Raw genomic sequence first — 277,358 nt, 5'->3', positions numbered from 1 at the left:
TTGCATTGACTGTCCAGCGCACAGGCTGACGCATCTTTACCCCCACAGAAATGCAAACCCTCTCTTTGTCCGTCCCATGAGACGAATGCGTGAATAACACGATCCGTCCATCTCTGCGAACAATGCAAAGCAGATATTCTGTTTTCGTGTTGCTTTGTTGTCACACAAACACACTCGATGTGTAAGTGCATCTCACCTTTTGTCTCCTGGCACTTAGACACGGGACAATGGAGATGTCACAATGTCACCTCAGACGAGACGGACACTCCCTCAAACACTCACCTATTACGATCTCCTTTGAAGTCCACTGGTGTCAGGGCTGGAGCGGTGCCCGTGACTGTGGATGCAGAATGAAACCGCTTCAGATGGTTGTTGTTGCTTCAGAGCGAATACACTAACAGGAAGTCACAATGTTTCTACCAGTGGTCAACAGTTTAGCTATAATTATTTTTTTTCTGTTGCAGGCTGCCCTGACATATTAGGGCCCTTAATAGGTCAAGTAAATAAATCATTCAAGAGTCACGTTTCTGTTTATACCGAAAGATAACATGGAGTTTAATCTGGATATGCAGGAGGATGGAGGACAGTTCTTTCTGCGCGCTGCATATGTCCGTTTAATTAAAAGTTAATCTTTATTATTATTAAATAAGATTAAATATTTTTCTGTTAAATAAGACTGCGGGCCAGTGTTTGTGTGTGCATGTGTGTGTGTGTGTGTGTGTGTGTGTGTGTGTGTGTGTGCTGCGAGGCAGAGAAAAGCTGCTTTGACAGAGGTGTGTAACTCCAGGGGCAGACACCGACGGGCTTAGCGCGATTCAGCAATGTGGAAACTGGCGTCACACGAATGATTCTCACATGAAGTCACACTTTTCTGTCGATGCAGTGGCGAGCCCTGTTTTTACGGTTTGCTCCTCACACCTTTTGTAGAACAAGGTCAACAAACCGCGGCCTCACTCAATAATCAGAAAACCAGACCCGTCTATTTTTTTTTTTTTTTTTTTAACGCTGGCTTCCCCTTCCTTCGCTGTAATAACAGTTATTGTTCCCAGCGTTTCATGCTTGTGTATGTACTGTGAGGCATGTTACATGTGTAACTAAATGCACGGTCCTTTCCGAGCTTTTCGCTATCTCCCTCTTCCTGTTCTGTTTGGGAGTCCTCTAATCCGCTTTGCCTGTCAATGCAATTGCCAGTTAAGAGCCGACCATATATGGGGAAGAGGCACCTTTTTCTCTCTCTTGTTTTTTTTTTTTTTTTTCCTCAATAATTTTCCCCTTGTTTCACACCAGAAGGTCAACCACTTCCTTCTACATTGCACGTGCTCATACCAGACCCTTAGCACTGAAATACTGCCGGACAAACACGAGCAGATGCGTCACAACCAGCCATTTGTCGTAGCGTGTAAATCCTGTGAAAGCATGTTGAACGAACTCTCATAAAATGGGGTTTATCAGACAGGGCCCACACGCCTATTTTTACAACGCGGGGAAAAAAAAAAAAAAAAAAAGAAAGAAAATCGCAGGGTCTAGTTGAGGTGTAAACCCAGCACGCTTTAAGTAATGAAAACAAGGTGGCCAAAAGTGATAAAAGCTAACCTTGATCCTCCTGGCTCCCCGAGAAACGGCATCGCGTCATTTATTTATTTATTTGTTTTACATCAGTAAATACTTTATATTCTGGCTGCGTGTGTAGCGTCGTAATTGCTGATACTAAAACAAAGGAGTGTCTATATTTAGCAAAGCATCACCTTGAAAACAGTCTTTTTGCGAGTTAAAACAAGGGGTGCGGATGGATTTTTTATGCGAGGAGAGAAAAAGTCTTCGCTCCCAAAAATAACTTCCAGCTGCTTGGACGTGCATAGGTGAGGAAATACTGTCAAGCTAGAAGGGAGATAAAGAGAGAAATGAAGAAAACATTTATTTTTTTATTTTTTTTATTTTGAGAAGCCATGAAAAGGCGTTTCAACTTTTTTGTTTTTTTCTTTTGTGTCCTCTGATTTTTAAAGGATGACAATTTCAGTTTCTCTCTCCCTCCTAACGCAGACACTGGAGTGGGTTTGTTGTGCAGGTTGGTCCGGGTCAGGTATACCTCCCGGTGTCTTGGAATGAGCTTAGCAGCAGCCTCTGTAGTCATCTGGTCTGTGGAGGGGTCTTGAGTTAAGCAGTGCAGACACATTTCTTCAGTGCAGTAAAGCCCCTGGCCCCCAGGTCTGATTTATACCAACGGTGCACAAGGTGGGGTGGCTCTGTCATTCTTCAAAGAGACTAGTCGGACGCCTCGGCGGTCCTTAAATTCATTCAAAGAGGGAAGCTGCTCCTATCCTGCCCTTGTGACAAGTCACACTGAGAGGTCATTTATTTCCTTTATGCCCCCATCGCAGCTACAGGCCTCGCAGGAAATGCTGCCTCACCGCAATGACGAACTGACCTTCAGCTCAGGCATTAACCTTCCGTATGGAAGCTGCAAACATTAGGACGTTCAGCATAAACACGCAATGGTGCAGTCCCACTCCAATGTTACAAAAAAAGAACATGCCCACCCTATAGATCATCTATCATAGGCTCTGACGAGGGAGTGATGACGATGATAAAAGCAACTGTCAGGTCTTCTTTTCACAGGAGACAGAGGCTCTGGGAAATTCCCTGCAACGCTTGGTCTATTTCAGCTGATATTTCGAGTCGATCTGTTGGAGTGCATACATTATTTAGCTCATATAATGCTCACTAATGGCTACACTTAGAGTATAATGCCCAGTTTAAGAGCGTCTGGCCTCTCCCATCGACCTGAAAGACGTTACGGGTCTGAAGTCTGGCCCTTTCAGCGCAGAAGAATCATCACCTGACCTCTCAACTTCCTGAAAGGAAGAGAAAAATAAATGAACACCCCGAAGGTTTGGGAGAAGTTCATCTCTTTTCCTGATATAACAAAGTAAGACAAGGAATGTTGTTGCTGTAGCCTTTCGTTTGGCAGGGAATCAAAGAGGAGCCTTGCGTCTTGGGGATAAAGGCACAGTGGCGTGCCGAAAGCCCAAACACCGCGGCCACCCAGAGGAAAAGGTGAGGCCTCTCATCCGACCCAGACGAGCACTCTCGAGACACCTTGAAAGCATCCCAGTATTGTCCTGCACACTCACGTAACACTGGTGGGGAAAAAAAAAAAAAGAAAAAAAAAAGAAGAACACGCTGAACCGGCTCAGTGTGACAGAGCGGCATTAAAAAAACATTATTTTCATGAGGACCTGATTTGCTGCGGGATGGTTCATTCTGTAATCTAATTCCGTGCAAAGTTATCACGTCCACTGCACGTGAAGTATTTTATGTAACTGCCTTTTTGGCAGTTGAGGGGCGTACGCAGAAATAGACATGGCAACAAAAATACAAAACCGTACCTAGAAGGCAAAAACAGGGACTGAAACATATATTTGTATATATTTTCATTGATACAACAATAAATAAAAAGAATAAAGAACACATGGCTCGTGGTGTGATATGACGACTAACCCCCTGATGGTAGCTCTGTCTAAGAATAACATGACAGACATCATTTGAAGATTAATGCAGTGAGAGAGGCCCCTCTAAAAATGTCTGCTGACATTACAGGCACTTGGCTTTGACTTGGAGTATTTTCGCTGTTGACGTGAAGTTATTTTCCTGGTTTAAATGACTTGTGGTAGTTTCTCTTTGCACTGAGTGCGTCTGCTGGAGCTGCGGGTTGTCTCTACTGTTAAGACCTCTATTCTAAAGTCAGGCGTCGTAGAATCTTTGGTTTTGGCGTCTCCTTGTTTTCAGCCTTGGACCGTTACAGTTGACGGTATACATTCAACGTTTAGCTTACACAAAAATTTAATAATATTTAATGTGCCTTACAATAAATATACTTTACATTGTTCGTTGCTGTACATGGAAGGAATGTTTGTCGTTGATTTTCCTTCCCGTGTCAAAGGGAGCATGACGGGATTTCGCGTACCTCCTCGTTTGTTTTTTTTTCCCTGTACGAAATACAATCACGCAGTTGTGTCCCAGTTAGATGTGGAAACCCAGATTTGTTCATTTGTATTATTCTAGAGCCAGCCCTCACTTCTCCGCGTGAGTGTGTGTCTTTTTTCTGACTGTCCACAGTTTTCCAGTTCCTGTTCCAGTGCCTGCCGCGTCACACTTCGTGAATGAACTCCTGTCAATCTCGCAAGCGGATCACTGTTATTCCTCGGAACTGAATTCCTTCTGAGAAAATACAAAGTCAGCCCAAAGCATCTGCCTCTAATCCACTTTCTTTGATATAACAAAGTTTGTTCACATTATTAGATTTCATGTACAGCCTCCTTGGGACCACTCCTGTGGCGGTAACATCCATGACGTCTCCTGTCTGCTTCGGCCCGACAGCAGCCTCCCGCCCTCGTGCTGCCTGTGCGCGTTTTCTCTCTCTTTGTACATTAAGCACGCCACAAGGCCTTTAACGCAGGAATCCGCTCCCTTGCGTTCCTGGCGCTCCGCTCTGTCTGTCCCGTTAATACGAACCACTGCACAAGGTCCTACTCAGCGGCGTCCCTTTGCTTTTAAGGACATTTTGCATTGCAGATGCACTGAAAGGCCTGACTGTGTGTGGCGCTGACACCTTCAATGACACCCTTCCTCCCTGCTGGCGCGGAGAGGACAGGTGATTACAGTACAGCTGTCCTTGTCACTGGAAACATCTGGTGGAGGTCGGCGGCGCTGTCAGTTCTCAGGATGCTGGAGGCGGCGTGCGCAAGAGCGCGCCCCTCCGGAGGGAGAGGGCGCCCGCGCGGATCTTTTCAGGCACGCCTCCGTGTGTCCACATCTGTCCCGTCATCGGCCTCCCGTCAGTACAGGCTGTCCTTGGTGGTGGAGGTGTGCGTGGTGGTGGAGTCGTCGGGCAGCGAGCCCCGGCGGCCGGGTCGCGACCGACAGTGCAGCAGGTTCTGCAGCTCCCTGGACACGCTGCTGGAGAAAGCCGTGTAGATCCACGGGTTGGTGCAGGAGTTCAGGCTGGCCAGCAGCATCAAGATGGTGAAGGCCACGCCCTGTGCTGAGGACACATAGAGGCGAGCGTAAACATTCGGGCACTCAGAGATAAGTTCAATATCTTATATATTAATAGGATGGAAATGCGAAACGGTCTGCGAGCCAAAGGTAAACATTATTCTGACGTTAAGGACAAACAGAGGGCGGATCACGGTACACATCACATTGTTCTCTCTTGGGAAACAAACAAAACATGTAGCCTAAGACTATTTATTTTGAGTATGGAGCCCATAGAATTATTATTTTCTCATTTTATTTCCTACAGGAATAGGAACCGGATCATAAATATTCCAGAGGGACACACTTCCTTTTTTTTTTTTTTTCTAATAATAAGTGTTTTATGTAATAACTAAAAAAATGCTTGTTTCACTGTGGCCAACTGAGAACCACAGATAAGGACGAAATGATTTTAGAATACAAAGACGATCATTATCAGCCGGTTGTCTGTGTGTGCTTTCTCCCACTGAGAACTATGCATATTTGCAGCTGCATGCGAGTACGCTTTGTAAATGCACATGCGCTTGCCTTGTCTGTGTGTGTGTGTGTGTGTGCGTGTGTGTTTGTGTACGCGTGCGAGCTGACGCGCACAAACTCCGTGTGTTTGATTGTGACTTCAGCCAAAGCTGCTGGCACAGATCACTGTTGACGAAATGTCAACATCTGGGCGGGTTGCAAAAGCGGCGGGGCTTGTAAACAGGTTATTTACTGGTGTCTGTCTTTTGCTTCACAGCTGAGAACACCCACTCAGTCCATACCATCAGACCCAACGTTAGGCCGCAGGAGGCTTCCTGGCCGGCCTCACCACTGGCTGCCAGTAAAGACATACACAGATGCTTGTTTGTGAGCCAAAACGTGGAGAGGCCAGAGATCCAGGGATTCCTGGTTGTGGGTTAAAACAAACATTGTTTTGACGTTGTGTTTCACTCAGTGTTACCACATCCGAGGTTCATAGGAGTAATGAAGGAGTGTTTCTCTTGGACACCTGTATTGACCAGAAGCTGTCCTGATCAATACATAAACCTAAAACCTTGGCATTACAAAATTAAACAGATGGAGGATAAATCATGGGGGAGGATAATTATGCCCCCCCCCCCCACACACACACCCACACACACACACACCCACACACACACACACACACACACACACAATGAATGTTTGGGACTAACCTTTGTCTGGAGGGTTTGGGTCCCACGCTGCCCACAGTTGTACGATGAAGTATGGTGACCAGCAGATAGTATAGACCAGCACGATGACCAGGGTCATCCTCACAGTCTTGGACATGGCTTTGGTGATGCTCGGAGGGGGAGCGACTGGGGGAGGAGGGGGAACATAATCGAGGGAGCAGCGAGGCGAGTTGGTGTTGGACTCCTGGCAATCCGAGCTGTTCGTTTGTTGCTGTGTTGGTGACGTTGTTGCTGTTGCCGTCACATGCTCGCCTCGGCAACTGTTATACTGAATGGCAGATGGTACATAGTCGTAGCACTCTCCCACTTGGCTGTTATGGGTGGCATTGGGAGGGTTGTTATTTGCACCTTTTAAAAGCTGCGATCCTCTCCTGTCCCTGGCCCCAGCAGCCGAGCCCCGTCTGGCCCGCTCCCTGGCCCGCTCATCATCCTTTTTAAAGGTGTGGAAGCGAAAGAGGATTTCACTCTTCTTCAGCTCCGTCATCACTATCCTCTCTGACTTCAGGTAGATGTTGTTGTGGATCTCGCGAAAGATTCTTATCTGAGGAGCGAGAGCATTTTGAAGAATTAGCGCGGCGGAATATGACGGGGGCATTAATCACGAGCTGAAAACCCAGGGGATTAAGTTTTATGACCGGCTTGGGTCACATTCAAAAGGCCTCTTTAGCTGCGGACGGCAGTGTTTGAGGATCCAGTTAACGCTGACAGAAAATTAGAAATGGAAGAGAGGGAGTGTTGACCTTAACCATCACCCATAAACCAGTGTCAGACACTTTTATGTACAATTCCTTCACCCAGTTACAGAACAGCTATGATAAAATATTATTGCAGTAAAATATGCAGTAAAATGAGATTTGTGATACTTTCCTGGGGAATTAAATGGAATGAAATAGTTTATAAGCTAACGATAACAGGAGATTTATATGGTTAGCTTGTTTTACTTTATTTGTCTTGATTATACGGCCTCTTTCTGCTGACTGCTGCGTTTCTGCCGCCTCTTACTTAGAAATCACTGGGTGTAATTAGATACCGCACGCTAATCCACAGTTCCATCCAGTATGAACCCAGCCTGGGCTCGAACTTTCAGAATTACTTCCTTTAGCAGAAACAACATTCTTCCTTTTTTCTCTTTCAAAAAGCACCAAAATATGCCTTTTAATTTGAAATACAATAACGAAATAAAAAAAAAAGGTCAGTGACTATGTTTGGACGAGATTTGGTACATTCCATTTGCTGGCAGGAGGCTCTCAGAGTGGGCAACCGTCACAGCGGTGGACCTGCAAGTGCTGTGTTAATTAGGGGGAAATAGCTGGACCCTAGAAATATCTTTCCTTAAATAGAGTCGGACTGATAGGAGACAGACCAGAATGTATACCCACTGAGGGATGCTACATAACACCAAACGCAGGCTCCCCGCGAGCTGCTGAACAATGCCTGCCAAATGCACTCTACGTGAAAACAAAGCAGCATTTCATTCATGCCACATGCTTCATTATTGGATAATGTTTCTTTGAGCTCGTAATCCTATAGTCAATAGTCTCTGTGGATTTTGCAGGGTGCAGTCAGGACGACCGGTATTTACCTGGCAGATGGTAATGATGAGGGCGGGCAGGAGGAAGACAGCCACAGTCATCCATGTGACGTAGGCCTTCAGCCCCCACGGCTCAGCAAAGCGACCCCAGCACTCGAATTCTCCAGGAGCCACCTCCGTGCGAGAGAAGATGAACACCTGACAGACACGACAGAAGGGGCGGTCAGCACACCCAGCAACGCGGCACACTGTGATTTCCCCTCTCCAGCTGAACTGGGATGACCTCACCAAGCTAAAAATATCACCAACATCTTGAGGACTATTGTAGAGATCAGGGTGTGAACACATGCTGAGCTCTCATTTCCTATTTCGCCACCCGTGTGTTATTTTGTTTCGTGGAAGCATTTGTTTCGTCGCATGCTCGCTCCTCCCTACCTGCGGTATGCTGAGGACGAAGGCAAGGACCCAGGCCACCATCACAGGGGTGTTACAGCGGGACACTGCTCCCCCACGGTAAGCTTGCAACGGGCAGCAGATGGCATGGTGCCGGTCTACTGTCATAGCAACGATCATGTAGGAGGAAGCAAACATGCCCACGATCTGCAAGTACTTGATGGAACGGCAGAGGAAGTCTGGTCCCTGAAACCTCTCCGTTATGTCCCATATTAGTTGGGGAAGAACCTGGACAGAAAAGAAAGAAAAGACGACCGTGATTATTCAGTTGTTGTTCAGGATTTGCAGAATGAGATAAAACGATGGCGTTTTTACGTCTGTGCTGAAATGTCTGGAATAACCTTTAGTTAATACTGATGTAAACTCTATAAACAGGTATATGAATACTGAATAATGGATGACAGTCAAACTATTTCTGATGGGTGCAGAGATCCATTGTTGAACATTTCCTTCTGCTGCAGCTTCACAGTAAAAGCATTTGAATGGCAAAACATTAGTGGACCTGTAAGCTAAGCACCCGCAGCTATTGATTTTCAAAAATCTGTCCACAAATCACGACTCAATTTAAAAAAAAAAAAGAAAAGAAAAGAAAAAGACTAGTGGAACAAAATGAGTAGCTGCAGACGACAAGCTGTAGAGCCATCTCCTTTCACTGTCCCCTGCTGTTCACATAATCACATGTCATGCTCAGCATAATATCAGATCACAGTTTCTCACAAAATCATGATCAAATTTACTTTACAACTGTTGTACTGAACCTCTTTCGCTGTCAAATGAACCTGGACTATTCCCTTCACGTTTGACGTCTCCACTTTGAAAGGCAAATCTGAGCCACCCAGTTTTGTCTCATATTTGAATGGTGCTTTTTTTCCCCCCAAACAACAGTGGCCAGCTGTTTTAGGAACTCAATATCTGAGCCAGAGAAAAGCAAATCGCTTTGTTAGTTTTGCGGTTGTCATTGGCTTTATAGAAATAAAATTATAATATCATATTTGTCTAGTAATTAGTTTGTTTGGTAATTGTGCATTAGATACGATGTGAAACATACAAATGTGTAACCCTAACCCAAGTTCAGCACAATAGCTCTGCACTGAATTTATCCATGTCTCAATTTTGTGGTAAGGTCTGTTTACCAGATAAGTTACAGTTACATCAATGGACAAAAGGAGATTAAAATCAGTGCGTAAGTACGTTTTTTGAAAATGCCAAATAGCCAAGTAGCTAGACTTTAACATTCAAAGGGACGGACCTGAAAGAGGGCCACCACCAGGTCAGCCACACACAGGTTGACCATGAACACGTGCATCGGCGCGTTGTGCTTCCTCCTCCTCAGCAGCACCCACAACACAAAGCTGTTGCCCAGGGTGGTGAGAGCCAGCACCACCGCAAGCACCGCGATCTCAGCCCGGGCCAGGCCGAGGTCCCTAACCCGGGGCTGGGGCGGTTGGTGAGGCGTGGTGGCCGAGCCGTTCTCAGGGAAGATCCCGAAGAAGGATCCATCGCTGTGGGAAGTGTTGAACGAGCTCAGTTCGGAGAGGAGCGATGTGGAGTAGTTGTTTCTTCTGACGGCTCCCAGGGCGGAGAGGCCTAACCCATCCCAGTCTGTGTCCACGCTGATGCTTTCCATTCCTGAAAGACACATGTGTTAATGTGGAAAAGCCTCTTATGTGTGCGGTTTAGCAAAACAATGCCTCGTCCTTATGGAGTCATAAGACTGAGATTTTCGGAGTTTACAGAGCACACATTTTTTTTAATCCACAAACAATTTACTTGTTTGGAACTATCACAACATCTGTACCACGTCTCAGCCCCTTATTCAGCTTTGCCCTAAAATTTGTCGTCAGCTGAGTAATTTTCTACTTAGCAATTTCCTTGATTGTATTGCTGGAAGCCAAACCAAAACACTTGGGCCTCTTATTCAAGCGAGATGTTGATACAGGGATTAATCACAGAGACTCTTTGTTGGTGGTGCATCAGTAACTGTTTCACGTTGTAAACCACAAATAACTTGTCTTGTAAAACTTCATAAAATTGGACAGCAAGTTATGAAAGCCAGACACTATACCAGTTATGCCGCCATGTGAACACTGATGTGTTTTTCATGCTGTCTCCGATTTTTAATAAGCCCTCGGCATGTCTGTTTGTCCATCTCTCAAATCCTCCCATTCTGTTTGACGCAAGCTCAGTATGGTTTATTTTCGTTTTCATACTTTCTCAAGGTTGATTTGACAGCTTTGCCTTCTATCCCACCACTCTTATTCCTTCACCTCCGCTCTCGTAATCGCTCTCATCCCATGCTTACCCCCATACATTCCTGTTTGCCCCTGTTTTTGTTCCCCTCTCCCCGGCTGTCTCTCATACATCCAGGGATTCTTTTCCCTCTCCCGAGCACCACTCTCTGTTGATCTCAATAAACTGTACGTTTATTTTCCTTTGCTTATAAATAAATTGCTAAAAAAGAAGTTAATTTGAATCCGTTGACAATTTAAGAGACGGAGTCATGGGATGCTGGGGGCAGCCCCGGCCAAATAAACTCCACACGGAGTAAAGTCTGTAAAGGAAAAATGGGAGGAGATGAAAGGACAGTGATAAAGGCAGTGTGGAAAAAGGGCAGGAAAAAAGAAACAGCCCTGAGGTAAAGGTAAAAGAATAAATTGGTGACAGATAAGATAAGGTGAGGACATGATGGCCAAATATAGCTCTAAACAGAGTATGCGTTCACTGACACCGTATTAAAGTATTTTGACCAATGGGCAAGGAGTGCTTAGGTACACATACATGTTGCAACAAAAGGGTGCTGTAGATTTTCCGCGTCTAAAAATAGGCGGAAAACTAGGTGAAAGCGTTGAGCCCATTGTGTGTGTGACTAACAAGACGTTACAAGGTTGTTCTCGCTGTTATGTTAAGACCTAATTTGCTGGCAATAGGCTATGCGAGATGACACATGGCTGAACATACTGTCAAGCTTTACTGTACATGCTGACTTTGCCCTGTGGAATGTATTGAGAAAACAGCATGACAGACCCGACCAGCTGGACTTCCCTGCCCAGCATGAAGGCCGAGTTGCGGGTGAAAGGAAGACAACCTGAGCAAAACCACTTCTCACAAGACAGTCAAGCGCTGTTTTGGTTTGAGTGAATCCCTGCTGACACAACACTTCCATAAATGGCTAAATGGCTGAACCACTTCCAATCATTCTCCTCTAAATCTGCATTGGTCTAGCAGGTATAGAGGTTATGCATTGACGTCATTGCCGTCCGGGGCCACGCCCCTCTGAGTGGAAACGGTGAAATGTGTCGGTAAATACAGCGAGACCGGCAAAGGTGTGGGTTATCAGATCAAAGTAAGGACAACTTGACTCGACAATGATCCATGCGAATTAGTATGGATTTGGAAGTGTGGATTAGTCTTTTCAGTTAGTTTAAGTTAGTTGTAATCCATTTCTGTTATGATAAATGTAACGTTAGCTAAATAAACGAAGCTAACGCTAGGAGCTAGCGTTACAATACTGTAGCGTCCGACCTGACGCTAAAAGGATGAGGAGGAGTGATCGCAAATATTACGTTAATTAAACGTAACTTAAAAAGGTATGAATTCATAAAAAAAAAAAAATACAGCATAAAGGAATGTTACCCGACACTAAATGTGAACCACAACACCAGGTTTCTGTATCTAGACTCTAGTTGTTTCCTAGTAATGCAGCGACCCATTTACTTATCTTTTCTTTGGCCGTTGAAGATATCTGTAAAATGTATCTCCGATTGCTTCTCAAATTCGCACACCTCTTCCGCATTTTAAAAATTATTTTTACAATTTAGATGCTATTAAAGCCACTGATTCAATCTAATGCTGCTAATCTCCATGTTCAACTGTCACTTTTTTGTCACTCAGTGCCCGTAACCATGGAGACATCGCTGGCTGTGACGTCACGTGCATACCATCCAAAGGTCATTTGGGTCAAAGGTAATAATATTCCTTCTCATTATCTGTTTATTATTTTAATTTAATTAAAGGGTTTAGACAGAAAGATCTTTTTTTTTTTTTTTGAGGAATCTCGTGGCCTCTCTTTGTTGAGATCTGAGGAGCCTTGCGCCCCTCTCTGTAATTACAGCATAATGCCTGAGAGGATTCTTTGTGCTGCCGTGCTCTTTAATACCCCCTGCATAATCTCCTTATGTATATTTGCCCATGTGACTAATTTATGATGTGAAATTATTTTTTCAAGCACGGGTCTGTGCAGATAAAGTGTCATGACACCAGCGCTACACTACCTGTGTGGCCCAAGGAGGCTAATATCTCCAAACTGTAGCCAAAATCAAATACAATCAAAAGATTAATAACTGATAAAAAGGACTCACAGTACTGGGGTCATCTTTGCAAAGGCATGTGCAACCTTTGAAAGGATTGTTCGGACCATATTCAACTCCTTAAGGATATATGGTATTTTCTCCACTGTGCTCAAAATGCTCACAGTGCATGTGCATTGCTCGTGCATCCAAGAAATCATGTGGATTGTCTTCAAATTGCTCAATAGCTCAGCCACAGGAGACACATGAATATCTCGACAACTTCTGGCAGTCACATGTCTCATCCTGGGAGGACACTTCTTAAAACTTAAGTTACATAGAGAATGTAAATAGTGTCTGCAGAGCCATGCTACGCGCGGTGTAATATATTCCAAGCACATCACATCATTCCCATCTGTCTGACTGACTTAACGTAAAGAACAAATTATTCCACTCCTCTCCGCTGGATAGACTGTAGACACTGCTTTTAGTAGTTAGTGCAGAGCGTTGCTCCTAAAGCTTTCACCCTGATTAACGATGGAGTCTGTCCCTCCTTTGCTTTCGTCTCCAGAGGCAAACCTGCGCGCAACCATCTATTTTCATGCGCTCTCCATCCTATACTCCTTCCCCACAAACTGGAATCAGGCTCGCAGTGCCTCGGGGAGGACAGAAACAGGTAGTTAAAATGCATGGAAAATGTTATAGACCCACCGACCGCTCACATCTTTCAGCATTTCACTCATCTTTTCTTACTGTGCTCACATGTTTTGGTCATTCCCTTTGACGAACTACGTCACGTTCCAGCTATGCCAGGATCCAAACACACTATCTGTTTGTGTCAAAGTCCCCTGGAGACAAAGTGAGTACAAGAGACTTGCTTTGTGAAAACGGGGAAAATAAATTAATCACTGGAGTGCTACTTTGTCAAAATAAGTTATTGTCAAGGCTTTCTGTCATCTTAAAAAAAACAAACAAATGTGGATACCTTGATTGTGTGTTGAATAACTCGGCTCCAGAGTAAAGATTGAAATAGTTTCGGCTGAATGAAACCGGTATAGGGCGAGCCCAAAAGAAAATCCTAGATTAAAACTTTTCAAATTAAAAAGGTGACGCATCAGTGAGCTGAATAGAAATCGTGTTCGGTTTAGAGGCTGACGTGTTTTTTGGGAATCTCGTGGGTCACACTAATAAATGACTTTTGTAGTTGGACCAAGATTTGATTAGTCGTGATGTAAAGTGTGAAGAGATTTGAAATTAATTAGCTTAGTCATGCAAAACCTTTGCTTTAGGGTATAAGCTCTTACCCAGTTGGCAGATTTAAAGAGGCGCTTGTGCACTAGATGCAATAATCCAAACATAACGAAAGAGCCATCACTTCCCCCCCCCCGTCAGTCCCTTGATTAGCTCCTCTCACCAGGTTTGACCCCATCTGATTAATGAGAACCTCCCTGTCCTCATTAGCGCCCCAGTGTACACTTAAACAACCTGTTGCTATTTCCCCCATGGTAATCTACTCTTTCCCCTCTTTTCAGTCTTTTCCTCTCAGCTATTATTTTCATCCACCGACTCTGTTTTTCTTCCTCTACTCGAACCAGTCCACCATCTCTGTCATCCAGGATCAAAACTGCACCGCAAACTGCTCCTGTACCTCATATTGTCTTTGTCTGATTTTAATTATCCTCCTCATTAGCTGAATTTGGCAGCAGGATACACAGATAGAAAAAAAACAACAACAAAAAAAACCCCACTCTGGCCCAATCTGAAACCAACCCTATGAGGCATGACACCGTGAGCGATACTCAAGCTTAGGAATTCCGTGCGGCTTTTCTTTGTGTGTAATGAGTTTATTTACATATCGATCAATGGGTCCTTGCACAATATAGGTCGGCATGAGTCACCGCGTGCCACAAAGTATGCAGGGCGTCGTTTCATCTGCGTGTTAAAGCTGATGTGACCCCTCTTTCATCTTCAAGCCCCACATATGCATAAACCCACCTTCTCAATGAGTTTCTTGAATGACAGGCGAATGCTCCATTTATGTTTGTACATTTTTAATTTGTACGGGGCACCTGCTGTATTCATTAAAAATCAGAGCCACGGCTCTCTGTCCATGAATTATTCCTCTCTTTCAGGATGTGTCACTCAGGTTCTGATCAGCGCCGCAAATGGCACACGACACAAGTGCTAAATGTTCTCGCCCAAGACATCCCATTAAATATTAATCATGCTGGACCACACCTCATTACACATCCAGTCATTGCTTGCCCATACTCTTGTTGTGTTGCTCCACTTGTATTTCCGCTGTTCCATTAAACTCTGGCCCGGTGGACTGAACTCACGAGGTTTGGAGTTGAATAAGGTCCAAGTCCTCTTATCATCTCAGATAAAGCCTGTTCATAAGACCACTGTCTGCGTTTCTCGTTATGTATCATTAACCACCTCACTGCCAACAACCATGTGCCACACAAAACAGGCACTTTTTTTTTTTTTTCTTGCATGTCCTACTTCAGCTGATTAGCTGATTGGATTCAGAGTATTCCCCGTGAAGGATGGAAGGTAGTCTACACAGTATTGCCACATCAGCAAAAACAGGCCTGGAGCCTCGTTGCCAACCTGCACCACACGACTCGGAGAAATGGCTAAATTGACTGCGAAAATACCACTAATGATGATGATTTTTCTCGTCAAGAGTTACAATGAAGGAAGTAATTTTGTCCATATTGCAGATTGTGTCAGGCAGAAAAGAAGGAACATGTGCGATGAATGGAGAAAACACATGTCAAGCCCAGCAAAACGAGCTTTAAATCACACAAAATGATTTTTACTTTTTTTTAAATTATTTTTTAAATTACACCACCCATTTATGTTCCTCGGCGAAATCTCGGAATCTTTGATTTATATCTGACGAGAAATTTTTACTTTTATTTTTGTTCTGTTTCGTAAAATCATTTAAAAACGCAGGCCATAAATCAGCGGGACGCAGACTAGATGTTTGTGGCTTACACATGCATCCAGTCTGGAACAATAAATCTCTCATTGTCATCTGAATTATTTTCATTGAAAATAAGGGCAGGGCACACACACAGACACACACACACACAAACAAAGACGGAAACGAAGACAAACAGACACACGAAGAAAAATAAATACAAAAGAGCAGCCAAGGTGAGTATGCCACCGTCACCTCATACCTTGTTGTCAGTGCATGGTAAGCTCTCTCACGCGTGTCCTTTTCTCTCTCGGTGTGTTTTTCTCTCGCCTCTGCAACAAAGCATTAAGAGCCGTCACCATTATGGTCCATTAACGTTACATGCAAGAGCAGATCACGTTAACCATCTGACAGTTCCCTTAAGCTTTTCTAATCCACGGAAAAAACTTGGGAGGACAGCACGTTTTTTCAATTAGACACATGTCACAAAATACGTCTGATCAAGCGGAGCTGCCAGAAATGCCATGTGTTAACGTATATCATGCTGGTAAAGAGAGCACTGACAGATCATTCATCTGTCACGTCGTCCGTCTACACTATTACTTCGACTCTAATTTCGCCAATTTGTGTGCATCATTTTGAAATAAATCTTGAAATCCGCGTAAGGGATAACATGTGACTATAAATTTAAGAAATGATGTGACACATTTTCACGTGTGTTCATCAGTAATTTCTTCAGTCGTGCGTGTGTGTGTGCGCTCTTTGAAAAACAGGAACGAGCGCTGTTTCTAAAAGAAAAAGAAGAAGAAAGAGTGTTTTGAGACATTTAGGAAACCAGAGGTTACAGTGTCATTTTGAAAAGCGTACAGATGACCCCAGATAAGAGCAAACCAAAAAAAAAAAAGCAAACAAACAAACAAAAAACCCACAGCATTAAATGGGATTTTAGCGGCAGACTTATGTCTTGTTCATACATGAGACGCATACGTACGAAGGGATGACCTAGATCGGGCAGTAAACAAATCTGTGCAAATACAACATGAAGAAGTTCAAGTTCCTGCAGACCACTGGGCTGCTGCAGAGGGGAATTACTTGCTAATTATAATTAGGCGTATTTACACTGGAAAGCAGCAAAAACGTCACAGTAGGATAGTATTAGTATTAGTCACCAAATAAAATAATGACTGCAGAGTAAGCAGAAGGTACTCACTCACCAGTGATTTACTTCAGCTGTCGGAATATTAAAAGCAGCCACGGCGAATTTTATCCAACATGTTCACATCGTCAAGGTCTCAATCCATGTGCTTCCACTCAGAGTAACATCAGCTGGCTCCTGGATGAATGAATTAGGCAGGACGGGAAAATAAATCTTCATCAAATCCTGTTAACTTTTTTTTTTTTTTTCTTTTCTCCTGTGTCTGTGTTACAAAGACGTTCTTCAAGGCAGGTCCCCTGCGCGCCTGCTGACTGTGTCGCCCTCGCAGAGTTGCAGTTCACAATTTCTTAATTGAGTAATCCATGTGAGACGCGGGTCCCCGTGCGTCACGTTATGCCTCCGCGCTGTGCTGTGCTTACAACACCACCACCACCACCACTAGCAGCAGCAGCAGCAGCGGCAGCAGAAATGAATTTGCGCTCCGTCTGCTCTTACCTCCCCCCCCCTCCCTCCCTCCGTGAGCTTTTCCCCTCCTCCTGGGTCAACCAGCCTGTCCTCTAGGACTGAGGGTGGAGCTTTTGCAGCCAGGAGTGGAGGGAGGATGTTACACATACCTATGAAGTGTTCTCTCGAGAGAGAGGGGGAGAGAGAGAGAGAGAGAGAGGAGTGCTGTGTTTATATGTGTGCACCTGTTGTGTATGTGCGTGCGTGCGCATATGCAATCTTGTAACCCGAGGGTTATGTCTGTGTGTGTGCGTGTGTTGGTGTGAGGGGGAAAGAGACCCAGGGAAAGACGGACGGGCACCTTCTCTACTTGAGAATGATTTATGCCCCGTGTAAGTCATTGATACATGCCGCTTGTGTTTTTATTCAAAGCTGTGCCCTGTTTTTGCGCCCTGTTCTTGCCTTCCATCTCCTTTGTTGCTAGAGGACAAGGGCCTCCACCTAACCGGGAATGTTGATTGGCTGAGTCAGCAAGGCCAACAGCAGGGCACGCCCTTGGTGTACACACAAGGCGGTGGGTGCAAGACAGAAAAAAAAAAAAAAAACAACTACCATTCGGTTTCTATGTCAAGACACACGGTCACACGGGATGGTTCACGAAAAGCTGTTGGCATGCATGCCAATAGCTTGGACACATGCACAGACAAAAATCCGACCAAACAGGCTCTCTTGGTTTCACAGTTAGATCGCAGCTGACTCTTACTTTTTCACTACGCGCCCATGATAACCAGGTCAACTGTAGCTCATTCTTAGTCAGCGGCCCCAGTTCACCTCGCACAGATCCACACATATGCAGACGGGATGGTGCGCGCCCGCGGGGCACTCTCTTGCCCGTCTAGCCAAAGAGCCATTGATCCCTGGCCAGCAGAGACTTGATTCTCCCATGATGTCAGAGAACCTGTCCGTTTTCCCCTGTGGAGCGGCCAAGTTAAATTAAGACGTCTCTCTCAGTCAATCCATTTTGTCCCACAGCTGAGGAGGTGGGGCCGCGCTGTCAGCTCCCTGAGAATCACACTAACGTGGTTATCCCGGCTCCCCCGGTTGAGGAGGACGTTTTGTTGCAAAGCGCTGGAGCAGCGAAATGAATCCGCAATCCACTTAGCCCGTTTAACAGCTGTGCACGACGACTCGTGAGCGATGGAGGGATGGGAGATTGCAAATCCAACTAAGAGAAGGGAAGAAATGAAATCACGTCGAATGTGTGACAGAGATAATTAACGGATTGCTCGGATTACGGAAAAAGGCGCAGTATGAATGTTTTTCTTTAATCCTGGAATGTATGAAGCTTTGTTGCGTCGCGGTTGACTACAATCAGGTAGAACATCTTTTGTTCATCATGCTCAGTCTCGGGGCAGCACTTAAAAGGAACTTGGAGAACTTTAAATACCTCAATCTATGACAACATTTTCTTAGAGATTTCTGGCTGGACATTCTCCCACATGTTGCAGCTTATTTCCAGCGCAGAGTCTTGTGCCAGAAATAAAAATGACAGCTGTTTTCCTCTGAGAGGGTCTTTTCTGCAAAGACCTATCAGTGACTATTCTCCGCGCTCTCGTTATTTGCACAGAGGTGTTGAAAAAAACGTAAGAAATCTTGCACTGGGGCTGTAGGAATCAGCCCCGTGGTCAATCAGGGGGTTTCAGCAGACCGGAGAAAAAAAATGGGAGTTGAGTCCGGGTGATGGAGAAGGTCCAGGAATATACTGAACAGAATCCAACAACAGTCACTCAGTCAAGTTCACTTTTCAGTCTGAAGTGTTTGGCTCCGTCTCGCACTAACATCAACCTTACCAGATAGAGAAATGAGGCCTGAATGTGCATTCACTCAGACGGAGGAAAAGTACAACAGAGCCGTCTGCCTTTGATGTATACCTGCCTTTGGTTAGGCAGCGTACACGGAGCAAACAAACACCTTATCTGACAAAAGGCGGCAATGGAAAATTAAGAAACATCTGAGGGAATCATTAACTCTCAGGCGAATCGAGAGCAACAGACACAAAAGAAGGATTCAGGAACCCACTTCATAATTACCAGGAAGAGATACTGTAGGGGAATATGTTACTGTTAAAGTGCAGCTTGATTTCTTATCTCATGCTAACGTCCTCTTTTCTATGAGGCGCTAAAAGCGTGAATCACTTTTGTCAATCTGTAACTAACGCTTAAAAATACATGTTCCACTTCTCTTACGGGCATGTATAGTTAATGCGCTGTCACAGAAACACAAATAGATAAAAAAAAAAAAGGAAGTGTATTTTGTTTGTGTTTTATTTAGGTAGCGTTATCTACACCACAAAAAATAGCACTTCATTTTTTTTTTACTTTTTTTTTTTTGTCATGCGTAACCAGCGTCAATGTTCCAATGAAACAGAAGTAAGTAATTAGTGGAAACATGTCCTTCCAGAAGCAGTTTCCTCATTTCCTCTGGCTGAGCCACAGGACACGACTATTACTAAGACGGTTCCACCGTTTTTGTTAATTTGAATTTGATTAAAGAAATTCCATTATGTGCAAGTGGAGGCAGAAATATTGGATGTGAATATGTCAAACACCTGCACAAAAAAAAAAAAGAAATTATCTGAGGGCCAGATACCATAAGTGACTGATGTACTTTTTAAAAAAACATCCAGATGAAACCCACACTCTCATTCACCAGGCCTGTATTTAAAGCAGTAATTGTTTCGGGGATTGTTCCCCATCACAGTATATACTATCATTTTATATTTACCTGCTTTACAGTTGATTGTTATTCTCTGTTAAATTCCACCTTTTCAGGTTTAACTTTGCCCAACATTGTCTTCAGCTCCGTTCAAAGCAGAGGTCCACCGGTGTCGAGATTCGCCTATCTGTTCATCAGTCATTTCATGAGCTCACCAAATACTTTGAATGTTACTAAACTCCATTCTATGAGGGAAGTACAGCAGGGAGATCAATGTGGATAAGAATACTTAGTAATGAAGCTCTTTTGGCAGGACACCGTGCTGTTGTTGGGTTCAAGTATCCTGGTCTTTAAGCCACTGGATGATCCCTGCAAACACAAAAGCCGCTCTGGTGGAAAGCACGGGCCTTACTGATGCGCCTCGTTCGTGTTAATGTTAATTTCAAAAAGATTGTCCGTGTAGTGAAGTGTTAAGGAAGAGGAATTAATTTCTCATTCCCTATAGCACGCTCCGCATATGGTCACAGTGCGATAGCCATAACCACTTTTCATAAAGGAGCTATTATCTGAGCGTGCTTTGTCATTCTAATAGCTGGCGAAGACGGAGATGAATGCGTTGACTGGCAGACCTGCGATTCTCACTGCCAAGCCTGATATTAATGGAAGCTTGTGAAGACAGATCAGAGCTACTGGCCTCCAAAGATACAGATGGAGCACACGAAAGGGTGTCGTGAAGCTGATAGCACTCCCGTATGAACGCCGGCCAAGGGCTTTCCAGCACACTGTATATTTCATGTGTATGTGTGTAAAAGACGAGGAGAGTGTGATGATACATCCCTTGGTTTACGTGTAATCCCACTGTATAAATCAGCCCCTAACGAAACTTGAACGTCCACCGGTTCCTTCTGGCGCGCACGTTTAGGTTTGAAGGGAGTAAATATTTAATTGGAAAGTGTGTATGGGATTAAGTGTACTTTCCACTTTCTGGATGTTTCCACAAAGACACATTTCTTAATTTACCCCCCTGTTTTTTTCTCCAAATTATTCAGTGAAGCCGTATGGACACTAGAGGGGAGCTATTACGCTCGTTCGAACCTGTCCACCTGCCATTTCATTAGGTACACTAGTGAAAACAAACGCATTCTAATGTAACACGAAAGTTATGTCATCCAGCTTTTTGTTCAAACTACGAAAAGCTGAATGCGGTACCCCTCACGATGAGAGCTGCTGGTGCATTGTAGAGGCAGTGGTTTTCTACTACTATTCAGTTTTATTGTGTTGCACGACACGTGTTTCTTTTTTTCTTTTGATAATCACATAATAGCGAAAGGTCAAGGCTTAATAGCAGAAACACATTAGTGTTTAATTCAGTGGAGTTTAACAGCACCGCAACCCACATCCTCCATAATGGTGATCCAGCTGAATTGCGTCATCGGCGATGAAGCTAAGATTTAGTGCTGGACTGTGCATTTGTTTCTGCTTGTGTACCTAATGAACTGGCAGCGGAAAGCTGTTTCACACTGGTTTCTTTATACGGTCATCTGCACGTCAAACTGTGTTGTTCTCCATAAATGCATCCTTGTAAAATAGTCTACATGAGGAGCACAACTGACATTTATTATACACACGCTGTCACATAACAGGAAAGTCATTTTTGTTTTACTAAAATTAATGTCCACTCATAATCTGTGCTGCAGCAGATGTTCACTAACGCATGAAGGAGACTCAGCGCCAGTGATGCCGGCTACTTTTTTACAGTAACAAGTAATCCAACGCATTATACTATTTCCAAGCCAGTAATCAGATTAAAGTTACTTAACCAAGTTACTGTGCATGACTAGTGCCTCGGGTAGTGATGTCACATATGCACCAAGTCACGTTTTTCAGCGTGAGGATGACAAAACAACGGTAGGAGGAGCGGAGTGGTGGTTTGATGCGCAGCTTGGAGGCCAAGGGGTCAGAGGTTTGCATCCCCGAGGGAGGAACTAAAAAAAAAAGGAAACAGAGTCTCAGAACTTTTGAGCAAAACCAGTAAGTTGGGGAGAGATAAAGAAGAAGTCGCTCGGGCAGAACAGTAAATTGTGAGGGAGATGCTGCATTTTTATTAAAACATGTTTGTTTTTTTGCAGCTGCTGAATGTAACTAATAAAGTAAGATGTAATCTAACTTAGTTACTTTTAAAATCAAGTAATTAGTAAAGTAACTAAGTTACTTTTCAAAGGGGTAATCAGTAATCACTAATCGGAGGGACTACTAACCTGTACCTGTGTAACTGTGGCAACGCTGTTCGGAGCACGCACGGATGGTTTGCAAAGTTTACATTTCAAATCAAGGACAGCAAATTTGTTCGTCGCTACGTTTAGAGTTTGCTTTCAGAGCCGCTGCCTCATCCAGATGATGAGTAGTAAGTAGTCTTTCTAGGAAGGAAGGAAGGAAGGAAGGAGGGACTCAAAATGCCTGCAGCTAATATTTCCATGCCGAGGCTGAACCGAGGGGCTGCATAACAGGCAGTATGTTCAAACTTTGCCTCAATCAAAGATAATGCAGTGAAGTGTAGAACAAAGTGTAGTGAAGCATCCATCCATCCATCCATCCATCCATTAGCTATTGCATAACATTAAATGTAATGTAACTCTCCCTTTTAACTTTTTTTATTGCACAACAAGAACCAGGTGGTTATGAACATTTTCCAGTATTATTTATAGATATATCCCTCAGGTAGGCAGCATTTAAAGAAATAGATTGTAATGAGTTTTCCCTTTCCTCTAATATAACCAATTGTTTCTTCCATGTTCTGCATGGTCTTGATTTCTAATATCGCACTTATGTTTCATCACTAACAGATATTTTATTACCTGCGTCATACCACTAAATTACCCTGGGAATTTATGGTTGAATTGAAATGTATGAAAGATGAAGAGTGGAAAAATACTGACAGGAATAAAAATATGCTGGCAGCATGATTAATTTTCAGTTCTGAGGCATCGGTGAGATTCGGATCCAGGCATTCTGAGCATATTCATGAATACCGACTTAATAATTCCAGTCTATTCTTGATCCATTATTTATTTTATCCAAACATACGGCCCTCCGGAGCTGTCTCTCTCCCCTTTAAAATAATATACCATTATTGAAGTGCATCATCATCATCATCTTTTTTTTGCGTCTATTCCAGCAACGTTTCACAAGTGATAGCTTCTTAATTGCCGTAATCAACTGAGTGTTATGAACAGAGGCTGTCATCTTTCAGCTGAAACTCTCCTTTTTCCACTAAATTATTATGAATTATTAGTGCTCCGCCGTATTGATGGGCCACAATCAAAGGGAAACTTTAATTTTTTTTCATGGGCAGTCAATTTAGAAGCCAAATATGTTAACATTGCCTAATCTCCGTCATTTGTATGTTGTACAAGAAAACTAAAAGAAAATGAATTCCATCAGTGAAGTATTCTCATTAGGATTTAAGAAAACAAGGACCAGGACGTTCCTAAATTTACACTCCGAGAGCAGCGTCAATATTTACAAAATGTGTACCGGGGTCCTGAGAAATGGCCTCTTCTGCAGAAGGGTGAAGATGTATTTTCGGCTGGGTATCTGCCTGTCAAGTATTCCAAACTGTTTCGTTTCATCTTTGTCATCTGTTTCTTCTCCCCTTCACGTGGAGCTCACTTTATTGGTCTGGCTTTTCTTTTTTCTTTTTTTTTTTTGTAGTCAGAGCCCTCTTACTGCTAGATGGCAATGATGGATTATCTGTGTGCACAGCAAACATACAAAAGGCTCAGATAAGGGAAGGATACACGACCAAGCAAGTACCTATCGACATTAACGACAACACGAAAAAAAGAGGCAGGTAGAGGGGGAGGCTGAAAAGGGAAAAAAGGGGGAAAAAAATAAAAATAAAAGATAAAAAGCAGGACGAATGGAGCGGTTAGGCCAGCGAGGGAACAATGCTTTGACAAATTTAACTCAACATAAAGATGGTTTTAAAATGGTTTGTTTTGATCCACTAATGAGCGCAGCGTTTAAGTACGTGCCATTTTAACAGTCAGTCGGGAGAAGATGTAACAAAAGCAAACATCGAAAGTATTTCCCTCCCTCCTCTCACTTCTCATCTATACACACCATCCATCCTGCCTGATCCTGCATCTCCTCTGTGGCAAACAAAATGGTTGGGAACCGGACAAACTGGAAGGGCTGTAATTCAAGCATAAATGATGGCTATATTGCGGATGAAATGGTAAATACTTGTAACCTGGAGAAAGAAAAACAGACACCGGAAGGTGAAAGACTTAAAGGGATTAGGCGTAAAGGAAGCCAGGTGAATTGGAGAAGAGGGGAGTTTCGCAGAGGGGAAACTATGTCAGTGTTTAGCGAAGAAAAGGCGGAGGGGGGCGTGGGGGTGGGTGGTGGGGGGGCACCATTATTCTGTTGTCACAGCAGGAGAAAGAATACGGTTCAGGGGCATTGTGCCCGGGGAGCCTTGAACGTGATGGTCCAGAAAAAACAGACTGTAAGCACAACGTGATGGTTGTGGGAGGCAGTGTGGTCTGTGTGTACACAGCCAGAGTACATGAGTGATCAGCGCAGCGCGCCGCATGTTTCCGTACAGATGGAAGTTTGTTTAGAGTAGCGTGAGTGCGAGAAGTGAGTATGCAGATGGAGATGCAGATGTGGTGAATAGCACTTTGTGCGCTTCGGGGGGCTCCGGGATAAACTGGCAGTGTCTGCGTGTTTTTGCCCGCCACATTTCTCCTTATTTCTCAATGTCAGCCAGCACCCCCCTATTGAATCTGGACTCACAGTCTACAGTGTGTGTTACGTGTGTGTGTGTGTGTGTGAGTGTGCATGCAGCATTTGATACAGTATCCATGACCACATATTGTACCATTATGTACCTTATTGCGCAATGGGTCAAGGCACACAAACGTGGCCCAGGAGACCTAAAAGTCCTTGGTAGGCCTAAAGGTAGTGCCTGCATTGTTATTACTGTGTTACAGTTCTAATTCAGGGACACAGTATTACATTACATCCACTGTGAACACAAGTCACTCACTATTTCATGAACTGATTGGACCTTAACGCGAAACATCTTGTTTGTATTTCATGACATTTCACATCTGATCAAACTGGTTTCCTTACATTTAGACGTGCCATACTTTTCTGCGTCTGTGCTCAATTTAGCATTAAACGTTATATCAGACCAGAATTACATCAACAGTTGCTAGATAGGCTGTGGCGTAATTCTGTTCAGACATTCATGGTTACCGGAGGATGAACCACACTAAGTGAAATATCCCAAAATTGACTTGATAAAAAAAATAACAAAAAACAATTCTATTTCTTTATTGCCCATGCACGATGAATTGCAACTTGGCACACCCTGCCTTTCTTCTCATGTTCATAAAGACAGACAAAAGCCTGTGTGGCTCAGACAGTGGCTCATTTTGGCAACGCCTAGCTCTGCCCATCACCAAATGCATGCGAGTCATGTTTGGGCAGACAGCTAGAAAGCCTGTGACGGATCCCCTGTTATTTTTGTGTAAAATTAACATCGGTCACGGGGATTCGCTTTCTTTCGGAACCAGCCTCACGTTGGCGCCTGAAGTTGCCGCTGAGATTTTTGATTGTTTGTGAATCGTCTCGCAGATTTGGTTTGATAAAATAACTTAAGTCGTGCCTTGATCAGGTTACAATTTCATTTGTTCAGCGTTGTAAGATCCTGGCTTAATATATAATTGTGGGACTTTTTGAGTTTAACATAGCTGACAGGTATTATAGTTGATCACATTTTGGCCGTCTTCAGGCCTAAAATCAACATGCCTGCGTATAACCAACCACCACATGGCATTTGTATGCACAGGTACACCTTGCTAGTAAAAGGTTCAGCCCCCTTATGCCTTCAGAACTGCCTTAATTCTTTGTGGCATACTTTCAACAAGGTGTTAGAAACATTCCTCAGAGATTTTGGTCTATGTTGACATGATAGCATCACACAGTTGCTGCAGATTGGTCGGCTGCACATCTATGATGCGAATCTCCCGTTCCACCACATCCTGAAGGTGCTTTGTTGGATTGAGATCTGGTGACTGTGAGATGATATGAGCTTTGTGACGTGGTGCATTATCCTGCTGGAAGTAGCCGTCAGAAGATGGTCCACTGTGGTCATAAAGGGATGGACATGGTCAGCAACAATACTCAGAGAGGCTGTAGCATTTAAACCATTCTCAGGGGACCAAAGTGTGCCAAGAAAATATCCCCCACACCATTACACCACCACCACCAGCCTGAAACGTTGATAAAAGGATGGATCCATGCTCTCATGTGGTTTATGCCAAATTCTGACCCTGCCATCCGAATGTTGCAGCTGAAATCGAGACTCGTCAGACCAGGCAACGTTTTTTCCAATCTTCTGTTGTCAAATTTTGTTGAGCCTGTGTGAACTGTAGTCTCAGTTTCCTGTTCTGTCCTGTTGAGTGACACCCGGTGTGGTCTTCTGCCGCTGTAGCCCATCTTCTTCAAGGCTCGACATTGTTGTGCGTTCAGAGATGGTGTTCTGCATTTTTTTGGTTGTAACCAGTGGTTATTTGAGTTACTGTTGCCTTTCTATCATCTCCAACCAGTCTGCCCATTCTCTTCTCACCTCTCACATTTTCATTCACACAACTGCTGCCCACTGGATATTTTCTCTTTTTTGGACCATTCTCTGTAAACACTAGAGATGATTGTGCGTGAAAATCCCAGTAGATCAGCAGTTTCTGAAATACTCAGACCAGCCCGTCTGGCACCAACAACCGTACCACGTTCAAAGTCCCTTAAATCCCCTTTCTTCTCCATTCTGATCCTCGGTTTAAACTTCAGAAAGTTGTCTCGATCACCTCTAAATGACTGGATGCACTGAATAGCATCCATGTGATTCGATGATTAGCTATTTGCGTTAACAAGCAGGTGTACCTAATAAAGTGGCTTTTGGATTTTGTAAAGACATGATCACAAGGAACATAAAAACATTATTTGCTTTACTTTTAATAAAAATGTATGCAGGGTATATCCCACGGACTTCAGAAGTCCCTCAATTATACATTGACCTTTCCCGTGTGACCCTGACTCTCCGCAAGACTGAGGACATCGGCCTCAGCTCTACCCTGCGTCTTCTGTTTTTGCTTTGTGTGGATTTTTCACATGGCTGTCACGTATACACAGTTTCCTACCAGAATAAACTCAATCTAAACTGACTTGATCCCGAGGTCCTGCTCTACAGAGGACGAAAACCCAGTTTTAGGAGCTTTTAGTTGATACTGGACAACGCGGCGCATATTTCTAAATGAATTTGTCTTTGATCAAATTACCACAAACACAGAGCAAACCTGGGGTCAGGTGGTGGTATTCCAGCGAAGGAGTAATAGCCGGTTTCCATTGCTCTAGGCGAAATATAATTAAGCTGCCATGTGTAGTAGACCGTGTGCTTGATTGATACTTGATGGCAAAGGAGAGGGCATAAACACAGAGAGTGGGAGGTGGATCAGGTCAATGGCAGTCTGCTAACTCAATTTTGCTCAGGGGGTGCCTATAGCAGGCTGCGTGGGAGATGTGTACCAGGACATCTGGGTGCCTTATAGATTTTTAATGGTTAAGAACAAGCAATGTGTGAAGAGAAAAGTGACGGTGATGGACTATAGACAGCCGCCAGATAAGCTGTGGCCATTTGTTTAGACGGATCTCTCTGAATCCTGGAACATCCCTGCCGTTCACTAAAGACCTGGTGAAAGAGTGTTACGCAAACTGTAAAATGAAGGGTTGCAGCTGGAAAAAACAACAACAGCATTGACAATGTAGGTGTATTAATTTTCAGTCGGACAAAGAGGAAACCTGGGGGGAAAAGGAGAAACCCCTACGTGGAAGTTTTATGGCGAGCAGGGGCAACGTAAACAAGTCAAAGTAGATCCAGATTGGAAATCCACTCTGGCCGTTGTGGCTAATGAGGAATGAAGGTGGAAGATGGATTGTAGCCCAAATGTGAACGCACACATACAAACAATCATTTCACCTTAAAGGGAGGTGTTGTGCTTTCTGTCAAAACATTCATTTGCTTACTTCGCATAAGAAACCCGGTGTTCCCCCGCGGATACGGCTCCGCTCAAATTCGCAGGCTTGTTTATATTTGGGCTCACGTCAGTGCGTACTACACGAATGTAGCTTTCCACATGCCCACTTATTATGCACAGGCCCGCATGTATGAAGCACGCTGACGTCATATTTTAATGATGATTACAGCTTTCGTGTTTATTTGTCGGTGGAGGTGGAAAAAGGTGGACGCGGCCTGAATGCACGCAGTGTCAGTGCCAGTGGCAGCGGAGAGCGCAGCGCAACCCAGGAAGAGCCAGGGGACGAGGAAGAGGGACAGAGGGGAAAAAGGGGTGAATAGTTCTCTCTGTGGATTGTGGGAGAAAAAAAAAAAAGAGGGACTCTTGTGGTATGTTTACATGTCAGCGTGGTTTCCCGTCTGATTGATCGTATCTGTGTGCCTGTGTGTTTGTGTCACAGAGAGTGGTTCCACGCTGAAATATTAGTCTTCCCCATGTCATAATTTAAGTGGGACCATTATGTCAATTATGCACTGTCACGCTGTGATTTGTCGCTGAATGTAATCCTATTTAGGAGCTATTGGACGGAGTAAGCAACATCTGGCCCATGCTAAAAGGGGAAAGTGTGTTAAAAGGCTTGCTCATGGTTATTTCAGAATTGTGATTTGTAGCATCAGCCCACTTTGCATGTAACAGACAGCGTAAATCCAAGCTTGGCTAGATCCTGCTTTGACCTGAGAGACACCAAGTGCAGGTATGTTTGGAGCAGATTCGATGGAAATTGCACTAACCGCAAGTAATAACTCCACAATTACCCAACTATGTTCATAGCCAGAGTACAAAATGTATTTTTCGGTGCCTTTTATCTAAATAATTGCACATATGTGCTTATACAAAGGCGTTATCGGGTAAATAACACAGCGCCAGCAGACGCTCTGCTTTGAAGTGTGGTTCATATAATTTAGCAGCAACTGCTGCGAGTCGCCCGAGCTGAGTGTTTCTTGATTTTAAAGTTGCTGAGGTACTGATTAAGCCATGCTGGCTCTCGTTATTCAACGAGAAAAAGGAGAAGGGATGTGGGGAGGCGGGGAGGCGGGGGGGTGCTGGGGGTCTCGGGGATGGAAGGAATGAAAGAGGATGGAAAGAGCTCAACAGAATCCACGGTGAATAGAGCAGAATGGAAGTTTTTGTCCCACGGAGGAAATTGTCTGATCGCATAATGGAAAAAAAACAGTAGTGATAGGAAACGTGATGATGGTGAGTGAGGAGGAGGCAGAGAGACACAGACAACCACAAATAATCATGAATATATAAACGCCGTGGGCTGTTTAGGGACACTGTGCTCATCATCTCTTGTTACAGTCAATGAAACATTGAGTTTGTCAGTCACCACAGTGTGTTGGCGAGGTGTCGGGTTAGAGCCCTTAATTTGCACAGAAGTCCTCCCCTCATGCCCGGCTATGTACGTGCAGCCACGCTCATGAGCGTGAGAGCTTGTCAACCTATTTCTGTTTGTTTAATGAAGCCCTCTCATGTGTGTAATTTGAGTATTAGAGCCGGACTGGGATAAGGGTGTCAGCCTGAAACCAAGGGTGCTAATCTGATGGATAAATTTTGGTGTATTCGTTTGTGCCGAAGATACTTTTTTTTGCGTCACGGACGCCTCATGATGCCAGTGAGATGTATATCTGTGACTTGTTTACACCCACAGCTTCTTCTCGAGAAGCGCAATCAATTCCCACGAAGGGAAGGCAAAACGGGTGGTGTGGAAACCCGTCAACAATCGGACCATTCAAGCCACAGAGAGATCTCAGTGTAGGAGTTTTAATTCCACTTCTCTCAAGGGCAAACCAACATGGCAGCGCAAGCTTTCCTTCCCAGTTGGGGCCCCTGAGTTTAGGATGACAAAGCAGTGACGGGGCAGTGAAGACACTGCATCAAATGGCCAAATGGGACAGAAGACAAGATTCAGTCAGTGACAGAGGATTAGCTGTCCCCTCTTCCACCCCTTTGGGGCGTGAATAACAGTGAGTGTTATTTCTTTGCAGTGTGCCACGTTACAATTTTTCAGAAACAACTGAACAATATACGGGCAGGGCCTATAGATTGCGCGCTCTATAAGGGGCCGAGGTAAAGGCCGGCAACACGGGGTAAATCATCAGTTCTTCTGAACTTTTTTTTTTGCGGACATCCTGAGTGCAATAGGTCATATGCTGTTCAACATAAACAACCCAGCCTGGCTCGTGGGGTCATGTGTTAGCCGTCATGCAAGCAATTAGCTTTAGAGTCACTCCATAGTTATAAATACTAGCCATGTATTTGCAGTGGACGCTAAAAGACTTTCTCAGGATAGAATACTTCCTGTGTCCAAATAAAACCATTGTCCTTGATACATTTTTAATGGGCACGTATTGCATTTAACATGCATGAACAAGTATGCAAGGAGATATATTTAGAAAGTCTTTGTGTGTTGTTTATTGGACCAGAGCGGGGATTAGGGCTGATTTCTGTATTGGGTTTCACTGGAAAATGAGCTGGTGGTGCAGGCGGTTGACAGAGAGAGGGAGAGAGAGACATCGATGCTACTTGATTGTCTTGACTTACTGCCATTTTTCTGTCACACCACAGTTTCCCTCCAGCGTCTTTCACCGCTTCTCCTTCGTTCTGAAAAGACTCCCTCCTCTCTCCATTAGCCTCCTGAAACCTGAGCTTTTGTTTACTTTTTTAAAAATTTCTCCAAGATATTTGGGATCAGTAGGACCTAAGACGTGTAAAAATTAAGCACCATCTTTGAACGGAAAAGTTATTTTTTGAAATGTCCTCACATGTGGACACAGGGATTATTTCACTGTATAACACAATAAAGTCGCCAACGTGTAACAAAATTTAAAACTTCTCATTGCAAACAATGAAATCCCAACGTCCACAAACGAGTACTTGGTAATTAGCGACGTTGTAGCTAGTTACCGTTGACAGAATTTGTTAAATTGTTGTTAAACAGAAAAGTTTCTAAGCAAAAATAAACAAGTTACAACCGTAGAATTTGATGAGGTTTTGCACATTGTCCACTTTTGTCCCACGGTCGTCCGATGATGCAGGGTCTCAGGAGATTAATCAACATTTGAGGGCAGATGGGAGGGAAACGCACAAACACGTATCTAAATCTCAGGTTCATTTGGTGCAATCGTCTGACGACTGATACCTTCATTTGGACACTTAAGGGTAGTGTAGAAGAAGTATTTGCTGAACTGCTTCAGGTGAAATGAGCCAGAACACAACACAAACTAAACTCCATGCAGGCTCTGTCTGTGACTTTTCCCTTCCAAAGCTGAGGTGTGTAAACCATCAACACTTGTCGAAATTACAGCATGAGGTCACGGCAAAATCTGAAAAATGGAGCCATATGTCGAACACTTCGCCTATTATCAGCTGGGCTCAGTGCTTTGTTTTCCTAAGATTAGGCAGTGTGATGATAGGAAGCCATGGATGAGGCTTTGATGTGGGTAAAGGGAAGGGGGCAGGCAGGTATGTGCACTCAAGGGCCTGCTAAAAGAAACATCAGGCCTCACCCCAGCGGCAAGAGAAGTGCCTAACTGTCGTCAAATGAGCCAGTAAAAATAGTGTTTTTCTTGCAGGCTTAAACGCGGAGTTACACATTTTTAAAAATATGTTCATCACTTTATAAACGACATATAAGGGCAACTTAGCGCTTGTAATCAAACATGACTGTTGTTTTATTGTTTTATCGTTCCTGATTCTCTCGGATAACTTTCCATCAGAAGCTGGAAATAAAGGTAGAACTGTCACCATTTCAATACTGAATTTAAAAAACGGGAGCATGTCCTAAGTGGTACATTCTGACAGCAGTATCATCAATTGAGAGCAGTCAAGTCAGACACAAGATCCTTACCGTTTCCTTCCCTCTGGACTTCTCCAAAGGCTGGGCAGACTGGATCTATTCAGAGATGTCAAGATAAAAAGAGAAGATGGAATCTCCGTCATTGTTAGTGTCTTTTTTTTTTTTTTTTCATATCTTCGTCATCTCGGGTGGCTTTGCAGCGGATCAGGTATGTCACTGATTAGCCTGCCCCGAGGCCAGATGCGGCCCGGCTGCGAGTTTAAATTGCGCCGTACTTCCTGTCTGCAGTCTCCCGGCAGGTCCACCAGGATCAAAACCTGCCACAAATTCACTCCAGCCATGAATCAATTCCTGACTTCTGACTCGCGCACTCAGTTTTGTTTTTTTCTATAATACGAATGCGGCACATATTTGTCGGCGGAAACCCATTTCGTTTATTTATTTATTTATTTTAAAACAATGGCATTTTCCCCACTCCTTCTTAAATTTGAGTCAGGAACCAGACGGCGTTCATGACGAGGAGCACAGACAAGAGAATGAGGAAATATAATCAAAGCTGTGTTTTCTGGTGGATTTGCAGGAGTCTGTTTTCATCAAAAACTCTTTAGCGATGCTTGACCTGAGTGAAGTGGGAACGGTTGTGCAGACATCCAAGACAAAGGGAGGGGAGGGAGGGGGCAACAACAAATAAGAATCAGGAAATGGTGCCACTTTGTTTTGAGGCAGCAAAAAGGAGGTGATTTGAAGCAAAAGGCTTGAGCGATTGCTTTTAACAGCTACTGTTAAGTAAAGCATCTGGACAACTGCAGAAAGTATTTGGCTTTAGGTTCAAAAAAAGTCATGGGGGGAGAGGAGTTGTATGTCTTCTACTTTGACATGTTTACTCTTTTCATAGCATGTGTCTGGCAACATGCAGAAGATGATCCTGGAAAGGCCGAGGAGACGATCGCTAACTGAGCTGAGTCACAGGACACCCAAGAGATTTATTAGATCAAACTATTAAGGTGTCACTGGGAAATTTGCTTTGTTTTGGCAACGGGGAGAACGCACTTTTTTGAACCGGTGAACGCTGAGCTGGAAAGTGGGGAGGGGAGGGCAAGCGCCAAGATTCTCCAATTTCAGGGGAGCGGAGTTGTAATGACATCAGGTCACTGTAATGCAGGTTGTCATGAGCGCAGCATGCTTGCCTTGATGTAATGTAACTCTTGCAATGCTCCCCGAAGTCACAGCAAGAGCACAGACTGTAAAGCCTTTAGCAGCGTTCGATGATGAGGAAGGCTTGCAGAAGAGAAAGAACAGGAAATACTGGCAAGAGAGGCAGAAGAGTTCGGAAAGAACAAAACGCGCATAAATATCCCATTAATCTCTCCTCTGTCCTTCCTCTCGAGTGTGCATATGGCAATGCGCCGCAGCAAACCCCGACATACGACTGTTCTCAAAAAACCCAGCAGGCAACACCATCCTACTAATTTAACATAAACATGAAACCAAACAGAAATAGCTCTCCTCGCTCTCACGTTGCCAAGTGGCGTTTAGTGTCCAGGAGAGGAAAAATATTGTAAGATGTTTAAGGAAAATTGAGCAAGACGGACAGGATCCTATTTAGGCACAATGCGATAGAGCGCCCCACACACATGCTGACTCTTCGCCACGGAACATTTAAACGCCTCTGACGGGTCAGAATGCCGAGACAGGGTCACGTAAAGGGCTCGCACAGGTGGAATCGGTTTCTCCTCACGGAGCGGGGAACATAGCGGCATGAAAAATCTGCAGACATGCTTACATAAATAAAACATGTGCGTGCGTAGAATCATCGTACATATGGGTGTGCACGTACAGCTACGCCTGCGGACTCGGGTTTCCTCCCCGGAGATAAAACAGAAAGCAATATGGACCTACAAATTTCCTCTGCATGGCAGAAGAAACGATTTGCAGGAGTTGCGTAAGCGTGTTTGCTTCTCCTCAAACATGTTTCAACTATGAGCTCAGTTGGCGAAGCCCCTACTATCTGTTAAGTGCTCAGAACGGTATCGTGGGCGCCAAGTTAGTAGGACTCCCTACCGCGACGGCCCGGTTTTTGAGCAACGTGTTGTTCTGGAGGGGTGTTTACACTGAGATATAAACTCTGGAAATTGTAGAGATGCGTGCGGTGCAGGCGGACAAATAGGCAATCATTGACAAACAGCTTTGTTTTGCTAAGCATTTCATGATCTCTCTAGGTGGCATCCCTCCGGTGTGAACTTGAGCTCTGTAAAAAAATTCCTAGCTCGTAATGCAGATGCTGATGATTTACGGGACTATTTTGAAAGGGAAACTGAAGAAATGTTTTCGACAATTAACTTCCCGGTGAACCTATAGGTTATCAATGAGCTATAGATCACACCGTATCCACTCTCGCTCCCCTTCACTCCTCTGCGTGACCCCCCCTCTCCACGTCCGTTTCTGCTAAGTAAACAAACCCGCAAACCTCTCCCTACTCCCAGCCCTCTTATTTACGCCGTCACTGCTGCCGGGAGCATGCCGATGTTCCCTGGGTCACTAACCCTAACCATAACCCTAACCATAACCCTAACCCTTTTTGAAAAAAAAAAAAGGGTCCTATATTCCCCGATCACATACAAAGCGGGGAATATAGGGCCCTTTTTTTAAAAAAAGGGTTAGGGTTTGGGGAACACGGGGCTGATCCCCTGCTGCCGAAGACGTTGCGGTTCCCCGTGAAGAGACAAGCCAAGATGATGCACAGAGACACCCCAAGAAAAGAGAGCCGGGACCCGGTAACAGAGAATAGCTGACCGCTGACGTAACTTAATGTAGCTAAGCCATAGCTTTTAGGGGGCGAAAGCCCCATTAACAAAGAGCAGAGCTGACTGACTGGATGCAGCTGTTCCCTGATTATCAGAGGCACAATGATTGATTGCAATCACCTGCACTGTAGCAGAGCTGATCAACATGAAAGAGAGAAAAGAGAGTGACAGAGAACGAGAGCATGTGTAATAAACGTGATGTAGTGGATGTTGGATCACACCAGACTAATACACAAGGAGTGTATATTTATATTTATCTTACAGAGGAAGAAGTCCCCATAATTTAATCTTGGTTTCAAATAAACTACGGTGAAGTGTAGGTTAAAGTGAGAGTAAGGGTTGGAAATATAGTGGTTATGGTTATATTATTTTTATTATTACAGTTATTACGATCGTGAGCCAATATATGGTCCTCTGAAGTTATGAAAGCCGTGTGGAGGTGAGGCCCAGACGGAAAAAAAGAGAGATGAAAGACTTGGGAAACTTCATGAAACACCCTATCTGCCCTATCTGGGGCAGACGTATGACCATTAATAAACGCACATTTTCAGGTCAGCGTCATAGTTGTGGTTCGACTTGACTTTTCAGATTATCGTCAGAGGCAGATGAAACAATTTCAAAGAGAGCAGAGGGAGAAGGAGAAGGAAGGCGGGGATGACGGAGCAGAACAAAACAAATGCTAGCAGCTGGAGGTTTGACTGGAGTTCTGGAAAGACAAAACACATCTGTCTGGGTGTGTGCGATTATAAGGAGAGTAACGAGTTTGGGAAATGAAACAAATTCGTGTTTAAATTCAAGTAAGATAAAATAATCAATGTAGGTAGTTGTGGCTGACACGTCCAGCGCAGTTTTAAGACGTCTGTGAGTTAACCTCAACACCAATTCGCTCGAGCTGAATACTGTTTGTAGGGCTCACACTCTTTTCAGGGACAGTGTCCTCATTACTGTGGGCGACCGTAAACATATATGAACTATTTTAAGAACCGGTGGATCTTCCAGCGCACGGAGGACGCTCTTTGAGGAAAGGAGAAGAGAAGAAGATCGTGCATCGCGAGTATTTGATTTAATTTTTCCCAATGCCACAAGCACGACACATGAAAGTCCACACAGTTCAGACGGAGAAGGCAGAGCAAATAAAAACAAATTTGATTTAAAGTGAGGATAATTCTTCTTGTATTTTTGGACAAACCGACGTTTTTCAGATCCAGCTCTTGGAACGAAAAGCCTCCACAGAAGGTTTTAATAAGGTTTCGTAAGGACTGATTGAATGGTGACCCGTAAAGGTTAGATGGCCGGTGGTTTGTTAAAACATCTCCCGCTAAGTCCAAAAAGCATCGCCATCAGCCCCGTGGCCCGTCTCCAGGCTGAGGCTCGGCGGGGACAGGGAGGCCGAGAGGGCTGAGGGGTAACCGTGGAGAGGGGGTCTACTTTATTTGCAGCGATGATATAGCGAGAACTGGCGTATGGAGAGGTTAGCCTGAGCAGGAGAAGGGGATTGGAAAAAGGTGCAAGTGGCAAACTTCTTACGGAGTACAAAAAAAAAAAAAAGAAAGAGAGTTGCATTTCATATGAAATAGAGAGATGGAATAACTGGCATGAATGAAGAGGGGAGTGAAAACAGTTTAAGACGGCCAATTGGCAGAGTGCGCACATAACAATTTCCTGCACATCTCACATGCTGCATGATTGCATATGACGGCCGATTCCCTAACTAAATCTAAAAAAGAACCAAGCCTCATCTCTGAGGATTTCTCTGCACAGTATGCAAATGTGCTAACAGAGGGAACAGTTTGTAACTTTCCCACAGATGTGGACGGATGATGAATTGGCCAGTGACATTACACTGGGATGTGCCTCCACAACTGTGGGCCCTAATGGGGAAAGAGAGGCAGGCTGCAATTATTTGTACAATACATGTGAGCAGGAGGTCAGCGCTGAATGATGCACCGTTCTTACATCTGTCTTCTTCTCCTCCTCCTTCAGCCTCGGAGGACCCATACGACCGCGTGGTCGGCCCACTTTAAATAACTCGGCGAGCAGGGAGTGATTTTTATCAGGTGAAACATTGATCAATGGTTCGGTTTTATGCTAAATGAATCACTTGAAAACAAACTCCAAAACCTTGGATGTTTGTCTTAGCAACACTTACTCTGGGGGTAAGAGGCCTATTCCTAGAAATCACATGAAAATTAAAAGAATAACCTTAATGTTCCTGGTTATCTACGCCTGCTGACAGAATTTCTTGTGTCCACAATCACCCTGCAGCTTTTTAACGAATGCGTTAATAACACACATACAGAAGGAGTTTACACATTCTTGGTTTTTTTCCCCCTCATCGGACGGGGCACGGAACGGAGCACACATGCATGCAGCTGTGAGTACTTAAGCTCCCAAGTTCATCGGCGGTGGCGGCGGCGGCTCCAGAACGTGGTGTTGCCCCCTAGTGACGAAACTCATAATACAACACGAATGTCAAAAGTGGAGGTGTTGATGGAGCGTGAAATTTAAAAACAAACGGACGGATCACCGAGCCCTATCTTATTTGGATCAAAAATAATCTTTATCCCCAGCGGGAGCCCAGTAGACAGAAATTCTCTTTGAAGCAGAGGCAAGGAATCAAGATAACAAATCTAAGACATCCATGTTATGAATACGTGTCAAAGGGGGACATACTGCAGAAGTGCTGTGCTGAGTCCAATTCATAGTCTTTTAGTAAATTTTCATGCTTTACTTTAGGTGGAAAAAAAAAATAATAATTTGACGGTGCTTCAAACTGAAACCTCTGCACAAAATCATTTCAATAGGTCTTTATTGGTAACAGTGATGTTTTACAGTATCCACAATCACCCACAAAACATGGTGAAAACCATCTTTTTACATCACGCTTTAAGAGTCCTCATCTGTTTGGACTTTAAGACAATAATATGATAGTGGACCCCTCCCCGGAATATTATTGCATAAGCATAGATGATCAGCTTTGACTTGATAATACTTGATGCTCTCCTCCTATGATGATGACACAGTGTTAATGAAAAAGCTGCAGCCATTTTTAATGTACAATCAACATGATGTGAACATTATGGACGTAACCGTTTACAATAGATAACTTGATATTAAAGTTATAGGATGAAAAGAAGTTGAACCGTTAAATGTACATGGCACGTTATAATTGGCCGTTACATATTTAGAATTTGAACAATAAATAATCTACTATGAAGAATGCAGAGAAGGCGATGATATTACGCAGGTTTATAAATATTTACTCCGACAAATGACGTGTTGCATAACGACCTATAAAGGCAGCCAGATTTTCAACTGAATCAACCTCGTGAACTCTGGCAATAAAATTTATCTTTACAGTATGAGCCGTCTTCCAACACGAGTCGTGAGGGAGTTTTATCGAGAGCAAACCGTTCTAAAACGAGGCAAGTACGGGTAATGTGAAACACGCAGGTGTGGATAAAAGGTCGATTGTACAGTGAAGGGGTAAGTAAGCCGTGTGAACATGAAAAAAATAAAGACACGATGCTATGGAAACAGAGATGCCAGGATATCCTGCACACCTGTCCCTCCTGTCCCACCTGTTTAAATTCACACCGCTGACTGAGTGTGTGCGTGCGTGTGCTGTCAGTAGCGGTGTATTAGAGCAGCGTAATGAGCTGTCCTTTACTCTGGATGATCCTCATGACAGACTGGACCACCTCTGATGTGGTGCCCTGGCCTCCGAGATCAGCTGTGTGCAACTGCAAACAAAGAAAAAATAAATAAATGAAACACAGGATGCTGACAAACACGCTCCAAACCCAGAGTGAGGGGGGAGAAGGCAACACAGGAAACAACACAAGCTTTTTAACGCTCGGCTTGATTATGAGGGCTTTGGGCAAATTTTTTCCTTTCAGACTGATGGAGCTTTGTCACTGATTGGAGCTTTATCTGATTATACCTCATTTGTATATGTAAACACAACGTTATTGGAAATGTGCCTTTAATTTTCTCATTCTTTGATCCTCAAATCTCACTTAGTATTTAGTAGGATTCTTAGGCCAGGTTTTTATCATATTAAATGATTTTTTTTTTCTTTTTCTGGCTGTTGGCAATGTTTTCAGAATGGGACTAATAAAAACGGACATTCGTAGAAAAAACTTGTGTCAGCAAAGTAAAATGAGATGTTTGAGTTTCGGTTTATCCATTATTCATGTTTCTCTTCTAAAGATGTTTGCAAATTAGCACACGTTCAACCTAATTAGCTAATGTGTAATACAAAAGACATAATTGTCTAAATGCAAATAACCAGCGGGGGAATCTATTCCCCTCTATTTAGCAAACACTTTTTGTACTATTTACACGTAACATATTAGCAGAAGTCAGAAAGCTTAAGCCATGCAGAACGGGTCCCCTGTCACATACCAAAACTACTTTGTCTTTTTAAGCGTCTGTAATTAGTAATCCGTTTCCCTGGGAGAAATAAAATACACTTGCTTTTTTTTTCCTTCCTTTTTTTTTTTAAGCGACAGGCAGATCGGGTTTTAAAAGAGCTCAATGACTATAATTAATGCCCCACACAATGAAAACCCAGATACCATGAAGTGTACAACTTCATGAGAGCTCAGTGGCGGTTAAAGGGCATGTGGCTGCTTTGTGTAAATGTATTGTGACGGCGTCTAGGACGCATGCCAGACCTGCCACCGGGGGCTTCGATTCTACGCTGAACAACAATAGCTTAGTAACGTTATGGCAGCGTGACAGGCAGGTGAGGACTCACCCTGGTTTCATTCATTGTGGTGAGGACTGCATTCCGGATGGAGGTAGCGTGATCGTAAAGCCTGGAAGTGTGCAGATGAAAGGATTGTTTACATTTCCAGTGTACCACAGGCATGATGTTACAGATGAAACGGCAGTACTGAAAATATCTGTGGAACGTGTGTGTGTGTGTGTAAAGCTTACTTAAGGTGGTCCAACATCATGCAGCTAGCCAGGAGCACGGCAGTAGGGTTAGCAATGTTCTTGTCTGCAATACTTTTCCCCGTGTTCCTGGTGGCCTGAAAATGAGAATTGATGAAACTAAATTACAATATAATCAGATGCACATGATTCCTTAAACCAGAAAGAACCCTCTCTTTAAAGAATGCCAATTCCTCAACCACTCACGGTTTCAAAGACTGCGTAGTTGCGGCCGTAATTCGCCCCGGGCACGAGTCCTGGTCCTCCCACCAGGCCGGCGCACACGTTGCTCACCACGTTCCCGTACAGATTAGGCATCACCATCACATCAAACTGCTGAGGTTTGGACACCAGCTGCAGACGCGAAACACGTAGCGACGGGGCAAACGATTCAGACGGAGGAACATTTCCAAACATTCCTTGGATGCTTTAACACGTTATCATGTATCACCTGCATGGTGGTGTTGTCCACGATCATGCTGTCAAATGTGATGTCGGGGTAACCGGAGGCCACTTCTCTGCAGCACTGCAGAAACAAGCCGTCGCCCAGTTTCCTGTGGACGCAGAAATGACGCACTCAACATTTTCGGCACGAAGAAACTCACTACAGTATGTCAGACCAGACACTCAGGCAGGACACATGTTCCAGAGAGTAACTTACATGATGTTAGCCTTGTGCACGGCAGTGACCCTGCGGCGTCCTTTCTCCCGTGCCAGACGGAAGGCGTAGTCGGCAATCCTGAGGGAGTTGTTCTTGGTGATGATCTTCAGGCACTCCACTACCCCTGATACACTCTGCAAGAAGTCGGAGAGGACAACGACAAATAAATCACAACTAAAGTTCAACTATTAAACTAAGCCGACCAGAAAGCCCAATAAGAGTCTAGAGTAAATAGAACAACACCCATTAAACAATCCTCTACAACTTCAAGGTTTTCCGGGCCAAGGACCCTCAAACTGATGGTGGGATTAAGTAGGGACCCCCCTCCCTAATATATGTGTTCTATATTAAGTGGCATTTATAAATATACAGTATTATCACTTTGAATTCGTATATTTTTTTCGAACATGTGTGACTGTAGGGTGGCGTTAACGTCTTCTGCCTCCATTTACCCCTTTACTAAAATGTGTTGGATTTGTGTTAATGTGCATTCAAAGAAATTTTAATTTGTGGGGGAAAATTAAAAGAAATGCAGTACATCCGTGGACTCCCCGTTGAAGGCCTACGCTTTCCAAGGAAGTACTTAACACTGACATTCAAGCATCATTGAATGCAACAGTCTATTTAACTGGAAACTGAGTTAAAAAAAGAAAAAAAAAAAAGAAAGGAGTGCACTGTCCAATATTGTTCTGCGTGACTGAAACCCTTCTTCAGTGTGTAAACATCATAACGCACATACACGTCACTTCTGACCGATACAGTTGGTAAACATCCTGACACGCCAACATTCACATCGGGCTTGTGCAAATGTTGTATTGTTCAAGCAGTTCGTAATGGTTTATCTATTAATAAAATGTTTATAAATAGATTAACCATTTATAAACTGTGATTTGCGATATTTGACAAAATAAACGGTGTCAAATGTTCATTTAGCATCTTTAGACAATACGGTGTTGGATAAGCGCATCAGATCACCACATGGCGCATGACTTCGGTGCATGTGATGGCGTGTTGCTGCAACTCAACTCTACTTTCACAACAGGGCTAAAAGGAAGTGGAACTAGGTCTTGTTTTTTTTTTTTTTTTTTAGGAGACGGTAAAATCGATCGTTTTTCTGTTCTGTCTGACCTCGTGCTCCAGACTGCTGTACTCTCCCTCCGTGTTCTCCCTGATGATCATGATGTCAATGTTCTTGTGGCGAGTCTGGACTCCAGGGAGGGACTGACAGTGCATCACATTGGCATACAGGTCTAAGCTTGTGCTGTTGATAAAAACATTTAATGAGAGTGGAGAAAAGGGAAAAAGGTCACACGGCAGTAAAGGGTAAATCATGGTATAAATATAAGAGCTTTAAAAAGGGAACTGAGACATAATTTAAAACTTACCGCAGGAGATTATTTCTGGATTTGACAGATGGCGGCATGGTATGTTTGGTTTCTATGTTACCTATCAGGAAAGTGAAGCGATTCAGTTAAACTCGTTATTTAGGTCAGCCCGTTTTTTCCACATTTTCATGCTCCGTTTGTGACACAGATAAAAAAAACAGGTTTGCTCACCTTTAAGGGCAACTCCATTACGGCGGATGGCAGTGATGGCATCATTGATGTCATCCTCAGTCTCCATGGCAGAGTTGACGTGCACCACCTCAAAGTCCACTGGCACACAGCTGAACCTGCAGCGCGATAACAAAAACAAACAAACAATGGAGCCAGCGTTCCCAGGTCTGTGGCCGTCACTTCTGATCAGGGTTTGCTTTAACTCGAACCAACCTGAAAACCTCCCTGACATGATTGAATAGCTCCGGGCCGATTCCATCTCCAGGTATGAGGGTCACGGTGTGTCTGCCTCCATACTTTGCAGGAGGGGGCTGGGACATTGACATTTAACATATTATTAACAATACTAAACAAAAACAAACAGTAACACTAGTCGTTTTAACCCTTTTAAAACATATATTTGAATTATTGGAGATTTATTGCCATCCAGTGTTTTACTACATGATTTCCATAACAATTTGAATGTCAGTACAATATAACTGCAGAGATCTCACACGTTTTAGTAGCATTAACATTCAGCAGCTTGAATTTATATTTTTGTCGGTCACATTTCTGTTCCACTGTAACGCAGCTTCAAACAGGAAGATCAAACATTTACAGAAGGATATTGTGGATTTTTCCTTTGTATTTAATCACCTAAAAACTGGTTTTAAAGTGGTCTTCGCTTACCATATTACCACTGAACAATAAATATTCATGTAGGCTAATATTCACTCTAGACTGAGACATTATTGTAGTGGAAAGACATAGCTGCAAGGAAATGTGGTGCATGCTGCATGTTATATAATTTATTATTACACTAACAAAATGAAAAAAATAAAAAATACAAGCCCAAAGCAATAAAAAGTAAGTATGTGAAGGTAATGTCAAACAGTTAGTAGTGTTATTTATCATAATATTCCAATAGAATACATTGGAAAATGACATTCCTTCATTTGAGATCCCCTGCACTCCAGCAAACGTGTTATTCCCTGACTAAGCATATTTCTACATATTCTTCAAAATGTTATTTCATGTATGTAGTGGATGGATTGTGATGTAGTGAACTGGGAAGAGTAGACTACTTACAATGTTTTCTCCCTGTCGACGAAGAGGAACATGAAGGACAGCAGAAGGACCACAGTCGGTTGTGCAGAAGAACAAATAGTAAACATAGTGGTGTTATAACCGCTTCTCTCCCAAGACAGTGGAAAATTAAAAATATTTACAACTCCCGAATCAGAATGAAACATATACATGAATTACCCAACTAATTTCAAAGCTTAGTACAAGAAACACACGGCTTAGAAATACAGTGTTTAATGAGCAGCACTGATTTTATAGCGCCATGGGGTACTGACTCAGTATTAAAAGTGACAAAATCACACGAAACGCAAGACAAAACCCACATAGAAAGCATGACTCACAGTAAGTATGGTCTTATTCCTGTGGGTGCTCAGCGTTGTTCCAAATACCTGGAAAAAAAGACACGTTTTAGAGAGCAGCTCGCAGATGCGGTCGGAGTATGCTAGCTTCCCAGTTATTTACTGGATGACCTTGCGCATAGATAAAATTGCGGAGTTTAATTTGGAGTCACCCATCAACATTCACAACCAATATAGCAAAAGCAGCGTATATTCTCTTACTTTAACCGTATTTCCAAGGCGTCCACCCCAAAAAGGATTAATGATTTTGGACACCGAAAGCACAGCACTGTGGGCAGCCATCTTGATTTTGAAGCAGTCGTGCACGGGGAGGAGACGTTGTACTCGTGCAATATATATTTTTTCTTTTAATCAATGTAAGTATTTATTTGTTGTGGCATGTTTTTTGATAATTTTAATGAGGCACGTTTGTAAAAAATACACATATATCAAAATATATTTTTAAAAAATCGAAATATGTTTTGTCACGTGGTCTTGTTCGCGCAGACTCCGTGCGGACGGGCAGCGGTTGGTGGTTTATCCGGAAGACCAAACCAAAGACCTTTTTTTTTTCCACGCTTGTTGAATGTAAGCTAATAAAATTTCGACTGAGCGCGTTGGCTTCAGTCTGTCTTCTTAGAGAGGTCTCGTTTGTATTAAGAGTCTCAATGAGGAAACAGCGAAAGAAATAGTCCCGGGTGACAAGAGCAACAGCTCCTCATTATCGGTCGTTGCATCCCGTAAAGGAAAAGCGATAAGACACGGCAATAGTCTCACCAAGCGTGGACCAAGTAGGTCATTTCTGTCTATATATACTCTAGAAACAAGTGATCTTAAGGACTTATTGTGGCATTGTCTTTACGGTGGTTTGTTTTCATGTCATAACCTTAAAACGTCATCTCTGCAGAGCCATCTTGCTTTGCCAGTGTAGAAAAAAATAAATAAAAAAATGACAAATGCACTATTTATTTATAACTTCTTGTGACATCCACTGAAACCAGAAACTGACTTTGATTACAATCAAGTTTACATAAGTACAACCCTGATGTTGCTGCTTTTGTTATCATTTCTTCCCAGCTCTTTAAGACGCTGAATCATGAGGTTAACAGGTCGGTGTGAAATTTCTCAACATATTTTTTAGTGGGAACTCGTTGATCTGGTTGTTAGCCTGTGTATTTTTTTTTGTTGTTTTTTGTTTTTTCCTGAACTGGTGTGTCCTGATTCTGGCTACAGGCCCTCTGCGAGCTGTGGCTGTACTGCTGCTGGTGGGGCTCACATGGCTCCTAGCAAGCACTTTATTTGGAGGGGAAGGAGGTTCATCTGTGCGCCATTTCTTCAGTGGTAAGAAAAGTTGGAAAAAACGATTGAACTGCCTCACGGAATATTTACAAACAACAATAAATGCCTGTGATAGCGGAATATAATATGCTTGTGTTCTCTATTACTGATCTGACAAGAGAAGCAAGTGGAGAGCATCACTAATTATTATGAAACCTTTTAATTTCCAGGTACAAGTGAGGAACCAACACCGGGTAAGTAGGGCGATCCCATGCAACGGGTTTGCACTCGTCCAGTCGTAACCTGGTAAAACTGTCTCCTATTCTTTCTTATCAATCCTCTTTTTCAGCAGAGCCCCGCCCTCGGAGGTATAAATGTGGCCTTTCAGCCCCTTGTCCACCAAAGCATTTGGCTTTCCGTCTGGTGTCTGGAGCTGCCAATGTCATTGGCCCTAAAATCTGCTTGGAGGACAAGATGTGAGACTTCGCTGCTTATCTCTGCCTCCCTCCTCACCTATGTCTGCGTCTCCCCTGCTGTCTCTTTTTGGTTTCTTTATTTCTGTTTCACACTCTGTTGTTGTTTTTCTCCCCCTCCCCTCTGTGCTGTCATAACCGGGCCTTCAAGTCTGTCTGGGGAGCTGGATGCAAGTATTGTTTTTCAGTCTGTTGGTCCCTCAACTCTTTGGTTTTATCTCTAGTCTTGGTCCCTTTACAGTACACGTGTTGCGATAGAAGTAAGTGTCAGGCAGTGTGAAAAGCTGTGTGGGTGCGCATGTGTGTGCCTGTGTGTTTAAGGTTTGCGTTTCTGTTGAACAGGTTAGTGAGTAGCGTGAAGAACAACGTCGGCAGGGGCCTGAACATAGCTTTAGTGAACGGTAAGCCTCATTCTCGAATTTTCTCCGGACTGAATCGCATTGTTATTCTTTTAATTGAGGCATTTTAATATCTTACTGATGTTTCTCTGCTCCAGGGGTGACGGGTGAGCTCTTGGAGACAAAAACCTTTGATATGTGGGCAGGAGGTAATAAAAACCAGACATCGGCGTTTAGCATGAATTTCACATCTGGTGGTAGACATGGCCGGGCAGTAACAACCCAAAAGCTCATGACTCATCTGATGTTCATTTTCAGATGTTTCGGACCTGTTGAAGTTTCTCCGGCCGCTTCACGAGGGAACCCTTGTGTTCGTGGCTTCCTTTGATGATGCAGCTACGAAGTAAGAGTCAGTGATGTTCTGCCAGATCCAATTCAGCACTTCGCGTTCCCTTTTCTCTTTAGACACACCAAAACTATTTTAAACCTAAGGACGTTTCTTGACAGATAGCACGTATCAGTTCATTTGCTGGTATCTTTACAGCCAAATTCCACCTTGTACACGCCACTTGTATAAGACTTCAATAAATGTGTTTCGTCAGAAAATTCCTTCCTGGAAAATGTTAAAAAAAAATAATAATAAAAAAAAAAAAAAAATGTGTACCATTAAACTTGTGACATCACCGCATAAAGTAGTCGTATAGTCCTAAAAAATTATGTGGGTTGCGTCTGTGAAATGAAAATTTCCACAGAACGACTTGCAATCAAGAATATTTAAGACAAAATGCCCTGTGCCTGGTTTATGGGTTAATAATGTTAGTACTGGCTACAGAGCGTTTTATGGCGTTCAGTAAAACAATATGTGCAGGATGATAAATCAGGGTTGTAAAACGAGCTGCGTATCAGAAGTGATTTTGTGCGATTAAGATTCACAAAGCCCCGGATCACATATGATATGAGTCAGTTCATTGTGGATGTTGTGATTTCAGTTAACATTATCCGAGTGCTGCACGAAGCACCTCACAATCACAATTTAGGAAGTGAATAACACTGATGGTTCCTTGTGTATAGATCATATACCCTGTACGCCTACATTGCAAACACAATCTCTTGCTTATGAAACCAGTGTTTTTGTGACTCAGTGCCATCGACGGCTGTGGCTGGAGGAATTGTGTTTCTGTGAATTTAGCCTTGAGCGAGTGTCTTAAACTCCAGTGGCCTCCAAGAAAAAGTGATTAGATTGAAGTGATTTTGGTTCGGCTGGCGATGGTTGAGAAGCGGAAGTCCGTGTCAAGGCTAACACAACGAGACAAACGGCTGTGACATCCCGATGTTCTGCTAAAACACTTGTAAATCCCCTTCATAAACGTAAGTGTAAACATGGATGCTTCCAAACACTAATTCTAGTTCCTCTTGTTGGCAGGATGAACGATGAGGCTCGCCGTCTGTTTGAAGAGCTCGGCAGCACAGCTGTGAAGGAGTTGGCATTCAGAGACAGCTGGGTGTTTGTTGGAGCCAAGGGCATTGAAAATAAGAGTCCCTTTGAGCAGGTAAGAGTATGACACTGTATTTACTAATGCTGCACAGTATTGCTGAGGCTGGAGTTAAGCTGCTCTGTGTATAAGGTGCAATGCCAACGGTTTGTTGTTTACGGTCACGTTTACGACAAGCGCCCATGTCCTTTAGGTAATTCAGTATTGTAAATTATAAATAATTCACTGTGATAGACATATTGGTATGTATGATGTAGTGAATGATGACACTTCTGTTTACCAACTGTCACCTTATTGAGCAATGATGGCTTCCCCTGCAAAAGATTTTAAAGCCTCAATTTCTTTTAAAGAAGCATCATAAAGACAGTTGGCACTCATCGTTCTTATGTTGATCATTTTTTGTACTCTACGTGGCTAGACTCAATTTTCTTTTTCTTTTTTTATACCTTACAACAGTGTACAGGTTTTGAATTTGGTAGTGAAATCTACCGTGGGTGCATTAAAGTCCCTACAAGAGCAGGAATTTGTCAATCTGAGAACTTGAAGCGTTGGAAAACGACAGAATCAACAAAAGTGTTTTCAGACCCGGTATTAACATGCACCCTGAGTATTCGCTCTAGCTGCAAATAAACATATGCGTCTCAACTTGAATATGATGCAAATGGAGGGTTAGTGGAGTCTCTCCTTCACTGACATGTTAAGTCATTAATCTCTGACCTGACATTAGCTACTTCAGAGACCCACGTAAAGCTCCTATTATTAAGGGTCCTTATGCAGAGTGATGTCACCTCAGCACTCTGTTTGCAGCATAGTAAGAAAAATGGACACTTTTGGAAGTTCAGCAGGTTAAATACACAAACTTTGCATACATCAACACGAACACATTGCTCACAGAGTTACACACAGCCTGCTCATATTCAGTCCTTTAATTTGTTAATTCTTGTTTGTTAGTAAACATCTACAAGGACAAAATATATTAAAAAGCAAAGCTGGCATTAACAAAGAACACACAACCCTTACAGTCAGGCCACACTGTGTGTTTACAGTGGTAACAAGCAGCCCAGAGACCACATGCAAATGTTTTCTTGAAGGATCAGCTCTCAAATTGTGGTCACTTGTAGTCGGATCACCCAGGATGGATGTATTTGTGTGGCGCTTTTCTCCCTTCTGGTTCTCAAATGACACATGAGCAACATTAAAACAACTGACAACGGAGAAGTAAATAACATTGATCATCTTGTGACAACACAATGTTCTGCTGGAAAACGTTTGGACCTGGCATCATGTGGATGGTTACTTAGACATGTACCACCCACCTAGACCAGACCAGACACCCTCACCCCCATAGCGATGATGCTCTGTGATGGCAGCAGCCATCTAAACAAACTAAACTACAACTAAAACCAGAACAAGGTGTTTAACCTGGGCTTCAGTTTCACTAGATCCCAAACTGATTAAGTATCTGTGGGATGATCCGCCCCCTCCCCTCAACCCATAGGACCCAAAAGGGGGACAATATTAGGAGTCATCATGTTACGCCTGATCGGTGTATATGCATTCGTTAACACAAGCGCACACGCATTTACATGCCAGTGGCGGGCACTGCTCAAGGGCAAACCGCTAGCCCTCTAGTTCGTGGACGTGCCAACCTAATACCAAGTCTAACCCCGGCCCGGAGCCAACGTTAATAACTTGCTAAATCACTCATGACACGAAAAACTCTGAGTCAGCTCAGCGGAAAGGCATTCAGGATTCAATCATCACTCCGTACACTCTCCATCATCCAGCAGCTGTTGTGCCATGAGAACATGATCCCGGCCTGCCGCGTGTTGACATTGGTTCTGTTTGCTTGTAATTTTTTTCCCATTAGCGCATGAAAAACCATAAAGGCAGCAACAAGTACGAGGGCTGGCCCGAGTCTCTGGAGATGGACGGCTGTATTCCCCTGCGGCCTCCGCTGGAAGGTTAATTCTGCTCCGTGCCCTCTCTTATATGCATTACAGTAAGTAATGGAGTAGCGTCAGCGAAACAGTGAGACTGTTAGAAAACCCTGGAGCTGCTAAATGGCTGAACTCATTGAAGATTTGAGCCATGACTAACCTTTTTATTTCTTTTCCTCTCGTGGCCGAGTCAAAGATTGTCTTGACTTGACGTATTTAAAATTGCTGGAACCTTTTTGTAGATGCTTTGTGGATTAATCTTTGTGAGCTACTTTTGAAGCTGAAGTAATGTTATAGAAATGAGGATTATGATGTCAGGTAAAGGAAACTTGAAATGTTAGTTGACCAAAGTGTAACAATGACGAGTGAATGATTACAACTGGAGTGGGTCTTCCAAAGCCGTTGATGAATACATTTCCTTCCTTCAAGACGGTGTCAATCTACTGTGGCAGAGCAACAAGAGTTATGTAGGTAGGTCAGGTTATGTACACCTGCACAATATAAAAAAGCCTCACCTGACTAGCTTCACACTACGGCAATGGGATCCCCAGTCCATGTCAACAGAAGAGAAACTTTTTGAGATACTCCGGTAGTTTAAAGAGTCCTAAGCGCCAGGTTTTGTGGAAATTTTATATATTTGAAGACTTTAATATATTTTCATTCTGTAATATATATATATTTCAGTGAGATTGTTATGCCTTGTGTTAGCTACCCTTGTTTCCTTAGAACTTGACGCACAGCTGTTATCGATTACATGTTTACAAATTTCTTGACGCGTATTAGGCCTTGTCCCTCGTCCTTTGATAAAAACTTATTTATTATAAAATATTAAAAACACCAGATTAATTGTGTGGGTTTGTCATTACACCGCCGATGGTTTTAATGTTACCTCAGGCCTGCACGCATTCTTTCCACTGAGTGCTTTGTTTAAGGTTTTAACATACATGTGCGATTGTGTACCTTTTTATTCTTCTTCTTTTAAATGTTGAATGTGTTTGAGTCTAACATGTAGTAAATATAAAGAAATAAAATATTATTTTATGAGTAGGGGTAGAAGTCCGGTATAGCCGCCCCGGTGTAAAGGTTTTCTACAAATCATTATGATCTGTGTTTGTACTGCTGCGACAACACCGATGAATAAATAATGTCACTACAAGTCTGTAATCTTGAGTCGTACTTGAAGAAATTCACCAGGGGGCGACAAAAGCCAAGGTCTCTGACGGCGAGGTTACTCAGTTCATTCTGCTCAAGGCATCTGCTTCACAGACCAGATGCTCAGGTGGTGGTAAAGGCTGCAGACTGAATGTGAAGTGTTTCAGCTTTGATGGTGAATTCAGTGACAGCGCTGCACCGTGGTGCTCGTTGAATCGCTAGACTGCAAGGGAATAACGACAAACACGATCAAATTCTTTGTTCCATTGAATTTCCTCTTGGGGCGTTCAGGTGTTGCTAGGAAATTGGGTAATTGGCGCTGTGAGTTATTTGACGGTCAAATGAGCGCACGGTGACGTTATACTGAGGAACAATAAAGTGCACCCACTTGCAAAAAGAAAAAAGTTAGGTACAAAAAAATGAAAACAAATGCGTTATAATCTAACAGTCCTGCAAGTTTATGTTGAAAAGTGGTTTAATTGTTGTTTAATTGTTCAACACTGACTAAATGGGGCTAAGATTCAGTGCAGAACTGTTATATTAGAATGCATTCATTATTATTACTGTACCTAATGAACTGGCAAGTGAGTGTAGTTAATTGCTAAGGTTACTGGGATGTCATTATAATAAGTAGGCCTACACACATTCATGCTTAGTGGACTTTGTGTCACACATAAGGTTTAAAATTGGATTCATTTTGTGATTCTGTTGAGGGAAATTCGGTCCGAGGCGAACCTTGAACACAGCATGAAATAGAAACAGGGTAATTGTGTAAATGAGAAGTCTTTTTCATTTTTAGGAGGACATCTGTTTTATGAATGAATCAAGCTAATGGGAGGAAATCCCAACAAATATGGAGACCATATGTTTGGATACACATTAATGCTTCCATGTGTTCAAACAAATACACCAGTAGTGGAAAGTAACAAGTACTTTTAATGGCCACTTTATTTATTTATTTACTGCTTTATAGTTTTGTAACAATGTTAATATTCAAAATAAATCTGCAATGTAAAACAACATGAATAAGAAGCATTTTCACATGAATATGAGAGTAAATAATAAAGTTTTTTTACTGGAGCCGATCCATGATTTGTACACCTGGTTCCTCACTATTCGTCTCTTCCGTAGATCTAAATGACTGGTGAAGAGTTTATTTATTTTTATATCTGTGCGTGGTGAACACTTAAAATTCACTTGACTCTGTTAACGATCAAAATATTGGTTCAGTTCAGTGGTATAATAGAAAACTGGTGTTTAGAAATTCTTCAGAATAAACCTTTTTGGGATAAACATGAAGAAACATGAAGAGGCTGATAACAGTCTACCTCCCCTGGTTGGTTACCAATTTTACGTAGACGTCCTTTTTAACTCCTCCTTCAAATCATCTGCCTACGCTAAAATGACAATTTTATTGACAGTTTGTTCATAAAGCACATTTAAAACCCACAAAACACAAAGGTAAGAAGGAGAAAGGGATATAAAATACTCAATTAAAACACACTTCTTTGCAATAAATGCAGCAAACCCCAAGTTTAATAAAATGCTTTAGAATAAAAATTATTTAATTGAATCTTAATGTGCAGAGTTAAACTGTTCCATTGTTTGTTTGGGAGCTGCACGATCTTGAACGTGCACTTTGCACCAATAACTGGAAAAACAAAACAGCACCCAAATTAATCTGAACGTCTTCTAATTGTAGGTGAGTATTTATTCATAAATAGATCCTTGTCATGTAGGTTTCAAGTGTGCACCACCTGCAGGTGCTGCTAATTAAAAATTAAATACCAGTAATTTAGCATTGAAGAAGCCAACTGGAAGAAACGTCTTCAAGAAAACGTCATTATTATTTTTATTATTATTATTATTATTATTAGTAGTAGTAGTAGTAGTAGTAGTAGTATTAGTATCGTTGATTGTTTTTAGATATAACTTGACCTAGATACGATGGCAGTCCTAGGTTCAGGGGGGGGGGCCCAGACTAAGACGCGTGTGTTCTCCCCCTGAGATCTGTCATTGGGTAGATAGATGGGGGCCCGCAGAGGTGGTTGTGGTCGATGCACAGTAGGGCCTTCAAAGGTTTAAGAGGTTTTACGGTTGTCATTTCAGGATTTCCCACTTTCTCTTCTAATTTTTCACGCAGTCAAAAACAATTGCTTGGTTTGCCCGTCCTGTCTGAATCCATCTTCACTGACGCGCTGCACTGAAACTGGGGATTACAAGGGGCACCGGAAGGCAGCATCGAGGGCACAGAACATAAACAAGTGACGCAGCGCCCCCCAGTGGCGGAGGGGGCTCACTGCCGGTTTTGTTGTCGCTCTGGATGATGATGATGATGAGGATGAGCCCCGTGGCAAGTGAGAACGAGCAGGCAGCGCGCGCTCAGTACACACGAGAACCTGCTGAAGGCCGTCGGAGTCGTACGTTGTAAATTATGTACATAAGTTACCGATATTTTCCGGGACACTCGTGAATGGCCAGTCGCGCCGCTCGGAGCCGACGAACCGAGCAGCGACCGGAGAAATCTGGAAACCAGGCGGCACGCGAAGCATCGTCTGAACCGGACCGCGTACGTGGTCCCTGCCTGGTCCCTCACACAGACCCGAGGCTCGACGACTCCGGTGGTGGTGGTGGGAGGGGGGAGAGATTTTAAGCCGACAACGCCGCTGCAAACCGCGTAAAATGTAAAGAGAGAGAAAACGAAAACAAACGCGATTATTTTTTATCCTCCCTTCTTTCTTTCTTCTTTTTTTTTTTAATGTATTTTTTCAGTGTGAAATAATTTTGTATCGGAGCGAAGCCGACTGTAAATCTCTTGTAAATGACCGCAACGTTTTGTAAATAAATAGACAATAATAACAATTCTAATTATAACAAATGTAATTGTCAGTGGGCTGAGCGGCTTTTTTTTTCTTCCTATTTTAAATTAACATCGCCGTACAGATGGGCTACGATGCTACGTTCAGGTGAGTGATGTTTGTTGTTATTTTCAATTACAGCAAAAAAAAATGTCCGTGATTATACACGACGGTGATTCCCAGTGAGACGCTGTTGTTGTTATTCAGTCCGGTGTGTTTAGGCACCACCGAGTCGCTCATTAGCTATTTATCCTTCCCCTGTGACAAATTAATATTCTTAAATATATTACGCCTTGTAAAAAAAAATCAAAAAAAAAATCCACTTAAGTCAAGTGCGGAGCTGCGGGGCGGTCCGGTCCTCGGGCACCCGGAGTTATTAGCACCATTATTTGAATGACTTGAAAGGAGCTGTGGGTGTTTGTGGATGTGAATGTGTGGTGCTGTCACTGTGCCCTAGCCCTGCATGGTGACTCCACTGTGTGCTCTTCACCGTTTGCATATCGTTTCTAAAGTCAGCTGAGCTACTAGCCAGCCAATAGCTGCACTCTGTTCCTGTACATCCCGGCAACAATGTACAGTACATGTACATGCCTATAAATAACATGTCATTAATTGCGTTTTGCCTCAGATTCGAGGAGTGTTGCGTGACTTGTCGCATCATCAAGGACTTCGCTTTCAGAGATTTAAGCAATCTCAATACTCAAAACTATCAGTAGCAGAAGCACATTTATTGTTGTCTTGATTGATCATGTCCTCAGATCCGTTATTGATCTTTTACAGATCAAAACGGTGCACCCCGGTGCAATAGCAGGAAAACGTTAGGGAGGATGCTGCCTCTCCTTAAATAAGGCTGACAGGTGCTGAACTACTGAAATTGACACTCTGCTGATCTCCTGACTACTCCATCATCCCCAACAGTACAGGGACCGTTTGCAGGGGCTGAGTTGTTGATACGAGCTCCAGGAGTTGTAAGCCACTTTGCTGACATGTAATCCGGATTCATCATTGGCTGATTAAGGAGCGCTTCTCCCTTCTCTCACCTGGATTAAGAGGAATCTGTTGGAGTTGGACGGTTCTGCTCGCCGAGGGGAATGAAAGAGAACAAAAACGACGGGGTTAGATAACACATATTCCCTCTGTCTCTCTCCGTCTCGCTCTCTGGGCGAACAGTGCGCTGTGTGTGCTACCTACACTCGACTCTCCCATGCTTGACCTGGATTGGACAAAAGTGCTTGTTGTGTTTTTCAGCCTCGCGTTTTTCTCTGATGGGAATAGAACAATCATTGTGTGCTGGATTTCGGGCTAACATTTGATAGTTTTTCGCCGGATTTCAAAACACCGCGCAGTGAAGCTGCAGCGTGTGCCGAGCAACTTGTGCAATCAAGGAGCAGAAGGGGTTTAGTCTTAACTGTGCGCCGCTCTCGCCTCCACACTCTGCTTTCAGATGTGTTTTCTCAAGGTGTGTTTTTCTACACTTTAATTTGGGGTGCAGTGTTTTCTCTCGAGTAGTTTTATATGATGCGTACGGCCCTCGCCATGAACAGCCGACCCGATTGCAATTGTGCCGCACACTCACAATCTGGGCCTGATCACTTCCTGTTTTTCAGTGCAACAGCAGCAGCAGCAGCAGCAGCAGCAGCAGAGACAAAGTCAGCTCTTTGCAGCTTTACACCTGCCACCTCCAGTAATCTATCCCGGAGTGAGCGTGCGACAGAAGTCGAAGCCCGTGTTCAAAAACACAGCCTCTCCGCACAAATATGGCCTTTGTTTCTCATCTGCCAGTGCAGTCAACAGCTGACCTGCGGAGTTCAGACGTGCAGACCCGTGAACTTCGGAGTAGTCGCAGCTTTGACATTGAGCCCATTTAAATTTTGGCCAGCAGCTCTCAGACCTTGTGCTGCCTTTGCCCCGTCTCCCCACATCACTCGGCCTCCGTCTCTTCTTTAAATCTCTGTGGGACTAACGCCGATTTAGGTTTGAGTCAAGTGTTGCGTTAATCGTGCATTAGAATTAGAAAACTTTTATTTGTCCCACAATGGGGGAAAATGTAGTTTGCAAAAGCATAAAGTAAGGGCATAAAAATAACAAGAATAAATAGACTGCATAAAAGAGATAAAAATAGAATAGAATAAACAATATGCAAGTATTGGCATATATACAAGAAGTGTTGAATTGCACAAGGTGAAAGCCATCGTATGTTTGTATTTGATCTAAACACAAAAGGGAAGAGTATTCTCTTACTCAGTGAACATATTTCCTTAAGTTTCTCGTTTCTAGCTAATCAGATGAACGTTTCCACCCACTGGTACAGTACAACCGAGCTCATTCAGTCCAGTGGTCAACAAAGGGATAAAATGCAAAGTACTCCAGCTGGCAGTTCATGAAGGGAAAGACTGGGACGCACAAACCAAACAAGCGCACTTATGCCATTATAACTTAGTACCCGAATTTGAGTGAGTGTAAGTTGTGCTGTTTGTATTCAAGTAGAGTTACAGGAAATTATTCGTGGAATCTAAGTAGTAGTGGCAGTAATTATACTCTCACTTGCCAGTTCAACAGTTCAATATATTGTAATATAACAGTTCTGCACTAAATCTCATGGTATTTGATATTTTTGTTTTAATTTCAAAGCCTGTGGTTTATAGTACTATCGAATAGTGTTATACTGACACGCATTTTAGTCGGTGGGCTTAATAACTGCAACGCTTTACTGTGTATTTCACTCTATTTTAACAGAATATTAAATTTAATTTGTTTTCTTAACGAGGTGGCAAAGCGGTTTATTGTACCGCCTTCTACTGCTACTGCTCACCACTGTCTCCTAAATCCCAAATAATACTGTGCATTGCTCCTCCTGTCCTGCAACAACCAAAACAAACAGGCTTTAGTCAAGAGTGTAGCTCGAGCATCGTTAATTGCTTCACAGCGAAACAGCTTCTCAACCTACTCTAACCTGGCCCTCTACATTTAGTCTCACTGTGACGGCGGACGTGCGAGCGGAAACTATTCCTATGCTAATGTAATCACCTCCTGTTTTCAACCTTTTCCAAACACTAAAAGCATTCCTCCTCTCCTCTCTCCTCTCTCCTCTCTCCTTTCCTATCTCCTCTCTCCTCTCTCCTCTCCTCTCCACTGTAGCTGCCTTTGTCCAGGCAGAAATTCAGCTATAGTCACTGCTTTCATTCACACAAACATTGGCACATATTTTATCAGGCAAAATCCCCCCCCCCTCACAGCCCCCCTTTTTTTTTTTGTCTGTGCCCTCCCTTCCCTTTATCTCTCTCTTGTTCTCTTTTGCACACATTTTTTTCCCACCCCTCCTGCGAGCCCCCCCCCCTACCCCCCTCCCTCCCCTCGCTCCATCCCTCCTTCCCTCCCGCTCTGTTTGAAACTCCACTGTCCGCCCGCTCCCACCGACTGCAATCCCTTCCTGTCCCCCTCGCCACTTTTTATTCACTCTTTTCATCTGCACGTCCCCCTCAAAAACATAGCTGTCTGGGCGTGCGCTCACACTCGGCGCTCTTCCTTTGTCCGCGGCGGCCGGTTCGGCTCATTGTAAAGTGATTCATGAAAAGAGTGCCACAGGATTGCAGTGTGTGTTTGTTGTGTTTACGAAGTTATGTATTGTGTGCGCAAACGGTAACTTAGGCAGGGCTCCTTTATCTTGCTTCGAACGGAGATGGCATAAGGCGATTGCAAAAGCAAACCGACACTTCAGTGAGTTTTCACAATGGAACGGTAATCACATCATTGGCACGCAGGGAGAAAAGATGTCACAGTGATTTCTGTTGCACATATCAGAAATTATTAGGCAGCTGCAGGTGTTCTTCCCATGCAGGAGCCCCACAGAAGCCTGGAGGGCAGAGGGAGTACGGCATGTCAGATGTTCAGTTCTCATGCATCGTTAAAAAAAAAAAATGAAGAGCCAATGATTGTGACATGCGAATTTGACGCCCCGGTTGGAGTCGTTTAGCTGCCGATGCGAGATGTCACAGCTTTGGCTGCAGCGCAGGTTTTGTTATCTTCAACTTTAGTTTGCCGCACTCGCCCACATGGCGCAGTTGCTTGGTCATTTGGCTGGTGTCAGGAAATTCCTTTCAGCATTCTTTCATTGAAAGGGGGCATGCAGTTTGGGGGGGGGGGGCGAGCGAGTGACCGTTTGCTTTTGATGTGTGCGTGCGTTTTTGTCCACGTATAAAAGATAGAACGAGTGCGCGGGGGGCAGGGGGGGGTAAAGGAAAAAGGGGGGAAACGCAACAAAGTTTGTTCTGACTTGGTGGTGTGTGTCTCTCCGTATCTGCGCGTCAGTGCGAGTGTGTTTGGAACGGAGACTGGGTGGGTGTGAGAGACAGTGATGGGGTTGAACGTGTTTGATGTACTGTGATAACTCTGTCCGGTATGTGGCTTTCATGGGAACTCCTTGCCCTGGGGACACGGGCGAATAAGCTCCTGTTTAAAGGGCAACTTCCCTCTCTTTATTGCCTGTTGATTTTCACCCTTTATGTTCCCCACATCCTGTTAGCATTTACCTTTTTAGTCTCACTGTACACTACAGTATGTCCCTTTCACTTCCCCTGACTCAGTCATTTACATTAAAAGACTTATCAAATAGTGTTTTTTGACAATTCGCTTTACTTTTAAACTTTAATCAAGCAGAAAACGACACATTCACTGGCTCCGTCTGCACAAACTGAGGATTTTCCAAGTTTTTGTCCATTTAAATTCAGAAAATTGTGTTGCCAGTGTGTCTGATCGAAAACTGAAAATGAAACCGATTCATGTTTTGCAATACACTTTCTGTCACTGTTATAACTAAGGTTGCATCGCGCCGTCATACGTGGCAGCTGTACAGGTGAATCCATTGGACCATGGATGTTTGTGGCTTTCGTTTCGCAAAATTGCAGAACAAAAAAAACAGGCTCGTTGCAGGTTGTGGGAGGCTGATTTACATGTGTCATGTGTTCATGACGGGGGAATGTAGCCGAACAGGAAGTCTTTCTGTTTCTTTGGGATCCTCAGTCGGTCTCATATCTGCGCTTTGTGTTTTTCCAAATTTGACTGACAGCTACTGGCATTGCACGTCAGACCCGTTCGCTTTTTGCCCCGAGACACAATAGGCTTCATGTGAGCGTTAATGACAGAGTTATAAAAGAGATGAGAGCTTCCGTGAATCACTGGACGACTCGTGGGGCACTTTGCTCAAATAAGAGAAAAAGCCCATAGCTGCTCTTCTGTGACATTTCGAGGCTGGAGAGGAGGACTGTACATGCGTAGTCCTCGTGAATACCTTCATAGCTCAGATCAGCTAAGAGTGCTGTAACCCTAGATGGACTGGGTGCCAGTGGCAGCGCTGCCTAATGTCAGTGGCCCCTGAAAGTTTCACGTGTTCACTTGTAAAGTAATATGTGTTGAGTCGTAAACTAATATGTTAAGCGCGTTTGTGCTCTGACTGTGGAAAGCACTTTTTGGTTCCCATCTACTACACAGTAACGCTCCTTCTGCGCAGAGTTATTCAACCTTTCCTCTAAGTTCAGACGCTTAATCGTAAATGTTGATTTTGGACTTTAGATTCAGATTCAGATTGAGAGATGTGTATTTCTCCCCCGGTTGGCAATTTAATGCACATGTGACGCGAAATGTTTGAAACTTTTCAAACAGCCCGTGGATGTAAACATGGCTGTATGAGTAGTGGATAAGTGAATCAAGTGGATAAAGTACAGACAGTGTAAACAGGAGTTACAGGGGTTATATAATCGGAATGATAATAGATAATAATAAATAACAGCAGAAGACAGGTGCCTCTGGTTTTCACAGCCCAGCTTCGCTCTTCACAAACTGTCTCCAGAGTAACTACAAACTAGGCGGCGTCCTAATGAATGAGAGGCTCGCGAAGCAGCCATTAAAGAGGCCTTCGGGTGTCAGGAGGCAGAGATACAATACCTAGGGACAGATGGGCAGTGAGGAGAAACATGAAGATGTCCACACTGACACGCACGAACACACTCACATGCACAAACTTAAACAGTGGCCAAGCATTAGAAGGATGTTGCCAAGTCGAAGGAACCTTGTGATCGGTTTCTTCTGCGGGCAGAAATAAACAGAGGGTCAGTTTACGGCTTTGCCGCATGTCACCTCGCTTTAATTGTCGGTTGCCAGTGCACGCACTGAGTAACGCGGCGCTGAAGATAGTCATAATCATAGTCGTGTCTATTTATGAGCCCTTTGTTGCGGATGTGTGGTATAGTCACTCCTGTACAGTTCAACAGTCCCTCTGCGTATAAATTATGCACAGTCCACCGGCCCATAGTTCATCATCCATATTTAATGGTCGGGATACTCCAAGCTGCAGCTTTCTGTTGACTAATGGAGCTGTTGAACACAACTTAAGTCACAAGTCACTGATAAACACGCCCGTGGTGATTGATGGATGCTCTCGTTGGGTATTCTTTGAGGACGCTTTTGGTTTGAATGTGCAAAAAGTTAATTGTTTCAGGTCAAGCAACGATAAATGATCTAAATATTTACCGTATTTCCGATTATTGGAAACATCACGCCAAGTATTGAAGTGTTCAGAAACTACCTACGAATCCAGACAAGTGCATCTCATCTAAATGTAGCTTATCAAATTAAACCGTCCTTATTCTTCTGTAAATACGTCAACGTGACAGCGATTCTCTCCAATGACTGTGCGAATATTAACGCTATGTTTTTATTCTTGTCTCGCAGGTTCACTTGAAGATATTCACCCTACTGCTTGAAGGAAAGGCATCGAAGCTCATCCAACAGGCTTGAAAAAAAGAAAAAAAAAACTTCTGGTCGAGTGTGTTTGTTCGGACTGAGAGACGTGTGGTTTTCTCTGATTAGCACTGCACAATTGGACTCTGAGGAAAATGTAGGAAATGGTGAGAAGGAAAACAAAGGCGGGAATTGGTCTCTAACACTTGTGGTTTCACCCACTTCTGCTACTGTGTAGCAGCCAAAAAAAGGAGACGGGAGAGGAAGAGCTTGACTCACTAGAAGGGGCGAGTGGGTGACCACAGAAAGAGAGAGACGGGGACTGACGGAGGATCAGAGCTTTGGAGGAGGAGGAGGAGGTGGTGGTGTAGGAGGGGTGGGAAAGGCCATTCCCCATGGCTACTGACCCGGGAGAGCCCACAGGCACCGAGGACTCCTCGGAGAAACCTGATGGACAGAAGGAGGAGGACGCAGAGCAGGAGGGCAGGGCCAGCCAACAGAGGGAGAGGGCGGACGGCACCCACCTGGACGTCCCCGCCTCACAGGCTCGGGAGGGGACGGCGACCGGGGGAGAGGATGGAGGAGGAGGAGGAGAGACCCGAGAGTCTGAGGAGACCGCAGTCAGGCCGATTTCATTCTCCACGCCCACTTTACCGGCCGATACGGGTCAGAAACGACTGAGAAGGGAGAAGCGGTTCTTCAGGAAGAGCGTGGAGATCTGTGAGGAGGATGACGAGGTGGAGGGGACGCCCGCGGCGCCTCACAGCGCTCCCCACCTGGAGCTGTGCACCTCGGACTCTGTCTTTACAAGCAGTGCCCAGCAGCAAGGGGCAGCTTCATCCTGCGTAGCCTTGGGACATGAGCAGTCTTACGCCAACACCGGCCAGGAACCTGGCAAAGAGGCTCCTTCATCTGCACCCACCCAGAGGGGGAAGGAGAGGGAGCGTGAGCAGGAGGAGGAGGCAGAGATGAAGGCTGTAGCCACCTCTCCTGGTGGGAGGTTCCTCAAGTTTGACATTGAACTGGGCAGAGGAGCTTTCAAGACTGTGTACAAAGGCCTGGATACGGAAACCTGGGTGGAAGTGGCTTGGTGTGAACTTCAGGTAAGACCCCGTTTTTCTTGACGACGCACAAAATATTCAAACTCGTTGCGCATTCTGCGTTAGCTGAGCCAGTTGTAATCAGTGCGTTTCAGATATCGTACACAACCTTCAGAGGTAAACAAGAACAAAATATTGACACGTGCTGTTTTCCAGCGTGCGTTCTTAGCAGAGCTTTAAGGCCAGGACGGCTCTTTTGAAGTGAAGCAATCTGGAAATCTCAGCACGCTGTCTGCTTGCTATTCACACCGTATGGCTGCAGTTCAGTGGAGAAGGGTGAATAGGAGGAGCATCGCTTGTGGTTGATTGACGGCACAAAGTGAAAGGGGAGGCTTTGCCTTTCCTAGGACTGTTATGAATAATAGAATCGTAGACTGTCAGCGTGTCTGCTTGTTGTGACGGGGATCCTGTTAGAAACAGTATTTTCCGGATTTGCTATGAAGTCAATTTCACAGCTTAGGCTGCTCACAGGTAAATGGTCCAGAACATGTCTTCTATGCCGTATTATTTGTAAAACAATTGTTTAATGAGCTAATTTCCACTCAAGTTGTATAATGAGATGTGGATGTAGTTATCATGAACCACATACATGTTGTTGTTTAAGCGCTGTCTAGCCAAGGCTGCAGTGGCCACAGTCTCGTCAATTGTATCATGTAATGAGGTGTGAAATGAAAACAATGAAATATACGTAAAAAAGGGAAGCTCTGAATAGGAAGTATTTCGTGAGCGCAGGGAAAATGGAACCGCCGTAGCAAGCGTAGGTGTAACAACAGCAAGCATTACTGCCAGAAAATCCCTGTCATGCATTGACACTGCAGTGGGAAGACTAACGAAGTATGATGAACGTTTGATATGAGAGCACTCGCATCGGCGTCTTCACATGCCGCAGCCAACCGGATTTCATTATGTCGGCACGTAATGGCAACATTGTTAAACGGTGCGATTACAACATGTGGTGGGAGTCAGACATGTGGAGGAGAGAAGAAACGCATCCCTCTGACTCTTGGCCTCACAATAGAGATCAGTGTTGTGGCGAGCCTTCTGATGTGACTGCTGGCTTTGTGTGAGAAAAGACAGTCATGTGTTTGGTTTGGAGCTAATTCCAAAACAAGAGCCTCGGCTAATCCTTGAGATCAGCCTCTGTCGGCTGGACTAACATGCAGCAGCCGTTCCCCCGTCACCTTTTCTGGTGTTGCTGCTGCACCTTGTCAGTCAAATTCACGTCAGATCCTGTTTAAATAACAGGATCTAACAGGAAATGTTTTTTTTGAGAGAGAGAGAGAGAGAAATCTGCTCCTCTTCTGCGTTGAGTAACATATTTCACCTTCATGTTATCGTGATTATGTGTGTCCCCCGGGCAAGTTTATTTTATGACATCAGCAAAGGCCTTTATTTATTTATTTGTTTGTTTTGCTTGGCTCATACATGTGAGCAAATCTGAGCCAGCAGAGCATTTCTGAAAATGAAAAGACATTAGGATTAAGCTGCATCCATATTGAATCTTTTATATCCAATCGTGTCTCTCGGCGGTTCACATTAAATACCGTGGAAATAAAACTAGTTTCCCCCCCGGGTATTTGTTACAAAACAGGCCCCATCGATCAGAATTTATCAACGCAATTAAAAGGCCTCGATGCATATTTCCTTGTGTAATCAGTTTTCAGCTTGTGAACACACGAAGTGATTTGAGAGACGAAGCAGACCGGGGTTCTGTCACATAGAGCAACAGCTCGCAGGAGTAGAGGGGGGAAAAAGGCAGAGTGTGAGAAAGAAAAGGGAGAGGCAGATGAGGTGATGGAGAGGGAGAGAGACAGAGGGGGGAGACGATGAGCCAAGCGATGAGGATTACCATGGCATCCCTCCCAGAGGGCAGTCGCGGAGCTAATGCTAAGTTACAACACGCAGACTCGTGAACACACATGCACGTACACACGGGGTTTGCACAGTGGCCCGGTCACACGGCTATAGACGCATCCAGTGTCACATTCAGTGCAACGTTCTAGTCCGTCGGGGTCAGTCGCATGATGTGTCCTATTTACTCCACCTTACCGAGCTGGTGCGCATTTGAAAAAGGCCGTTAAAATAGACGTTAACTGGTCAGGATAATGATGATATTTTGCTGAGATGGCGCACTGTGGACGGACACAGTGATGAACAATCTTTAATCGCGGTGCAGCGTGACTTTATCTGAGTTATAAACATTATTCATGCATGAAATGACTTAATTGTGATGAACGATAAACAAGTTGTCTCGGCTTTTAGCACGCACCCAATTTTGAAAACGAAACGACGGTAATGCCCTCTGTTTGAAAGCGCAGGATTTAATGTGCGCCGGTCAGCCACAACATTAAAACCGCTGGCAGGAGAAGCAAATGACTTTTGCCGGGAAACGTTTGGACCTGGAATTCTTGTGAATGTTACGTAGACATGCACCACCCACTTAGACCCGACCGAAGCAATGAAAAAACAGCACAAGGTGTTGACATATGATCCCGAACTGATCATATGTGGAATGCATTGAAACAAGCCTGGTCAGAGGCCGCTCCCCCCTCAACCCATAAAGGCCCCGACTAACAACATCTTATTCCCAGACGCCACAGGACGTCCTGAGAAGGCCCATGTCCATTCTGTGATGAGTGATGAGGGAGAACTACACAATATTAGGCCGGTGGTCAAAATGTTATGCATGATCAGTGTGTTTGCCAATTGTCTGAAAATGCTAAAACGCTAAGTCCGTAGCATTGGAGGCACTGAGTGGGACAGGATGATAAACAGCCTGTAGTGCAGTGTTTTTGATTCCTTCCACTTCTCCGTGAGACGGCGGCCTGAGAGCACCACGCTCCTGTCCTCCCGTGTCCACACACACAGAGGGAAGCCAGGGGATTAGCTGTCCGAATGCAACATGAAAGAGTGGATAATTAAGGTTCACAGCACCACCGACACCATCTCTCTTCTTTCCTTTCCCTTTCCATGGGAATCCCACGCCTAAAAAAGGGCAGAGCCATACGTCTCCCTCCCTGTTGCTCCTGTCGTACATTTTGCCGTCCATTACCCAAAGTGGATGTGTTTGTTTCTGTCTTGTGTTCCTGTGTGTGGTGTGTGTGTGTGTGTGTGTGTGTGTGTGAGACCCGCTTCTCACTATCTGTGTCAACATATGTCACTGTATGTATCTGCCTATCGCCCGCTCCCTCCTCTCTCCGCCCCACCCCCAACCCCCCACTCCCCCTCCCTCCCTCTCTCCCCCCCCCCCCCCATCACTTTTTGTCTGTTTGAGTGAGCATGCAGAGTGATCCAGGGAGTTAATTACAGTGGGTGCCTGTCAGGCTGGAACAAAAACCCTGCACAGACAGCATAACTCGGGCGGCAGAAACCAGACTGGTTCAACCCAGCCATCCCAGACTGGTCCGGCTTAGCTGAGCCCAGCGACCCTCACAAGACCAGCCACCACGGTCACCGCCGCAGCACTGAAGTTTGTCATAAATAACGAACGCCACCTGATATACTTGGAGATTTAACTTTGGATTTATGCCTGCAGGTGAATGCAGCCTTATGGTGCTGCTCCGAGCAAACACTGTGCTATATTTCATAGTGCGCAGCACCTGTGAAACTTAATTAAGGCTTCTGTGCAGTTGAGTGCTAAGTGAGTCGTTCACAAGGCTGAGAGATCCCCTCTGGTTGTCGGTGGACATATTTTGGGTTTGGCCACCTCAAGCTAAGACACACTATTGATAGATGACTAAAGTTAGTGGAGGGTAAATCTATCGGATGACAGCTGAACTGACTGGACCTGACTGGAATTGATTTAGCCCAAACTGGCCAGACTCAATTTCAACTGGACACTGACAGTTGGCAAGTGTCGCTCGGGCCGTAACCCTCCCACCGCAACGGTCTAACCGGCAACACAGATTCAGTTTCTATTGATTGTTAACTACGCAACACTACGTCAACTGTACGGCCAAATCGCAAATCAATAAACCTTAAGTACTCGTGATCGAATTAAGACACGATCATTGTCAAATGTGATTCAGTGACAGAAGAAGGGACCCTTTAAGTCAGATATTGACATACATGTTATTTATTATACGAATAAGCTGTTTACAGACATATTGTGAACTGTTTGTGTTACTGGCTTGTGTTTTTTTTAAATATGTGCATTCAACTGACCAGCTAGACAGAGTTCTAATAAGTGGTCATCCACAAAGAAATGATGAGTGCGACGTGCAGGCTAAAGGGATCTGAAATAGAGGTTGGTGAACTTGGCCTACTAGCCTGGAGTTTTAATCTGCTGTGCAGGCCAGCCCTTTTCCAGCAATTTATCTTGTTAGTGTGAGCTGTTGTAGCTTACAGTAATCTAATCCTTGCCACCCGCCACCTTGGATTTTCAAATGCTGACATGCTGACACTACTCTGCAGGGCAACACACACGGCCTGAAAAAGTTATTAATGTGCACTTATCCGCACAAAGAGAAACAAGGAGGCTCCTGTAGCTGTTGGTACATTTATAATGTAACATTTCTCTAAATCAGGGCCTGTTTATCTCACTCCAGCTTCTTCAGGCGAGAACCCAACCTGTGTGTTATCTGATACGCCACACGCCGTTTGCTAAAATAGATGTTTTAGGGCTCACATGCTTGGCTTTAGTGTCCCCCGGCCTGCCTACCTACCAACCCCAACACTTACCAAATATGCGTTGTAAGCAGTATCCCGTCCATTTAACCCAGTGTTTTATGAGAGTACTTAAGAAACTGAAGCTCAATCTCATAGTGCACCAGCTGGTTTTACCGTTTACTTAGTACTTAAACCCCTGTCATGGAAGCATCATGTAACGACGACTTTATTCTGCAGGCGTAGACAACACAACGTGAATATACTAACATACAACATAATAATATTTGAGTATATAAATGAATGAATGCATGTTAATATAAATCCAGCATACTTTCTGATGGTTTGGCTAATTTGAAAAGTTAAAAAAAAAATGACATTTAAAGGCAATAGACATGTGGCTCCCTCATGTACATACGTAACAGGAAAATATGGACGTGCAGTTAAAAGACGCGTGATGTTGTTTATGGTTTTCGACGGCGGTTCCCCACCTGCTGTTCCACACTCACGGAAAGAACCGAGCGTGTGTGTATATAGTGCAGAGCTGTCTTGTTTACAGTCTCAGGTATTCAGACTCAGAATAACTGTGCCCAGTTAAGTCCATAAAACACACACACACAACTGCCGTTTCATTACATTTGCATGCACGCGGTGCGTGGTAATGTTTGGGAATTATTATGAGAAATATCATTATTATTGTTTTATATTATTATTATTATTATTGTTTATCTGAAGAACTGCAGAACAACCCGACAGCAAACTGGGCTGCGTCATGCGCTCCTGCCATTTCTCTCTCACACTTAATATTTTTTTTCACAGCTGCTTCTCCATCTGGTTGATGGTTAAGAAATTGTTTTATCACTTTTGCCATTTTGTGCACCAGATGGTACCTTTAGATTATTGCTGTAATTTTCGTGAGTTTATGTTGAATTCTACAGCGTGAATGAAGCTTCCTCGTGGAAGTAACGGCATTTTGACGTGTTCATCAGTGTCGGTGATAGAAAATAAGCGTGACCTGTTCATGACGCACTCGAAGAGCCTTTACGTAAGGCTGTTTTTTGAATATCGCTGCAAATTGTGGAGAGTAAGTTGGGGTGATTCTGTCTAGACACAGTCTCCCACGTTGAACTCTTTGTGACCTCTGCTGAACCAAAGGCTGCCTGATGCGACACTCGGAGGGAGACAAAATAGATGCTGAGGAGGCAGCAGACAGGGACACACTGGCAGACTCTCGGTCTCACACAGTGCCAGACAGTGAGGTGGAGCGGTGCTCTCAATGAGGAGTGACACAGAGGCAGTATTCCCTGGCAAATTAAAGCACAGCAAACAAAAAAACACACACACAACAACATGCAAATAATGGACAGCATTGACACTTAATGACGGGACGCACCCATCCACTGACAAGCAGATACACTTGTATCTACCTGTCTGTGAATGAATGCACAAATGTAGCAACGCTAGGTATTTGGCGTCAAGGAATAAAGGTATGAGGACAGGCTCGGCTGGGTAAGTTATTCTTAGAAATGGTAGTGCGAGGAGGAGCAGCCTTTTTGTTGATGCTACTCCCCTGTTGAGAGGGGAGGAGAGAAGAGATCGCCTTCACCAGTATTTCCAGAAAAGGACACTGAGCCAGTATAGACACAGAGAGCAAAAGATCACTGAAAACATTAAGCAGGGACATAAATTTGAAGTGAAGTAGGCTTCCAAAGCAAGTACTATATATATATATGAACACACACACAAACTATGCTATTTATTATTTTATATTAATATTGTGTGGGTCTCCCCTGTGCCTCCAAAACAGTTGTGACTCATCAGATAATAGACACGGGTCTTCTGAGGGTGTCCCGTGGTGTCTGGCCACAGAGTGACAGAGCGTTGTTAGTGGGGGCGTTTGGGTCCTATGGGTTGAGGGGAGGGCGCTTGTTCCAGCGCATCCTACAGATGCTTGATCGGTTTTGGATCTAGTGAATTTGGAGGCCAGGTCAACACCTTGGGCTGTTTTTGTTGCTTTTTTGTCTGCTTTTGTTCTTGTGTGTGTCTGTGTGTGTGTGTGTGTCTGTGTCAGGCTGCATCCTGCTGGAGATGGCTGCTGTCATCAAAGAGTGTCATTGCTATGGGGTGGGGGTGTCTGGTCTGGTCTGGTCTGGTCTAGGCGTGTGCTGCATGTCTAAGAAACATCCACGTGAATGCCAGGTTCAACTTTTCCCAGCAGAACATTGAGTCGTCAGAAGATGGTCAATGTTATTTCTCCTGTCAGTGGTCATAATGTTGTGGCTGATTAGTGTATGTATGTATGTATGTATGTATGTATAGACACAGTGACAGAAAAACGACCTTACATGAAAATCTGTTTATTTCCATTCAAATATCCTGCAGTACTCTGCCTCAACATCGATGGAATTGATCAGTGGAAAGCCAGTGTTATGATGACTTCTATTTATAGTGGGGTCTGGTTGTGACACGGCTGCCACCCGACTCCGTCCCAGATATTAAGTCAGACACTCTGTACTGTTTTTTTTTTTCTTAGTTTAAAGCTTTGCTTTTATGTAAATGTGCAAAAGGCTTCCTGTTGTTAAACCCATGCAAATGAACTTTGGGATCTTCTTCAAAGCGCCATTAATGTCCCTGAGTACCAGGTCACAAGGTCAAGAAAAGTCAAAAGACCACAGACTAAGAAGCTTTGTTTTTAGTGCACATGGGTATAGCAGACACAACAGTTGCTCATGACAAGTCTAAAAATATACACTGACTTAGTGGAGCCACACAGGATTTCCTCTGCTGTAAAATGCCCTGATTGTGAGTATAATGTTCTCTTAAAGTCATATCACTGTCACTCACACATATGTATATATATATGTAGAGTATATATACTATATATTTTCTATTGAATGAAGTATAAAAATATGTGTACTTTTTTTGTGAATTGTTATTGATAAAAACACCTGTGTATGAATACATACACAATAAACAAGATTCACAATAGTAAATATGTACGATTGCTTCACTGCACAGGAGAACACCTGCGCTCCCTTACATGTATGAGCCTAAAGTCGTATAAATAACCTATGCACCAGTATTTAACTGAGGGATTAGCCAGTGGCTGTCTCTCTTGAGTTGCTGCGAATTGGATTTCGTCCATTCTGTCCGCCATGCTGGATGTGTGGCAGATGCAGCAGAAATGTGTTTTATAAAGCTATGGCTTTGGGTGTTGTCTTAGCGCTGCTGCATCTCTGCATTGCTGGTGCCATCTAGTGGTGGTAGGTTTTTCTGCGCAGTCACAAGGTGTGAGCGTTGCCTCGTGATGTTTTTTGGGCTTTCTTTTGCAGTTGCCAGCCAGTAATCAGGAAACCAAACGTTTGCATTCGTATCGTGTAACATGGCATGCGCCTCTCACCTCAGGACCGCAAGCTGACCAAGGCGGAGCAGCAGCGCTTCAAGGAGGAGGCAGAGATGCTGAAGGGGCTTCAGCACCCCAACATCGTCCGGTTCTATGATTCCTGGGAGTCTGTGCTCCGCGGCAAGAAGTGCATCGTACTGGTCACTGAACTGATGACATCGGGAACGCTCAAAACGTTAGTGCACCCTGGACAGGTCTCCAGTCACTCTATCGCAGGGCCAACACAGAGAGACAGACTAACCATCCACTCTCACACCTACGGCCAGTTCAGAATCACCCAATTAACCTAACGAGCACGTCTTTGGACGGCGGCAGGAAGCCAGAGTACCCGGAGAAAACACACATAGGCACAGGGTGAACACGCAAAGCACTGTGCCGCCCATAACTACATTATATCTATTCATTTTCATTCAGTTACTTCATCATTGTTATTGTGTCTTTTAGTCATAGTCTATGATTCACACATAATCTGATAATCCCCATCATAGCTACGAAACAATACATTACTTGCCACCCTCAAAGAAAATGTACATCAGTTTCTTGTGGTGAAGTCATCCGAAGCTGTGTTGGTTTAAGTCATAGGAACAGGCTTCCAGTCTCTATATTTGCCAAACACCAACTAATGTCTGCACTGTTCTGTAAATATTTGCTAATGCTGCTCAGTATTTGCTCGTATAAAAAAAAAAGAGATTACACTTAAGGCATCAGCAAGAACTGGTCTTAGTACATTATACTGCACATAATTTTAAGAGCAAACATTGATTAATGAATGATTAAAGCTAAAACACTGTTACCTTTTGTGCTTGTGTACATCAATATACAATATCTGTGGTTGATTGCAGCATTCTTTTGAGTTTTAACTGCGTTTGCTGTCTCTGCACAGTTACCTGAAGCGTTTTAAGGTGATGAAACCCAAGGTCTTAAGGAGCTGGTGTCGGCAAATTCTCAAGGGCCTTCACTTCCTTCACACCAGGACTCCGCCAATTGTTCACCGGGACCTCAAATGTGACAACATCTTCATAACAGGCCCCACAGGATCTGTCAAGATAGGTGACCTGGGGCTGGCCACTCTTATGAGGACCTCATTTGCCAAGAGTGTCATAGGTAGGCTGCTGGATCAACGGGTTCAAGGCCTATAAATAAAATTTTGCTCGGCATTTCGCTTCCTTCAGGGCCTCAGCTTCCTAACAGAAGTAGGAATATAGATTACAATCAACAGAGTCACTCTAAAATCAATCTGGGAAGCACTTAATATAAACAGAAACCACTGATGAGATATTGCACAATGAGCAGCTCAATAAATTCGAGCGCAGTCACCGGGAAGATTGTCACCAGAGTTTCAGTAGACTTTGTATTCTTCCATTAAACCTGCACAGATTGGAGACAGCGATGGTGTCCAGGTACAATACAGCTATATGGGTTGTAATTAATTAGTCTTCTCTGTCTGACAGGTACCCCCGAGTTCATGGCCCCAGAGATGTATGAGGAGCATTATGACGAGTCCGTGGATGTGTATGCCTTTGGGATGTGCATGCTGGAGATGGCTACTTCAGAATACCCCTACTCTGAGTGCCAAAACGCTGCTCAGATCTATCGCAAAGTCACAAGCGTGAGTCTCTATGGTTGCATTGGTCTGGTACAAATTTGGCACATTTGTGCTGATGCTATTTTATTTTATATGGGATCCGAGCTGTCTGGTTCCACTGTGAAGTTTTTAGGTACAATGTCCAGAAAAGTAATACCTATTTATTAGAATTAATTCCCCGTTTCTTTTCCTGCAGGGTATAAAGCCAGCCAGCTTTGATAAAGTGAATGACCCGGAGATTAAAGAGATCATCGAAGGCTGCATTCGTCAAAACAAAAGCCAGAGGTAAGCAGGTTTTTGCTTTTCATAACGTTACACTCTGTCATGCAGAACTGCTGATCAACAACCTGGTTTCTGCCCCACCATACATTTCTCCTCCATCGACAGGCTCTCCATCAGAGACCTCTTGAACCATGCATTCTTTGGGGAGGACACAGGGGTCCGTGTGGAGCTGGCAGAGGAGGACACAGGCATCCAAGACTGTTTGGCTCTCCGGATTTGGGTTGAAGAGCCCAAGAAGCTGAAGGGGAAGCACAAGGACAACGAGGCCATCGAGTTCAGTTATGATCTGGAGAACGATAGCGCTGAGGAAGTGGCCCTGGAGATGGTAAGACTCACCAATGATTGATGCCTGAGGAGTACAAAGAGGGTTCATAGGTGTCACATATGTGACAGGGAAAGACTGGGAAAAGCCTTTGATGCTCTAAAGCTTGGATGAAGGTCAGGTGGGGGTAAAACTTAAACTCGTTTATCAGCCACTTCTGACCTAGATTCTCCCAGCCTGCAGCTACCCATTAATTAATCACACTCTCTTTGTCTCTCTCGCTTTCCCTCTGCCACCGCAGGTGAAGTCAGGCTTCTTCCATGAGAGTGATGCCAAGGTGGTGGGAAAATCCATCCGGGACCGGGTAAATCTGATCAAGAAGTCGAGGGAGCGTCGGCAGCAGCAGCTCCTCCAGCAGCAGGGCTTTGATGAACGAAGAGACTCCACCCTCACCTCCTACACCTTCTCTCATCCCTCTTTCCAATCCTCCCTTGGGCAAGGGGCAGCTGGACAGACGGGGGGAGGAGAAGGAGGAGGAGGAGGCGGCGTGCAGGAGTCCGAGGAGCTGCCTGAAGTGGACCAGCATGTCAGGCAGCAGCATATTTTCAGTGGGACGACACTTAGTTTGCCGGGTAGATAATGCGCCTTTTTATTTACGTCAAAAATGCATCTTTGTAGATGTTTGAATTAATTGTAACATACATTAATATTATGATTTTAGTATATTTTGCATTCTCCTTCCTTTTATTTTGATTCTGAAGGTGAGAGTATTGGATCTATCAGCTGCGAATCTTGTGCAAGTGGACAGAGCCAGGCATACTCTCAGCAAGGGGACTCATACACCCTCTCCCAGGCTTCTCTCTCCTCTATTGCATCTGTAAGTCTGTTCTACAAATAACAAGGAACTCATTCATTTATTAACTATTGTTTGACCAATTGCATTGTTCATCGCTTATTTTCTTGCACTGCAGAGCACGGGAGCATTGGGGCATCCTCAAATGCACCCCATCGGTGAAAGTGTTCCAAGTGTGCCTCTCGGACAGAGTGTTAGTATGTCCAGCATGCCCATAGGCCAAAGTGGAGGGGGACCTGTTGGTCAGACATTTCTTCAACCCAATACCATGGTTCCACAGGTATCACCAAGTGTACCACAACAATATTTTCAGGTGAAAACAGTGATAAAACTCGCATTGAAGTGAAAGCCGCATTTGATTAGGGCTACTACATGACGACAGTAACAAAGGTTTTGACTCATGATCCCACTGCTCTGTCACAGTTGGTTTCTTTCCCCTCAAATAACTGTTTACGCCAACTATAATCATCTGAGACTGACCATCTGGTTGTGCACTGTACAGGGTTTCCCCCAGGTAGCTGGTTAGCAGAGGTGTTGAGACGCAAAAAATTTGTAGCATAGCATTAAATTCTGTAAAACCTTGTGGCGTGAAGAGTTGTTTTTAAACTTAAGGTTGTTCTATATTTCCAACTAGACATCTGCTATAAATCACTGTGGGAAACCCTGATGTTTCAAATCAAATGTGTTGATAATTGATGCTGCTCCAAAGCTTATTCTTAACCTATTTTTTTCTACTACTTTCTTTCCCCTTTTCTTTCAACACCAATCATCATTCTGTCATTAACACTGAGTAGTCACAAACATTCCCATCAGATGCATTTCAGACTGCCACTCCCCATGGATCATTGGCACCCTCACAGTCATACATACCCCCTGCTTCCCCACAAGCGCCCATAAATGTTCTAACTACATCTATGCCAGTCGGTGATCCCGCTGGACTAGCAGGGTCTATTGTGCCCCATGCTCAGCAGACCCAGCGCACTGCCACTCCCATACAGCTCACTGACATCATTCCCCAAGCCGCACCCCAGCAAACACAGCCTGTCATGATCCCTCAGCAGACTATTGTCCCACAACAACAGACAGGAATGGATCCCCAGACCGCCACCCTTCAGCAGCAGCCACAACACCAAATAGAGGCCCAGGCAACTATACTCGAACAACAACAAGTTAGTGCGACTCAGCCGCCAACAGAAGAGCATCAACAGAGCCTTTCGGCTACTGCCCTCCAGAAACACCAACTTGAGCCTCAGCAGCAGATCTATGTGCAACAAGCTGTCCCGGTTTCCCAGCAACACGTTTTGACCACGCAAACGGGTATGGAACAGCAGTCTATGTCAGTACCGCAGTCGGGAGAGCAAGCTCAAACTTATACACAACAACCGACAGGGGATGCTCGAGAACAGTCCATCAGACAGTCGCAACAATTGCAACAACAGATTCAGCAACAGCAGACTCTGCTACAGCAGCAGCAGCAGCAACAGCAGCAGCAACAGGCTTTACTGCTTGACCAACATCAGCTGTATGTCCAGCAACAGCTTGATCAGCAGCAACAAAAAGCACTGCTTCAGCAACAGCAAGCGCAACTACAACAGCAGCAGCAACAGCAAGCTCAACTACAACAGCAAGCCCAGCTACAACAACAGCAAGCCCAACTGCAGCAGCAGCAACAACAGCAAGCCCAACTACAACAGCAGCAACAGCAACAAGCCCAACTACAACAGCAGCAACAGCAACAGGCTCAGCTACAACAGCAGCAACAGCAACAAGCCCAGCTACAACAGCAGCAGGCTGTTGTTAAAGCACAACTGTTGGACCAGCAGCAGCAGCAAGCTCAAATTCAACAGAAACCAGAGCCACCGCAACAAGCTCTCTTACAACATCAGTTAGAGCAGCAACAACTTGCTTCGCAGCAGCAGAGCCAGCTATATCAACAAATTGGGCAATACCAAGCTGGCACACAAAAAGAACCCGAGAAGCAACAGCAAAGTGGACAACCGCCGCAACAAATTGTATTGCAGCAGCAATCCCAACAGATTCAACAGCAAAAGGAGCAACAATTCCAACAGCAGGCCTTAATGCAACAAATGGAACAGCAACAAGCCCTTATACAACAACATTTGCAGCAACAGCTAATTTTACAGCAGCAGCAGCTACAGCAGAAAGCTCAGCTGCAGCAACAAGAGCAGCAACAAGTACAACTCAAGCATCAGATAGAGCAGCAGCAAGCTCTGTTGCAACAACAGTTAGAACAACAACGTCAGCAACAAATCATTTTACAGCAACAACAAGTGGAGAGATTACAGCAACACGCTCTGATGAAACAACAGATTCAAGAGCAGCAGCAGCAGCAACAGCAGCAGCAGCAGCAACAGGCGGCTATCATTCAACTTCAGCAAACTGAAAAACAAGAGGGTGTCCATATTCCACAAAGCATCAGTGAGCAACAGATTCAGCAGCAGCCGGCCGATATACAGCACATGTGTATCCCACAACTAAACACTGCTCAGTTGCCACCCCACATACCTCAGCAGCAGGTTATGGAGCCACAGCCAGTTGCACTGGTCCAGCAGCAGCAAGCATTTGTTCAGCAGCAGCACCTCACCTCTGTGAGGGAACCTCATATTTCCATTGCAGCCCCAGCCGGTCCCGAGACGGTTCAGCACCAAACTCATATTATCTCTCAGCCCCAGGTCCCCATGACCCCTCAGTCGACCCAGATCCCTGTCCAGACATCTGCTATTTCAACTCAGACCCTCACTCAGCAAGGACAAATTGAGATGAAGAGCCAAGGGCAGATCCCAGTGCAGTTTATAGTGCAGCCCACTGTCCAAGTTCCTCAGGCTGTGACTGATGGCCAGGTAACACCCCAGTCAGCAATGATCCAGGGACAGATGCATGTCACCCAGACCCAGCAAATTCCTTTGCAGACTAGTTATCCTGGGCCTGCCATTCCCACACAGAGCCAGGTTCAGCCATTAATGCAAATGCAGCCTCTGCACACATCTTTTACTCAACCGGTACATGGCCACGTCCCAAAGGTTGACATGCAGATGTTGGGTCAACAAAGTCAAGCCACTATCCATCCTCCAGCTCCTTCACATCCCATTCAAATGCAGCATGAAACTCATGTTCATCAGAATGCTCCAGTCCCAGCGTTCATTCAGCCCCAGCTCCAGCAACAAACCCAAGCCCCGCCACCTTGCCAGGTACATCCTGCCACTGGCCTTCTGGCACCTCAGTATGTCCCTCAACCAACCCACCAAGCCATGCCGCCTGTACAGCAGGATATAACTCACACTACACAACAGGAAGAGCAACACCAGCCAGTGCTCCAGTACCAGCAGATGATCCTGTCTCCTGGCCCTGCCGGAAGTGTCGGAACTAAAACAGATGGCCCCGGTTCAGCAGTTGAGCCTACGAATGCAATTTCCGCTCCTCATCGTGTTCAGGTGGGACAAGCCTATGCTACCGGACAAACAACCCCACATGCAGTTGTTCTGGCCCAGCAGCAGATCCTAGAAAGCACTTCTGACCCTTCAGTCATTCAACCCGTCTCCCAAGTTGCTATGCCCCAGTCTACGGAGCAATACCAGCAACATCTACAGAAGCTTTCCCAAGTGCAGCCGGTAGCCCTACCTCCGTCACAGGCTCAGTTACCTCCACAGTCCACCCCAACTCCAATCCAACAACCACCTCAGAGAGTTGATGAGAGTCACCTTCCCCCACAGTGTCCTCCCACTTCACATCTGGTGACCCTGCCTCCTGCACAGTTAGGTCAGAGTAACGTGGCAGAGCCTCAGGCCCAGAGCACGCCCCTGCCCCTCTATAGTCACCTAGTGGCAAGTACCCCTCCATCTCCACAGCACCAGGCCAAGCAGATGCTGCCAGCTCACACACACACACAAACCAGCAATCAGGCCAAAACACACTCCCAAACACAGACACGAGTCCAGGCGCAGATTCATTCTCAGACTCAGACACGCACTGACTCACCTATTCCTGAGCAACCTGGTCTGCCCCATGCTACGTTTCCCGCGCAACAAATGCCCCTCAGCCCTTCACATGCCCCATGTCCTCCGACGTCACTACCATCTCTCCTTTCCCTACCATCCTACCATCCTATCGCTGCCCCTGGTCCAGAGCTACCTACATCTCCACCAGCGGCCCAGGTAACCTTACCAGGGCAGGCCAACTTTATACCCACCTCCCCTCCGCCTGTCGCTACTCTTCACACAGCGCTTGATTCTAATGCCCCCAAACTGCCCCAAGCTTCGCTCCAAGACTGTGACCTTTCCCTGCTGGGCATTGCTCAGGTACAACAAGTGTGAATATTTGCAGTTATTAATTAAGATAATATTTTGCCCTGCTGACATACTGGCAGAGTGAATGAACATACGAGAATCTAAATATTTGACTTCATCTTTTTGATTCAAACTAACTAACTTTGATTCATACAATTAAAAGTATTAAAATTAAAAATTAAAATCAAAAGTATTTTTATTAAATGTCGTATTATCTATAATCCCATATTTTTACTTGCTGATGATGTTGCTAATGATTTTGTGTGCATTTTTTTCTTTCCTCCTGCGTGCTTTGTTTGTGTATACGTGTCTCCCTACAGGATGGTCAAAACCTAGCAAGTGCAGACCGTCATTCTTCATCAGGGTAAGTCTTGTCTGATCACAATCTACATTTAATTTTGGATCACTGGGTAAAAAGCAATCAGATCAGCAAAGTTTATAGATGAAGCACAGTTCCGAACGGTGCAGTTGTTGTTTATATAATTAATAAATGGCCTTAACTGGTTATTTAGGTTTAATGATATTTATCTAAATCAAGTACACTTGAGTCCTCCGGGATGAAGATTTTTATGCGCTGCATGTGTATACAAATTCAGAAAACAATGTGTGTGCCCCCCTCAGGTCTGTACCAGCTAACGGTGATGACGCTCTGCAGCTCATGGCCAATGGAAAATTAGACAAGTTAAAGGGTCAGAGAAGAACATCCAGTCAGAGGACTGAGAAAGTTTCACATCAGTTTCAACTGAGCATGCTCCAGGTGAGAGAAAACGGCAACATTCATTTGTTTACGGTACATGGTTATATCGGGACAAATGTATGTAATGATGATATGTCTTGTACTTCAAAGGTGTCCGGGAGTGGTGACAACATGGTCGAATGTCAGCTGGAGACCCATAGCAACAAGATGGTCACATTCAAATTTGACATAGAAGGAGATGCACCTGAGGACATAGCAGATTACATGGTAAACTGCTCGTGTGTTGCAGCAGCCTTGTTTATCTTTGTTATTTGGTCAGTTGAAAAAGTACCATTGTGGTATTTGGTTGCACTTCATAGGTGGAGGAAGACTTTGTCCTTGATGTGGAGAAAGAGAAATTTGTTGAGGAGCTTAGAGCAATAGTTAAGAAAGCCCACGAATTACTTCAGACACATTCACAGGTATGCAAGTCTATTACCTTCTCTCCTTTTTTATTTCTGTTTTTTTTTTTCATGCATAATCACGTATTTGAACCTTTATGTTTTTATAAGACTGGATCAACTGACCAGTTACATGTGAGCACTCCTGCTAGCTCAAGTAAGTTTATGGATATACATACTGTATTTTCTTATTCACTGAATAGTGACAAAATGGAAGAATCATCCAATTACAACTATTCAACTATCTTCATGGTTTCTCAGCGGACACAGTGCCCCATTCCTCCCCAGTGGGACGCTGGCGCTTCTTTATCAACCAGACCATTCGTCATAGAGACTCTCTTTCTAGCCAGGGAGCTGCTACAACACCTCCCACTGCAGAGCCGCGGATTCTCCAATCTCCAAAAAAGGAAAAAGGTGGGCCCTTGTTAGATTTAATGCTGTGGCTTATTAACGTGACTAAGTTGGCAGCGTAACAGATACTAACTCTGTGTTCCTCCCCGCGGCTGCAGAAAATGAAGGATCCCAGAGTCTGGAGTCCTTGACTGGAATGGCTGCTTCCCCCTGCCCCATCCTGTCTGCAACCTCCCCCCCAGTTTCCACTGTCTCAACCCCTGTCCCTATGCCCCCCTCAGCCACCGCTGCCCCTGTCCCTCACACCGCTCCCTCTGAAACCATCTCTGGACCAGACTCTGTCCCTGTCACGTCCTCAGGTGGTCTCCTTCCCTCAGTAACTCCTGACCAAATCCCCAGTGCTCCTTCAACCTTATCGATACCTGCTGCTCCTACTACTGCTGCTAACTTCCCCACCTCATCCACCGCTCCTTCTGTTGTGTCCCCCACACCCACTACCATCCCTCCCGAAAGCCTCGCCTCTCCTGGAACCGGTGTTTGCTCCGCTGTAGCTCAAAGTATAGGGGATGCGCTGATCACTGCGCCAAGGCCATGCGTGCCTGCAGTGGATCAGTCTTCAGCCGCTTTTCATCCCCCGCCTCCTCCCGCTGCGGTAATGTCTTCTGTGGTAAACCAGCATAGCACAGAGCAGCAGCAGACATTCACACAGGTGGCCAAGGCAGTCCCACATCCACCACAACCACACCCACAACTACAGACTGCAGTACAGCATCAAGTACAAGCAGCACAACTGCAGGTAATGCAGGCTGAACAGCAGATGCAGCAGTCGACACCGCAATCACAGCAGCAATCACAGCATCAGGTCTACCAAGAACAAATTCCGCTGCAGCAGTCTCTCCAGCAGTTACAGCAACAGCAGCTAATTCAAAAATCACTTCAGCAACATCTGCCTGAGGTGCAGGCGCTGTCTATGCCAGCTCACCCAGAGCTGTTACAGCAGTCTGTGCCTCTGCATCAGTTTCTGCCACCACTACCCGTACAGCAGACCCAACAACCCGCTTTTCAGCAACAAGCAACGCAGTGTGTCCCACAGATGGTGCAGCAGCCTCAGCTACAGCAGGTCATGGCAGCTCAGGCCGCCGTGGTTTCCGAGCAGCAGGCCCAAATTGATCACCAACAGCAGCAACAGTTAAACCTACAGCACACGATACACTTACAGCAACAGCAAATGGTGCAACAGCAGCTGTTCATGAGCGCTGCCGCATTAAAACCAGATCAAAGCCAAGTGCAGTCAATAAGTCATCCGTTTCTTCAGCAGCAGACTCAGCTAAACATTAGCCCCGTACCACAGCAGCAGATTCCACAACAAACCCAAGCGCCCGCTGATCTGGCGCAACAACATGTACAGGCGCAGCTGCAGCACACTGAGCAACATCAGGAGATGGTTAAAGCCAACGACCCGCCACAGAAGCAGCAGCAATTATCACTGCAGAAGCAGTCCTCCTTACAGATGTCAGAGTCAGAGGTGTCCACGGGAGAGACCAGTGTCACAGAGGACACAGGCAGTTATTCGGCCCCCTTTCACCCTTCTTCTGACTCCTCTCTGCCCCCTCTCCATCTGGGCAGCGCTGAAACCTCCGTACCCACCCTCTCCCTCACAATGACACCATCGCCTGCCCAGCCTTCCTCTGTGGCCGAGTCAGACAGCGAGGGCCCCCCCAAAATTGAGTATGTAGACAACCGCATAAAAACTTTGGATGAAAAGTTGAGGAACCTGTTGTACCAAGAGTACAGCAGCGGGGCGGCGCCGGCCGGGGGGGCTGCCTCCGGCCCCGCGTCAGCTGCCCCCGCATCAGCGGGAGGCGATGAGTCATCCGAGCCGCAGTCACGTCACCACTCATTTTCCCCCCCACCTCCCTCCTCCTCAGATACGTCGCCCCACTCCTCGTCTTCCACTACCTCCTCCACCACCTCTCGTTCCTCCTCCACCTCTCCTGACCCGGAGAGGGACGGAGGGGGAGAGCGAGCTTCCTCAGAGGCGCCCAACTCGGTGGAGCTGGGCCCCGTGGAGCAGCAGCCCGGCGCATTCGCCCCCTCCAAGTCAGCCTCATCCACCCCACCTACCTCCCTCCTGCCTCCCTGTCAGGATGAGTCTGCCGGGCCCCAGCGCCCACCTGTGCCAGGAGAACCAACCATACTCGTGAGTGAATACCGCGATAAGATTTTGCGTAACTTTTCTCTGCTTTGTCTCTCGTGGTACGATTCAAATTTCACCGTTTAAAACGTGACTCCTCCTCGTTCTTTTTCAGCTGTCTGTAAATACATGTAACTCCTAACGTCTCAACTCCGTGCAGCCGCTCTTAATTGTCTTACCTGTTCTAGGCTGTACCCCAACAATCTGACACCAGTTCCGCTGGAGACGCATCTTGGCCCCACAATCAGCACCCGATCCCCCTCCGGCACGGACAGCAGCAGCACAATGCAGGAGGTGGATATTTTGGCCTAAACCTGACATGTCCTAGTATCAGAAATCCTGTTAGCAAGAAATCGTGGACTCGAAAGTTCAAAAACTGGGCGTGCAAACTGCGCCACTCCGCCAGCTTGTTCAAGAAGCCCAGAGTCCAGCAAGGTAGCGTCCTCTTAGGGAACGAGCGAGAGAGAGAGAGCGAAAGAGAGAGAATGGGATGTTGGGGCATGGACCTAAATCTAATATCTAGCCCTAGTTTTAACATAGTCCAATAACTTTTTTTTTTAACCCTCCAGAATTAATAAAAGTTAATGTTTACAGCTAAGCCATTCTGTTTTATATATTTTTATTTGACTATAGTTCCCATGTAATGTCACTGCTGGCATTGTTGCATACATTATTGTTCCCCCCCCCCCTTAATTTCATTTTTACTAAATTTCATTGTCTTGTCCAATCTTTCTTTTTGCATGGATTACTCACTCGCGGGCGAGAACAAGCGAAGAGTAGAGGAGGGTGGGAGCTTGGGGCAGTGTAGGAAGTGGTCGGCATCTGAAATGACGATGCCCTTCCCGGTTCAGACGAGCTCTGGAGTAAAGCCCAGCTGTACCTGTGCCCCGGGAACATGTCCCCGTCACATGACACCCCACCACCTTCATTGCCCCAAGTCCACGGGCACTGCAAACAGCAACCACCTCATCTCCACCCGCTGGCTCAGTGTAGACAGCACCTTGCAGCTACACAGATAAGATAGATGCTAAGATTTTAACATATTACGAAGCTATAGAGGAAACATCTATAAAAACAACCATTTGTATTGTCATTAGGAAATATTCAGTGTTATGCCAGCCATGATATTTTACTATATCGTAAGCATTGCCTACATATGTGAGTTTCTGTAAATATGGGTAGGCGGTGTTTATGGCCAAGCTTTACCATGCTGTTTGAGTATTTCAGCTATCCTGCATGTATTTGTGTTTACATGTTTACAAGAGCACATGCATGAGCGTGTATGTTATTTTCTACACACGTGACTAATAACGGACCATTCATTGTCTGTAAGTAACACCCACATCATGCTACACACTTTTATGTTCATTTTTTCATGGTGCGTCAATCTCAAAACAATGCTGTATTTATCCATGTACACGCTTTTCTAATGTAGTAATCCCAAATATCAAACACTCTGACCGCTATCACTGTGGATCTGGACACGGATCTCAGCTGTGATACTGGGCTGTGTTGTCTAGTATGTGAGTGAGTCAGTGAGAATGAGAGTGGATGTGTGGGTGGGTGGGGTACGCCACAGTTTGTTTGTTTGTTGTTGTTGTTTTAAAAAAAAATTGCCATTTCACAATATGATTTCTTTACAAGCATTTACCACTTCTCCCCACACGCCCAACACATGTTTCTTTTAAGTAATTTACATTCACAATATAAATGTATCCCTCAGTTAATTGTTCATGATTTTAAAAATGACATCCTTAACACATTTCATACACGTGCATGGAAGCTATGTGAGTCAAGAGTTGGTTATGATGTGTGATATTTTTTAACATTGTGCCTTTGTGCTTGTGTCCCTCGTCTGTCCGTGTGCACCCGCGTGTCGTGTCACTGTCACGTACATTTTTCTGTGTCTGTTTCTTTTGTTTGTGGCCGTCTGTGTCATCATGTATGTGCTTCTTATACACTTGTATCTGTGTTCTTGCGTCCTCGTCTTCCCCCTTTTTTTTTTTGTTTGTTTTTCATCCCTGTCTCTTTATCAGATGGACATTCGAGCAGTCAGACGCTCAGAGACGAGAAGGAGGCGGCGCCGCTGAATCCGCCTCAGTCGCGCAAAGGGCGATTTCAGGTAGGCGAAGACGCGCAGCTTTTTTTTTTAGCCTTCGACGCTTCTTAGTCTGAACGAGCACCGACCGTCTCCCACGTCCTCTGCCGTCAGGTGACTCCGGTGCCCCAGACTTCTCTCCCAAAGGAAGTGCAATCATCAGGCCACGGTGGCTCTCACAGGAAAGTGGGACGCTTCTCTGTGACTCAGACTGAGACGAAGAAAGAGGACAGGCACACCGACAGCTCCCCGGTGTCTCCCGATTTGGACAGGGAGAGGAGGAAATCTCGGGCAAGGGACGGGGATAAAGAAGAGAGTAGGAGGACCCCGTCATCGGCCCACTTGCCTCGAGGTCACGGGCACGCCCACTCACCGCTGGGCAGCAGCGACGATGACGACAACGAGAGCGAGCTGGAGGATGAAGACCTCAGAAAAGAACTGCACAAGCTCAGAGAGAAGTAAGTCAGCTCAGAAAAATGGAGCTTCAGACAAGATGTTTATTAATTTATTGGATTTTTCTTTTTTTTTTTAACGTCATGATTCTTTATATATTAAAAAATGTCTTCCTCTACAGACACATCAAAGAGGTGGTTTCCCTTCAGGCTCAGCAGAACAGAGAGCTTCAGGAGTTATACAGACAGCTTCGCTCCCTCAAAGACCAAAGGCAGAGTTTACCCGTCTCCCTGTCCCGAACCTCTCCTCTCCCTTCAGCGCCTCCTCTCCTCTCTCCCCGTCGGCCCAGACCATCCAAAACAAAGCTTAGGCCCCGGCCTCACTCTCACATGGATAACAATGGAGTTACACACTCCGGTAAGGCTTTTAACGATTCCCTCCTAAGTCTCCTCATCTCTTCTTCTTTTTCTTCGAATAATTACTGCATGACTACTTCTTTTATGTCTCATCTAGGGATTCAGCAGTCAAGTAGTTTTTCGGGGGGTGAACAGACGAAGCTGTCACTCTACTGCAACCCAGAGCACCGCACTTCACTGCCTGCTAGAAGAGGTACAGTTTGACATAACGGTGCCAAATCGAGCCGTTAATTCCGATCAGTGAAGTGATGAGTCACCTCGTTCCTCCGCAGATCACAGCCCTCTAAGAAAAAGCACATTCACGGACGAGCTGCACAAGCTTGTTGATAATTGGACGAAAGAGGCAGTGGGCCCCGCCCCGGCCAAACCTTCGCTGAATCAGATCAAGCAGATTCAACAGGTGCAGGAACTCGGAGGCTGGAGCCAGTCGGCGGAGGTGAGACGAAGTCACGTTTTTAAGAATGGTCTAGATTTTAGTTACTGAAAAAACAAATAATCTACTGCTACTTTCAGATTATTTACTACTGAAGAAATTATTTTACACTTTCACATTCCCTCTGTCAGTAAATTTACATGTACGTGTAAAAAACAAATCATTGCCTTAATCTGACTATAACTGGACTACTTAAGTGCAGTTCTCCTTATCTGATTAAGACGCCCAGATAATGTGATTGTAAATTGATTTTCCCTGGCATGTATACGCCTTAATCAGACTTTAACTGGACAGCACGCGTGCACATGCGTCACAACCACTGTGCTGGAGTGTGTCCCCGGTATAAAAACATCCAAGAAAGCCGGTCATAGAAGGTTAACAGAGCCGTTAGAAGAGCCACATGAGGGGTAGCGCCATTTTATCTGCACCAGGAGTAACGTAAGATTAAAAAGCTGGACTATTATTCATCTTGTTGTTTGAAATGCCGGTGCAGGTACCAGATCTGTTCGGGGAGTATCCAGCGCTTCCAGATGACGTCACATTGTAGTTGCATTTTATAATCGGTTGGACAACAGGAAGAAGTGGAAGCGGAAGAGAGGTTAGCAGTTTTAGCAGTTAGCGGTTGTTATCGATGCAGAGCAACTTAGCAGTTTAGTTTTGATAAAAGCTGTAATCTTTTTCAGGATAAACGTCTTAAATCTTTTCGTACCCACTATACAAATTAATGGATTAAACTCAGTTTTGTCACTTTATCACTCTTGATAACTTGATCATCGTATTTTTTGTTTTGTAGAAAATTCAAAATTTCAAATAAAAAACTTTATCGAGCTATGTCTTCCAAAAATAAATTAAACTTGTGTTATCTAACCATGAACCGATCTCTCAGTCAGACATATAGTTGACGTCATCCTGAAGCACCGAGCAGATCTGGTATCTACGGTAGAATAACCACATGAGAGATAGCGCCACCTTATCTGCACCAGAAGTAGTGCCAGTTTACAAAGCTGGACTTGACTATTATCCATCTTGTCGTCCTGTCTTCCACATGAACGACTCTTGTTTATTATATGAAGTAATAGGTCAACCGGAAAGGGGGCCGTATTAACCCACCGAAAAGACACATATCGCCACCTAGTGTGGAGGAGGAGGACGTGTTCCCATCAGTTATTCGATTTTTTCCGTTGCATCTAAGCATAGTTTGATTAAGCTGTGCATGTAAACGAGTGTTCATTACTTTATTCATTGCAGGTGACTCCACCAGGTTGGTTTCCAGGGGCGCAACTGAACCCCCAGGCCCCTGTGACCCCTGCCAACTTGACCGGGGCGCCCCCCTCCTCTTCTTACTCAGGCGGAGGGGGCCTGTCCACCATGCAGTCTCAAGGACCACCGCAACAAACGCACATGGCTCAAGTGCCACAGCTGCAGCAGAGTTTGCACCTCCACCAGTCTCTCCCCCTCCAGCAGATGACCTATCAGCAGTCCCCGCTCCGCCAGCAAATACCCCAGCCCCGGATGCAAACTCCCGCACAGTCCCAGTCACTGTCACAGACTCTACCCACCACCCAGCTGCCCCCTCAAAGTCAACCGCTGCTGCCTTCCCAAAACCCCACATCACCGGCGTCCACGGCCACGTCTCTGCTACCCGGCGGTGGCGCCGCTGGTCCCACAGACGGCAGTGCCGCCACGGCGACGGCATTTTGCTCGTGTTCCTCATCCTCCTCCTCCTCCACCTGCTCCTCCTCTTGCTCTTCTGCTGCTCTACCTTCCAGTGCCAAAATTCACCCCACACCCTCCACCTCTACTCTTCCTCTGGGACAGAAATGAAAACAAGCAAAGTGTTGCGAGGAGGTGATGCACAGATCCGAGAGATGGAAGCACTAAGTGGGTCAGGATGTGAAGCAGATCCAGTTGGAGTGTTAGTTCTGTGTTTGCGCGAGAGAATTGTGACTGCGATGAATATATGGATTCCAGTGTTTAAGAGGGGGGAAATGAATGTGAGAGAAAGATGTATAGATAGAACGTAGTGTGGAAACGCAGAAGCCGGCTGGTTATGAATCAAATGTTTGGATGTTGAGATGTATAAAGTCTTTAATGTATGTGTGTGTGCATTTATGAGTGTTTATGGATTACTTGAGTACATATCACCTACAGTTTGTCCTTGGACACAAACTAACGGTCACGTTTGTGTTCGCAAACCAACTCAGACCTGAAATCTCCCTGAGCAGAGACGAGAAGGACTAACTATTCAACAGTGTTTAATTTGTCAATGCTTACAGTGAAAGGACTATCAACTTTAAAAGTGCAATTAGTAATGGTCATCTAAATTGATCAGCACGTATTGTATTGATTTGTCTGCAAGGCATAAAATATTTTTGTAGAAGAGCAGAGATTGAGCGGAAACCAGACGCATACAGGATTTTTTCATGGTCTTTTTAAACTGTTGTCCTATACAGCACAAGACGCTACAACGGGCAAAGGAAAAAAAAAAAATTATTTAAACAGCATGTCGTGCACGGTAGACGCATCCGGCTCCCCTCATTACCACAGTGCAACCTAACACATCGTTGCAGTGTCGTGTCGTGCAGCATGTGCTTAATTTGTGTCGTTTTACGTTGGAAACGGTCTGAACGACACGCGATCAGACGAACTTGAATAAAATTGAAACATGCGATCAGAGATAACCCGGCCACACTCAGCACTGCATGAACTCGATTTGGCCTGTTGTGCAAACTGCTTGCTGCAAATTCACAAACCTCACGATTAACTGTGTGCAGCTGGTGAGATAACCAGTAGCTTTCAGTATGACATGCTTTCACATTTGACATTTTGCTTTCTGTTTGTGCTCTCGATATCAAGGTGTATACGTGTCACGCCGAGGAGGAAGAGAAAGAGGAAAAAAAAAACTGCCAAGTTATTATTATTATTGACTGCGCGGAACCATGAGGGTTATTCCCATATTGCCTTTTAAAGCATTTTTGTGAGTGTGTTTTTGTCTGTGTGGCAAACCTTTGTGATAGTCTCATGGTATATTACATTATAAACTTCATCCCTGTTCCTTTCAGTCAGCGCAGCCTCTCGCGCGTCGTTGTGCTCCAATGCAGACGTTTACTCTCTCGCTCGCTTCCTCAAGAAACAAAGACAAGTGAGGTCTTGGATCATATGCCGGTTGTAAGTTTGATGTTCAACATTGTTGTGAGATCCTCACTTGCCTATTTGTCAGCTTTCTTTGGCCTTGCACAATTTCCTTATTTCAGCCGTGAATTCTTCAGCCTTTGACTATTGGCAGTCAGTGCAAATGCATCAATCAGAAACTGAGATGTGGCGCCGTAACAAGCGCTTTTATGCGCATCACTAAAGGTTTACTCACGTCAAAAATGTCCCATTCCTCTATTTCTAAACTCCACCTGTCGATGTAAAGTAATGTATCAGCAGCCGATATATTACGGTACATTTTATTGGCTTATCAGTGCACTTAGCCATACACACATCTGACCACTGATGGTCGGGTGTCGACACACATATTTTTTCTTCTTCATGTAATGAGTAGCCTGTAGTCAAAGCTGCATTTCTGTTTTATCAACGATAGAGATTTTGTGTGCCACAGAAAACAGGAGACTGCTACATGTGAGTCAAAGACATATAAACCGTGAATGGTTCAGGAGGAGGAGGAGGAGGAGTTCAAGCTAAAAAGGTTATGGTTGTTCAGAGGCTGCATAATCTAGATGATGACAGTTTTCCGCATTTGTTGCTTTTCAACACTACCCACATTTTCACGGACGTAGTTCATAATTAGTGAAGGTGAGATACAGTACTGTCATGTCTGATACTAACATGTATCTAACAAGCTGCGGCTTAATGATCGTGATTCATGAGCTGGCTTTGTCCTTGAAGTGTTACCAAAATGTTACCTAAAAGATAAAGATTATTTTTGTATTTTGGAATGGGGTTGTACAAATTGTAAAATTGTGTACTCATCACAATCCTTCAGAGGTTATTTGAAACTAGAAAACACTGGTTTTCATCCCTGTTTACTCGGGGCTCCCTGCCTTGATATACCTCTCTGAGTCCTGACAGGCCAGGGTCTTTTAAAATTAGATTAAGATCATTTTTCTCATTATTGACATCTTCTGTCAGCTTTTAATCTTGAAAACCAGGATGTTACATAATTGATTGGCACCAGCCTCCATGCTGGGTCAGATATACTACAATTATACATTTATGTGCAAAAAAAATAAAAACAGAAAAAAACTGGGGAGTCCTAAAATGGCATGAGTGAGAACCAATGATAAAAGTACATTTGGGGAGAAAAAACATAGAGGAATAAAGTATGTCGCTGATGATTTAGCCTCTGTAAATTGTAACTAATTCTACTGTTGATTTTATTTATGTTTTGTTACTAATCAAAATAAATGATGTCAAACATCAAATTACAATGTTGTGTCCATGTGATTTGTGTGAAGCAGTTTTTATTTGGCGAGTGAATCACTTGCGTACACCACAATGTGGAGGTTTGAATGGGCCACGCAAACACATGGTGTGAATTTTGGGTGTGAGCGTCACAGTCCAACGAAAAGTATAGAGTTTGTATTGTTACTGAAAGAGCTGTGTGGAAGTCTATGAGGAACCACGTCGATCCAGGTCATGTTATAAAAGTAGTCATAAATAAACACTCGCTCAAAGGACAGCACTGAAGGTGAGACCATAAAACCTAAACCATAAAAAGACAAAAATCTATCAGATGTGGTTGTTTTGTTCAAAACAACTGGGGAGTTAAAAAAAAAAAAAAAAAAAAAGTGGTACACATATCAAAACCAGAATATCACACACAAAGATGAACACAAGGATGAGCTTCCATGCTGAAGAAAAAAACAGACTTCAGTCAGAAATCAAGAATGCATTGGAGGAATGTTTCTTTATCAATGATGAAACCTCGTAACCTAAACCACAGAGACCATTCACAACAAGATACAAACTTCTGGTGAGTATCAGGAGACTGTTGTACACACACACACAAAATACTGGAACAAACTTCCTAGGAAAACTAACATCTTTCTCTATACTCAAAGAAAACGCTTTATCTCTCAGACATTTTTTTTTTCTTCCTTTTTTTTATGGCTCGGAGATTTATTATATGGTTGCCATGAGCACCCTGGGATTTAACTTATTGAAGACTTCTTTGCCAACAGATCGAAGCATATGGTGCATTTTTTTTCTTTTCTTTTTTTTTAGCTCACTCACTCACAAAGATTTACTGGCAGACATCGACTTAAAAAATCTCCACTAAATATAATTTATTTATTTATTTTTAAAATTTAATGTATGATTTGTTTTTGGACATTTTTTAATTGAAACACAAAAGTTAGGTAATTGAAAACTAATTGTCAAATTTAAATCAAATCAAATCAAACATACTGTCTTGTGTTAAACATATTATTAAGATTATTTACATTTAATGACCACATCTTATCTTTCATTATGCTTATATATACATACATATACATTTTACATTCGTTTCTTTCTTTTTTATTAATAACCGTTTTACTGTAATTTACGTATGCATTTACAAATAAACTCTACTTTCGTTGTGTATCCATATCCATAAGGGTATATCTCGTCTCTGAAACTTTTACTGATGTATTTCACAACTCTGTGTTTAACATTCTCAAACACGTTTTTTCTTGAATGCAGCTCGACATTTGACTGCCTGCAACTTTATTGTTCTTCCAACGGCTGACAACGGCGAACAACGGTCTGACGTTACTGCCTTTGAAATGGCGTTGATGCAGTTAAATACGCTGTTATTTGTAGTTATTGTCCTCGTTTAGGGTCGCTTCAGGTTTTATATTTTTGGTCCAGAGTCAATTTCTGGTTCTGGCCTTTACATTTAGCCCCTGCGGTGTTGATAAAAAATAAAGACGGTAAAGAAAATTGTTAATAATTGACGTTGCATAATAAGGCCACAGCTACCACCGAGCTTGCGTAGGGATTACGTCGGCTTTTCGATGCTTGGCCCTGCCGCAGCTGTGCTTCGGTAAGTTGCTACACTTAAATATCAGTTACACCAGCGAACTGTTCAAACTTTGCTAAAATTAATTGGCGTTATCGCATGCATTTAAGAGTTCTTTTAGCACCCAAAAGACAAATGTTGCACTAACTACTGCTTGAGTTAATATTTCTGCAAATATTTTGGTTCGTTAGCCACATCGCTTGCTAACTCGGCTAACGTTAGCTCGCTTGCTAAACACGCTAAAATGCTCTGATACCACTAGTAGCACCTGCAGCGTGTTTACAAACAGTGAGCTAAGGTCACTGTTAACAACTGATTAATTGACCCAAACTACTATTTAATTTAATTTAAAACTGTGTTCAGGGAATAAGGTAGTTGCTAACGTTCCCTATTTAAAACTAGTGTTTAAATAATATAAAATATTTTGATACTGAAGGATGAACTTGCTTTTTGCAGTAACTTAGTTACTTTATGCTTTGACCGAAGCAGCGTTAAACTACAGGCTAATGGACGTGTAGTGAAGTTGCATTGTTGACGTGTTCCTTTGGCCGGGTATTGACGCGTTTTGTGTGCTTCTTCGTTTTAACAGGTTTTCAAGTGAATCTCGGAGGACAAGTGAAGTAAAGTGAAAGTGCTTCAGATCATCATCACGTGATTAATCAAGACTTAAGTTTTTTTTTTTATGAGGATTAGCTTTTAGGCATTTTACATTAAAAGATTGTGTCCACACACTCTCACACACTGAATATGGCATCAGTGCCGGTGTACTGCTTGTGTCGCCTGCCTTATGATGTCACACGCTTCATGATCGAGTGTGATATTTGTCAAGACTGGTTTCATGGAAGGTAAGATGTCACGCTTTGTTCACCTTATTGTGCACTGTGTTTCAAATATTAAGTGGTGTTACACATCTATTGTCTGTATCCTTGTGGGCATACTGTGTATTGGACTCAACACACTTCATTCAGTTTTCCCTTCTGCATGTATTTTCTGTGTAGCTGCGTTGGGGTAGAGGAGGATAAAGCAGCTGAGATCGACCTGTATCACTGCCCTAACTGTCAGGTCACACACGGGCCTCCTGTCAGTAAGTTAACTATTTCTTAAACTTACATTTCTCAGGTGGTGATGTAGTTTTTGAATTACTTTTTTCCAAGAATTCACGCACTGATAGTTGTTTCTCCTTTTTTTCTCAGTGCGCAAACGCCGCGGAGGCAACAAGCAGACAGATGGAGGTGCTGCCGGAGGAAGAGATCCAAGTCGGCCTGTTAAGACGGGCAGTCCACAGTTTGTTAGGGAGCTACGGAGCCGCACATTCCCAAAGTGAGTCTCACCACCCTAACCGCAAACAAAAGGTTATCAAAGCATTAATGACCCATTGTAGTGTGTATATAATGCACTGTTTCCACTAAATGATTTTGGGACGGGAAGGCACATTTTCTGCAATTAATTGCATTATATCTGACTATTGTTTATATAGTGTACATGAATATATGTCATCTTTTTTGTTGAGAATATGCCTGTCTATTGATTTTCTGAATCAATGTGATCTATCGATTCATTTAGACATGTTTCAGTTTAATAACAATTTTGCTCAGTTCTGAAGGAGATATTCACAAAACTATTTTTGTTGTTGGTTTAAGAGATTTGTGTTTTTTCTACAATAACCTCGAGTTGGCACATCTTGCTTGTGGTTTTGCAGCATGTGGTCCACTTTCTTCTCTCGTACATTTTACATACATTTTAAATCCAAAATACTGCCACACTTCAGCTTTCAAACCTGATAACACTACATTCACACCGTGTTTACAAACCGTGAGCTAATGTTAGCCTGCAAGTTTGCTAAGGTTAATGTTAACTACTGTAACCTTTGATGCTCTCAAAGTTGCATCTCGGACTGCCCTCACACATGAGCTAATCTTGTTTCAGACAAGTCAAATGAAATCTAACTGCAGTCTCTCAAGACAGCAGTGAGATTACTAAGGGGAGGATCCAGGAAATGGCCTACGTATGAAAACATTTCAAAGATTTGATTAATTGATATTGGATATTTCAAATGAAGATCAATTGAATCGGGACATCGATTATTTCGTCATTCATTCATCTTCTATAACCGCTTGTCCTGTTGAGGGTCACGGGGGTGTGGAACCTATCTCAGCTGTCATTGTGTGCGAGGCGGGGTACACCCTGGACAGGTTGTCCCACGACTAATACAGAGAGACAGTCAACCATTCACACTCACGGTCAATTTAGAATCACCAATGAACGTACCGAGCACGTCTTTGGACGATGGGAGGAAGCCAGGACTGTAATTGCGAAGCATTTTCTGTTGAATATTTTCTCTTGATATCACTCAAACCATGTGTGTACATTTGTTTGTGTTATTCTAACAGTGCCGATGAAGTCTTGCTAAAGCCGTCGGGGGCCCAGCTGACAGTGGAGTTTCTGGAGGAGCATTCATTCAGTGTTCCTGTCATGGTGCTGAGGCGAGACGGCCTAGGCATGACCCTCCCTCCATCGTCATTCAGCGTCAGTGATGTAGAGCACTATATTGGTAAAGTTCTCTCACATATTTCACTAAACTTTAACACAAAGCCCTTTACTATACTATATAGTATTTGTACACGGTAACAAAATAATCTACATGTTTCTAAATAATCTTCTGTTGCAGGTGCAGATAAAGAGATTGATGTAATAGATGTGTCTCGCCAGTGTGATCTCAAGATGCGGTTGGGAGATTTTGTCCAGTACTACAACAGTCCCAACAGAGACAGAGTGCTCAACGTCATTAGCCTGGAGTTCTCTGAGACAAGGTATTCTTGGTATTCAGTTGAATGAAATGAAATAAGGAATGCCATTCATGTGAAGCTTAAGGCTGAAGTGTTGTTATTGGTATGATGCGTTGAAGACTAAAGGCTTGATCTTCTGTCAGGCTTTCAAACTTGGTGGAGACTCCTAAGATTGTGAGGAAGCTGTCATGGGTGGAAAACCTGTGGCCCGAAGAGTCTGTTTTTGAACGTCCCAATGTGCAGAAGTACTGCCTAATGGGAGTGAAGGATAGCTACACAGACTTCCACATCGATTTTGGAGGCACCTCAGTATGGTACCATGTCCTGAGGGTGAGAGGAAGAATCATTCGTGTTTGGGAAATTCGCTTCAGGTTCAGTTTTCATTTTTAATATATAAATTGTTGTATATAAATTATTTTAAAAGCTTCTCTGTCTTTGTTTAGGGTGAGAAAATCTTCTACCTAATTTCCCCCACCGCAGCCAACCTGGCGCTATTTGAGCGGTGGAGCTCCTCATCTAACCAGAATGAGATGTTCTTTGGAGACCAGGTTGATATGTGTTATAAGTGCTCAGTCAAGCAAGGAAACACCTTATTCATTCCAACCGGTAAGCTGCTATGTGCATTTGGTTTTTAATTTCGAAAAAAAAATGTTTCAGAGCTGTGACAGTCAAACAAGTCTGTGATTTAACTGTGAACTCTCTGTATCAGAGATGAGTATCAGTGCTATCTGCTGGTTTCTTCCTTCCACAATGAAACACCCAAAGCATATAACTGTCTCTGACGTGGTCAGGAAACGTGCAAGCCAGAAACAAATAAACTACATTACAAGAGACGATATACTGTTCCCATGATTTATTGCTTTCGTTGTAATTACATCTTGTTTATTGCACACATTTCACAACAATTTCAAGCATTTACTCACGGCTTCAAGACAACAATGAAATTTGGCAGCAAATACTTTTTTTTTCCAATTTGGAAATGCCTTGTTTTCACAGAGGGAAATTGGGACTGAGAGCCAAAGTAGAGGGAAATATAATTAATGTGTTACTAATTTACCCAGCCTAGTCTACACATGATCTGAATCAAATAATCTTAACACTTTTGTCATTTGTTTGTTTTCCAGGTTGGATTCATGCTGTGCTGACTCCAGTGGATTGCTTGGCATTTGGTGGAAACTTCTTGCATAGTCTCAACATTGACATGCAGCTGCGGTTAGTTGTCTTAAGATGGTTCTTGTATTATTGTTGTACTTTCTAATAGCTGTCATGATGTCTACTTCTGGCATTGACCTTCACTAGTCTATAATAGCATGTCCAGGCTCTTTGTTACTATACTGATGCAATCTGAGCCACCAATGTCCTAAAGGGACTTAAATACATTTAATTGATGTAGTTTCCCACTTCTATCTGCTTCGGCGAAGCAATCAATGTATGACTTTTCTTGTACTTTGCTATAATTTTTTTAGGGCGTATGAAATAGAGAAGAGATTAAGCACAGCAGACTTGTTCAGATTTCCCAACTTTGAGACTGTGTGCTGGTATGTTGGAAAACACCTTCTAGATACCTTCAGAGGTGAGGCATTTCGCCAACTTTTGATATTCATGCTCTTTTCATGAGGTCTCATTGAGTGGCCTGTATTTACTTGAGTCATTGTGCTGTTATTAACCTTGTGTTATTCCGTCTAACAGGTTTGAGAGAAAATCGCAGACACCCTGCCACTTATCTGGTTCACGGAGCTAAGGCGCTAAACAACGCCTTCCGTACATGGACCCGTAAAGAGGTAAATCTTATTTACTACGACTTGCAGCCTGGTGTCTGACATGACTGCCAGATAGTATGAAGAACTGCTAGTATTACTATAAAATACATGTTGTGGTTTTGCATGAATAGGGACCAGAAAAGAGAAGTTCTTGGTCACTGCCAGGAAGTAGTGTGGTATATAACCTAACTATAACCTACAGTGAAGGGAAGTTTTTGTAATCTAAGCTAATCAGCTGCTGGCAATTGGTCATTTTGTGGCAGTAGAGACAGACTTGTACTGACCCCTTCATCTAACTTTACATAATAACATGTGAGATGATTTATACTTGTGTATCTATCTATCACTAAGGCTTTAGCGGAGCATGAAGTGGAGATTCCAGAAACCATCAATACTCAGACACTAGTGAAGGACCTGGCCAAAGAGATTCGTCTGGTTGAGGTAAATGCTACAGTGTACTGAAAGGATGTATGCAGCTTTGTTTTTTTGTACTTTAAATGTGCATGTAGAAATACCACTTAAAAAGCAGTGCTCTCTTTTTTCAGGACATCTTTCAGCAAAACATTGGCCGTACTGGGCAGCAGTTTCCTGGTTCGCCCCTCTCCAAAGCACCCCTGACCAGTTCTCAGAATTCAGGACGTCCGCCTGGAAAAAAGAAAGGGCCTAAGCCCAAGGAAGTGTTGGGTGGTCTTGGGCCCCCGGGAAACAAAAAGAAGAGTCAGAAGGGGCTGCTTAAGGCAGAAGCAGGAGAACTTGACCTCATTGAGATCCACACCAAACATACACTCAAGAAATTTCAACCTGGCAAGTCCAAGCACAAGAACAAGGTATGCTGGGTACAAACATTTGTGATGACGATATCTACTGTGTTTTTGATTTTAAAATGTTTCACGTGTCATTTGTATTTCAGTTGGAGTTGCCCTTAGAGGAGTTTGAAGGGAAGCTAAATAAAAGCAAACTGAAACTTGTGCTGACCAATGGAAAAATTCAAGGGTAAGCTTTTTGGCCACTGAAGTGTCCCTGTTGCTTTTGTGATTTTATTGTCATACAGAATGTTGGGGTTTCATCTGCTATTTCTGTGGCTTTAGTAAGAAAGATGGCAGCAGCAATGGTGCTGGAAGTGCTGGAAAGTACAAACATCTCGCCATGGAGGGGTCCAGTCTGTCTGATTTGGAGTCTGAGGACGAGTTGCAGATTGACGAGACCCCTCCTCCACGACGCAAGCCTGCTGGACCCGGCAAGAAAAAGAAACTAAGTGGTAAGAATTCACATTAAATCAAAGAATGATTGAATGGGTGATAGAGGCCCTGGTATGGACAAAGATTTACCCTGCCAGCATGAGTTTGTGAGAGATCAGTATCGATGTTTTAACGTCTCGTTGGACTAACCTAATGTACTCTGTGATATTGCTTCAAACCGCATTGCTAAATGTAAACAATGTTATAATGTGCCTTCAGGTCTTCCTAGAAAACTGCCCAGAGCCAAACCCTGTTCTGACCCCAATCGTATCAGGGAGCCGGGAGAAGTGGACTTCGATATTGAGGTGAGATCATTATGGATACACCAATCGGGTCAGACAATAATTAATACTATTTGTAAAATGTAGAAGCCACTAAAAATCAATCCCAAAGGTTAAAACCGTAGTTGTGCCATTACAGGTTACAGCTGTAAAGGTTCAGTGATCAGGACTGAGTCATAGCTTCAAGTTTAGCTTGTTATAGTTTTTACTTCTTATATCTGGGTCAAGAGTCAAGTTGAACATCTACCTGCTCACACCTTCTGCATTGTAGCACTTGTGTTGTACTTATGTAGATAAATTTCCACATAGTGACCCAATATGTTTCAATCTAACATTAATAAAATGTTTAATTTAATGTTATCAACAGTTATTTGCGTTTTTTTACAGCTTACTCCTTGCAGTAGCACACAGCATTATAAGTGCTTCATTGTGGCAGCATAATAAAACATTACTCTCATTATATTATTAACATTACAACACTTTGCCCAATAGTAACAATGTTTGTTCATGTGTCTTAAGGAGGACTACACCACTGATGAAGAGGCTCTCGCTGCTCATGGAGTGAAGTGTGGTGCAGGAGGCATTCTGGATTTATTGAAAGCCAGCAAGCAAGTGGCAGGCTTGGACTCTGCAGCACTCAGGTTAGAAAAATGTGTTTATTTAAATAAGTACTGTATGTTGTAATTTATTCGTAGTGTTTTTCCATTGGCTATGTTTCTGAAAACACTTCCTGCTCTTCGGATACCAGTTGTTAAACTAGTTTGGAGTCGAATAACCTTTGAAATCTTCATTTTTCACATATTTGCAATGTAAGTATTACTCAACTCTGTGTTTTTCTTAGCGAGGAAGCCCCAGCCTCTCCCAGCACTCGTGATGCCATCCAGGGTATGCTTTCCATGGCCAATCCCCCGTCCTCGTCGTCCTCCTCCTCCTCTTCATCTCCCTTATCTATATCTGGAGGCCTGACAGAAGGAATGGGGGTTGTCAAGGAGAAGGGCGGCAGAGCTGTGTGGGTGACGGGAGGGGTCAAAAAGACGGCAAACCCAGAGAAGAAACCCGTCATCCAGCGGCCTGGAAAGCGGCCAATTAAACGGCCTGCCCGTCACCTTAGTGACGAGGACAGTCCAGACGAGCAAGAAACTCTGGGAACTTGTTTTAAAGATTCAGACTACGGTGAGTACTAACAATGGCTTCAGTCTTTTCACTCTACAAATCCATGTGAGGGAAAGCGTGAGTTTTTGCTGCTTTTATTGATGAAGCTAAAGTTGAACTATGTTGTGCACATTTTTAAATTTTTTATTTATTTGTAAAGTTTACCCGTCTTTGGAGTCTGACGAGGAGGATCATGCCAACAAGACTAAGATGAAGCGGAAGAAAAATTGGGACGACACACCTTGGAGTCCTAAAGGTACCTGGTTTAAACATGGCAGCAAGACAGATCAGCTAACTTTTTTCAGGTCCCTGAAGGTTGATCTCTCTGTATATTGTTTTCATGTACAGCCCGGGTGATGCCTACACTTCCCAAACAGGAACGACCAGCCAGGGAAGGGGCTAGAGTTGCCTCTGTAGAAACTGGCCTTGCAGCAGCTGCCGCCAAGCTGGCACAACAAGTAAGGACACGAGGAACAATGGTCTTTGAACTATGTGCCGACTGGATAATGTGAAGCACAAAATATATATATGTTTTTCTTGTCTGCTTTTGATTCAGGAGCAGCAAAAACCAGCTAAAAGGAAGTACACCAAGAAGCAGCGTCCCCCGGCTCCTGTAGTCACTCCCCCCCCTGTTCAGACTGAGCCAGCCCCACCCTCTCCAACACCTGCTCCAGAGTCCGCAGCAGACGACAGCCCAGACAGGAGGATGGATTATTACTCTGCTAGTCTGTTGGACCACGAATACACAGCAGGACCAGGACCTTTTGGCCCTGGAGGCCCTAGGGGCGGCGGAGCCATGGCTCCCGGTGTGTTCCTCACCTCACGAAGACCTTCTCTGTCGCCGCAAAACAGCAGTTCACACTCTGGTGCATCCCCCGCAGCTTTAGCCAGCCAAGGCATGACAGGAGTTGGTCAAGGTAAGCTAAACTAAATTTAAACATTGTCAGCAAAAAATCGCATCCCTCTGAAAGTACGTTTCTCAGATTTTCCCATTTATTTTAATTTTAGGGAAACGGCCAAAGAAAGGACTTGCAACTGCAAAACAGAGACTTGGAAAAATTCTGAAAATTCACCGCAACGGCAAGCTTCTCTTGTGAGAGGTATTGGAAATGTGGCTGAAGACTTGGAATGAAGATTGAATGAAGCAAATACTTTTTGAAGTAGATCTGAAGGAAATAGAGATAGTAATCTATATTTTATACTCTAGACACATTTGTTTACCTTTTTCATGTGTTATCGATCCTGACCATATGTTGCCCTGCACCAATTACTCTGCCCTGTTCCACCTGTATCTGCTTTAAGGTTTTTCTCGGAGGCACATCTGTGACTATAAGGAAATCACTGTAATGTACTGGATTTACTACACTAATGTGGTAAATTACTCTTAATTATCACATTATTGTAGGAAATTGTGCAAAGAATTCCAAAATGACAGGTAAAAAAAGAATTTTGATTTAACATGATAAAATGACAAAGCAAAACTGTTTTTTTTGTGTTTGTTTTTTCAAGACGCTTTTTAGAGGTTTTGTTTATGCAAAAGATTGTACTGTCCAGCATTATGTTTTTAAAAGGGAAAGAAAACAACACACATTCTAGCCTGGTAAAATGTAATGTTTGCATAGCTCCCATTCCCATATACAGACACAAATGTGCAGTTATAGTGTTGCATTTAGCTGCCTTTTTACCTCATAAACACATTCTTGTGTGGTATGATGATTACAGGACATCAACTGTTCCAACAGTAAACAGCTGTGAAAAATCCTGTGTTCGCATACAATGTGATACATGTAATAATACTTTTTGAGGAATTTGCCCCTGATGTTTGTACAACTCACTTTCCTCCTTATACTGTGGCACAAAATAGTGAGCGCTAAACTTTTGCAGACTGCCACCAAACCGTAATATTTATTCTGTTCATATTTATTTAACAAGGCAGCATTTTGTTATCTTTTAACCTGTTTGAATGTGTGTTCTTACCACTTCATCTTCCCTACTTTAATTATTTTCAACCAGTTAATACCTGTACAAAATCCATGTCCATTGCTTTGTTATTTTTATTGTAACAGTTTTTAGTTGTCGTTGTAAATATTTGTAATATTTGTAATGTATATACCTACATTGGAAAACCAGAAAAATATGAGATAAACAGACTAGTTTCCTGCATGTAGTCATAATTTGCTCCCCAAGTGTCGTCAGCATTCTTGGGACAAATCTAGAGATGTGTTTTCTTATCACAGGATGTACTAGTCACAAAATGGCAGAGGTGTAGATTTAACCGTGTTAATACATTGTGAAAGTGCAGGATATTGATTGATATGTAAATATATGTTGTAATTTAAGTTCTTTTTATAGTTCAAAAACTTTCAAATCTTTCGTAACATAACTTGTACATGATACATTGCTGTATTTGGAAAAAAAAACTGATAGTTCTTTTTTATATTTGTATACAGTAACTGTCATCCTAAGATTATGTTGTCTTGTTAGTGTACTATTGGAAGTGTGCTGGAAAAAATACCCATGTTAAATTTCATCAGTTTAGTTTTCTATTAATTATTGTTGATACTCACGCTTATGTTAATGTGTTCTGTGTGTTTTAAACATGTGTTTAAATACAACCTGGAAAAGATAAAATATATCTTGGCCAAAATTTCTTTTTTCATTGAATTTATTTGAGAACCACTGAAAAACTTTTACTAATGTGGGTTTATTAAAAAAAAATAATAATAATAAATTATAGACAAGGAACATTGTGTTGTTTTAAACACGTCCACACAGTGACAGTATAGTTTCATTATGTTGACTAGACATTAAAAAGCCACATTAGATATTAATTTTGAATAATAAGTGGTGAGATTTTCTCAGGGTTTTTTTTTTTAATTAATTGCTGTACAGTTATTTTTAACATTAAACATTATCTCATTGCTCAATTTCAGATACACTGTTCCCCGTTTAAATTTAAATGCATATGTTATTAAATTGTCCAGTCTTCATTTCCTTATTGTCCGTGACTTTGAAACACTTATTAAACTATATTTTTAATAAAGCCTGAAGAATTCCGCTGCGTATTTTCGTGTGCACATCTAATCACGGTTGAGACTGGAAATGCCACATAAAATAATATACGGTTTCTCCCCAATAAAACTCGGACTAGCATTGTTTTTGTACAACAATTACAAGGGAGTGCCCTGGGAAAACGCATGAGTGGGTATTCTCGCGAGATCTCAAACTGCCCTACTACCGCTCGCTACTAGTGCAAGATGGAGAAGCAAATGTAACACGCATCCGAGGTAAGCAGAAACACTTATTCCAGACTGTTGCCATGGCTTTTAGCTAACTTGTGGCAGACATTCCTCTTTCGTAACAACTACCATCGGCGACTTGCACTTGTAATGGAGCCCAAGACCTCTCAGTAGTGTCTTTTTAAGGGTAACGTACGGATTTTCTGCAGTGTAAACCGCCATTTTTAATTTAGCCATGATCACACGGATAGAGCATTGTGCGGAGCTCTTATTGCTAACTAGCTAGCTAGCTAGTTAGCCGCCGTACACATACACAGGCTCATGTTCACTGTGTGTGTGGGTATGTGCCGCTTCATATCCATACAACTACAAGTTAACAGACGTGCCTTAGTCCAGTGGTTAGCCGCTCTCCTCTGGAATAATGATGGGAGTTAAACGTGTGTCAGGCTTAAGATCGGACTTTTCGCGATCTCGTTAACGTTGGCCGTCAAAGGCGACTAGAAGCCGACGTAACCAATGTTTGCATAAACTGCTAGTAAACCTAACTAGCTATTGACTGCTAACGTGAGCGCTACCAGTGAGTTAGCCTGAACTGCGTAGATGGCTGCTTCAATAACACTGGTCGAGCTGGTTTACAGGCGTTGCAACTCACCTAGATATCTTGGAGATATGCGATTAATTGGGTATAGCAATGGAACTTGAACTTAACACCACCAATAATATTGTCGCTCCGTGATCAGTACCATTAACAGATACTGCGGCGTTCATTTTTTTTTTTTTTTTTTTTTTTTTTGATGGTGGGGAGTTGGGGGGTGGGGTATAAATTGTGAGAAGGAGCACCGCGCCTTCAAATAGATTCACAGTAATTGCACATATGACAAGTCTCTGAAAGCCAGCAGCCACAAAATGTGTCATTGACTGTGGACTTGCTTGTAAAGAGCGTTGCTACCTTTTGTATTGCTAGATATTGTTGCTTAAATTGTAAACAGAACTTTTGGTGAGTTTAACAAGTCATACCAAACCTTGGCTGGTGCATTAAAATTGATTTACTTCAACACTTAAAAATACACGGCTGAACAGTGGACTTGTGGATGTCATGGTTGAAAATATTCTGTTCTGAATCAAATGTATAATGTCCACGTTGCTATATCAATTACAAGGTTTTATGTATCGGGTAATGTAATGAATACGATGCCAAATCGATCCTGAATGAGTACGGTGTCGAACAGAAGCAAATATGAACTGAGTGAATAAATTACTCAAAATGTGAACTAGGACTAACAAGTCCATGCCTCTAAAATGAATCGATAACACACACATTAGAGACACAAGTTGTCTAATAACAACAAATATCAAATAATTGACATCAGTTTGAATGTTTAGAGGAACACGTGCTGTCCAAAGGATTGTGCAAATTTGCAAGACATCTGTTATGAAGTACAAAACGGCATTGGTCTTAGAGATGAGACAGAAGGAAAGTCCGGGACTAGAACGAGTGAGGCGTTGCAGCTATAGCCCTGTTTCAGTTTTTGATTCAAGTCTCACGACTGATTTAAATGTTTAATTGTCATTTTACTTAATGGTGTAGTTTTAATTAAATGCTGCTTGCCCAATAACAGTGATTGCAACAATAACTGCTTTGTTTTTTTCCAACAACTTAAATGTAAATGTAATTCTGTTGGCTTTTTTTTTATGTACCTAATGTCATTGTTTGTCTTACATTTGCAGATTGTTCAAAGAGACTGCATGGTAAACCGAGGATGAGATGAGAATGGTGGAGCTATCGAACCAAAGCAGTTTCTGGTATGTACTGCCAACTTATTTTCTACATTGGCAGACACCGCTCTGGTGATTTACATTTATACAAAAGGATATAGTTATGTGCCATCAATATGTCACTAATGTGACCTAATTTTAGCCACTGCTTAGTTAATATCGCACAAGAAGATGATTACGGTATTTCTGGCTGTGAATTGAGGTCAGTCTGAAATATTTAATTCAGCAGCTCAAAATAAATTCTAAATTTTCTCAACAGGAAAAAAAATAATATTTAACAATATATTTCCTGTGGTCTTATCTGCCCAGCCAGCTGGTTTCATGGTTTTGGTGACTTTTATTATCTCCATTTATCAGGTATAGTTCACCTCGGTGCGTGCAGTTGCAACTCAGGCATGGAAAAAATGACAGGATGACTAGTGGGAGGTTTTTGAATGTTTTGCTTAATATCTGGGATATACACAGCATGATGTCTTGGAAATGTGAACTGGAAAAATACTGAACTTTTTCTGAGAAGTGTAAATTTAATTTTTCATGAAACTGCCACTGAGTTTTATTAGATTTTAGCAAAGTGGACAAATCGCACCAAAATCAGCTAGTTAAGCTAAGCATTTACTTATAGTTGGTAGGGGTCATCATAATTTTAGCTCATCCTTTTTAAAAAGGGACACTGAGCTTTGTTATTTGATTTACAGCTGTAACTATGTTGAAGCATTGTTTTTTTTGGGTTCACTTTGTAATCAGTAGCATGTTTTTGTGATGCACACGTGATACTTGCTCTTACTTGCCAGTTCATAAGGTAAACTAGGGAAAACAAATTCATTCAATATAACAACAAATTAAATATAACAGTCCATGTAAATCCCATGGTATTCAGCATTTTGTACTATACTATTGAATTATATTGTGTTGAATCAAGAATCTTTTTATTTTATTTTAGTCAGTGGGCTTGGGTAAATAACAAACACATGAGTGTTTAAGACAGTCCAGTTTAACACCACAAACTACATCCTATTTGAATGATGAGAATTGAATTTCCAGTTAAATATTGTGTTAACATAAACTGAATATTATAAAAGCCACGAAGGGGAGTTAAGTGCAGGACTGCTACATTAGAATGAAATTGTTTTCATTAGTTTATCAAATAAACTGGGAAGGATTATGGCGTTGCATTAACTTTAGTCCAGTGCTTTTGGTCGTTGTTGTCAAGTCCAGACATGTGTTGATCTCAAATGACAAGAACGGCACAAAATGTTAAGGTTCACCCCCCTCATATGAATACGCAGTGCATCGATACAAACAACAGTGGCTACTCTTTCCGAGCTTGTAGCCTTATTCACTTTTTGCACACTACCCAGAGTCATGATGACTGTGCCAGTAGCAGGAGCCTGTGTGCTGTGGAAATAATACACCGGACGGATGAAAACATTTTTAAATCCACTCTGTATCCGGTGTCTAAATTGCCCGGACGAAAACTAAAAACAAAACTCGCGGCGTCACGTTGGAGCCGTCCGACAATGATTCAGCGAGTTATTATTTTGCGTTTTTGCTCGTAGCTCAAGTAACGGTAGCTAGCTAGCTAGCTATTTAGCTAGCGCGTGCCACGACTGTCTGGCTGTTGAACCGGGGCCTCCGAGCCTTAACAAAGTATCCTTATCCTTCCCAGGTATTTCATACACATCTGTCTCATTGTCGCTTATCGCCGAGTAATGTTTACAGTTTCATTTTTACTTGGAGCGAGGACGGCCCGGGAGTAAGGAGTGCGGGCTTCTTTTGCGGCCCGCGCAGCCCCGACCTAAATTAGTCTAGAGTCAGGTCAGGACAGGACGGAGGATCCGTTGGATCTGCTCTGACAGCTGTGGTATAAACGGCCACAAGTGCTTGAGTTTTTGTTGATTGCATTTTGAAACTCTGTCGCTGACAACACACACGGCTTGTTTGTGAATCTGCTGACTTTTATAAGGCTGGTTAAATTGATATTTCAAAGGAAGATCGTGTGCTAACGTTGCCGGTAGCTCGCTGTTAGCTTGTCAGCGGTTAACTACTATCTATTTCTTCGGTACGTTGAGCTTTAGAACGTGTCTTCTTTTGCCAGACATGCTGCTAACCGGTCATCAAGCAAAACTGCTCCTTTTGTGACTGGTAACTGAAATCCAGCTTCCAAAGGGTGACTTGTTAACACCAGGTAAATACCGTTGTGGTGTTAGCATAGGTGACGTTAGCTTGCTGGCTAGGTAGCTTTAACTTTAACCTGTCAGCGTCAAGTCGCTTGAGTTTATTGCCGGCAAGAATACAGATGTAGCGTGCTATTTTCTTGATTATTCACTTAATTTTAAAATGCGCAACATGTCAGGCTGACTGTTTTGGGCCAGTAACCGGGAGCCAACCCAATTAAATTAACTTAGTGTCGTATGCTGCTCGCTAGCCAAGAGCTAATGGTCTGCCGTGGTCTGCTTTGTAATGATCAGCCGTCTGGAAACAAATATAGTATCTTTGTCTCCTTTTTAAAAAATAAATAAATAAATTATTGTGACCAATGACTTGCTAACCACGCGAGCCTTTTAAGGAATGTACCCATATCAGTTAGTTATTTACCGAGTCTTGTCTTTTGTTTGTTGTCTACATGCCGTATCTCATGTGCAAATTCTATTAAGTATATGCAGTCAGGAACTGCTGTGTATCTTAGTATGAACTGGGTTTTATCTAAACAATTAACAGCTCGCCCTGCAGCATGCTTGTAAACCTGTATCTAAAAACGAAACAAAATCTGTTTGTGTTGTGTGTGGTGTGGGTCATCGCTGGGAGCTTTAATTTATGCTCTGCGTTTGCAGGTAATGTGACCGGAACATGCTGTTAAGTGGATATTGCCAAATTATCTTCTGTAAGTACGTTTACTTTACACACTTTGAGTTAGTGTGAATAAGATGCATTGATTGTCTCATCAATTAATTGTGACCCCTTTGGTTTTAAAGTGAAATGTTTGTCTGAAATATTGTCGACATTTGAAAGCTAAGTAGTCATGAATGACATTGAAATTCGCCTTGACGTGTTGGTTTCTCATGTACATGAACATTTTTCAACAGAAACAGCAAATAGAGATTATCGACAATGAAGGTCGACAGAAGCAAGTTAAAGAAAACTCCCACGGAAGCTGTGAGTGTGCATAATTCTTACTGTGTGTCTTTAGTTTTTGTTGTTTACTTGTGCCTCTTTTTATCTACTTGGCTGTGGCTGCTTGTTTTGCCATAGTTTGGTTACTAAATGATTTTCTGACAGGACATCAAAACAAAGAATAGTCATCCAGTGGCTTACGTTGAGGATAATATGTGTGCACAGTGGGTAGCGCCCAGGACATTGTTATGTTTTCATAGTAGTAAGTCAGTGATTGCATTGATGGACGGCTGATTACAAAACTGTAAAGTTTAGCGTCATGACATTTTTTTTGTGGGAAGGTTCACTATATTGAGCGAAGCATTTTAGTGCAGTTACAATTTAGTCTGAGATGATGATAGTTTAGTGATTATTCCCTACTGTGAGTTCACAGAGGAAATGCAGATTTAAGTTCTTATGTCAGTGTAGCTTTTCTTAGAAAGATGCATAGGTTGATCGTGAACTCTGTTTGACAAAACCTTTTGTCCCTCTGCAGCCTGCTGACTGCAGGATACTTATAGAGAAGCTCAAGGCATGCAGTGATGAGCAACTGCTCGTTGAACTGCAGCACATCAAGACCTGGAATATTGGCAAGGTAAGCCACAAAGAAATGGCTGAGGGAGAGACACCTCCTTCAGTCATATGCCTCATTATAATCATCTAACAGGGTTCCAGCTGGTCAAAGAATGGGGGGAATATTATGGCTGTTAAAGTTGAATCCTAGGAATTTGACTTTGACCTAGGATGCAGCCCATCGTGTATCTACTCTAAACAATCTAGCTATTTTAAAGTAGTGATTTCATGAAAAGAACATTTTCAAATTACCTTAACAAGGTCATATTCATAGTAACATCAAAAAAAGCAGCAAAATTCTTCCTCTTTTTAATTGGCATCTGGATAAGAAGTGTGGCAGGCACCACCATCTGATGAAATGGTATTTTTCTTTTTTTTCTTTTTTAAGGACACCGCTTCTCCTGACAGTCAGCATATGGTCAGAAAAAGGAATGGATTTGAAACAGTGATTTAATTGTGATTTATCAGTACTACTTCCCCAAGCAGCTTCTCAACTTGCCGTGTTGCATATTTTCCTTTATAATTGCAATGTTTGACGAAAACAATATAAATACAGGTTAATTACAACCACTACATTGACATTTAAAGCAATAATCACGGGGTAGGATGAAGGTGACTGGTGAGTGGGCAAGAACAACTGTGGATATGAGGGGAAAAAAGATTATTTTGTTATTTTACTGGCAAAATGTCAGTGTATTCTGATTGTCTGTTGAGCAGGATGCATTGATTGTCTCATGAATGATGGTTATTTCCATGTTTTATGTGACCTTCGCTTGATTGTTACCCCTTCTCTCTTAAACAGTGTGAGCTCTACCACTGGGTCGATCTGCTGGACCGCTTTGATGGCATTCTGTGTGATGCAGGCCAGACAGTGGAGAACATGTCATGGCTGCTGGTGTGTGATCGTCCAGACAACGGACAGCTCAAAGCCTTGCTTTTGGCAGTGCTCAACTTCACTGCCTTGCTCATTGAGTATAGCTTCTCTAGGCACCTCTACAGCTCCATAGAGGTAGGCCCCAAAAACAGAACACTTTCAAACAATACAGCGCTTTTGTGGATTTTGGATATCTTGTAGACTAGAATGTGAAATTTCTCACTAACTTCAACTGTCTTTTATTTTCCACTTCAACTCCCTTTGCAGCACTTAACCACCTTGTTAGCGTCATGTGACATGCAAGTGGTCCTGTCTGTGTTGAACCTACTTTATGTGTTCAGCAAGCGCTCGAACTACATTACAAGACTAGGATCTGACAAAAGGACACCTCTTCTGGCACGCCTGCAACACCTGGCTGAGGTCTCGTGAATGCTCTTGTTTTCCTATTCCAGCTGTCCCTCAACGGAAAGAGCTGTATTGTTTATTCTCTTTGTTCTTTTCTGCAGAGCTGGGGAGGGAAGGAGAATGGCTTTGGTTTGGCTGAATGCTGCAGGGATCTGCCTATGACGGTAAGAATGATTCTGGGTGATGTTCAGAAACATTTTTTGTCAGCAACCTACTGTTGTGAGATGTACTTTTTTTGAATAGAGCCAAGTACCATTAATTAACCACTAAATGTCTGTATAATAATCTGTACCTGTCGGTATATGAACAGAAATATCCTCCCAGTGCCACCACTCTACACTTTGAGTTTTATGCCGAACCAGGCCCTGAAGTCAAAGTTGAACGGAAGGTAAACGCAGAGACATAATTTTTATGCAATCATAATGTAATTAAAACCAAATATATTTTTGAATGTATTTTTTCTAATGCTATCTGAATTTTTTGTTTCTCCAGCAGACAAGTAGTAACACACTACACTACATTCACATTGAACAGCTTGACAAGGTACAGTCAAGACTACAGTTGTCATTAACAACAGAGAAATAATGCCTTATGTTCTTGACTTTATACATGGTTTTCTGTGTCTCCTAGATTTCAGAGAGCCCATCAGAGATCATGGAGTCTCTGACAGTGATGTACAACATCCCTAAAGACAAGCAGACCCTACTGTTCACGCATATTCGACTGGCCCATGGTTTCTCAAATCACAAGAAGAGATTGCAGGCTGTGCAGGCCCGACTGCATGCCATCTCTATTCTGGGTAGGCAGGAGCCTTCTTTTAAGAAAATGGAAAAAGTTATGCTTCAAGTGTTTCCCAACTAACTGCAATGTGTCTTTGCAGTGTATTCAAATGCACTCCAAGAGTCAGCCAACAGTATTCTGTATAATGGCTTAATAGAGGAGCTGGTGGATGTCTTACAGATAACAGACAAACAGCTTGTGGTAAGAACGTAATTTTTTTAAAAAATCATGCTAAATGCTAAATGCCCTGCAACATAATTATACTTGTAAAATGGCAATACATATGTTTTGATGCTTTTCTAGACCAAGATTACTTTCTGATGAGTATGTTGGCATTCTGCTGTATCACTGTAGCTTGATCACTTAGCCCCTTTTAATCGTCTTAAATACTTTGTTGTTTTGGGCTCCTCAGGATATCAAAGCAGCATCTTTGCGCACTTTAACTTCGATTGTTCACCTGGAGAGGACGCCCAAGCTTTCCAACATCATCGACTGCACTGGCACTGCGTCCTACCACGGCTTCTTGCCTGTGTTGGTGCGCAACTGTATACAAGCAATGATCGGTGAGAACTGCGCTCAAAACATATTGCGTAAAACTTAAGTGTGTGATTTTCAAGATGATTGAGCAAATAATATCAGAGATGGTTTAACTTTTGGTTTCAATTTCTCAGATCCTCTGATGGAACCGTATCCACACCAGTTTGCCACTGCACTCTTCTCATTCCTCTACCACTTGGCCAGCTATGATGCTGGAGGGGAAGCCCTTGTATCCTGTGGTATGATGGAAGCCCTTCTGAAGGTATGTCCTGATCCCATCGATACTTGATCGCCAATTACGAGTCTCTAACTTTCTCTTTTCAAGAACGTTTATCATTTACCATCTTTAACTTTGTAGGTGATCAAGTTCTTGGGGGATGAGCAGGACCAGATCACGTTTGTGACTCGAGCAGTGCGTGTTGTGGACCTCATCACTAATCTCGACATGGCTGCCTTTCAGTCCCACAGCGGCCTTTCCATTTTTATCTGCAGGCTAGAGGTTGGTTAGGCTTTATGCATTTGTTGACTCCTTATACAGCTGCCTTCAGCTGCACAGTCACTGAAACGTCTGTGTTCATTCATTCCTCTCTCAATCACTTTCTAAATATATAGCATGAGGTGGACCTATCAAGGAAAGAGTGCCCTTTTGTCATCAAGCCAAAGATTCAGAGGCCTAGTGCAACTGTCGAGTCTGAGGACATGGACACAGACATGGAGAGTAAGTTATTACATGGAATCATCTCGCCATAATAATTTGCATAAATATACCGGTCACATTACAAGGAACACCTCTGCATCTGCTCATTTACGCAATTATTCAATCAGCCAATCTGGTGGCAGCAGTGAGATGTTGACAACCACACAGCTGCAGATCAGGAGATTTAGTTGAGGTTAAGTATCAGAATGGAGGAAAAATGATTTCAGTGTATTTTCTATGACTTGATCGTTGGTTTGAGTTCTTCTGAAACTGCTTATCTTCTGGGATTTAGACATATGACCATCTTTAGCGTGTATTCTATCACATCTTAAAAAAAGGGCCAAATGTGAAAGACTGGTTCTAGCTGGCAGCATTTCTACACCATCCTTACACCTCTCCGAATACATCACACATTCAGCCTTGCAAAGTATGTGCTACAACCGCAGTAGAACAAGGTTTGGAGGACCTTCTTCGTGTTCTCAGTTTTTGTTGAGGTTGCAGAATGCCGTTATGGTCAGAATTTGGCCTCCACTGCGTGAACCCATAGATCTAGCCTGCCCTGAGTAAATAGTAAAAGCGAGTGGTATTATTATGGTATGGGCACATTCTAACATTTCTTCTGTTGTCTATGTCCAACACATTAATTCACCATGCTGCAATGTTGTGCTGATAACATGAACAAGGAACTATGCTTGTTTTAAACCTTATATTAAGTCTATGCCACAAAACCTGGAGTTTGTTTTGAGAGTAAAAGGGGCCTTAAAATGTTTTAGTCCAGTATTAATAAAGTGGTTGTTGAGTGTAGATTATTTGTCTGTGTCGCAAAGTTATAAAGATTCCCCTGGCTGTTGTGTTGATTTGGCAACGTTGTGGACTTTCACAGTGTCAGAAGTTGCTATGGAAAGCAGCCCTGGACCATCGACATCTTCTTCTTCTTCCAGACCAGAGGGAGACCACCGAGCACAGAGCAGCACTGCAAACACACCTCGAGCAGGTACTGACACAGCACATGCACAAAAGAAAACTTCTTGTCACCTCGTGGATAGTGTTGTCTGACGTCACTGTAACCCCCACCTCTCTAGGTATGCAGTGTATCCCCCAGAGGGCAGCTCTGTTGAAGTCAATGCTAAATTTCTTGAAGAAAGCCATCCAGGACCCTGCCTTTTCCGATGGCATCCGCCACGGTGAGTCATGGTGTCCTTTCACTTCAGATAATTTCGAGATGGGTCTTGTCTAATCTTGTTTACATAAGTTAAAACGTTTCATAATTGTTCCCTCAAGATCTGTATACTTTATTATGCAGATATTGGTTAAAATGTATTGTACACTCTTGTTTTTCCTAGTAATGGATGGGTCCTTGCCTACCTCACTCAAGCACATTATCAGCAATGCAGAGTATTACGGCCCTTCACTGTTCCTCCTAGGTGAGTAATCAGTTATTCTGAGCAAATTACTCATTTCACGGATCCACAAATCGCGTTAAAATAAAATGTATGTCATCTGAGGAATGTGAATATAACATTTCACTGTCTGCTTTATTCATGTTACGTTGACATGTTCATGTTTCAGATTGTGATTTGTTTTTCCCTCCCTGTCCTTGTCTTTGTCTTTTTGGGGCTTAGCGACCGAGGTGGTGACGGTGTTTGTGTTCCAGGAGCCATCCCTGCTCTCCTCCCTGCAGGATAATGGTCTCACTGATGTCATGTTGCATGCCCTTCTCATCAAAGACGTGAGTTTCCAACAATGCCCTGTATATTTGTTTTTGCAGTTAAACAATTTCATAAACCCCTAACATCAAATCTTACGAACTGGATTTGATGTTCAAAGCTGTCACGTGTCAGATTTTTGCATAATGTTCTTGGAATCGAGTAAACTGGTTACACTATAACATCAATCGCATCCGGGTTGAACAAATATTTACGCAAAACAAGACCCATGCATGCAAAAGACCAACCAAATGTCTGACCATAGTTGTGGCATCTTTTGTAAACAACGAGATGCTGCAATAGTGCATATCATTTGAATTTTGTGTTTATGGATTCCACTGAGATCTAGTGTTATATGTGAAAAAGCACAGGCTAGTGAATATTTGCTCGTGAAAATGGTCATAGTTGTGCTCTGTTTTCCAGGTTCCCGCTACCCGTGAGGTGTTGGGTTCTCTGCCCAATGTGTTCAGTGCCCTCTGCCTGAATGCAAGAGGCCTGCACTCCTTCGTTCAGTGCCAGCCCTTTGAGCGCCTCTTCAAAGTGCTTTTGTCCCCTGACTATCTGCCTGCCATGCGACGGCGGCGTAGCTCTGACCCTTTGGGTGAGTTGGCTTGTTTTGTGCTGTGTTATTTAGCTCCTCACCTTTGGAACCTATCTGAGTGGATGACATTTGTGTTCCCATTCTGTCTGTCTTCAGGTGACACTGCATCCAACTTGGGCAGCGCTGTAGATGAGCTCATGAGACACCAGCCCACTTTGAAAACAGATGCTACTACTGCTATTATTAAGGTGATTAACCTTTTTTTTTTATTATTAATATTTTTTTAAAACAAAACTTGCTTCAAGTTTCAGCCCATTGTACAGAATAATTAAAGCTGAATTGCTCTTAACAGTTACTGGAGGAGATCTGCAACCTAGGTCGAGCTCCTGAGTACATCTGTCAGAAACCATCTATCCAGAAAGCAGATGGTACGGTGGCGGCACCGCCTGCACGTTCCAGCCACGCTGCTGAAGAAGCTTCGAGCGAGGATGAAGAGGAAGAGGAGGCCCTCCACACATTCAGCCAGCAGCAGGGGGAACCAGAGAGCAACAGACAGTCAGTGCCACTTGAACTGTATGACGCTGAGTTCATAATACATAGAACAGAACAACAACTCTTTCTAAACATTTAATTTTTTACCAAGTCAATTGACGAGATGTTGAATACTTAAGTTGGTTGTTGACATTTTAATCTGTGGATTCTTCCAGGGTGGTAGGCACCGAGGAGCGGATACCAATTCCTCTAATGGATTATATTTTGAATGTGGTAAGTGTTGATTCTTTAGTACTGTTTGGTTATGTTGTGAAATATTCTAAGCTGTAAGTAAACTTCCACCAACCTTCTCAGTTCAGTCATTAATTTGTTATGGAAATATTTTCCAGATGAAGTTTGTTGAATCCATTCTGAGCAACAACACCACAGACGACCATTGTCAGGAGTTTGTCAACCAGAAGGGGCTGCTGCCTCTTGTCTCTATTCTCGGCCTGCCCAACTTGCCCATAGACTTCCCCACCTCAGCTGCCTGCCAGGCTGTAGCTGGTGTCTGCAAGTCCATACTGGTGAGCAAAAAAAAAAACAATAATGACACAAACCATGATGGACCATCACACTAAGAGTTGTTCTCACTCGAATTTTCCCCCATAGACGCTCTCACATGAGCCTAAGGTACTCCAGGAGGGCTTGTGCCAACTGGACAGTATTCTGACATCTTTGGAGCCACTTCATCGGCCAATTGAGGTGCCTGGTGGGTCTGTGCTTCTCAGAGAACTGGCTAATGCGGGCCACGTCACAGATGCCACGTTGTCAGCTCGTGCTACGCCGCTCCTACATGCTCTTACTGCAGCACATGCCTACATCCTCATGTTTGTCCATACTTGCAGAGTAGGACAGGTAAATATAGATGTACTTTCTAGTAATTTGATAACCCCTTTCTTTTTTTTCTCACAAAGTTGATTTCACAAAATGATTTGCTATGCTTGCTAGAGTTACAGTTGGGAAAGTTTGACACATCAGTATTGATGAGCAGTGTTTTGGCTCTTGCTCTGTTTACTGGTCCCTTGTTAATATTTAATATTGACATTTTATGAGCAGTTCTAACAGTTTATGTTATTTTTCTGAACAGAGTGAGATCAGAGCAATCTCAGTCAACCAGTGGGGCTCCCAGCTGGGCTTGAGTGTTCTCAACAAGCTCAGTCAGCTTTACTGCTCTCTGGTGTGGGAGAGCACTGTGCTGCTGTCCCTTTGCACCCCTAACAGGTGAATCTCTTATCCTTTACCTCCTTTTAAATCAACAGTAAGCCGGCTTTATCCCTTATAACACCTCTTGCCTGTGCTCAACAGTCTGCCTCCAGGATGTGAGTTTGGCCAGGCTGACATGCAGAAACTGGTGCCCAAAGAGGAGAAGCCATCTGGCAGCACTGCAGCAGCCACAGCCTCTGGCTCCAGGAGAAATGGTAATATGACCCTGTAACTTTGTTCACTAATAACCTCAATATCCCTGGAAAGTAAGTCAAACAAATCAACTCTCTCCTAACTTCATGCGTTAGAATCTGAGGCGGTGGCTGTGGATTCATCTGCCGGTGGTCTGTTGGAAGGCATGGGTCTGGACGGGGACACCTTGGCTCCCATGGAGACAGACGAACCCTCTGCAACGGACCCTAAAGCAAAGTCTAAACTCACCCCAGCGATGGCCACCCGTATCAAACAAATTAAGCCCTTGCTCTCTGGTGAGAAATTTTGCATACCACATTTATAAAGTTGTTAAAAACCGTGTCTTAAAACATGACTTAATTCACTCACCAAACCTCTCGCCTTTTGCCTTTACAGCTTCATCACGTTTAGGCAGGGCTTTGGCAGAGCTCTTCGGTCTGCTAGTAAAGCTGTGTGTGGGTTCCCCCGTGCGCCAACGTCGCTCCCATCATGCCACGAGCACGGGCACTACCCCCACTCCTGCTGCACGGGCCACTGCTTCTGCCCTCACTAAGCTCCTCACCAAAGGTCTCAGTTGGCAACCCCCACCCTATACACCCACCCCTCGCTTTAGGTAAGGACGGGCTACAGCTATCACTGACAATGCTAATGTGTACTTGGTACTCGTACTTCATATTGAGTGTTTTTTTTTTCTTTTTACCTGGCAGGCTGACTTTCTTCATCTGCTCAGTGGGCTTCACATCTCCCATGCTGTTTGATGAGAGAAAATACCCCTACCACCTCATGCTGCAAAAGTTCTTTTGCTCTGGAGGACACGATGCCTTATTTGAGTGAGTCATATGCCTTTGATCGAAAAGTACTTTAAAATAAAGTTAGTAGAGTAATATGTTCAAAACTTTTTTTGACCAATGATTATTTGATCAGCTAATCAAATTATTCTAATATTTAAATTAATATTCGGTACCTGCTGATTTTTCTGTACATTTGATTTGGTGTCATGGCTGAGATTTTGAAATTGTCCCAGTGTCTAAAACTCTCTTGTTGCATGCCAAAATGTCCTTGTCTTGTCTTTTTTTCTTATTGTTGTAAACCAACAGGGCTAATTGTTCAGATGATGAATACATACACTGTGTTTTGTAAATTCCTCATCAGTTTATCATCATTATTTCTGATCATAATTAGTGCTAGTGTGGAGGTTTTATTGTTTGTGTTTTTTTGTGCAGGACATTTAACTGGGCCCTGTCAATGGGTGGTAAGGTGCCTGTGTCTGAGGGTTTGGAACATACTGATCTACCTGATGGGACAGGGGAGTTTCTGGATGCCTGGTTGATGCTGGTGGAGAAGATGGTTAATCCAAGCACTGTGTTGGACTCACCCCACTCCCTGCCGGCTAAAATGCCTGGGGTCACACCCACCATGCCCCAGTTCAGCGCCCTCCGGTTTCTCATTGTAACCCAGAAGGTCAGTATTTGCATGGGATGCAAGCTTCCAAGTTTAACATTCAGCCCCGTTAACAGGCAATAGTTGATTGACCATGTTAAATACTCTGCATTAAATAAGGCTAAAAGAACACATTTTAACGACTGTAATTCATTATTGTCACTTTCAGTAACAGAAAGTTAACCCCAAACCACATCAAATAGTGACTTAATTTCTAAATTCCAAGCTGTGTCTCTGGTTAATGTTTAACAACTACCTGTTGAAGATGCGAGGTTGGCTTCAGTGTGTGTCCCTGACAGCTATAAAAACCAGACCGCCTAGCCTCCAGGAAATAACTCAAAGATCTTTCATAACTACATGCTTCTATGTTCAACAACAAAGACATGATCAGGACCAGCCAAAAGCTGCCCTTTCCTTCCTTGGAAGGCTCAGTAGATCTCTCATTACTCAATCTCATTAAACAGCAGAAGGTTCCATCTAGTGGCGGAAGTAGACATTACAGTAAATTGACATTTTATTTTTGGTCATATATGTATTTTTTATTGATGTACACTATTCACAGGTATTGCCACAAACATATTGTTTGTATTATTGTAACACCATCTCTCTTTCATCAAGGCTGCATTCAACTGCATCCGCAGTCTGTGGAATAGGAAGCCTCTGAAGGTGTATGGCGGCCGCATGGCTGAGTCCATGCTGGCCATCCTCTGCCACATATTGAGAGGGGAGCCAGTTATCCAGGAGCGCCTGGCCAAAGAGAGAGAGGGCACAGTGCGCCCGGATGACGAGGCAGCTCCAGCAAGTGCTTTGGGACCCAGCGCAGCCCCAAGCGCATCTTCAGCAGGTGGAGAGGCACCAGCAGTCAGTGGAACACCTTCTGCAGGGCCAGGACCAGGACCAGGACCAGGGCCAGGACCAGGGCCAGGGCCGGCGGCGGCGGCAGCAGCAGCAGCAGCAGCAGCAGGAACGGGATCAGGATCAGCTGAGGATTCTACTAATTCCACACCTCGCAGAGAGCCACAGGTTAACCAGGCTCAGCTCACACAGGTATGTGGGTAAAACGGTCTTTGTCGTGTGGATGTTATTTATTTATTTTTACTTTTTTTTATCACTAATAAAATGTAGTCATGCATGACACACTTTGCTGATCCGGGTTCTGTGGTTTAATAGTTGAAGAACAAATAGTGTATGTGTGCTTTTTTCCTTAAATTATCTGGTCTTTGGCAGCTTCTTCTGCTAACCAGCTATGGTTTGTCCAAGTGGCATTCAGTACTTTCAGTATTTTCAGGTAGTAATGCCACTACCACGCTTGAACAGAGGTGTTGTATTTACCAGTCTCCCCCATATTCTGCATGCACTGAATCCTGGGCCACCATTTGTTTTATGACAGGGGAGATGCAGAGGGAGAGAGAGGCACGCACAGGTCCACCAGCAGCATCTCCAGCAGGTATAAGAGCCTTCAGAGAGGGGGAGTAGAGGATAGAGCTAGGATGGAGGATAGGGAGGACTGATTGAACGAGGACATTGAGAGAGGAACATTGACCAAATTGTTGCATTATTCAGACTTTTCCAGGCAGAATATTATAATAGAAGGGGAAAAAAAGCTTTGATTGGAGGTTTTACGGATCAGTTGTGTGTAGAGGCCTCTTATTCATGATTCAAGGAATGGAAGACAAGTAGGTGATAAAATCTCTCTTGATCCGTTAAGATAATTGTCTTTGACTCTCCCTCGCCTTAGATGGTATTTCTTTGCCATCAACATTTAAGTCTCTTGAGCACCAGCCCTCCCTCCACTTATTTGATTTTTCCCTTCAATAATGGTGTCATCTCATCTGTGTGTTGTTTCAGCTGATGGATATGGGTTTCTCAAGAGAGCATGCCATGGAGGCCCTGCTGAACACCAGCACCATGGAGCAGGCCACGGAGTACCTACTCACACACCCTCCACCACTTCTTGGTGGTGCAGTCAGAGTAAGGATCTTAAACTACATGCATCTTAAATGCTTTGCATCTTTTTTTTTATTATTATTTCCATGAGTCAAACTCATGCAGCTGACATCTTCGGTCGTGTTCCATCTAGGATCTGACTATGTCTGAAGAGGACCAGATGATGAGGGCAATTGCCATGTCACTCGGGCAAGAGGTCAGCATGGAGCAGCGTTCTGACTCTCCTGAGGTGTGTAACTTTCACTGCTCATGGAAAAAGCATAGTAGCCTAAAACATTCATTACTGAGTGAAAAACCTCATGAATTAATAATTTTTTCTTTTTCTTTTTTTTTCAGGAAGCAGCACGTCGGCGTGAGGAGGAAGACAGGAGAGCCAGGGAGCGGGCAGAAGAGGAAGAGGCACGCTGCTTGGAGCGCTTCATGGAGGCTGAGCCTCTGGATCCCAAGGAGCTACACGCTTTCACCGACGCCATGCTGCCGGGCTGCTTCCATCTTTTGGATGAGCTTCCTGACACAGTCTACAGACTCTGTGACTTGCTCATGACTGCCATCAAGAGAAGCGGCCCAGAGTACAGGGACCTTATCCTTGGCCAAGTTGTCCATCAGGTCAGTGGATAAATACTTGTTGATACTCTAGTTTAATGTACATGATTCAGAGTTGAAATTGATTGATGTATGGGGCCATGGATGATAAGTTCATTCCTGTTTCCTATATTGTCTTTCTTATATTACAGCTTTGGAAGAACTTAGCCTAAATATAAATTCAGAGTTGTTAGATTTTAGTATGCAGTCAGTCACTTGCTTTTAACATGTATGTTGCATGGCTTGAATGCTAATACAGCTCTCTGAGAAATTGTGAATGTTTTTATTGCAAGTGATTGTGAAAATATCTTTATAAATTGACGTGAAATCTATGAGGTTTAAATGTTCCTGACCATAGAAAGTTGTGCGCATATTCAAAACTCATTGCGTGTATGTTGTGTGTAGGTGTGGGAGGCAGCAGACGTGCTAATTAAGGCAGCTGAGCCCCTTACTACCAGTGACACAAAGACGGTGTCTGAGTGGTGCAGACAGATGGCCACACTGCCCCAGGCCTCCAAGCTGGCAACACGAATTCTGCTGCTCACATTGCTCTTTGAGGTAACAGAAATTATTCCGTCATCTGGGGGCGAATGCTTGTTTACTTGTCAGCGATTATTTATCCCATACAATAATTTGTGATGTTGTCCTTCGATAGGAGCTGAAACTGTTAGGTGCAAGAGTGGTGGAGAACAGTGGGATTCTTAATTTACTAATTAAGCTACTTGAGGTGGTGCAGCCCTGTCTACAAGCAGCTAAAGAACACAAAGACATCCAGACACCAAAGTAAGCCCCTACACACATGTTTTTACTGGAAAAAATTTACATCAGCTTTTCATCATGAGAGCTTTCAATGTTTGCTATAAAGCTATAACTGTATAACTGTTCTTCCTACAGATGGATCACACCAGTACTGCTGATCATTGACTTCTATGAGAAGATGGCAGTCTCTTCAAAGCGCAGGGAACAAATGAACAAGGTAGGAAACGAGCCACAGATGCAGATTATATTATAAAATGCGTACACCTGGACACTTATCGGTATAGACTGCTCTTCCTTCCCTTAGGCTTTTCACACACAAATCCCTACATTCATACATGCCTAATTACAAAAAACTTTTTTTTTTTTTTTTGTATAATAACTACATCCTCTCGTGGTTTGTTTTTAGTATCTGCAGCCCAATGGGAATAACTGGCGTTGGTTTGATGACCGCTCAGGCCGTTGGTGCAGTTACAGTGCATCCAATAACAGTACCATTGACTCAGCGTGGAGGGCCGGGGAAAGCAGTGTCCGCTTCACAGCTGGACGGCGGAGATACACTGTGCAGTTTAACACCATGGTGCAGGTACGTGCATGAATTTTTTTAGTAATGCCAGAGAAGAAGAAGAATAATGGTATTAATACAAAATTAATGATGGTCTTAGAGTTGTCTGTCCCTTTGTGTTTGACTAAAACCACTTTATTATGCAGGTAAATGAAGAGACTGGTAATAGAAGGCCAGTGATGTTGACTGTCCAGAGAGTGCCTCGCATTCCCAAGCCTTCTAAGACCGGTAGCGTCACTGACTCTGAAAGAGAGGAGGGAGACAGGGCCAAAGTGGATGAAACCCAGACTGAACTAGACTCAGGGGCAGCGGTGGAGATGAGTGCTCCCAAGGATGATTCCAGCCAGCTTAAGGAGACCACCTCCGGCCCCTCAGCCTCCTTGGAGTCTGACTACTCTCAAGGAGCCGATATTGTCGTACAGGGCCTGACTGAGGACATGACCACTGTTCTTATTCGGGCTTGTGTCAGTATGATCAGTGTTCCTGTGGACCCGGACACCCTTCATGCCACGCTGCGTCTGTGTTTACGCCTTACACGCAATCACCACTATGCAATGATGTTTGCTGAACTGAAGAGCACACGGATGATTTTGGGGCTGACGCAGAGCTCCGGCTTCAACGGCTTCACCCCACTCGTTACTCTGCTCTTCAGACACATCATAGAAGATCCAGCCACCCTCCGTCACACCATGGAAAAGGTTAGAGTCCACTTCAGTTTAAGTGAAGCTCACACAACGTGAAGACACTGAAATCTTGTTTTTCCTGTCAACTTAAACTAATCAACAATCTGTTGTTGAAGGTGGTGAGGTCAGCTGTGACCAGCGGAGCAGGTAGTACAACCTCAGGAGTGGTGTCAGGCAGCCTTGGTTCCAGAGAAATCAATTACATTCTTCGAGTCCTGGGCCCTGCTGCCTGCCGTAACCCTGAATGCTTTGCCGAGACTGCCAGCAACTGTGTCCGCATTGCCCTGCCTGCGCCCCGTGGAGCTGGCACAAGTGAGTGTGCAAACATTTTCCAGTATATGAATAGATATCTAGAGTTTACTTGGGCAAGTTACACTTGAATTTATAGTTTTGCAAATTGGACAGGTTGATTGAGTCATGAGTCCAGTCATGTGAAAGTCCAACTTTTGTGTTTCTTCAGCTTCTGATGATGAGTTTGAGAACCTTCGAATTAAGGGGCCCAATGCTGTGCAGCTGGTGAAGACCACTCCTCTGAAACTTTCTCCCTTACCCTCTATCCCTGACACTATCAAGGAGGTCATCTATGACATGCTCAATGCTTTGGCTGCCTACCACGCTCCTGAAGAACGTAAGACGAATATGCCTTTGAATGATTTATGTATAACTACAATGGGAATGGTTATTTTAACATTTTAACCTTCTATGCGTGTGTCACAGCTGAGCGTCCAGAAGAACGTGCTGCAGCTGTGCCTGGTGGTCAAGACTTGTGCCAGATTTTGCAGGATGTGGGTGATGACGTTTACCAGCAGTACCGACTCACACGTCAGGGAAGCGATTTTGACTCCCAGTCTGCATTCCATATCAATGTGAGTCTCAACGAAAAGTCATCGTGTTTAAGTTGATTAATAAAAATGGCACTTGTCATTTCCTTATTCAATAATAGAGCCGCATGTCTTCTTCTCAGGCTCAAGTGTTTGCAGCTGATGGAGGTGTCGCGGAGTCTTCCCAGTCTGGCACACCACAAGGAGAAGGTGAGTTGTTGTTTTTTCGTTTGTTTGTTTGTTTGTTTTAACCACCAGGAAAAAGTATTCCTAAGTCAAATTATCTCTTATTTCAGACAGTCAGTCATTTTTTATCATTGACAACTCTTAGTGTTAGTGATTTTATTGACATGCTTTTGACAAAAGACTCCATAGAGTCTTACAAATCAACTTTTTCTAGATCACCAATAATTTCACGAGGATAATATAATGTTTGGTGTGGTAACATTTTCCTATTTTCAGTGCAAAATAAAACAATGACAACAATATTTCCCAGATCAGATAGTATTAGTAGTAGTACTTTATGTGTTCTTTTTCTTGATGAGACATGCAGTATTCCATTCTTTTTTGCCAATTTCCTCAGCCTCGACGCCAGAAGAGATGCGAGAGGAGAAGAAAGAACAAGAGGGAGAGAAGAGTACCAGCTCTGATGAGGGTAAAGCAGCTAAAGTAAAGGCAAGCAAGCCTCTAATGCCTACCTCCACCATCCTGAGACTACTGGCTGAACTGGTGCGCTCTTATGTGGGCATCGCCACACTAATTGCGTCCTATTGCTACACCGCGGGACAGTCTGAGCTCATTAAAGAGGTGGGTAGTTAAGCAAAAGAGTGTTCAGCTTTCACGCCTCTGTATTGCAGCGCCTTTAAGGTCATCACGTCTTTCTCTCAACCGGTTGTTTTGTTTGTATCCCAACAGGATTGCAGTGTTCTAGCCTTTGTGCTCGACCACTTGCTGCCTCACACCCAAAATTCAGAGGACAAGGACACCCCAGCTTTAGCACGTCTCTTCTTAGCCAGCCTGGCAGCCGCTGGCACCGGCACTGATGCCCAGGTGGCCCTAGTGAATGAGGTGAAGGCTGCCCTTAGTCGAGCACTAGCAATGGCGGAAGGTGCTGAAAAACATGCCAGGTAAATACTGTAAAAATACAGCCTGACATTGATACTATACCCATTGTTTGAGTAGTATTGTTTGTAGTTTATTTGTCATTGTACAAACACATTCTCCCTCCTCCATTTCACAGGCTTCAGGCAGTGATGTGCATCATCAGCACTATCATGGAATCCTGTCCCTCAACATCCAGTTTCTACAGCACGGCAGCAGCCAAGACTCAACATAATGGCATGAACAATATCATAAGGCTCTTTCTTAAGAAAGGACTGGTCAACGACCTGGCCCGTGTTCCTCACAGCTTGGATCTGTCCAGGTATTTGATAATACTATTAATTCAATTTGATGTGGCTTGGTCAGTTAAAGGCATGTGTAGTTAACAATAACTAGCAAGCAGAAATTATATCTATGTTCAGTGTTAGTCACTGTGGTATTTTCTTGCTCAGAAACAATTCCAGAGCTTATTTTAAACCCTGCTTCATTAACATGCATGTCTCCTAGCAGTACGTTTTCTTCTGTCTTTTATTGTGTTGCTGTTTATTCCGCCACCAGCATATTTGTCTGTTCTTGTTAAAAAAGACTAGACCAGCTCATAGAGAGACTGCTGCATACCACTACTAGAACTTAATGAAGCCTTTATGAAATCATGAAAGAAACTCGGCTCAAGCTGCAATAGATCAATATGAAAATCTAAACACAGATTGCAGAGCACATTCAGACCTTTGTTATCTGATTTACTGTTTAGTAAACAAGATTACTTCAGTATAGCCGATCTATTTTTAAATCAATTTTTTTTCCAGCTTTGAAAAAAACCTATGTTGTATAAAATCATTCCTTAATCTTCCTTTTACATCATTTGCTTTAGTCCCAACATGGCCAACACAGTGAATGCTGCCCTGAAGCCTCTGGAGACTCTGTCACGCATTGTTAACCAGCCCAGCAGTCTGTTTGGGGGCAAAGGAGGCTCCAGCAAGAACAAGGCCGAACACGACACTGTGGGCACTGCCAGGGACAGCAACAGCAACACTCAGGACCAAGGTATGAACATGGGCCGGATGAGATGCTTCAACACTCCACATGATTCCAAATGCCTGTTGCTGATGTGTGGCATCTGTTACAGGGGAGTCTGGTGAGGCAGAGGCAGTGGACGGCAGCCACAGGGTACAGGGAACAGACAGCGACCTGATGGATGGAGAGACAGAGGGAGACACTGTGGTCATTGCTGGTCAGCCAGAGGTTCTCAGCACGCAAGCTATGCAGGTCAATAGCACAGTATTATGCACTCGAGTTACAATTGCTCATACGTCCTCATTTTCATCATATTAGATTAGAAATAACCAAAGCTAGAAAATGTAGCTCTTGACTTATAACATTTGATGACTGACAATGCTTTTGTATATTCTTTCCTCTTCTTGTAGGTGGAGAATGAGTTGGTGGATCTGATTGATGAGCTGTTGGAGAGCGATGCTGGCGCCGTCAACAGCGCAATTATAGGTAAGGATCCCGTTTCATGTACATTTCTTGTATTGTTAATGGGTGAGAAACCTCAGCTGGTGTATTAACTTGTTCTCTGTTCTGTTAATCAGTGGGACGCAGCGGTGAAGATGAATCTCAGGAGGATGTGTTGATGGATGAGGCTCCCTCCAATATCAGTCAAGCATCAACTCTTCAGGCCAATCGTGAAGGTAAGACTGAAAATGCTGTTTGTGAATATTGAGGAATAATATAATTTGCTGCCATTGGTCCTATTGGTGTCTTATTGACTGAGTGTGTTCTTCTTTTCCAACAGACTCCATGAACATCCTGGAACCAGAGGATGAGGAGCACACACAGGAGGAAGATTCTAGCGGCAGCAATGATGATGAAGACAGCCAGGATGAAGAGGAGGAGGAGGAAGAAGAGGAGGAGGAGGATCAGGTATTGATTAACCTAGTGATGTTCCAGAAAAAAATCATCATCGCTTGTCCTTGAGACTCATATCTGCTACTTTTCCCAAAGGATGATGAAGAAGGAGATGAGGATGATGATGATGAAGGTTCAGAGATGGAGTTGGATGAAGACTTCCCTGACATCAATGCCGCACCACACATCCGCTTTGAAAGGTTTGACAGGGATGATGACCTCATCATAGAGTTTGACAACATGTTCTCCAACAACGGTAAGGAGATCTTACATTTATTATATTTGTTGGAAGTTCTCACTCGATACCCCACAATCTCACATTCAACTCTGAAGGAATTGTTTTGAAATCAAGTTCATATGAATTTTATACATGTCTTTTATGCACAGTATTATCTGATATAAACAGAACTGAACAATGTCTTGCTCGTGGAAAATGTTTGATCTTGATCTGTTGTGGATAAGATCCATCACAGCATCCACTCCTTGGTGGCTTTGCTTGCTTTGTTTACTTAAAGTGTGGGACAGCCCAATTTAGATATTTAAAAATCCAAATAGATGATGCATAAAAACATTTTCATAAACGTTACTTGGGGTTGTGCCAGAGCTTTCCCCCTAATGTCTGCCTACTGTTTTCTGTTGTTTTTCCTATCAGCTGACATCCCTCCCTCCCCAGGCAACATCCCTAGCTCCCACCCACTGATGGTGCGCCATGCTGACCACGGTTCCCTCACCCTAGGTGTGGCTGGCACTAGCAGCCGCCTGGCACAGGGCATGGGTCGCAGCCAGCGAACACTGCGCCAGCTCACTGCCAACAGTGGACACACTATCCATGTCCATTACCCCGGCAACCGCCAGCCTAACCCTCCTCTCATCCTGCAGAGGTGAAACATTGTTTATGTTTTTGGGCTATGTTAAAGAACCCTTCTGTTTTGCTCCATTTTGTTAGCCTTTTTTTTTTATTTGTTTGCATGATAATTAAAATATCTGTTTCCTCTGCTCCCATCTTCAGGTTGTTGGGTCCCAGTGCAGCAGCTGACATTTTACAGCTGTCCAGCTCTCTGCCTCTGCAGTCCCGCGGGCGTGCCCGTCTTTTGGTTGGAAATGAGGATGTGCACATCATTGCTCGTTCTGACGATGAGTTGTTGGATGACTTCTTCCATGAGCAGAGCAGTACTGGGGGACAAGCAGGTAAACACCTTTAATGGTCTGTTGTCTCTGCTTCAGTGTTTATAACTTTTGTCCTGAATTCCTAACATGGTTTTTATTTCTGTATTTCCAGGCACCCTCTCTAGTATTCCCACTGCCTTAACTAGGTGGACAGATGAGTGTAAAGTGCTGGATGCTGAGAGTATGCACGACTGTGTTGCAGGTATGTTAATATTTAGATTGGCAGCGAAGTGATCTCATAACAAAAACATTTGAATGGGTTCATATCACTTTTTTATGGATAATGTGGCAATATTACATGTCCAGTAAGTGTATCACATGTGACTATTATACTAAGAAGCTTAGCTAACTCTCGACATTAGTTATAATTTGTAGTGCCCGATGAAGTTTGTGTGCAAACACCACCACTGCTGTGTACTTTTGTATTTGCTGTGCTGCTTTGTTTGAGTTCATCTTCTGTGTCTGCTTTCAGTGGTGAAGGTGCCTATCCTGCAGCATCTGGAGAGTCTGCGAGATGAGGAACTGGAGGAGCGAAGGGAGAAGAGAAGGAGGCAGCTGGCGGAGGAGGAGGAGTCTAAGCAGAATGAGAGGAGGGCCTCTGGAGCAGAGCAGGCCAGAGAACAGAGCCTGCAGGTTGGCAGATATTGTTTTTGTTTTTTTGTTTTAAACATGGAAGTTCATGTGTCTTCTGGCACGTGTTCAGTTTTTGCTAATGTCAACTGTTTTTTGTCCTCAGGTTTCTGGATTGGGTACAGTTAATGGTGCAGAAAACACTGCAGGTACATTTGTATATGTATGTTTTGTCGTTTCTGTCTCGGTGTAAAAAAATCTTTAAGCTGTCTGGATTGGACAACTCTGTGAAGGGCACCCAGAGGCAAGCAGCCATCTTGCTGTGCGTGCTGTGGGATGAGGTAGTAGTTTGTATAGTTTTAGGATCACACCAGATCTGGGAGATAACTATACAGTCTACTGTCTTTCTTATGGCAACGCCATACCATCTTGACATCTTTTGGAAAGGAGCAAATCTCTTAACTTGATCAAACTCAGATCAAGTGTCTGTTGGTTGTACATTGCTTATTCTTTATATATACAATCTATGTCAGGTGTACAATGTTACAATGCATACAAGAAATATAAAGCGTTGTTTGTAGTTGCCTTTGTTGTGGTGAGGTAGTAAGTTGTGTTGTTGTTGGGGATCAGGATTGTGCACCCCCTTTAGGAGATAACTATACAACTTACTGCCTTCCTCATTGGAGGCCTGTGGCATCTGTGTAAAAAGAAAATCCGCATCTAATTAACATGTTGCTATTTTTGTTTATATTTTATAGAGCTCTTCTTTCAAACACTTAACACCTTTGTGTTGAGTGAAGGGACGTTGTTTTCTATGATTTTTAAATATTGTAAGATACGCATTTTGAGAATAATCTGTAATCTGTGTCTAATCAGTCAAGCAAAGTGTCTAGAAAAGCCCTGTCCCTGTCTTCACATAAGTTTTCTGTCTGGATGTTGCAGAAGGTGAACAGGCTCAGACTGGTACGGTGGCATGCCTGAACCCACCCAGGGTCTCGGAGGGCTTCCTCACTGCTCCTCCATCTGGAGAGGTCACTCCCACCACACCTGCTCCTCATGAACAGGCCCTAGTCTCCCTGGAGACTGCGATTAGTCAGCAGGTCCACCAGCCAATTGCTGACCTGCTACTGGCCGAGTCGCATGCCAGCTCACTGGCTGCTTTGGCAGGGGCTGGCCTTCCACCCTTGTCGGCAACTGAGAGGCCAAACAGTGAAGCAGAGGCATCTCAGATGGAAATGTCTCCGGCACCCACAATCGGTGAGAGAGTCGGAGGAGGAGGTGGTGGTGGAGGAGCGTTGGATGAAGGCAGGGAAGGTAGAATAACTTCGAAAACTTTATTTATATAGGCTGACCAAACAGTAAGGGCAGACATTTGTGATGTAAAAAAAAAAAAAAAAAGCTGTTGATTCAGGTCAAAACTATCAACGCATGTTTTGAATCCTGTGAAATATGCATCATCCATCTAAGACATTTTGCTAATGTGCAAAGAATAGACATAAATTTATAGCCTTCATCTATTTTTTTTTCCTTCAGCTTCCTTGAGTCCAGACATCGTAGAAAACTCAGAGCCTACGGTAGTTGGTGTTTCACAACTGGAAGGGTCACCCATGGATACCAGCAGCCCAGCCTCAGCCACTCAAGAGGAAGCTGCTCCCAATGCGGTCCAGACCACACAGCTGTCTCAGGAGCTGTCTGGCAGCGGGGAGAGTGGGCTGACTGACAGGCAGACAGATGCAGAGACAGGGTGAGCACACGGGGTAATTGGTTTGTTTGAGGCCTGAGTAAGAAACAAAACAAACCAAAACATCATCACAGTCCCTTTCTAATTTCACACACTTTGTGCAGTGAAGTCCTGCCTTTGAAAAAGAACACAAAACAGAAATGTAACAGAAGTTACTAACTTCAGACTTGCTTTATAATTACTAAGTTGAACTTCACGTGCATATAACTAGAACTGTAAAGTCGAATAATCTACAAAATTCATTGTCGCTGACCAAATCCATGTTCAACAGCAGCATAGACAACTCCTTTTAAATATTTTTTGTGATCCTTAGATCAATTTGTCTTCAAACCTCTTTTCCCTATCTGTTCCCTACACTTGCTTTTAAAGGCACCATTGAAATTCATGTTCTTCTTCTTCTACAGCTCTACTTCTGTTTCATCTCCTGGGGAAACCATGCCCAGGAGCGACAGTGCCGACAGCCAGTCTCAGGCCATCCAGGAAGAGCCCCTCCCATCTACCAGCAATGATGAGGAGGACCCACTTGCAGGTAAAATAAATTGCTAACACACTAGCTTCCGCAGTTTTTCACATTAGCTGTTACATCCCATAATGTTTGTGATGCTTTTGCGTTGGCAGGCATCAGTCTGCCAGAAGGTGTCGACCCCTCGTTCCTGGCAGCTCTTCCCGAGGATATCCGCAGAGAGGTGCTGCAAAATCAGCTTGGCATCAGACCACCCTCCCGTCCTCCCGTCGCTACCAGCCTGCCTTCGACCACTGCACCTGTACTGGGAGGACCAGGGGTCACAGAGGTTAGCCCTGAGTTCTTGGCAGCCTTGCCACCCGCCATCCAAGAGGAGGTGAGAGATGTTGCAAAAAAATTGGAAGATTCTCATTTAGATCTATGATATTAAATCGGTAAAGAAGTCACTGGTAGCCAGATATTTTTACTAAGCGTGACATTGGTTGTCCTAGGTTCTTGCCCAGCAGCGAGCAGAGCAGCAGCGTAGAGAGCTAGCCCAGCAGCCTTCACAGGGAGACACCCCTCTGGATCCAGTCACCTTCATCCAGACGCTGCCCTCCGAGCTCCGTCGTAGCGTCCTAGAGGACATGGAGGATAGTGTTTTGGCTGTCATGCCCCCGGACATTGCGGCTGAAGCAGCTGCATTGCGCAGAGAGCAAGAGGCACGTCAGAGGCAGCTGATGCATGAGAGGCTTTTTGGTCATAGTTCGTCTTCGGCCCTATCAGCCATCTTGCGTTCACCAGCATTCACCAGTCGGTTAGGAAGCAATCGCGGCGTACAGTACACCCGACTGGCTGTGCAGAGAGGAGGCACGTTTCAGATGGGTGGAGGAACAAACCACAGGTAAGACGATATTCAGTTACCAATTTTGTGAATATCGTCCGTGAGTCATTTAAAGAAATAGAACTTTAACGTGTCTTTATCACGTCATTCACATAATGTAGTTTATTGAATTTATGTTGTGCTTTTGTCCTTTCAGACCCTCCAGTTCAAGTGTGGACTCATTGTTGCGCCTGCGTGGGCGATTGCTGCTGGACCATGAAGCCTTGTCCTGCCTGCTGGTTTTACTGTTTGTGGATGAGCCGAAGCTTAACACCAGCCGTCTGCACCGTGTGCTCAGGAACCTTTGCTACCACTCTCAGACACGTGGGTGGGTCATTCGGAGCCTCTTATCTATCCTCCAACGCAGCAGTGAGAGTGAAGTTTGTGTGGAAACCTCACGTCTTGAAGACTCTCGTAGCAAGAGGAGTATCCAGGGAGGCTGTGGAGGAAAAGGCTCTGTCACCTCCTCCTTGTCCTCTTCATCATCTTCCTCGTCATCTTCCTCCTTAGAGCTTCTGAACAGGGTGGAGTCTCGCAGCTCCAGCCAGCTTTCCTGGCTCTCTGTTTCTATGGATGCAGCCTTGGGCTGCCGGACAAACATTTTCCAGATTCAGCGGGCTTCAGGTAGGAAGCATGCTGACAGACACTCAGCTGGGAGCTCGACAGGATCTGGAACACTGGGGGGAGGAGTGACGGGCACTGCTACAGGTGTTACATGTGCTGCAGGTGGAGGCTCCACTGTTCACATCCATCCACAAGCTGCTCCAGTGGTCTGTCGACATGTGTTGGACACACTTATCCAGCTAGCTAAGGTGCTACATTATCTATTGTCTGTTCTCTGCCATTAAAACATTAATAATGTAAAGGAAGTTATTATACTTAAAATCCTTCTTGCTTGTTGTCTGTCCTTGCAGGTTTTCCCCAGCCACTTCACCCAGCAGCGGTGTAAGGATTTGTCAGCAGCAGCTTCTGAGCTGGATTCCCGCCTGTGTTCAGGCTCCTCTGGAGGAGGTGGAGGCTCTAGGTCAGGATCGCAGTCACAGAACAACCCCAGTGTCGCAAACACCCAGAACTCCTTGGGGTCGTCTGCCGTCACTCCCCAGTCTCTGGGAATCTCCACTGATTTTTGGGACCTGCTGGTCAAGCTTGACAACATGAATGTCAGCCGCAAGGGCAAAGCCTCAATGAAGACGGTGCCTCTGGGTGGCAGTGCAGAGGCAGAAGGAGCCCAGTTCAGTTTAGAGACATCCCCTCTTGGCCAGCTGATGAACATGCTGTCTCACCCCGTAATCAGACGGAGCTCTTTGCTCACTGAAAAGCTGCTGCGCCTTCTCTCCTTAATATCCATTGCCCTGCCCGACAACAAGGCCACAGAGGTGCCTGCTGGACACCCCACCCCACAGGCTGCCAATCCCAACTTGGCAGCCAGCTCAGGAGCCACAGTCTCAGTCACAACACCGGGTGCAGCAGTAGGCTCTATCCAGCCTGCTGTGACAGTCCAAGGGGCCTCTGCAGTGGTTGTAGCCCAGGGTACTTCCTCAGGGACAAGTCTCGCAACCTCCCAGACATCCTCTACAACAATCTCTATACCCACATCCACTGGAATAATCTCAACAGGTCGTGTTAATTTATTCCAAAAAATATGGCTTGACAATGTAACAGATTTTCCAATGAAACAGATATGATTATTTTTTTAAATAATACATTTATTCTTTTAATTTTAATGTTTTTTTGTTTTTTTTTTTGCATAACAGGAAAACAGAGGGGCACTACTAGCAATACAGAGAGTGACAAGATGGCCTCCGCTGGTCTCACAGAGAAACAACTTCAACTTTCTGTGGAGGTATGAAGAAACCAATTCCAAAGCCTAGTGTAGGGAGTCCTTACTGTTTTCATTACTACTCACAGGAAAAAAAAGTCAAATTAAAGTTGCAAACTCGTGGGATATAGGTTGAGCTGATACGTGTTTGGTTGGGTGATTTTATCGTAGTTAAATTTTGTATTAGGGAATTTTGAAGCAGTTCGGCCCTTAAAGCCTGAAGCCCAGTTTTTTAAGACGGTGGACAAATAATTTAAATGCTTTAACGGCAACATGTACATACCTGCTGGCTTTCACAGGCTGACTGTTAATAGATACCTGAATTGTATGTGGTTGTCTAGCAATTATGCTTTATCTATATCAGTAAGTAAGAACACAACTGTAACACTTTCAGAAACATGACATTCAATTGTGTGGCTCAGAAGTAAAAGATGAACAGAAAACCCAGTAAAGTAAATGGGGTTTAAGATGCATTGATTTGTCAGAGTTGAGCAGCATCAACAGCAGCCATTTAAAATTTACATCCAAATTCTTTTGATTCATGATCCGGGCTATTTTTCTCTAACTCTATTTCCTCCTCACAAGGTGTTGACGTCTCACTCGTGTTCAGAAGAGGGTCTGGAGGATGCAGCAAATATTCTGCTGCAGTTATCTCGAGGAGACAGTTCCACCAGAGACACTGTTCTCAGATTGCTGCTCAGTGGAGCTAGACACCTTGGATACACTCTTTGCAAACAAATCGGTCCGTAATAAATGAATAAATACAAATGCCAGTTCTCATGCCTGATTTTATGGGCATACAAGATTCTCTTTACTTATGTTGTGAACATTTTTCTCTTTCAGGCACGTTACTCGCCGAACTCAGAGAGTACAACTTGGAGCAGCAGAGACGGGCACAGGCGGATTCCCATTCCCCAGATGCCCCTCCTGAGGATTCCTCTATATCAGCCAGGCTGAAGGGCAAGATGACCAGCAGGTTGGCTAGTTATGATCCTGATATTAGGTCATCGCGAACAAGAAACCTAAACATTATAGCATGTAATGACATAATGTCTCGTAACAACCATTTATTTATTTTGCATTGTATGAATTTGTTGGTTGGGGTACAGGTTTGACGGGTCCGAAAGCGTGGTGATAGTGGCCGCACAGAAGCGCACTCTCGGCGGACGGGAATTGCAGCTTCCCTGCATGAGCTCCCTAACATCCAAGACGTCGACGCAGAAGTTTTTCTTGCGAGTGCTGCAGGTCATTATCCAACTCCGCGAGGACACTCGACGCGCCAACAAGAAAGCCAAACAGACAGGGCGATTAGGTGAGGTGGCATTTAGCGATAGTCGTGACGGATTCATGTGACATCCTCGTGTTTTACCAAGTGACAAAACCCATCACTTTTCAATCCCCCAGGCTCCACCAGTTTGGGCTCAGCCAGCAGCATCCAGGCTGCAGTGCGTCAGCTGGAGGCGGAGGCTGATGCCATCATCCAGATGGTGAGAGAGGGGCAGCGGGCACGTCGGCTCCAGCAGGCCCCCCCTCCCACCGCCCCTTCTGCCTCTGCCGCCGTCGCTGCTGGATCCTCAGTGGCCGCCCCCCATGCTCCCACTGGTGCTGCTCCCCCTGCTGGCACGGCTGCTGCTGCCACGGTTAGCATGGGCTGCACTGACAGCAGGCATACTCTTACTTACACACTCCACACCTTACAGTAGACGGCCATTTGAAAGCTGGAATAACAACCATGACTGCGCAGTATAGTTATTCAGAATTACTTTGGGGATCACTAAGATGAATGCTATGAAATGGCCATTAGCTATTGAAGCGCCTCATTTTTAATTTGACTTTGCTTGTACTGGTTTTGAAAAATGAGCCTACTAATTATATGCAATGCATATCTGTCTTAGTTTGGACATAAAGGGGTGATGCAAAGGGGAGTCGCCCTTCAGTCTGCAACCTCGATTGCTTTATGCATTGTGACAACATCTATTCTTTTTCCCTGATGGACTTTGACAGCCCCAACAGAAAGACAGATGTGCCAGTGAATCCCTGCATTGTGTATCGGTGTATTTGCATTGACAGGTTCTACATGAGAATGTTCTGCCTGCTCCAAACAGTTTGATCTGTTCCTCTGATCTTTGTCTGCTGGCTGACGTGGCTTCATGCTTTTGCCCCCCTCTCTCCTCTCCCTACTTAATTTCTCTCCTCTGTGAATGTCATTTTGCATGGCAAAGATGAATTAATGTGAAAATAACAATTTTTTGCCTTGTTTATTATTCATTCTTATCAATATGTTTTCATTTTGTTCATCCATTTTTTTTTCTGCCTCTGGGTCTTGTGTTTTTTTGTTTCTTTTCTGTAGTCTGAAGTGCAGTCAGTGTCAGAAGGCCAGGCAGCACAGAGAGATGACTCTCCCATGGATGTAGACCAGCCGTCTCCTCTGGAACAGGACGCTGCACCTCTGGGTATGACTCACTTGCACCCTTCTAGTGACTTGTTTTATTCATTCAATCAATTGCACAGATAAGAGGACCATGAACTGCTCGATACAGTGCTCTACTATAGCCCCAATTAATAATAATAATAATAAAACATGAATGAGGTTTTGTTGTTGACGGTATAACTGATGCATTGGGTTTATTCTATATCTGCATTTTCTTTTGTAGATGAAGAAGGAAACGGTCAGTCAGAGAGTGAGGAGAGACTTCCAGACCTCCCTCTGCTCAGTGAGCAGCTCCTGTTGGATGAACTGTGGGACATGCTCGGGGAGTGCCTGAAAGAGCTGGAGGAGTCCCATGACCAGCATGCCGTGCTGGGTAAGTGGTGAAGAATTGAGTTCTTCTAAACTGTATGTCTTTGATATTGTAATGACGTTGGCTAAATGTGCGTGGTTCTTAATTTATCTGATGGTGGTATGTTCCTGCAGTACTCCAGCCTGCTGTGGAGGCCTTCTTTCTAGTCCACGCCACAGAGCGAGAGAGCAAACCCCCTGTGAGAGACACGAGGGAGAGCCAGCTTTCTCACATCAAGGACGAACCTCCACCACTGTCCCCGGCGCCCCTGACGCCTGCTACACCTTCATCCCTAGACCCGTTCTTTTCCAGGGAGCCATCCTCCATGCATATTTCTTCAAACCTGCCACCAGACACACAGAAGTTCCTCCGGTTTGCTGGTAAGCCTGAAGTATTTAAGACAGGAGGATAAAGTTTTATTCTGATATGTAGTATAGTTTCTAATAGGACCCGTTCTTTTTTCTTTGTAGAAACCCACCGCACAGTGCTTAATCAGATCCTGCGCCAGTCTACCACTCACTTGGCTGATGGGCCTTTTGCCGTGCTGGTGGACTACATACGCATCCTGGACTTTGACGTCAAGAGAAAGTATGGGGAATTATCTCACACTTAGCTTTGTTATCTGCAATTATTAGCCGTTTAAATCGCTGACGTGCTAATCTCCACGTCTGCAGGTACTTCCGCCAGGAGTTGGAGCGACTGGATGAAGGTCTGAGGAAGGAGGACATGGCTGTGCACGTTAGGAGAGATCACGTGTTTGAGGATTCCTACAGGGAGCTGCATCGCAAGAGCCCAGAGGACATGAAGAATAGGCTGTAAGGCTTGTTTGCTCTGTTATTCAGCACATGTCGTCTTAGCGCAGAAACGGCTCAACTTCCATCCCGTTCTGCTCCGTTTCTGTTACAGGTACATTGTATTTGAAGGGGAGGAGGGCCAGGATGCCGGTGGCCTGCTGAGGGAATGGTACATGATTATCTCCAGAGAGATGTTCAACCCCATGTACGCCCTGTTCCGCACTTCACCAGGCGACCGTGTCACCTACACCATCAACCCCTCTTCTCACTGCAACCCCAACCACCTCAGCTACTTTAAGTTTGTGGGTCGTGTTGTGGCCAAGGCAGTCTATGACAACCGGTTACTGGAGTGTTACTTCACCCGCAGCTTCTACAAGCACATCCTGGGCAAGAGTGTCAGGTATTTAAGCTGCTAGCAATTACTGCTAAGTGACTAATTGTTCCACCAGACCTTACAGATCACCAGACTTAATGTGATAACCCGAGAGCTAATTAGCTACATATTGCAGCCTTTTTTTGAATATGCAAATCATACAGATACTTTTATGTGATCTACCAGGTACACAGACATGGAAAGCGAGGACTACCCGTTCTTCCAGGGATTGGTGTACTTGTTGGAGAATGACGTGTCCACACTGGGCTATGAGCTGACATTCAGCACAGAGGTTGGTGACGGTTCTCAAAATGATTCAACTATCGTTTAGTTTTTGTTGAGGTTAAATTAGACACAAAATCTCTCAATCCCACATGCTTTATGCTTTCTTTAAAAAAAAAAAAAAGTGCTGCAGAATTATTTGATGCCATTAAAATGCTGTTACCGTTTGTGTCAAATCTTTTGATCTATCTTTGATCCTGTGTGCGTAGGTCCAGGAGTTTGGGGTGTGTGAAGTGAGAGACCTCAAGCCAAATGGAGCCAATATCCTCGTCACAGAGGAAAACAAAAAGGAATATGTGCACCTGGTGTGCCAGATGAAGATGACAGGTGAGGCTGTTTTTATTTCACAAAGATTAAACAAGCAGAAGGTCTTTATTAATCCTTAGTATTACTGATAGGAAAGTCATATATATGTCTAAATCTATCTATAATTATTCTATGTGTATAAATATATTTTTATTAGCGGATGCCATTTTAAATGTTAGGGCAGTCTATGATAAAGAGATTATTCTGAACAATGACACTAGGTGGCAGTATGAAAACTTTAAATTGATGGATGATAACAGCCAAGTGTTTCTCCGTCAGCTGCTGCTCATTTACACCATTCAGCTCTGCTTTGAATGTCCGTCTCTTTTGTTGAAATAGACAAATAAATTTCCAGAATATTGGTCCCATCTCGTCTATAAGCTTCTGTAGAAGTCGAATCTTTTCCTTTCTCCACAAAGAGCCCTCAGTCAATACTTTGACTCGTTTTTTTTTTTAGGTGCAATCCGCAAACAGCTGGCAGCCTTCCTTGAGGGATTCTACGAGATCATCCCCAAGAGGCTCATCTCCATCTTCACTGAGCAGGAGCTGGAGCTGCTCATCTCTGGACTGCCTACTATCGACATCGACGACCTAAAGGCCAACACTGAATATCACAAATACCAGTCCAGCTCCATCCAGGTAGGGATGAGTAAACATGTGGGAATTCGTTATTGGAGTAGCTGTCAGCCTTGGTTAAGATATACAGGTTTTTCTCAGACGAAGTATTTACCACATGCAGATTTACTTAAGGTGAACTCACTGGAAATCTTACATTTCATAAAGCTGCTATTATTTTTGGCATTAGTCTCTGTGTCTTGCAGCTTCTTGCCATAACCACATTTCCCCCCCGTTTTTCCATCTTTTCTTTAGATCCAGTGGTTCTGGAGGGCCTTGCGGTCATTTGATCAGGCAGACCGGGCCAAGTTCCTGCAGTTTGTCACCGGCACGTCCAAGGTTCCCCTCCAAGGTTTTGCTGCTCTGGAGGGCATGAACGGCATCCAGAAGTTCCAGATCCACCGTGACGATCGGTCCACTGACCGCCTGCCATCTGCTCATACCTGGTAAACACATAGCAAGTTAATTATCCTTAAATAATCAATTTTGAAGGAAACAAGTTTAAATAAAATGTTGTTGTTTTTTTTTCTCTTTCTTCCCCCTCAGCTTTAACCAGCTGGATCTACCAGCCTATGAGAGCTACGAGAAGCTGAGACATATGCTGCTGTTGGCCATTCAGGAATGCTCAGAGGGATTCGGACTGGCTTAAACTATGAGACTCTTAATACACACAGACATGCATACACTTAATTAGACTGGCGTACTCCTGACACATTCACACTGATAACCTTTGAACACGCACACACACTATCATAGACATTACTGGATTACTTGTTGAATGGCCTAGACTTGCTGGTTTCTATTCCATATAAAGCAGATAAAACCAGCGAGTGAAATAGACTGATTGACATTGCATACAACACAGAGAGCCTCATTTTGACACGGTTGTGTCTCCCTTCCCATTTTAATGGCAAATGCAAGAGGGGATTCAGAGGATAAAAACATGGACTAATATAAGAGATGTTTTCTTCATTTAGTTTGATTTCTCTGTACAAAAGGTTTGGGAGTTTATTATGTTCAATCTTTTTTGTTCTCTGGCTGTGTAAAAAGAAAAAAGAGAATGTTGTTTGAACAGGATGGTTATAAAACCTTTGGGGAAAAAAATGTTGGTGGTTTCCTGTTGCAAATTTGTGACCTCACAAGCCTTGACGATGGGGAACATTTTTATGGGGGAAGGGAGGGGAGGGGGGGTGTATGAACAACTTGACAAGTTTTGGAGATATTCACAAAAATGCACTTTTCAAAGTTTTGTGGCATTTTTAAGGAAGGATGGTACAAAAAATGAAGAGAAAACCTGAAGGTGATAAAAAAAAAACATTAACCATAAATCCTAGAGTATTTTTGGCTATTAAATCGCTGACCCAGCCTTGAGCCTTTGAATCAGAGTGGAATAACTACATGAATAAATGCATAAAAATGCGTTCATTGTCTCCTTTAACCATGTTTGCACCATTATTTGCAGTCAGTTCATCAAAATTCAATGTGTCAGTTGTATAAAAAGACATGATGGCAATACTGTTACAGCATTTGCACGATGTGCAGTCGCATTAATTCCAGCTCAGATGCAAATATACAACAACTGATGCCATCGTAGAGCCGAGTGCTCGTGCACGGTCTAAAACTGCTGGGTTAAAATGATCGTTTGTAGCTGACCCTGGTCCCAGTACGTCCTCCAATCTCATACCACAACCTGCACCTGTGGTTGTGTCCTCTCTGTCCTCATTAGTGATGAAATGATGATGCAGCTCTGACTTCATTGACGCATCACAATTGAGAATAGAGGAGCTTTGCTATGAAGAAGAAATTAGTTAGTTAGTTTAGTACTTTTTTTTTTAAATCTTTGACCCCACAAAGACTAATAATGATAACGTGATCTGCATCCATCTTTAGTTTTAAAGTCAACAGCTCATCATAAATCCGTCTGTTAGCTTAAATACACAAATTATTAGTAACTTCTACACCAGTGGTGCCCAATATATCCAAGGTGGAATAACCCTTTAATATTTCAGAGGTGTTGGCTATCAGAATGTTAGATATGGTTTATTTTCTGAATTGTAATATAAAATCTTATCCAGGTTAACGTTAAACATGTCCTGACCTCGACTCAACAGAACACCTTTGGGATAAATTACAGCCAAGACTGTGAGCCAGGCCTTCGCATCCAACATGAGTGTCTGACAAAAAATGGTCAGATATTACCATCAACACCTAAACCTCATGGAAAGACCAGAAGAGTTTAAGCTGTGGTAGCTGCTAAGCTAAGGATGGGCTAACGAGATATTAATCACAGGGTGTTATTACTCAAAACTAAAGTTGTTTCCGCCCGGTTTCGAACCGGGGACCTTTCGCGTGTGAGGCGAACGTGATAACCACTACACTACGGAAACCTATACACAGTGTAACATATGGGTTTAAAATTCGATGTTACTGAACTCCGTAAAGTTGTATATGTGTGGAGGACTAATTCTGCCTTAATTAAAAAATAAATTAATACTTAAATACCTGCAGATATATGCCATAAATGAATCACTTAATATCTTAATATATGGAATTAATGCTATTTATTTATTTCTTTATGGAATATGTCTGTAGGTATTAATTTATTTTTAATTATGACAGAGTTGGTCCTCCATATACCCAGTTTCTGAAAGCTGAATTATCTTCCCATACTGTGTAATGAATGAGCAGTGAGGAGTTTTTCTTTCAGCGCAGATAATTTAAAACCAGGGCCTGCCCAGAAAGTCGGCTCGAAATAGATTCGAATCCAATTTTTACCAGAAACCTCTCCACACAGTCCGTCGAATGGAGAACTGTGCTCCCAATAAACATTGATCTTGGTCTGTCCTTTGCTCTTCATTTTTTTCGTTAGTTTGGATTAGTGTCGCAAAAAATCAATAGTTAAATCCATCAGAACCCAGAAAAAAAAAAACACAGGTAAATGCAAATGTGTTTTTCCTTATCATTAACAAGCCACAGTGATTACATGACAAAGAAAACAGGTGGAAATAATACAAATCGTTGTCACCCATCTGAAAAATGTCACCTAAAATAGGTAACTTTCATATATGAGAAGCAGGAACCTCAAAACCATTTCTGTTTTATTATGCTTGAAATAATATTTTTAGACAGACGTTCAGTTAATCAGTTAACTAGCTGGCTCATGTGTAGCCAGCTACGACTGACCTACCTGTCACCGAGTCAGCAGAAGAGATGGATCGGCTGGTAAACAGGGCCTCACCAATCCTCCCTCTGGTCCTACATACAAAGAAAGACCACTTTTTATTCCAAAAATAGGCATTTTTCTTTGTTTTGTTCTTCTTCTTCTTTTTTTTTTTTTGCTTCCAGGGAAATGCAGGTTTTTAGGTTCTTGCATTTTTCTTTCGCACCTGTCTTAGACACACTTTATCTCTTCTGAACACTGAAGATGGGGCATGAATAAACGTGAGCCCTTTTACTCACGTACGCTTCACATGCTTTGCTTAATCACATAATGTCACACATTAACACATATGAGAACAGATTAAATGCAAATGTGCACATCTGTCATAAGATGAAGCAACAATCATTAACCTGTTCCACACATTTGCATACTCGTCTGTGAACTAAGGTGTCGGACTGAGACACCACCAACCTTAAACTAAACCTTGTGTCTGGAGAGTTTCTAACCATTTTATTTTGAAGAACCACTAATTGGGGAAAAAGACAGACACTGGTCAGCTTCATAAAAATCAAACTGAACTGAAGAAGCCACGTAGATGAGCAGTGAAGTCAGTCAATTAATCAATCAAATTTCATTTATATAAAACCATTTAAAACCAATGAATGTCATTCAAAGTGTTTTACATTTTACACACTAAAAAGGATAAGGTAAAATAACAGGATAAACAAATAAATAAATAAAAATATAAAACTGATAAAATATTTAAAAAAAACATAGTGAGATATAGGAACATTAAAAATACAATGAGGTAAAATGGATAAAAATATAGAAACACTCAAAATAAAGATAACAATAAAAAAAATAGGAGAATGTAAAACTGTAAAAAGCCAGATTACAGAGATGGGTTTTTAGCCTCCGTTTATGTTTCTAACTCCTCTCAGATCCACAGCTTTGGAAGCGTAGTGGCTGAAAGCAGCATCGCCAGATGTTTTTGTTCTACTCTGTGGATCAGCTAAAAGAGAGGAGCCAGAGGATCTGAGAGGCCTTTCTGGTTCATGCAATAAAAGCATCTCTGAGCCAAATCTTGCGCAAGTCCACGGAGTGCTTTAAAAAAAACTAATAAAAGAACGAACACACAGGCAGCCAGTGTACGGGTTTCGAAATAGGCGTAATGTGTGTGAAACATCTTCAAGGAAACTTCAAGTCCAGTCGCCTTTTTTGTAGGAAGCCCATCCTCCAACAATCTGTCAGAAGATCGAAGGGGGCTGTGGAGTATTGTCAGCGTACTGTCATCAAAGGTTTAAGAGTTTTTATCTCGACCTCAAACGGTTGCTTGATTAGTGCGAGCCTCGTTCTTTGCGGAGATAGGGTGGGGATGGGGTGTTCTCTTCTGGCGTTTTCCATCAGCTTCGCTTATGAGGAAGTATGTAAGCGAGCTTGACTGGTGATCTGACATATGGGTGTTCTGCCCGGGTGATTTATCCCAGGTGTAGCCTGGTGCCTGCCTCCCACTTCATTGCCACCTGTTATATGCCCCTGCCCCATCACCTACATGGTTATGGATATATGCACATCTCCCAAAAGAAAATGATCTGGTGCCTTCTGAGTTCCTCTTTTTGAGCAGGACGCTGTGGCGCCTGGAACAGGTGGGCGAGCCGAGTAACAGGTGACGCGACCGTGCCCCTCATTTCACTCGGTTCCCCTTTTCTGTGAATAGTTACTGATTACAGCCGATCGTTGATTTGCCACAAACAATGGGTCTGCCTCTGTTTTTTTCATCTGCCACCTGCATCATTCTCTACATCAAAGTTCCCTTTGCGGGTGCTCACGCACAACCTGGCGCTCTTTGTTTTTATCCAGTCACTCCGGGGCAATGAGACGCTCTGGAGAACACGCGGCGTTGGATGGATAGTTTTATTTGCTCTGCCTGCGCTGGGCTTCCTTTGCTTCCCCGGCTCCTACGCTAAATCCCCCACGTGTCTGCACCTGTCGTTCTCTCTTTCTCACTCAATTGTCCCCCGTGCATCCAGCTTCTTTAAGCTGCTCTTGCGTGCTGAATTTGTTCCACCCGATGACCTCCCCCCCCTCAACTCCACCCCCGCCCTTACAACAGTGTAACAGTGGAAGCCACCGACCAGTGCTTCTTTCCTGCCTCCTTGACCCTCCCCCCACGACTCCCGGCTCCCTCTGAAAACCTGCGCACCGGTGGCAGAACGGGGAGCGTCCATGTCTGATTTGGTGCGTGCTGAGGCGTGATAAATGAAATTACAGTGCTGCCATGCAGGGATTTCAGGCCCCCCCCCCCCCCCCCCCCCCCCCCCCCCCCCCCCCCCCCCCCCCCCCCCCCCCCCTCCTCAAAGTAGAACCTGCTCTTACAGCGCTTCGGCCGTGCCATCTCCCCCGTCTTCACGTATGAAGCCGACCGGGCCTGATTTCCATATTCTGGAAGCATCTGTTGCCGTGCCGAGGCCTTGATTTGCAATTAAAGGACAAAAACTAATTAATTCGCACAAGGGAATTTGCTTGGGAGTGGATTTAGGCTCTCACAGATGAGTTAACTTTCCCGTTGGAAGAAATCACGTTGCAAGTTCAGAGGAATCCTCTCCGATCACAAATGTCACAATGTAGATCTAGACATCTAAGACAAATGAGCTGTTACAATGCATTATGCCGTCCCCTCCACTGGATGAGGACCATTACACGGCGACGACCGTTCCCCTCGTCGCGTTTCGCATTTCGGTTTCCAGCAACGTCACTCCGATGTTTTCCATCTCGTTTCTCGGGAACACAGTTCAGGAACTGTGGCAGTTGCAGGAATTGAAATCCTTTGTGTGTGTCTGAGGCGCGTTAGCAACCGCGTGACAAGGCTTTACGCCTCAGCGCAGACGACAGATGTGGCAGGAGGAATCATGTTCTCAGGTTGTCGTCCGCGCCGCCCGTCCTTGTGAACGCAGCATCTCAGGAACGCCTCAAATTCGGTGCGAACGTTACCTTCGACCGGTGGAAGGTCAGAGGTCACTGTCAATAAATCCTAATTATTAGAAGAGGTGTTGGAGGAATGAACGGCCGGAGAACGTATTAACGGGGAGGTGAGGTGAGGTCTGCTTTAAGAGGTGGACTTGTTGATGGCAAACAAAACATTAATAGAGGTCCCTCCTCATCAGTGATAGTGGAGCAGAGCGGAGTTCATCAATAACGACTGCTTTGTGTCGGAGCCAGCAAGCTCTCAGACTAATACATTTCACTGCCGCTGTCTTCAGTGGCTCTGGAATAAATCACAACATTACGGCGCTCGCAGAGCAAAATGATAGAAGGCTTTTTTAGCGCGGGGGACAAAAATCAGTTCATTAGAGAAATTGGTTTAACGTTTCTAATTAGCTAGAGAGATATTTATGCGGAGGAAAATTGATGACGGGCCTTAACCCTTTGTTACGGAAATTGATTCATCAGGGATGACAGATTCGCTGGAGTCTCGCTCAGAAGTTTTACTCGCAGCAGCTGCAGCTGGTAGACGATCGACTCCTCCTGCCCGAGACGCGTTTACAGAGAGGCGGCCTTCTTGGAAATCAACCAGTCACGCATCTGTGCCTTATCCGTGGGACCTTTCCCAAACTATTTTATGTTCATCTTTCTTACCCAACAATCTTCCTTTGCACAATTCATCAGCCACTTCTGTCCCAGTCTAAGAGTTTCACAATCCTCCAAAACGCAGCACGGAAAGATGAATATTCATGATCCGACCGGTTAGCGGTGTTGCTATTTGCAGAGTGTGAGCAGCACGCCGACAGCTCCTCATTGTTTCCCCACATTAATTCAGTGCGGTTTAATTAATCATGATTGATGTTCCAAATATAACGTGTCCCGAGTGGGAACTTTTGCATCAGACTCGTGGTTTTTGCACGTTATCGCTTTCCCGCCTCGGAGCTTCTTGCGGCAAGCACGCAGACGAAGGGGAAGTTTGACATATCAAGGTGGACAGGAGCGGCCTCGGTTTTCACAGCGGTGCGGCGGGTTAGGGAGGGTGTTATGTGCTGTTGCGAATCTGTCGCGTTCGTCATCGCCTCATGATTCGGCTGCTATCTCGGCTTTCCTGCGAGGACGAGGTCCGCGAACGAGAGGGGCATAAATAGGAGTCTCACCAGAGGAGCTGGTCTCCACGCGGTTGGTGGATGGTTTTTGTTTCCCCCCTTTAGGGCGAATCAGCTGTGGGATGAAGTTGGGCTCAGGTGGGGGGTACATGTCAACAGGCTGCAGAGTCCAAACTCAAACCAGAAGTGACAGTTGGTCTACTGTAAAGGTCACAGTCTTTATTGTTTGTCTTTATTACGTCTGTGGTCGCCAACCACGAACCAGCCCCCCTCCCCTTCGAGCTTCCTCCTCGCCTCCCCTCGGTGGCACAGCGGTGGGCACCTTGTGGCATTTTGGAGGAGACGAGCAACTGCATGCAATTCAGCCCTGTCACGTCGCAGATCGTGTAACGCGGAGGGAGACGGGAGGCGGCCATCACGGAGAAGTGACACTGGTGAGCCGCTGAGAGGGATGTAAATGTAGCAGGAGGCAAGAGCTGTAGGAGGAAAACCAGCTTGTTTGTGTGTAAACACAGCGTCTTCATCTCTTCTCTGTGACATTTTCTCACACTGCTTTTAAAAAAAAAAAAAAAAAAAAGCACATCACTGCATGATGTAATTCCTCCATGGTGCGTTGTAATACAAGATAAAGCAGATTTAAGGGTCATTTTTTACTTTTGAGCAAACCAGAAAAAAAGACTTTGAAGTGAAAGGCGATAAACACGGCAGTCGTTCTTTAGCTTCAACAACATGGCTCGCCAGTTGCAAGTTGGTCTTCAACAGGGACCCCCTGTGGGGGTACTGAGGGGAGGTCGCAAAGTCTTTGGTTGATTAGACATTTTTTATATATATAACTTCCCCCCAGAAATTTAAAGAGACTCTATTCAGTCTCCAGGTGAAATCCCATGTATGCATGTGAAAAATGTTGAAGACACGCGTTCTATTTCATAGGCCTTCAGCAGGGAGTCCGTGACCCCTAGGGGTTCGGCAGAGGTACTGCAGGGGGGTCTTTGGTTGATTAGACATTTTTTTTGTATATTTTTTAATTTTATCCCACAACTTTAAATTTCTATATGAATCCAACACATTTTAGTAAAGGGATAAATGGAAACATTGTTGTTCAGTCAGCATTTTACTCATTCAGCGATACGGGAGCTGTCTCAACAGTGCAGCGTTTCACACATGTTTGTACTGTTGCACACACTGTGTATTTGAATAACTTAACAATGAAATTAAAGATTTTAAGTGATTAAATGATAATGTATATTTATAATTTGCACCAGGCCAAGTTTAATATAGAACACATGGGGTCCCTACTTAATCTCTCCATCAGTTTGGAGGTCCTTGACTTGAAAAACGTTGAAGATCCCTGCTCTATTTGAATATCAATGACAAAAAAAAATGAGTACACATATACATTTGTCATTTCCACACCGACTGTCTTTGATTCCTAGTAACGTGTCTTAACTTTGACGGTGCTCTAACCTTTGGCGAACCACAGCTCGTTTGTCTGAGGCTGACTCCCGGCCATTTACATGCCTAATGAGATGCGTTCTGGTGAGTGGCGCTGGTCATATCTAGCAGCCAGGCCACTCTAAGCATGGCAGGAAACTAAATCAGAGTCATTTCCCTTCAATTAGCGAGTGATTAACGCCAGGTCAGAGACGGCTGGCTGACCTTCTGGCCGTTTAATGATGTTAAACGGATCAATGGATTTCAAAACGCCGGCCACATCAGCAACCAAGAAGCCGTGCAGATGCAACGAGGCACAATCTAGTTTTGACTCCGTCATATCAGCACCCCCCAAACACTTGATTCACCGCTACATATCAGTGTAGGACTCTAAAGAGGGACAATATTCATATATATTTATCATTATATTCATATTCCAGCCAATTCCTATGATTCCATGCCAAATGGCATTCAGCCAGCTCATTCTATTATTTATTACTGAGCATTTATGTCAAAAGTTGCACAAACAGTACAAAACCTCCTCCAATTACCTTCAGTAATTAGTATAATTACATGCAAAATGCCACAAACCTGAACTGAAAGTGGCTAAATGGAGTTCATTTTTTCATCAACATTGTACAGAAAAGTCTTCAAATAGCAAATAAAAACATTTTACTTTTTTGCACTGAATGCATTTATACACCTCAGATGAAGAATAAATAATAAAGCTAGTTTTTATTTGTGGTTCAACTTTGCTGCTCCCCCCCCCCCCCCTCCTCCTCCACCCTCCACCCTCCCACCCTGTCTTGAGCATCTCCTTCCTCCTCTGTGCTCTCCATACTCTCCCTATCTAGCCCTCCATAGTGCAGTCATTTGCTATATTGCCCCTACTACACCCTGCCTTTTTAAGCTGATGGAATTGTCTTCCTCGCTCTCTCTCCGTCTATTGCTGACTGCATCTCTTTTTTCCCGCAACTCCATGCTTTAAGTTGTTCATTCATAACCTTTCCTTCTCCTCTCCCCCCCCTCAACCTCTCTCTCCCGCCTCCCTCCTCATATATCATTCCTTCTCTCCCGCCAGTCTGCCAGCTGACTCACTTACAGTAGAGCCGGGAGGAGGGAAAATGAGCAGAGAGCTTTTGCAAGGGCAAGTAAGAAGTCTCTTCCACATGAATGGTTTTGAGTGAGGGCCTGGCCAGTACTGATAGCTGATACAAAAGTGTCCTCACAGATAGGTGCACGCTACAAAGGTCAAGGTGGTGAAAGTAGCTAGGAGAGACATCATCTCTATTGATCAGTTTAAGTGAGACTTCCTGCAAATAAGATGTTACGTGCTCCTCCTGCGACCGCCTTTGGAACATTAGAGCATCTAATGGCCTGGTCTGAACCGAGGCCGTGCAGATGAAATAGGAATAACTTTCTGTTGACAACGTTGTAACCGAGCTTTGGTGAAATAAAAAAGAAAATAAAAATAAATAAGTCGCCATTTTTCTTCTTTGTCAACTCAGATTTGAAATCGAGCATTTTCATGTCCACCTTATGTTCGCCCAGTTTTTTGTTTCCCCTCCTGGCATCCAACCAGCCACAGTTTTGACCCTGACCCCTCAGCCTTTCTTTCAGCCATCGAGCCTCTCCCGGGGATAATGGCGGAGGTTTTTCCACCTAACTGGCGTCATCAATCATTATTCCCAAGCTGTCTGCTGCTGTAGCAGCTTTTGTCTGAATGCCTGGCAGATCCTCGGACACCAGTGGCAGATGGGCGCGCTGGCACCTCCAGGTTGGAGACGCACAAAGAGGAAGTACAGCAGCTCAGTGGGGAACGGTGTTTTCTGAGTAGATCCGGCACTGCCCCAGTTACCTGAGCTTTATTTTTAGGAACAAATGTGGAATGACTGTGTCTGGGTGCTCCTCGCTTGAATCTGTTTGGTTGTTTCTTTCTCGTTTCCAAATTCATATACAGGAATTCAATAGGTCATGTGTCTTTTTGGAGGGTCAATCCTGTCCATTGTACAAATGAGTGGGTAAGTCCATAAAGCATACAATGTAAAACAAAACTGATCACAATTATAAGATAATTTAACAAAAAGATTCCATACGTGCTAAAGTGTGTTGCTAAAAATGTTTCACCACTGACTTATCAAAGAGAGAGTAGTTAATACTCTGGGGAACATGAACACTGAGATCCAAAAAATAAAGTAAAAATTAAAAATACCTTGGAGCATTGAACACAAACAAAGAATAAAAGCAAGCATTAAAGCTCTGCAGTTTGTATTTATTGTATTTTGTACATTGACTGTATATACCAAGGACAAACCCAACATGACGTCACCCACTGGATTCTGAAAATGAAGCCCCCAAGTGGGCGGAGCCTGCTGTCGCCATGTTGGACAAGCTTTACTCCGCCCACACTTAGATACTACAAATATGGACATGAGGGTTGTGTTGGGGCGGAGCTAAAGCGGCCTGAACGTTGAGACACGCCCACCCAACTCTCCGCTACCTGTTAGCTCAGGCTACCGCCTGTCACTCAAACGGAGAATTATTATGCAGAATTTTAAACCTTAATAAAAAAATAATGAGTTAGAAAAACATTCAGCCTCAAGTGGCCACTCGTCAAACTGCAATTTTTTTTTTGCAGTTCCACATGGGCTTCATCACTCAGACCCGGAGGTTACTGCCTGATTTTGTTGTGTTTACTTCCTCGAAGATCACAGATACTCCCAGATAAACAGAATAGAAAACATATCATAAGTAGTAATAGTAGTGAAACAATTTAGGGAAAACTGTTGCAGTCTTCAGCGAAGTCTGAATTTTATTAGTGTGAAACAGAGTTATGGGACTGCAGGGTCTGTGAGAAGAAATGGGAGATGAAGAGGTTCAAAATTTAAAATCCCTGTTATATATAAGACAAGACTGTCCCAATTCTCTACACTGAAGATTCAGACTAAATTTGTAGTTTGCCATTGTTGATAACGTAATCCTCCACATACTTTATCTAAAGTAAGATCAAAATTTTGTTGGATGTCATGTAGTGCCAAAATATCCTAATTCTTAAAAGCATATTTCCAGGAAACAGAGAGTAAAAGCAACTATTAAAGGATAAAATCTAAATCACCGCAGTCAGTATTTATTGTATTTTACAGGGTTTATGTGTATGTGCTCTGGGACTGCAGATACTCACAGATAAACACTGCAGCATAAAAAATATATGTAGTAAGTAGTAAACTGCGCCACACTTCAGTGAGGTTTGAACTGAGGGGTGCAATTGTTTAGAGGAGGGTTAAAAATAAAAAGTGGATGAATTGACAGGGGCAGACTGCTGATGACTGACTGAAACCGATCACGGTGCAGGAAATAAAAAGCCTCTGTAAAATGAAAGATCTCTATCGCCGTGTGTGCTGGACCTCAGCCACCTAATGACATTTGACAATCGCGTTGTCGTCTTGTCTGTAATCTTGTCACAACAACAGACAACAAGCAACCAGGCGACCGAAGGATCACCCAGCCCTTTATTACCCTGAAATAAGTGCATCTCTGCACCCCCAACCCCCCTCCCCCAGACTCAGATAAGAGACGGCACCGATTCCCGACACATTTTTATTATTCGCCAGCGTTACGTAACAGACTTCCCAGTCATGCCTTTGATTACACTATAATGAACCATAGCCCAGTTTAAGTGTTAGTGATGGGATGAATTAAAACAGCTTATAAAAGTTGAACCCGACGGAGTGTAGAGGCTGCAAACACAAAACCTCATTATTATCACCTCTGTAGTCTATTAGATGCTGGATGGGAGCAGGAGGAGAAGAGGAAGAAGAGCTGAGGGGTCGACGGCTGTGTGCTCTATGCTAATAAACCATACATGCTAAATATGAATTATTATGCGTGACACTGCTTTGGATGAATGGAAGAAGAGGGGGAAAAACGTGGCTGCTGGACCTATAATCCTGACTGTATGCAGGGAGGAGGAATGGAGGATGGAAGGGGAGCATGATAAAGGAATGGTCAGGATCCACAGAGAGTGAGGTGAAGAGAGAGTGAGGGAGGGAGGGAATAGAGGAGAAGGAGGGAGGGAGGCAGAGAAGAAGGGTGATGTCACCTCCAACAGGCAGCCAATAAGAGGCGGGGAGGGAGAGAGAGGGAGAGATCGGGCCGTAGGAGGGTGTGTTTTTCTATCACTGCAGCATCAGAGGAGAGAAGAGGGGGCACAATCAATTTCATAGAGAATAGGGAAGAAAAGGCACAAGTAGATAAGGAAGAGAGGGAGGGGTGGAGGAAAAATAAAGGACGCGAGGAGCCGCCTCGGTGTGAGAGGAGCATCAGTGCGGAGGTAAGAGGATTTTGTTTGCGGCGAGGTGGACAGCGTGTCGTTAGGTGGAAGCGGCGCGGGAGTGAGCGGATTAATTAGGTTGTTAGGTGGAGGTGGCTTGTTGTGGAGCCTCACCTTAGCCTCATCTGCAGCCGGCGACCGTCTGCCTCATGTAAATCACTTTAGCAGCTCCTTATTTAAAGGTATGCACTTTGGAAATGAGTCTTTCCGTTGCGGCCAGGTGCGCTGACGGGAAACGCTTTATAGAAACATTAATGACTGGACAAATGTCAGAGGGCGTCTTAGTTTTAGTGACAGTGGTTGATTGCATGTATCTGTGGGTCAGTTTTAATGAAGACAGGCAGAGTGTTAAACTGAGGTGTAACCTGTTGGTGCAGCGCACTTTATCATTTCTATTTCTCTTGTTTTTATCCTGCTGATTGAACAGTCAGTGCACTGCATGCAACAGGGCCTCTTTCTACATTAATATTGAATATGCAGCAGTGCTGAATACCACAGACCCACCTCAAAACACACTTGACTGGTCTTTATTTCTCTATAACACTGACTTCATTTCACACTATGTTGCTACACAAGACGCCTCAAGTTAGGATTTGTATTTCTAAGCAACCAGTGACGTGCACATGAAAACCTGAAAAACACACAGCTTGCATTGAGCATGTTTTAGAATTGTGAGTAATTCCTCGTACTCATTGCTTTGCCTACTTTTCTGCCTTTTTTCTTTATTTTTATGTTAAATAGGAATATTTATTTCCTCCCCGTTTTCCCCTCCCCCAGCTAATTGCCGAGCGGCTTAACGATGAGCGCAGCCCGTGATTGGGATGTGCCGCTTGGATTTTTTCATTGACGCGCGGTGGGAATGAAAGTCAGCTGTGCGCCGAGCAACACGGCGCAGCAGACTACAGCAATTTTCTAGTCTACAAATCTTATCTCCTGCAGCTGCAGTGGGTCTCTTTTACAGGGGGAGGGCGACGGTGACAGAGCTGGGTGATCTTTACCCAGAGAGTTTTGGAAGGAAGAAAGAAAGAAAGAGCGTAGATCCAGATATCAACAGGAGGCAGACGGTGAAAGAGACATTTACGCCGAGGAAGACGTCGGAGTGAAAATAAGGGTGGGGCAGCGCACACAGCAGACTGTGGAGGTGTGCCGATGGGTAGGAGGCCCTCACCTGGCTGTGTGCCATGCAGATGCCTGCTGTCACGCATGCATTTCTACACCCAAGGAAGGAGAACGCCCCCCCCCCCCAGTTGTGTTAATGATGCAGAAAACTGTATTGCCACGGGCAGCTGCTTACGGCTGTGACACTGTTCACTGTTAACATGTGGCTGATGCTCTATGCATATCGAGATATGACAGGACTGGGAAATATAATTAATAACGCCACAATTAAAAACATATACTCATATCAAGCCAGTGCATGTGTGAGCTAGCGGCGTAGTGAACCTCGCTCCCCCCCCCCCCGCCTAAGTAGCCTGCAGCTTGTCCCAGATGAACCCAGCCAAGGGACTTGAGGGGAGGGAAGGCACTGCGCCTCACAATGACTTGTTACCATCTGTACAACATCCATAAACATACTGCACTGCACACGTTCACACAATAGATCAAGATGCAGCTGCTGCAGAAGAGGGCACGTAGGAGACGAACGAGTGTGTGCGGATCCTTTCCGTGGCAGCAAAGCTCCAGAGACCCGCTGCCGGCCACATTATCATACTATTTAATGCGGTCGGTTTTGTGTGGCAGCGTGGCAGCCGGATCTCCAGTCAGTGCTGGGGGGGGGGGGTCGGGGGGAGGGGGCGGCGGCTGTTGGTGTTTGCAGCAGCTAGGATGTTGTCAGAGTGGCTAGACTCGGAGTCTGTTATTACCCTCGACCACAGTATGGTGCAGAATGTAATCTCCCCTCTGACGGTGGCTGCTTAATTGAGCTGTTCCATCAGAGAGACGGATGGAAACGGGGATTTATGTCCGGAGATCGGCACCGTGAAAAACATAAAGGGGAAGGACGTGGACTTCCTTCAGAGCGCTTTAATGCGCGTTCACTGCATGTAGACGCCGAAAGGATCTCGAGGATATTCCAAAGAGTGAAGAGAAAAAAAAAAGAACCATGTAAATGAAGGATAAAAATACTTTTTACTCAAGTTTTCATGTTTAGGCTTTTGCTGAATTTGTCTTTAGTGGACGATCATGTCAGAGAGTGGCCACTTTCCAAATGCCTTTAGTGCTGGTGTTGTGTAGGAGGAGGAGGAGGAGGAGGAGGAGGAGGAGGCCAGTGATGTGCTCTCAATCTGCCAGTTAGGAGCAACTCCGGGGTGGAGCGGTGAAGTGCCGGCCGCTCGCTCCTCGGCCACCTGTTATAGCCTCAGGGCACCTTTCCTGCTCACCAAACACTCACCAGACACGGACACAAACACATCCGAGCAGCACAGACTGACGCTCCGCTAAACACACACGCCGCAGAGATCCTGTTGCAGTGCACCAAATTAAAGATTCTCTAATGTTGCCTCGCTGGCCTGATTACTTAAGCGTCTGCTGCTGATCAAAGGGCGCACTCATCACTTTCCGGGGGATTCATCAATTGAAGCATCGTCGGGGTAAAAGAAGGGTTAATAGCGAGGAACTGCGTCTCTCAGACTGGAGTGTCAACAATATCGCTTTCATGCTTTCCTTTTTATCCGCCTTTGAGGGTTGTAAAGTTGCAAAATCACAAGATTCAAAGGGTTTCTAAGTGAACTCCCCTGGGTCCGTCCTCCAGCGTGTGCATCCAGCATTTTGATGCAGGATCCCGGGCAACTTCAGGATGCTGTCAAGATGGAGAGTCCCCCCCCCCCTCCTCACCCTCCACCCACCACCACCGCCCCTCCCTCGCATCCTGAGGGTGCAGCTCGGAGGCTGTTTGATTTAGACTGTGCAGATGCGAGCCAGCCCACTGGGTGTCAAGTGGGGGATCGCGGAGACACGCTGTCAGGGTTTGGGGGAGAATACATTGTGGTGATTTAGGGAGCTAAGGGTCAGACGGATTGACAGGACAGCCGTGGGTAGATGATTATAGAGAATTGAGGAGGAAGGAAGGAGGCCACCGAAAGGGGAGACTGATATTTGCAGAGGTGAGATGAAACAGGCGGAGGGGAACAGGGAAAATGTTGAGTTTAAAAAGGAGCAGCTTGGACTTGGAGATTTAAATGCCGTTACGGGAGATGAGACAATGTCCCGGCTCGCTCAGGTTGTCGCATCAAAACTTCTCAAACGTACAGAGCAAACCTTCGGCCTCCATTTCCTTTTACAGCCTCTGTGTCTCTCCGTCCTTGCCCCGCTCTTCCTGCCACACACTTGTTTGGCTTCACTTGTCATATCAGTATTCATGCAGCCGACAGAGAAAACCACATTGGGCTCTTAATCAAAATAATGACTGGAGCTCCCATTGGCGTTCCCAGAAAGAGGCTCTCAGACAAAGACTCGTAAATCCAACTCTATTATACCACTGGAGACCTGGGCACAAATAGAGGCGTCATGTATGGAAATGAATTTAATTTGAGGAGTGAATTACCTTATTACGGCCCTCAGAAGTGATGGTAAGAGAGAGGAGGAATCATACAATTCCCCAGGGTAACAAATATGATATTGGCACTTAGAAATACAAAACTGGAACCCCGGAGCGCATGTGACTGGAAACCAGGAGAGAAATTAATTATTGCCAAGTCAATAATGACATCCCAGATGCTGTGGAAAGAAAATCTTTAACTGAGAGTAATTTTTTTTTTTTTTTTACGTCTCTTTATTTTATCATTACAGAGCAAAAATATTCGATTTCTTCAGTGCACACTTTAATTAATATGAATAATCACAGTGGGAAGCTGCAAAGCAATAAAACTACAAATTGAATATGAATTAGGGGAAATATGAAACTCAGTGTCTTGTTTTTAACCCGTCTCATCTTTTTTTTTTCTTCTGTCTCTGGCAAAATTATCTCTTTGTCTCAGCAACACGGAGAATTCCCCCTAAGCGTCACTCCTCCCGGTGCACACAGCTCTATCAAAGAAGCTTTATTGTCAACATCAGTGACTATAATTACACTAAATGGACCCTCTGTCCTGTGTGTCTCCCGACTCACATGCATCTGCGTCTGGACGGTCTTCTGTTGATTGTCAAGTCTCTCTGCGTATGCCAGTCACCATTCACAGCGGCCAATGAAATGAATGAAGGAAGGCGTTATTGCATGAAATGGTTCATTTGATGTTGTGTGTCTGCATGGCCGAGGCACAATAAGGACGTTTGTAAGTTTATTGCCTCGAAAAGAAGTTTTTACAGTTGCCGGTTGATGGAAAATGTTAAATGATTTTACTGTATTTTCGAGGGACGAGAGCCTAGAGTTTAATTTTCAGAGAATTTACCAGAAACATATGGAGCCCCTAAGAGGACATGAAGCAAAAAATATGAACGAGCTCGAGATACTATCAGGCCTCTTTGGGGTGGGTGAGATGAAAATTAAATTTGCACAACACTAGTTTTACCTGGGACGTCCTGTGATGCAGATATTACGCCCTACGTCTGTGTTTCATGTCTTCTCCCGCTTGTTGTGCTCTCCTGGATCCGTTGCATTTCTCTCCTCTGTTACCTCTGATGCACTTAGCTTGATATTAACATTCATGAGGTGGTTGGTGATTGTGAAACAGTGGCAGGTCGTGCATTTTCAATGACCTACAACTTAATTCAAAACCTCTTAATACACCATCCACAACATATGGACACGCAATAAAACAGGACGTTGCGTTGTAGACGTGTATCTTATAGAGCGAGATGAATGACGTTACTAAAGCAAGAAACTCAAATTCAAAAAGTTTCCTCACACACAGTGACACATACTTCAAATCCAGCAGAAGCATCAATGTTGACCCAACAGAATGGCAAAAAATCACCAGAACTTTACAATTTAGGCTTCTCCATGGGAGCCTGTCATTCAGTTGCTGACCTGAAAGCAGCAGACACACCCTTTCCCCGGCTGGGTCAGGCTAGCTAGCTCCAGGATTGGAGGTTTTCTTTCAAAGTCCGTCGAGAAAATGCCTCTCTCAGAAAGTCTGCAACCAAATCGATAGCCTCTCCTCCTTCTGCCATTGTGGGTTCGACAAATAGCTATCAGAACATTAAAGGGTACAATTTGCTCGCACAGAAGAGCATGAACCGTTAGCTTGGCCTAAACGGAGCGACCCTCCAATCAGAGGACGCGCAAACGCTTAGGCCACAGAAAAGTCGTGAGAATATGAACCTGAACTTTGACTGGTTAAGGTAACATTGCCATGTATTTCAAGCTTCACTGTCACACCTTTGTTATTATGCTGTCTTCCAATGTTATAGGAAATTCCATTTCAGCAAATTAATCTCACCGTCTTATAAATGTATATTTATGTTTGACAATAATCCCCTTTATCTCGCACACCGGTGACCATGTTGCGATACTTTTGGGAATTCATGGGGTATTGTTCCACCCCGGCTTTCATTACATTTCACTGGCTCTTATTATTATGAAAGGAACACGGCAGGATTGGTTTACTAATTTATTGATTTGTTGCTGAGAGGCCGGCTGCATTTTTAATGTAACTAGGGGCCACAGTATTTCTCAGCACTCTAAGCTGGCTCGGTTGCTGTGCTTTAAGTTGCATCATGCTGCTCTGCTGATGTTTTGACAGGACTTTTATTCTTAATCTATGCTCTGTGTTTTTCGCCTCTTTTTTCTTTTTTTTTTTTTTTGTCCTTGCCATGACTTTCATCCCAGCCCCAGTCAGTAAAAAATAAAACTGTTTTACTCCAATACTCGGTAGACCGTCAAAAGAACAGCAGCGGGGGTACTTCGTGCTTACAGATGCATCTGTTGCACTGTTAGTCTTATTATTATTATTTTTAGTCGTGATTGAATTTTTCTTGCAGAGGCTGAATGTGGAAGGCATTTACATTCTAACATTATCCCAGTCAAAAAGCTGACGTGCGTGTTTTTGCTCCCTGAAAAACTGGAAAAGACTGCAGTGTCAAGGCGTACGTAAGATTGTATTCAGTGTCTAAGCACGCACCAGATGTTACTGATCGAGTTTATGTCCCCAAAAACTTATATACAGGTATACACAGCCGACACATCCTGGTCTTCGTCAAAGCAGATGAGCCGTAAATGATCCAGCATTAGGGTAAACACGTTGAAGCCCATGTGACTGCATCAAATTGACTCCACCTTATTTATTTGGAGTGTTTATATTTAAGTGCATTGATTTTGTTTCACTTTCCCACACTCCACACCTACGCTTCATTTGAATCCGCCGTAACCAAAATAGACGGGGCGTGAAGCACGGACGCACACTCGAAACAGACGTGGCGTCCTCAAGTGCTGCAGGTGATGTCAGCAAACGGGCTGTCCGTGTTTGTCTCCGCTCATCTCCTCTCGCCGATGTTGTGACGGTAGTTTCTTGCAGGCGGTTTATCTGCTGTGTCAGCCATGATATATTCATTAGGGTTGGATTACAGACGGTGGGAGGAGATCAGGTTTTGAGTGGGTTGTAATCCCCATACACTGGCCTAATTTAATCTCACCTACTGTGCCATCCTATTACACACTACACCCACCACATGCGTGGAGGCGCTGGATGGAGGGGGGGTCGCCACAAGGTTAAAACAGGGTAATGGCAGGAAAAGAGGACTGTAAGGAAGGAGCTACAGTGACAGAAAAATTGAGTATGAGCAGCGGGAGAGAGATTCAAGAGCAGAAAAAGAAGATGAAAATGTCAAGGAGGAAAGAAATGTCAGAGGCAGGTGAGATTTAGAGGAAGGTGCTCCTGTGTTCCTGGGTGTGACAACAGTCAGGCCCACGTGCTTCCTTTCTTTCTTTTTGAATACATAGCAGTAAAGTGCTTACAAGTGCAAAAAAAAAAAAAGAATGTGTTAATGAAAAATAAACACGTTTTAATTGTGCGACTTTACCGATACGCCTTACTTGGCCATGTTGCAAATAATTGCAAATAAGAGACTTAACAACAGTGGTTCAACAGTGGCTCATCCCCGTACCTCGCGAGACCGGGGAAAATGTGGATTATCAAATCAAATTAAGGAAACTGGACTCGACAATGATCCACACAAACTAGCAAATGGTCCACAAACATTGACATGTGGCCAGAAATCAGTTATCCTGATATTTATATGGACCTAATATCAAGGTCTCGAGATCTTTACTTATACTAAAGTATGACCTTTTGGTACTTTATACAACACAGCTCCAATGGCTTTTTACTAGAGTACCATTTTATTTGGAAAAGTGGATTAGCCTCAGTGTCAGTTAGCTTGAGTAAGTTTTCGTTCATTTCAGTTATGATAAATGTAGCTATATAAAAAAATGCTAACGCTAAGAGCTTTACTAAGAAGTACCGTTAGCCATACAATATGTAACTTAATGGGACTTCATCAAAAACAAATACAGCATAAATTAATGTTACCTGACACAGTTGTTTCTTCCTAATTCAGCGATCCATTTACTTCTTTTTTCTTTGGTTTTCGGGAGCCTGTACAATATATCTCCCACTGCTTTTCAAATCTGTTGGTACAGTCAATCGCACAACAGCTCTTCCCCATTTTTTATTTAGTTTTACCATGTAGTCGCTATTAAAGCCCATGATTCAAGCTAATGCCGCTAATCTCCACATTCAACTGTCACTTTTTGGCACGCAGTGCCCGTAACCATGGAGACCTGGCTTGCTGTGACGTCACGTTCATACCCTCTATTCTAGCTCTAAATTGCAAAATTTACCTGCCAGCATTTAATATTAGTTATTATAAATACGTATACATTGCTATTTTTCAGTCCTTTGTTTGCTTTTAGGACAAATTCTGCTAGCTTCATAAATGTACCGTCCCTCTTTCCGACAACAGTGACTTCGATTATGGTTTACATGATGCCTTCATAAAAACTCAGAAATTCTAATATTGCCTCTCGGAAATTTCAGACTTTCGATATCATAGCGTTCATGTTGCAGGTTAACTCGGAGGAGAAAATTAAGTTTGGTATATTGTCAACGTTTACTGAACATTAAAACATGTGCAGCAGCTATTTACTCTTATTTTGGAAGCAGTAATTCCCCAGTTTGACAACTGAGAGCTAATTTTTTCCCCAAGTTATCTTGAATGCACCATCAGCTGCAGCTGGATCTCAACCAAGCTTTCCAGGACCCACCCCCACCCTACCTACCTCTGATTGACTAGTGATTTGGAGAGGAAAAACTGCGTTACATCATTACATTGGTAGGCGAACTCAATTGACTGTTCGAACCTGACAGTATCCCGCATCAACATTTTTATTTATTTATTTTTTTAAATGTTGATGTTTTTTATTTTTTTAATCGCATTCAAACGCCACACGCCAGAGATCCGGCACGGTGCTTTAAGGCCGTGCAGATATTGTACATGTCTTGAGACTACAAGCAATACTGGTTAAAAACTGGTGACTGGTGACACAAATAATAACTGATGGTGAGCTCAGATCGGACAAGTTTTGGCGCACCCTCCCTGTGATCTCCCATGTTGGGAACCACTGCTTTACACAAGGCAATAATGGCTTCTCTGACCCACCCTCTGTTGTTCTCTTTACCATTGACGACCTACATCCCTCTCATCATCCATCCTTATCTGCCCTTAACCGGGATAAATTAGGCCACGCTTGCCCGCTGCACACTGTGTACCTGAACAAGCTGTTGTCTCTGGAAATGTTCTTGTTAGCCTCTTCTGAATATGCGTTTTTAAAATCGGCTTGGTGTTATCGGTGTTTGAGTTTGTTCTCTGAATTGATTAGGGGTAATTGGGCATGGCGCAACAGAGAGCCTCACACGGGGCCTGAGCTGCAATAATGAGACTCTGTATTTTGCCACAAAAATGTCTGTTTACATCAGCCATCAATGCTCTGAGGCGGCACAGCGGGAAGAACAGAGCAAACTGTGGTGGCCAAACTATCAGGTGCCGCTTGGTGTGGCAATTTTTAGAAATTGTTTGTTGAAATCTTTGCTGAACAGAGGAAGGAAATGTCACTCGAGGGACCAATAATTGACACACATGCTGCAGGAGCCCTTAGTCTGTGCAGGAAGTAACTCACTCATTTCCAATAAGATATGATTTCTCAGTCTGCATGCAGGCTCCAATGGTTTTAATAATACTCAAGTACAGAATGCTGTGCAGTTGCTCAGTGATCTCATGGTTCATTTTGCGTTAATTCATTCTAAATCAGCTTGATATCACTATGTATATAACTACATAAATGAATGGACAACATACAGTATACGCTTGGTAGCAAGAAATTCAAGACAACAGAGGTTTTATTGTTGATTTGTGCACATTTCAATGATATAGTACTTAAGCATTTAGTCACACAAATCTCCAGGTAAGTGGGACATGATGATTCTTAAAATAACGTCTGTGCAGATGTGTGAAAGTAATTCTAAATAATGTCCTTAAAAGCCTATTATAGGGTGAGGCCCTGTGTTAAAGGGAGGAAAAGATAAAAGGGCCCATCCCCAAGGGAAAACTCTTGGGGAGCAACAAGAATGAGAGAGATTTATTCCGAGGCGCAGATCTCTCAAGGAGGGGGCGACGAAGAGAGAAAAGATGAAGAGCAGCTGTAAACCACATGCAGATAAAGAAACTGGAGAGAATAGTCTGAGGACCTGGACATTGTTAACGGGCTTAATAAGGTAATTATACACATAAGCAGAGGCCTCATCCTCCAGGCCTTGCTCATTTGGGGCGGGGCAGCAGGAGCAGGAGAGGAGCGAGCAGGATCCTGGGAGCGAAAGAAAGGACGTTTGTTATCAGTGATGTTGACTGAACCATTAGAAGCTTGATCCTGCTCCGGGCACCGAGCAGGAAGCGCACTGAGAGCATGCATGGGTTAAGATGGGAGGACAATGTGGGGGAAGATAAAGAGGAAAAGGCGCGGGGAGCAGAAAGAGATGGGAGGGTAAAGGACAGGAGATCCCGTGGCGATTAAAATGTCAGCGTGTGCAGAGGCAGATGCACACCTGCCAAGAACGCACGCACGTACACAGCCGCAGAAACGGCGTGTGTGTTCAACGCCGGAGTGACTTATCATCCTCCTTTTGACGTCTTTCTAACTTCGATCGTCATCTGTTGTTTCACGTCTCGCCCCGGTAGCGCAGACAGCCAGTGTTTTATTAGTGCACGTAGCGACCGCTGCTTTGAGCCACCAGCGGTTCAGAGGGGTGACAAATAAGAACGCGGTAAACATTAGTGACAGGGCTGTACTCTGAGTTTCAGTCCCCTCAGCTTTCCTGCGAGGCCCGTCTGGCTCCGCAAGCGTCAGGAAAGTTTGTTCCTCCTTTCAGTCTGAATAAAAGAAAGAGTTTGAGAACTGTTGTCACGCAAAAGCCGTGTCTGCTGCGGCTAGTGCTACGTGGCAGGAGCTGCTGACGTGCCGTGTAGGTGCCCTATATAGGAAGCAGCCCATTCAGCATGTTTTAAGTTGTGCTATCATGGGGTGGAGGTGATTTAGATATCTGCCACTGAAGCGAGGAGGGATCCGGCGCGCCAGAATACTGCCGCTGGTCTATTTTCTCCACGGGAAGGTGCGGGATCTGTTTGCATTAAGCCGCCGACTGCGTGAGCGTGCACAAGAGCATCAACAGTTGGGCATGAGCATCTTTGTTTTGTGCCTGTGTACAGTATAAATGCGAATTGTCAGACCTTGTTGGCTTAGCTGTACATGAAAATCTCATCTGGTTTGTTTCGCCGCAGGCAAAGGTCAGCACAGTTCCCCCAGCATCCCTGTGGCCCCTCTCTTTCCGTGTGTCTATTTTCCTCCTTCTCTCGCTGGAATCAGAGACGAACTCTTTCTGTCATCTCTCGTAATTGAAGCAAAATGGGAGGGAAAGAGGAGACGAGAGACTGTGGCGGAATTGTGGCCGCAGCTGGGGCTTCGGTGTGCGGGGCAATACCTCGGGAGGAAGAAGAAGAAGGCGGGGGGGAAAGAGAAGATGATTTGAAACAAAAGGAGGGGAGCGGGGATAGAGACGAAGCTCTGCAAAGGCATATAAATAGAGAGGAGATGAAACGGTATCGTCACTTTTTGTAGGTTTTTTGCTTATTCACTGTCTGCCTCCAGGAAAAGATGATATAAAACCAGATATGCCTGTCACCCCGTTTAAAAGTCTGATGGGAGGTGACGCACACACACACACACACACTGATCCAAACACAGACGGGGCTGAACAGGTTGTCTGTTTACCCTCTTTCATACTGCGCCTTGGCTGCTGAAAATTGCTGCGCGCTCCGGAAAATGTCACGTCCTTGATATCTTTACACCACTACACAGTGTGCGGAGACGTGGGGAGAGGGGTGGGGATTTACAGAGCCGGGGGTCTGCAGCAGAAACAGGGCTGCGCGCCTCAGATAACGCCGCGGCCTTTGATGGAGCCCGGCCCTCCTCTGCTGGAGAGCTGCAAGCTGCTCCGCCTCGGCCGCATCTCCTCCGCGGACTCCATTGGTAATGATTGGATTTAGTTACAGAGCAGAAATGGTTTGCTGATGATAATGATAACAGATGTGATGGGAGTTAGTCGGCCACTTAGGGCCGAGGGACCGAATCGATGCTGTGCCAGCCTGCAAATTTCCCCCCAGACTGGCCCGTCTTTCTCTGGCTCGGTAGGAGTTGATATAAGGGGTTGATAGAATGCTACCTGTAATTTCATTGTGTATGATCTCAGCTGGTTGGTTTTAATGAACATGTAGCGCAGGACAGATGTGTCCCACAAGCTCCCTTTTTTTCCTTTAGAGAACTAGCAGCAAACTGAGAGGTTAAGAAGTTTATGAAGAGGGAGAAATTTTTTTTTTTTTTTATACTTATATAAGGAGTGAGGAGCAATCAGCGGGGAGTAGAGAATAGAGAACAGAAGTGAAAAAGAGACAGCAGCGCAAATAAAAGATTTTTTTTTTTCTGCAGAGACGACAGCCAGGAAGCAGGAACTCTTTCAACTATGGGTAGCATGTAGACATGACAGGGGAACTGGAGAAAGACAGACACGGGGAAGGAGCAAGAGATGGAGACGCAGGAGGCAGGAGATGAAGGTGGAGGGTATGAGGGTGTAGATATATGACAGGGATTGAGAAAGAGAGAGAGAGAGAGAGAGAGACGGGTGTGGGGGGATGGTGTGAGGAGGATGAATGTGTGGGAGGGGGAGGGAAGAGAAATATTTGCTGTGTGCGGCTGAGCTGGAGTCAGGAGGTTGTCATGGTGATAGTGAGGTGAGAAAAAAAAGGAGACGAGGTATTGACACCTACTCATAGGTGCGCACACTCGCTCGCTCGCGATTCGCCTTCTACAACAAACACAGTGAGTCATGCATAACAACAACGCTGACCCGTCACACCCCGAGTAAACCACTTTTTCACACACGGCGCACGCGCAGGTGGCGCGCACGCTTGAGCCCGGCGGCTACATCACCACGCAAACTCCGTTTCCCATGTCTCTCGGCTGACTTTTATCCTCAGTCAGCCCCCGTTTGAATGGCAGGCAAATCCCCTCAAACCGACTTGCTTGACAATTAGCCAAACTAGCCCTCAGTCTGCTGCGCGTATGTGTGCGCGAGCGCACGTGTGCGCGAGGCCTCGCGTTTCTCAGCTTCTGACAGGATGATGTAGACTAGCAGCGACCCTGGAGGGACATGGTTTTTCATACGCTTACATAATCAGTGCTTAACATTAAAAAAAAAAAAGACCGCACTGACTTATCGAAACATTTGGGAGAGCTCATGCTTTCACAAATTTATGTAAAGGTTTTCCCCCTTTTAAAAGAAATTCTCTTTCATGTGAGCCATTAAATAAAAAATAAATAAATAAAAACACAAAAAACTGAAAGACTGACTTGCCATTTCAGTGCGGGGAGAGAGTGCAAAGCATAAAAGCGAAACAGCAGAGTGCAAACACAGCAGGAGGAAAAGAGAAAGATTTCCATATTGGACAGCTAACAAATCAATAACAATGCTTATTCAGAAGGTTTGAAATGAAATGTGGTTTGGGGTTTGTCCTGAGCGCTGTAAGGTAAAGCACGCACTGTGATCATTACAAATTAGTCCTGACTTAAGAGTGTTTCAAGAGCGCTGCAATACACAAACCTATAAAACGAAATTATTCTCTCTTCCTCCCTCCTCCTCTTTCTTTTTCATTTGTACACCGTCCTCCTCTCCTTCCACTCTGTTTCCACTCCATAGACATTCACTAGCTGTTTAGGGATATAACATCTCCCAGCGCATCCCCACAAGACCTCGTATTTGATTAGACGAGGAGCACTTAAGGGGAAGTGCTGCTTTTGCAACTTTTAACAAAGGTAATTGGATTGCTAAGAAGCTGTTGTCTGGCCCGGTTACGGATCTTAAAGATGCGAGTCACCAAGTCTTGTGAGCTGCTTCTCTAAAACGTCCTCACCCTCCGCTAACTCAAAACAACTGATGCGGTTTCTCCTCCTTGTGCGGACTCTGCACCGCTTGTGCATGCATGCAACGACGCCTGGTGCAGGTTTTCATTAATTCGCTTCGTGTGTCGACAAGCCCAATTTAACCCTACGAAAAAAAAAATCTATCCGTTTTCCCACAGCCGTCGAGCCACCGGGGCCCTTCCATGCAAATGTGTCGGGCGAAGCACTATGTGCGACCTTGCCATGCTAGCAGCTAATTTCCCTGAAGTGGTGGGAAAGAATAACATTCAACCTAAGGAGACCTTGACAAGTGTTTCCAGTAAAGCCTACATTTTGTTCATTGTTTCTTCTTTTAAGGGGACCTTTTTCTTTGATGCATGAATTCCTCAGTTGTCTCTCCTGTTGTGACGAAGGTCGGGGGTCACATACACACCCCGCCCCTCCGCTCAGGTTGTGGCGTGCCTGTTTTCCCCACGGGGACGGCCACGTGTCCTTGCGTGTCACACAAGTGGCTGGTGGCTGGTGGCTGGCGCTGTACGGGCCACTTATCACCCGACCCGAGGGACCACTCCCTCCTCTCTGTCTGCTGAATGACTGACTGCAGAGCCCCCTCCTCAGACAGAACAGCGCAAGCGCCCACCTGCACCACCCTTCACTTGACGCGACCCAGACGTGCACGCATATGCTCTCATTCACACCTGAGGCGCCTCGGATAAGCTTCTCTCCCAGGCTCTCACTTGTGCTGTGTTTGTGTTTGTGCCTGGCTGACTTGAATAACAATGTGACCTGCAAGGAAGAAAAAAAACCACCATGAATACATTTTTTTTTTATTCTCTTATAAATATCATGGTAGGAACGCCTGCTTCAGCGGCTCGTTCCCCTTTGGTGCTGTTCCTGTTTGTGTTGTTGGTGCTGGTTTGTCATCTCCTACCGTGTTAAGCCGCCGCATCTGGTTTCAGGGCTACACTGATGTCAGCTCCTTTTTTCTGGCCCGGTTGGCTTTAGCTTTATCCCCCAAAGGCACATAAGCATAAAAATTTCCTTTTCACCCGTCTGATCTCCCTCCATTTTTCCCCCCCTCCTCCCTATTTTATAAAGGCTTGTGTACAAACACATTTGCTCGAGCACCTCCACCGAAGCACGCACAGTGCGTCGTTGCGAAAAAAAAAAAAAAAAGGAGCGGTGAAGGTCAAAATGCGCGTCAAACTGAGAAATACAAGCAAAGCCATTCACTGTGGAGGAGCCGGAGAAAAGGGGCGAGGCTGCCTGGGAGAGATAAAGAGACGGAGAGAAAGCTGTAGAGTGCCGTAGGAAGGAGCCAGAGACATAAAAGGCAGCGGGGAGGGGAAAGGGAGAAGGTCACTCTTAATAGCTCTTCCACGTAATTTCATAACGTCATGATTGACCCTCTTTACTCTTTACTAACGCCATTAACTGTCTGCTGTGTGGACACTAAAACGCTCTGTCACACGAGCATCTTCATGTGCTCATCATGATATCTGAATTATTTGTACAGCAGCACCATTCAGAGTTTTATCTGTCTTGTCTGTGAGGACGTATGGCGTGCAGGGGGAAGAGGGAGGGGGGGGGGGGTTGAACGCATCCTGTAAGTTATGGCTGACACTGAGGGTGTGTCTGTAATTAGCGAGCTCTATGCTGCGGGCACAGTATCTGACTGATGCTGTTGCTAATGAAGCAAATGACGCCCACAAGCAAGAGTGCAGCAGCGTATGGTTTGTATTTGTGTGTGTGTGCATGTTTACATGCAGCTTACACAGTATCACATTTAGTTTACAGAAGAGATTTGATTGCTACCTTTTTTGTTTTCTTTTTAAAGTGGGATGTCTGGTTTGTTTGACTAATATGAAAACAACAGTAGCCACATGTTGTACCAATTTAACCCTCTTATACATCTTTCTTTTTTTTCTTTTAAAATTTAATTTATAATTATGATTCATCTTCATTTCCTGTAGCTAACTGACTGTCAGGCCATAAGCAAATTACCTTATCAGTTGTTGACTGGAGTGAGCGGCCGCTAACATGCTAGAAGCAGAGAGGAGCTGGAGGCAGCACTCCATCTGTACGACTGGCTCCATTAGCTGACAAGAGAGATTAGCTGACCTGCTGACACTCGGCCCGATCTTTACCGATACCAGCGCAACACACATGGACCCCGTGCGCACACAAACACACACGCGTACGGGGAATCTGATCCACTATTGCATTTAGGTAACACCCCTGTTTTGATCATTACAGAGCTTTTACTGGTCACTGATCCCACTGCCAGATCTCTATCATTTACGCTTCACTTTTTTTTTTCTTTTCTTCTCTGCACACCCCCAGGTTCTTTCTCTCTTTGTTTTCTCCTCGTATGAATTTTTCAGACTTTTTTGTTGTCGACTTTGTTGTTAACCCCCTCCTCTGATCTCCCGCCGGTGTTGCCCTTCTTTCTCTTTGTTGGTTTTTCCTTCATCCTGCCTCCGTCCCTCCTTCCCTCCGTGCACCTCTGCCGTCTTTCTCCAGCCCTCGCTTGATATCTTAATGAGTCCACTCCCTTCCCCTTGAATTATTCACCGCTTCTTTATTTGCACCATTCTCATTGTGTCTTTAGGGGGAAAACATCAATAAATAAATCGCAGCAGAGGTAGCTTCTTCTGCGGCCTTGGCATTAGGCTGGATAACTGTGCTCATGGGTGTAGGATGAAAAGATACGAGGGGACTTTGGGAAGCTTGCACTTGTGTTTTGCATTCTAACCTTTAGATAGGTCCATGCATGTTTTTTTAATCCACTTCTTAGAAATCCTGAAAAAAAAAAACAACACTTGTGTCAGTTTAGGTAAGTGCAATGATTGTTAAACGCTTTGCACTTGGATGTGTGTAACTGTGGGCGTGTCTGAGGGCACGGTCGGTCCGTTTGCACCGGCAAATGAGTGGGCGCGTGCGTGCGCGCGCATACATAAGTGATGCTCCTGCCGCGTTCGGTGTGCATGTGTGTGAATAACTGAATTTGTATGTACAAGGTGGGGGGGGGGGGGGTGGTGCTGTGTGGAGACCGCGTTGTCATGGCAACCAGGATGGAGAAGGAGTGGGCGGTTTTGCCCTCACGGCTCCTCTGACAACCTTTATTTTCTCCAGCTTTGTGCCACTATGATATTAACCCCTTACCCCTGTCTGAGCAACGAGGCGGGGGTCGGGGGTGTGGGGGGGTTGCAGTAAGGCAGGGGTCTTGGAAAGGGCCGCGAGGATGTAGAAAGTGAGGTAAATGCTGTTAGTGGTGCGTCCTGCTCTCCGGGTTTGACCCCAGTGGGAGAAGCACGGTGAGCTTACGCTATGGAAGAAAAACTGAGGTGCAGGGTTTGAAAAGATATTAGTCTACACCTCTTTAATTCAACATCTCATCTTAGAATCAAGAAGTTTCATGCAAGCAGAGTCTTCTTCATGCATTATAAAGAAACACGATCTACATCCTGCAGCTACCATGATCTGTTAACTACATGGCTTCAGTCTTCTCCTTTATATCCTGCCTGTGTTTTCCATTTTCCCCTCTACTAAGTACAGTTTGATTAAATGATTAAACATCATAGATATGGTGTTAGTTAACTAAAAAACCTCAAATCTTTCAATATTCTCACCAATCCTAATAGTTGTATTGATAAAAGTGTGTTGCCTGATTCCTGATAAGCTGTAGCTTTTCTTTTTTTCTTTTTTTTCCCCCTTCCGCTGCTGACTTTCCATTTGCCTGTTGACCATGGCTCATCAATCTTGAAATACGTGTTACTTGGCCTTTTAAACAAAGAGTAAAGGCATGAGGGAGATACTGGTTTTCCTGCTGCGCCATAAAGCCTCTCTTCCATTAAAGTTGCAAAATATTAAATTAACGGGCCACGCCGCCCGTTGTCCGAGACGGAGAGCTGCCACAGCAGTTTGTTAAAGTGATGGAGAGAAAAGGGGCTGAACATAGGCACAAAAGGAGAGGGTGAGGGACGGGGAAATGCGTTGTAAGAAGCCGTCGGAGGGGGAATTGGAGAAAGCTTTTAGTGTCATCCACTGAGGGGGGGCTGAGAGAAGAGGAGACTGATAAAAAGGTGACAGGAAAATGGGCACTCGTCCCTCACGGACGGCGCCTGTTGCAAGGATGGGCTCCTATGCAGAAGCACTTTTAAAAAAAATGCGAGAAAGACTGGGAAAAAACGCAGTCTTCACTTCGGCGGACGATGAATGGCAAATGACTGCGTTTCAAAGTGAATTGTGGAGCCGAGCGGAAGCAGGTATCTCGTATTATTTCACATGATTTGTGGTATTGTTCTGCTGTAGCGACAAAGTGGGTCTGAGACTTGTCTCACTGCAACAGGCTCATGCATTAAGTATGACCCTGCCAGAGAGAGGGAGAGGGAGAGGGAGAGGGGCGGGTGAGCGGGAGGAGGAGGAGGTGAAGGAGAGGAGAGGCTCAGACAGCCACGCCATAGACACCAGGTATGGATGGTCAGCATCAATCCGGGACCAGACTCGACGTATGATAAGGGGAGTAAATGAATTATGAACATGGGTGAATTTAGGGCAAATTGTGCCGACAGGAAGGGGGTTTCTATGAATAATTCACTCTGCAGGGTGCCTCATCATCTACCCCCCACCGGCATCACCTTGTTTCTCAGACACGCCTCCTCACTTTGACTCCCCATCGACCCTCGCGGTGTCTCTCTGACCTTCGTCTCTACTGTCAATAGCTCCATCCCTTCATTTTTTTCATTTTTTTTTTGCGTCCCCTCTCTTTGTGTATGTCCAAACCGCTCTGTCTTCTCCCCCTGTCCTGCCGTCCGTCTCCTTCTTCTCTGATGTTTCTTCAGACAGACGAACCCCGGGGATAGAGGAGGGGGTAAAGGGGGCATGTATTCATTTATTTTTCTCCCCCCACCTCGCCCCCCATCCTTCCTCCTGTCCTGCATCCTCTCCCTCTACACATCTTCGCAGCTGGAGGTTGTTAATATTTAAAAGCAAGGCATGACAGGACACGAGACTTGCACACACGTTCGTACACACACACACACACACACACACACACACACACACACACACACACATATTCGTAAATCCAGATGGGCAGCACGTCTCATCCGAAGAAGGGTAAACTTTGGAAATTTATATGTGAATGAGAGAACGCCCGACTTCGTGCATGTGCTGTGTGTGTGAATCAGACACTGAGAGTCTCCCGTTGCGTGGGTGGGTGGCTGGCGCGACGTGTGAAGCTCGGCACATGATTAGACTCTTGAGGTTTTCATCTTCTTTTTTTTTTTTTGCTCCACCTTCTCCGCAGACAAGAGAGCCTGTTAAACATTGGAAGTGCTTGGCAACGCCCAACATGTCGTCTTAATGCTAATTACAACACTTTGCAGAGGAAGGAAGGAAGGTGCAATTTTATGTCTAATGGGTGACAAACGGGGGGAACGCACACACAGACACACACACACACCGCCGTGGTCGTGCAACCGTTAAACTCCTACTAATGATAGCAACACTAACAGCCAAATGCAAAATGTTTGAGTTATTTGCGTACTCCTAAGCAAAACGCCTCAAAGCAGAAATTCATGAATAATTGAAGGAGAAGCAAAATTGACTTGGTCGATTTGGCCCGTTTGATACATGGCCTGTCTGCGGCTAATTCTGAGCAGTCAGGCTTTCTGGTGAAAAGAAAAAGACGCGGCCACGCCCTCGAACCTCGCCTCGCCCAACAATTCCCCCGTGATTGAGTGGGCTCTGATGGCGTTACGCTGACATCCGAGCGGCGATAATAGTTTCTAAAAGCGCCCCGCTAAACGCTGTGACGGGTCACCCCGGCCCCGCTTCGAGCTGCCGTGCTAGAGCAGTGACCTCTGACCCTGCCCAGTGAAGCAGGTAACAGGGCTGGAATGATCGCTGTCAGCTGCTCGGCGGACGCGCTGGAGAAGTGAAATCAGGCGTCCGCTTTAATGCCAGTGTCTCACCGCCGTGATAATGGAGCGACCGCCGGGCTCCATGCTGCGCGCACAGCTTGGATGTCGTGCATTTGTCCGACTCCGCATCACTCTGCGTGTTTGGGTGGCCTCGTTACGCGGCAAACCCTCTCAACCCCCTTGCTCACGTCAGAATCCTTTCCCCACCCTTCCCGTCCCATTATAGTGTTCCCCCTTACTGGTCCCGCTCAACATGACTGGAATATTTTCTGTCAAGGTCTGCTCCCTGCCTGGAGCCCACTGGACCATGCCCTTTTATCTGTTTGATCTCTTCTGTCAGACCACTGGAGGTGTGCGCCTGTCTGTCCTCTTTCCTTTCTGTCTGTCTGTTCATGCATTTCAAGCTTTTTTTTTATGTGCGTGTGTCTTCCCATGAATATGTGTGTGCCAGCTTGCGCGCGCTCTCTCTTTGTGAATTGTGATTGGCGGCATGACAAGGTAAAGTGTGCCAGCGTCTGGCTTCGCTTCACGCAGCGGCCCCTCGTTTCTTTGGATGGTGAACTGATAGGCGAGCTCTCACCTCAGATCACACTAATACTCGCCGCTAATACCCCGACTCGCCCCGCTTCATTCATCCGCTCCTAATGGCATCTTTGAGGGGCCTGTTTAAGGCCGGATCACGGTAATTGGATCTCCGTCTGCGAACAACAACAACAACTGAAGTGGCTTCAGTCCCCAAAAAGAAGAAGTGGAAGAACGCGATGAATGATGAACGCTGATTGGAAGAGCTTGCACATGTGTGTGCGTGTAAGTGGATGTGTAGGATTAGCGTCACAGCTGTCACCCTTTGTCGTCCCTCCTCCCCTCCCTTCTCGTCTCTGCCCCCCTCCCCCTTTTCCTCCGCCTCTCTCCACCACCACCACCACCACCTTTAGCTTCACCTCGCCCTCTCCGCTCCTCACCTCCTCAACCCCTCTTTTTTTTATCTCTCCTAAACTAGGCCTTCTGTTCGACTGACAAGGCAGGCAAATGTGTGTAACGGCTCATTTAATCCTAATGCTGTTAGTTTAAACTGCCTTATTAAGGACTTAGCTCTTGTTTGGTCTTTACTTTTAATCTAATTTGTCTCTTTAGATGTAGACAAATCCCACATTCCTGCTCCCTGTGTACTGTTCGATGCATTCTCCCCTGAGTGACACGTGAAATATCAGCAGCAATTAACTGGCCACCCGCTGGATGAGAGAAAATGAATGATAATCACCACTCTCCGCTCTCTACCCACCCTCCGAGCCTCTCCATCATCTTCATCTCCTCTCCTCTCTGACCTTCCCTCCCCACCGCCCAAGGTCGCCCAATCACTCTGTTGCGCCTTTTCGCCAACAGGCACCGGAGAGCCGAGCCAAAACTCTTCCGATCGCGCTGCGGCGCTGCCAAATTATCCTCTGTCTCCATCACCGACGTCCCCCTTTTTTGTCTGGCGTGTGCGTCTCAATCGCGGTGTGCCATAACAGTTCTTTGTGCGCGACACTGAGTAGAGTAAACAGTCAGCGGGCTGCGCCGTGTGGTGCCGCGGGGGAGGACAGCCTGCATGTTGTAGCGGGGACCGGCTCCAAGGGTACAGATGGAGAATGGATAGTCTCCTAGGAGGGGCGGCTCGCCTCAGCTCACCACCACTGATAGCATCTTTATCGCGTGCTTATCGCAGCGCTGCCGCCCAAGTACAGCCTCGAACTGCTCAGCTCGCGCAACCTAATTACCAGCTATTTGTTGTTCTATCCTGGTATTATCAGACACTTCATCGTTCTGCATTTGTCCGTCCGCTGCCCATCTGGGTGCTGGGAGGCTCTGATCACAGTCTTGTTGTGGTATTCTGCCCATCTGTCCTGCTGGCTGGCCTCTCCATATGGGCCACCACTGGCCATGTAATTAAAACAGTTCTTTTTAGTGAGAGGCTTTATTAGTGTATTGTGTTGAGACGTGTATTGTTGACTCTTCATTGGTGTGTTAACTCCGTGTGCCGGTCTGTCTTCTTGGTCTGACCACATGGTTCAGGGTAATTTTTCTCCCGTTCTGACACATGGCCCCTCACTGCCCCTCCCTTCTCTCTCTCTCTCTTTTTTTTCATCTTTCAGAAAAAGGAGAACAGCAGGAGGGCGTGGACCTGACTTAAAGGGAAAAACCAAAAGAGTGAGGGGAAGAAGACAAGCGGGATCAAAGGCGTATGAGGCGAAGCCGAGGCCCCTTGCACCACAAACACTTTGCCCTCTGTGCGCATTTTGCTGTACGAGTTGCGAGCAGGTTGGACTTTGATGGGACAGTGAGCAATGCCTCACACGCAGCAACAGCCGGCTGGCAGTAGGGGGCAGTGCTCCTCCCGCCTCCTCCCCCTTGTCCTCATCCTCCTGTCTCTTGCCGCCCGGCCCAGCCGAGCAGCCATAGACATACCTGCCAACTGTGAGTACCGATTCGAATCCTAATATTCACAACAATGGCGGTGGAACACTTCCACGAGGTTCAAAGATCTATTTGTTGTGTTAATTACATTGTTGAGTCATCAAAGCACTTTAATCAGGATCTTTTATCACGATTAATCAGTGCAAATGAGCAGAATGAACACGTGTTTCTCTTTCAGCGAACCCTGTAATGCTCAGAATACTATTGTCTGAGGCTTCTTTGGTTAACCCTCATCTGTGCCGGTGTCGTGTCTAATTACTTTGTAATTGATCCCCTCATGCTGCATTGATTAGTTTCTCTATTGATTTGGTTTCCTTGGTGCAAAGCAGAATCTGATTGGGGAGTAATTCAATCAACAACGGAGTTATAAAACTGAAATCCGGTGAGGCTTTTTCCACGCACCCTTCTTCCACCTCCTCGATGCAATATGTGGACATTAGGAGCACAGCTGAGTTTGCGGCCCCGCGGAGAAATTGATCTTCGTCTCCTCCTCCGCCGCCGCCGGCCTGCCCACGGAGCTCCAGTGGAGACAGAGAATATTGTTTCCACCGGTGGTTGTGCTGTTAGCTCTTTATCTAAGACTGCACGCAATGATTCACAGCCCTTCTCCGCCTACGCAGATTTCAGACGAGCCACGGATGTGCACTCCGAAAACAGGTCCCGGAAGCGCTGATGAAATGCAGCGAATCCGCCCGTTTAATTCCCCAAAGGGGCCGAGGTGTCAGGGAGGTGAGAGGGCCGGGGAGGATGAAGGGAGGATGATGAGGAGGAAGAGGACGGGGCAGGTCAAAGATGTGAAAGGTCAAGGTGTCCCCTGCCTTTCAATTAGGGAGCCTCTGCCCTGTCAATGAGAGTCATTGAGGCATTGATCAGGATCAATAAATGAGATGACTTAGAATATGTGTCGATGAAGCTTGGGGGTTAAAAGCCACACTCCATTACAGGAGACATTACACGGTTTTATCGTCCATGCATCATATGTGCTCTATCTATCTATCTATCTATCTATCTATCTATTTATGTAGCACTTAAACTAAAATTTTCCCTCATTGCCTTTACCTTGCTACCCCCGCGGACTAACAGACCACAGGCGTGAGCGTAAGTGCTTTTAACCTTGTTGATATCCGTCTTGTCTTAATGCAGGTGCCAGCAAAGTGTACTGCAAACACTTTCATTATTCCAGCGATGTTATTTTCCACCCTGCAATCATCTGCTTTTATATTAAGGCAGTTTATGCGCGTGTGTGTGTTGTTGTGCATGTTCGTGCGTTTGGGTTTGTGTTTGTGTTTAGCCTCCCTGGCTCCCAATAGGTGAGGTCCCTGTAGGAGCAGAGAGGAGGAGGAGGAGGAGGAGGAAGAAGTGTGAGGAGCTGCTGTCTGTAAGGAGGCAGGAGGGCTGTCAGATCAAAGACACGGGGAAATAAAAGGGGAGTTAAAGCACTAAGCAACAGCCACTCTCCTCCTCCTCCTCCTCCTCCTCTGCTAATAACGGAGCGGAGCCCGCAGCCCAAACTTCAATTTGATCAGCTGAGGAAATGGGCTTATTTCTCCCATCACTGGGAATTCTTTCATTAAATTCCCTCACTCTCTCGTCTCTTTCTGAATCTCTGTGAATTCACCCGTTGTTTGTTTTTCTCTCTCTCTCTCTTTGCTCAGTTTCTTTTTTTTTTCTTTTATTCGTAGCTCTGCACATGCCCTCTCTCTCTCTCTCTTTTTGCTGCACTTTTCTCTTTGCCCCACACCCCCTCCCCCGTGCGTTCAGCTCTCCATCTCCGTCTCCTCCGTCGCCCCTCGTCCGTCCCGTGCCCTCCTTTGCCCCGTTACCTACTCGACGTAAATTCATCTCTGGCTCGGGGCTCCGTCTCTCTCCCTTAAAGTCAAATTAAAGACTCCGCGCACAAGTATCAAGCTGTGACTTCGGCTGCAAACAGCCTCTGCGCTTCGCCGAAGCTGTGCGCGGAAAAGGATTCCGATTTTTTAAGCATTTAAGTAGAGAAGTCGCACGGCGTCCCAGTCGGTTATAGCGACATTTCTTTTTATGAACAGTGATAACGGGGACTAAAAAGAAAACCTTTTCTGGTGGTCATTACTTTTTTTCTTTAAAATCCGGTCTTTATTTCCCCACAGACCGTCTCCCTCCCCCTCTCCTCTCCGTCTATCCGTCTGTGCCACATACCTCTTTTCCACGAACTCTCCCTTTTACATTATGCTGTATCAATTTCCTCTTCATCTCAGCCCATTTTCTCTTACTCTTTTCTTCCTCGCCCTACATTTCATCTCTTTCTCTGGGGAGTTTTTTTAAGTGATATTAACTGAATGCACTTATCACCATCTGTGAAGCGGTCTCTGATTATTCTGAGACTTTGGGGGTTATTTATGTGTCTACCTGGACTTATAGCAGCATGACTTCTAGTATGTGCATGTCTCTCCTCCTGCATATGTGTGCATGTGCAGTACATGTCTTCTTTGCTATTGCTCCTTTTTAGGTTAGAAAGACAAGGTTTAGAAAGGAAACCTCTTCGAATTCATTACTGTGACGTCTTAAAAAAAATGTATAATATCCTTGATCTAGACAGCTATCAAATATTTATGGATGCCTGTCTCATTTTCAAAGTTTTAAATGCTCTTGCTCCCCCAGTGTTGTCTGTCTCTGTCCTTTTCGGTTTGTTTTGACATTGTCTATCTGTGTCTGGTCCTGTAATCGTTTCTTGTGTGATTGTTGATCTCTGTCTGTGCATCAGTGCTGATTAATGTGCATTGCCCCAGTTCAATAAACCAATAATAATAATAAATATTCTGACTTTTGGTCCACGCAGTGAAGGAGCCTCCAATGATCAGCACACAGCCGGAATCTGTCACCGTCTTCAGCGTTGAGGATCTCGTCATGAGCTGCGAAGCCTCTGGCAACCCTCCACCCATGTTAGTCAGCACACACACACACACACACACACACACACACACACACACACATGCCCACAAACAGAACAAACATAGTCTAAGTCTGACTCTTCCATATTAGTCGTGGAGGATCCAAAGCCGTCCGGTTTTCTTCAGTTAATTGAGAACAGTGACCTTCCCTTCTTCTTGTTCAGCTGACACGTCCTTATTAGTATTACATGAGAGCACAGCTTCTTCTAGCCACAGTTCTTGTTTCAACAAGGGATAAATGTCATTAAGCCCCCGGGCAACCTTTTTTTTGGAGCGTCTCGGCTGCTCTGAAGTGGAAAAGTGCTCCGACTGCCGGGGAAAAGATGAATATCGCAATTACACGGCCCAAGCTTCTGAGTGGCGCTGGGCCGTCTTGTGTGAATTCTGCAGCGGTTCATTTGTGCCCCCGCGTCCTGCGACATATAAGGACATCTTGTCTGTGTTAAACTGTGTCCCCCACTGGCGTGGAAATGGATCTCACAATCTCCCGTCTCTTGTTTTCTTCAAGTTTTCGGTGGGAAAAGGATGGAGAGGAGTTTGACCCGGGCAACGACTCGGAGCTGAAGGTGACTGAGCGCTCCGGCTCCTTCGCATTCTACACGCTCAGTAACACTTTGGATACCCTGAAGCAGTACCAAGGCAAATACGTCTGCTTCGCCACCAATGAGCTGGGAACAGCCGTGTCTAACGAGGCCGTAGTCAACATTGAGGGTAAGAGCACAAGAACAGCTTCTAAAACATCTGCTCTCTACTTCTGCTGGAAGACAGATTTGTTAAATTTTGTGTATGGTTAACGGTTTGAATGTTCAATGCATTTGCTTAATTTCAATCGTTTTAGCCCTGAGAAAAGAATCCCACTCTTTGAAATAGCAATCAAGCGTCCTCCGATATGTTTTCAAATAAACCACATCACAGCAGAGGAATTACACGTCTTCTACAAATGTCAGTTCCGCCTTCAAGGTCCAGATTAGGAGTTTGCTGTGAGCAGAGCCAGCCTGTAAACCTCCCCCCCCCCATCCTGCTTTATAGAGAGGAAGGGGCTCTCACTGAGGAGCTCAGTCCGTTGCCACCCAGAACATAATTACATGCAATAACAATTTTAATCGGCGTATACTCAGAACGCACAAGTGCGTGTGCTCACAAACGGCCTCTGGGCAGAAGCGAAGAGCACCTCTGTGTTCGCATCCACCTGTGCGACTGGCTCTCTTCCGGGGTGACCTCCTTCGTTCACAGTTTCCCTGACAACGGTTACCCCAGAAACGCTCTTGAGTTGATGTCATGTGAAGCGCTCTTCAGTAGCTCCTGTGGGGTTATCAACAATGGGCAGAGGGGAGGTAGGGAGGGAGGGAGGGAGGGAGAGCAAACACATATGACTTGCGTAGAAGACATTCTACTTTTGCAAGATGAAAAAAAAAAACACAACAACAACAAACTGCTGTCTTCTGTCCTCAAATTCTTAACGTTCTTCGGCGCATACAAGAACGTGTAAATACTCTTAGCCACTGCACCGTGTGCTTGAGTTGAGTTTGGCTGCGCATTGCCTCAGGTAATCTCAACATGTGTTTGTTTATCGCCCATATGTTTCCACACAGACTCACAGGTGTATGTGTTTTTTTTGTTTGTTTGTTTTTTACTTCGCTTGCCTCCCTTCAGTCCCTCCCTCCTTGCAGAAAGAGAAAGAGAAACAGGTTCGCCTGAAGTCCGAAGAGGGCAGCAGCATTGTCCTGAAGTGCAACCCCCCACAGAGCTCTATGGAGCCTATCATTCACTGGATGGACCGTAGTGAGTACATTACCTTCCCATGTCTCCTTCCATTACATGCCTCTTCCTGTCTATTCAGTAAATTGGCCACTTAGCCTGTATGCCCCCCCCCCACAAACACCACCACCACCACCACCACCACCCATGAGCACATCAAAGCTCACATCTAGCTCATGTTATTTCTGAAACATTATTAAAATCTTTAATTTTTTTTGTTTGTTTGTTTCTTTTTCCCACCAATGTCTCATTACTATATTTTTTTCTATTTCTCTTATCCTATTACCCGTGTTGCAAATTTATTTCAGCTCCCTCAGTCCTAATTTTCTTTATCTTTCTCCTCTTTCCTTCAGGGCTGCGCCATATCCAGCTGAGTAAGCGGGTGATGGTGGGGAAGGACGGCAACCTGTACTTTTCCCATTTGACAATTGAGGACACCAGGAGCGACTACACCTGCAACGTCCAGTACCTGGCGACGCGCACGATTCTCCCCAAAGAACCCATCACTCTGACTGTCACCCCATGTGAGTGCCGACCTGGATCAACCACAGTGACTTAGACTGAACTGAAGTGGGGTTCTGAGACCTTTGCTTAAACTTTAAATGTCCTTAATCAATCAGGAGATGAGAGTCCTACGTTTCTCTAATAATAAATGTTGCGTTAAAATGTTAAGTCCTAGTTCCACCAGAGATAATATTTTCAGGATCAGTTTCAGGAACATTTTGGTTTGCCATCTTTGAGCTAAATGGTAAAGTAATAAAATCAGAGGATCAACAAAGTAACAGTTCATCCTGAGGGGAACATAAAGACCCGATTTCATGTTAAATCCTGATGGTCAAAGAGGAAAAGTTAGAGGATCAACCTCAGCCACTGAACCAGGGATGTCCGTACCTGATTTCACAACAACGCCTCCTACAACACTGGAGGTGGTTTTGACTGAACCAATGTGGAATACACACCAGGAAACTGATCTACCAACACTGACAAGAGCCACACTGTATAGAAAAACATAGATACCTACACACATGGACAGTTACCTTCCCCTAAAAATCTACCCTGTTTGTATTTGTTAAAGTAAAATGCTGTGGTTATCAAATTGCAGTATAATATTTGTTGGGAACCACAGAAGCCTCATAGTCGCACCAAAGTCAACTCGCTGGTACGTGGTGGCGTGTTGTGCTGACCAAAGCAATGATCGTATCTATTAGAAGTCCCATTACCAGCGGGGGGGCCCCATCACCTTCTCAGCCCAGGTGTAATGAGATGCAGCTCACACACTGAGACGAGGCTGTGTCCCAACTAGAGATCAGAACCATGAGCGCATGTTAACACAAGACCTCTCTGCGTGTGGAGGAAGTCTGTACGATGATGTTTTGTTTTGAGAAAAGCTAAAGACCTCTCCACACGAGTCCGATCCGAGCATCAATGTGTGTGCGTGTGTGTGTGTGTGTGTGTGTTTGCACCAGAGTGTCTCGAGTGGCTGCTGTGTCAGCAGCACGGCAATCGGAAAATTGCCCATACATATGTATGAGCTTCTCTGTTTGTCTTTGTGTTTCCACCTCTCTTTGTCCAGCCAACTCGGTGCTGCGGAACCGGAGACCCCACATGATGAGACCTACTGGAAGCCAAAGCACGTACCACGCCCTCAGGGGCCAGACGGTAGAGCTTGAGTGCATCGCCCAAGGCCTGTGAGTGTCCGAGTGCGAGCGTGCGTGCACTTCTGCCCTCGTCGGTCAGAAAACCTGAGCCGCTCCTTTTAATCAATCTTACCTGCCTCTCGTCCGCCACTCTTCCTCCACACTCTTTCATTCCATAATACATCTGCTGCCTCATGCCAACCCCGAGTCCCTTCTCTCTGCGTGTCTCTCTCTCCTCTCTATGTACCTCACCCTCCCTTCTCTCTCCTCCTCCTCCTCTTCAGTCCGACTCCTGATGTGTCGTGGCTGAGGAAAGACGGTGAGATCCCAGAGTCTCGGACCTACAAAGAGATGTTTGACAGCCGCCTGCACATCAATAATGTCTCCGAAAGCGATGGAGGCGAATACCACTGTGTTGCTCAAAACTCCCAGGGGAAGGCTACACACATTTACACGCTGATCGTGGAAGGTACGTTGCGGCAGCACATCTTCAAAAAAATGCCGAAGTGGTGCGCATCGTCCATTGGTACGTTGATAGTAAACTGTCCTCGGTGACGTTTGCAAAGAACATGCAGAATCCAGTTATGAACCCTCTGGAGTCGAGGGATGCGCCGGTGCGTCCAAGTCACATGACCAGTTTATTACCACGTAGCAGGAAGGCGCAGCGTCACTGAATCTCCGTTTCAGCATTTGTTGTTGTGTTGATATGCCAAGTAAAACTAGACTTACTAGTCTTATTAATAATTTACGCCATGCTTTTGACTGAACATTGTGAAACGGTGAAAAGTGAAACGCTAGCAAGCGGAGATCGCTAGCCAGCTCCAAATGATCGAAAGCAAAAAAACACAACAAAACATGACGGCCATTGTTACTCATTGTTACACCTGGTAGTTGTGAATGGTTGTTGGAAATAGTTATCAACAGCTTTGTTGTTTACTAAATTTGTTGGGTTTGCATTCTGAGTTCTAAAAATGGTTCGTTAAAGATGTTTTTGCTGTGAAAAATCTAACTTTTTCTTACTCGGATTTTACGGTTTTAGTGTGGTTTTAGGTGCAATGCGTTTATACAGTTTGACGGAATGAAACAGCAACTGTAAAATGACACAGGGGAGGTTGTGCTGATACCAACCAAGGCAATGTAATCTAAGTGTTTTTAAGATGAAACGGCCAATTATACTCTGGACTCCAGAGGGTTAAAGAAGGTTTTCCATTATGAATTAAATCATGCACTTACATAAGTTATATTCTTGTTGCAAAACCTTGTTGAAATGTATTTGTTACCAGACACCAGATAGAGTAGAAGAAGAAAAGTAATAGATCATTAGTCACAAGGAATCCTACACGTCCCACAATGCACCTTTCCCCAAGTGCTTTCCCCAAGACTGACGCTGCCCAATGTTTCACAAGTTAAGAGCCAATGGCAGCTTGCAGGCTCTTGTAGGCCATTATATTTGTAGCTCACAGTGTGTGTGTGCTTGTGTGTGTCCCTTGTAGCTGCTCCTTACTGGACCAAGAAGCCAGTCAGTCAGTTATACGGCCCTGGTGAGACTGTCAGACTAGACTGTCAGGCAGGAGGCATCCCTACTCCTATCATCAGCTGGACCATCAATGGGGATCCCCTCACAGGTCAGTACACACACGCACACACGCACACTTCATCCTTGGGCACTTGAAGTGCAACAGTGTGTTTTATGCTTTTAATTCCTTAATATATTGTTTATGTATGGTGCGATACAAATAAACTTGCCTTGCCTTGACAGATATTGATTCAGACTCCAGGCATACTCTGACAGCAAGTGGCTCTCTGATCCTCGAGGATGTCAGCTTCGGAGACACTGCCATCTACCAGTGCCGGGCCTCCAACAAGCATGGAACGATCCTCACCAACACCAATGTCTATGTCATTGGTAAGGGTTTGTCACTTCTTTAGCTGAATAGTGTGTGTGTGTGTATCTGTGTGTCTCATTTTTCTGTGCGGGTTGTTTCAGAGCTGCCTCCTCAGATCCTTACCGAAGACGGAAACGCGTACATGGTCATAGAGGGCCGCACGGCTTTGCTGGACTGCGACACCTTTGGCTCTCCTAAACCTAAAGTCATATGGTGAGGGATGCGGCTGATGCTTTGCGTTACTGGATCTAGTGTTGCTTGGCAGGTTTTCATTTTGACAGATTTCCCAGACGTGATGTCGTTGCGTAGGTTGCTCTTGCATGCGTGTAAATTAGCAGCCGAATGCTGTTACATCTGGGCTGTGACTGTCACTGTGACACGTATCCAACCAGGCTTTGTTCTTTTTTAGTTTAATTCTCAAAGCGACGTTCGAGCTGGGGAATTTATCAGTCACTGCCAACTTCCTGATGGGCGTTTGTGTGTGTCTTTTTTCTAGGGAGAGAGGCAACATCTCGACCCTTCTGGCAGATCCCAGAGTAAATCCCCTCACCAACGGGGGGCTTGAGATCCAGAATGTCACACATGACGATATGGGTTTATACACCTGCTCTGTACTCAACAGCAACTTGTCAGTCAATGCCGAGCTCCAAGTTTTCGGTGAGTGACACTCACACATGCGCACCCACACTGTGTCCCAGAGCGACTGATGTTATTTGCACCTCCTGCGCCCTGTCTCGCCAACTTCTCCTTGCTTTCTCCTCCAGACAGGACAGTGATCGTGTCGCCCCCACAGGCTCTGAAGGCGCAGACTGGACAAACAGTGACCTTCACTTGTCTGGCCGACGTTGACTCCAACCTCAGCTCGCCACTCATTCAGTGGAGAAAGAACGATAGGAAGCTGTTTGAGTCGCACAGTGATGAAAAGTGAGACTGAACGGATTATTTCATTGTCCATTTCTTTGTTAATTGTAGCTTCTTTTTTCACTGTTACAAATGATCCCTTATTTATACATTTTGAACAAACGCGTGTGTTGCTGTCGTGGCAAGAATATATAAGAATATAAAGGATGTTGCTGAGATGGTGAGGCGTGGGGGAAAGATGATAATAAATGATATCCGTAACCCTCCTATTGTGTGGTAGGCAGAATGGTCCCGGTCAAGTGTGACCAGGAACCAACAAATATTTGATGATAAATCCACAATAATACTGACATTATCACCTAATATTGTATTGGATGTTTTTACCAGCTTAGGCCGCTGTGAAAGTTACAGGTTTTCAACTTCTATTTACCATTTTTTAGGAAAAAAACATTATATAGATATTATGTGTTTGAACTCATTTTATTTTTGAACTCAATTATAAACTAGTTGTAGTCTTACCCATTCATTTCTGATGACCAGTCATTTGCCATGGGTATATACAGGTTGAATAAAACACACACAACTCAACAAAAAAAATCACAAATTTATTTTATTCGTTCTGAAGCCACGTGTGAACAAAGCCCTCAACTTTTATGACAAACACGTGAAAATAACTGTAATTCTTTAAGAGAGAAAACTTGAACACAATGGGAGGGATAATTACAACAACTAACAATGATGGATGCATTTTCTTAGATACACCTTGGAAGGATCGGACCTCATAATAGCTAATGTGGGGCCTGATGACGAGGGCATGTACACCTGCCAGGTCATCACCACGCTGGACATGGCTGAAGCCACAGGCTCCCTCACTTTATATGGTAAGAACGGTTTCTGGGACGAAGCACGTGACAGACAATAAACATTAAATGTCGTCTAATGTTATTTCAAAAATATGTTGTTACCCTTAGATCGTCCAGATCCCCCTTCCCTCCTCCAGATCTCTGATGCTAGGCATCGTACCCTCACTCTCAGCTGGACTCCCGGAGACGACCACAAAAGCCCTATCCAAGGTTTAGTAGAGACGTGCTGTGGTCAGGACATACACACACATTCAGGACACTTTCCTAAACTACCTATTAGTCTTATCTTCCTCTTTAAGCTTTTAAGTCCTCAGTCTAGGCCTAAATAACACACACACACACTGATGGCAGCTTAGACTCTCTGCATGTCCACGTCTTCACTGAAGCTTTATGTTCCTTTTACTTCACCTCGTAACCCCTTGACTCTGTCTCTGCAGAATATGAGATACAGTTTGAAGTCCAAGCTTCCAAGGAGACGGGTTGGGAAGAGCTGAAGAAAGTGCCAGGGAACCATCCGCGCGCCACCCTGTCCCTATGGCCGTACATGTCCTACCGTTTCCGGGTCATAGCCATCAATGAGGTGGGCAAGAGCGACCCCAGCGAGCCATCTGAAATCCACAACACACCTGCCGAAGGTAAAATCCAGTGTTTTGTGGCGATTTTAGTTTCATTGCCACAGGAAATTCTAAAACTAATCTGCTCTTTTTGCCAATCACAGCTCCAGATCGAAACCCTGACGATATCTCGAGTGAGTCCGTCGAGCCAGACACTCTTGTCATCACCTGGAAGGTACTTTTATAACCTAATTATCTGAACCACCTCCAAATAGTCTTTGAAAAGTGCCTGTGTCTTACCAGGACGCTGTTTCTGTCGTTACAGACACTGTCGAAATATTACTTCAACGGACCTGACTTCAAGTACCGGGTGTTCTGGAGGCGAGTGGTGGGTAGTGGGCCAAACTGGCACATGAACGAGACAACATCACCCCCGGTTGTCGTCAGAGATATTGGCAACTTCTCTGCCTTTGAGATCAAAGTTCAGACGGTGAATGAGATAGGGGAAGGACCTGAACCGGACCCTGTCATTGGCTACTCAGGAGAAGATGGTAAAATATTAAAAGAAAAAATGTTACTAAACAGCTTTTCTGTAATACACCGTTCTTTTACTGTGAGTATTTGCTCTTGATTTTGTCACCCAGCGCTTTCCTCTCTTTCCTGCCATTGTCTTTCAGTTCCGTTAGAGGCTCCAATGGATGTGGGTGTTGCACTAATTAACAGCACTACAATCAAAGTGTCCTGGGCACCAGTAGATAAAGAGACGGTCAGGGGACACCTGCTGGGATACAAGGTATTGTTGTTGTTTGGCCTTGTGTATTCATGAATATCATGTACTTGGCTTAACACCAGAGGCCTCCAGATCTTAGCTTAGCAGAGGCTTCAGAGTCCTCTGTAGTTTCAAGGTTGCGAAGAGTAAAAAATTTGTCTTGTTTCAGATGAAAGACTTGACTTTCCTTTGAGTTACCGATGCATGCTCAGTTTACTTTATTTTGAACCTCAGCAGACTCTTGACTACACTTTCACCTTCCAAATAAGTATTTTGATTTCATATTTGGAGATGGTAAATGTAGACTCCTAAAGAAGGAGTTCTTCCCATTTAAAAGTAAATTTCATCATCCATGCGTGATTACCAATTATGTATAAATCTTGTGCCAGAAAGCGTTCGTTTCTGGGCCAGCCCAGAACAAGTGGATAGCGATTGGCGTCCTTGGAGCTGCAATTCTTCCAGCAGCTACAGGAGCCTGAGTGGTGAGATTTCTGGAGAAGAGTGATAAATATCTATTCAGAATCTTCCAGCCAGACGCTTTCAAGGAGCTTCTCTTGTTATTTTCCATTGAAATTCACAATATTTCATCTAATAGATTTCCTCTAGCTTCCTGCTTCCGTGTTAAGTAGATGGTTAGCTACTTGCAAGCGTAGCTTTCTGAGGTCCAAGCTGAGTTATGATTTGGAATCGTATGAAATGTTAAAACTTTCACTTGTGACTCTGAATGATTTTGTGGCTCCAGATCCACTTGACTTGGAAAGGCTCCAGGAGCCACCACCGAGGCCGGAGGACCACTGAGTCAACAAACACTGTGGTGGTGAAGGCTACTCCCCATATGACGAGGAAGTTAATCACTGACCTCAGACCATACTCCCACTACACCCTAGCTATCACTGTGTACAACAAAAAGGGAGAGGGACCTCCTTCTGAGCCAGTGCCCTTCAGTACCTCTGAGGGAGGTGAGATATGGAGGGGGCCGTGGACTAACTGGTGTAAAGATAGATGCATTGTACTTTGGAAAACGCATAGATCTCAAATGCATTTTAATAAGGCCCATTTGTGTCCTTAGTTCCCGGTCCTCCCACGTCTCTGACGCTAGACAGCCCATCAGAGACAGAAATGACCCTTCGCTGGACGCCTCCCAGTCATCCCAATGGAATCCTTATTGGATATCTGCTGCAGTACCAACGGAGTGAGCATTGTTTTAATTTTATCCTTGCCCACCCAGCGCACACAGATTCAAAGCTGTTCGATAAATGGTTCTATTCGTCATCCGAGACGCCGGTGAAGACATTAGAACCGTGAATTATTCCACGCAATACGTCACTAGCTAAATCAATAACACTTGAGAAATGTCAAAAGCACAGCGCCCTAATGATGATCATCGGTCAGTCTCGTGTCACCCGCAACAGTGTGTCACCCATAACAATGTGGCGACGATCGAAGCGTGATTGAATGTTTTTTTTTTTTTTTTTTTTGGCTTTGCTGCGGTCAGTTTCAAAGACCGATGACAGCCCCATGCAGGTCGAGAGCATAGACGACCCCACAGTCTCCCACCTCACCCTCAGGGGCCTGGACAAACACAGCCACTACCGCTTCTACCTGAGGGGCCGCACTGCTATAGGGGACGGAGAGCCCGTCACCAGGAATGGGGCCACCACACTAGATGGAGGTATAGAGCCGATTCATACTTTTCCATGCATAATGTTGTATTAGATCGCTGTCTTATTTTTTGTCTGAATGCATTGCAGCACCACCCACCAACTTCAGCCTATCTGTGGGGGGAAACTCAGTTAACTTCAGCTGGGTGGCAAAGAAGAGACACAGAAATGTTGGCTTCCAGATCCATTACCTCAACAAGAACGGTAAAAAAAAAAGAAAGAAAAGAAAATCAAACAATTATATGAATAAGTTAAACCTTTGCGTGTTGAACATTTTAATAGAAATGCAATCATGGGGGAATGGTTTTACGATCCTGAATAGCAAAGAAAAAAGAAACTGAGGCTCATATGCTTCTGCAGATGGCGGTAAATGGAAAAAGACAGAGAAGGTGAACTCCACTCAGTCTTTCTACCAGCTCCAGGGCTTGACACCTGGCTCTCATTATCGTCTGCGCTTCATCTACAGCAACACCACCTTCTGGGAGACTGACATTGAGACAGAAGGAGCAGGTACGGGCGAGCACTCTCCCTTCGTTCGTTTTCTTTTCTTTCATCTCTGCTGCTGCTCTCTCCTCTGGGCTTACCACATCTAAATATAAGTCCGATCCTACAGACGGCGCCTTGCAGTTCTGTCCCTCTGCTTGTGAAGTACTTCCAAAGGCTGTTGCTAAACGAGTGCTTGGTTAGCCATATGAAATGATCCATTACTCGTGTTTGTTTGGTGAATGTTGTTGTATTTCTTGGCTCCCTGGTGAAATGCCACCCTGTCAGAATGCATAATGCTCTGTCTCTTCTGCTCTAGATTCTACTCTCTCTTGTATCTCATCCTCAATTTCCACTATACCTTTATATACTTTTCGCTCCTCTCACACTTTCATCCTGCTTTCCTTTTCCAACTGTTTCTTATTCTTCCTCTCAAGGAGTGTTGGAGGTGCGTCAGAGCTTCGCAACACAGGGCTGGTTTATTGGCGTTGTGAGCGCCCTCGTGCTGTTGTTACTGATTCTGCTCATCCTTTGCTTTATCAAGAGGAGCAAAGGAGGGAAGTACTCAGGCAAGTTCTGACCACCGCGGTGAGCGTAAGGGAATGTGTTTGGTGATGAATAATACAAAATAACTGAGGGTTGGAGCAACTTTTTTATGTAGAATTTACTGTAGGCGTTTCTCCTTCAAAGCCAACACTAGCTTAGTGTGGGTAAAACTGGCCAGTTGGACACTGCAGTACAAAAAAAAAAAAGGGTCAAGCACTTCTGGCATGCACCACAGCAAACAAGATTATTCTAACTGGAAAGAAGGGCCGTGAAATATGGCTGCACCATTTTGAAAGTGCTCCCCAAACTGTTTTGTCAACTCTGTAATCCTCATAGAGGATTTCAAATGTCTCTCTTTCACGTTTCCTTCACATCAAACATGTAGTGAAGCTTCTGAGCTTGTAGTTGATGCGATGGTGAGGAAGAGGCTCTGCCTTTAAGAGAACTGTAAAAATAATAATCTCAAACCACAAGGGCGACTGGCTTCAACCTGCAGGCATCTGACTGGACAGAGAAACACACCAACTTTTTCCTCACGAGAGAGGCAAGAGGCCAGCTATATCTGTACTTAAAGCGAGGACTTACTGAATAATCAATATGAACATATCCACAGGCTTTATGAAAAAATAAATAAATAAATAAACATTATTTAAACTGTTTGGAATTGAAGTATCCCCAGTAAACAGTGGTGATATACATTCTGTATTTAAGAAAGGAGGAAAACGATTGTCTACAAATGGGCCAAACCTTTTTGCTCCACATAAACCATCTGGATGTTATCTTGATGCCTGACATGACGTCATTATTAATGTCTGAGGCAGCTGCTTTGAGAGAAATAAACATGTCCCCGATAATAAAATCCAATCATCTGTTACCTTCTCAGTGAAAGACAAAGAAGAGGGTCCGATGGACTCAGAAGCACGACCCATGAAGGATGAAACTTTTGGAGAGTACAGGTTGGCCACCTGAATGCACACTGACTCTTTGTTTCAATTCCTAACACAGTCCTGATTCCCTCTGCTGTTTGCTTTTCCTAACCCTTTGTGTTCCTTTCATTGTCCCTCTTCTCCCTAATGCCTGCTCCTGCCTTGCAGATCTCTAGAAAGGTATGCTGTGATGTTGATATGTCCCCGACCTACTTATTTATTGTCCTCTTCCATTACCCTACTTACCCACTGACTTCCCTGCAACATTTGGCACAATTATAGTTAATATATCATTTTCTTTACTGTTTAGTTTGCAGGTCTTTTTCTTGATTAATCGTTTGGTTTCTAAAACATAAAAACCGGAATCACCTAATCATTGCAGATCTTGTTTTGTGTATTTTCCATTGTGCATTTTGGCTCATAATAAACTGTGTTTTTGAGATTGCTGATCAAAGCTGCAGTCAGCGGCGCATTGTCCCACTCTCATGTGCTTTGCTTTCTTGCGCCTGTGCACTCGACTCTGCACTGCAGCGATCTCGAGGAGAAGCGGACGGCCAGTCAGCCGTCGCTGTGTGAGGAGAGCAAGCTGTGCAGCCAGGACAACCTGGACTTCAACGGCAGCAGTGCCATAACCACTGAGGTCAACATGGATGAGTCTCTGGTCAGCCAGATCAGCCGTCCCAGTGAAGCGCTGCCGGATAACTCCCCTTTGAATTCCAGTGACGTCCCAGCTACCAACGGCAAGCCCAACTCAGTCAGCTTCCTCGATTAACCTCCACACGTCCATTTGGGGAATCACCAGACCAAAATATGTCAACACGTATGTGCCCATGCGCTCCCGTTCCCTTGCTGATCCGTATTTTGACGACTAACACACAATCATATATTGACTATGGACTATTTTGACCAAAGGAGTGTCCAGGGTAGTGGACAATGTGATACGAGTCTGACTAACGTGAACATGTCCTTTGACCCCGCTAACCCGTGCAGTTTACAACAAATATAAACGACTAACATTCATTTCTTCTGTTTTTCTCTCTCAGCAAACGACAGTGCAGATGCCTATAGATGGAATGCTATACTTTTAGAAATATCAGGAGCTAAACAGACAGCACGTGCTGCTGTAAAAAAAAAAAAATCTTGAATCGTAGGTAGTTTGTCATGTCTGATAGATCTCGCACATGATTTTGTCTCATGCCATTTTGCGTCTCGGACTGGGTTTCCCAGTGACATTTTTTTCTTATATTTTATTTTACATGTGTTTAAACACATTTTTCTGTTAGCTGCCCTTTTTTATTCATATCATTTTATATATATATATAGATATTGTTTTATACATTACTTATTAAAACCCTCTACATTGACATATTTCATTGATCACGGTGTTTTCATTGAAATCCAGTTAAGCCAAGTTTCTTACTATAAATAATATTGGATGCATTAAGGGGAACTTGCTGTGAAAAATGCTGAGTAGCATCTGGTGTATATAGCTGCATCTACATCTATCTATTTAGCCATAATACAGTATCATAGATATTTACATGCTCCTTATAGGTTCCTGTGCCTGCTGGGTCTGCATAAAGCACCAGATTGATGTCATTACTCTCTCGCCTTTCCACCAGAAATGTAATGTCATTATTGGAAACGATATTGTAATTTTTTGTGTCGAGACCTATGTGTAGCTTTCTCTATCTGTCTTTGTCTCTTTCTACACTGTATTAAAGCATTGTTGTCTCTAATTAACAATCTTTTCATACCCATCCATCTCATACAACACGTACTGATTGAGGAGCAGTATTAATGTATATTTACAGAGTAAAGAGTGGAGTCTCGTAGGCGAACACTCTCTCAAGTTTTATTTTCAGACCTTCATCAATGCAAGATGACATTGTAGACAGGCGTAAGGATGTATGATAAAAGGTAAACGGTTGGTATTTCTATCAAACACAGAGAATGTATTCTTTTCAGGGCGAGGCAGACATTGTTTTTACATGTTACCGATCAAAAAAAAAAAAAAAAAATCTGAGCTACAAGGTACCAGAGACGTAAAGAGTTGTGATAAGACGGACGTTTTGTTTTCCACTGAATGTAAATACAATCCTAAAGAACCACGTTTGATATAAAAAATGTGAAAAATGTGCAGGTTTAAAACCACTTGAGTCAATTTTGAAATGTTGTAGTTTTTCTTCTTCTGTACTACTATTCAAAATTCCTGTTTGTTTGTTTTTTTTTGGCAAACGATTGCAGTGAGATTTGGGTGTAGCAAAAATAGTTCATAGCTGAAGGGTGGGAGGGCATAAAAATAAAAAAAAATAAAAATCCACATTGTTCTGTAGATGTTTGCAAACATATCAAGAATTTGAAAATCAAAAAAAAAAAAAAAAAAAAAATTGTACATTAGTGTCATTTAGTGAAAGGTTGCGTTCATGCCCATAACCATCCAGCAATGCGTTGCAGTGCAGTGAATATCTGTGGAGTTTTTGTCTGAAGCAGTTGTGCCGGGCCAGCCAGCTAGTGCATACGACAGGGAGTACCTATATGCAATGCTCTCCCTACTAAAACAAAAGCTTGGTCAAACATCGTCTGACAGTCACTGAGGTAGTATATGGGATGTCTAAAAAGGCTAGTGGTGTTGAAGGAGGTGTGTGTAAGCTCCCTGTTGTTGGTAAAACAGACACACTCAGGACAAATAAAGCTTTTAAAAAAAAAAAATCTATTTTCATACAGGAGCGATGAATGACACAAAATATGCCAATATTGTAACTCAACTATCTGCTGCTAAACATCTGTGTTTGTCAGTGTTTGGGGGCAAATGTTAGCATTGAATGAGGAATGAGTGTACACACACAGATACTCACTCGACTGCCACTCACTCTTTGCTTTTCATGTTTCATGAGGGACTCTGGCCTTTGCCTTTCCGCTGTTGTTGTTTTTTCTTTCTTTCTTTCTTTCTTTTTTTTTATAGTTAAAAGATAAAAATCAAATAAAAATGAACTGGTATGTTTAAGGCGAGCTCCAGAACTCAAAAGCAGACGGATTAAACTACAAGGCCTGAGTGGGAGCGAGAGAAGATAAGGGAGGCAAGGAAGGGTAGGGAGCTTTTGCTACTGTTTGTGGTGCGTTGGGGTGCGGTACTAGCACAATGACAATGCCTCTATGTGTCAAGGATGGACAGTAGGAGTTGGGTGGACTTGTGCCACACATGGGGCCAATGAATAACTGTAACTGCATAATGAATCTACCACTGTAACTGGATATATGACTGAAAAAAATAAAGTACGTGGAACAATCTGTACCAAACAAAATAGTCCCTTCTTTGTCAGTGTTACATAGTTGCCAGTATTCATCAGTAAAGATAAGCAGCAAATATTGACTAACCTTGATTATATTCACACTGACTGCGGTGATGATCAATCAGTCGATTTATTAGCACATTGTCACCGCAGGAAAAGCTGCTGTGAGGAGCGCGGAAGTCAACGGGAGCCGGTGTTGAACTGATAAAAGTAGTCCTTGGTGGGTTTGTTGGTGTACAGCTTCTTATTCAGGTACTCCTGACTGGTGCAGAAACACAGATTAACACGCCGTAAGTGACTGCCTCCAAAAACGGTTCCATATCACAGTATTTCATCATCCACAGCCAAAATATACATGCTGACTAGTGGCTGAATAGTGAGGGTGATGTATGTGTGTTTGTGCGGTGCTCACTGTGCCTGCTGCTCTCTGGCCAGTTGCCTGTTGTACTGGTCCATCTGCACTCTCTGCGCTCTCCTCAGCTCCGCCGCTCTTCTCTCCTCCTCCTCTGCCTCACTGGACAGCTTCAGAAGGTGGAGGTCCCAGGAGGCGTCTTGAATCTTTTCAGCATCACGTTGTCTCTACAGACAGAAAGAAATAAAGTGGGATACTCTGTCTACAAATGTACAAGGTTTGTTCTTGTAAACAACCTGGGAGATCACTCGGAAGGGTTGCACGATGCATACGAGGATGAGAAAGCGCTGTGTATTTTTCAAAATTTCTCCTAATTTTTGTTTTTGTTTGGAGCACTGGGAAATTGTAATGCTTTGTTTAAAAAGCGTCTCCCTCGATAGAGCAGACGTGCAATATTTGTAAAGAAGGAGACACAGATGATAAAATAGTGGGAAAAAATGATTGGATTTGTACCTCAATCATTTCAAATCCACATAATTTAGATTTACACAGTAGACATTCAACAATAAGGTTACAGGTCATAAAGTTTATATATGACGTAACCACAACACGTATATAGGAGTTACATCTAGTACCTGTCTCTGAAGGCGCTGTCCTTCTCTCTCCCTGCGGATGGCACTCAGCTGCTCGGAGCTCATCCCCTTCCACCTGTCTGGCAGAACGTGTTCGGGCCTCCCTCCTCCCGCCTGGCCGCCTGCTGCCTCTGCACACTCTGTCATCAGGTCGGATGTCATCGTATGCCACATCTCTGCGAGATTCGCGCTTTCCTCTCTCCTGCGCTGCTCCGCCAGTCTCTCGGCTCGCTCCGCAGCCTGTGAAGACAGGAGGCCGTGAGCCCTTTCCACCTTCCATTGTACTTTCCATCCAGGTAACTAACGATCAAAATAAAAGTTTTACAAAACCCATCTGCAAAATTGTGGTTTGATTTGTAGCATAGAGCTAACCGCACGGTGAATGTCCTCCTGAGAGATGCACTCAGTCAGTTGTATTAGCCTGGGCTTCATGCGTGTGAGTGTTTATTAGAAAAACCACATAACTGACATGAGAAACTACCGCGACCTGAATGATTTACAATGACGCCTCCCGACGGAGAATTCAGCTAAGTGCATTCAGGCAAATGAGAGAAGAGCCAAGTGGGGGCTTTTAAAAAACAGACAAGGCCCACGCATGCATCAGAGCAGTTTAACCATCCATGCTGCTTGGCGCTAAATAATGTGAGTGCCGCCTTCCTGCCCCAAGTGTGCGCATGCCTCACTTAACATTTTCACTTAGCAATTTTAATTCCAAAATCCCACCTGGGAACACCGTGTCACAGTCCACACAACCCCCCCCCCTCCCCGGATTTAGCTGCGAGCGTTCACATCAGTGGGTGGTGTGCGAGCAGCTGTGTGTCCATCTGTGTGTGCGCATGTATGTACTGTACCAGAGCTTGATTGTAGTTGTTGAGAGCGATGCGGGCTGCTCTCCTACACTCCTCCTCCATTGCGGCTTGCTCAGCCCCCCTTAGGTCTTGATGCACCAGCTCTCTGCTCCCGAGGATCTCTGTGACACGGAGATCTCGGATATCACTGGATGTGTGTGTTTTTCCCACCTGCATTCGCCATTACCCATTGTACAAACCTCCTCAGTGACGCGCTCACACATACATTACGGCTCTACGGGATGAGCATCCATCACTGTCACCTGGCAATGAGGGCTGCGCGTGGGAGTGTGGGATTGTTTGTGCAGGAAAGCATGAAGCATGTGTGTGATTTACAGACTCCATAGCGTACAGTGTGTAAGCTCATCAGTAATCCCTGTGAGTGTGTGCTCGTGATTTTTCACCTCTGTGCTTGTCTCCCATGTGCCTTCTTTCATTGTCTTCCATCTGTGCTCGCAGATCTCTCTCTGTCTTTTTCATTTGCTCTCTTCTCCTTTGCTTCTCTTCAATATCCTCTCCCTGTACATTAAACGAAGGACACAAGGTTTAAGAGGTGCTGTGATTATTTATTTAAATTTTTACATTACTTGTTTATTTATTTCACTCGATTTTGTTCCACCAGTCTTTGCTGCACACAAAGCACCAAAGCCTGTCACAGACAGCCTACCTGAAAGACATGCATACTGGCAGGCCCCAGCTCACTCTCTGGAAGGGTGATCTTGAATGCCCCCTTCAGGCCACAGTTGAGATCAGCATCGCGAGAGTCCTCCATTCGCTGGTGAGTGGCCCAGTACTGGGTCAAGTCAACATGCAATGCTTCTCGCTTCTCTTTTTCACCAATGTCTTGCAGCAGCAGTGCTTCATCTTGAAATTTTCTCAGCTTTTCTGTAGTGTATTAGAAAAAAAAAATACACATTATTGCTTAATAGTGGCGAAAGAAGAAGGGAGAGGACTTAAGACAATATTCTGCAAGTTGTCTGAGTATTTCTTGAGCCCTGGATGGTTGTGAGCCTGAAACTTGGAAACCTAACCATAAAAATTATGTCTCAATATTAAATATAATATATATTGTAAGAACCATGTGCAATGTCATTTTGCAATACAATTTTTCAATAGGCAAATATAATTTTGCCTATTGTACAAGACTTTCCTCATCTCTCCTCATCTCATCTCATCTCATCTCATCCAACCTGTCTGTGTCTAATTAGTTTACCAAAGGCTTTGTCCCGTTGTTTCTCCATGTGCTGTTGATGCTTTTTCTCCTGAACCTGTTGGTTCAAAGTATCTAGATCGAGGCCCATCACACGAAGCCTGGTGTTGTAGATGCGTGCCTTGCGTGCTGTTTCTGCAGACCTTCGCCTCTCCACCTTCTCTATCGACTGGTCTACAGGCAAATCCACCTTGTACATGTTTCCAGTTTCTAGCGGGTTTCTGAGGAGACATTATGACAATACTGATTGTTATGACTGATGACCTTAGTGTAAAAAAAAAAAATAAAAAATTAATACAATACTGTCACACCCTGGTGGGGTTCAGACTATCACATTTGCTCTTGTCATTACTTGATAACACCACAGACTAAAACCTGGATAAGCTTCATAAATGGAATCAAGTTCTTTAGTTTAGACGAGTTTACCTTAAAAGAAGGGTTTTAATCATTGACACGAAGCGACACTTACCCTTAACCCAAATTATCTAATGGAAGAAGCTGCCTCGCACCTTGTGTCCCGTTTTGTTTCGAGGTTTTTGGTCACCATGGTAACGACTGCACTTCCCTATGCTACACATCATTTACGTACACACAAGAGAAAACTATACATACAAAACATACGGGTTTTCCACACCGATTTTGATATATCCGGTTACTTGGTAGTAGTGTTGCGGTTTCAATGTTTCAACCTTGAGGAAATTAGCAGAACAAACAAGTCCAAACGAATACTCCAATTCGCCTCGCGAGAAACCACGAGGTTTCGTGTCTCGCGCGCTCGAGGGTCTTCCTGTTGGATTGTAAAATGGCGCATTGTTGTTGCCACTTTACCGAGGCTATTTGACAAAGATTATGGCGCGGTTTAGGTTATTAACTTAATCTTGCACATCATAATGTGACTTTTGCATACAGGAGCAGGAGATTGAACAGAGAAGTTCATTCATTTGCGTGCATACTTCGTGTTTGTAGTTGCTTATTCGCTATACTTGGGTCGTTAGCGTTAGCTCATAAGCTAACGTTGTACTAAGCTAATATTCGCCGTGCAGTTTTTGCAAGAAGGGCAACACACGAATAAAAGAAAATGGGGTATTTAAAACTTATAGAGATCGAGAACTTTAAATCGTATAAAGGAAGACAGATCATTGGACCATTTCACAAGTTCACTGCAATCATCGGACCCAATGGATCTGGTATGTTATGATAACCAGTATTAACTCGCGGCTAATGCAAAGCGCTTACTAGCATTGCCTGTCGGTAAACACTGCTGTTTTTGGATGTCAAAGCTCACAGTCAGTGCATAGAATATATCGTGATTTGCTGAACAGCACTGTCATATAAAATTTGTTATCGATTGTTAATGTGGTATATCTTGCCCTGATGTTCAGTTATTTTGTTAGGTTGTGAGTATCTACTTGTAGAACATTTAACATCTTTATATCAGGCCAAGTGGCATCAAAATAATCACACTTTGTCTTTTTAAACGTTAGACATCACGTTTTTAGTTATACCTGATAAAGCTATAATTATATTTGCACAAACTTATGTTTTGCGCATCTTCACAGGAGAAAAGGGCAAAAGTTTAATTCATTCTTATCTTGCAATATAACTGTACAACCTACTACTACAGCGCACACAGTTGTAAACAAATAACCATGCATCCAAAAAGTTACAAGTGAAAACTTAAACTCTGTCAGAGTGCTTCAGGTCATATGCATGTATCAAAGAAACACTGATCAACCTTCACCCTGCTAAATATCTCAATGCCTCTTGCAGGAAAATCCAACCTTATGGATGCCATCAGCTTCGTGCTGGCTGAGAAGACCAGTAACCTGCGTGTAAAGACTCTGAAGGATCTAATCCATGGAGCGCCCGTGGGGAAGCCAGCTGCCAACAGAGCCTTTGTCAGCATGGTGTACCAGGAAGATAATGGAGAGGAGCGCTCCTTCACGAGGGTCATTATTGGTATGAAGCATTGATATTCATGTTGAAATGTATGATTTTGTTGCTTCCTGTGCGTTGTTTTTGTATAATAGGTTCCAGTTGAAGAAATTCTTAGTAAAACACTATAAACATTTTGGTAGTGTTTCATCACTGGTGTGGACACTGATCACCATAAAATTCTCTTTGTACTTTTTGGGTGTAAAAGGACTCCTTTTCATATCGGATTTTATGCAGACGGGTTAATTAGCATTTTGCCCAGTCTTAAAAAAGTTAATAAATCATGAGTCTGCGCTTGTTCAGCATATCATCTAAGTGTTTTCATCTGCTGAATTCCAGCAGCATAACTTGGAAGCTCCATAGTCTGTGAATGAAATGTTCTCAGAAATTGAGCTGAACCAGTAGCTTTGACTGATTTTGCTTTTTGCTGCTTACACTAATTGCACATTCACGATTAGTGAAACAACCCTGTAGACATCTTGCTAGTGTTTATGACAAACTCAACACTAAGGATGTTTTTGCCTTGCATGCATCAGGTGCGTCCTCTGAGTACCGCATCAACAATAAGGTGGTGGGCCTGCCGGAATACAGTGAAGAACTGGAAAAACTTGGCATTCTGATCAAGGCTAGAAACTTCCTGGTCTTTCAGGTGAGACTAAAATCTTCAACAGACTTCAACTAACAGCTATTATTTTGACAATGTATGTATGTAGCCCAGTTTGCTGTCATTTAACTTGATTCTCGTTGATTAGTACAGTTAGAAAGTGTTGAGTTTGCGAGGAGTATCATTCCTTTGACATAGACCAGATATATAAATGTGTTGTTGTTAATTTAACACATATTAACATGTTCTTCACAACTGCTTTTGTTAACTTCCTCTTATCTTCTCTCAAGGGTGCTGTGGAGTCTATTGCCATGAAGAATCCCAAAGAGCGTACAGCGCTGTTTGAGGAGATCTCCCGTTCTGGAGAGCTGGCTCAGGAGTACGACCGCAGAAAGAAGGAGATGGTGAAAGCGGAGGAGGACACGCAGTTCAATTATCACAGAAAGAAAAACATTGCTGCGGAGCGCAAAGAAGCCAAGCAAGAAAAGGAGGAGGTTTGTCCTTTTGTTGAGACAATATAATGAAAGAAATATAAAGAAATATTTAATCAAAGTGCTCAGCTATTTAGCTAAAGGCCATGGATATACAAAACACATTAATGCTACGTCACATTTATGGATGCATTGGTGGATGATAAGCGTGTGATTACGTCTACTAATACAACACATGCTGCAAGCTAGGAATCCACTCAAAGCCTGTGGTGCTGAGTGGGGAATTTTTGCATGTTGTTGCAAGTTCACAAGAGATTTGCTCCTCGGACACACACACACCCACCCAGTGGGTCTGTGATTGGTGTTATTTGGTTTGGCATTAAAAACAAATTTCTGTCTAAAATAAAAAATAATAACATAAATTTGCATCAGTATCAGTCAGTTATCACATGTAACACCTCAAAATGTAACATTCATTGTTATTAGTCCTAAAATATGAAATCTGTCCATCTCTAATCATACGCGTCTCTCTCCTGTGATCATTTTGTCAGGCTGAGCGTTACCAGCGTCTTAAGGACGAAGTGGCCAGGGCCAGTGTACAGTTACAGCTCTTCAAGCTGTACCATAACGAGACTGAGATCGAGAAGCTAAACAAAGAGCTAGGGCAGCGGAACAAGGAGATTGACAAGGACCGTAAAAGGATGGACCACGTGGAGGAGGAGCTAAAGGACAAGAAGAAGGAGCTGGGCCGACTGATGAGGGAGCAGCAGACTATTGAGAAGGAAATTAAGTAAGTGCAAATGGCCATGACGAATCTTACAGCCTTTTTTTCCACATATATAAATCCTGTTTGGTTTAATTCTTATAATTCTTAATGCATTGTTCATCATTTTACTCTGCATGCAGAGAGAAAGACTCTGAGTTGAACCAAAAGAGGCCTCAGTACATCAAGGCCAAAGAAAACACCTCCCACAAAATCAAGAAGCTTGAAGCTGCACGCAAATCACTACAAAATGCCCAGAAGATGTACAAGAAGCGTAAGGCAGACATGGATGAGCTGGATAAAGAGATGAGAGCCGTGGAGTTGGCCAAGCAAGAGTTTGAGGAGAGGATGGAGGAGGAGGCGCAGAGCCAGGGACAGGACCTCACCCTGGAGGAAAATCAGGTCTGACACGTTGAACATTTGGTCACAACCGAGGCTTCTATTTCATTTGGGATAAATTTATAAATGAGCTACAGGATTTTGTTTGTTGATGAAATTATTATTATTACTACTATTAAATTTCTCTTTTTTTATTCTTCTCCCAGGTCAAGCAGTACCATCGTTTGAAGGAGGAGGCCAGTAAACGTGCTGCCACTCTGGCGCAGGAGCTGGAGAAGTTCAACCGAGACCAGAAGGCCGACCAGGACCGCCTCGACTTGGAGGAGAGGAAGAAAGTGGAGACAGAGGTAAGAAAGAGAATGTGGGCAACTCATTCTGTGCCAAAACGAATGGATTTGTTCTGAATTTATACAAAAACGTGTTTTGTTATTTCTCTCCAGGCCAAAATCAAACAGAAGATCCGTGAAATTGAGGAAAACCAGAAACGTATTGAGAAATTAGAGGACTATATCACCACCAGCAGGTATGCTGCTGTTATGGTTGTTGTATTGTTTTGAACAATGCTGTGTTGAACGTATTGATTTCAGGCTCATGTTTCTCCATTGCGCTGCTTCGTTAACACACCTCTGACCCCTCAGGCAGTCACTAGATGAGCAGAAGCGCATGGAGGAGGAACTGACTGAGGAGGTGGAGATGGCCAAGAGGAGGATTGATGAGATCAACATGGAGCTTAATCAGGTACTTTATACACGTGAGAGATAGAAAAGTAGACGACTGTCATATAACTGTCATAGGTGTTTTGAGCCTAAATGTTTAAATGTGTTGGAGTTGATTGAGTTCATGTTTGCATGTTTCTGTCCTTAAGCCAGGCCTCCGGTGTTTTCTGTAACTGAACAGGTCCCTGAATGCATGCAAGAGGCAGCATGTGAATCAATAATCCTTTCTCACTGCTGACATTTCACACATTGAGAGGGAAAGGCACAAGTGTGACCAATGAAATGAGAGATTGCTAAGTGTGCCACTAATCCATACTAGCCGCTAGCTTGCATAGTGCATATTACTTACACCTGTGTTGGCAAGTGAAAATGTCAACCGTGAAAAACCCCATGACGAATCTCATTATTATTGGATTTCGCTGTAGGTAATGGAGCAGCTGGGAGACGCCAGAATCGACAGGCAGGAGAACAGTCGCCAGCAGCGCAAGGCAGAGATCATGGAGAGCATCAAAAGACTCTACCCTGGCTCTGTGGTAAGGCAGTCGTGATAGAATTTCCTTCGCTTGCAAATCCCTTCTTCTTTCTCTCCTTTTTGTCGAGTGGATTTAGAACAAAAAAAAAGTGGTAAAACGTGCTGCTCTCTTTCCAGTATGGCCGTCTCATTGACCTGTGTCAGCCCACTCAGAAGAAGTATCAGATCGCTGTGACCAAAGTGTTGGGAAAGAACATGGACGCCATCATTGTTGACTCTGAGAAGACTGGCAGAGACTGTATTCAATACATCAAGGAGCAGAGAGGAGAGCCAGAGACCTTCCTTCCTCTCGACTATCTGGAGGTGAATAGTTACAGATGATGGTGAAAACCGATGGTTTATAATATAAAGAAATAACAAAATAGTTTGTCTATTACCAGTGGGACCATATCATAGAAGGCATGATTGTTTTATTATAGAGGCTTTAAAGAATATTTAATCACAACCATTCTTATTCAGAGCTGCTTATTAAAATTTCATTTGAATGTAAGTTATTTCACAGCCAGGGATCTTGTATTATTAATTTCCTTGTTAGTGTCATTAATGAAAGCGTTGATAACAAAAAGCTCATCAATGGGAATTTTGAATTTCTATACGGGAAAAAAAAAGTCATTTACAATTTAATTTTGTCTCGTCAAAGGTGAAACCAACAGATGAGAAACTGAGAGAACTGCGAGGAGCCAAGCTGGTGATTGATGTCATCCGCTACGAGCCGCCCCACATCAAGAAAGCACTCCAGTACGCTTGTGGCAATGCCCTGGTCTGCGAGAATGTGGAGGATGCACGAAAGATTGCTTTCGGAGGACCGTACAGACACAAGGTACTTTTATTTTATATGGAAGGATTGAATGCTAGCACGTGCATCTGATGAACCGGCAGATGTGAGCGTTGTCTAATGTCTCCTTCTCCACCTGTGTCCAGACGGTAGCCCTGGACGGTACTCTGTTCCAGAAGTCTGGAGTCATCTCTGGAGGAGCCAGCGACCTGAAGGCCAAAGCCAGACGCTGGGATGAGAAGGCTGTGGACAAACTCAAGGAGAAGAAGGAGAAACTAACTGAAGAGCTCAAGGTGAAACGATTTAACTTGAACGGTTGTTAACCCTCATCGTCATAATTACATTTATTCCTGTTGGTTTATTATTTTAGCAAGAAAATGCAGTTTAATGAATTTGGTACTTTAAGTAACGACTTAATGTTTGACTTTGTAGGAGCAAATGAAAGCCAAGAGGAAAGAGGCCGAGCTGCGTCAGGTGCAGTCTCAGGCCCACGGTCTTCAGATGAGACTCAAGTACTCGCAGAGTGATCTGGAACAGACGAAAACCCGCCACCTCTCCCTCAACATGCAGGTACAGCCTGGTGGTATCTCAGTATTTTCCCCCTGACGTATTTGCAAATTGTTTTATTAAAACCTGTTTGCTCACGTCATGCAGGAAAAGTCTAAACTGGAAAGCGAACTGGCAAACTTTGGGCCTCGCATTAACGACATCAAGAGGATCATTCAGTCTCGCGAGAGGGAAATCACAGACCTGCGGGACCGCATGAACCTGGTGAGACTCGCTCTAACTGAGGACCGTTCAGTTTGTGAATGAACGGCATGGCAGTGACATCGGTGTTTCTGTTTTTCAGGTGGAGGATGAGGTGTTTGTGGAATTCTGTAAGGAGATTGGAGTCAGGAACATCAGAGAGTTTGAGGAGGAGAAAGTGAAGAGGCAGAACGAGATTGCAAAGAAGCGGTGAGCTTAGTAACTCGTTCAGTCCCAGTATCGGTTAGTTCTTTGTCGTTGGTGAATCTGCGTTGTCTAACAGTGATGTCCCTTCACCTCAGTCTTGAGTTTGAGACCCAAAAGACCCGCCTGGGTATTCAGGTAGACTACGAGAAGAACCAGCTGAAGGAGGACCAGGAGAAGGTCATGATGTGGGAGCAGACCGTCAAGAAGGATGAGGCCGAAATAGAAAGACTTAAAAAGGTAAGAACTTGTGTTCTTAAATGTTTGTATGTCGTTCCTCAGTTATAAGTTCAAACTCACTGTTTGAATGTGTCCTATGTAGGAGGAGCATAGACACATGAAGATCATTGATGAGACCATGGCCCAGCTGCAGGACCTGAAGAACCAACACCTCACCAAGAAATCTGAAGTCAACGATAAAAATCACGAGATGGAAGAAATCCGCAAAAAACTGGGAGGCGCCAACAAGTCAGTGGCTGCAGAAACACACTTTTAATATCTCTTATGTTAACATAAATGTTACATTTTGGGTTAGTTTGTTCTATATATAATTATTTAATTATTATTCCAGGGAGCTGACTCAGCTCCAGAAGGAGGTGACTGCCATTGAGACTAAACTGGAGCAGAAGCGCAGTGACCGCCACAACCTGCTGCAAGCCTGCAAAATGCAGGATATCAGGCTGCCCCTTCGCTCTGGAACAATGGACGACATCAGCCAGGGAGAGGTGCGTGAACACAGGCGTAAACGAGTGCTCGAACTTTTGGTTAACTGAGACTGATGCAGAAAATCACACCCTTCTTTTGTTTTCCTGTTTCCAGGGGAGCTCCCAGACGGATGAGTCAAGCAGCCAGAGGACATCCAGCAGTGTCTTGGCCAAAGAGGCTCTCATAGAGATTGACTACAGCAACCTGTCTGAAGACCTTAAGGTACTATGGGTTTTACTTAAACAGAGCAGCATGTCAACAGATTATTGGATTTGAGTTACTTGGTATTCTGAGTAGTTGTTCTAGGTGCTTACAAATCTTAAAAAAAAAAAGGGAAAAGAACAATTTGCAGCAAAGATGAGATGTCTGAAGTCTTAGCTTCACTTGTGACGTTATTTAATCGTCCTTGACCTCCCACAGGATGCACTGTCAGAGGAGGAGATCAAGGCAGAGACGAACACGCTGCAGCAGCGTCTGAACGAGCAGCAGAGCATCCTGCAGAGGATCAGCGCGCCCAACATGAAGGCCATGGAGAAGCTCGAGAGCGTCAGGGACAAGTTCCAAGAGACCAGTGATGGTGAGGTGGCGGAGGCTGGGGTTGGATGAGCAGGAGTAAAGGAAGATAATAGCTCCTTTCACGGTCTCTTAAGGACGGTGTGTGATGTCATGGGTTTATTTTCCTGGGTTTCAGAGTTTGAGGCAGCACGTAAGAGAGCAAAGAAGGCCAAGCAAGCCTTCGAGCAGATCAAGAAGGAAAGGTTTGATCGGTTTAACACCTGCTTCGAGTCAGTGGCCACAAATATTGATGAGATCTACAAGGCCCTGTCACGCAACAGCAGTGCCCAGGTTAGTTTAAATAAGTCACGTCGGACACTATGATAATAAATGACAAAAGGTAATTCTCTGTTATGTCTCTGTGCATGTGCACTAGGTAGGTTTGTAAGTCAGCGCTTTAACTGTGAGTCCATCATTTGTCTGTAGGCTTTTCTGGGCCCAGAAAACCCTGAGGAGCCGTATCTGGACGGCATCAACTATAACTGTGTGGCTCCAGGGAAAAGGTTCAGACCAATGGACAACCTGTCTGGAGGAGAGAAGACTGTCGCTGCTCTGGCTCTGCTCTTTGCTATTCACAGGTGACACAGGGGAGGGACATAGACGCTTCCTTTGTACATGTCTTACGTGCTTGATATCTTGACATCATCCCCTTCTTCTTCTCTGTAGCTACAAACCCGCCCCCTTCTTCGTCTTGGATGAGATCGATGCAGCTCTGGACAACACTAACATCGGCAAAGTGAGTTCGGATTTAGTGAATTTAATCTATCACGACTGCGACTTGGGATTTCAGCTGCTCATCATTTCTCTCTGTGCATCACAGGTGGCCAATTACATCAAAGACCAGTCGGTGCAGAACTTCCAGGCTATTGTCATCTCTCTGAAGGAGGAGTTCTACACCAAGGCGGACTCGCTCATCGGAGTTTATCCAGAGGTTTGTTTCTCCTTTTGGTTTGCAGTGCAGTTTATCAACATAAAAACATGTTATAGTGTATGACCATAGACTACTGTGAGTTATCATCAGGCCTGTCTACACTCTACTGATACCCACAGTAGCAACGAGGCCTATTGCTGCCTTCACATTGAAATTGTGAGCTTGTGGTTATGACATTCAAGTGGCAGGGAACAAAAGCACTAGACAACATCTAATGTTGTAACTTAATGTAGATAATTCAAATGTCAATAAACAACCTGTGAACACGAACCTTACGATTGGTGTATTAAAATGAGAAGTCTTAAGACGTTATTCGGTAAATACGGCAGAACCTGTACCACAGATTTGTAACAAGCCGTCACATTAAGTCCCCGTTGGCCTGGTTTCAAATCGCCTCAAGCTCATTTGGTACGATGCAGCAAACTTATTTTTCTTCTCTTCCATCCACAGCAAGGAGATTGTGTAATCAGCAAAGTGCTCACCTTTGACCTCTCGCAGTATCCTGATGCCAACCCAAATCCGAATGAATAAGATGAGCAGCCCCAACACTGCTCGTTTGTCAAGTCGGTTGCTTCATTTTGCTTCTTTTCCTGGATCGCTCTTGTATCATGTAGTCACAGATGTATCCTTTAGATCTCTCACATGTTTTTTTTCCTATCCTTTTAATGTATTTTTCATATAATTTAGTGAATTAGCATTTTGTTTTTGTTTGTTTTTTAAAGCTATGGGGGGAGGGGGTTGTTCTTTATAGACAGTGACAACCAGGATGTATGTACATTTATACAAGCTAGCCCTTTCTCAGTTTGGCCATTATAATGCATTATTGTAACTGATAAAGCTTCATTATAACAAATAATGTCTGTGGAAACGAACCCTTTTTAACAAGCTGTAGAATTTGTATCACGGTAAAAATGTGTTGAAGACGCCTGGAACAAGATTTTGTGTTCAGGTCTTTTATACTGTTTATGGCCCTGTGTGTGCTTTAAAGCCCTTGCCTCCTGTCCTCTGTTGTGATGACTTTGCAGTTTCGTATGTGCAACGTTTTTTTTTTTTTTTAAAAAAAACAAACAAACTAAAAAAAAAACATAATCAGGAAATTGTTGTTACCGTATGGCGGATACATTCCCATGTGTGATAGCTAAATACAAACCTACAGTTAGCAGCAGCCGGCAGTGCTATTATGAGCTCATGGATCTTTGTGAGCATTTGGAAACATGCAGAGGTTATTCCAACTCTTTTCAGTTTGTTCCCCGAGTAGTAATCTAAACAGGATTTAGGTACACGGAAAACTCAGCATGAATGAGATCATTCTGTCAGGTGTTTTGTTGATTGATTTGCTTTAATAAATAAACATTGGAAAACACTGTAGCACTGCAACTCGTTTAGTTTCTTCATTTTGTGTGTTGCCAGTTTTAAGAAACTTTCTCACCGTGTGTGAATGTTTGAACCCACGACGCAGCATCTTGTGCAGCGTTAGTTTCCATTCCATATGGGGAAGTCTGTACTTTGAGACTATTTATGGCGTCTCTCCATATTAAACTCACATGAACCTCTGCAGGGACGGCAGCTAAACGCGCTCCTGACGTCTCTTAGTGGCACCGTCTCTTGAAAATATGTTCCTTTACCAAATTCCTGTTAGCCAGTCGGTTCCTTTGTCAAGTGTCGAGGGAAAAAAAAAACGAACACAGCGTTAAATGTTTTGGACGATTTATTTCTTTTGCCAGTGGTGAAAACATCAACCGTAACGGCACAGATTCAGAACTGAGGTTCACTCAAAGTAGCAGTATCTCCAAAACCTTGAAACATAAAGTACGCATGACAACCGGACACAGGCTGATCAAAGGGTAAATGTAAAAATAAAAAAAGAAAAGAAAATAATGATCCTCTGGAAGGCCTGTCTGTGTCGGCATCTAGGCGCAAAACATGAAACGAGTGCAATTATTCTAATATTCTAAGCTAAATAAACCATACACCAGGTATGCTGAAGAAACCTTATCTGTATTAAACTACTACCAAGGCCCAGGGATCACTAGTACATGTAAATGTAATAAACCCTGTAGCAGTGGTTTTGAAAATCATATGCATTGTCTGCTTTACTACAGCACAAATTCAAATGGAACAAATAATTTATTACAGCTACACAATTATCGTATAGACTAAACGTTCCTCCCCAAAAACAAGATTTCCTCTCTAAAAGTCAAACTGCTGATACCAAGTCTGTACAACACCAGCGGTTAGATCAAGACTTGGTTAACCTCAGTATTAAAAGGCAGTGACGGACACTGCTTTAGCAAATAAATGAAATAACAATCCTTCAACTTTCAATGTCAACACCAGAGCCCCATTAAGAACAGTTGATTAATAACTGTCTGGGTCAAAGACAATCATTGGTTCCACAAAGTCTTTTCCCTCCGTCCTCGGCGACGAGCAGCGCGTTGAAGACGCTGCTCGATTCTTTTCTGAATACACCGAGTCGCTTTCGACATGTCAGTCACAATCTTACCTCCTTCCGTGAGGCGTCAGTAAGACACTCAGCTCACTCACATGGTTGTCCCATAAGTCTGCGGAATGGATAACCTCAACAAACGCTACAAAGAAAGAAGTGCGTCAGTCTGTCCACTCTGAGATAAGTCACTGTTTTTATTGGTTCAATAAATCTGAAGAATGAGATGTTCCAGTATCAGATTCTCGTCGGTTACGTTTCAACCACACTTGACAATATATTAAATCCAAACTGTCTTCAAGCCTTTAAGCCAGGCTGACAGGCACATACTGCCAAAGGGGCAACAAGCTTGGTAAGTTGATGTGAGTTGGAGCCATGAACAGTGTATAAAACCATATGCTTAACCATATAAACCCGACTGACAGCCTCTAAACTTCCGAGTCGGCCTCCTGTCGCGAGGGAATCAGGGGAATTGGGCGCCTCTTTCTCCTCGCGGCCGGTTCTGGCTGGCGGGTTTCCTGTGCCACGGCGGGGACAGAAGGGGGGACGGGGACGGGGCGTCTCTTTTTGGCGGGGGCGACGCTGCCGGAGCGCTCGTTGAGGATGCCCCGAGCCACCCCTTCCATCTCATGGACGGGGATGTGCATGGCATCGGCCATCTCCTTCTTGGTTACAGAGACGAAGCCCGGGTCTCTGGCCATGGACGCTAGACCGCCCTCAGCTAGAGCCTGGAGGAAAAACAATGTGAAGGGTCCTCAATTAAAGACACTGATTTAGTATATTAGTAGGAGTGAAGCATTAATGATTTCAACCCATGGCTAGCATCAACCTCCAACAAAGACTTAGGTCATCATCACCTGCCTCAGACAGATCTGACAGATCTTACGTAGTGTGTAAAAAAAAAAAAAACACGCTTACCTCCTGGATGAGCTGGTCGGCTGCAGTGTGGGAGCTCTGACTCTGCCTGTCATCGTAGTCATAAGGGTCATAAGGGAACTACAGAGGAGAGGATATGTACAACGTTCAAACATCTCCCACAAGATCTGTCCATTATATGGCATCACACAGGATGGATGAGCCTTGAACAAAATGCTACCTGTGATTTGTCCGTTCTCACTGTGAAGTTCCAGGAGCGTATGTTGTCTAATAAAAGAGTGAATAAATAAATGAAAACATAAAGAACAGTAATGGAGTGCAGAGAATTCACTCTATTTTTTAGTCTTCAGTCTCTTTACCAGCTTATATTTATGCAGCCTCTGTTTACAGTTTGGGAAGAAAACTGTGAGTTTGGACAAAATCCAAATGTCTTAATTGGAAAAACTTTTAATTTGCATCCTGTTCTTGTGCAATACCTGGGTCTACGTCCTCACTGGGATTGTAAAACTCCACAGGACTGCCTTCTCTTTCGAATGAAAACCTGGAAGACAGCAAGAATTGCCACCTTCAGCACACATACTGCGCAGCGTGCCATCGAGCCAATTAGGAGTGTGGCGACGGCTCTCACTCTGCAAAGGCGTTGTTGTTCGTGTTGCTCCTTGGCGCGGATGTGGGGAAGAATTCGGTGGTGGACACCAAGCCGGCGGAGTTGGGTGGAGACTCAGGCTGGCTCTCGGAGAACTTGAGGGGCCGCTGGTGGGTCATCTGCTGCGCGGACTGGGCGCTGTCGGGCTCAGCGGAGAACGACTCCACCCGGTTACCAAACAGGCCGTGTGAGCGCTGCAAACAACAAGCAAGACAAACGCACGTGCGGGTTGTAATCCCACATTAATGATCACATAGAGAAGGCATTGTAGTTTATGTTATGGAAGCTAATGACACATCATCACCGACATCCCTGCTTTGTAGGAACTAAGAAGAACCACCTTAAATTTACTATTTCACGATTTTCCAATAACCCAAAACCATAAAAATCACCCACAAACATTGAAGACCTAACCTGACCGAACCCACACCTGTAAACACACGACAAGTGTGATGCTATTTGTGCTATTTGTGATCCCCTGTGCTTTGCAAACCAGGTCTTCTACCTGGTAAATGCCTTCTTCTCCAGCCTCTTCCATAGCTCTGTCCATTTCATCATCATTCTGCAGGTCTCCTGAAATGGCCCTGTGCATCTCTGGAGCTGCCTCTTCCTCTATACTCCTCAGACCCGCCTAGAAAAACACGAAGCATGTGGATTAAATGAAGACGTTCACAATGACTGGAAAGAGACAAAAGTCGAGTTGTATTGACCCATATTGTTTGATAGACGGACTCACCTGGATTTCTGGGCCTGAGGCGTTCTTCTTAGTTGGCCGATAGCCATAGTACTCCTCCTGGCGCTTCAGGAACTTGCGGAAATGATCTTGGAGCAGGAAGGTGGCGTAGAATTTCCCCACAGTCACTTCATCATCTGTAAGTTAAAGTGTTGGCTATGAGAGAAGTAGTGGCTTTTGCGAAGGTGAAACGTAAGTCTGTGTATACACTGACCTCCTATAGGGGGGATGACCTGGTCCAGCAGCTTCATACTGGTGCGTTTCCAGATTTGCTTTATGATGGCCCTCAGCTCCTCGTTGGCCTGCTCAAAGTTGCCTGTTGGGAATGTAGCACTTAACATTTAACTCAGTCACAATGCACATTTTAAAGTTAAAGGATATGCTGTGGTGATATAGAGCAGTACCCTCCGTTTTGATTTTGAGTGCAGTCCTGACCAGAGCGAACAGGGTGGCATTGAAGGTGACGGTGCCGTCACTGTTGAGAGGCATGTTCATACCAACCAGGCGCTACAGACGAAGAGGAAGACAATGATCAAACACTCTATATCTACGTCTTTGTACTTACCAACAGGAACTATACAGTGCATACATCAGTGCTTTATGACTGCATGTACCTTGCATGCAGCACGATGAGGACAGAACTTGCCAAATCCCAGTGGAGGCTGAATACGCCGCAGCAGTGTCACCACATCCAGATGTTTGATTCTCCCCCTGTTGGATCAGATATTTAATGCACACCTGGGGGAGCGATACTTAAGTCTTACCTCGTCCCAGAGGTTAACGCAATATAAATAACTGTAGAGACTGTAGAAAGGTGTTGATGCTCACGTGGCTTCAGGGTCATATTCAGCCCAGATCTTCTTAAACTCATCCAGATGGTGTGGACCAAGTAGAGACCAATCACGGGTCAGGTAATCAAAGTTGTCCATGATGACGGCAACAAACAGGTTGAGGATCTGGAGTAGGGAAAGGGAGGCATGTCTCAGGCTTTGAATATGTTTTAAATATGAATATTAGCTGAAAAATGACTTGACACGCAGCTGCTTCTCACCAGGAAGGCACAGAGACAGTAGAAGCTGAGGAAGTAGAAGACGGCAAAGTTGGACCCGCAAGTGTATTCTTCTCCTGGCAGGAAGTCGGACTTGGGGTCACACTTCTTCCCATACATTGAGGCCATCATGACCTCCTGCCAAGCCTCTCCAGTAGCACATCTGCCCACAGAGCAAACAGTGAGATATCAATCTTTTGAAATGGCTAAATATTTGAAGTCCAGATTGCGTCTGAAGGACTCACCGGAATAACATCAGAACAGCCTGAGGGAATGTCTGGAAGTTGTTGTTGCGGTTGATTTGAGTGCCGTCCACCAAGGCTACCTTACCGAAGATCTGAGGGCACGAGCCAAACACCGCGTTTAACCAGAACATGATGACAATCTAGAGAGGCTTAGAATAGTTTCCTTCACAAAATGAACACTAAAGAGTTTACCTGCATCCCGATGACAGCGTAAATAAAGAAGAGCATCACAATGAGCAGAGCTACATGAGGGAGAGCCTGCAGACAGAAAACATTCAGCTCATTAAAAAAAAAAAAAAAAAAAAAACTCAACACATGGACATTTGGAGGAGGACAGCAACGGATGTAAAAAAAAAAAAAAAAAATGTGGATAATAATAACCTGGAAAGACTTGATGAAGGTCCACAGTAGGTTACGGATGCCCTCCGAACGGTTCAGCAATTTGACCAGACGCATGACACGGAAGAGTCGGAAGAAGGTGATGGAAACGGAGGCGTTTTCAGAGGCCTACGGACACGGTTTAATACAAAAAATATTTAAAAACATGAGTAAAACGTGAAAACGCGGCTGGGTATTAATGTCGGGAGGCTTACCGCAATTACTTGCATTGGATTCGTCTCCTGCAAAGAGCAGATGAGGAAATGACACGCTGTAGTTGCAGGAGTTGTATTTAATGCAATAAACTAATCACAACTGTTGAATATTTTATTATGTACGATCTCAAACTAGGGTTAATATTAAACTCATTTTTCCACTTTTGATGAGTTACTAGGACGTCTTTGCTGCTGCAACACTTGCAACTCGTAACTCATACACATGCTTTGTTGTCACAGTATTAACAGTTTTCATTCAGTCAAACAACCACTGATACACTGTTGAGATGTAGTGCTGTTTATCCAGCCGTACTGTAACACCGTGTCTGTTTTTTTGTTTTTTTGTTTAACTTTGTAAGATGAGACAGATCACTGAAACGCAGATGTTTCTCCAGCAGGTTTGAGCAACACACGATTCATTAAAGTAGCGCTACGGTTTAGTGGAGAACATAGTGGAGTGCTCACACAGCAACGCTCATGCAGCAGTGCAGTGCAGATCAGATATTTACAGCGCAGCCATGGAGACAGTACAGTCCTCCACTGGAGGCCAGGGCAGTCTGTGGAGGATAGACAGGTGAGGAGTGAGGTGCATGGAGGGCAGAGGGGTGGATGAAAGGAAAAGAAAGAAAGAAAGAAGAAGAGATGGAGGAAGAGAAAGATGTAAAACAGGTTTGGGATGGAGAAAACTGAAATGGCTACAAGCTTGTGTGTGTGGGTGCACAAATGAGTGCAACGCAGTGACAGGAAACGACTGTGACTGAAGTGAAGGAAACACAGAATTTGTGTAGCGTAGACAACATAAACTAGCATTAAATCCTTCATTGATGTTGTGCTTTTAAAGTGCTCACACAACACATATAAATAACAGAAAACACAATAAATAACAATAGAAAAAAAAAATATATATATATACATATATGCACTACTGGTCAAAGGTTTGGACACACCTTCTCACTGAACTGAATGAACACTAGAAAACAACAACAACAACAAGCAACAGTACTGACCACTTCCTGTCAGCTAGTTCTCCTGACACCACAACTGTCGGGTTACTGAATTAACACATTTGGTCATTCCAGACTGAATCGGACTACTGCCTGCCGCCTGCCTCATTTAAACAACACAAGGGACTTTTTAAATACACCATCTGGAATGGGAATCTGAAATCCGTTGAATTATTGAGGATCTCGCTGTATGTACTCACATCGACTTCACTCAGGATGACGTCCACAACGCTGCCGATGACGATGATGAAGTCAAAGACGTTCCAGGGGTCCCCGAAGTAGCCCTGCGCGAAGAGACGGAGCAGGCAGACACGTTAGGGGGCGAGAGCGGCCGAGGCTGAACGTTAGAGCAACGAAAGTCAGAGAGGTTACCCTGGCTTTGAAGGCCATGAGCTTGAGAATCATCTCCACGGTGAAGAGCACGGTGAAGATCAAGTTGAGCATGTCCGACAGCTTTGTGACGTGGTCCGACTGGTTGCAGTGCTGTTTGGAGTGAACAGAAAGTACTTGAAGGAAACCTTAAATCAAGTATTCGGTAAGGCATAAGATGGGTAAACATGCAAATAAGATCACTGCTGTGATAAATTGTATACAACTCTTTAATAATAAATAGGTGTAGGCCCATATCGTTAGCTTAACCGCATAATTGCATAATTCGTAATTCGTAATTGTCTAAGTCATAGGTCTTCAAAAGGGTATTTGCGACCCCTAGGGGGTATGCAGAGGCACTGCAAGGGGGTCGCAAAATCTTTGGTTGATACGACATTTCTTATATATATTTTTTAAAATTTTCCCCCACAAATTTAAATTTCTTTAAATATACTTTTGGATCCGTGGCCTGAAAAATGCTGAAGGCCTCTGGTCTGAGTAATTTTTGACTTACTGTTACAATATCAATAAAAATGCCAATGCCTGCTAAAAATTGAATTGTGCTTTTTCTTGTTTTCTGCAAAGGCAGTTGTGCTTTTAGGCTAACAAAGTTTATTTTTAATTAAATCTCATCTACCATGTACTGTCCAGTCCTCAGACAATTCATTTGTTGAAAATTAACATGCACTGTATATATATATACATACATATTACAAATAATATGAAACATTTCCATTGCAAATTTCCAAGTTCTAAATTAATCTTTATTTATTTGGCCACCTAAATGATGAATATGGTCTGTCTGCACTTTAAGTTGCCACATTATCTTAACTTACTTACCTGCATCCCCAGACACAAGGTGTTAAGCATAATTAGGAAGAACATGAGGTACTCAAAGTAGCAGGAGGTGACGATGTACCAGACTCTGTACTGGTAAGGGTTTTTGGGAATGTAACACCTCAGAGGACGAGCCTTCAGCGCGTACTGCACACACTGACGCTGAAGGGAGGCAGGACAGAGAGACAGACAAGAGGTGTGTTAAAAGAAAAATAATGAGTCATCCTGAATTAGAGCAACATGTTTCAGATTTTACGGGGACTGTCATCCCGTGACTAGCTCGGTGTACCTGGTTCTTGTCCAGCTCACAGTTCTTGTACTCCTGCTCGCCTTGCTCCTGGAAGGTGACGATGACGAAGCCCACAAAGATGTTCATCATAAAGAAGGCGATGAGGATGATGTAGATGATGAAGAAGATGGACACGTCGACGCGTTTGTTAAACGCCGGGCCCATATCTTCTTCATCTGAATCTATGGCTCTGTATAAGAGTCTGGGGACAGATAGAGTCATGTTGAGAGAAGAGAGGAAACGGCAAGACAAATATCAGGCAGGAAAAAGATTATCTGTACAGGCTCCAGGCAATGGAATTACTTCCAACTCAATATCCACCTAATACAATACACAGACATCTAACTCAATCAAACAGAACAAAGTAATCTCATCAAAGATGCAATTTATCAAAACTAAATTTATTGAGTGCTTTACTTTGGCCAGCCCTCAAATGTTGAAACAGTGAAGAGAGCCAGCATCCCGTAGAGGATGTTGTCAAAGTTGAAGTCGTTGTTGATCCATTGTCTTTCAGCCACCACTGTGTCTTGCAGGGAATTTTCTATGTGCTTAATGAAATTTCCCCTGAGAACAGACACAGCGAGTGGTCACCCTAAAACGAATGCACATTTTTGACAAATGAAAGCTGTGACGTTGCGCGCATGCCGTTTGTCTTACCGGCATTCCTCCTCGGTCATTTTGGTCGGGTCTGTGCAGCTGTAGAATTTACCCTGGAACGGGAAGATACACAGTTATAGCGGCGAGTGACTTTCTGTCGTTGCTTGAGATCAGTTTGTGAATATGGTCTTTGCAGCGTAATGCTACATATGGCTATGATGCGATGTTTAAAAGAAATGAAAACCTACCTTGAAGAGTTGGACTCCTATGCAGGCAAACATGAAATTGAGCAGCATGGTGACCAGGACGATGTTGCCAATAGTTTTGATGGCCACAAACACGCACTGGACCACGTGCTGTCAATTAACATACAAATAATAACCAATAAATATTAAGCCTTTGGATACACTGTGTTCATCTCTAATTAATTAATTCACTCTATGTGTACAAATTTGATGTAGCCTTCAAATATTTCTATTTTCTGCTATTATGCTAATACTACATCAAATGTCAGATGGTTTTACTGCGCTGTAACAGCTATTATTATTTTACATATACATACATTGTGCAAAAAAGCATTTGTTTGTTAATCTTATAAAAATAAGATACATATTAAAATTAAATCAATTCTTCTCAGGTTCACTTGGGAGCCATGTTTGTTTGGGGCCCCTTGTTTTCATAATTTCTAAGAAGTTTTTGCTTCAGTACTATTTTCAATCTGTGGTGATGAAAGTATCCAATATTTTTTTCATTCCTCCATTCTTCATTCAGGAATCTTTTTTTTTTCTGCATTAACTACCAACTTGCGACCCCTAACATTTATCTTGTTTGAAGAGGGGCTGGACCCTATGTTGGGAACCGCTATTTCTAAACAGTAAAACAATCTAATCTAATTAATATAATTCAGAAACATATTGATCTCTGTAGAGGGTATTTAAAGTACCTTTAACCCTTTGGCTCTGTTGATGGCTCGGAGAGGCCTCAGCACCCTCAGCACCCTGAGAATCTTCACCACAGAGATGGCGCTGGACCTGCAAACAGCACGTGACCAAAAGCAGTCATGACACTGCACGTCTTACATTCCTGTATTAATCGCTTTAAGGAAATTCGGTGGACAACGTGATCCAAGTCTGCACACTCACTCCATTCCCATTGACAGGAGAGACACTCCAACCACAATCAGATCCAGGATGTTGAAAGAGTTACGGCAGAAAGAGCCTTTGTGCATGAACGCTCCGTACACTGTCATCTGTCAGCGACATGTAGCACAGTTATACACAGAATAGAGTTTAAAAAGCAATAAACAGAGTCTGCAGCTACTTCTGAGCATTTGCTGCCTTTTATCCTAATGTAATACTAAACCGAAGTAATAATAGTAATGCAATATTAAAGTAGTAATCGATAATATCAAAAATGTTTTTAAAAAAAAGCCTCTCCTCAGTGTTATTAGGGAACAGTTTAATGATTTAATGGCCTGTGATAAGTGTAATGCTTTGCTCTGCCATTATTAAAAGAAATGGAAGGGTTTTTTTGGCATGAAACTCTCAAATTTTAAAAGAAGGAATTAATCGATGCTTCAGAGAAAAAAAACATCAGCATAAATACATTTAAAATTACTTGATATATACAAAACTTTACTCGCTGCTGAACATACCTTCAGCACAATCTCAATGGTGAACACGGTTGTGAAGACAATGTCAGCATAGGCCAAGATCTAAGAGAAAGGTACAGAAACGTATGTTAGCAAATGCTCCCATCTTTCAACAGGTGTGGCCCCACACACTGGGCTAGACTTGGACGTCACCTGGTTTCTGTAGGACTTGGGATCAATGGGGTCCTCAGCTGCCAGCGAGATGGAGGAGAGCAGGATGAAGAGGAGGATTAAGTTGGTGAAGGACGAAGCATTGATGATCTTGTAGCACAGCTTGCGGAACCTGCGTGTTAAAGAAATAGACGTGTGAGCACACACGGACATTGTCTTTTTTTTCATTATTTATAAGAACATTACACATATTGTCAGATTCCTACTTGTTCTGAGGTCCAAAAATGTAAAAGGAGCTGGCTTCAGGCAGCGGAACTGCTTCTTCCTTCAGCTGCAGGTCGGCCATAGGTCGGGGCCGGGGGCTGATGGGGATTTCGGGCTCGACCTCCTCGTCATCACCTGTCAAGTGTTGAATACTTATATTTCTAGGCTGCATAGACGTGTTCGCATTAAAACATGAAGGAGAAGCATGTGTAAGGCTTTATATGGTAGTCACAAAAGTAGTTTGAAAATAGATTTACTCTCTGCTATAAACACAACCCAAGGACCTGGCTGAGTGATGAGGGGTTACTATACTTATACTGTAACATAGCCAGGACAGCAGCACTGATAAACAGATGGTGTAATGAATATGGGCTCCTACAATTAGTGGCCTCCATCTGCCACAACCACATGTGGGGGAGGTTTGAGGTTGAGACTTTTTATGTTTTACCTGGGAAGTCAGCAGGTGGAAACGGATCTTTAACTTCATTGACATTGGATTCAAACTCATCAATTTTGAGCTGGGGGGGGAAAAAAAAAGATAAATACGTATTATGCACATTTTGCTCCACATTAATACAGGTGCAGCTAAAAAACAAAATGGATGGATAGAATGGATTCATTACACATAGAGTGAAAGTCTTTATTTCTTGTGATTTTCATGATTATGGCTTATAACTAATGAAAACCCAATACTCAGTGTCTCAAAAACAAACTAAAACAATAAAAAAAGGATATTTTAACACAAATATCAGGCTTCTGAAAAGTTTTTTCTTCTCCATGCATTCAATACTTGGTTGGGCCTCTTTGGCATGAATTACTACATCAGTAGTGTGTGGCATGGAGGTTATCAGCTTGAGGCCTTCAGGTCATCTGCATTGTTGGGTCTCGTGTCTCTAACCTTCCTCTTGACAATAGCCCATAGATTCTCCATGGGGTTCAGGTCAGACGAGTTTGGTGACCAGTCAAGCACAGTATAACGCCATGGTCATTGAACCAGCGTCTTTATGTACCTTTGGCAATGTGGGCAGGTGCCAAGTCCTGCTGGAAAATGAAATCAGTATCTCCATGAAGCCTGTCAGCAGAATGAAGCATCAAGTGTTTTAAAATTTCCTGGTCGACGGCTGTGTTCACTGTAGATTCCAGAAAAGAGAGTGGACCAACACGAAATCATCACTGTGGACTGTGGAAACTTCACACTGGACTTCAAACAACGTAGATTCTGTGCCTCCTTCACTCTTTTACTTTCACCTGAAAACACTGGACATTGGACCATTGAGCAACAGTCCAGTTCTTTTGTCTCTAGTTCAGGAATGGCATGACTTGAGGAATCCCACATTTGTAGCCCATGTCTAGGATTTGTCTGTGCATAGTGGCTCTTGATGCATTCACTCCATCCTCATCCAGTCCTTGTGAAGCTCCCCCAAATTCTTGAATTCATTTTGCGTGACAATCCTCTCAATGCTTCTGTTGTCCCTGTTGCTGGTGCACCTTTTCCTGCCACACTTTTCCTTCCCCTTAACTTTCTATGAATATACTTGGATACAGCACTCTGTGAACATCCAGCTTCTTTAGCACTTACCTGTTGTGGTTTTTCCTCCTCATGGAGGGTATCACTGACTGCCTTAGACGTAAATGATCCACAAGGGAAATTGCTTGGTCACAGTAGCTTAGTTGTTACAAAAAGACGAGGTGTTATACAGTTGGACAGAGTATGGATGAAAAGAAGTTCTGTAGCGTTCACTATGGGAGCGGAGCTGAAGTCAAGTCTTCCTCATGATTGTGTAGCTACTACTGACACACATAGAGGGACCATTGAAAGGCTCAGGAAACCGTTGCAGGTGTTTTGATTTAACTGACCTGAGTTTCCAATATTAAACCTTTTCACAATATTCTACTTTTTGAACTGTACCTGTAAACCCTTGTTAATCATAAAGATGTTATATGACCCCAGAAACAACACTCACCTTGGCTGTGGTGGGCATGCCCTCCAACTTGGCCCTTTGCTCTGCCAATTTCTTAGATATCCTCTCCCTCTCCTCATCAGTCTTGTCAGGCATTTTAGACCTGGATTTTAAGGAGGGAAAAAAAATAGACAAATATTAGCTATGCATAGACAGAGCAGACCTTCGTGTCTTGCTTTAAGTTGTGGTATTATTTATTCACCTTAGCAGCTTCCTCCTTAATTTCTCCTCTGCCTTTTCTTTCTGAGCAGAAGTCAGACTCTCAGCCTCTGCCAGGTTGTCGACGGCGATGGCCAAGAAGACATTGAGGAGGATATCTGCTCAGGAGCTCAGGAAAAAAAAGATACGTTAACATAATTTCCATATATTCTTGAATCCAAGATGACGTCGGGACACAAGCTTAAGTGTAGGATACAGTTTCCACAGACGAAAAGGATGATAAAGTAGATGGCGACCAGGATGCCAGGGATTTGAGGCCCTCCGTAGGCCATTATGCCATTATACATGATGGAGGTCCACTCCTCTCCTGTGAGGATCTGAGGGATAGTTGAAGATAAAACAAAATCTTATTTTAAACTAGTGATCTAAAGACCTGGTTTTACCAATTCAAATTCAATCATCTCACCTGAAACACACTGATCAGAGCCTGGGGGAAGTTGTCAAAGTTACTCCGTTTGGGTCTTTGGTCGGCAAAGTTAAATTTCCCCCCAAACACCTGCATGCCCAGGAGTGAGAAGATGACGATGAAGAGGAAGAGGAGGAGGAGCAGGGAGGCAATAGAGCGAACGGAGTTAAGGAGAGAGGCCACAAGGTTACTTAGAGAGGTCCAGTACCTGAAAAAAAGAAACAGTGGAGAGGAATTAATCACACTATAACAGTTCAAAGTGATGCACCAGGACAGTTTGAGGGGACTGTGCTTACTTTGTGACTTTGAGGATCCTCAGCAACCGGATACACCTGAGTACAGAGAAACCCAAGGGAGCCACGGCTCCTGCAGACAACATGATCATCTCCAAGATACCACACAGCACCACGAAGAAGTCGAAGCGGTTAAACAGGGACATGAAATATGCTCTGGGTCCCAAAGCGTACATCTTCACAAACATCTCAAGGACAAAGAGCACCAGCAGAACACGACTGGCCACGTCTGTCGGGAAAGGAGAAAAGACGCATGAATAAAACTGGGCAGAATGGAATTCGTCTTAATAATTGTCATGACGATACATTCATCGCCAACCTTGAAGGGAAGTCAGCGATTCAGGCTGGTGGTGGTGCTCTGTGGCGATGGTCAGAGTGTTGAGAAAGACAAGGAACATCACCAGCCAGTAAAAGCTATTGGTCTTCACATACACCAGGCACTTCATCCTAAAGAAACGGTTCCAGCGACGGGCCAGGCGGCTAAACACAAAAAATAAATAAATCTCGCTCTTAAGGTTCTGAGCTAATAGCCAAGGATATTGTGTACCAGCTATTCCTATTTACAAAATAGGAGACTCACTAGTAGTAGATGATCTGACTCTTGCCTTCCAGGTCATACAGGCTGTCTGTGTCGGAGTCTCCGCTGGTCAAAGGCAGCAGACCTAACACGACAGTAACAGTTGTACTTTGAAGATGTCTCAACGCGGGGTGGGTTCTGAAAAAGGTTTATAGAGCTCACCTTTGCCCTCCCTGTCGGCATCCAGGACCTCAGCGTGAGTGATCCACTCCATGTAGCCATGAAGGTCCTCGTCCAGCTGCTGACGCTCTCGCAGCTTCTGGAACTCTCCACGTGACCGGGCCTTCTCTCGCTCTTTGGTAAACTCTCTGTGTGGAGCAACAGCAAAAATCCAGCGTGATTATTTGTTTGTCTATGCGAAGGAAGGAAGGTGAGATGACAGAGGCTTATAGCTGCCTTACCCACTGAGCACACCCAGAACCAGATTGAGCACGAAGAAGGAACCCACCAGAATGAGAGGAACAAAATAGAGCCACGGCCATTCATTTCCTATGGCGTCATTAACCTGAAAGACAATTCTAGACTGTCAGCTGAACACAATGACTTCTGTCAAAATTATCATCTAAATGTGAATTAAAGTTGAGATGCTGGTGCAAATATTACAATCTATCACCAAATTAGACCACATTCAAGCGGTCACTGACCCAGTAAAGCACTTTGGTCCATCCCTCCATGGTGATACACTGGTACACTGTAAGCATTGCAAAGCCGATGTTGTCAAAGTGGGTGATGCCATTGTTAGGACCCTCCCAGCCCGGCTGACACTCAGAGCCGTTAATGAGGCAGCGGCGTCCATTACCAGCCTGAGCGCAGGGGGCGGGAAGCTCCCACTCTGCTGTGGCGTAGATCTCTGTGGGTCGAAAAAAAAAAACAGGTGAATGCAACGCCACTTAAAATAAAAGTCTCAACATCTGATTGCGTCCTAGGGCACGCACTTGTGCCGGTGTAATAGCAGGTCTTATGCATTTTGCACTTGAAGAGCTCGAGTCCCATGATGGCATAGATGGTGACGAGCAAGAAGACCAGCAGGGCGATGTGCAGCAGAGGCAGCATGGCTTTGAGGATGGAGTTCATCACCACCTGTAGGCCTGAAAGGTAACAGCACAACCAAGCAGTTAACGCATCACATTTGACATTTAAGGCTTCTTCACGTACAATTTTCCTCATGGACCAGTCTGCATTATGTACTTACTGGGAACTCCAGAAACGAGACGTAGGGGTCTCAGCACTCTGAAGGCTCTTAGTGCCTTCATATCAAAACCCCCGCCCTTCTCCAGTGGCACACCAGATATCGTATTTATGGTATCCAAAGCAAAGGTGAAGAGACTGTAGGAAAAGACAATGCAGCCGTAAGTGCCCACACCTGGAAAACGGTTCTCTGATTCCATTTTAATTATTAAAATATAGTCCCGTTAACATTTTCAACTATTACAAAACTGATGTGTCAGAGGGAAGCTGCGTCCTTTGTCCACCTTCAGCTCACTGCTCATCTTACCCCATGAAGACGATCACAAAGTCCAAGATGTTCCAGCAGTTCCGTAAATAGGCCCCTTCATGGAACACGAGGCCGTACGCTATTATCTTCAGAAAGCACTCTAACGTGAAGATGATCAGGAAGATGGACTCCAGGCTCTCCTGCAGCAGGGCGAACAAAACAAGGGCGCTATATTTTAGAAAAAGGTCACACCTCACACACTTGGATTCCAAACAAAATACTGAACAATTAGAGTAAAGTTTGTGTTTGCGCATGGCTCACTGAGCGTTCACTGAAACAATGTGAGCCACGGTGAAACGAGTGAGCCAGTCTGACGTAAAGCAAAATGTTTGAAAGGCCTTGCTGATGATGAACAGGTGTCACACATGTCAAGGCAGTTGAATAAAAGCATCTGTCTGCAAACTGTATCTTTGCCTTCGATGTTGACACACAGCAACCAGACACAGACCTGCGCATGGCTTTCCTCATACACTCGCCGCTGATCTAAACACAAGAGGCTGTAATTTGATAACTGTATGATAGAGATCCAAGAGAATCCAAGCCTCAGTTTCAGCCACAATGTCGCATGTCATTTTTTATTTACCATTCATCCTTTACAGTAAAATGGTTAAACAATCTTTAGCCGAGCAGTTCACAAATCAAGGCCATCGAGGCCGAAGCCTAAATCCACTAACAAGAATAAATGTATTTATAGATTTAATGATAGCTGCACATCAATCCTGTCAACACTGCAACCCGAAATATTTTTTGGAGGCAAGATTTCCCCCTTTATCGACCTGCGTCAGAGGAGCGACGGGGTCTACTCCGACCTACTTCTAACAGCAGCGGAGGCGGGGAGGGGTGCAATCATCTCTTCTTACAGTTTTCACCTCTGAGGAATGGCATCGTAAGAAGAAAGAAGTATTTGGGAGGTGGTCGGTGAGAGCGCTAAAGCAAAGATATCAAAGAGCAGGGTGTCAGATTTGGGTAACCGCCTGAATTTGGACGATGTGCAGGTGAAGATCTGGCTTTGACTTAGCAGTGTGTGGAGTTTAGCGGTTGAATGTCACATAGTAAGTGACGAGCGTGGCTATATATTGACGTTTGTGCTGATTGTCAAATCCCTCTGGGGCTGTGATATATACACATATGCATATATCCTTAGGTTGTGCGGGCTCTTATCCGTAATACACCGCTAATAGAGCTTCGCAGCAATGTAAATGCACACCTCCGATGACGAAGATGAATTATTTTTAGACACACGTCAGCAGCATCCAGGGGCCAGACACCTGCCACCGGCTTGTTTACATTACTGTGAGACACTGTGAATCACCAGTCACCTAGAGCGAATGTGAAATGTTTCCATAACAATCTATTCACCCACAAAAAGCCCTCGCCTCTGAGGGCCCGGCCGAAGGTTCAGCACATATCTGCCCTCAGAGGCCTGATCCAGTCCCCGATCAGAGAAGAACGCAAACGATTGACGGGTGACGAAACAATTGTTAGATGGCACGTTCCTCTCCCGTCACAGATGGGACGCCAAATAAAGAACTGAGCTGTGTCTGGTTGTTATTTAAATGCGGCTTGGCACTCGCGCAGATGAACAGCTGAAACCCCGAGCTATGTAGTGTCTGACTTCAACGGCTCAAGGCTGCAGCTGTGTTTAGCAAATTAATACGACTGTACGAATTCGATGAACACAGCTATACAGGCATCTCGCTGTCTTAGTACAAGGTTCACGAGCCACGAGTAAAATATTGTGGTTCTTTCGTGCACTATTATGATAAGTAAACGTCCTCATTAACTGTGTTTGTTTGTGTTTCCTCCCATACTGACCAAACTTGTGTTGGTGTTATTGCTGTCTTCTTCGGGCATGGGCAGGAACACGGCCAAGGCAATACAGTTGGCAAAGATGGTCAGTAAGATGATGATCTCAAAGGTTCTGGAGGGTAAGGCTCAGGAACATGACAACACACGGAGAGGCAGGTAAAATCCCTAAATACATATCGCTGTAGGGACATGATATTCAATGACAATGGGAAATATTCGATACTATCCGCATGAGTTCACTTGTGCTTTTTGTAATGTAATGTGAGAACTGATCAGGGCCTTTAAATGCTGCCTGAAACATCATCCCTAAAACAGCCCCGGTGGGCAGCCAAGCAACGTGAAAGTAATCCTGTCTGCTGTGCTGCCTCATTCTCGTCCATAGGGGGCTCTCCACGAGAATTCCCCTGCCAGGTCAGCACCATGTCTCCGTGATGCCCTGGGACAGCTGCAGAGCCCAAGAATATGACCAAACCATTTAAACACAGAGACCACTCATCAGGGGGGGAAAAAAGTTGGATTAATCTATTGGATATTTAGTGTTTCTGTCTGTGCACATTGATAATGATTGTCTAATTGAGAATACATTTAAAGCTATTTAAAGTTTATAGTATAGTAAATGTCTCTAATTCAGCTTTACACTGTAAACTGAACCTAAGCCTAATATTACAGAATCACATTAAACTGCTTCATGAAACAGTACTGAAAATGACCTTGCCTAACATCAAATAATTAAATCATTTTCACACCACGACACAATTTTAAAATACAGTCACTGTTAAACTCCACATGTCAGATTTGAAATGCTTTGGATGTGAAGATAACGCTGTTGTTCGTGAACATACACGATCAACTCGTTCTATTCTAGCTGGAAAATACATTGTGCATGATCCAGGAATGGACATCAGGCTAAAAGTGGGAAGCACCCCCCTGCGACAGGGGCCATGTCTTCACACAACAGCCTGTGTTGTGTTCATGCACATTCACAGGCTGAGTGAAACTTCAGTTTCACACCGAAAAGGCAGAATTTGATAAAGCTTCCATGAACGTTTCCGTCTGCTGAGGAGAACGGATGAGTTTCGGATCAGCTCCGTGTGAAAATCTGAGGGGTGCAAACTTGACTTTGATACGAGCCAGAAACATAACAGAAGCGTTAACACCTCAGGGATCACTTTATCACAGATGAAAGAGACTCGGCTGGAGCACAGGTGAACAACATGGCTGATAACTGTCTTCTTTGTAGATGTATAACTTCAATACATCCTTGGTGTTAATGTTCTTGATCAGAGAACTAATGACTGCTTATTACCCCATTATATAAACACAACTATCTGGGTTGTGTTTATAATGTAGTTGTGTATGTGTGTGTGTGTAAGTTATAAAGGATACTTCCACTCCACAATGTTGGTGCAGGCCTTGCGGAAGGGATTTTTGAGGCCGAAGAGGAAGAGGGTTCTCGCAGGTCGAGGGTTGCCCCCAGTGGCCTGTAGCTTCTTGAGCTTCTCCCGCTGCTTCCTCTTCAGCTCCTCTTCATTCATGATGACCGGCTTGGCCGCATCTGCGTTGGCCGCCATCTTGGAGCCTCCACCTGAAACAAGGTCCCGATCCCAGAGAAATGCAACCTCTCACGGTAAAATCCCAGGTACAGGATAGCTCCCCTTTGTGAAGGCTCCTAGTTTTCCAGATCGGCCGATAACGCGTGGGCTCCCCCGCCGGCCTCTCTCCCCTCTTCCACTCTCCCTCTGCCTCAGTCTCCCTGACGCAGAGCCACGGGCCTCTCCTCCCGACTTAGGACCTCTGACAGAAAAAGCCCACCGCGGCAGGGAAAAATAACACGAGCCCAGAGGAGCAGTTGGCCCTGCTGTAGTTTAAATTTAGATCGTGAACCAATGGCAGGCCATGCTTGGGGACGGTAGAGCGGGTGGAGGGGTGGAAGGTGGGAGAAGGGATCAAGGGGGGTTGGGGAAGGGCGGCAGTGGCACATGAACACACAAAGAAGGCGAGAGACACTGTCATGAAGAGCCTGAACATGCCCTTGATTTCAAAACAGTCTTCTTCACACTAAAGGATATACCCTTCATCTTTATCACCCTTATTTAGCAGTTACAATTATTAAATAGTCATCTAATAAATGTTCCTCATACACTATCATGTAATTATAAGCAGAGGGGTTTACTAATGTATGTCTGAAGAACTCCAGAAGGAGGCTGGTGTATATAACAAAGACAACATTATAAAACACTGCGATGATAATATAACATTTTTATAGGTAACACTTAATTTGCTGTACATTTGAAAATGTTTTATGTTCCAAGTATAATGCCATTAAACATTATTAAATGTTTTGTGTAACAGTGTTTACGAAAGGGATCAAGAATAAATGTGAACAATAATCTCAAATCAAACCGATGTTTGTGTTGTTTTTTGTTGTTGCCTTTTTTTTTTAAAGATTTGCTGAGATTAATTTGCTGCAAATGATCATTCCACAGTTTAATAAAGGTCAATTAATTAGTTTATCCTCAAGTCTTAAACTGATCAGTCAAGATGAGGGCTTGGGAATTGAAGATGTTGAATAAAACCTGATATTTAACATGTCAAAGGGGATTTTTGGGCATTTTCTCAAAAGCTGAAAACGAATGTGAGACTTGCACTCTCTTTACAGTTTATGAAGTCTACATATGTTCCAAATAAATGAGAGAGCTGATTTTTCAACTTTCTTGTACTGACATGTGTTTCTATTATTTTGACCGCCTCTTTTTAATCAGTGGCTTAAGCTAAATAATGGAAATACTTTCATTTTTTTTTTTTTTTTTTAATGCAGTCCAGTTTGCAGACCACGAACTGCAGCTGCCTAAATGATCATCCAGTTAAATTATCTTCTTTCCGATGTTGTTTCAACATAAACCGGGATTTACCACAGGACTGTTATATTAGAATGCATTTGTTTTCAATAACGTGCCTAATGTCTTGGCAAGTCCGCGTAATTTGATAACAAAGAAGCGCTTCTCACAGCACAGCGGAGGGAGAGGCCCAAATGTTGTGTGCTTTGTCGCCCCCTAGTGCCAATAAACAGCAGAAAGGAAACCGGGAGGGAAATCCGCAGGAAAAACAAAACAAACAAACAGAAAAAGACACAGAGAAATCTCCAAACAAGCAAACGCCTGTAAGAATAAACAAAAAAAATCCCCTCATTGTATTTTTATTTATTTCACATCAAGCTAAACGTACGGACATGAACAATACTCCAGTTAGTCTGGAGATTAGAAACACATACAAAACAGTGACCGCAGTGATAGGAAACAATATATTAAAAGAATGCAAAACATTTTAGTGATAAATAAACCATCACAGACAATTCAGCTTCATCAGTTCACTATTTGCACACTGTGACTAAGTGCACCCTTCTTTACCATATACCCCCCCAAACAAGGGAGATTCAGTAGTTGAATGCGAGGAAGAATTCATTGACACATAATGATGCATTGTTAGCAGCATATAGATTTAAGACATTCTCCTTCATCTTATTTGTGTGGAGATGAGTTTAAAGCTCTGTTCAAATGCCCCATTCGTCATTTCTCTCTTTGCATGGAAAGCATGTTACACCAAACTGTGCAAATTCACTATTAAAAATGAATTAATACAAATACAAGGTGGGAATTGCCACCATTTCACCGGTGAGTTTGGTGAAACACATCTCGCCCAAACAAAGAGAGAGAGACAGAAAAAGGCACAGACCGGGGCTTTCTGGAAATAGCAATGCTGCCAAAATACAAAGCCCATTCAATCACACTATTAGTGTAAATGACACTGAACACACACAGGCATTTCTTCAAATACATAGCAGGGCTTTTATGTGCCTTAGCTAAAGAAGGTAGCAGGACTTTATTTCAACCAGGCTTCTATTAGAGATGTTTTTATTTTTTTATTTTTACTATTAGTTCCTGTGAACATTTCCAATGAAAAGCCCTCTAGTATTTCCGTTGACTGGTGCTATTATTGTGAAATGTTTGCTGGGAATACTGCATGCACCAATAGCTGGATGCAATTACCAAAAAAACAAAACAAAAAAAACACATCCACATTTTTGTTTGAGGAAATAAAATACACCAATAAATTATTAATGCTGAGCTAGGAATGTGAAATTGCATTGGCAGACTACTCCTTGTTAAATTAGCCTAACTATAAGTTAAGTCATAACATAACTGCCTAAGTCATATTTGAGTGTTTTTGGAAAACAAGAAAAAGCCCAATTTGTAGCAAGTACATTGTTATTTTTTTTCATTGATATTGTAACAGTAAGTCAAAAAATTACTTAGGCAATTGTGCTATTGGGTTAACATTATGTAATATTAAGAAGCAGCTAGATTCACAAGCTTAAAAGTTATTCACAGCAAATAGATATTAAAAAAAAGTATGTACTTTTTTTTATGACACTCCAAATCCATCACATTGCAAATTGCTGTAAATTATTGAGATGATCTCCATTACAAGTACACAAATCATGCAATTTTTTCACAACTACAAGTTAGCATGATGTGCGACATATAATGAATAGATTTAATATTAAATATCTGCTTTTTAAGATTAGTTTGTTTAAAGAGCCAGCCTTTAGATTCAGTGGCATCAAGCAGTGAGACTGCAGATGGGAAAAGAGTTCGCCTCCCTTTCCAAGCGACAAAGCCATTTCCACAGTCTTGTCACTGTCTCACAACCACGTCAAGTGCTTGAATATGTGAAGTGAGAGGGCAAGAGTGAGAGTTTAGAAAATGTGTTTGGTCATAAATCTATAACGCTACAGGTTATAGCCTTCATGTATTATATGTGGGCTAAATTACCTGACCAGTAAGAAACAAGCAACTTCAGTGTTTGTCCCTCATCTTCCATTTGGCTTCATCTGGTTTTAAATAAATGTATCACAGCTACAGGTGATAATGTACTAAATAAAACATAAATGTGAATACCGTATTTTATCTAGATTTATGTTATTTTCTAAATCCTACACACTGGTCCTTTCTTAGTGAGACAAAGATGATTGACAAACAGGTTCCTAATAGTGCAGCTGGTGACGGTGCAATAGCGCTGAGCCCGGGCGGGACGCTACCTACTCTACGCCTGGTTTTGAAGTCAGGATTTTAACTGAGCATCTTGTGGCGGTCGAAAACAGTCTTGCGCTGTTCCTGGACCTGCTTCTTCCAGCGCTGCTGGGCTCCCTCAACCCGCTCCAGCACCGTGTTTCCTCTGGCCTGGGCACTGTCTGCCGGTGGACGCATCTCCTGAACACACGGAGTCCAGGAAAGTTCACATTCAAGAGAAAATAAATAAATGTATGAACTGAATTTGAATGCTCTTTGTTCGAATGGTTACCTCAGAGTCCTCTTCGTTGTGCAGTGGCTGAGTGTAAGGGTCATGTTTGCGGATAAGTGGATCAACCAGCAGCAGAAACAGCATGTAGAGCAGCAGCGCGCCCACGACAGACAAGTAAATGATGATGGTCACCTGGAAAGAGTGACGGAATTTGAAGTTAACATATCTAAACCTCCAACAACACACCATCCAGGCCTAATATGTTTGTTCAAAGTTACTTTTTCTGTTTCTTCCTATGTGACATGTGCCAGCATAAATGAATCACAACTGACACTACTGCTATCTTTTCTCTTCAATCTTCTTTGATTAAACAGACAAACTGGGGAGATTTGACTCACACTACACCTGCTACTCCAGGTTTGTGTGATTTATAGCTAAAGATTTAATGATGCGTGCCGCCATATCCCCAAAGAAGGTAGAAGTACCTTGATGGTGTTGCTGCTCCGTTCCTCATACTTGCACTCACACAACAAACAGTACGCTTCCACATCACGGCCAGGCACCGGCATCGGCTCCACTACATGGAGGCAGTTACTGTAAAAAAAAAAAAACAAAAGTTATCATTGCTACTCAATTGACAGATAAAACACCACAGTGAAAAAAAAATTATATTTTTCAAATACTGTTGCTCTTACCAATCTTTCTGGGTTACATTTTTGTTATAGATGTGGCCGGTGATGTTTCTATATGGAGGGCAGATGCACTTGCAGCGAACATCTTCAAAGTTCTGTAATTGCCAAGAAAAGTCTTTCCTTAAGTGTGTACTTAATTGCTTAGCTCTGTAGACAATACAACTGTAACACTTATATCAACAGTTTATTCATTAAATTCTGGTTGATCCAGTTTGAAAGTAACAGACATACTTAATTGGCACTGTTTCAATTAGAAGTAAAGGACGGTGAAATAGACGTGCTTTAGGATTCTTCACAGATTTTATTCATCTATCGTAATACAAAGTACCTAATCAAAGACTAGACTTTATGTGGAGGGTCATAGATCAAACGTTGGGGTATTTGTCTTGGATGACAGGATAATTGACAGGATGTTCAAGTAAGTACACAGTACACAAAGTGTACTAATTAAACACTGACACATACACAAACTAAATGTAAAATAGATAAGATTTCACTCTTTCGACCTTTACAATACATTGCAAGCAAATGAACAGCTTTTAACATTATTATATATTTATTTTTACCTTAGCTTGTACAAAAACAACAGCATCCAGCAGAAACACGGTCACTACTGCGGCTACAACCAACATCCTGGATCCTCCTCTGCCGGACGACATTTCTCCACAGGCAAAAAGACCTGCGCCACGGGTGCAGAGCAATCAGCAAAGAGCTGTAAAAACACAACAGTCAGGCTGATAAACAAATGTAGCAGTCAGCTAGCAATTAAGGGAAGCAACGACACTAATGTCACATCGTTGCGGACAGAACTGAAAACTAACTATACACGATAAACTACGCCCAGCAATGCAGGTTACTTACGTTGTAGGTGTATGTAAAGTATTTGTTGCGCATTCAGGATGCAAAATTTAAACGGTCACTAAACAATATCGCCACCTTTAGCTGGTACTTCCTTGTTCCGGGTTTTCGTCACGCGCATGCTCAGATGAGTCATGCAATAACACTGCCCCCTATTGGACAAAAGATTCAAGATACGTTAATAAAAATATACAGAGCTGTGAAACACAAACTCAGAGCTTAAACACATCTTTTAAAAACTGCATACTAATTTAAACCTGTTTCCCTCTATCTCATTCAATATAATTTTATATTTAATTTAATAAATTATTTGTTTTAAATTATTTGCTGGTTTTGTAAGGTTAACTTTGAGTGTTTTGAATTGATTATTATTATCGGACAATAACTGCTTCTACCAATACAAGTACTTTTATTTGCAAATATTATGCCACAAAATAATATATACGGATTTTATTTAAGTGAGCCAGTGATGTTATTGTTCAGGATTTCAAAAAGTCAAGCAGTGTAATGACTCTACACTGCCATTGCTAAGTGCCACAGATGCTTATAGTGCATGTTTTACCGAAAACAGTGCAGAATCTTGGGCAAAGCCTATACAGCACAAATGAGCTTCATGTATATATATCTGTCTGGTTTTATTATGTCACTGTAACGTAGGAATTAGCTAGGCTAGCACTTGTTGAAAACTAATTATATTAACATATTGTTGTTGTTGTTGTTGTTGTTTTCTTCCAGAAAGTGCCATAAATTATGATCTGTAATGTTATTTGTGTAGACGATTGATGAGGCTACAACAATAATTCTAACAATAATTGTAACGCAACAGCCTCATTATTCTTTATGCCTGGTACATTTATGACTCATCAGAATATTTTCCCACATCTCTCAATCAACACTGTTCCTGTGTCAAATCCGGTCTCCCCTTTGGAATTTGAAATGTAAGCCTCTGCTTCTTGGCCCAATCAATACCTCTATTTCCCGGTAATCCCACTCTCGCATCTCTCTATATAGTAAGATACTCACACCTTTAATAAGCAATAGAAATCGATGACCCACAAATTCAGCCTGAACCACTTGAGCTTGTGGTCACAGACATCAATCGAGACCGAGGCGATTTCACTAATGAGCAATGATGTGAACGCGAAACAACACAACAACATCCTCTGTGCAACCTCAATCATTCACGTGACCCTCGAGTCAACCATTTAGCAGAACTGAAATCCTGAATTTGTTCATTCTATACATGCTATGAGGCTCACAGGTTTATAAAATTATTTGGTTTATGAGATGTTTGTTGGCCGTGCTGTATGTACACGTAGGAATATGCTGAAATATTTCTATGAGGATCTGTGATGAGAATGAGAAACAGAGGGACGCGGTTTCTGTTTAAATTTTATGACAGTATGTTTATGCTGGTCTACTCTGAGAGGTATCGCTTTGGTTTTGGCATTGGTACAGTGAAATCTAGTTGAAACCAATTTACATAGTTTGGGTGCAAATATGATCTCAAGAAAGTTGTTGTGCTTTTTTTGTGTCCTTTTCCTAATATTCAGCATGTGACTGCATTTTCATCACACAACAACACGGAGCCTCAGAATAAATGAAATCACTTGTGTGTGGTTTGCGTATGATCATTAGGCTCATAAACTCTCCGCGGACGGTGATTTGTGCAGGCTCTCTCGCGACAGTAAATTTTGTTCTTTCGCTCCTGTCATTGTAGGCCACTTAGTTCTCTGTCTTCTCTGAGGCATGACTGCCCTTTAACATCCTCAGACCAATTACAGCACAAATGACACCGACCTGAGCCCTGTGCCGGCTCTAATTATCGGTTCAGAGTTCTCAAAAAAAAAGAAAAGAAAAAACACACATATATATAGGTGATTCAGTCCCTTTTTATGCAGCCAAAGAGCATTCATTTCCTTCCTTGAAAATGAATCAAATCATCTTATGTAAACATATGTAGACGCAACTGATGCTCAAATATGTTGGGGAACTCTGCGGGCTTTGCACACACCCTGACTGTAAAGCACCGAAGGAACATTATCCATAATGGAAACGCTGCAGAGGAATTTGCCTCATGAACATCAGAGGAGTTCTCTTATTTGTCAAAGCACCTGCAGGTATTGACTAAATCACATTATACAACACATTAATTTTCCTGGCACCTGAAAACATTTTGCCCACTAGGAGATGCTATAAGGCCCGAGGCAAAGCAAACTGAATCCTGACCTGCAGATAACTGAAGCAGATTTCGGAGCGGAGCGATGATCAAGATGACACGTAATGTAATACATGACTGTACTGTGAAATCCACAGGTATTGTTATCTAAAAACAACACCACAGGGTTTAAATAATTAACCAAATTACATTAATAGTAAGTAAAAATATACATATATATATCTATAAATATACCTGTATATGCAGATATATTCTTCGGCCACATTTCAGTGTGGGCTACTGCAAATAAATTGCCATATGTGTCATTCTGTGTGATGGTACCGGTTTGTGTTCTTAACCTCACATTTTCAATACACTCCTCAACCTTTCAGCATGTTTCTTTTTGACCTTTATCACATCATCTGCAGTGACTTTTTGCTCTCCACTCATCCTTTGTATCATGCTACTGGAGAGAACACTGTTTGAATAACAAGACTATCTGTGTGAAGAGATATCTCTCCTCTCCTCTCCTCTCCTCTCCTCTCCTCTCCTCTCCTCTCCTCTCCTCTCCTCTCCTCTCGGTGCATTGTGGGCAGCGGGACTATTCTAATAGACACGCGTTGTAATTGCAGTTGTGGGAGGTAGCAGACAGTGGTGGTCGAGGGACAGCGCAAAACTATAAATCATAACAGCCCGGTTCCACCCTCCTGAGCGTAGCCGATCACGCTCAACCAAAAAGCAATTCTGCCAACATGTGTTTACACATTTGTCTTCATCAGCCACTGGCTTGTTTGGGCCCCTGCGACTGAATTTTCCTTTCCCATGGTAATCAAACAAGGTCTACTTCTCAAGTGTTGCAGTCAAAGACCTCTATATTAGGCTCAGCAATTATCCACACTGGAGATGCAGCAAGTAAATTTACTCTGCATAAGCAAAAAGCAGCAATTGGAACTCCTGAAATACACAGTTATGTACATAAATAAAAATGCCAGAGGCACACACAACACTTGTAATCTTTTTAGAAATCCTCTTAGGCCAATATGACTTTAAGTGATGTTTGCTTAAGCGCGTTAGTGTGAGCGCAAGCTTCCGGGAGAGTTGTCCAAACCGAGGGTGTTAGAACGGAAAGCAGTGATGGTGATTCAGACTACAGTGTGCGTCCTGCTCTGCTTTATCCGTACGGACAGCTGCCTGTCAGCCAGCTGAACCCATGCGGGGGGGGGGAAGGTGTCTGCTGAGGAGCTGGTGTCAGCAAGGTGAGAGCAGAGCCCAGCTGAAATGGATGCAGAGGAGAGAGCGTCTCCTCCCTCTGAGGGACACAGATTTTTCGGCGAGGAAACAGAGACTGCTGGAGCAGGAGACTCAGCCAGACAGAACATGAAAGCCAAGAGCGGCCATGACACATGATGGACACAAACGCAGGGAGAGGAGCTGTCCCCTCCTCCTCCTCCTCCCCCACATCCCCACCCACCGCTCCGCTATTTCTCGCCTTCGGCAGCGCTGCGGTGAGACAAGAGCCCCCCGAAGAAGAGGAGGGGGAAAGATGATGCTTGAACTGCGCGCCGGCTCTCGGTTGAACTCTGGCCCCCTCGTAATGTGTGGTCTTTGATGCCGGCCAAGATGTTTAAAGAGACGCAGAGCAACTTCAAAGCGAGCTTCGTGGGGGGCAACGATGGAATTTGTAGGGAGAGAAAAAAAAAAAAGTAATAACAGCAAACTGCCAGAAATCCACATGCGTCTTCCAAGGGAGACCCGGGGTCAGGGGAGAAGACAGACGAAAACAATAGTAAGGAATGAAAGGCGACACGAACTGAAAGGCAGATAAGGACCTGGAGGGGGAGCGAAGGAAGTTTGTTGTTGACATAAAAAAGGATGCAGCGAAGGCTCCGGTGCTGGAGAAGCTGCCAGATTGTTTAACACGTCTTGGCGGTTCTAGTCAATAGACTGTCAGCCATTAATGTGCACATTTAAGTGACACTGTCCCCCCAGACCGATTTATGCATCCAGCCGGCAAGACACCTGGCCGATCGAGTCACATACGTGTTTGTCATGCACGTCTTAGAAAAACTGGTCCTTATAGAGATCATACGTGACATTTCTGTCTGTTGTTAATCGTCAACAGCGTTGGAAGTAACGCATTATAAAAGTAGTGCAACTACCGTAATGCTTCACTTTTTGCCGTAACGCAATAATGTAAGACATCACAAAAAATAATTGGAAAATTTCACTTGATACAAATGCAAAATTGAATTAAGTTGTGTGTTTTTATAGAAATTTGAAATTGGCAGAGGAGAAAAAAAATCAGAGCGAACAGTAACTTCCTGTTAGCGCTGGAGCACAGCGCGAGATGGACACATGCTCATTATTTTCAGTTCGTCAGAGAAAAAGCTACGAAGGACATTATAGGAAAGTGCACTTTGTGTGGAAATAGCACAAGTAATTTAAGAAAACATCCAGCGCGATGGTGCCAGCTTTCTTTAGGTGTTCGCTTACAATACACAGCAGTAGCTTCTAGTAAAATTGATTTCAATATGAATACACCTAAATTTAGACTATCTTTATCACAATATGTATTGTAGGTGAACTGAACTCCAGATGAACTGTAGGTGCAGCCATTATATTATACTGTTGGTCGTCATTAGGCCATTCCACATCACCCTCTACTGGATGTGTGGAGCTCAAGCAATGTCAAAAGGCGGTACAAAAATATGGTTTTCCAGGGTACAGGGAGGATGAAGGGCTTCGACGATCACCAGGTGCTTTCACAGATCATTTATTCACTTGTTTAGTTACATTATTTGCTTTCTTTTGTCTGTAAAAATGTACATATGTGAGTACGTATGGTGATGAGGTGTTGGTACATACATTTTAAATTGTGACTATTTTGATGTTTTTTGTGTGTTTTCTCATGTTCGAAAGTAAACCATTCATTCATGAGCTACACTGAATGCAATAAGAAATGATTGAGAATGCAAAATCCATATTTCCAGTTATTTTGGTGAAAGTAACTCAAAACTAATGCAAAAGTAATGTAATGCCCTACAATTCAAAGAGTAATATAATGTAACTAATTACAGTAGCAAGCAACATTACGCTTTTGAAGTAACTTACCCAACACTGGTCGTTTCACAGATTCATTGTTCTTTCCGACAAAGAAACAACAGGTTGGGAAACGTTATCAATTCCACTCCTTTGGAATTCACACCCAGAGTGTCCTGTTTGCATCGTCACGGTGTTGAGGAGTGAACAGGGGTCTTCAGGTAATATAAGGTCACAGTAATCTATAGGCAAAGCCACCACCTCACCTTCCGTCGCCTGTGATTCCCTTGTTGTGGCAGTCTGTGATCTACCTGCCACAGCTGCAGGCCACATCTGCAGGGATGATGCGATTTCGTCCGCGGGGGCCCCCTTCGCCGAATGCCATCGTGGCTTAACTTCCTTTGGTTCGGCACTTGCTTCAATCTGACCTGGCAGCTCAGTGGCACGCCATGATGGACAGCCCGTGGCATTTTCACAGCACACAAGCCTGACCGGAACTATTCTTAATTCAGAGGGGAAACGCTGCTACAGTTTTCCCCCGCAGACCCTATTTTCCTGTGGCCTCAAACGGATCAGATGTAAACAGGATGATCTGAGGCCAAACTTGTCATCTCACAGCTTCAGCAATCAATACAGCCCCACTCTCTCCTTCTAATCTGGGCGTACATGTGGAGCAAGCTTGGGCTGACTGGCCCTGAAACAGAGGCAGGGGAAACAGAAGGAACAGTGTCAGAGGAAGGCAGAGAGTCAAAAGAGGTGACAACAGAGGAAGAGGACTTGTGCCTGGAAGAAAACGAGGGGCGGAGAAGTTAGGGGATGGGCTCATCTATTTTAAAAGGAGGCACTCTTTGGATGCAGCCTTGGATTTAAATTATTTTGTCCAGTAGTTCATGTGTTAGAGATTTATTCCTCTACATCAGCTGAACCGAGGTGAAATAAATTTTGTCTAGGAGCTTTTCTGTAAATAAATAAAATATATATATCTGAAAAAAATTGATCAGCCATATGTCTTCTGAGAAATGCCGGCATTGATCGGCGTACCTCACAGGTAACAGTTATTCATATTCAAGAAACAGCTCGCAAACCCGAAAACTACGCGGGACAACCAGAAATATCACTTATTTCTTTCTTCTTTTTTTTTTTTTTAATGCCACACATTCTTCTTCTCTGTCCACGGCACATCTTGACGGCTGACAGTTTTGGTCGGAGACTCTGGACGTGCCTGTGGCGGGTAGCTCCAGCTGCGAGCCTCAAGCAGAGTTTACAGAAGTCTAATAAGCCCACTTGTTTCTAACTCTTCTTGGGCAGGTTTTTCAAACTCTGCGGGCCCGACTGAACGATCCAAGCGGCATCCTTTGAGCCGCTTTGTCAGATGTCGCACACATCTCCCGTTGGACCCATAAAAACCTTTGTACAACTTTTTTTTTTTTTTTTTGCATTGTGTAGTATCCCTGAAAACAATCTCTGATGCTCCACACAGACGCGCCTTAGGTTATAGTTGCTGTTAGTGTTGCATATTAGTGTTTTCTAAATGTTTGTAATGCTTCTTAAACCCTGGATTGCCATATTCCCACCCTGGAAATTTGTTGCATTAAATGACTTCACATCGTCACCCTCTGATTTGCACCGAATTACTACACTCGTTCTTATTGACTCTATCAATAGACTCTCGGTTAAAAGAGAAGCAAAGAGGCTGTTTAAAAGAACGAAGGCAAAAAAAAATAATAAATAACAACAACAATGACGACGAAAAAAAAAGGGGGGATTGTGAAAAGACAAGGGAAATGGAGCAGGAGGGAGGCGAAGGTTTATAGAGAGAGGGAGAGGGGAACTGTGAAAGAAAAGGGAAAAGACAGAGAACCAGGAGGAGGCTGGGTTAGAGGGAGACGCTCCACTGCCTGGCTGACAAACAGAGGGTCCCTCCAGAGCCAGGCAGATGAGAAGGAGAGGAGGAGAAAGGGAGAGGGGTGAGGGAAAAAGGAGGGGAGTTTGATGTGGGCAGTCAAGCCCACCACCCTCCAGCAGCCTTCCCACTCTTCCTCCACCCAGCCCCCACCCCCCCCAGCAGAAAATCTATGCCTACTCTCTTAGTATTCCTCCCATCTCTTGTGAAGGCTCTGCGGAGGAGAGAGCAGACAAGTGGACTGCTAGTGAGGCCCTGGCCAGCCGTGTGTGATGCTATCTGGGAGTATTTTTTTCTTTGCTTCTTCCCTTTTAGAATAGGGTGTTTGCACAGCGCTGACAGGACAGACAGAGCGCCCAGCCACTTGAAAACCTCCACGAGGGACCTGGACTGGACACATCCTCCCAGTACACACCCTTCTCTCCTTTTTCTAAAACCTGTATCAACAGCTGCGGTGTCCAGGATGTTCTGTCTCTCAGCCTGGACACGAGTGTACGGATGATAATTGTAAAGATGTCTTCTTGATGGGGGTTGCAGTATTAATTCTTCCTGTTTACTTGGGAGCTAAATGCCACCCTAAATGTGACCTTTGCCTGTTGATTAAGTTGGCCCTATGCAAGTCATGACTCGTGGATTGACCAAATATGCCAGCAGCTGTTTTATCAACTATAAATTCCTGATAAAATACAATGCTGTGGTCACAGTACTGGCAACAATAAGTCTTCAAAGGACAGGTGAAATGTACTGGATGTCATAATCTGTTCAGAAACTGTTGAAATAAACATATGATTGGTTGACCAATTTGCTTGCTTGATTTTTGCTGCTACTTTAAATGCAGGCCCCTGGCTTTTCGTTGTCATCAGGTTAGTGTTAAGTCAAGTTTTTTGGTTTTTGTGTTTTGTGATTTTTTTATGATTAGTGAAGAGCCTTTCTGGTCACCTGTTTCCAAGGTTCATGGGAGAGGGAAAAGAGTAGATGACAAAACTCAAACAACACATGATGCACAATGTTTCAGCCCGTGGCCTTCATTATGGCCAATGATAATATTTCTCTGTATTCTACAAATGCTTCTCCGTTTTGTGTTAATTAACAGGTGTTGGCATGCTAATCATACTTTAACATCAGGGCTCCGACACACGCATTTCAATAAGCTGCCGCGCTCTCACGCCACACAGGACATTTCTCACACCAGAAAACTCACCGCACATTGACTTTAAAAGAGGTTAGAAATCTATGAATAGATGAGTCGAAGGGAGGCTGCTCTGCTTCAATCATTGACTTTATATCAATCAGCGACCAGTCAGAAAATATCAGCGATCAATCAGCCAATCAGAAAATAGTATTTTTCATTGCCAGGTAAAATAAAAGAGCCCTAACCACGCCTACCACGAAGAACTGAAAGTTCGTGATTATTTCATCACTTAATTTATTATTATTATTATTATTATTATTATTATTTTACAATAGTTGCTTATTACAGTCTAGGAACTAAAAACAAATCTCACTCCAAGCTAAATTCAAAACTTGAGAGCCCTGTTTAACATGCTAGCATGCTAACTTAGAATGCTAACGTGTTAAAATATGATTTTGAATCTAGTAAACGTTGCAGCTGTTTTCCAATCATCTATGTTAGCTTTGCCATTATCAGCACGTTATCATGCTTACTTTAGCATTTAGCTTGGGTTATTGTTTTGCAATACATTGCATACATTTAACAAAAAGAAAAGTGACAAATGGCCTACACATTTTCTATTTGGAATGAAAATCCTAAGCTTTGATGTTTATGAACTATCTATAATTGTGATATTTCTGTAAAGTGTGAAATTGATCCAAGGAAACGGAAAGGTTTTCGGCTTAAACAAGGACGGACTACACAACTACCCTCTTCTTTTCCGTTAGTGTACCCTTCAACAAGGCATCCAGTTCCCAAGCTCAGTCAGAAGTTACCTTTGATTGTCAGTTTATTTTAGGTGCATTAACACAGGTGACCATAGATCTCTGACAATAATTGCAGTGATAGTGTTAGTGATCACCTGCGCAGCTATAATCTTCATTACCAGCGTTGCACCATGACTGCTATACCACAAACACACAAAGCTTTGCTGTCCTTAATATCCTATTCCAAAGTAGACAGTTTCTCTGTCACCTTGAGCCTGGTTCGTCATGCTTGTGTGATTGCTCTAAAGGTCACAGCTTGTAGCTACTGTCATTAGCTGTCACTCACCCACACTCCGTCTCATTCCCCGCTCCTCTCCTCCTTCAAGTCGCTCTCTGTCACGCGTTTCTTTCTCCGGCTCTGGAACACGGATCAAAGTGCCATCTTTAGTTGGACTTTGAAGGTTAAGAGAAGTGAGGAGTGTTCCAGATGCAGAATGAGTCTGCCTTGAGTCTCTGGGCATTGCGAGTTTGTGTTTGTGTGCGGCGAGTGGAGTCAAGCCGGGGAAGGTGGCTCTGCTGGGAGCACAGTATCTTTAAGCGTTACAGCGTATCAGACATTATGCCTTTAGCAATTACTACTTGTATTTGAGGCTTAGTTTATCTACGGCTTTCTCAGGATTCACTGCCTGAGGGTAGAGGAGCAGAAAAAAATTTTTTTCAGCACCATTAGACCAGCTAATCAAGGACCAGTATTTGGAAATGCAGAGGAGAGGTTAAACTTATTTTTCATTAGGGACAAAATAATGTTTATATAAACACAGCTTCTAATGAACTGACCGGTAGTCTTGAGCACTATTTTCATTGCTCAGGAAGGACAAAGAATTCAGCTTGTTTGTGGAAGTCTTATTGACAACATGAGAGCGCAACAATACAGAAGTGTCCTGCAGTCCGCCACACACCGCGCGGCCACGTGTGGTTAATTGAAACATGTTTGAGTTTGAGAAAAGAGAAAAGGAGGAGAATTAGTAAAGAGACAGCAAACACAGGTGTGGCGTTTTATCTGTTGGGGAGGTGAGGGGTAATCACTGCAAACTTTAATCAGTTTAGATCAATTATTCATGGTCGGGGGCCTAGCGAGCTGATTTCCAAAATGCCCCTTCTCTCTCTCTCTCTCTGACAGCCCTGTATGAATTATTCAGACTGCATTTACACAAAGAACTCCATCTCTGATACCTGATCAGTCAGTTAGAAACATTATGCAACAGGGAATGTCAATTAGAAATGGGGAAATGGGTCTCCTGGTATTCGCACAATAAAATGGAAAACAAAGCCACTCAAGGAGAAGTGAAACGGTAGCAGGCGCCATGAAAAGTCTTGAAGAACCTCAAACTTCGTGTTCTTGGGGAAATTATTATTCATGGAGAAAGGAGTTCTCCGCTTTAATGGGGCTGAGCCAAAGTCAAGTTTGTCCCTTTGCTGTGTGTCTCATCATCCATCAGTTTATCTATTCACTAAGTGAACTCCACCTACAGTGTGCACTGCATCGGGGGATTCAACCTAGCTCCATGTCAAAGCTTTAATCATTTCCCGTGCAACTAGCTCCTACTACTCTGTCAGAAACCCTTCCAGCAACCCCTGTTGCTTGTTCAGAGAGATGCCACTGCCTAATCACTGTTGTCCCTTTCTCTTTTGCAGTTCTTTCTGCAGTTGCCGTAGGCTATTTGCAGCAGTTAAATTAAAACCCTAGGGGCTTGGGACCCATGCCTCGGGGCCGGGGTGTACACATATGCCACTGCCAACCTTTTATCCCTCCATTCTCTGCTTATCTTTCCAATGATCACCGGCCTTTTCCCTCCTGGGCCCCCGGAGAGGGAAGTACCTACCTTTCTGTGGTCTGTAACACCATCATCATTACAAAACCATCGTTACAACCATTTCCCCATCCCTATTAAATATTTAGCTTGTGTTTTTCTTCTTGTCTCAGTACGGTTTTCCGAACATCTTTTGTACGCGTCAAACTGGTCAGCAGTGCACATAGGTTCACTTTTCATTTTGCTCTAAATCAGAAAGTCAGTGACACACTTCAAAGTATCATTAGGATCCTTTGAAGAACATCTATCTAGTCTGCCTACACGCATACTATAAATTTCATCAGCGGAAGGACTGACCGACAGATTACATGACTTTCGAAGACATTCCCTGAAAGTGAGGCTGAAAACTTAGTGGTACAAGGACAGAGGACGTAGAAGGATCGGCGCTCGATGGAAAAGGAGTGGTCAGGCAGCGGAATACACAGTGGAGAAATGAGAAAGTGTAATTCTTGCTTGGCACAATTTATCATACCGTGCCTGACAGCCACCAACCATAAGTCACCAAATAATCTCTCTCAATAATTCAGAGGGATCTCTCGTGTCCTCCCTTCCCCTCTGCCTGCCCTTGTTACGTATTCCCGTGACACGAGGTCAAACCACCTGAATGCAGTTCGACCAGACCACGTTTGACTCCACAGACTGTATTGCTGCCGTGCATGACAACAGGTTAGAGGGAGGGGTGGACAGGAAAGGAAAAGCCGGACGTGTCGTTCATTCCTCCCGCTGTTTCTTAGCAATCCTGCATCTCCCCGGCTGAACTAATAAGCTATCACAATTGACATCTCCATGGGAACGTCCCACTGCATCGCTAATACACAATTCGCCGCTGCTCCCTTACATTCCAATAGCATCGTCCTGTACGTTTGAGACATTAACACTGAGCTGCGGTTGCTTTTGTTATTCTTTGTCTTGGCTTCCCGAGCATGTGGTGTCATAAAGACCACAGATCAATGCCAACTTTGTCAGCGGATGTAAATTCTTCAGGATAAAAAGATGTCACAGATGTGAAGGTAACAATAAGCAAGCGAGAGAGAAAGAATACATGCACAGGGGGTGCGAAGGACTCGAAATGACCGAGTGGAAACGTGAGGCGGATAAATGTATAATTTCTTCAGCAGCATGTGTTTTGGTTGGGATAGCTGGACAGTCCATTCATCCTCGTCATGTTGCTGTCAGAGCCCTGCTACAGGCGAGTGATGACCACCCTTGTCAGACCGAGCGCTGTCTGTCTCCCTATGAATGATAGAAATGTAGAATGTGTCTGTGTTGAGGGATGGATCAATTTCTTTCACTCTGTCCTCTACATCTCTGTTATATCTACCCTGTCATACCTTGAGAATCACTGTAATCTGTGCTTTTCTAAAATAAAAGATTTGCGTAGGGTCTCTCTCTCTTTTTTTTTTTTTGAATCTTAATCCACACCTGTACTCTGGGAAGGTTTTTGCTCTGACATCTGTCCCCGCTGTGTGTCATTTCTCGACCTTTTCTCTCCGTGTGTGTCCGTCATCTCTTTTGTCTGTGACTGCTGGCTCGGCTGGTCGTGTGTGCGGCCGTGTGTTTATTTCACAGCGTTGCACAGGAGGGGATCGCCTCCGACTTGGGGATACTCGGAAAATGTCATTGTTTGGTTGTGCTCTGCTTTATGACACAGTTTATACAGCTTTAGACAGCGCCAATGATTTCTCTTCCCCGGTGTGGCCTTCTGCTTTGTCTGCCCGGAATCATGAACGGTAAATAAGTGGTAATGGGAGTGAATGGTGGGGGGAGTCAGCCAACGTCTTTCTGTCATCACTTTAGAAGGTTGCGACCCTAAAGCACGGTGGCACAGAGCTGCTAAATTATTCAGGCTGTGTCTCAAGCACCGATCTCTGGAGAAGACGGGCCTGTGATTGCTGGGAGCGGACTGACTGACATTTGCACATGAAAATCGCCTCTGTTTCCCCCCAAACACCGGTACCGCTCAAAGAAAACAGTAGAGGGACCCTGGCTGTGTGTGCGTGAAGGGGCCCAAGGGTAGCGCCGAGGGATGGAGGTGTGGTTGAGTGTGGCGTAATTAGAAGAGCGCTACCGAACAGCGGTGAAGGCAACGCATCTCAGATCTGCCGTAGTGAGCAGCCAGACCGATGTTAATGGCCGCGGATACAAACTAGGAGAAAAGTTCTGCTGTGTGATGAAATTGGAGTTCGGGGGTAAACGAGTATCCTAAAATTGGCACCATAACAAGCGTAAACGTAGCCTGGAAGCTGGAGTGGCAGAGCAAGACCTAGGGGACTGGCTGACTCATAAATCATCTTCCTTAGTGGGGTTAAGGGTCATTTGAACGGGACATGTACAGAAATGTGATTATAGTTATGGGTGTATTTTTCACCAGTAATGCAATAATGCGTCGTGCATATCCCAGCATACATATTGATTAAATGCCAGCATTTATGTACATAAAAATTCCACATCGCCGGGATTAATGCTAAAAACGAATCAATGCTCTCCAAAAGCCCATTGCCTGCTATCTTAGTGGATGGTTGAACATCCTATAATGATGTATTGCGCTATACAGTGCTTGGAAGGCCAGCAATGTGCATCATAACTACGTGTAATTGCAAAATTGAAGTTTGTTTATTGTAATTTATTATAATCTTCAGTAGACTGTTACCAAAACAGGTCACACAACCCAAGTTGTTAACTGATATTTGGCCAATTAAAGCTGGAGAGCTTTTGATTAATCAGAGTCCTTCCAGAGAGCAGAGAGCGGTTAAAGTGAGCGGGAGTGTGTGAGTCCGTTGTGTGTGTGTGTGTGTGTGAGGAGAGTGAGAACATCCCTCTGTATGCTGGGCCATGTCTCTGAGCTGAGGGCGGTTGGGGCTGGTGCCGTGTGTGGGGGGGAGGTGGAGGTGGAGAGGTGCAAGGGGATAACTGGTCGTGCTGGGATGGAGGGAGGGGAGGAAGGAGGGAGATAGGAGAACACAACTGAAGAGGGGAAGGGTAGGAGAAAGGGAGAAGGAGAGGGTGGAGCATCGGACAGATGACAAATTGTGATTAATAAATGTGGTTCAGGACGACAGTGTGGAGGGTTGTTATTAATAGAGAGAATTAGGGTGGCTGTGCAACTCAATCTGCACACTGTCACTCTGAATCAGGCCCCATAATCAGAGCCTAATGAAACAGCACAGCGCCAGGATGTAGACATATCCACATCCATGTCCTCCGCCTACAAGGCTAAGGCGCAGTAAACACACACATGCTCGAGCAAGTAAAAAAGAAAATAATGCATTTTTGCGTCAGAGCACGGAAAGAATGTGATGTGTGCACTGAGTGGCTGGATTAAACATGCATCATATTGTTCTGTGAATTGCCTCGGCAAGAAAAACTACAGCAAAGCATCTATATCTTTTTCTTTTAGGCTTTCATTTCCAGACGTAGGCATCAGGCGTCTATTAGTGATCAACATTCATTTAACTCTTCACACTGCAGCTCTGTGGATGTCCCTCCCTCACATCCTTCCCCCCCAACTCCTTTAGACTTGTCCCAAACCACCTTTTATATCCCTAATGACCTCTACATTGATTTACAAGAGTGTAATCTACATAGGGAAGAATGGCCGCTTGATAGCTGGATGCCTGTCAGCGGTAACGGTGGACAGCGTGAGCGGCGGTCCCCCCGGGAGTGACGGCCCTCCAGCAGCTACGTGCCGCACAGGGACAACATGTCATCACACACACGTCAGAACCAGTGTGTTGTCTCCACTCCATGCGCTGGTGTGACTAGCGTGATGGTTCTACGATCTCAAAGCAAAAACACAATATGTCGCACACACCTGTGCGTAATACGAGGCACATATCACCGAGGCGGCTGGGTTACGACTCTGCTTGCAAGAAGAAAAAAAAAAGAAAAGAAAAGGTTTGGGTTTGTTTAAAAGTTGAGTTATTTAAATGTTGCTGTGGATGGCTGAACTGAAGAATTAGTATGTCTTTAGGAAAGCGTGCAGACAAATACGACGCCGCGGCACAGAAATATAACATGAGTAATGTGGCCATAAATAAGTTTCTGCTCCTCACTAACTTGTTTACACTGAACAGCTAGAGCTGGAATTATGCAGCTGTGTGCACAAAAGACAGAGATTTATTCTCGGTGTATCATAATATAGGAAAATTAATTATTAAACAAACTAATAACTCAAAAAGCCCAGCACCTATTCTCCTATAGCTCCTTTTTTTTTTTTTTTTTTGCTATTGGTGACAGCCGAGTCTATGTGAGTCGCAGTGAAGTAGTATGATAGAGCAATTGCAATGCAAAAAGCGGAGACACATTTCATCAACATAATGCACAATATTGAAATTTTAGGTTAGTGTGAATACTAAAGGGAGACCAGGCAAGAAGATAATAGGGAGAAAGGGAGACAGACAGCTGAAAGACATGCGCATATTTCAATATTAATCACCTCAGTAATATTTTAACAGGCTTTAAAAATCCAATCCTGAGCATATTGCCTCTGACTGCTGGCAATGATTATCTGCCCCATGCTGCTCAGGACCTCTGAGCACCGTTCTAGGGGGCCAGACGGCTGACCTGCCGAGTGGGACTGACACAGCATTTACCTGCTCCCTGCGCTGCAAAGCTATACCAATGTTTCCCAGCGGAAATATCACAGGTGCCCGCTTCCCCCAAACCTTCCAAGTCCTCCATCTCAATTTTCCGCTGAATCCTGGGAATCCTCCCTTGGAAAACCAACTTAAAACGTGGCAATTACCCACCCCTCTGTGTCCGCGGGGGATCAGGCGGGATGATCCTTACATTACCAGACAGTGGTCATCATATGTGAGGAGAGGGGAGGTCGGGGGTAGGCGGTGGTTGATGAAAAGGGAGCCATCAATAGTGTATGTGGACCTATTCCCCCTGCTGCCACTGCTTCAGCCATTAAACTTTAAGCCCGCAGATCTGCGATTGTGCCTGTCACACAGGTGACACAAGACTCCAAGGAAATGATGACATAAACTACGAGACGTTTCTGAAATGAAATGTGATCAGTGATTAATGTGGTGCCAATACGAGAATACAAACACGGCCTTTCATTACTAATGGTGTAAAAACTCCTGTATTCCTGCATATGTCTGCGTGTGCACGCCTGCGTGTGTGTGTGTGTACACAGCGTGCACACACCGCATGTGTATGTGTGCAGTTTTAGGTAAAGGAAAAAGAGCAGCACAATGTCTGGGGCAGGGTGTCTCACTAATGAGGCTTTATAGCTGTGGGATGCGAGTCACACATACCGACAATGGTCTGGGGAACATTTAGAGTCTCCTCTCCATTCCTCACACATCAAGCCGAGGCAGCTTTTACTTAGTCACTCTCCTCTGTGCTTGCTTGCCTGGCGCACAGAAGATGAAAACATCTGCCTTTGTTCTGTGAGGCTTTATCAAACATTTTGCTTGCAAAGAGTTTGCCTCTAACAACAGGTGAACGTTGGTCTAACAAGACACGGAGACCAGGAATTAATGCAGTGTGGTCCGTCTGTGAAATAAATGCACTGCATCGAGAACAGCATAAAAACATGATCATTTACAAATAAATTATAAAATACAGAATTAATGTTGTGTGAAGTTATATAAGCATTTTTTTTTCTTTTATTTGGTCGCACAAGTAGCGATAGCCTATAGAAGAACAAATTAAAGATGCTGGAGTGAGTGTAAGAGAAAGAAAGGGAGAGAGAGAGAGAGAGAGAGAGAGAGAGAGAGAGAGAGAGTGGGAGAATATCTAACAGGTGTAGAGTGAGACTGCCCATGGAACAAACGCTGCGAAAGGCGATACGGTGGTCAGACACTGGATTGGAGCGTCATATTTTCGTGCGCTCCTCATTTGGGAACTGCGTCAAAAAGTGTTAACACGGACGTTTTCTGGGCTTCATTTCCTCTTAAGTTGGGCGCTTTAAGGCGTCGTCTTCTACCTGGAAAAGGGAAGAGAGGATTACGCCCTGATTAAGAAACTCGCATGACTTTCTTGGCATCTCCCGCGCGCCCCTCGGCTCTCCAGCTCTCGTTTGGCACTCCAGCGGTCCGAAGTCCTTCAGTCATTAGAACGAGAAGTACACAGATGTTGACAGATTTTGTCCTCTAAAAAATATTTGGGGATTGTAAAAAGCTAATGGTGAGTTTTCCCTTTGTATTTCTTCTTGTTTTGCGCAGCATTTTAAAAAAGAATTGCAATATTTTTTATAATTTACACATTTCACCTCTAGAAAACGAAATTATAAATTATCTCATAAAATGATTATTGTAATTAAAATTAAACTTATATTTTTATATCTATTATTTTTATTATTACTATTATTATTATACCCTTTTAAGCATTTTTTAATATAAGTGCATGACAGTGATATTACAAGAATGTGTTCATAGATAAAGAAACTCAAATAAATTGAGTGCTTTTGTTTGTTTTGTTTTTATATTATTATCCTTTCCAGATGCGGATGTAACCAGAGGAGGGATCAGTAACACCCAAGTTCACAAAATTGAGGTGGTTTCCAGAAAACACATTTGGACAGGGAAATGAAAGTGGGAGTCATACGATGATGTCAGGAAAGGCTCTCTGAGAAACTTTTTTTTTTCTTTCACATACAGCCATGACATTAAGTGATACATCCACGTGAGGTGAAATCCTGATCTCAGTTAGAGGGGCTTAAAAGCAGATTTTTTTTCTTGGACAAAACTGTAAATTATACCTCATCCAAGCAAACAAATAACAGCACCACTCCCTCTTCCCTGAGCAGAATTCGGCATAAGCTTTCGCCCTTAATAAGGTCTGCTTTCACAAAATCTGTCATGGTTTCCTTTTGATGCTGAATACTGAACAGAACTGCACAACGGCAGGAGAAGTCAGAAACAGGCAAACCAGACTTGATCAATTAAATGATGTTTTTTGTACTGTGTCACCACAAATCTGAGACGTCCAGATTTTTGTGCTCGTCTCCCTAAAGGTGTGGTGTGTTACGTTTGAGAGGTATACAGGCTTTAAAAGAACTTGTCTCGGGTGACCTGGACATTTTTTTTATAATTTTTCTTGGATTTTCTCTTCCAGTTGCTTCCTTCCTGGCCATCGGCCATTTTGTTTTCTCTTTTTCATACGAGACCCAGTGATACGCAGTTTCCTCCACTCCTCACTGAATCCTTCTTCACCTTTTTATACTGGTTCTTTGAGAGGCTTCATCCTGGCCGGCACGATTCCAGCCAAGGGGGAAGAGGACTTCCTGACGCTGGCCGCTTCACGGCTCAGCCGCAGGAAACGTGTCATTGGAGCTGCTGTAGGTGTGGCAATGGTTCTGATACTGTTGGTGGCCATTCCCCTGCTGGTCCACACAACCAAAGGGGGAGACACTGGGAATTCAGGGAGCCGTTTTGAAATGTTGGGAAGCTGCAAGTTGGTGTGTGATTCATATGCTACATCTCAGCCAGGCCAGGAGCTGACAGCCGTGTCTCCACCACCCCAGGATTACTCTGGGAAGAAATTAAAGCCTGGGATTCGAGGGCCTCAAGGGCCTCCAGGAGAACGAGGACCCCCAGGAGAGCCAGGCAAACCGGGGCCACAGGGGCCAGCAGGTCCAGGCCCGGGTGGATATTCTCCCTCTACCTACACTCCCAAAATTGCGTTTTATGCAGGGCTGCGCAAGCAGCACGAGGGCAGTGAAGTACTGAAGTTTGATGACGTGGTGACCAATGTAGGTAACTACTATGAGCCCAGCACCGGAAAGTTTACCTGCCCTCTGCCTGGCATCTATTTCTTCACGTACCATGTTCTAATGAGAGGTGGCGATGGGACCAGCATGTGGGCGGACCTGAAGAAGAACGGGCAGGTTAGTAAAAAAAATAAATAAATAAATAAAAAAAATGTGTTTGTGCATGCAAATAAAGCGCACTCGTAATTGCATGTGTGCGCGTTCCTGGTCATGCAACAGACGCCTCTCACGGCCGCCCGTCCCGTCTCACCATTGACTCATGTTCACCTCTGTAACATTGAGCTCTTCAGATTCAGAGCACATTCCACTTAGCAGGTGGCAACATGACAGCCAAAGAATGAAACAGCAATCTGTCTCCTCATTAAGGGGAATTCCTGCTATACAGTCTAAAATTACAGCTACAGATATTTGCATTCCCACATGGGCTGTGGTGAAATGACAAGTGGCAGAATGCAGCCGCTGCCGCCAAATGGAACAGTCTAATTAGTAAGTATCATACACAGAGCTTGATTAACGCCTAAACCGGAGTGCAAAAGAGCACAGGAGAAATGTCTGTCAGTATGCGGATCCGTCAGTTTACACCTCAGCTAAATAAATAATGAATGTAAAATTGACAGTCCACTCATCCAGTCCCTCATTCCCCAGACACTAATTAAAGGCAGAGGGGTTGATGGGAGGAAGAGGAGCGGAGAGGTGGGATAAATCGTGGGGATTTCATCGGAGGACTCCAAATTCAGGAAACATTCTTCAAGTTGCATTTTGCATTCATTCATTCATTCATCCATTCATTCATTCACCAAGGACTCTGAATGCAAATACTCTGCGCTCACACCTCGCTCTCTAGTTATGAAGTGTACCAAGGACTGTTCGTACACATAGCCAGTGCACGCTCATGCATGCGGTATCACCGCAGTTTCACAAAAACCAACTGGTTTAAACTTATTTTTGTGACCAGATTTTAAAAGATATTTCATTATTTTTCCTTCGTTTGATTGTATATGCATGAGACCACAAAGGTGAATATGTGTTTAAGGCTGCCTGCCTAATGTCCTGTATTGTCATTCAAGTCATTTTAGCCTGCTTAATAATTTATACATCTTAGATTAGATCCCCCGAACACCCGCTATACTTTCCTCTACTAACCCCTTCCCAGGTTGTTCATTGATTCCCCATTAATTATCTTTTCACTCAACTCAATTATTTAACCTCACTGAGGTCCATCTGACACCCGTCATGTGGCCTCTTTAAACAGTCCTGTTAAATAGAGCACTCACCTAACAGGGCTGCTGGTGGATGAAAATGGAGTGTGAATGAAATTCTGCAGAAAGCCTGATCATGTTTGGTGTTATTGAAGCCCTGAGGCGGGCGGGTACTCTGCCTGAGGCTAGTCGGTGGATAGGGTTTACTAAATGGGCACCGTGTTTGACAGGTTGCATTCCTGACCAAAGAATCAAAGCCTGTTTTACTATAGCCGTAGGTGCCGAAGCTTTATTGGATGTTTTGTCCGCCTTTCCTTTTGTGCTCGTGCTCTAACTTCTGCAGCTCAACAGATAGGGCAATTTGCAACCTTGTGTTTGTTAGGCAGCCACGCCAACAGATTTAACTAAGACAGATTCAGGGAGAATGAATGAAACACGAGGGGCCTGACGATGACAGGAACATGCTGAAGAGGGAGAGCAAAACAAGACAAGTGAGTGGATGGGAAGATCAGGGGTGGAGCAGAGGAAGATAGATGACTTAATGGAGATGTGGAGACAGTGGGCTGGTAGACGAGGCATCTGGGAGGCTGGTGGTGAAGGCCAAAATGAGATCAGGCGCGATGACCAATGGACACCCACTCAACACGTCTCGGCTTGACAAGTGATCAAGGTCGACCTGAGAAAGTGAAAAAAAAAAAAAAGTAAAAACTCTGCAACTCTGTTGACGCACCAGTTGCGGCGTTAAAAATGTTTCTTCTCGGGATATCTGGTGAATTTCTCCACTTTGACAATCTTTGCTGATGACGTTTAAACTGGACACCGAATCCACCGTTGGACTGTGGCTTTGGTCATGTGACTTGAGCCTGGCCAGGATCTCAGGAGGATGTGCTGACCGTGGCAAGGCTTCTATGGGATTCCCATACATCCAGCACCTATTACATCCACTAAATCCCCACCCTGCAAAGCCTACCTGCTCACACCTCAATCTAACTTTTGCACATCGTGACAGCGTGACGTCGCTTCAGAGCCACGGGATTTGTGACTGAAGTAGCAGGGTTCACACTTCAGCTGCCTCCCTGTTTCTAATTGATCGAGCCGGATTGCAGCATGTGACGCGAAGGCTTGATCAACGCGGCAGCGCCCCGTACTTGTCCGGCTGATTAACGGCCACTCGTGCTGTTTGCACAGTTATGGAACATAAGGCACACGTTCGGTTACTCGTGTCAGATGATGATGGATCCTTATTATGTCATTAAGACACCTGATGATTCAACATTGATTTAGTCTGGCTCAGGATTAATAGTCCTCACTAATTACTACTTTGCTATTATAAAAGCATTTAATCACTCTATTCCTAATTCCCTGCCATAAAATATGAGTTGTATACTACTTAATATTCCAGATTGGTAGCCAACGTTATTAAGACGGTCCATGCTAATGGTGGTTAATGCTCTGAAGGGTGGTGATACGTCAAGCGACAGAATGTCTCTATTTCCCTTCATTAGCTGCTGAGCTGAGCTCTTCACCTACTCATTTACATTTCTATAAAGCTCCACTGTATCTCTTCGAAATATTAAAATATTCTTGATGCAATGTGCAATGAAGACAAATGCGTAGATAGCGTCTGGGCTCCCATTTAATCTCTCCCTTGTTTTTTCCCCTGTCATGGACTCTTTTAATAGCTCAGTTAAAGGTCAAGTTATTTCACACAGTAGTGTTAAAATGTCATCACTTGCTATAATGACCGGTTCCTGTATTAACTTCCCCAGAAAGGAGACACAGATATGCTACAAGTGAAATATAATTAAAGTTGGAGTTGGATACACGGCACAATTTTGTTCTGTGGTGAAGAGACAGATCCGGGAAGAAAATCTAAATAAATTGTGATTATGTGCCTCTGATGACGCCCCATAGTTCAGATAAGTCAATCAGTCTAATGCTGTTAGACCACAGGCTATAACGCCGAATGGGGAGGGGGGTAATAGAAATCTAAGGTACGGTTCAATGCTTAAGTCGCTTGTCGCCATGTAATCCCTGGCCTCCCAAAGGAGAGGGAAAACCTATTCAATAAATATTCTATTTCCACACCTTCGCTCCCACCCCTCCTCGTCCCTCCCCGCCATGTGCTGGAGTCCCTTAGGTAAGTTTAACGGCTACTTTTCTATTGTCTCCGCTCTAAGAGGTCAGTAAATCACAGTGAATGAATCCTGTCAGTTTTATTACCAGTGGAGCAAAGCACCACAGATAAAAACAAGACTTCATATACCGCCACATCTCCCTGGTCTCACAAAATAGCCTCGCTTGATCAGTCTGTGACTCTAGGCTCCCTCCCGCCACCCCACCGACCCTCCCCCTTGCTCAACTCTCTGGCCCTCGGTTTCTCCCTCCCCGCCCTTCATTTTGTCTATCCTTGTCTGTCTTTTTTGCGCCGCTGCTCCGCTTGTATAGAAAATGACACCGCAGCTGCTCCTCACACCACCACCACCACCACCCCCCCCCTCCCTCCTTCCCTCCCTCCTTGCTTGTGGCCCTTTGCTCCCAGGCGTGTTTACTGGAGGCCCTATAATGAAAGGGCTAGGCGGAGACAGAGACAGCCAGAGGCAAGCCCTGGGGGCCCCTGCCTCACGGCTCACAAACCTTCCAACTCCAGGATCAGCCCTGTATGCTGCCTGGTTCACACGGATCAGTCTGTGTCCTCCAGCCGTATCCGTCTCCTCTGTCGGCTTCCTGTCCTAATCCCACCACGGTTCCCTCATGCCTCTGTGTCTGGTATCTGCATTAATGGATGGTATCATACAAAGGGAAAACGCTACCTGCTGAGTAATAAATATCACTCTTTTGTGGAGGTTTAAACAGCACTTCTATTAAAGTCATTAAAATACGAAAAGGCTTGAGGGGGGAGAAGAGCTCCCTACATCTCCCTCCATTATGCTGTTTGGCCAAAATAATGAGCAGGATGACATATGCCTGATGTCGATAGGGAGTCACAATAAGGGCATCACTGTCAGAAGCAGCCCACGATGCAAATGTGATATTGGCTGTCACTGCACATGTCAAGCAGAACAATATAACCTTTACAGACGACAAAGTATTGGTTTTGTTGTTTGAGAGATGGTCTTAGGAGGGCCCGAGAAACTCACTGCAGATTTAACGCGGTGTTTAATTATACTAATTGGGGCAGACTTGATAACGCAGGGATGCGCGAGCTGAACGAAAATCATTTGGCGACGTTCAGATTTCAACCAAAAAAAGGAATTGCAGAACGGATGTAAATGTTCAAGAGCTACTTTCTGGAAAACAGCGCGAGGATGGGAAAGATTAGGAAATATAAATGGAACTGATGTTGGAAAGAGGTTCACATAAACCATATTACAGCGTGTACCAATGACACCCACCAAAAAATAAAATATAAAATTTAAGGTAAGGGAATAAGAATGTATTATAAAGTAAATAGAACCCAATAGGCTATAAGGACAAAACTATTTGAATTGGAATTAGAAAGAAAATGAATTGTTCCACATTGACCAATAGAAAAAAAGAGTCTAACTAAATTACCGTAAAAATACTCATGTAAGAAACAAGACTGTTGTATTTGAGAACAATAGAGTGGCTTTTGAGCTGTGAACCCTCACATGATTGACTTCTCTGCTCCCTCAATCAATCTGGTTTAGAGTGGACAGGGATGTGCTCAACCACTGGCCACCAACGCGGTGTATGTTGGCTGCAGCATCCATGGTCCTGCATCTCATTTAAAGACACGCACAGATATAGCCCAGGCAATCAGGCGCAAGTCGAGCGCTGATAAATGGCGAACAGCGTGTCCAGGGGAGGGTAAAATGGATTGGTGCAGGGGGGAAAAGGACCTATTTTTATTTCTCTTTAGTTACAGTAATTCAGGCTCCGTTACTCTGCGAGTGACTGTTTTCAAATTGATGCAGGCTCATTGGGGAGAGAGGGGCCACGGTGACGGGAGTGACATGATGGTAGTTGAGTTGCAGATCATATTCCGTGCCTGTCATGGAGATGTGTGTGGCTTGTCTGGCTGCTGACACAGATTGAGTGCTCCCAACGCAGACGGACACTGAGTCAGACACAAGACCACTGATGGCTGACATATGTCTGATGATTGGAGCTGCTACACCAGAATTACTGATAGGTCCCACTTAGGGTGGCTTTTTTAATTTATTTTTATATATGTTATTTTTTATATTTTTTAGTAAAACTTCAGTTTTTCACCCTTTAAAAAATAAATCTCCAACAGGAGGTTGAAGTTTCCCCCACAATTTTTTTTTAAATAGATATAAACACAAGTCCAACATATCTTAGTAAAAGAATAAATGGAGGCAGAAGACGTTATCTTTAAATCAGAATTCCACTCATACAGCAGCTGTCTCAACAGCCACCATTTCACACAGAGCCACGCCTGTCAATCTAAACTTCCTGTACACAGTAGGCCACGCCCCTGTCTCTGCTAAACCAATCACAGGGCAGCATATTACACACTGTGCGGAAGAGGCGCCAACAGTGCTGCATTGGCCAAAATGGATCGCTTTTATTAATTTTCTTTTTCTTTTAATTTAATCTATCTATCTATCTATCTATCTATCTATCTATCTATCTTGCAATTGAAATAAAAAAAATGAAGTAGGTAGGGGTCCCTATTTAATCTCTCATCAGTTTGGGGGTGCTTGGCCTAAAAAACCCTACTTTAAAGGAGAGGGTCGCAAAATCTTTGGTCGATTATAATATATATATATATATATATATATTATTTTTTCCCCACAATTTTCCCTCACAAATTTAAATTTCTTTAAATACACATTAACGTGAATCCAACACATTTTGATAAATGGATAAATGGTGGCAGAAGACGTCATCTTTCAGCGCCACACTAGCAAAGACCCGTCAATCTAAGCCTCCTGTACAATTATTAGTTATTAAATATTATTAATTATTATTATTTGAATAGCTTAACATTGAATGCAAAGTGATAAGAATAATGTATATTTATAAACAGCACTAGGCTGAGTTTAATACAGAGAACATATAGTAGGTAGGGAGTCCCTACTTAATTTCTCCATCAGTCTGGGGGTCCTTGGCCTGAAAAGACCCCTGCTTTAAAATATGTTGGACACATAACAATGTTTAGTTCAGAATCTGAAAGAGCTGTGCAGCAAGAAGGGAGTCACACTAGTCTGCAAGATTAACATTTTCAATACATTTACATTAACCACCTCATTTCAAGCTTCAAGAAAATAATGCCGCAATGTACATGTATGTGCCTGATGTCCCGCTTTTGAAAATTAATTTGGTTACAATAGTAACCAAATCCAGTCCAGGCATGTGCGTTCATGTCCGCACTGAGTAAACCCAATTAAATGTGTTAACAAACAAGTAAAGATCCACTACTGCTCGGTCAATAAGACCAAACTCACACGCGGCATGCAAATGTAAAACTGTCTAGCTTAGGCGCAGCCACTCAATATCATGTGTATTGAGCCGGCCTCAGCATCATAAGCAACAGGTCAATAGCTGATTCGGATAGCGATGCTGCCTCTCGGCCAAGCCGGGCTCCCCACAGACTACCTGTTGTCCCCAGTGAGTCTGCTTATCTCCACAACCCAATCAGATCTCCATCCTCCAGTCTTACGCTGTGAGTCCCATGCACGGCCGATCGATAAGAGGCAGAGTGGCTGTGGTCACCGCTGGGGTTACAGGTCACGGGCCCATCCATCTGTTTAACCAGAGTCAATGTGCAGGTGATGAAATGCTCACGAGCGTCTGATTTGAATGCCTCAATAGTTCGTCAAGGCCCGCCCTGGAAAAGAATGTGATGGCGGCAGAGATAAGACAGGACAAGATAATCCTTTATTTATCCCGCAGTGGGGTTTCAGTTGTTTTAAGCGTAGGGAAGGTGACACGGTGTTTGCGCAGTTTTGCCCATGTTTCTAATTGTGTGTGTCCTCTATCGGTGACAGGTAAGAGCAAGCGCCATCGCTCAGGACGCTGATCAGAATTACGACTATGCCGCCAACAGTGTGATCTTGCATTTGGACGTAGGTGATGAGGTGTATGTGCAGCTGGACGGAGGGAAGGTCCACGGGGGAAACACAAACAAGTACAGCACCTTCTCCGGCTTCCTCATCTACCCAGACTGAATCTAATCCTCACTCGCAGACAGAGGAGTGGTTAGAACAAAAAAACAAACAAGAACCCCCCCCCACACACACACACACAGACAGACAGACAGACAGACAGACATGCTCATACACAGACATGCAAGTATGCGAATGATGCAGTGTACACACAAAAATATGCACACACTCACAGACATGCATGCAACCACACACACATACCTGCACATTGTGAGATTACAAAAGGAGTGGAAATGAGAGATAAGCAGAATTAAGTCCAGTCGTGTGATACTGAGCCAATCGTCACTGATTCACTGACACCGTTTGTGTGCAAATATGAAATTAATTATATGTATAGTACAGGCGAGGATGGCAACTCCACTCTGAAAATACCTTAAATACCTAAAGTATTATAACGTGTTCTATATTATCTGACATTGTGAGAACCAGAATATAACAAAACACCGCAAGTCTGACTGTTTCCATGTCATGTGATGTGGCGCTGATGGTGCCATTAATTGAGACGACAAAGCCGAGACAAATGCACACTCGATGTATTCCAGTCTTTAACCAAACAGTGCTTACGAATACGCCCCCCCCGCCCTCCTTTACCGCGACCTCTCATCGGACGGCTGTGTTTTTGCAACATGTGCTTATAAAATATTTTCTTTTCTCATGCTTCAAAGTGCATTGATTGAAATGAATTAAATCCCCGCTGACTAGGACTGAAAATAAGGCCACTTGAATAAAACAAGTGGTTTGTCTTCTCTCCTGGATTTCACTTAGCAAAACATCATAAGGCAACGTATAATTTCATGGATGGGACTCGTGTTCAATGAAGTGCATTATGACAAATATTGTGTGTGTGAGAATGTGTGTGTGTTTGCTTGTGCGTGCCAGGATGGGTGTGTTATGGTGTATGTGAGTGGATATTTAGACAACGTAAGGGATCCGGACAATGAAAAGGCAACGGGTTCGGTGTTTTACTTACATTAAATGTTGTACAATACATTACAAAACATACTACTAGAGTTACACTGCCATACCTGGTTAGTACCTTATTTTTGAGAGACCCTGTCAAAGTATCATCAAATGACAGTAAAGACGGTAATTGTGGGACGGCCTATCAATGAAAAGTGAACAATTGCTATTAAAAATATCTACGCCTACCCTCGTGTCTGTGTCTGTGTCCTGATGTTGAGTGCATTCAGCAGTCAGAGGGAGACTCTCGTGCAGTTTTATTTGAAGTGACCACTCGGACCGACTTTGGAGAGTTGGATATATGACACAGCTGCGCGGACTTGCAGCCGAGATCGAAGCAACAGTGGCTGAGCCCGGCCACCGCCTGCTACTGCATGGATTTCCAATATGTCCTAAGACACTGTGTAAGAAAACATTAATACGGTTATATCGACCTCACCTTACTATACACCCAGGATCTACTAAATCCAGCCAACGTGTACGTTTTAAACCTAACAACATAGTAATCAGTTGTGCTAACAAATCAAATTGGTTTCATGTTTGACAAGACTGGATTTAAAAAAAAAAATTTTTTTAGCATCATGGACCAAAATCAATCAGACAATAAAAAGAAAGACATCTGGGTATTTGGGGATAATTATCCTTTCCAGTTAAAATAAAAAGATAAAAATCCCCAAATTGAGTGTCTTCGTTTTTTTAAACTAAATAAGATTTACAATTAGCCGACGTAACACCTCAGAGCCTGAGGTGTTACGGAGTGGAGTGGACTGGATTTTGGCAACTCCATTTTCTTTCTTTCTATTAAATGACTAAATTCATAAGATTTAAAAAAACAAACAAAAAAAACAAAAAACAATTTTTGTTAAATTGTATAAAAACTAAAAAAATAATAAATAATTATTGTGGAATAATAGGCGAAAAAAATACAATTTAAATGTTGTCAAACCTGCCATGAAATAACACACAAAAACACATACTAAAAATATGTGTGTAACTGGATGTATTGTGCTGCACAGGATCGCATTCACAAAAACCCAATTATATGATTTGCTGGTCATTATTTTCTCACCAAGTGTTGATTTCCGCATAGTTAATAGAGTCACTTTTAATGCAACCACTTGGACAGTTCCTAAATCAAACAGGGAGAGACGTCATCCCCGCGTTCAAGAGAATGAATCACGAAAACCTCTCACATTATTGGCAAAAAGGAAAGTACCTAATTAGAGCAGAGAGGTGATGACATTGTAGACGTAAAGGATTTGGTGAATCTGTTGCTCCTGACGAGGAAAAAAAAAAAAAAAAAGGAGGGGTGGAGGGGTGGGGGCATCACTGCACCGTGACTGGGCCCAGTCCCCGTCTCTCTCCCCTTCTCTCTCCTGGCAGATTCCAGTTGAAAGTTAATTGGACGGGGAGAGGTCTGAGACGGGCTGCGCTGAGGCCCATTAGTGATTCCCCTGTCGAATGCAGAGCCACGAGGATCACAGACTCACAAATAGGAGGATTAAAATAATCAATAGCCTTGACTTCCATCGACCACACACACACACACACACACACACACACACACACACACAGTAATTAGTGGACAACCTATTCAGCAGTGGACTATGACACCCTCCTGAACCACAACCCACACACACACACACACACACACACACACACAAGCTCCACGCTCTCAATGGTGGTGGTGCCTAATGAGGGGAAATAGTTGCGGCTGCTTGTGAGGAAAACGATGGAAAGGTCAGGAAGCCACCGAAAGCCTTGTAGTGCACATACCTCAGTGTTTTGTCACCTTCTCCTATCACCGAAAATTTACCGCACAGAACCAAAAAAAAAAAAAAATCTTAAGAATGCATGTTTTTTTTTTTGTTTTTCTTGACTGTTTCAAACTGCAAACAAGAAAGAAGCTAAATAATCGCCGGTATTGACACCAAAACACTTTGAATTTGACACAACTACACACACTGAGCCCTGAACAAGGTATTCTTACAATATACACAATGCATCTTGAAGTTAAACCAGTTCCATTACTGCAGTGTATTTCTGTAGCAACACTGCCCTCTTGTGTCAAAAGGGGGGAAAACAAAAAGCACAAATTCATCAGCGCCTCACAAAACCTGTTGAGAAACGGCAACAGATACTTCACTGAATCAAATAAATCCACCCAAGGGAACAGACATAGGTTTGAGGAAAACATTTATTTTGATGCAGCAATAAAACCGGGGTGAATTAAAAACATGGGGACTCATTTGAAACGTTTCTTTCTACTAAGAACAGTATGGCTTTGAACGTACTGGTTCGCTGCAAGAACATTTTAGTCTGAGCCAATGATGACAGCAGATTTCTGACAGTATTATTAAATTTATACTACATTTATATATATATATTAATTCAGCCAAACAGTTATAGCACGTGATTATCAATTTTAAATGCTGCATCTCGAAATGTTATTGCAAGACACACAATGACTAAATGAACACAAGTTGGTCATACATGTGAATAAACCCGGGAAACAACAGCCAGGACCATGTGCGGTATTTTAAGGGGAATGTAAAGGCACTTCTTAAATTAAATGTGGACAACTACCTCATGGAAAAAAGTTGGGGAGGGACTGTAGAAGCTAAATGCAAAAAGACGGCACACTTCAAAGGGTAAAAAAAAATATATCAGTGGGTCGCTCTCCGTCTTCACCCGCTCATAACCATTCTGACCAGTTCTGCAAAAGAGAGAAAGAGACAACATGTCAGTTTCGTGGTCTAAATTTCTGCAGAGACCTGCTCCAACTGCAGCATGTGGAGCGAAAGCCCCCTACTCATCCAGCTTCTGGGAAGGCTGGGAGATGCTGCACTTGGAAGCAGATCCCTCCCATTCTGCTCACCAAGAGCAAAGAAAGGTTTTTAGGGGGGTAATGAGAGAAAGAGGTGAGGTAATCATCTCTATCTCCTATTCAGCCATAAAGCAACTGGCCCGCTATAATCCAAAAAGAGCTGGTTAGAGAAGCCATCCTCGCTGTATGCTTTCCTCTAGCTGAGAAGCAGAGAAAAGGGGAGAAGGTCAAGGGAGCTACAGTCCAGTCACAGTGGTCAGCGCTAAATTCAGTTTCCATCAGTACAGGAGAGAAAAAAAAATATACAGCACAAGAGCAACTCAATGCAGCTCTCTGGTTAGTAGAAATGGGGACTGGTCCGCTCTCCAGAAGCAGGTGGTTACTTGCTGCTGTTTATATATGTAAAAGATATCTACTGTGGATAAGGGACATCTAGTGTGCGCAGTATCTTTAATAAAAATTAATAAAAGAGCAGCACCTCTGACAACATAGGAAAAGACCTATTTTAACAGCACCAATGACATGCAAATCAGATTAGAAAAGCTGCCTCGGAAACACCACACCAATTAGTAGCCTCGACTGTCGCCACCAGGCTTTCCCTGTATAAGACCAGTCTCGTCCCTGTGTGTCCACCATGTCCCCAGTTTAAACTCGGGGGGGAGTCAGACACATGCAGAGGAGCATGCTGCTGCAGCCAGGGGCCCAGGCAGAGGGCTGCAGGAGGGAGACAGAGACAGAGAGAGAACAGCAGGAGGCTACGCACGGGTTAAAGCCTCAGGTCTAAAGATGAGGGACACCGCCAGGCTTTCCCGCCGACACCTACGGGTCAAATCTACTTCGTTCCCGTTCGCACGTGCAACGGTGCAACTGGAACCGACTAATGTTAGGGTGTCCCTATGCGGCTGATTGTTTAGGAACTCTAAAGCAGGAAAGCCTGGAGGTACCGACTCATGGTTCTCGTACCAGCCCTCAGCCTGCCATGATGTGACGAACAAATGCTGTGGAAGAAGAACAGTTAACACACCGTCAGCATTTTTTTTAGACATTTATACAGGGGCTCTTAAAAGAGGTACATTGAACAGACGTGGTAAGAACATACATCAGACGGAAGACATGAACATTATGGAGCCCATGAGAGCACTTCTGAGTTACCCTGCCATAAAATTTGTATTCCTCAATATCACGTGATCAGTTAGCACGTGGGGCCAATGCAGTCGTAATACAGTGCTGGTTAGTGGAAGCACTGGAAGCAGATGCTACATAATGTGGCTCATGAAGCATATCCTGCTGATGGCAGTGATAGGTTAAGCAGTGGCTGGCTATGAAAATAGTTTGGACTTTGGCTGCTGGTTGCTATAGATTTATCCAGCTGTTACTATTTGAGCCTGAGATAGTTACCAACACACACACAGGAGGTTTGATCTAATGTATTATCTGCACAATATCGCTGCACGTTAGAGTGGTACATGCATTAAAAGAGCAGCAACGATCAGATTGACAGCTACGCCATGCCCCAGGCTGCAGTCATAATCAAAGTCAGCCTAAGCGGCGGTAACTTGCGCCTGAGCAGCCACAGCTGAGGCCGCATGGACCCTCGCTTTGATTACAACCAGCGTTGGTAACTATAATACATGATACTGCAGCTACATGCAGCTAAGCCGGCGTGTAGGAGTCAGAGGAAACGCAAATGTTACAGCAAAGAAACGGGTAATTCAGAACGTGACTTTTCGGGACTCCATAGAATAGACAGTCGACTCAACGTGAAACAGAGCGACTCTCCGGTTAAAACGGTTGCAGCAGACGCCACCGAAAAACAAGAATCTATGAAAAATTGAGAATTTAGTGACAACCAATTTACTTTGAATACTTTCCATGACATTTACACAACATTTCGAGTCAACATTGCACAAATTCAGGATCATGTACACATTTTTTAAGATCGAGTATTATCAATGCATTCGATGGCCTAATAATATCCAGCATTGCGGGTTAACCTGCTTTGTTCTCACCTTCATAATTGATGCAGCCGTTCGCATCTTCATGTCCAGCCAAGAGCGTTTCCACTTCCTCCTCTGTCATTTTCTCACCTGAAAATGGAAAACAGAAACATGATAAATACTTTTGCGTGTAATTTACAAGGAGTCTTTTGATGCAATGTGCATTCAACTTTCAATAACTCTACAATCATGCCATCTGTGGGGATTACAGTATTTTCCTGGAAGTGGAAAAAAAATTGCACTCATGTCGACCCAAAATAGCTCAAACATCTATAAAAGGGTGATAAAAATGGGACTTGCCTAGCGTGGTGAGGACGTGACGTAGTTCTGCTCCCATTACTGTGCCGTTGCCCTCCTTGTCAAAGACACGCAGTCCCTCCACAAAATCCTCCATGGAGCCCTGGTCTTTATTCTTAGCGATGGCCTGGAACATAGGCAGGAACTGCTCAAAGTCCAGCATCTTGGTGTTCATATCTGCAAAAGGACGAGAAAAAACAAATAAATGAGACACGCGAGAGTGTATATAGAGTTCAACAGTTTACATTAGAGAGAGACTGTATAACAAACAGTGAGCTCTAGATTTCCTCTCACCCTCAACCTTGGGGTTGCCCAGGACTTTGAGCACCTCAGCGTTGACGGGGTTCTGTCCCAGGGCCCGCATGACATCCCCACACTGGTTGTAGCAGATCTTCCCATCTCCTGTCCTGTCGAACAGCAGGAACGCCTCCTTAAACTCTGCAGGACACACAGACGCTCGGTTAATTAAAGCTGGAACGTGCGATGTTGAAGAATTAAGCAGATGCGTATGGAGGAGTGAACGGGAAATAAATGAGAACAGAAACGTCAGACAGATAGTGAAGAAAATGAAAACAAGCAGACTAGAAAAAAAGCTTAGATTTTGTTAAGTAACAAGGGGAAAGTGAGTTCGCTCTCAAATGATCTGGTTCTTTACCGACAACTAAAAAGGAACAGGAAGGGCAAAAGGCACCACAGTGACAAACCTACCAAAGCAAATTTATTCTAGCCACTGTACCTTATTTGCGCAATTAAACTTTGTTCAACAAGTTAAAATGTAACGTTCGTCACATTCGAGTGAAGTCATCCTTTCACATACAACCGCAACATACACTCCGCTGTGTGACAATGCAAACACTTCTCTAATTCTCTCAAGAATATGAAGCAATGACACATTAGCAACAAGTTTATTATTGAGACACCGCATGTCGCAATCATGAAATTGTAGTAGTCATATTATAAAAAGCGTTTTGAGATAAACAGGCGCCACTGTAACACTTCCCCTCTGGTGCCACTAAACAATGGATTTCTGATTGTCTCATCCAGTTATTTCTGTACAGCTGAAAATAAACGACAATTATGCAAAATGTTTGCTGTCAGCTAAAACAATTAATATTAAAATAATAAAAATAATTTTTAAAAAGGCTGGTTAGGTAATAATTGTGACCGTCCTAACAACAAGCACAAATCAATTAAATTAAATATGTATGTTTTTGCTTAAGAGAAATCCCCAGATAAATCTCATTTCGTTTAACACGTGATAATTATATCACACAATATAGAATTATATGGTTCACACATATCTTACAAATACTTTACTAAAGTCATAATACTAATTTTAATTAACACTTTATATTATAATAAGAATTTATTTTGACACCTGTAGTATTTCAGAATTTGCCTTTGTCCCTACTGCTCAACCGTTTTGTGATGAAGACCAGAAAAAACAGAGAACCCTTCCAGGTTAACATTTTTGTCAAGCTGTAACCTGTCCATCATTAGCCACTTTCAGCCCCAACACATATGCAATGAATCTACTAAAATGCAGCCGATCACCTACAAAAACAGCAACCAAATTCAGTTAAGGTTCTGAATTTCGTATCACCCCAGATAAACATAACATTAATCGGTTGACATGCGTTTTGGATTATAGTCTTATAACTGGATTCAGCGGGAGTCTGTCTGCTGGAAACTTCTTGCAGCTTCATCTTACACCACCACTGTTTGCCAACTCGACACATCAATATTTTACAAAGCCGCTGAATAGTCAACAGACCTGAACGTTCGCACTAACAAGCATTGATCATTTTGGCTGCCGTCTTTGCGTTTGACTTATCTCGGCTCCATCAGCCTTCAGTGAGCAAGATTGCTTTTAAATGACATCAGTCATTCTAGTTAAACTCAACAGACAAACAAAAGGCTTAGGCCTGACCCAGCAATCAGGGAAACACAGTGTTGGATTACACAATATCCGGACAGGGGGCTCGCTCCTAATGCTATGGGACGCACTATTCACCAAAAAAGCCCAGGCACTGTTGTGAAGTTTTTTTCCCCCTGTTGTGAGGAATGTGCCTCTTCCCTTCTGGCACTTTTCCCAACACCATATTTGGTATTAGAGGAGTGGAGGAAAGGAGGAGGAGAGTGAGAGTAGCTATGGCCTATTATGTCAGCGGTGATTAAACAAACCAGCCCTTAGACAAAAACCATCCACCACTTTTATCCAGCACCAAAAATGGGCACACTGAAGATGAGCCGCTCTTAAGATAACAGGCAAAGTTTCTTATGGCACACTGACAAAACCAGGGATGCCTACAGTCTAACCGGACAAGCTTTATGAGAACAGATATGGGGTTTGCCTGATAACTGACCACATACAAAAAAAAAAAAAAAGAAAACACTGCAACACATGTCAAAGCTGGTAAGTATTCTAATGTTATGTGCAAAACGCGACTGATTTTGACGAACCAAACAACAGTGCACACGTATTCAGTAGGTTTGGCTCCAAAACGGACATGCAGATCACACCCTAAACAACACTCCGAGATAGCCATCAGTTTTGTGCAAGGCGGTCCCTTTTTCACTGACTTACCATGAATCTGATCCAGGTTAAATTCAATCTGGAAAGGACAAGCAGTTGCAGATGGAGAGGTGATGAAACAGTTACGGAAATAAAGAGGGAAAACCTAGCCATAAACCACGACTACTGCGAGAGGCGAGTACAGAGCAGGGTGGTAGCGGAGATAACAGGGCAAAGTGCCTTGAAACAAGGAAGAGTGAAGGCATGCCAAAGCAAGAGGGATATAATGGAAATGTCACAACATAAAAAACTCACCGAGGATTTGGTCTTCCGAGAAGTCAGACTGTTCAAAAAGAAATTAACGTGAAAATGGAGCCATTTGCTGTGCGAAAGCTAGCACGAGTTAACTTCAATATCGGTCAAAATATATAAATTTTAAGGTTAGCTAGATGTAATCCGAATTCTACTGCAGTCTCACATTATAAATCCAGTCATGTGTAATGTACACCGAGGTATTCTTTTTGGCATTATTAAGTGTACCGTACGGTCAACTTTGTCATCCGTGCAAGCTAACGCTAGCTTATCAAAAGTTGCACTTCCGCTAACAAACCGGGCGATCCCTACGAAATATTTAAGCTCTCCTTAACACTCGAACCCTCTTGTTCAAACGCTGATACTATTGACAGTAGCATAAAGGAAGCTAGTTATGTCGAGAGAAACGAAGAAACCCACCATGTCTGTGTTTTTGGCTGAGGTGTGTCCGAGACGACGGCAACCAAAGAATGTGACGGATCGGGTGGAAGGGCAGGGTGAGAAAAACTCAGCGGCGCTACGTCATTACGCACGGCACGCAGCAGCACACGTCCCTAAAGGAGGGACAGGCCGAGCCGCGGCACTCCTTATATAGCAACAAAGCTCAGGGTATGGTTTCTGTTTCTTGTGCATGATTTATATACGCCAAAGCTAGTTAAAACAATCATTTTATGATAGAGGTCGCATGTGTATTGGGAATGTATAAAGCAGAGCGGGCCTGAGGGCCTGAACGTGACTATTATAAAGGTAGGTTGTTTAATGCTCCCTCTATGGGTATGTGACCCTTGTTGTGCAGGATAGCAGTAGTTTGTCTGCAGCAATTGGCACACGAGGACTGTTTCTCATTTATCTGGCAAAATATAGTTTCCCCCTGAACTTTATCCCCAACATTTGAGTCTTAGTGGATTTGGCCTCACCTGTATTTACAGGTGTTTACCTCAGTTTAACACGATAGATGTTCTGGATCAAAATAAACACTTTCAATAAAGAAGCCAGACAGTAAGTTGCTTTTTCCCATTATTCTCCAAGCACCCACAATCTACTTTGGCATGAGTCTGTAAACAGGAACAGCCAAAGGATTTGCTACCTCCGGTCGGCTGTCAGAAAAGAAATGCCCAAAGGGACTGTTTTCTTATTTTGACTGGTAGTTGTAATCACTGGCTTGCATACAAACAGCATTGTATATCCTACAACTGCTTTTTTAACATTTAATGTTAAATGTTTCTAAGATGTTTGTCTTGCAACAGCAACAATCTCGATTCTAACCAAATCCAGTGCTACAATTTTTTTCTCAGCTATTTAATAATAATGAAAATGACTACTAATACTACACATAGGCCCAGTCCCCACTGTGTTATCTCATTCTGATAAAATAAATATAAATGTATTTATGTTACATTCAGGCCCATGCCAAACTAATTCACGCAATGCTGATTAAGCCACAGTGGCATCAGTGGGATATATATGTCTGTGCATTTAGTTATGCCAGTTTTAAATCTGGTGTCTGTCGCATCATTCCTGTGCTGGTGCGCTTTTAGTGATGCGTTACCTAGCAACAACTTCTTTATTAGAGCCATTAACGGGTGCACCTGTAATGGCAGTTACGGTTACTGAGTGTGGAGGAGTCACCGGCTGATAATCCTAGGATAATCCTAGGACGATGTTCGATGACGATGTTTGAAAGAGATCGCCAGCTGAGACAACCATGCATTACCAGTGGTGAAGCTTTTCTTTGCTGGAGAGCACTGAAAGAAGAGGAGGGACTAATGGCAGACAAGGACATAACCTTACATCCATTTACCCAAATAATAGATTCTCTTTGAAATATTTAAATGTCTTTGTATTTTTATAACTATTTATGAACACAAGTCTTGGAATTTCCTGAACTAGTGTCAGTTTTTGTGTAATTACTCTCAGTGCCAGAGGAGGGAGACAAAGGTACTGCACTGCAGCTTTAAAACAGCTTAGAAAAGTGAGTCAATGTCACAGGACCCTTTATCACAGGATGTGTTTTTGAGTGAAAAAATATTTTTAAGATGTCATAAATAAGGTTTATTATTTTGTGGTACGTGTGTGACATTTGCTATTGTGACCCCAAATTAATGCATGATCGCGCTTAGTGACTTTGCTTAGGCTTTGCATTAAGGATGTGGGTGTCTGCCCATGCAGGAATGATGGATTACTTGAGGCCAGGGAGATCATGGAGAGATGCCACGTCTCTTTAGAGCCTAGCCAAAGTGCGGTCTTTACACAGGAGGAGGTCTAGTCTCCTGTCATGTCTGTGAGCATAAGTGGTTGTCTTAACATGGCCCACATATCCTCACAGGCTAAATGGGGCAGCCTCACTCCATAAAAACATGCAGTAAAAGCAGTGCAAAAGTGCATGAGGATGGAAGCAATGCTATAAGGCACCGAGCAAGCTAAGATATATTATTACAAAAACTCAAATGTGGGGCATCATTCATTTCAGATACTGAATTTCTTCAGTGCATTTTCTTTACTGTACTAAGACCTAATATCCAGTCATTCAAAAGGCTGAAAGAATGGCACTAAAATTGACATTTTTAAACATATTTTACAGTTGAAAATATATATATATTTTATGTTAACTACAGATTTTGTGCAGGAAAAAATAGTGTCTAAATAATTCTCAAATATCTCATAGTCTCTGCTCAAGCTCTTCTCGTCTTAGATGTTGTATTTTGTTCGAGTTCGAGATTATTCAGTATACTTGCCACAACTGTGCAGTCATGGGACAGAAGTATGAGAATGTGTATTGTCTTTGCAAGCAGTTCGTTTTGAAAATCTGGGTCAAGAGAAAGCTCTAAATTTTTAAAAGGGAGGTAAAAAAAAAACCTTGGCTGACTGCAGCTTTTATATCATCAACGGTTTTAGTTGTGTTACCCTTTTTTAATGTAAAAATCGCTGGTGCAGGCTATTTATATATTGGTCTTACCTTTCTGATGAAAGAAATAGCACATGCTTTGAAAAGAAACAGCCTCGATCTCTCTAAGGAGGCCACTGACTGACTGACAACCAGTCGTACTCTCAGTGCTCCATTTCTTTGCTCTCCTTGGAGTCGCTCTCGTTCGAGACTGATGCACACAATTTTCTCTCTTTGACTGGATTCAGAATCGAAAAAGCACATGTGATGTGTTTATGCCATTGACTGATAGTTTATAATGTCAAAAACTGTATATGTTTTATATCTGGCTGAAGTAAAAAATCATAAGCAATATATTAGGCATATTAAAGGAAGACTGGATAGTTGGGACACACGTCCACTTTTTTAAATATAGTCACAGCTAATGAATGCCCCACATCAACATTGTCACAAAACATACATTGCAGTTAACCCACTCACCTCCAAGGTACTTGGGTCAAACGGTGAATCTGAAGGACGCAGCATCCGAGGCTTCTGCTCCAGGGTCGGTTTCGGAGCCGCAGGAGTTGCAGGCAGGCACGGGTAAGGAGGACCCAGCCTGGGTTGGGCCACGGGCGAAGGAGACTTCTTGATGGACGGTTCTCTTTTAGGAGCCATTCTCAACGTTCCGGACAATCTGGAGTCTGGTCCCTGCGCTTGCAGCCAGTGTGATGGCTGAGAGGAAATGCCAAGCTGTGAAGTAAAGTGTGCCAGTGGTGTGTATCCTGTGGAGGAGCAGGGGGGAGGAGAGAAGGTTTTTGATGCTGCTGATGATGATCAGGGGCTGGCATGTGGACGAGACAGACGTGGATGTATGGAACAGCATATGAGTGAATTTGTGAAGCCAAGCGTAGGAGGAGCGGAGATGATAGCTGGAGTGCAGAATAAAGACGGGACAGATATAGAAATAACCAAGCTCGGCTGACTCTAAGCACATGCTTTATTTGGGTCAGAAATGTGTGTGTGTGTGGGTGGGGGCCATAGCAGCAAAGAGAAGGGTTTCTGTGTAAAAAAAAAAACAAAAAACAAAACACACATTAGCTAACACACAACGTCTTTTTAAAGATTTTCAAGAGAAACTATAATATTTGTAACAGCGTCATGCAACCAAAAAGAGATTATTCTATATTATGTACTTTTGTTGTTGCTCCTTAGATAGTGTGAGAAGTTATTGATGCTGATGCCCAGAAACAGATTAATGTGTCGACCAATTCACCATGACCTGAGGCAAAAGCAGACTCTAGAATATGTCTGAATGTCAGTGATTCACGCTGAGTATATTACTTGAACAGATCATAGTGAAATATGAGTGACTTATGACTTACGAGTGGCACTTATGTTATTAGGCCAACGATATGTGGATATTTTGTGCAGCATTTGTGTCCGTCTGTATTGGTTGCATTGAATTTGTTTTGACCGAACAAAGAACAATGAATCTAAAAGTGGCAGCAATTTGAGGATTCTTATCATGGACATGGAGATTTATTTATCCTAGGTTTATTCTACAGTTTAACATTATAGTTTTAAGCAACATGTGCATTAAATTGTATCATATTTTCAGGATAAGTACAATATTTTCAGACTAAGATACTCATTCAGGTTGCACTGTTGGCACCGCACTAGTGTATTTTTGCATTCTGATATTGCATTAGCCGCATAGGATACACTGTACATATAACCTAATCTAAAGCCCCATTAGAATGCAATGCAGAGAGGAGAGCAGTACTGAATGGTAACACTAGATGTCACTATTGCACAACATGACACAGACGCCATGAAGCGTTGTCTTCATGTGAATGCAAAAAAGAAAAACAAAAAAAACAGTTAACTGAATAGCAAGTGTGTCACCAGCAACAAAGTGAGTTTAGAAAAAAAACACACACTTTTGAGATGAACTCCACATCTATCTATCTATCTATCTATCTATCTATCTATCTATCTATCTATCTATCTATCTATCTATCTATCTATCTATCTATCTATCCGTCTGTCTGTCTGTCTGTCTGTCTGTCTGTCTATTGAATGATTGAATCCAACGTCACTGTGCGGATCGGAAAACAGATTTACAACTCCTGGCGTCACGCTACGCGCTCATCCAATAATCATTGGTCTCCACTCGTCAGAAGATTTTGGGCACAATCCATCGCGCGCTCAATGGGCCTTGAAATCACCGTTTATGTGTCTTGTGCTTGAAAACAATGGAAACGTAAGACCCTTGCTGCGAGACCAACGGCACTTCTGGTGGTCGCAATAGCGGATCGAATATGCAAAATGAGGAGAGAAAAAATCCTTAACCTATCAAGTCCATTATGAAAATAAGAAAAACTATTTTTTTAAAAAAGTAATTCAGAATGTATTTATTTTATATATATAAATATATACGTATATTTATATATATTTAAAATAAATACAAAATAGATAGAAATAGATTCAGCTTTCAGCCTGTCCTCACTAGCCAGCTGATTGCTGATGAGTCTGCCTAGCAGACAGTTCAGTGTCAAACAGTTTAAGAAGATTACCAGGGCCTCACGTTTTCCTCATCATTTCCAATATAATCCACGGCAAGAGGCTAATAATAACTATGGGAATATCCCATAGGCTGCATCTGCTTTGAAACAGATTACCTACAGTATGTGCTGTAATTAGCAAATTGAAATGTTATCCCATCCAGGTGTCTGCATACATGTCTGAAATTAAAATTATTAGACACTTAATTGGGAAAAATTACCGTCACCAGCTCCCCCTTTTTTCCACTTTGTGTGGAGTGTTGTGAAAGAAAATTAAATTACCCCCAACTTAAAGGAAATGTTTCAACAGATCTTCGGTGGTGCCCCAACCAACTAATGAAATTATGGCAGTTCTCCCACCTAATGCCATTCAAAGTCCCCCCTGCTTCAGCAAATCTCCAAACCACCTGATTTATTTTTAATGATATTACACCCCTTAGTCGTCTGTGTCATGGTAATAATCGGGGCTGCTCCAGCTGCCTCTAGATCACATTAGCCAGGCTTAATATTGACAGTGCCGGGCCTACTAAACAATGAGGCTATGGGGATAGAGAGCTTAGAGGCTGCCTAGCCGGTGGGTATTCTGCAGGAGGTGCAGGCCAGGATGCTCCCGTTCCCCATGCCCTGGAGGACTGGCACCATCATTAGGCTGCTTGTTCTGTCGTCCTGTGGAGCTTTAAATCCTCCACTACCAGATCCAAACCCCACCCAGGACCAAGACATCAAAACCACACTGACGGGGGACCATGAAACTAGTGGCAACTTGATTCCCTGCTATTCTTTCACCGGATAGAGAGACCTGCCAGGAAACGGCTCAGCAGCTGCACCTTGTGTAGGTTCCTGCTGAGACAAAGTATTTGGATGAGGCTCGGGGACCACTACTCTGCAGGGCTCACCTTTATGATGCCACGTAATCTGCCGTTAGAAGTGCGTTTTTCACAGTGTACAGACAAATGTTTCTTAAAAAAAAAAACTAAATTTATTTATTTGATTTCTAAATCAGATGCCATACCCTCATCAAAATGTAGAAACTGACCCAAGTATTGGGTTATAATCACCAAACGCATTATAGGAAAACCCCTTTTTCTATTTCGATTTGATTAGAAATGTGCTTTTATCCGTTGGACAAATTTATGTTGGAGGCTTGTCTAGTTGCTGGATTTGCATAATGGTCACACTGGGATTCAGGCTGGGCCACTTGTGGGACACTTGCACCTGATCACAGAGACACTATGGCTCTCTGCCAATCACACCTTAACAGTTCTATTTCCCAATTAAAAAATCACCTGTATTTATCCTTCTATTTATCAGGTTGTTCAGTATCAGTTAGAAGTCCCTGTCCCCGCATACTGAGATTTTATCTTCTATCCCAAATTGTTGTTTGGATCGGAGGGGATTTTGTATCGGGGCCCACAGATTACCGTCGTTGATTAGTGGTTGGGTGTAATCCTTTCAGACCCTCTCTCTCCAAAACACCCCTGGGATATGCCCGTCTCCCCGAGGAGCGCTGGCGTGGCAGATGGATCCTCCTCCCCCTCCTCTGCCCCCTCTAACAGCACGCCCAAAAACACTGTTGATGTCCTGGGACGGAGGTTGTAAAGTATCCTGAATATGAAACCACAGGCACCTTTGTTTAATGGCTCTCTCCCCACTTAGTGAGAATTGCCCTCAGGCCTGATTCCCATTCTGTAGCCACATCTCTCCTCGATGTTTGGAATGTTTTCCAAATCCATTAGCCCAAAGGAAGAGGAATAAGCTGCGAACAATCTGCTCACGCTGCCCGAGATGAATTGCTGTTGGATCTTATCAAAATTCACTTTGTGATCCAGGAGGCTCTTAGTTGTTGACGTGGTGGATTTATGGATATGACCAACCACTTTCTAAAAATATATCGACATATGTTGTCAAACATGCATATTCGCATATTCTGACACAAGGGGATAAAGTCCACACACGTGTGTTTTGTGTTAATGTGCAGGGTTACCATGCAAAGTGGGCTGCAGGAGGAAAAACATATACAAAGACATTTTACCCGTGTATGAGAGTTTGAGCTTGATTTGGCAAAAAGTTTCATGAGGACATTTAACTGACGTGGAAAGTAACTCTACTGTAACCCAGTGTTGTGTGACCATTTTCTGCCTCAACGGACACCAAATGGAGAGAAGTGAGCCTGGGGATTTCTTAACACACACACATGCAAACGCATACAACAGTCACAGTGAAGCAGCAAAATAAATTAACATATCCATTTCTGGTGCATAAGTACTGGATATATTTAGGTTGGAAATATTTGCTGAAACTTTTTTGAAATCTCCCAAAGTTTTGCCTTTAAAACACCGTGAACAGCATGTAACTTGCCAAACTTTTATCTATCTTTTTTTTTTCTTAGTCTGGCAACAATACAGTTTCATCTCCTTAGCCTGGCCACCCCGTGCCACATCACCCCCACTCCTCATCACGCCCACCCCTCTCTCACAAATCCAAGCTCCCTCCATCTTTTATGATCACTACAAGGGGCTCAGCTTTCAGGAACGGACCAGGGAGCATGTGTGTAGAGCTTTAATTCCTATTGTATTCGTGCAGTCTTAGTGTGCGCGCATGTGAGTGTGTCTGTGTTTTGAGCAAAAGAGGGAGAGGGAGATAGAGATGAAGAAAAAGACAGGAACAAGGACCCATCTGTCAGCACACTGCACGAATCCCTCCCATTCCACTCGGAGTCCCAGGGGACAAGAGTGCGAGACAACTCACTTGTGGCAGTGTTTTTTTTTTTTTTTTTCTTTTTTGTAAGGAAAGGGGGTTACCCCATTAAAAGCAATAACAGCACTTAAATAGCTTATGTAAGACTGGTACTTTTTTGGTGATGTCTTTAAACGGAACTTCTTTGGGGGCAGCTCATGCCTTAGATATCTGTGCATTAATTCGCAGCCATTCTTCAACACAAATGCTGTAAAAAATAAAATAAAATCTATCTCCTATAGAATGCTTCACACATCTCGGGGACAAGATTAGTCTGTAAGAGGCCGGTTGTTTGTGGAATCTCCAGGTTAAAATCATGCAAACTCATCAAAAAGTTCGTCTCAGATCAGATGTGTTCGGCATGACCTCTTCCAGAAGGTTGGCTATCTGTGTTATGGCATAAATGGGAGCAGGGCAATTCCCTTTCCGTTAGTCATTGACTCATTTGGGAAACCAATGGGGATTGTGGGAGACTGCGAGGCTCCAATTCCCCATGCAGGCTGCAGGTGTGGTGAGGCCATGCTCTCACTCATGGGATGGGAGGGGAGGGAACGCGTTTGGGGGGCAGAAGTGCGTGTACCTGGGGACCTCTGGGCACATCATGTCACAGGGGGAAGAGACTCACAGAGCGTTCGGGCTCTTGTTTCTCAATGCACACATGCTCTTGCGGCCCAGAGTGCTGTCCAGGAGCGACGAGGCCCGTTGGTTAGATGGATAAAGTGTTTCAGCACGAGACATTATCCTGGGGTGAAGCGAGTGACGCGTGAGCATCCAAGCAACAGATGCCCCCCCTCCCCCCAACGCTTCCTATATTCGGGCCATCTGTTAGGCCGTGTCCAATAAATCGTTAGATAAGTGCCTGTTTTTACGCGGTGTTGCCGATTAGCCACGTGACCAGATCTTGTTTCCCAGACGTGGAGATGCATCAGAAAGGAGAGGGGCCCGCGCGGTATATGCACAAGTTGCCAAAGTTCCCTCTCGCGAGCACAGCCGTGCGCAATCGCGCGCACAATGGGATCAATGCGGGGGCACGTGCGAGTCGCGAGACCCCGGCTGTGAGTGGCCAGCGATGACAATAGACCCCCACTGGGCTGAGGGTCGCCACGCACGAGGACTGGCGGGCGTTTATTATTCCGCGGCATTTGTAGTCACAACTGTGCAAAGTGGTCAATATTGACGCACAATTATAGCGCAGTTAAAAACTACAAAGTTGTTTTAAATGTTATATTGACTCTAAAACTTAAATTATATGTGAGGTGAAGGCTGAGGAGCCTTTGTCATACAATAAATGAGAATGAGAAAAATATTTTAAGTAAAAACCCACCGATGTCTTGACAATAATCTCAATGTTTATTTATAGCTCATATATATTTATATTATTGTCGTGTATAACGTTTATATTTCAACCTAATTGTCATGATGAGCTAAAGTGTAACTTAAAGTACCTGTGTCTCCATCATTGGGCCAATCGATTCAATCATCACATCTTCCTCGGGGGAAGAATATGACGCTAAAAATGGAAGAAGACAATTGAACGACTGGTTGAACAACGCACACACCTGCTCTCTGCGCACCAAGCTGTCAGAATCACTTAAATACGCACACAGGGAAGAGCGTCTCTTAACTCAGCTACGACCGGGCCTACGCTGTGTTTAATTAAGTGGAAAATTCCTAATCCAACCGACTAATGAAGGGATAGACAATCGATTAATATAGTTAACACACACACGATAGCGAAACAAATGACTGGGATTTATTTCAGTGTGTGAAGGTGCAGCGCTCATACAATACGTTTCATGCTAAAATTAAAATAAAGCAACATGAACCCAGCTTTGCACGCGAGTCCGTGACCAGTTAAATTCTGTGATATAAAGTCTAAAACAGACCAACCTCCGCTTTCTTCTCTCACGTTTAGATTTGTGGCCAAAGGTTAAAACTGTAAATCCCGTCAGGCCAAAATCATACTGTGATGTAGAAATTATTAAATTGGTTTGACCTGAGGGTGAAACAATGATGTAGATTATTCGTGTTTATATATTTTTTTGGTTGTTAAGCGTAGGACTTGCAGTCAAGCGCAGTGTGAGAAATAATGAAAACTGGATTGTCCCCTAGCAGATAAACTGTATGTGCGTCTGAACTGTAAGCTGTAACATATGCTCCACATACCCACACCGATAGATGTCAACTTTCTTTTAATTAATATTGGCCATATGTGTCTTTCATTATGCATTTTCTGATCCGCAAGACCGTCCACCTATTCAGAGGCTCTCTCGCCGTCTCCCTCTCTGTTCTTCACATATTTGCATGGCGAAACTTGAAGTCACGAGCCCGCCACGCGCATTTGGATGGGTTGATGGTGGGTGGGTGTGGCGCCAGAGGGCGGGGCCTGCCCGGCTAAAGGCGACACATCCAGCCCGGTCGTGCCATTCGGAGATGAAAGTTTCAGGCGCACTTATGGCTGTCTGAAGGAGCGCGAGCTTATTGGGGACAGTGGTAGACGCGCAAAGAAAGACGCGGTGATCCGGGACGTATCACTCAGTGGCCAGACTTTTTGAAATTCGCCAAGTTTCACTTACTCAGCACAGAGCCAGCGTTGAACCCAAACAAGTAAGTTTACAATTTTATCCATTTTTATGTCCCAGTTCAGTTAAATGTTATTTACATTATGAATCATATTTGGACACATTCTTACTTAAGTGGAAATACTACATCCGATTTATAACATCGAGAAGCTTTAATAAATTGTTCGATAAACATAAATACACACATTCTATTTGCAGAGCTCTTCTAATTATGTTCAGTATAGTCCCGACATAATTGCGTGCCCAAAGTTCTGAATTCATAAATAACAGTAATCCGTCCCACTTTTACGCATTAGTGCACAATAATTAACTGGGGCGGTTTCTTTGCAAAACAATAGCAAATCGTCTGTGCCAGGTTTTAGTTATAAATGACAACACGATGAAACATGAAATGTTGATTTAATCCATTAGAATTACGCCTCATATATTTTACATTTATTCTAGATGATAAAATTTGGTCTCTGACATTATATGTGGTTTGTGGGCGGCAACTGTTTGTTGATTTGTATGTTGCCTATTTAATCTTTGAGCTTTATATACTGAGTAAATCCCGTCGTGTCCCAGATTGACAGCGTCTCTGAAAAGACTGCAGCATAACAGCCGGGGCAGTTCACCCGCCTTGCCCTAAAACCAGCCGTGCCACCCGGCCATCACAGTATAAGACATTTTTAGCAATTATCGGGTTCCTTCCAAAAAATTGTTAGACAGAAGAACTGACTCTGTGAGTGAGCTGACCACGCTGCAGTGCTGAAATCAGAGCACCCATTCTGCATTTCATGGCACAAATGTTCTTGATAAACTGCCACTAGTTTTTGTTCTGCTGCACATAAATCTACATGTATTGAACCCTTGATGAAGTCCTGAGTTACTGACCATTGTTTGTGCTGTTCTTCTTCAGATATATATATAAAAAATGATGACCAAACCATTTGGGAAGGCTGGGGATATGAACGACCTGGTGAGCTCCCTCAGCTGGCTAGAGGAGGATGGAAGCTCACAGGATGGAGATGAAAGCCCGGAGATGAGGGGGCGCCATGCTCTGATTCACTCCTGCACAGAAATGGGCAGTGAGGATATGGAAGAAGAAGAAGAGGAGGAGGAGGAAGTTGGCCAAAATGGAGACGGTGCTCCCAAAAGGAGAGGTCCCAAGAAGAAGAAGATGACCAAAGCGAGACAGGAGCGGTTTCGTGCTCGGCGGGTCAAGGCCAACGCCAGAGAACGGTCACGTATGCACGGGCTGAACGATGCTCTGGAAAACCTGCGCAGAGTGATGCCGTGCTACTCCAAGACACAGAAGCTGTCAAAGATTGAGACTCTACGGCTAGCCCGCAATTACATCTGGGCTCTGTCGGAGGTTCTTGAGAGTGGCCAGTCCCCAGAGAGCCATGGGTTTATGGATATGCTGTGTAAAGGTCTGTCTCAGCCCACCAGTAACCTTGTGGCCGGCTGCCTGCAGCTGGGACCCAGTCCAATGATTCTTAACAAACTGGAGGATAAGTGTGGAGGTCCGGGAATGGGTGGTGGGTTGGCGGGTCATCCCCTCAGCTACCCGTCCCCAGGCCTTCCCAGTCCACCCTACGGCTCCCTGGAGGCATCCCACCTCCTCCAGATGAAGGGCTTCAAGGGGCCAGTATATGACAACCCCTCCCCTAACGAGTGCAGCAGTGGCACACCACCGTACGACGGGCCTCTCACTCCCCCCCTCAGCATCAGTGGCAACTTTGCCCTAAAGCAGGAGCCGTCTCCCCATGAGTCCGAGAGGAACTACACACCCCACCCTGGTCACCATGCCCACTACCTCTCATCCCACCATTACCCCTCGAGTGGCAGCCTAGCAGGGGGTGCTCAGGGCCACCCGCTCTTTCAGGCTTCCCGTTACGAGCTGCCCCTGGATGTAGCCTTTGACTCGTTCACCCCCTCCCATCTCGTCAGCTCTCAACTGGGTACCATGTGAAGTGATAGGACCAGTGTGTGTGTGTGTGACTGTTCTGAAACTGGCCAGAGGAGAAATGCTGCTCCTATATGAACTACGTAAAAAAAAAAAAAGAAAAAAAAAAGACGACGACCATGGTGATGACTGTATAGAGGGAAGGGTTTGCATTTATGTTTTCTAGTACTCTGGGAGAGCACTGAATGCTCAGAGAGAAACAGAAAGACTCATGACCTCAACTCGATCTACCTGATACGAACACGCACCCATGACATTTATTATTTTATTTATTGTTTTGTTTTTTGTCACGATTATATGTTGATCATTGGATTATTATTGTTTCAGAACATGATGGCCCCTCAGTTGTTTAACTAAACCGCTCTGTGCAACTAAAGATTAATTTACCAAATCCGATATTAGATATTTCACAAAAAACTGCACGTTTACAAAATTGATCCTGTAGTCATCAAATTGATATTGTGCACTGAGGCCTACAGCCAATGTCCTCCTCATTCTTAGGAAAGCAATGCATTTATTTATACCAGTATTTAATATTTATTTTGATAATGTCTTGTCCTTTTTCTATTCCTCTCAGCACAGTTTTTGTTTCGCTGTCCTCTTGGTTTGTCAGCGGTACTGTATTTAATTTATTTATTTCAAGGTTGTTTCAGGTACTCGTTCGTTTGGTGTCACAGTTTTTTTTGTCATACTCTACTGTTAATATTTTGCTGTTTCGCACTTAATTGAATAAATATTCTTATATTATATGCTATTTCTATAGTAATGATGTGTGCTGTGTTTTCTGATCATTCCCATACTTAAACTCCAGTCCAGCGGAAAGACCTTCGTGCAGATCTGACACATCATTATATTTAGACCCGTTGAATTTTAAATATAGGGAAGTTTTCATCAAAAAAGACTGAATTTTGCGTTTTGTGTTCCCGTATTGTTAACTTTCGCAAGATCGAAACATAGCCCTTTTCCCTACAATTAGTTCCCAGTCACTTCATGTGAGAAGCTGCAGCTAGTTCCAGTTAAAGTAACACAGTACCTTTAAATTTACATGCTGATATTAAATATTGCATTTTGTGTTGTACTTCTTCAGATTAGCAAAATCGAATCATATTCCCCAGAGGATGTTCTGTAATTTAAATAGAAAAATAATTAACTAAATGCAGCTGAATTAATATAAGCTTCAGACAATATAGTTTTTAACATTTGTATAACTGGAAATTCTGTTCAGAATTAAAATTACTTCATTAATACCAGGGGAAATTACTTTTCATTATAGCAGCTCCTACTCAAAGTGTACCAGTGTTAAGAACAAAGAGCAATGTAGGCAATAAGAATAAGTAAGAATAAGTAGACAATTATAGTAACAACACACACGCATCAGTGTAAAAAATATAAGAAATATATATAACAATATGTAAAAGTATAAGTGAACCTGCGTTCCAAGTTGCTCTATAATAACACTGAATATGGGGTATTGCACAGCGGGAAATTATTGCACATTATTGCACAAGCTTCAGCTCTTTACCCAGCATTTGCTTATAACATTGCAGTGATTGCATGCTCATTTCTCTGCACAAATGCATATTGTCAAAAGAAAACATTCACAATAGCTAACATGCTCAAAGAGCTGTGACAGTGTGCATGACGAAGTTGCTAGATAAAGGAGGACTTTGTGGCCGTGCAGCAGAGGTCTGCTGCAGGATGTGAGTGTGCGTCTGTTTGTGTGTGTGTGTGTGTGAGAGAGAGTCGTCTGTGTACGATGTCATTCAAAGGCTTGCTCCGGGGTTTTCTATCAGGTCAGGCAGGAGGCTGTGGGCCATGGGAAAACTGCTCTGGGGAACAGGTGAATATGTCACAGGGGCCTTTCTGAGTCTCTGCCGCTCGCTTTCTCTCCCACATGTCCCACTTTCCCATCCAGCTCATGCCAAAACACTGTAGGGCAAGAATCCATTTTCAAATCCACATTTACTGAAAGAAAGTGGAGCCTGAGATTTGTGCAGCATATGGAGAAAGTATGCATTAAGTGAGATGTATTTTGAAAAAAACCAAAAACAAAACAGAGAAGCCATGCACACATGCACCACCCATTTTCAGATTAGCTCGAGTCGGCAAGGTTCCTCAAACTTTTATATCGCGACTAACGACAAAAGTATCGGTTTTGACTTTAATGATGGCGCTGAAGGACGTGGCTCTTGACATAAACAAAGAACAGGATGACAGAGCGCAAAGATGGAGTGGTGAGAACAAGAGCTGGTGTGTCATGAGTGTGTTTATGCTCGTGGTCCTTTAGTCAGTTGTCAGAAGTGGAAGGTGCTTTCACAGGCTGTCGTCCAAGTGGACTCGCCTCCTCTTCAGCTTCCTCTGCAAAAGGTTTGTCTTTTCCAGTCCTGGCAACGGCGGAGAGAGAACCGCAGGAGAAAAAGGGAACGATTGTTTTAGCGGGCGCCACTGGTCTATTGTGAACGCAGCCTGTTCTTTCTCTTGACCTGTGACCTGTATTGTTGTTGGGCTCCTCGTTTGGGGAGGGCAGACAGCTGGGGGAGCTGCGGGGGGGCTGACGGACAGCTGGGCCAATTTTGGGGAGAGAAGAGAGTGAGAGCATGAGAGGGAGAGGGGAATTACTGTGTCGTGGACAAAAAAGGAGAGGGAGAGGGCAGTGGAGGTGACCGAGGTCCCGGGCTCCTCATTCACAAGTCGGTCGTCCCTGCTCTTGTGTGTCAGCCTTGGCGCAGGAATGACACATAGCTCCACACACAGTTAAACTCTCGGCCTGTCAGAGAGTTAGCAAGCACACAACGTTTTTTTGTGTCTATACTGTTTTTATTACGGCAAAAATGTTGAGGAGGGCGGGCAGGGATTGTGAATTATCCTCCAGAGTCCAAATACATGAGTGGGCGGATATGGAAATAATCCCCATAAATTGACTTTGCATACAAGATTATGAAACGCGCAAGATGCAGGACAGTCTCGTGGAAAGAATATGTGTTAAATACAAGCAGTAGAAGGTAACTTTGCCATTATTTCCACTACAGACAAAACACACCAAGTGGCTCTTATCTGTGATAAAGGCGATTCATGGGAAGTGGCCACACGCTCTGTAATGCCACCTTGGTTGAAGCAGCAGAGCACAACCTGTAGCTCAATCCCCTGGAGAGAAAGGTCACCTCAGATGTCAGTCTACAGACATTCAAATGTGCTATGCTTCAACTTTTGATTCCTAAACTTAGTAAACTGGTATTTATTTTAAACACACTATGGCCGATGATATAATGGCGACAACAAGCTTTACCCTTCAAGTCAACTCATTTTGGCAGAGGAAGTTGCAATCGCAGGCTGAAACAATCGCCAACAGAGCTTTTGGAAGATTTTACCTTGAAACTCTCTCCCCCTCTTTTTCCTCTCATTCTTTTGAGCTTATATTTTAGTTTCTGTCTACAGTGCTGTTAATCCACTGCCAAACAAGAGTAGCTCACGCTAAAATGAAAAGGTCCCGAGCCATAGGAGCTCGATGGAGGGATAAAGCATTGTGATTAAGATTGTATTAATGGGGCCATAGGAGGCTGGAAGGCTTTAATCAGTGTCTGTGTGCCGATAATCCCTCTGCCTTTAAGCTGGGGGCGAACACAGTGATCTCCCCCCTCCTCCCGCCCCCTCTTGGGCCTCAGCACGCATGCACACTCACACACACACATACGTTACACTCACATGTATTTGCCTCTGCGGGGTGCATAGGGATACGGGTGCCCAGGTTGAGAGGTGGAAATGGAGACGCCCCAGACTCAGAGGAGCAGCTGGTGGAAGAAAGACCAAGGAGATGGATGGAGACAGAGATGTGAGCGAAGGCAGAGGGCCCTAATGAAAGTTGGCGAGGCCGTGGCAAAGATGGCATAACTGGAGGAGGGGTAATTTAAAAGGATTAGGGTTGGTCATGGGCAGCACAGTGGATTAAATTGAATATAAATGATCACATCACTTTAGAATATTATGTATTAACTGAGCTCTTTACCACAATAAAACAATTAATTCAAGCTTTAGGCTTGGTTCTATTAATTAGCATCTTTTCTAATAAAAAAAAAATGGCATTGATTTTAAATAATGAGGTAAATGTGTGGCTAAAGAAATATAAAAACATTTAGATTGCAGGGGAAGAAAGAAAGCACCTTGCATGTTCATTACCTATGGAAAATGGGTGTAAAAAAAGTGACATTGTGTGCACGAGGACAAGGGCCGGACCTTCCCCACCCAGAGTTCTCCCCGAGTATTAGGGTGTAGGAGTTAAAGAGCTTCTAATGGGATCTGGATGCTGTCGTGTTTACCCTGGCCCCCCTCCGCACGCCCACTGCATTGTGGAAGTTGCCGGGCTCAGGGACACCACAATGGGCTGAGTGTAGGGACAGATGGAGGTCCTTTTGGAAGAGGGCACAAAAAAACAGCCAAGGTAGGAGGGCCGTGGTGTCTGAGAGAGCGAGCAGCCTCAATGCCAGGGACATGGGAGGACATTAGAGGTGGAGGAGTTTTTTTTACCTAATTATGATGCAAGGAGCAGTGTCTTTTTACTTTCTCTGGCAGTCTATCAGCAAATCCATCATGATACACCGACACGGTTTTGGTCCACAGTCACTGCGAAGTCGACCGGAGCTCCATTCACACACTTAGCACTTTATCTTGCTTGGAAGGTTCTCCTAAGTACGTGATGTGAGAATATGCCGTCTCGTGTGGCCTTTGTTTATGAAGTGCCGAACCAGGTCAGGGGGTAAATGCTGATTTCATTCATTCGGCGCGGTGCAGTGTTCGGAGCTTCAGGGGGAGAGCGCTGTGTGATAGATGCTGATGAGGAGAAGAGGAGAAGCATTGGAGGAGGGTAGAGGGAGGTACCGGCTGCAGGAGCAACAGATGGGGCGTGATGGAAGGCTCAGGTTATAAAGTTTCTGTTAGTAACATCTGTCCGTTTTTCCATCTGCTACACTCGCTGTTTGCAGTTTGTTTAGCAGAAACTCATTAATTGGGAAACTGCAGCCGAGGTCACTGGCGCTAAGCCTTTGTCGCAGGCTATTAATTGGATCAGAAACGCGCCAAACATACATGCAGGGTGCAGCACTGTGTCTGGTCATTTTAATAACTCATTTTACAGTTTAATAATTAAGAAAGAAAAAAAAAACTGGGGTGTGGGAAAGCATAAGGCACCGGGCCCCCGCTGCAGTTTTTGATCCACTAAATTCTCAACAGTTTTTCATTCATTCCCACAGATAAGCCCGTCTATCACATCTGTGCTGCTCAGAGACAGAAGTCACACCATGCTATTCTCTTTTGTTCATTTTCTGGAGCACAGATAAATAAGTGGATTGACTCGGGGATGTGGGTATAAGCCCTGATTACAGTTACATTAGCAATTACTGTCAACCTGCTCCTTATGATCTGTTTACTTATGCAAAACCAAAGCATTTACCTAACCAAAACCAACCCTCTAGTGATTAAACGGTATTGTTTTATCTTTATTTATTGTATTTTCCT

The 277,358-nt window shown here is 43.9% G+C and overlaps 14 protein-coding genes and 1 non-coding gene across 43 annotated transcripts; 8 read left to right on the top strand and 7 right to left on the bottom strand.

The window, feature by feature from the left end:
• Positions 1–3,399: 3,399 nt before the first annotated feature.
• Positions 3,400–17,037, bottom strand: LOC125022400 (vasopressin V2 receptor-like). Of its 2 annotated transcripts, none has more exons than XM_047609047.1 (7): positions 16,638–17,037; positions 15,686–15,755; positions 9,458–9,837; positions 8,191–8,436; positions 7,807–7,953; positions 6,207–6,765; positions 3,400–5,041 (listed from the first exon to the last, which is right to left on the bottom strand). In XM_047609047.1, the coding sequence occupies exons 3-7, from the start codon at positions 9,833–9,835 to the stop codon at positions 4,836–4,838; spliced, it is 1,536 nt and encodes a 511-aa protein (XP_047465003.1). In that variant the 5' UTR covers positions 9,836–9,837; positions 15,686–15,755; positions 16,638–17,037; the 3' UTR covers positions 3,400–4,835. The 2 variants fall into 2 exon arrangements, with proteins under 2 accessions (XP_047465003.1, XP_047464995.1); XM_047609039.1 differs by having other exon boundaries at positions 3,400–5,036.
• A 20,237-nt stretch (positions 17,038–37,274) lies between these two features.
• idh3g (isocitrate dehydrogenase (NAD(+)) 3 non-catalytic subunit gamma) lies at positions 37,275–43,384 on the bottom strand. The gene is made up of 13 exons (XM_047584579.1): positions 43,266–43,384; positions 43,047–43,094; positions 42,709–42,720; positions 41,854–41,951; positions 41,641–41,756; positions 41,470–41,530; positions 41,213–41,345; positions 40,085–40,218; positions 39,875–39,977; positions 39,631–39,777; positions 39,427–39,521; positions 39,245–39,305; positions 37,275–38,225 (listed from the first exon to the last, which is right to left on the bottom strand). Exons 1-13 carry the CDS (start codon positions 43,344–43,346, stop codon positions 38,124–38,126), a joined length of 1,191 nt encoding a protein of 396 aa, XP_047440535.1. The 5' UTR covers positions 43,347–43,384; the 3' UTR covers positions 37,275–38,123.
• Positions 43,385–43,547: 163 nt separating this feature from the next.
• fam3a (FAM3 metabolism regulating signaling molecule A) lies at positions 43,548–49,726 on the top strand. Of its 3 annotated transcripts, none has more exons than XM_047584590.1 (10): positions 43,548–43,834; positions 44,121–44,152; positions 44,277–44,384; positions 44,552–44,575; positions 44,671–44,797; positions 45,137–45,195; positions 45,291–45,341; positions 45,451–45,535; positions 46,556–46,682; positions 48,496–49,726. In XM_047584590.1, the coding sequence occupies exons 2-10, from the start codon at positions 44,140–44,142 to the stop codon at positions 48,592–48,594; spliced, it is 693 nt and encodes a 230-aa protein (XP_047440546.1). In that variant the 5' UTR covers positions 43,548–43,834; positions 44,121–44,139; the 3' UTR covers positions 48,595–49,726. The 3 variants fall into 3 exon arrangements, with proteins under 3 accessions (XP_047440546.1, XP_047440565.1, XP_047440556.1); XM_047584609.1 differs by having other exon boundaries at positions 43,549–43,834; positions 44,674–44,797; XM_047584600.1 differs by having other exon boundaries at positions 43,613–43,631.
• A 2,121-nt stretch (positions 49,727–51,847) lies between these two features.
• On the top strand, positions 51,848–87,159 carry si:dkey-151g10.3 (serine/threonine-protein kinase WNK3). 6 transcript variants are annotated; one of them, XR_007112418.1, is made up of 26 exons: positions 51,848–52,683; positions 59,302–60,413; positions 68,421–68,593; positions 69,302–69,522; positions 69,870–70,027; positions 70,200–70,288; positions 70,391–70,610; positions 70,849–71,179; positions 71,309–71,424; positions 71,519–71,713; positions 72,195–75,716; positions 76,025–76,068; positions 76,326–76,461; positions 76,552–76,668; positions 76,761–76,862; positions 76,953–76,998; positions 77,103–77,255; positions 77,351–79,392; positions 79,575–79,821; positions 81,423–81,508; positions 81,599–81,942; positions 82,059–82,294; positions 82,391–82,486; positions 82,566–82,729; positions 83,220–83,324; positions 83,975–84,110. XR_007112418.1 is itself a non-coding variant. In XM_047580086.1 (25 exons), the coding sequence occupies exons 2-25, from the start codon at positions 59,706–59,708 to the stop codon at positions 84,548–84,550; spliced, it is 10,089 nt and encodes a 3,362-aa protein (XP_047436042.1). In that variant the 5' UTR covers positions 51,855–52,683; positions 59,302–59,705; the 3' UTR covers positions 84,551–87,159. The 6 variants fall into 6 exon arrangements, 5 of the variants coding, with proteins under 5 accessions (XP_047436042.1, XP_047436050.1, XP_047436033.1 ...); XM_047580086.1 differs by lacking the exon at positions 83,220–83,324 and having other exon boundaries at positions 51,855–52,683; positions 71,519–71,680; positions 83,975–87,159; XM_047580094.1 differs by lacking the exon at positions 83,220–83,324 and having other exon boundaries at positions 51,855–52,683; positions 79,575–79,680; positions 83,975–87,159.
• Positions 87,160–88,448: 1,289 nt separating this feature from the next.
• On the top strand, positions 88,449–99,005 carry phf8 (PHD finger protein 8). The gene is made up of 22 exons (XM_047605044.1): positions 88,449–88,757; positions 89,323–89,578; positions 89,732–89,817; positions 89,927–90,053; positions 91,124–91,284; positions 91,402–91,543; positions 91,663–91,849; positions 91,963–92,125; positions 92,644–92,731; positions 92,986–93,092; positions 93,209–93,300; positions 93,631–93,720; positions 93,825–94,106; positions 94,190–94,272; positions 94,368–94,537; positions 94,737–94,822; positions 95,318–95,439; positions 95,640–95,971; positions 96,111–96,206; positions 96,299–96,408; positions 96,507–96,867; positions 96,959–99,005. The coding sequence occupies exons 2-22, from the start codon at positions 89,481–89,483 to the stop codon at positions 97,045–97,047; spliced, it is 3,072 nt and encodes a 1,023-aa protein (XP_047461000.1). The 5' UTR covers positions 88,449–88,757; positions 89,323–89,480; the 3' UTR covers positions 97,048–99,005.
• A 166-nt stretch (positions 99,006–99,171) lies between these two features.
• Positions 99,172–135,152, top strand: huwe1 (HECT, UBA and WWE domain containing E3 ubiquitin protein ligase 1). 14 transcript variants are annotated; one of them, XM_047568864.1, is made up of 84 exons: positions 99,181–99,237; positions 100,918–100,992; positions 103,061–103,150; positions 103,797–103,846; positions 104,049–104,118; positions 104,612–104,710; positions 105,491–105,697; positions 105,830–105,982; positions 106,069–106,131; positions 106,278–106,355; positions 106,460–106,510; positions 106,598–106,766; positions 106,848–106,948; positions 107,160–107,310; positions 107,419–107,546; positions 107,643–107,783; positions 107,897–108,002; positions 108,865–108,975; positions 109,064–109,165; positions 109,325–109,405; positions 109,604–109,710; positions 110,111–110,288; positions 110,385–110,476; positions 110,581–110,801; positions 110,936–110,993; positions 111,110–111,286; positions 111,372–111,617; positions 111,850–111,983; positions 112,068–112,180; positions 112,274–112,453; positions 112,554–112,770; positions 112,865–112,987; positions 113,381–113,618; positions 114,216–114,644; positions 114,988–115,044; positions 115,446–115,568; positions 115,678–115,773; positions 115,881–116,150; positions 116,532–116,684; positions 116,782–116,909; positions 117,021–117,102; positions 117,292–117,468; positions 117,594–118,145; positions 118,247–118,442; positions 118,591–118,758; positions 118,848–118,996; positions 119,074–119,161; positions 119,535–119,758; positions 119,867–120,078; positions 120,192–120,374; positions 120,924–121,096; positions 121,179–121,318; positions 121,477–121,552; positions 121,645–121,743; positions 121,848–121,975; positions 122,057–122,216; positions 122,613–122,841; positions 122,970–123,148; positions 123,240–123,329; positions 123,600–123,760; positions 123,864–123,906; positions 124,640–125,011; positions 125,231–125,441; positions 125,843–125,967; positions 126,057–126,277; positions 126,393–126,784; positions 126,921–127,575; positions 127,678–128,380; positions 128,518–128,606; positions 129,168–129,324; positions 129,426–129,558; positions 129,680–129,894; positions 129,987–130,222; positions 130,933–131,035; positions 131,237–131,386; positions 131,497–131,742; positions 131,833–131,950; positions 132,037–132,177; positions 132,269–132,556; positions 132,716–132,821; positions 133,021–133,138; positions 133,575–133,756; positions 133,988–134,178; positions 134,279–135,152. In XM_047568864.1, the coding sequence occupies exons 5-84, from the start codon at positions 104,074–104,076 to the stop codon at positions 134,379–134,381; spliced, it is 13,890 nt and encodes a 4,629-aa protein (XP_047424820.1). In that variant the 5' UTR covers positions 99,181–99,237; positions 100,918–100,992; positions 103,061–103,150; positions 103,797–103,846; positions 104,049–104,073; the 3' UTR covers positions 134,382–135,152. The 14 variants fall into 14 exon arrangements, with proteins under 14 accessions (XP_047424837.1, XP_047424852.1, XP_047424860.1 ...); XM_047568881.1 differs by lacking the exon at positions 103,061–103,150 and having other exon boundaries at positions 99,172–99,237; positions 106,463–106,510; XM_047568896.1 differs by lacking the exon at positions 103,061–103,150 and having other exon boundaries at positions 99,172–99,237; positions 110,581–110,783.
• Positions 135,153–136,046: 894 nt separating this feature from the next.
• trnav-cac lies at positions 136,047–136,119 on the bottom strand. The gene has a single exon. It is a non-coding gene; the product is annotated as a tRNA-Val (tRNA).
• Positions 136,120–146,579: 10,460 nt separating this feature from the next.
• l1cama (L1 cell adhesion molecule, paralog a) lies at positions 146,580–186,143 on the top strand. Of its 5 annotated transcripts, XM_047583404.1 has the most exons (29): positions 146,580–146,741; positions 168,239–168,560; positions 169,644–169,658; positions 171,376–171,478; positions 171,996–172,198; positions 173,141–173,269; positions 173,599–173,769; positions 174,819–174,933; positions 175,167–175,351; positions 176,376–176,507; positions 176,642–176,788; positions 176,870–176,981; positions 177,265–177,425; positions 177,533–177,692; positions 178,386–178,510; positions 178,601–178,702; positions 178,930–179,127; positions 179,211–179,281; positions 179,372–179,597; positions 179,724–179,839; positions 180,558–180,774; positions 180,885–181,007; positions 181,311–181,487; positions 181,567–181,680; positions 181,837–181,986; positions 182,397–182,528; positions 183,389–183,461; positions 183,600–183,611; positions 183,963–186,143. In XM_047583404.1, the coding sequence occupies exons 2-29, from the start codon at positions 168,431–168,433 to the stop codon at positions 184,201–184,203; spliced, it is 3,840 nt and encodes a 1,279-aa protein (XP_047439360.1). In that variant the 5' UTR covers positions 146,580–146,741; positions 168,239–168,430; the 3' UTR covers positions 184,204–186,143. The 5 variants fall into 5 exon arrangements, with proteins under 5 accessions (XP_047439360.1, XP_047439377.1, XP_047439384.1 ...); XM_047583421.1 differs by lacking the exon at positions 169,644–169,658; XM_047583428.1 differs by lacking the exon at positions 182,397–182,528.
• Positions 185,768–190,507, bottom strand: ribc1 (RIB43A domain with coiled-coils 1). 2 transcript variants are annotated; one of them, XM_047583464.1, is made up of 9 exons: positions 190,423–190,503; positions 190,236–190,331; positions 189,770–189,987; positions 189,224–189,441; positions 188,961–189,075; positions 188,560–188,678; positions 187,712–187,948; positions 187,137–187,303; positions 185,768–186,986 (listed from the first exon to the last, which is right to left on the bottom strand). In XM_047583464.1, the coding sequence occupies exons 3-9, from the start codon at positions 189,963–189,965 to the stop codon at positions 186,905–186,907; spliced, it is 1,134 nt and encodes a 377-aa protein (XP_047439420.1). In that variant the 5' UTR covers positions 189,966–189,987; positions 190,236–190,331; positions 190,423–190,503; the 3' UTR covers positions 185,768–186,904. The 2 variants fall into 2 exon arrangements, with proteins under 2 accessions (XP_047439420.1, XP_047439428.1); XM_047583472.1 differs by lacking the exon at positions 190,236–190,331 and having other exon boundaries at positions 190,379–190,507.
• Positions 190,508–190,542: 35 nt separating this feature from the next.
• On the top strand, positions 190,543–200,052 carry smc1a (structural maintenance of chromosomes 1A). The gene is made up of 26 exons (XM_047583448.1): positions 190,543–190,953; positions 191,537–191,725; positions 192,238–192,350; positions 192,596–192,799; positions 193,288–193,526; positions 193,643–193,901; positions 194,045–194,185; positions 194,279–194,361; positions 194,477–194,576; positions 194,980–195,087; positions 195,204–195,389; positions 195,727–195,906; positions 196,008–196,154; positions 196,294–196,431; positions 196,516–196,632; positions 196,712–196,818; positions 196,911–197,052; positions 197,135–197,280; positions 197,384–197,537; positions 197,632–197,739; positions 197,938–198,094; positions 198,209–198,363; positions 198,499–198,650; positions 198,739–198,808; positions 198,893–199,003; positions 199,454–200,052. The coding sequence occupies exons 1-26, from the start codon at positions 190,845–190,847 to the stop codon at positions 199,532–199,534; spliced, it is 3,696 nt and encodes a 1,231-aa protein (XP_047439404.1). The 5' UTR covers positions 190,543–190,844; the 3' UTR covers positions 199,535–200,052.
• A 641-nt stretch (positions 200,053–200,693) lies between these two features.
• Positions 200,694–219,277, bottom strand: LOC125006895 (dihydropyridine-sensitive L-type skeletal muscle calcium channel subunit alpha-1-like). The gene is made up of 45 exons (XM_047583388.1): positions 218,856–219,277; positions 217,476–217,581; positions 215,661–215,800; positions 215,358–215,491; positions 215,101–215,253; positions 214,810–215,015; positions 214,567–214,670; positions 214,328–214,473; positions 214,169–214,250; positions 213,908–214,068; positions 213,592–213,817; positions 213,296–213,503; positions 213,086–213,206; positions 212,873–212,987; positions 212,674–212,773; positions 211,158–211,227; positions 210,712–210,844; positions 210,488–210,617; positions 210,338–210,397; positions 209,826–209,932; positions 209,627–209,714; positions 208,932–209,039; positions 208,744–208,796; positions 208,504–208,650; positions 208,087–208,288; positions 207,801–207,959; positions 206,964–207,074; positions 206,792–206,875; positions 206,097–206,144; positions 205,588–205,614; positions 205,376–205,501; positions 205,187–205,252; positions 204,995–205,086; positions 204,753–204,912; positions 204,530–204,657; positions 204,316–204,412; positions 204,106–204,208; positions 203,916–204,017; positions 203,705–203,838; positions 203,474–203,599; positions 202,951–203,162; positions 202,799–202,863; positions 202,543–202,589; positions 202,365–202,442; positions 200,694–202,174 (listed from the first exon to the last, which is right to left on the bottom strand). The coding sequence occupies exons 1-45, from the start codon at positions 219,038–219,040 to the stop codon at positions 201,875–201,877; spliced, it is 5,550 nt and encodes a 1,849-aa protein (XP_047439344.1). The 5' UTR covers positions 219,041–219,277; the 3' UTR covers positions 200,694–201,874.
• A 1,372-nt stretch (positions 219,278–220,649) lies between these two features.
• tmem9 (transmembrane protein 9) lies at positions 220,650–224,473 on the bottom strand. 2 transcript variants are annotated; one of them, XM_047611279.1, is made up of 6 exons: positions 224,324–224,473; positions 224,029–224,174; positions 223,466–223,557; positions 223,256–223,364; positions 222,831–222,962; positions 220,650–222,739 (listed from the first exon to the last, which is right to left on the bottom strand). In XM_047611279.1, exons 2-6 carry the CDS (start codon positions 224,119–224,121, stop codon positions 222,599–222,601), a joined length of 567 nt encoding a protein of 188 aa, XP_047467235.1. In that variant the 5' UTR covers positions 224,122–224,174; positions 224,324–224,473; the 3' UTR covers positions 220,650–222,598. The 2 variants fall into 2 exon arrangements, with proteins under 2 accessions (XP_047467235.1, XP_047467244.1); XM_047611288.1 differs by having other exon boundaries at positions 224,029–224,141; positions 224,324–224,452.
• Positions 224,474–242,193: 17,720 nt separating this feature from the next.
• Positions 242,194–251,394, top strand: c1ql4a (complement component 1, q subcomponent-like 4). Its single transcript, XM_047578381.1, has 2 exons — positions 242,194–243,009; positions 250,070–251,394. Exons 1-2 carry the CDS (start codon positions 242,473–242,475, stop codon positions 250,247–250,249), a joined length of 717 nt encoding a protein of 238 aa, XP_047434337.1. The 5' UTR covers positions 242,194–242,472; the 3' UTR covers positions 250,250–251,394.
• Positions 251,395–253,385: 1,991 nt separating this feature from the next.
• Positions 253,386–262,710, bottom strand: zgc:153867 (uncharacterized protein LOC337226 homolog). Of its 2 annotated transcripts, XM_047578366.1 has the most exons (7): positions 262,519–262,710; positions 258,915–258,942; positions 256,622–256,765; positions 256,331–256,504; positions 256,043–256,120; positions 254,997–255,031; positions 253,386–253,922 (listed from the first exon to the last, which is right to left on the bottom strand). In XM_047578366.1, exons 1-6 carry the CDS (start codon positions 262,693–262,695, stop codon positions 255,003–255,005), a joined length of 630 nt encoding a protein of 209 aa, XP_047434322.1. In that variant the 5' UTR covers positions 262,696–262,710; the 3' UTR covers positions 253,386–253,922; positions 254,997–255,002. The 2 variants fall into 2 exon arrangements, with proteins under 2 accessions (XP_047434322.1, XP_047434313.1); XM_047578357.1 differs by lacking the exon at positions 254,997–255,031.
• A 7,020-nt stretch (positions 262,711–269,730) lies between these two features.
• Positions 269,731–272,616, top strand: neurod4 (neuronal differentiation 4). The gene is made up of 2 exons (XM_047578346.1): positions 269,731–269,927; positions 270,801–272,616. The coding sequence occupies exon 2, from the start codon at positions 270,816–270,818 to the stop codon at positions 271,854–271,856; it is 1,041 nt and encodes a 346-aa protein (XP_047434302.1). The 5' UTR covers positions 269,731–269,927; positions 270,801–270,815; the 3' UTR covers positions 271,857–272,616.
• Positions 272,617–277,358: the final 4,742 nt, after the last annotated feature.

Source organism: Mugil cephalus, chromosome 1 (genome assembly GCF_022458985.1).
Source record: "Mugil cephalus isolate CIBA_MC_2020 chromosome 1, CIBA_Mcephalus_1.1, whole genome shotgun sequence".
NCBI lineage: Eukaryota > Metazoa > Chordata > Actinopteri > Mugiliformes > Mugilidae > Mugil > Mugil cephalus.
Note: the sequence above shows the minus strand (reverse complement) of the source record. Positions and strands in the feature narration are given on the sequence as shown.

Excerpts from the sequence above, each read along its gene's own strand:
- LOC125022400 (XM_047609039.1), bottom strand. The coding sequence starts at position 9,835 with ATGGAAAGCATCAGCGTGGACACAGACTGGGATGGGTTAGGCCTCTCC. Across the intron at positions 7,954-8,190 it reads TCGTCCTCAGCATACCGCAG|GTGTTCATCTTCTCTCGCAC; the intron begins GTAGGGAGGAGC and ends CGTGTCTGTCAG. Across the intron at positions 5,037-6,206 it reads CCCAAACCCTCCAGACAAAG|GGCGTGGCCTTCACCATCTT; the intron begins GTTAGTCCCAAA and ends TCCTCAGCACAG.
- idh3g (XM_047584579.1), bottom strand. The coding sequence starts at position 43,346 with ATGGCTGCCCACAGTGCTGTGCTTTCGGTGTCCAAAATCATTAATCCT. Across the intron at positions 41,757-41,853 it reads CATGTCAGGGAGGTTTTCAG|GTTCAGCTGTGTGCCAGTGG; the intron begins GTTGGTTCGAGT and ends ATCGCGCTGCAG. Across the intron at positions 41,346-41,469 it reads TCCAGAAATAATCTCCTGCG|CACAAGCTTAGACCTGTATG; the intron begins GTAAGTTTTAAA and ends TTTTATCAACAG.
- fam3a (XM_047584590.1), top strand. Across the intron at positions 44,576-44,670 it reads AAGTGAGGAACCAACACCGG|CAGAGCCCCGCCCTCGGAGG; the intron begins GTAAGTAGGGCG and ends CCTCTTTTTCAG. Across the intron at positions 45,342-45,450 it reads CTTTGATATGTGGGCAGGAG|ATGTTTCGGACCTGTTGAAG; the intron begins GTAATAAAAACC and ends GTTCATTTTCAG.
- si:dkey-151g10.3 (XM_047580077.1), top strand. The coding sequence starts at position 59,706 with ATGGCTACTGACCCGGGAGAGCCCACAGGCACCGAGGACTCCTCGGAG. Across the intron at positions 70,289-70,390 it reads CGTCAAAACAAAAGCCAGAG|GCTCTCCATCAGAGACCTCT; the intron begins GTAAGCAGGTTT and ends CTCCATCGACAG. Across the intron at positions 77,256-77,350 it reads ATCTCCAAAAAAGGAAAAAG|AAAATGAAGGATCCCAGAGT; the intron begins GTGGGCCCTTGT and ends CCGCGGCTGCAG.
- phf8 (XM_047605044.1), top strand. The coding sequence starts at position 89,481 with ATGGCATCAGTGCCGGTGTACTGCTTGTGTCGCCTGCCTTATGATGTC. Across the intron at positions 91,285-91,401 it reads TGATGTAGAGCACTATATTG|GTGCAGATAAAGAGATTGAT; the intron begins GTAAAGTTCTCT and ends CTTCTGTTGCAG. Across the intron at positions 94,107-94,189 it reads AGTCCAAGCACAAGAACAAG|TTGGAGTTGCCCTTAGAGGA; the intron begins GTATGCTGGGTA and ends TTTGTATTTCAG.
- huwe1 (XM_047568848.1), top strand. The coding sequence starts at position 104,074 with ATGAAGGTCGACAGAAGCAAGTTAAAGAAAACTCCCACGGAAGCT. Across the intron at positions 112,988-113,380 it reads GGACACGATGCCTTATTTGA|GACATTTAACTGGGCCCTGT; the intron begins GTGAGTCATATG and ends TTTTTTGTGCAG. Across the intron at positions 131,743-131,832 it reads GAAGTTCCTCCGGTTTGCTG|AAACCCACCGCACAGTGCTT; the intron begins GTAAGCCTGAAG and ends TTTTCTTTGTAG.
- l1cama (XM_047583404.1), top strand. The coding sequence starts at position 168,431 with ATGCCTCACACGCAGCAACAGCCGGCTGGCAGTAGGGGGCAGTGCTCC. Across the intron at positions 180,775-180,884 it reads CTTCAGTACCTCTGAGGGAG|TTCCCGGTCCTCCCACGTCT; the intron begins GTGAGATATGGA and ends TTGTGTCCTTAG. Across the intron at positions 182,529-183,388 it reads CAAAGGAGGGAAGTACTCAG|TGAAAGACAAAGAAGAGGGT; the intron begins GCAAGTTCTGAC and ends TTACCTTCTCAG.
- ribc1 (XM_047583472.1), bottom strand. The coding sequence starts at position 189,965 with ATGTACAAGGTGGATTTGCCTGTAGACCAGTCGATAGAGAAGGTGGAG. Across the intron at positions 189,442-189,769 it reads ACAACGGGACAAAGCCTTTG|AAAAGCTGAGAAAATTTCAA; the intron begins GTAAACTAATTA and ends AATACACTACAG. Across the intron at positions 186,987-187,136 it reads GCCAGAGAGCAGCAGGCACA|TCAGGAGTACCTGAATAAGA; the intron begins GTGAGCACCGCA and ends TTTCTGCACCAG.
- smc1a (XM_047583448.1), top strand. The coding sequence starts at position 190,845 with ATGGGGTATTTAAAACTTATAGAGATCGAGAACTTTAAATCGTATAAA. Across the intron at positions 194,577-194,979 it reads TCAACATGGAGCTTAATCAG|GTAATGGAGCAGCTGGGAGA; the intron begins GTACTTTATACA and ends ATTTCGCTGTAG. Across the intron at positions 197,740-197,937 it reads ACCTGTCTGAAGACCTTAAG|GATGCACTGTCAGAGGAGGA; the intron begins GTACTATGGGTT and ends GACCTCCCACAG.
- LOC125006895 (XM_047583388.1), bottom strand. The coding sequence starts at position 219,040 with ATGGCGGCCAACGCAGATGCGGCCAAGCCGGTCATCATGAATGAAGAG. Across the intron at positions 210,398-210,487 it reads CCAAGTCCTACAGAAACCAG|ATCTTGGCCTATGCTGACAT; the intron begins GTGACGTCCAAG and ends CCTTTCTCTTAG. Across the intron at positions 207,960-208,086 it reads GTGAGCTGGACAAGAACCAG|CGTCAGTGTGTGCAGTACGC; the intron begins GTACACCGAGCT and ends GCCTCCCTTCAG.
- tmem9 (XM_047611279.1), bottom strand. The coding sequence starts at position 224,121 with ATGTCGTCCGGCAGAGGAGGATCCAGGATGTTGGTTGTAGCCGCAGTA. Across the intron at positions 223,365-223,465 it reads AATGTAACCCAGAAAGATTG|TAACTGCCTCCATGTAGTGG; the intron begins GTAAGAGCAACA and ends TTTTTTTTACAG. Across the intron at positions 222,963-223,255 it reads GGAGCAGCAACACCATCAAG|GTGACCATCATCATTTACTT; the intron begins GTACTTCTACCT and ends CACTCTTTCCAG.
- c1ql4a (XM_047578381.1), top strand. The coding sequence starts at position 242,473 with ATGGTTCTGATACTGTTGGTGGCCATTCCCCTGCTGGTCCACACAACC. Across the intron at positions 243,010-250,069 it reads ACCTGAAGAAGAACGGGCAG|GTAAGAGCAAGCGCCATCGC; the intron begins GTTAGTAAAAAA and ends TATCGGTGACAG.
- zgc:153867 (XM_047578366.1), bottom strand. The coding sequence starts at position 262,695 with ATGGCTCCTAAAAGAGAACCGTCCATCAAGAAGTCTCCTTCGCCCGTG. Across the intron at positions 256,766-258,914 it reads TAACCTGGATCAGATTCATG|AGTTTAAGGAGGCGTTCCTG; the intron begins GTAAGTCAGTGA and ends TGTGTCCTGCAG. Across the intron at positions 255,032-256,042 it reads CGGCTGCATCAATTATGAAG|CATTTGTTCGTCACATCATG; the intron begins GTGAGAACAAAG and ends CTTCTTCCACAG.
- neurod4 (XM_047578346.1), top strand. The coding sequence starts at position 270,816 with ATGATGACCAAACCATTTGGGAAGGCTGGGGATATGAACGACCTGGTG.